This window comes from Cotesia glomerata, linkage group LG7, assembly GCF_020080835.1.
Source record: "Cotesia glomerata isolate CgM1 linkage group LG7, MPM_Cglom_v2.3, whole genome shotgun sequence".
Taxonomy (NCBI): Eukaryota; Metazoa; Arthropoda; class Insecta; order Hymenoptera; family Braconidae; genus Cotesia; species Cotesia glomerata.
Genome location: NC_058164.1, coordinates 10,266,131 through 10,530,787, shown reverse-complemented (window position 1 = coordinate 10,530,787; position 264,657 = coordinate 10,266,131). Strand labels below are relative to the sequence as shown.

At 32.0% G+C, this 264,657-nt stretch overlaps 3 protein-coding genes, 2 long non-coding RNA genes and 1 pseudogene across 7 annotated transcripts; 4 read left to right on the top strand and 2 right to left on the bottom strand.

Annotated features, from left to right (window-relative positions):
* Nucleotides 1-60,583: 60,583 nt before the first annotated feature.
* On the bottom strand, nt 60,584-82,400 carry LOC123268952. The gene is made up of 3 exons (XR_006510334.1): nt 82,274-82,400; nt 66,322-66,327; nt 60,584-60,594 (listed from the first exon to the last, which is right to left on the bottom strand). It is a non-coding gene; the product is annotated as an uncharacterized LOC123268952 (long non-coding RNA).
* A 7,359-nt stretch (nt 82,401-89,759) lies between these two features.
* On the top strand, nt 89,760-159,389 carry LOC123268950 (retinal homeobox protein Rx1-like). 2 transcript variants are annotated; one of them, XM_044734414.1, is made up of 5 exons: nt 89,760-90,488; nt 117,389-117,621; nt 156,839-156,936; nt 157,991-158,169; nt 158,230-158,382. In XM_044734414.1, the coding sequence occupies exons 1-5, from the start codon at nt 90,305-90,307 to the stop codon at nt 158,247-158,249; spliced, it is 714 nt and encodes a 237-aa protein (XP_044590349.1). In that variant the 5' UTR covers nt 89,760-90,304; the 3' UTR covers nt 158,250-158,382. The 2 variants fall into 2 exon arrangements, with proteins under 2 accessions (XP_044590349.1, XP_044590348.1); XM_044734413.1 differs by having other exon boundaries at nt 89,761-90,488; nt 158,250-159,389.
* A 46,570-nt stretch (nt 159,390-205,959) lies between these two features.
* Nucleotides 205,960-206,091, top strand: LOC123270001 (annotated as a pseudogene).
* A 20,257-nt stretch (nt 206,092-226,348) lies between these two features.
* Nucleotides 226,349-239,716, bottom strand: LOC123269066 (retinal homeobox protein Rx1-like). 2 transcript variants are annotated; one of them, XM_044734565.1, is made up of 4 exons: nt 239,309-239,716; nt 237,159-237,424; nt 230,543-230,627; nt 226,349-227,131 (listed from the first exon to the last, which is right to left on the bottom strand). In XM_044734565.1, exons 1-4 carry the CDS (start codon nt 239,379-239,381, stop codon nt 226,671-226,673), a joined length of 885 nt encoding a protein of 294 aa, XP_044590500.1. In that variant the 5' UTR covers nt 239,382-239,716; the 3' UTR covers nt 226,349-226,670. The 2 variants fall into 2 exon arrangements, with proteins under 2 accessions (XP_044590500.1, XP_044590501.1); XM_044734566.1 differs by lacking the exon at nt 239,309-239,716 and adding an exon at nt 237,922-238,164.
* Nucleotides 229,686-257,795, top strand: LOC123269068. The gene is made up of 3 exons (XR_006510349.1): nt 229,686-229,881; nt 253,325-253,332; nt 257,783-257,795. It is a non-coding gene; the product is annotated as an uncharacterized LOC123269068 (long non-coding RNA).
* Nucleotides 257,796-263,189: 5,394 nt separating this feature from the next.
* Nucleotides 263,190-264,394, top strand: LOC123269067. Its single transcript, XM_044734567.1, has 2 exons — nt 263,190-263,795; nt 264,160-264,394. Exons 1-2 carry the CDS (start codon nt 263,203-263,205, stop codon nt 264,161-264,163), a joined length of 597 nt encoding a protein of 198 aa, XP_044590502.1. The 5' UTR covers nt 263,190-263,202; the 3' UTR covers nt 264,164-264,394.
* Nucleotides 264,395-264,657: the final 263 nt, after the last annotated feature.

Here is a 264,657-nt window from a genome sequence, read left to right as displayed (position 1 = left end):
CGTCACTTATCATGCAGATGGCGCTCACAACTCCCTCTATTTACTTTCATTTTGTGATTCTTTCTTAAGCGATTTCTTTTCGGATCGTTTGTTCTTAACAAAAATATAATTGCTCAAGTTTTTAAGTAATAATTATTGCGTTACTTTGATATTTCATCGCCATGAGTAAACGTATACGGTCAATAAATTGTTGTAATCCATTCAATGAGTCACGTAAGTAACTAATACAGTGCACTTGACCTCTTATGTATAACCTCTACGTAGAACCAATTAAATTAATGGCCTTGTGCTTAATATTGACTTTTGACATCTAATTAAACGAAACTTTTAGATAAAAAAGGAGTTAAAGATTTAAGAAAATTTCCCGACGAAGATCGTTGGAAATTTCCTGACTTAGATGACACTTCAATGTTATGTGTGCGTTGTCGATTCCGTGTCAAAGAATATATTCCGCCAGCATCAGAAAAAGAGGAAATTATTTCAAGTCAAATTAGTGTTGAAAGTCTGAGTATATCAGCTGAAATTTGTACTCAAAGAAGCAGTTTATCTCGAACTGTCAGTAATTTTAGCGACAATCTATGTGATTACAATGATCATTCTTTAGAGCGATTTTTGAAAATTCCTCTTATTGAAAAAGACAGGTAAAAATTTTCTATTGATTAAGTTTTTCATTTACTGAGTGAAAACTTACTTAATTATTTTTCTATGCGTTTAATTTAAGGTTATATTCTGAAAAAAATTATGGAGTAAAAAAACTTGATGAGAGCTATGCTGCCCTAGAGAATAAGTTCCAATCACAATTTGGAATAGTACCTGAATCTACCTACAGAAAGATTAATCAAAATCATTGTTCCATGATAGCTAAAGTGAAGAAATTATATAACGCTGAAAGTGACAAGTAAATTTTTTTAACAATCGATCATTTTAAAATATCTTCATTTTTTCATATTAATACGATCGATCGTTTGCTTTACAGATCAATAAAAAAGAAGCTGCTTTCAATTTTACCCGACAGTTGGGAAATCAGTCGTATAGCATCTGAATTTAACTGTTCTCGAAAAATGGTACTGAATCTTAAAAATGATATCAGTGAATCTGAGAATGTTGATTTAGACTCTGGTGAAATGACTACTAATACTTTGAATCCCACAAAAGTTCCAGGCAATCAGCCGCTTAAGTTAGATGTAAAAAAACTTGTCATTAATTTTTATGAAAGCGAAGAAAACTCAAAACAATTAGCGGGCATGAAAGATTTTAAATCTGTGAAGGATTGTGATGGAAATCGAACTAGGGTACAAAAAAAGTTGATTATTTGTAATTTAAAAGAATTGTACCAAAGCTTCAAAGCGCAATATAATTCAGTGGCAATCGGATTTTCTAAATTCGCTAGTTTGAGGCCTACTTATTGTATTCTTGCTGGAAGTAGTGGTACACATGTCGTATGTGTTTGTACTATTCATAAAAATGTAAAATTGATGTTAGAAGGTACTTGTGTATTTGACATTCTCTATAATTGTACTAAAACTAGTTATTAATCTTATTACATTTATTCCATTTAGGATGTAATTTTCCAAAATTTGCGAAAAACACCGATTGGGTTGTAGAATCTCAGCTAATTTACAAAAATTTATTAAATAAATTAGTTTGTAACAATCCAAAAGAATCGTGCTTTTCCAGAATGTGCAATAGTTGTCCAAATAATGAAGAAATCGCTGATTATTTTCGTGTGTCGTTTAATGAATCTGATGTTAATGAAATCCAATATAAAATGTGGACATCAACAGACCGTTGTACTATTGTGAATGTTACTTCAGATTCCGAAGACTTCATCGAGACTTTAGTGACGCAACTTGATAAGCTTTTGAAACATGATTTTATTGCGAAAACACAAAGTCGATTTTTTTCTGATACAAAACTAAATTTAAAGAGCGGGGAATTCGCCGTAGTATTTGGCTTTGCGGAAAATTATGCATTCGTTGTGCAGGAAGCAGCTCAAGGCTTTCATTGGAATAATGATCAAGCTACTATATTTCCAATGGTGATTTATTATAATGAAAATAATACTTTTAAGCATTTGAGCTTTGTTGGTATTTCAGATTGTCTTAAGCACGACACAGTTTTAATTTATTTATTTCAAGAGCAATTGATTGCCTTTCTTAAAAAGAAGTTTGCTGTCATCAATACGATTTTTTATTTCTCTGATGGAGCTCCACAACAATTCAAAAACAAGAAAGCATTTACAAACTTATGTTATCATTATGCTGACTTCGAAATCAACGCTGAGTGGCATTTTTTTGCAACTGCCCATGGCAAAGGACCATGCGATGGTCTTGCGGGTTCATTAAAACGATATGCTGCTAGAGCTTCATTACAAATGAACAATAAAGAGCATATACTGAAACCACAAGATTTGTTTTCCTGGGGAACGAAAAATTTTACAAGCGTTGACTTTACTTTTATAGCTAATGACGATTATTTAATAAAAAAAAATGTGTTAGACGTACGATATTCTCAATCGAAAACGGTGAAAGGTACACAGTCATTACACACTTTTGTGCCTTTAAAAGATGAAATTGGTTATGCTTTCATTAAAACTGTGTCCACATCTCAAAAAAGTTCAAAAATAAAAGTATTTTAATTATAATGAATTTGCGTTTAATTTAATTGTGACGAAACAAAAAATATGCACATCGGCAAAACGCTATATTTTGTGTAAAAAACTCTCAGCTTTCAGAAAAAAAATTCAAATTTGAAGAATTTTGGGCTGCACACCGAAAAAAATCAATTTTTCCACTTTAATTCGATTTTTAAGGGTCTTCTGATAAGTTTATAAAAAAATAAATATTTTCATTCAAAAGCTGAGAATTTTTCCTACAAAATACAATGTTTGTCGATTTTGTTTAAAAATGTTTTTCATATCAGAAAAATTGACGAAAAAGTTGAAAAAAAATTTTTTCCAAAATTTCAAAAAATCATAACTTCAAGACCGCTGCGTATTAAGAGCTAAAACTCTCAGGGAATTTTTGTCTTATGATAGAGAACACCTCCATAAATTTTAAACATAATCCGCGAGGGTCGCCCCGTAAAAATGTTCTTATTTGGTGGAATGACCCATATATTTTTAAAAAAATAAGCTTATCCCGATGTTACACTCATCAAAAATTTTCATTTAAGTACCCACATCATTTTTTCATATATTTATATATATTACATACATGTATATATGAAAAATATATCAAAATGCATGTGAGTACTCAAATGAAAGCTCTTGATGAGTGTAACATCGGGATGAGCTTATATCTTCAAAAATATCAATAATTAACAAATGACCTTGTATCTTGTGAACTATTGACATTTTTAAAGATATAAGCTCATCCCGATGTTACACTCATCAAGACCTTCCATTTGAGTACCCACACGCATTTTGATTTATTTTTCATATATAAATACTAGCGGACCCGACAGACGTTGTCCTGTACACACGTCTTAAATTTAGAAGTTTTAGGAATGAGCTTGTATAGGTAAAAACATCATTAGTTAGCAATATGCAATGGGCATTCCTCAATAATTAACATTTTTGTAAATATAAGCCCATCCTGATTTTATACTCATCAAGACCTTTCATTTGAGTACCCATATAAATTTTTTTATATACCTTATATATATGATATTTATGAAATATATAAAATGTATGAAAAATGCATGTGGGTACTCAAACGATAGGTCTCGATGAGTGTAACATCGGAATGAGCTTATATCGTTAAAAACATCATTAGTTAACAAAATACATCATCATTTGTTAATTATTAACATTTTCGTAAATATAAGTCCATTATGATTTTATACTCATCGAGACCTCTCATTTTAGTAACCACATGAATTTTTTCATATATCTTATATATATATATATATATATATATATATATATATATATATATATATATATATATATATATATATATACTAGCGGTTTCCCGCCCGCTTCGCTGGGCGAATTGAAAAGGAAATAAATTAAATTTTATGTTTTATTTCTATTTATTTTTTTTCATATTTTCTATATCTCAAATTTCTTTTTTATATCTCATGTGTTTAGAAAATGCAATGCTTTTAATCTGTTACATTTTCGCAATTCCGTAATGAGAACAATTCATCAATTATGTGATCAGCAAAAATAAAATGTATGTAAAATTCTTAGTCCGTTGACTGAATAGCTATATGTAATGTTAAATTTTGGAAACGTTACAATGACTTTTTTGCCGCTGCCAAAGAGACGATTGTTGTAAGAAAATATCACTATAAAGTAAGAAAAATATTTAAATCCGTTGAACTTGGAGGCCATCCCGGTATTTGTCTGTTTCTCTTGAGATTCTATCAAATTTGATATTTGTAGGAACTGTATTTAAAGAATATGAATTTTTTGACAATTATCATTCCTGCACTCCTATGTGGGGGAGGAACTTCGTAAGATCCTATTCGAGATGATTTTTACATGACAAATAAAAGATTCTTACCAAATTTACAGCTTTTAGAAGCTATATTTTGGAAATTAAGATTTTTTTTTGTCAACACCCACCCTCGCAATCCTTATTGGGTGTGATTCGTCGTTAAATCCGCTCTTAGATTATTTCTACACCACATGTAGAAGATTTTTACCAAATTTAGAGTCTATAAGAACTATATTTTACAAACGGGAAATTTTCATTATCAATGCCCCCACAATCCCTTAACTGAAATAGACGTCATACACGAAGATTCTCACCGAATTTTGAGTCTGTAGAAGTTACAGTTTGGAAATGAAAATTTTAGATTTTAACACCCACCTCCGCAATTCCTATCGGAAGTAGACTTTATTGAAATCCATTTTGAGGTGATCTCTACATAAGAGATAAAAAATTTCTAACAAATTTAGAGTTTTTAGAAGCTATATTTTGAAAATTAAGATTTTTTATGGTTAACACTCACCCCCACGATCATTAATGGAGTTGATTCGTTGTAAAATCCATTATTAGATCATTTTTATATCACATATAGAAGACCTCTACTAAATTTGGAGTTTATAGAAGCTATAGCTTGGAAATTCAAAATTTCAATTGTTAACACCCACCCCCGCAAACTCCTGTGAGGTATCTTAAAATTCGTTCGTATATTATTTCTACATCTCTTAGCGAAAATTCCTACCCAATTGGAGTCTGTAGGAGCTATAGATTGAAAATTAAAAATTTTCATTGTTAATACCCACCCCCGCAACCCCCTGTGGGTTGAGATATCCTAAAATTCGTTTATAAATTATTTTTACATCACTTACAGAAAATTCCTACAAAATTTTGAGTCTATAGGAGCTAGAAGTCGGAAATTTTTAATTTTCATTGTTAACGTCCACCCCCGCAATCCATATTGGGAGTAGATTATCGTAAAATCCGCTCTTAGATCATTTCTACATCACATATAGGAGATTCCTACCAAATTTGAAGTCGATAGGAGCTATAGGTTAAAAATGGGAATTTTCTATTGTTAACGCCCCCGAAACCCCCCTTGTGGGTGGAATTTCATAAAATCCGTTCTTAGCTGACCTCTACTCGGCGCAAGGAATATTCCTACCAAATTTCAAGTCGCTACGCCTTATGGTTCCAGAGATATCGTGATGAGTCAATATATAGGTGGGAATCTCTTATATATATATATATATATCTATATATATATAAGCGAAATACCACTCACTCATCACGAGATCTCCGAAACTATTCGCCCGATTGACTTGAAATTTAGCATAGTTACTCCATTCGTGATGTAGACGCTCACTAAGAACGGATTTTACGCAATTCCTAGCCAAAATGAATTTTTCGTCTACCATCACATATGCCCTCCCCTCCCCTCCCTCTCATTCTTCTCCTCCCCTCCCGTGCCCTATAATCTTTCCCCTTCCCTATATCTCTCTCTTTTTTTGGGAGCGAAATATCATTTTGACCCTCTAATCTAAGAAACCATCAGTGGCACCCGTAAATTATCGAACTCAACCCCCCTACAACCACCCACGCTAATCAACCTTTGCCATGGTTACCATTGTCATGGTTATCGTTGCCATGGTTACCGTTGCTATGGTTACCGTTGCCGTGGTTACCGTTGCCATGGTTACCGTTACCATGGTTGCCGTTACCATGGTTACCGTTATTATGGTTACCGTTGCTATAATAACTGTCAAAATGATTGATTTTAAATTTTATCGATTGACTGTTGGGACAGTAGGAATTCATAATCATACGTTTTTTAAGAAAGAATAGCTAAATCATTAATAACTGAAATAACTTATATGTATTGGAATAATCATGAAGGATGAACTCGATTATATCATAACACAGATAAATTAAACATAAATATTATCAAGTTGATATTGTTAAATGATTATACTGATTTTAATGATTAAAATTAAAATGGTAAATTGTGTCTGATGCGTCTTCTCTAAAATTTTACAACGATATCGTTAAATTATTATAAAAAACGGTCGATTTAAGATAATTTCTAATAAAATGAGTAATAATAAATATATTTTTTAATACCACTTAATTTGTTATGAATTTATTAATAACTAGCTGATACCCGCCCGTTTCGATAGGAATACAATAAATTTTTATGGTGTAACCTAGATGAAAAATATAAACAAAATGGTTAATTTCAAAAAGATAATGAATATAAATTTTGAATTAGAGAAAAGTGATTGTTTGTGATGACCGGTGTTAGCGAGTATTAAATATATGAGAAAAGTATTTTATTATTAACATTTTTTAAAATTAAAAATTATTGACATTTTTAAAATTAAATAATACTATGAAGCGGAAAAGAATAGGAGTTACGGATAATTATTACGTGAATCGTTCCAACATTCACGTAACAGAATAATTGGAGGAGGAAGAGATTGAGAAAGAAATAGGAAGGACCTTCTTAATAAGAGTTTACAGAATATGCGAGAAAAAATTCAGATAGCTCGGACAGGGATTCGAACCCAGAACCTTCCGGTGACATGTCGGCTACTCTACCATTTGACCTATCCGGTCTAGACTAAATGTTTAGGATAACATTATTATAATGGGAACGCATCTCACTACACAGTACGTCATGGGTGATGCGGAAATCTGTCTAATGACAGATTTACTGACTAACTGACCCATTGATTGATTGATTATTAATAATAAAATACTTTTCTCATATATTTAATACTCGCTAACACCGGTTATCATAAACAATCACTTTTCTCTAATTCAAAATTTATATTAATTATCTTTTTGAAATTAATCATTTTGTTTATATTTTTCATCTAGGTTACAACATAAAATTTTATTGTATGCCCAGCGAAGCGGGTGGGTATCAGCTAGTATATATATATATATATATATATATATATATATATATATGATATTTATAAAATATGTGAAACGTGCATGTGGGTACTCAAGGTCAACAACAATTTATAAATAAAAAATCTATTAAATAAACATTTTCCCGTGGGCTGAATTGTGAATCTAAACCATTCTGGAATCCACCGGAAGACACACAAAAAATTTCATTAAAATCGGTCCAGCCGTTTAGGAGGAGTTCAGTGACAAACACACGCACAGAATAAATATATATATATAAAGATATGAAAAATTAATGTGGGTACTTAAATGGAAGGTATTGATAAGTGTAACATTGGGATGAGCTTATATCTTTAAAAACGTCAATAGTTAAAAAAGTACAGTGCAATTTAACAAAAGTCATTATTTAAGAAAGCAAAATTTTATTTCCTGCCCTCCGGCCAGAAAGTGGCAACTTTCTGGCCGCTGCGCTAAACAAATTTGCCACATTCTGGCTACGTCGAGCAGAAAAATAGTATACATACCTTGGCCAGTAAAAAGTAAAGCTTCAGATCACATGTTCGTCAACCTCGGCTTCGCCTCGGCCAACAATTGCATGTGATCTAAGACTTTTCTTATTTTACTGGCCTAGGTAGGTAATATACTATTATTTATAGTTCACAAGTCACGGCAGTCACATAGAGACTGCAAGGTTGCTAATAATAGTTATTAAATTTTCAAAGTTATGAATAATAACAATAACAATAACACGGAATAGTGTAAAAATAGTATATTACATACCTAGGCCAGTAAAATAAGAAAAGTCTCAGATCACATGTAATTGTTGGCCGAGGCGAAGCCGAGGTTGACAAACATGTGATCTGAGGCTTTCTTATTTACTGGCCAAGGTGTGTATACTATTTTTCTGCTCGACGTAGCCGGAATGTGGCAACTTTGTTTAGCGCAGCGGCCAGAAAGTTGCCACTTTCCGGCCGGAGGGCAGAAAAATCATTTTTCTTGCTCTCCTAGCCAAAAATACGCTCTTCCGAGACGCACTGTACTCCAGGAAGAGCGACTTTTATGGCCTGCTCTCTACGCATGCGCGCTACGCATATTTTCTGGCCGGCAGCACAGAACCTCGCTTTCTTTCGTACTTTCGTGGTGCGACCGGCCTATACAGTGAGTTTCAACCGTATATAACAGTCACAACATCGTCTGTATGTAACATGTCAGCGCATAAACTAACCAAAAAATGTCAAATAAATAAAAATAATTTCTAACTAGATTATTGTTAATGAACAATTAAAAAATAATACTGCCCAAATAATTTATATAAAAATTTTAGAAAATAAAATATAAAAGTTTTGTAGATTTTATTTGCTTTCTTTTATATTTTGCAGCTAGTAAAGCGATGCTTATAAAACAATCCAGGTACTTTACAAGCTTCTAATAATTTAATTTCAATCTTTCTTAGCTGTCTAATTAAAAACTAATTTTTAATCAATTTAAAAAAATTAATTCTGTTATTAAATCGAATTTAAATATTTGTGACAAGTTTTGTGCATGTTATCTTTCTTAATCAGAGCGTTTGTTAGTAAACTTTAAAATAACTTATTTTTTTTTTTTTTTTATTTATTAATTTTTACTTTTTTATTATGCCCGCCCCGACCAGTAAAACCTCGGCTTCGTCTTGGTTTTGCAAAACCCCTTCCACAGGGTTGCGTAATTTCGGCTGGAGAGCAATAAAAATAGTATACAACCCACGACCAGAATGTTGGATGCCCTGAAGTATGTGATATGATAGCTTCGGCTACGCCTCGGCCATCATATCCTATACGCCAGAAAATCCAACTTTCTGGCCTCGGGTCGTAATATACTATTTATGTAAATAAGTGTGGGGATCAGATAAAAACAATTATTCAAGGGTAATAAACTCTGCACCAAGACATCTTCTTCGGAGAACTTTGCTGAAAAAGCGTGTTTTTTTTTTAACTATTACTTATTTTTTAATTTTTCAATTTATAAATATTGTATTTTTTTTTTTGTTTTCTTTAATGAGAGATGTCCATATTGAGAGATTTCCAAATTTTCTTGACCATAATTAGAGATGTTCATTTGTAAAGCTTTTCTATATTCAGAGTTGTTAATTTGTGTACACTGATAGAAGGATTTATTTGTATTAAAAAAATATTTGTTAATAGTTAACAAATCATTTATTAGAGACCATTTTTTAGTATCAAACAAATATTTCTTAGTATTTAAAATGATTTGTTTGTATTTAATAAATCAGATATTCATTTATTAAATATTAATAAATCTTTTTAAATACTAAGAAATATTTGTTAAGGACTAAAAAGTGGTCTCTAATAAATGATTTGTTAAATATTAACAAATATTTTGAACTATAAACAAATCCTTCTATCAGTGTAGGGGAAGGTGGCCCAAAGCGGGTACCCCGCCTAAAGCGGGTAGACGCTTTTGCGCCGACGCATGAAACGCGAGGGACAAGGTATGTACATTTCGAGGTTACCCGAGTACTTCCGAGTTTCGCTCAGTCCCAAACAAGCCTTAATGAAGTGGTATGGCGTAATTACACGCAATTAAAAAAAAATTAATAATTTCTTAAAAAAATTGAAGTTCTGTATTTTCTGATTATTCAAAAACGAATTCACTTATTATATTCTTCATAATTTTCTATTAATTTGAACCTATTAAAGTTAAAATTGAGAGAAAAATATTAGCGTTTCGTTTTGAATTATTTGAGGTTAGCATCACTTGAACAAAAAACGTGTTTTCGGACAAAGCGGATATCAGAGTTGATACTCGCTTTGCTCTAATATTGTTTTATACTTATTTTTTTGAATGGTGAGTAAATATCAAAGGAAAATGGAGCAAGCAAACTGGACGGCAACGACATTTTTTACTATTTTTAATTTTTGACTTCATAATTTGTCATTTTAAAAGAATTTATTTACAAGTTATCGATTTAATAGTCATTTATATTGAAGTATTGCTATATTTAATAAGTTAATCTTTTAAACTGTTGAAGACTGATTAAATGAAACTAAAATTATTATTTAAATATTTAAAATAAGCATTTTTCCCTTAATTGTAGTGCCAACCCGCTTTGCTCGAACGGATTACCCGCTTTAGGCCCCCCTTTAGGGCATAGTGGTTTTTGGGAGTGTTTTTTAATTTGAATAATAAATCATAAATTAATACAAATTTATACAATATTGCTTATTGATTTTAAAGTTCGATAAATCCTCTATCAAAAAAAAAAAATTAGGAAAACGGTTGACCCTGAAGGCCATCCCTGCAACTTCCCGCTAATTCCATACTTAGGCGCTTAAAATTGCACCAATGACGTTTTTGAGCTCTTCGAGCTCAAAAATACAATTTATGGGTTATTTTGAGCTCTCCGAGCTCAAAGAGATTGCTTTCTTATGCTTTAAAGCTCTTTGAGCTCAAAAGTCTGATAGAGATTTTATGACACTATTTCTTGAATTTTTAAACCGCAATAACTTTTGAATGAATAAACCGATTTTTACGCGGTTAGAAGCATTCGACGCAGTTTTTTAAGCCTCACAAAGAATCTTAAATTTTGAATTGATCGCGCTAGGAATTTTGGAGTTATTCCGAAAAAACACTTTTTTCGGTTTTCTTTCGTTCACGATATCTCTCGAACGAATCAACCTATTTTGACCGGACTGGTGGCGATCGACGTGGTTTTTTTAGGTTAAGAGCTGATTAGTTTTTGGAATTGAACCTTTAAGCCGTTTAAAAGTTATTCCAAAAAAACCACATTTGAAAAAATTTTTTTTTTCAGTTTTTTTAAGATTTCTCAAAATCTATTGATCTGAATCGGTCCAAATAGTTTTCAAAATCTAAGTTTAGTCAAGCCCTTTCGAATGGCACCAACCGCGATGAAATCGGTCAAGCCGTTCAAAAGTTGTAAGCGGTTCACATACTTTCACACACACACACACACACACACACACACACACACACACACACACACACACACACACACACACACACACACACACACACACACACACACACACACACACACACAAACACACACATACATACATACAGACACCGTGACAACCTCGCGGGGATAGTCAGGGAAGCTTCCTGTGACCTTCAAACGTCGAGATCTGATGAAAACTCGATTTTTGCAAAACGGGGTGAAAACAATAACTTCCCGATTTTTGAAAATCTTCGATTTTCTTAGCGGGAAGTTAAAAATTATGACTTCCGTTGTAAATAAGATATATGAGAATGTTTGTCACAACTTCTACAAATGTTCTTTTGTAGTTCTATTTTTTGTGTGTTTAAGATTTTCAATTTATTTTACTAAATATAAACACCAAACATAAAAAAAGGCATCGGTTAACCTTGCCATTGTCTGAAAAGAAGGATCTACAAGAATATTCTTGAAGTAACTATTATTTTCCAATGTCTGGTTAACACATGGTTGATATAGAGCTATGCTAATTTTTTATATATTTTAATTTTCTTCGAGTACTTTATACTTTTTCTTTTTTTTTTTTTTTTATTTAGTAAAAGGTCAATTTATGCGTTCAAAAATTGGAAGGGTAAGTTTTCGAGTTTTCGTAACTCTCACAACTATTTATACCATTTTCTTAGGACGATACGTGAAGATCGTAAGCATCTAAGAAAATTTAAGCATTTCAGTACAATATATTTTGATACCAATTTTGAAGCTTAAAATAAACCTATTTTTGTGAAAAATGCGTAACAAAGAAAAAATATTATTAGAGCAATCTCAAGAAAGTGATAACAATAGTGTAGTGTGTACAAATAATGAGAAAATTAATACTTCTGAGCAGGAATCAGTAAGATCTAAGAAACTTTTTTTTTTTTTTTTAAATTATTTATTTAGCGTCGCTCAAACCGAAAGGTCCTTGGTGACGGAAAAGAAAAGATTACAAAATTATAATACAAAACATTGACAAGAGAAAACAAAAATAAATACAAATTTCAGGAGAGTTATACAATATTGCAATTTACATACAATGTAGATTATGTTTCTAGTTTCAGACATTTAATGATGTCAGCGAATTTTTTTAAGTATTTTCTATCATTAAGGATTTGACACATGTTGTTGGACAGCTGCGATTTGTTTTTCTGTTAAGTTAACCCTGGGCAGGTTGTAAAGTGTTTAACTGAGACAATGTCGTTGCATCCTGGACAAATAGCGGGGTTAGATTTGTTCATTAAGTGACCATGTGAGAACCGAGGGTATCCTATTCTTAGTCTGGAGCTTATACATTGGTCATATCTTAGATTGAATTGAGGGGGAGTTTCCCAAATATTACTTCTGATTTCGTGGAGGTGAGTATGTTTTTCGGAGGTCCACATTCGGCACTGATGTGTCTTTTAATTTTTTTTTTGTAATCTTTTATGGGTATAGGCAGATTAGTTAGATCAGTTCCGTCTATCATTGCAAGTTTTGCTTGTTCATCCGCCTGCTCGTTTCCAGTAATTCCAACATGGGCTGGAACCCACGCTATTACAATCTCACATTGTTCCGATAGTTTTAAGAGTTTCTGCTGTCAATCCTGTACTTTTTTTACGTCGTTGTAGGGGTTCATCAGGGCATGGATTGATGACAGCGAATCAGTGCATATAACTGCTCTTTCAAAATGGTTGGTTAAAATGACATCCAGACTTATTGAGATGGCTGTTATTTCGCATGAGAATACAGAAAATTCAGACGGGAGATTGAATTCTAAAATTGTTTCGTTATAGCAGACTGAACATCCATGGAGGTTATTAAGCGCAGCGCCGTCGGTGAAGAGCTTCGTGTGAGACGTATATTTATTGATCATTTCCAGGAAGAGTTGATTGTATATTATTGCAGGGGTGTCGTTTTTGTCACCGGTTTGATCTTGGGGTCCAAGGGGGGACAGGATTAAAGGTGGGAGCTTGGCATGTGATGGATTCAAGTTCAGAGTTTCTGAAATAGGAGTTTATCAGTGAGGCGTATGACTTGTTTTTATTATTTTTATTATTATTTTCTTGGTTAGGGAGGTTTGGAAGGATTTCTGCAGTTGATGGTTTGAAATTAAGGCTTAGTTGAATCATTCGTAAGCTTAAAGAAGTTTCGTTGGCTTCTGCGAGAATACTAGATCTTGGGCTAGAACGAAATGCTCCGATGGCCAGTCGAAGAGCGGAGGTTTGGATTGGATCTAATATCTTTTTCAGGCTATTGGACGCGGAGTTATATAGAATAGCACCGTAGTCGATAGTAGATCTAATGGTAGCTTTATATACATTCAGTAATGTGTCTCTGTCTGCTCCCCAGTTTTTGGATGCGAGAGATCGTATTATGGAGAGTTTTTGGTGGCATTTCCTTTTCAGGTGGTTAATATACATGTTCCATCGAAGCTTACTATCGAAGTACAAGCCAAGGAGTTTGAGGTGAGCAGATTGTCGGAGGGCAACGTTGTTTAGGTGGAGATTGGGACGAGGCGCTTGCTTTTTTTTATTTGAGAAGACCATGTATTCTGTTTTATTCTCAGCTAACTGGAATCCTGTGTAATTACACCATTGGGATATATTGTTTAGGACTTCTTGTAGTAGCTCACATATATTATTCATTTGTGTACCAGGACACTATATGACCAGATTATCTGCGTACAGGTCCTTTAACTGGAGCGGGAATACAATTTATAATGTCGTTTAAGGCAATTAGGAAGAGGGTCACACTGAGGACTGAACTTTGAGGTACGCCATTGACTAATTCTTTTTTTGAAGAGAAGACATCATTAATTTTTACTTGTATGAACCTATGGCTTAAGAAGTTCTGGATGTATTCAATGATATTGCCTTTAAAGCCAAGGTGGGTCAGGATTTTAACTATCCGGTGCCTCCAGACCATGTCATATGCTTTTTGTATATCGAGTGTAACAGCGACGACTTGAAGGTGTTTGTCAAGAGCATCCCTTATATGTTTATTAAATTGGACCAACGAGTGGAGTGTTGAATGAAATTTACGAAAGCCGTTTTGCGCGGGAGAGAACCATTTTGCTTCTTCGAGAGTCCAAACAAGTCTTTTGTTTATTATTTTTTCAAGGATTTTGCCAAGGTTGCAGGTTAATGAAATCGGTCGATAGTTTGATGGGTTTGAGTGATCTTTGCCTGGTTTCGGAATAGGGATAACTGAAGCGATTTTCCAGATATCGGGGAATACGTTGGTAGACCAGATTATGTTATACAGGTTCCGTAGATATTGCTTGCTCGGCTTGGTGAGATGTTTTATCATGACCACTGGAAGATTGTCAGGTCCGGGGCTGGAGTTTTTGCATGTAGAGAGGACTTCTTCTAGTTCAGTCATAGTTAGTGGGTTATTAATTTGGGTCAGGTGATTAGTTTGGTTATTTAGTTTATTTTGGCTAAGCATGTACAGGGGGTTCGGCGTTGAATCAGATTCGTTTAAACTTTTATAATCTAGGAATGGCATGGAGAAGTTATCATCGCTAGAGTTAAATGCAAATGTTTCTGCGAGGAGTTCGGTTTTTTCTTCGGGCGAAGTATATGCTTTATCTATTGTATCAAATAATGTTGGTATTGCGTGGAAGGATAGAGATTTGTTAATACTTTTAATTTTTTTCCATATACGGTCAGTTGGTGTGTGATTGTTAATTGATGACACAAAATGGTGCCAAGAGGCTTTCCTGGATTCTTTGAGTTCTCTTCTGGCAATCGCTCTGAGTCTTTTAAATTCGGTTTTAATATTAGTATCATTTTTGTTTTTTTGAAGTTTGTTATATGCATGTTTTTTATTATTGATAGCGTTTTTTGCTTTTTCTGAGCACCATTCATAGGATTTCTTCTTTGGGTTCGGTAACGTTTTGGGTATGCTTTCTTCAGCTGCAGTGAAGATTGCTTGAGCAAAGTCGTTAACTACTGAGTTGATATCAGGGTCGGTATGATTGGGTGGATCTAGTTGTTTTATATTATCCTCCGAGAGCTTAGAGAAATTCTTCCATCCGCTTTATGAAGGATCCATTTTGGCTGTCTTGGGGTGTTGTTATTAACATTTTCGGATTTGAGTAGTATGTGAATTGGATAGTGGTCACTGTCATAGGGATCATCGTCTACAAATCAGGAGATGTCATCGGTAAGGCATGGGCTGGAGAAGGTTAAGTCGATGCTACTCATTGTACCAGATGCAATGCAGTAGTAGGTGGGATCTCCAGAGTTTAATAAATTTAGACAGCAGTGGTCACTCCATTCTTCAATCATTTTTCCTCTGTGTGAGTCCATTTTTGTTGAGCCCCAGAGCGGGTTATGGCTATTGAAATCGCCCATAATAATGGTTGGTCGAGTTATTTGATCCGTTATTGTATACAGGTCTTGAGAGGATAGTCTGTGGCTATTTGGAATGTATGTGTTACACAAAGTGATTGTTTGAGGACAACGTATGGTGACAGCTACCAGTTCAATGTTACAGTTGTTAATTTGAGTTTCTACGGCATGGATATTTGATTTTATGTATATGGCTACACCACCACTAGCATGTGCATTGTTAGTTCTATTCTTATTAAAGCAGTTATATTCCTTTAATTGTGTGTAGTTATTGTCTTTAAAATTCGTTTCTTGTAGGCAAACGACGTCAGGCTTATTTTTTTCAATTAATAGTTTCAAATATTCATATTTTGCAGAGAAACCGTCAAGGTTCCATTGTAAAATGTGCATATCAGTGTATAAATATATATATATATATATATATATATATATATATATATATATATATATATATATATATATATATATAATTCGATGTCTGAAAGCTCTATGTCGGAAATATCGTTGGTTTTAGGTCTTCCTGAATCTGAGCCGAGCGACATGTCACAGTCGATGTCAAATTGTGTTTTAATTTTATTTCGTAGTTTAGTGAATTTTGATTTCATCCCCCGTGAGTTAAGGAGAGGGTAAAGAGAGGTCAGCATATTAATTGCTAGTATTGGCTCGATCCTGAATTCCTCAAAAATGTTTTTGATTGCTTTCTGGTTTTTGGTTCTGTCATAAAGGTTTTGGAGTTGGTTAAATTTTCATGAATATTTAGTTGGATTTGTGTTCATTTCACGCTGTACTGAATCTGGTAATTTTAAGGGGTCAATATTCTTTTCTTCAATATCTTCTTCTTTTTTCTTTTTGAGGGCCATTCTGTCTTTGTGAACCGCTGCCAATTTGGTGGAGTCGGTTGTGGCTGAAACTGTGGAAGGCAGGGAGTGGTCATGTGGTCTTTTAAAACTAGGGATCGTTGGAAATGAGAAATCTTTGTCTACAAAGTTACGCGCATTAAGAGGTTGGATGCTGCTATTGGGTTGTTGTGCTTGGGTAGTTGGGTTTGACTGTTTGTCTGTTTCGAGGTTTCCTATGGGGGTAATTATTTTGTTTGTGGGACAATCTTTAGCCAAATGACCTTCCGTATGGCATATAAAGCAGGCTGGTGAGTCAGTAGTAGGGTAGATATTATAAGTACTCTCGTCGAATCGGACTTGAAGAATTTCTGGTAGCTTAATGACATCATCAGCTTTGATATACACCTGTCTGCGGAAACTCATGATGTGTTCAAAGCCCGGTTCATTTAGTCCAATACGTAGGAAAGAGAAGGAGGACGTAGTTTCAATATTGAGTTTGTGTAATTCATCAAGAGTGTAACTATGAGGGATTATCGGTGGTACATTTGACAGTATGAAACGTTTGTCTTGGTTTACCAGTGGTCTAATATTTAATGTCTTTAATCCGATTTGTACGGTTTTGTGTACGTCAACAAATTCTTTGACTAGGTCTTTCGTGGCAAAGTAGATACAAACTCGATTATTTGAAATTTTTGATGCAAACCTGATGTTTTCTGGAGCAGTTTTTTGTGCGATGGCCTTGATGTAGTCCTTGACTGAGTAATCGGAGATTGATTCAATCAGGATGGCGTTTTCCTTGGTGGGGGAAAACTCGCTTTCCATAGCTTGAGAGTAACCGGTAGGTTGGGATTCCATTTTTGGACGCTCTCTGTAGTCAGTGAGGGTCAGCTTCCTGGTAGCAAGAGATTGGTTCCTGGCGATGACGACTTAACCAGTGGATTTTCACTGATTTATTTTCTTATAACTATGTAGTAACTAAATGAGTAATTAGATTGATTACGCTTGCACTGTATACACACTCGACTATACTCGTAAACCAAAACGTGTTACCTGTACGACGTCTAGACTACGACTGATCTAAGAAACTTGAACAGTCAAATAAGAGTAAATTTAGAGGGTTCTTCGATCTTAAAAAATTTTTAAAATAAAAATGAATAATAGGAATACATCCGGTCTCAAAAAACATTTGTCTGCAGTACATAAAAAAGAATTTCTAAACCTATTCCCTCAAGATCAGACAACAGCAAATATTGCCAACTTTTTTAAATCGACTGAAACAGGCATAGTAAGTATTTTCATATATATATAGTAAATTAATTTAATGCACAACTGCAAATGCACCAGTAGTTGACCAATTGTACACTACTCACAAAAATTAAGGGAATAAAAAAAATGCGAATTTTTTTTAGATTTTTGACGGGCTGTATTTCAGTGGAAAATGATCGTATCGCAAAAATAAAAAATGCACTTTAAAGCTCCGAGAAATTTTTTTCCAAAAAAAAAAATTTTTTATTTTAATTTTCGAATTTTTTTGTTTGTCGTTTTTTCATTTAAATTTTCTGATAAGTCGAGACAAATTGAGAGCAAAACGAAAAAAAAAATCAATTTTTCATTTTTCTGAAGATTGCAGCACGATAATGGATAAAATATTATTCCTTTAGTTTTTTCAAAATTTTGAATACTCGGGGCGAAAAAACTACTCAATGGATCGACCTGAAAATTTACAGGGTTTTAAGGGGTATATTGAGGTGAAAAATTCCTGCAATGTCTAAATTCCCCATCGATATTTGTTAAGATACCGTCGATTAACCAAAATAAAGGAAAAAGTCACTTTTTTAAATTTTCTTTAAAGCGGTATCGTACATCGATAAGATTTTTTTTTCTGGAATTTTTTTTTTGGATTTTATTGGAAATTTTTTCCAGTTTCCAAAACTGTCCTTTTTTTTTGCTGTGCAATTATTGGTTGCTCAGATATTGATGGTTAAAGACATAAGCGTCCTTTTTCATCTAATCTTGCAATATCTCCGCAACAAATAGTTATATCAAGTTAAATAAAAAATAAAATTGAAGCTGAATAAACAGGCGATCTGTTCCATAAAGTCGCTTTGTCTGAAAAAATTTTTCCGAACTCATAGAGCAAAAAAAAATCAAAAATTTGGAAAATTTTTTTTCGCTCTATTTCTTCGGATCATGTTAAAACCGCAATTCCTAAAAAATTTTGTCCTCAAGATCTGAAAACTAGAGTCTCGGAGCTTTAAAATGCAATTTTTTTTTGCGATACGATCATTTTCCGCTAAAATGCAGTCCGTCAAAAATCTAAAAAAAAATTTGAATTTTTTTTTTTATTCCCTTAATTTTTGTGAGTAGTGTATATAAAAGTAATAATATTATTAAGCATCTAAGAAAAGTGTTAGAACAGTACTTAAGTCAGCCTAGAGCTTTGAGTAACGAAGATATACTGATTTGGTGGAAACGTCATGAGCTTCAATATCCAATTTTGGCTAAAATGGCTCGAGATTTTTTGTCAATTTCAGCTACATTAGTCAATAACGAATCGGCTCGATGACTATTGTGCATTAATTCTTGGTCATCAAATAAAAAATAATAAATATATGCATATAAGTAATGTATATTACATTATAATAATGTATGAGTATATATCAAAACTAATAGAATAAAGTAAAATTTTTTGATTAGTGTAAAATAAAGCTTAATTAATTATAGATAGTTATTGTTAATTATTTATAATTTATACCCATAAGAAGACTTGACTAATTTCCAAAACGAAGTAAGTAATAAATAGTAAACTATTTAAGCAAGCCCAAGACCAAGACTGAATACGCAAGAACAAGACCAAGACCGATAGCAAGACTGTCTTGGTCTTGGTCTTGGTCTTGTTTTGCTCATCAATAATTCTAATTTTAGTCCTTTATGATTTTTATTTTGTATTATGATATGATCTAATAATTTAGTAAATGTCTTTATATTTAGCTATAATTATTTGATATTGTTTATTTTTAAGACTGTAATTATCAGGAGACTAATATTTCATTGATTTTCTTTTAATTGAAATATTAAATTTATTTGAAATATTTTATTTGTATATTTTTGAATACTCAAATTATTTCTCTGGTGATTTACCATAAAGGAATTATTTATTTTTAATTATCTCTAAGTATAGTACTTTTTCTTTGGTTAAAGTTCTATAATTATGTTTGTCTGAGCTTACAATTATTTATTTTATGTAAATTTTCTTCATAGTTTCATTTTTTTTTATTTTCCAAACATATTATTAATTGAAATTTTTAGTGAGAGATGTCCAAATTGAGAATTTATTATTTTACACGAATCATTGCCAACCGTTATAAATCAACGACGACGACTGTATATATACATATAAAATTAAACAACGATTTAGAGCTATAAAATGAAAGGCAAACATTTATAATATTTAATGATACCAAAATAACGATAATTCTTACCAATTTTTGTCGCTTAGTATCGTCGTAAGATCAACAGACTCGATAGAGTCTGGCGCCAAGTTCCGTTTTCAAACCAGACTACCGAGTGTGTATATACCGTAAGCAGAACGGTTTTTTAAGGTTACAAATTTTTTTTCAAATTTATTTTGATTTTTTTTTTATACGATATTTTATAATAGTAGTTCATGCTTTTTATTACACGTATTACTCGATTATTATCAGTTATCTTTATAATTTCTATTTAAAATTATTAAAAATAATCAGCACAAACTATAGTGATCCAGATTTTTAGATTTTAACTTTTTTTTTATGTAAAAAGCGGACAGCCAGAGACTAAATAATATAAAGATGCATGCTAATCTTATAATAGATGGGAAACTACAGTGAAAAAAGACATTTAACAGCTTGTAATTACACACGCCAGGCGGCGCAAGAATAACTTTTACATGAACTATAGCTTAAAGGGGATAGTTTGCCACCGGAAATGTATTAAATTAAAATTCTCAATTTTTATTATAATTACAAAAAATACTGAAATCCGAGCAAAAACAGTTTCACTGTAAAAAAATTGCGCCAAGTCCACGTTCATAAGACTATTAAGAAAAAAAATTTTATTTCTTTACAAAAAGATATAAAATAAAAAATTAAAAATCCAAGTAACCGATATGGTTGTATATGATTTCGAAAATTAAAAAAAATTTTGTTGTAAATTTAAAAATTAAAAGAAAAAATTTTGGAACGTACTTGGTGTGCGTCATTGTGTACTTCAATTGTTTTTAAGAGTCCTAGTAGATAGATTTTAGGAATTTCATAAAAAGTGAAATATTTTGTAACCACGCACACTAAATACGTTCCAAAATTGTTTCTTTTTTTTTGCAGTATTAACATCTTTACGAATGGCGATCATCATAATATAAGCTATAATCAATTTTTCTATCTAGATAGTGACATTTACCATCAAAGGTAGTTTAATTTAGCAATCATATAGTAAACAATAAAAACTATCAGTAAATAACTCAGAATCGAAAAAATTATCGAAAATGTAAAAAAAAAAAAATCTGGAAAACGGATGACCCTAAAGACCATCCCTGCAACTTCCCGCTAATTCCATATCTAAGCGCTCAAAATTGCACTTATGACGTTTTTGAGCTCTTGGACCTTCAAAATATAATTTTTATGTTATTTTGAGCTCTCTGAACTCATTGAGTTAGCTGTTCTGAGCTTTTGAGCTTTTCGAGCTCAAAAGTCTGATAGGAGTTTAATAAAACAGTATTTTTTGTATTTTCAAACTGCTATAATTTCTGAATGAATGAACTGATTTTCACGCGGTTGGCAGTATTCCACTAAATTTTTTTAATTCTATAATATACTTTTAAACACAAACTGATCGAACCAAAAATCTTAGATAAATTTGAAAAATTCACTTTTTCCGAATTTTTTCGACAACGATAACTCACGAACCAATTAACCGATTTTTACGTTCATGGTGGCGATCTACGTGGTTTTTAGGCTCTAATAATTATTTTATTTCATCAAAAAGGATCTACAAAGAAATGTCAGTTATGTGAAAAAAACACTTTTTTCGAAATTTTTCGTTTTCGATAACTCTCGAACGAATCAACCGATTTTGACGGGACTGGTGGCAATCGACGTGGTTTTTCAAATTTAAGAACGGCTTAGTTTTTGGAATCGGACGGTAGAGCCGTTTAGAAGTTATTCCAAAAAAACGATTTTTTGAAAATTTTATTTTTGAGATTTTTCAAAATCTAGCGAATCGAATCGATTCAAATTTCTCACGAAATTTAATGACAATGATACTCTTTGGATCGCCACCTATTTCGATCTAATCGGTGGAGCCGTTTAAAAGTTATAAGAGGTTTACATACACACACACACACACACACACACACACACACACACACACACACACACACACACACACACACACACATACAGCCGCACGGACATCATCGCGGAAATACTCAGGGAAGCTTCCTATGACCTTAAAACGTCGAGATCTGCTGAAAACTCGATTTTCGCAAAACGGGGTGAAACCAATAACTTCCCGAATTTCAAAAAATTTTCAATTTTTCTTAGCGGGAAGTTAAAAACAAGATGTACAATATCAACAATACGATTACTCGAAAAAAAATTCATCAATTTTTGATTTTATGAAAATGTAATTAATTATTCACCAACTTATGTACATGCAACTATCTGGATGAAAAATCTCACGATTACTTTATCTTAATAATTATCATCATAGAAATATTAAGAACTGCAAAACACGGATTGTTGACGCTATTAAAAAATCCTTTTCGTGTTGAGATTATATATCTCGATATCCTAGTTATATCTATTTTTTTTTTTTGACAAAATGAGATGCTTTTTTCATTAAAAATCATTCGTTATGCCGAACATTGATTAACAAATTTTTTTTAATTAGAATTCAATTTCACATGATTTTAATTTGAAAAGATCCAGCTTCTCTCACAGTAAAAACATATTTACGTAATGTTTGAAAAAAGAAAGGAAAAATAATAATAAGTAAGCGTCGTGTCCCTTAATGAATTAGAGATATAGATAGTTTTCTGTTTTTTCAGGGACGGAGATAGAGAAACGTACTTAACGAACGGAGAAGTTCATTAAAAGCGAAACGACATTAGCCAACCTTAAATTACCCCTTCTGATTCAACCTCCGCTTAAAGCATTTTTCGTTGTCCTCTTCCATTTCTCCGCCTTCTTCACCTTCTTCGTCTCCTTTTCGCTTCTACGGAAGGTCCCGTAGTCGTATTCGAGAACTTATCCTAATAAAAGAAAAGCGACGACAGAACACCTTCATAGGAAATAGATCCACTCGGGGATTAGAGCTGCGGAGAATCGGATTGCGATAAAAAAAAACCCGAAGCGAGCTATCTCCTCACGGGAGATTGTCTTCCCCTTTACTGCAATAACCAACCCAGGTTACTTACTCTATTCTCAATCTCAGCTATTTAGGCTCCGCTGATGAAAACTCATTCATTGCCCGTCGTATGTACTGAAATTTCATTACTCTAAATTGTGTGCACGCTGTAGACAACGCGAAGCCACATAAATTTCCTTCCGCTCATCCGTCACCAAACGGATGTCACCTTCAAGAATCATGAATTCTTTAAATTTCTTCCTCGTTATTGCTTGTCGTTTCTCATTCTCAAAGTCTGCTGATAAAAAAATTTTTTGGTCAGGCTTGATGGCCATATTAGGCTTTATTTGAGAAAAAATGAACAGTTTATTATGATTTTGAATTTTTTATTGACTTCCCGCTTTGAGAGTTAATAATTTCCAAAAATAGGAAGTTATACACTTCGGTTCGAGTTTGAGAATGCGAGTTTTCATCAGATCTCCACGATTTGAGGTCCTAGGAAGCCGTTGCGACTATTTCCAGCTGGACGTCCGGTCGTGCAAGTGTATTTGTATGTATGCATGTTTGTACGTACTAAATTTGAGAAATCAATCGATCGAGCCGTTTCAAAGATATTTAAAAAATAAAAACCCAAAAAAAATTTTTCTTCAAATTTTTTCGAAATAACTTTCAAAATATTTGACTAGTCAACTCCAATATTCAGAAACACTTTTTTAATTTCCCGCTAAGAAAATTGAAGTTTTTCAAAAAATGTGTGTGTGTGTGTGTGTGTGTGTGTGTGTGTTTTTTTTGTAGGGGGGGGGGAATCCTTTTTACGGATTCTAGGCATAGCTGTTTGGCCTGGATATGTGGCGACTTGACGCAGCGTCATACTAACTCGACACTAACGCCCCTACCCACTAAACCCTAAACCCCTTTCTCTTCTATCCTCTGATCCCCCATGGTACCGCCGTAAGGCATTTCTTCGCGGGGGGAGGAATTAGCTGCGGCTCTTCCTTCTGGTGGCTAAGATGTTTTTTATTTCTATCTCCCTTCTAGTTTCTGTTTTCTGCTCTTTTTCTCTCGATGGACCGCAACTCTGTAAGCACTTCAGTGGCAAAGGTGCTCGTGGCGTTCCAGACAGCTTCTGATGACAGCATTTCTTCTACTATTGTCTCCGGTTGAATTCTCTTTTTTAGAATCTTCTCTAATTCATCGCGCTGTTGGTTAAAACGAGGACATGCAAAGATCACGTGCTCCACGTCTTCAGCGACACCTGGGCAGGATGGGCACTCCGGAGAATCGTCGTGCTTAAAGCGGTGAAGATAGGCTCGGAAGCAGCCGTGTCCTGACAACATCTGCGTAAGGTAGTAGTTAACCTCTCCATGACTCCGGTTCAGCCAGTCGTCGATCCTCGGTATAAGACGATACGTCCATCTTCCTTTTTCTGCAGCGTCCCACTGGAGCTGCCATCGGTCGAAGCTGTTTTGCCGTTCTTCAGTTCTGAGCTCTTCAGCGCTTAGTGTAGTTGACCTTTTACGATGATAAAGGTTCCGTCTTTCCTCAGCGAGGACTCTGAGAGGCAGAGTTCCGGAAATAACGCACACTGCTTCCTCGGATATTGTGCGGAAGGCGCTGGCGACTCTTAAGGCACACCGTCGGTATACTGGTCCAGCCTTCCTCCATGATTCTTGCATCTCGAGAGCGTTGGTCCAAATAGATATACCATATGTAAGCACCGATGTGACTACAGATGATAACAGTACCCTTCTGCTCTGCTTTGGCCCTCCGATGTTCGGCATCAGTCGTGCTAGACTTGTTCCCCATGCTGACGCCTTGGCACTGACGTGTTCTACCTGCTGCTTAAAGTTGAGTCGGGCATCAAGCATCACTCCTAAATATCGAATATAAGGTTGTGATGTGATTTCTTGTTCGGCGACTTTCAGCTTAATTGTCTCTACCACTTTCCTGCTGGTAATAAGCACTGCCTCAGTTTTGTGTTGCGCCAGTTGCAGGTTCACTGCGTCCATCCACCGGTTAACGCGCTCGAAAGTGAGATCGAACACATGGTTTATCTCGTCAAGATGTTTGGCAACGATCACTACGGCTACGTCGTCTGCATATGCTACGAGTTTGACGTTTCTTGGCAGAGTTAGTCTTAATAGGCCGTCATACATAATATTCCACAGGAGCGGGCCTAGAACTGAACCTTGTGGTACACCTCCAGAAATAGCATACTCCCTTGGACCGTTCTTCGTGTCATACTTCAGGACCCTGTTTTTAAAGTAGCTTGCTACGATCTTAAGAAGGTATTCTGGTACATTCTTCTCTTGGAGGGCCTGCATGATGCATTCCCAATTGGCGGAGTTGAAGGCATTTCTGATGTCTAGGGTCGCCACCAGGCAATACTTCTTCGTTCCACCCTTCCATCTGGTTCCTGCGATTGCTTCCTTGGCCGTATCAACAACCAGTTTGATTGCGTCCAGGGTTGATCGTCCTTTCCGGAATCCATACTGATTGTCTGCCAGGAGTGGGTCGACTACTGCTTCAATTCTCTGGTGAATTATGCGTTCGAATATCTTACCCGCTGTATCTAGCATGCAAAGTGGGCGGTAAGATGACGGTTCATCCGGTGGCTTTTTCCCTTTAGGAAGCAGCACTAACCGTTGCTGTTTCCACTTTCGAGGAAAAATCCCTTCTTTGAGGCAGGTGTTGTAAACATCCAGGAATAATGCCGGTGCTGCCTTTATAGCTGTTTTTAAGGCAATGTTAGGGATTCCGTCTAATCCCGGTGCTTTATTATTCCCTACGCGGTTGCAAAGCCTCCGTCAGTTCTTCTTCCGTGACAGTTGGAATGTCCTCCAGTTCTCCTTGAGCTAGCTGGTAGTGAAGCTCGCGTTGCTGCGGAAACAGCGCGGTAACGATTCTCTGCAGAAGTTGTGGGCATGTGGGTGCCGGCATTTGTTTGACTTTTTAGGTGATTCATGACCACCTTGTACGGCCTACCCCACAGGTCTTTGTCCACCTCGTTGATGAGCTCTTTCCAGCATTGCCTCTTACTATCCTTGATGGCTTTGTTCAGTAATCGACGGGCTTTTTTGTACTCTGCGACCAGCTCCGCAGAGTTAGGTCGTCGATAGCCACGCTGGGATATTCTCCTTTTCTTTAGACACTCTTTCCGAAGAACGCTGATGTGGTCGTTCCACCAGTGTACTGCCGGGCGTTGGCTTATGCTGCATTTCCGGATCATACTTGCGTCACAGGCCTGGACAACTCTTTTCATCAGGTCCTTGGTCATTTCTTCTGCGGGTCCAGTAGTAATCGGTTCACTATTCAGGGCTATTATCAATGTGCTTGTGTCAAAAGACTTCACTTTCCATCCAATGGTATTGAGTGACTTGATTGGTCTTCTTGTATTCCGGTCATGTAATATTTCCCAGAGAATTGCCTTGTGGTCGCTGGCTGTGTAGATATCCATCACCTTCCAGTCGTATTTCCCACTGATGAGGCTGCTGCTGACGAAAGTGAGATCTACAATAGAGCTTGCTTCCCCTTTAGTATAGGTTGGCGTATCACCACTGTTGAGCTGGACTACATCTAGTGTAGAGAAAGCTTCGAGGAGTGCTTTTCCTCGCGCATTTGTCTGCTTGCTGCCCCAGTCTACTGCCCAGGAGTTGAAGTCACCGGCAATCGCGACCGGATAATGCTGCTTGGCGTCCTCGGTCAGTTTGTCCAAGAATTCAGTGAATTCAACAATGGATAGGCTAGGTGGTGCATAACAGCTGTAGAAACGGATGCCGTTAACTGTTGCTGCTACAAAGCCGGCATTATCATTGTTAACTACACTCTGGAAGGGATGCTTACCACAAGACCAGATGACAGCCTTGGTGGTGCTGTCAGATTCCCAAGGCTGGGTATTCAGGTATCTATATGGCTCTGCTATCATTACTAAGTCTAACTCTAGTTCTCTTGCTGTTTGCATAAGCAGATCATGTGCAGCTTCGCAATGGTTTAGGTTTAGCTGCAATATCTTCATGTCTGTTTGTTTGTTATCTTCTGGAGTGCCTCTTTAAATACTGGGCACCTGGATGCGCCGGCATGATGAGCCGAGTTCTCCGCACTTTGATCCGCGCATAATACACATTTCGCTGGGTTTTTGCATTCAGCAATCTTGTGTCCCTCTTGTCCGCACCTAATACATAGCTTAGACCGATCCACATTGCTCTTGCACTGGGATCCAAGATGTCCAAAGTGCCAGCACTTGAAACATTGGATTGGTCTCCTCGTAGCTCTGATTCGGCAGTTGGTCCAGCCGATCCGGACTTTACCGCTTCCTGCCAATATCTTGCGCGCTGCAGCTGCTGGTAGTGTCACAACAGCTGTCTGAGTACCTCTGTAGGCCTTATGAATCTTAATTGTCCCTAGTGGTATCTCGCAGGTTTCTCCGATTTCCGTTTGCAATGCAGCCTGAATATCCTCCTTGGTTGTGGTACCGTCAAGATCTCGGATTTCGACGTCTTCCTGTGGCCCTTTGCAGATTACCTTCGCGTCTTCTTGGAGGATGTCCGCGATGGTCTTCTGTAAGGCTTGGCCTCGGTCAGCGCTCTTCCTCGAAAGCGTAATCAGCAAGCTCCCGGTCCTAGTTCTTTGGATCTTATCCACTGTAGTACGGACCTGTTCGTCAGGGACGTCCTGCTTTATTCGCTTCAGAATTTCAGCATACTTTGCCGTCTCTGCGGGCGGATGATCAGTGCGTCCGGCCTAATCCGTTTGCGCGGTTCTTTCCGATTAGGCTCTGGCCTGGACTCTTCCGGCGGTTGCTTCTGGAGCTTTTCTACTGCTTGCTCTCTCTTGGACTTCCTTGACTGGACTTTTTGCCATTCATTCACCTCCTTTTTTCCGCCGTTCTGTGTTACCGCGTTTTTCGGGGGACTTGGTTTAAGGTCCTTCTTCTTCTTAGTACGGCTGGTCATTGAGTCTGGGGAATTTCGTTCTTTCCTTTTCCCAGGCCTGATTTCAGTTCCAGTTTCCTCTCCGTCTCCGACAACTGACTCGACGTCACCCTCGCCACCTGTGTCCATCTCCTCGACAAACGTGTCGGCTTTTGCTGGTGGAACCGCTGTCACACTCGTCTTCATCACGATATTACCGTGTTGTTGTTGGATTTCCTGCCATTCTTGGTCCAGTTTTTTGAACCTTCTCAGGGCACTGCAGATGTTCGTCGACTTCGACTTGATCTCCTTGTGGACATTTTGCTTGGTTTGGAGAAAGTCCTGCAGTCCACAGACTAGCTTCTCCAGATGTGCCAGCGCATCTGTCCTCTTCATCTTTGCACTAAGTAGCAGTGCGTCTTGCTGGGCATGAGGCCCGTTTTCACTCTTGTTTGTTTCCTGTGCATTACTCATACTTTTTAATTTACCAGCGCATCGTACGGAGTGGAGCGGGTTGCCATAACTAGGAACGGTGTACCCTCGGAGATAGTACTCCTACCCCAGTTCCCTGAGGCCTAGCCGACACTTAGCCAGTCCCGGAATACACGGACGGACTAGACTCGCTCGGAGCGGTGAAGATTCCGATCTCTAACACTCACTGCGTACTTCCTGATCAAGGCCCGAAGTGGCTGGCTCCTGATCCACTGCTGCAACTTACACCTCGGTAGAGCAAGCTCACATCAGCCGTGGCCTGCATCGTCGGAAACTACGATACAGGTTCCGGTCACTCCCAGTGGGTCACAGCAGAGAACGATCGTCTTGTTAGGTCAGTTAGTGCGACCAACCCATTAAAGGGGAGTTTTGTCCACGGGAGCGTATTTTGTTTGGTTATTTTGCTTGGCTCCTACCCGCTGTACCTCATCAACTAAGAGATTAAGTGTCATCCAAGGACAGCGAGCGTTCTCCCATCCGCTCGGGGAGACGCGCCCGGTAGCAGTATCTCTTCTGCCCCGAGTGTGTGTGTGTGTGTGTGTGTGTGTGTGTGTGTGTGTGTAGCCGCATGTAGACTGATTATAACTTTTGAACGGGTCAACCGATTGGAACCAAACTAGTGGCGTTTTAAAGAGTTCCATCAAAGTTAGATTTGCTGGGATTTTGAACCGATTTAGACCAGTAATTCCGAGAAATCTTAAGAAAAACTCGAAAAAAAATTTTTTCAAATGTGGTTTTTTTTTTAATAACTTTTAAACAGCTTTATAGATCGATTCCAAAAACTAATTAGCTTTAAACCGAAAAAAAACACGTCGATCACCGCCAGTTCGGTCAAAATCGGTTGATTTATTCGTGAGTTATCGTTGTCAAAAGAAAACCGACAAAAGTGTTTTTTCGAAGTTACTTCTAATTTCTTTGTTCGATCAATTTAAACTTGAAAATTCTTTATGAGGCTCAAAAATTGCCAACAAAAATCGGTTCATTCATTCAAAAGTTATTGCGGTTTGAAAATTCAAGAAATAGTGTTTCATTAAACTTCTTAACTTCAATCAGACTTTTGAACTCAGAAAGTTCAAAATGACACGAAAATTATATTTTTGAGCTCGAAGAGCTCAAAAACTTAATAAGTGCAATTATGAGCACTTAAGTATGGAATTAGCGGGAAGTTGCAGGAATGGCCTTTAGGGTCAACCGTTTTCCTAATTTTTTAACTTGAAAAACTGCGTTGAATGTCGCCAAGTGAATTGAAATCGAACAAAGCGTTCATAAGTTATAGTTACTTAAAAATTTCTAAATAATTGTTTTTCTGATGTAACTTGTGAATTTTTGAACGCGGAAAGCTCAAAAATAAACCAATAGGAAGATTTTGGAGTATTTTAAGCTCGAAAAAAAAAGTCCCAGGGATGGCCTGCTAATCAACCGTTTTTCACATTTTTAACTTTCCGCTAAGAAAATTGAAAATTTTCAAAAATCGGGAAGTTACTGGTATTACCCCGTTTTGCGAGAGTTTTCATCAGATCTCGACGTTTTAAGGTCACAGGAAGCTTCCCTGACTATTCCCGCGATGGTGTCCGTGCGACTGTATGTATGTGTGTGTGTGTATGTGTGTATTATGTGTGTATATATGTAAACCTCTTATAACTTTTGAATGGCTCGGCCGATCAGATTGAAATAGATAGCGATCTAAAGAGTACCATTGCCATTAAATTTCGTGAAAATTTGAATCGATTCGGTTCGCTAGATTTTGAGAAATCTCAAAAATAAAATTTTCAAAAAATCGTTTTTTTGGAATAACTTATAAACGGCTTCACCGATCAATTCCAAAAAATATTCAGCTCTTAATTTTTAAAAACCACGTCGATTGCCACCAGTCCTGTCAAAATCGGTTGATTTGTTCGAGAGTTATCGAAAACGAAAAATTTCGAAAAAAGTGTTTTTTTCACATAACTTCGACATTTCTTTTTGGATCGTTTTTGACAATTACAATAATTATTAGAATCCAAAAAATCACATCGATTGCCACCAAGAACGTGAAAATCGGTTGATTGGTTTGTGAGTTATCAATGTCGAAAAAATTCGGAAAAAGTGAATTTTTCAAATTTCTCTAAGATTTTCGGTTTGATCAGTTTGTGTTCAAAAGTATATTATAGATTCGAAGAGCTCAAAAGCTTAGAACAGCTTACTCTATGAGCTCAGAGAGCTCGAAATAACGTCATAAGTGCAATGTTAAGAGCTAATTTATGAAATTAGCGGGAAGTTGCAGGGATGGTCTTTAGGGTCAACCGTTTTCTAGATTTTTTTTTTTGAAAACGTAAGAAATTGATAAATACTAACTCATAATGTTATTTAGATTCATTTATTTTATTTATTACCATTATATTTCCCTACACTAAGAATTTTTTTAAAATCATTATGATTTCTCACTCATAATAAATATTAAAACATACAAATTAATAAAAAAACTACAAAAATAAAATTGTAACATAGATCTTGCAATTTTTCAACATTTCTGTCGTTTACCAAAAAAATAAAAATGAAGATTATTCAATTTTTTGTAACAAAATTCCAAAATTAGCAAAAAATTTAATTTTTTTCATTTTAAACTTTATTCACGCCAACTTTGTATAAGTAGAAATCATTCTTTGAAAAATTGCACCAAGCAGTCCCGAGATGGCATATTCTAACATTGCTCTAGTTAATTAGCATGATATTACCGTCTCTATTGTCTTTGTTGACAAATTTGATCCTTTATGGCATACCTAAACTCAAAATAATTTTCTCATTGTTTGTTGTATTAAGTGATTAATCCGAGAATCAATTGACGCTGATACTAAGACAGAATAAACCAATTTTTTAATAAACTATATTCAAATTACTATTTTAATATCAATTTTTTGCTGTCACTTGTGTTTAATGGTATATATCGTAATTAAATTAGTTCTTGATATTCTTCAGTATTTATTTGATTACATTTCATTAACTTTCTAACCTAACTATTGTTCATTATGACTGAAGTAATTGGTAATAGGACATATAACTATTTAGTTGGCTTTCAAATTAAAGAATTTAATTGTTATAAATTACCTACTTATCGTGACGTTATTAATTTATTTATGTATAAACATTTGACGTTAAAATTGACTATACGTATCAGTACTACCGAACCTATCGATGAATTCGAGGCGATGTGGGATAAAATTGGAATTCCCACAACACTGAAACGGAATAGTATTTGAAAATTTGAAAAGTTTTATGACGATTACAAAGACATTAAGAAACGAAAATCTCTTAACAATCTCTCAGACAATCAAAAGCACAAAGTGGAAAATTTCGTTAATCAATTGAACAAATTATTCGATATTGCTGATAATAGTGAAGTTGAGAATCTTCCAAGTGATTTACAATTATTTTTAGAAGAATGTCGACAAAATGATGGCAATAAATGTTTACCATTAATATCTAAGTTAAACGAAAATTCAATAGTACTTTCTGAACAATCTGAAGTTCGGTACATATGATGAAGATCAAAAACAATATTTATTATTAATGGTTCAACAATGTAGAAAAGACTTTCCAACGTGAGCCAAAAAACTATATTCAGCTTTAAAATCTTGATGTGTTTTCAATAACATTAGTAATTATTTGAAATTTATTAACTTGTTTTTTATAACTATTTAGATGTTTATCACATTTCAAGCATTTTACATAATAACGTAACCTTCTGTATATTTTGATTAAATTTTTGTTGCTTTTTTATGAATTCATGTGTTGTTTTTGTATTCATTATGAGTAAAAAATCATACTAATTTAAAAATGCTTACCGTAAGATGGACGGTGTGGCTTAATGTATATACAATAAGCGAAAGGAAATTTAGTATAGACCGGATAGCTCAAATGGTAGAGTAGCCGACATGTCTTCGGAAGGTTCTGGGTTCGAATCCCAGTCCGAGCTATCTAATAATTTTTTCTCGCATATTCTATAAACTCACATTAAGATGATCCTCTCCACATTCCTTTCTCAATCCTTTCCTACCAATATCCTGTTACGTGAATGTGGAACGCTTCACGTAATAATTACCGTAACTCCTATTCTTTCCCGCTTCACAGCATTATTTATATTTGTAGAAATGTCGGCTACTCTACCATTTGAGCTATCCGGTCTATACTAAATTTCCTTTCGCTTATTCTATATACATTAAGCCACACCGTCCATCTTACGGTAAGCATATATACTTTAAAAAAGTTCTTAGTGTAGGGAAATATAATGGTAATCAATAGAAAAAATGAATCTAAATAACATTATGAGTTAGTATTTATCAATTTCTTACGTTTTCCGGTATAAAAATGGCTGTAAATTCATTAAATATTGGTTGGATAACTTTTTTTTTATGAGTCAGTACTTTTTTTCTTCCTACTTTTGGCGGTTTGCTCGAAAAATTAAAAAAAAATATATTTTTTTCAAAAACTGTACTTTGACGACTCCTACCGGTGAACCAATGCGAGTTACACAAAAAACTTTGAAGCTATTTTGAAGAGCGTGAAATTCCCCACAAGATCCATCAAACTGATTTGCAATATTGTAAAAGCCGGATAAGCATTAGAAATTTGAAAAAAAAAAAATTTTTTTACAGGCGTTTTAAATGGTAAAACTTTAAATTTTTATTGTAAGTACTTAAAATTATTATTAAGAGCTCAAACTTGGTAAGAATTTTTTTTTTCTATATGTAAATTAATATTTTGCATGAGCACCGAAAAAAAAAAAATTTTGCGGAAATGAACCACCCTAATGTAAACCTCTTATAACTTTTGAACAGTGGAACCGATTTCATCGCGGTTGGTGCCATTTGATAGGGCTTCACCAAACTTAGATTTCCTGTTAATTTGAACTGATTCAGACCGATAGATTTTGAGATATTTGGATAAATCTAAAAAAAAATAGGAAAAAAAATTTTTTAGCAGTGGTTTTTTTGGGATAACTTTTAAACGGCTTTACTGATAAATTTAAAAAACTAATCAGCTCTCAACCTTGAAAAACCGCGTCGATCGCTACCAATCCGGTCAAAATCGGTTGATTCGTTCGAGAGATATCGTGAACGAAAGAAAACCGAAAAAAGTTTTTTTCGGAGTTACTCCGAAATTTTTAGTTTGACGAATTGAAACTTAAAAATTCTTTATGAAGCTTAAAAAACTGCGTAGAATTTCGCCAACCATGTAAAAATCGGTTCATTCATTCAAAAGTTATTACGGTTTGAAAATTAAAAAAAAAAAGTGTTCTAAGAAACTTCTATCAGACTTTTGAGCTCTTTAAGCTCTAAAGCATAGAAAAGGCCTCTTTTTGACTTCGGAGAGATCAAAACAACACACAGATTGTATTTTTGAGCTCGAAGAGTTCAAAAAAAGCGGCCAGGTATTAATGGAATTAGCGGGAAGTTGCAGGGATGGCCTTTAGGGTCAACCGTTTTCCTAATTTTTTTTATCGGGAAGTTCAAAATATTTTTCCGCTAGGAGTACAGAGTGTGAGCGAATTTTCGAACGGTAAGAATACGTATTTTTTAGGTTTAGGACTTGGCTTCGCCTTCAACGTTAAAATTGCGCCCGTTTTCGTACATTCCCGCCACGAACCTTAAGCTCATATCGCAACATCGTCGTTCTCAGAAACTCGCGACTTTACGGCCATATGACATAAATTACTATTTCGTCCATAACTCCGACATTTCTTCTTAGATTATTTTTGATTTGATGAGATAATTTTTAGAGCTTAAAAAACCACGTCGATCACTACCAAGAACGTAAAAATCGATTGATTGGTTCGAAAGATATCGTAGACGAAAAATTTAGGAACGAGTGTTTTTTTAACATAACTCTGACATTTTTTTTTTTATTGTTTTTGATGTAATGATATAACTATAAGAGCTCAAAAAACCACGTCGGTTGTTTCCAAGAACTTTGAAATCGGTTAATTAGTTCGTGAGTCATCATTGTTTAAAAAATTCGGAATAAGCGAATTTTTCAAATTTCTCCAAAATTTTCGGTTGGATCAATTTGTGTCCAGTAGTAAATCATAGAATTCAAAAAACTGCGTTGAATGTTGCGAACTGCGTGAAAAATGGTTTATTCATTTAAAAGTACTGCACGGAATAAAATAATCTGTGGAAATGACAGATATGGGAATGTTAAATTGACATGGCCAGATTTTGTTAGATTTGCAAAGAAAAACTGTCAAATTTACATAAATAATATGTGAAAATAACATAACCATAAGATGTCAGATTTACAGATAAAAACTGTCAAATTTACAGTAATAATATGTAAAAAGTTAATTAGGGGAGCCTGGGGCACGACGGTCCCCTTAACGGTTTTTGAAGGTTCAAGACGGTTTTTGCGGCTTTTAACTATCAAATTCGTTTATTTTCCGTCTGTTTCGAATAAATCAGTCGAAATTTTGCAAAAAATCAAACAAAAATTTTTTTTTGTGGGGTACGACGGTCTTCTCCCCAAAAAATCATATGAAAACAAATTTTATTTTTTTTTAAGCCAATGTCATCAAAATCTAGATATTCTCCTCCCAGAAAACATCGTCAAGGGAAAACCACGATTCTTAAGTATCGCCCGAAGTCTTGAGTATCGCTGAGAACAAAGAAAAAAATCAAAATGAAACAAAAAAAAGACCTCAGTTAAAAAAAAAAAAATTAGATTAAAACAAAAAAATTTGAAAAAATGCTTACATCTTTAAAAATGTCAATAGTTCACAAGATTCAAAGTTATTTCTTAATTATTGATATTTTTAAAGATGCACTGAGAAAAAAAAATTTTTTGTCCAGAAAAAAATTTCTTGGCTCAAAAATCGTTTAAGGTAGTACCTCCACGAAAAGCATATAGGGGAGAAGGGGGTCAAATGAACCACGGGGCAATTGAACCACTCGACTTAAAAAATCGAAAAAATTGAAAAAACGCTTCATGCTCTTAGAATTAGATTCTAATATGTTAAACTCGGATATGATCAAAATTTGAAATCATTGCGATCGATAAATTTTGAAAAATTGAGATTTTCTTATTTTTAGGCATGCAAACTTTCTTTTCGGCTGGTGACAAATTGTTTAATAATATTTAAATTTTTGAATTAATTGATAAAATTTGAATTATAGTAGTTGTATATACTTATATTTTATAATCCTCAACTTTGTTTATAGTGATAGAATGGTTTATTTATTTATTATTTACTATTAATTGTTTTAAAATTATATGGGGTCAATTGAACCAGCAGTCCCGGGGACGATTGAACCATACGGAGAAGCATGGGACATGCGCGCGCATCTTGACTCGACGTGAAAAATACTCAGGGAAATAACCTAACAATTTGATAAACTCAATTTGTAATTAAAATTATTTTTAAATCGATTTTTAATTTATTAAATATAATATATGTGTATTAAAAATGTGCAACAGTAATATTAGAAAGTAACAATTAATATGTTATTTATTAAAAGTTCGGGTTTGAGTTATAAATGTCATTGGTTCAATTGACCCCGAGCAGTGGTTCAATTGCCCCCCGAGCGGGGGTCAATTGAACCATTCGACGCGTTTGGATAAATTAATAATTTTTAAAAATTCACGTTGTTTATTAACTAATTTATGTATTGATAATGATAGTAGACTTAATAAACTATCATTCCAAGAAAAAAAAATTTATTATTTAGTTTTAATTCGAATAGTAAAAAATTACTAAACTTTTTTTGGTTCAATTGACCCCCTTCTCCCCTATCAAGAAATTTATGGAATTTTTTTTATCGAAAGATAAATATATTAATAATTCACCACCAAAATTTCAGATCAATTCACCGTACCGTTTTTGAGTAATTAATTTACAAAATTGCATCTTTTATACGTAGAGGTATATAGAGAGATGGTAAAGTTAGTATGAAATCTTCCGTACCACTCAAGTGATGCAAATAGATTTCATACTAACTTTACCATCTCTCTATACCCCTACGTGTCAAAGATGCAATTTTGAAAATTAATTATTCAAAAACGGTGCAGTGAATTGATCTGAAATTTTGGTGGTGAATTATTAATATATTTATCTTTCGATAAAAAAAATTCCATAAGTTTCTTGAAATATGCTTTTCGTGGAGGTACTACCTTGAGATGAATTTTAGTTTTTTGACAAAAAAATATCAATATTTATCATAATAAAATTTTTGCATTAATTTCGATAGATTTACAAACAAATAGGTTCACTTGAATTAAACAATAAATACTTCGATTAATTCGATCAATACTTGAGACAAGAAAATATATTCTTGAAAATTATCAAGAATATATATTCCTGTGACAAGAAAATTTTCTCAAGAGTAGTACTTTTTTTGTCAGTGTGTAAGCTCGTCCCGATGTTACGCTCATTAAGAGCTTCCACTTGAGTACCCACATGCATTTTTGATATATTTTTCATATATACATATATATAATATATATAAATATACAAAATATATGAAAAATTGATGTGGGTACTCAAATGAAACGTCTTGATGAGTGTAACATCGGTATAAGTTTATATCTTTAAAACTGTCAATAGTTCATAAGATACAAGGTAATTTCTTAATTATGTATCTAGGGATAGAGCATTTTTGAATGCAGCCTACACAGAAAATTCTTGAACAAAGAATATAATTTTGAAGAGCTCAATATTCTTGGCTTGAGTAGAAAAATTCTTGATTTAAGAAAATTTTTCTTGATTTAAGGAAACTTTACTTAATTCAAGAATTTTTCGTCTTGATTCAAGACAATTACCCTCTTCAAAATTATATTCTTGGTTCAAGAATTTTTCTCTTGAATCAAGTTAATTTTTTTTTCTGTGTAAGTACTTATCATCATAAATTGACTATTGGTGAGAATGATATTAAATCATGAAAAGGCCCAACTCCAGGTCAAGACTTTTCCAACCATACCAAATTTAATCATAAAAACCCATTTTATCATATAAATACACTGGCCACAGAATTTTGCTTATTCTTTTAACAGTATAGATAAATCTAATATTCATTATTATAGTTATATGTATCTTAATGCTTTTTACTTTCTATGGTTTGCAGATCTGAACAATTATTTTATGTGACCTAATTTTTTCAGTTAAAACTTTAATTTTTAAAATATTTTTTTGTTTATTGTTTACATTTCACGAAATGTGAAAATCTTACTCATAAATAACAAGTTCAATTTTTGTTTTAACATAAATTTAACTTTTTTTTTTTAAAAGTGAATTTCACATTTTTTTAATGACATTATTACATTGAAAAACTGTAAAATTAACAGTTTTAGATTGACAGTTTTCACAATGTGAAAATAACATTTTTAACTTTGTAAAATTGACATTTTTGGGTTGACAGCGGTAAATCTGTAAATTTGACAGTTTTTTCTGTAATTTTGACAGAGTCTTTTTTTCCGTGTGCAGTTTGAAAACTTTAAGAATAGTGTTTTATTAAACTTTTATTAGACTTTTGAGCTCGAAGAGCACAAAAGCATAGAACAGCTACCCCTTTGAGCTCGGAGAGCTCAAAAAAGTTTGGAAAATCCAAAAGTGCACGCCTCATAACGCTCATTCATTTTTTAAGAAAACAATTAATTGTGTAATTGATTAAAAAAAAAAAAAAAATTATAATTAAGTAATTTCTTATAGAGTATTTTTTATTTTTTTTTTTAAACATCGGCGCCTTTTTTTCTTGTCATATGCGCACGCAGTCTAAAAAAATCTAGCTTGATCAAGTGGCGCCATAGTTTTCACGTGACAAATAAGAAAAGTTCGTTTGGCTTTGTACGGTTGTATCGTAGTGAATTTTAATAAAAATTCAATTTAAAAAAAAATACGTAAACTAGGCCACTGATATGAAATACGGACCCAGTTCATCGAATTCTTAAACTAATAAAAAAGGTCCGGTCTTGAAATATCAATTTGTTCGGGAGTTGGTACATCTAAAATGGGGTGACATCCGGACGTCCACGTAAAATTTTTTTCAAAACGTTTTTTTTTTCAAAATAGCAACTTAAAATGATTTTAGAAATTAAAAGATGGTTTAATTTAAGTGTTTTTTCGGTGTACATCTACTTATATCATTGTATAAGTGTAGTATGCTTGTGATAGAAGCATTTAAAGATCACAAAATTGCTTGAACTTGACAAGTCGAGTATAAAGCACAACCTCACGCGTTTTGCGCTATGAGGCGTGCAATAATACACAAATTGTTTTTTTGAGCTCTAAGACGTCATAAATACAATTTTAAGCGCCTAGATATGGAATTAGCGGGAAGTTACAAGGATGGCTTTAGAGTCAACCGTTTTCTTATTTTTTATTTTTTTATTTCTTCGGAATGGCTCGATGGATTGATTTTTAAATCCAATCAGATCTAAGTTTCGATAAACCCTTTTGAATGTCGTGTCGTAGAATTCAATCGGTTGATTCATTTTTAAGAAACCGTATGACAAAAATTTATCTACACACATACATCCACTCTCTCTCACATACACACACACACACACGCGCGCGCATGGCCGGACATCTCGGCGGGAATAATCCGAATGGCTTCCTGAGACCTCAAAACTTGGAGATCCGATGAATATTCGACGATCGAAAGTCGGTCCGAAATCAATAACTTCCCTTTTTTCGAAAATTTTCAATTTTCTTAGCAGTAAGTTAAAAATTAAAAAAGGAAAAAGTAAATTAAAAAATATCCCATGAAAGATATGGATCCATTGAATAACAAGAAGTAGACAAACCTGATGACATTCGTAGTTGGTGTTTTGGAAACTATGATCTAAATCTATTGTCCCTCCGGTTCTTTTTTAGTTTGTTCAATGTGTGTATGCTCTCTTAAAATACTTAGTATCTATCCGTTGGTGTGACAAGAGACGCGTTTACACCCCGACGATACCTAATTGGGTGCCCACCCCATGCTGCCCCATTATTCCGGGTGTCAAAATACTTCTCGAGGCATCATGGGTGCGTAAGCGAGTAAGTGAACCTAAAGAACAAGTAAGCAAACACCCCTAATGTATGTATGGATACAACCTTTATTTGTATATAATCCTCTACCTCCTAATTTTTTTTTCAGTTCACTAAAGAGAGAAAAAATACAGTGAATAAAAAAGAATGAGAAATCCTAAACAATATAACTTTTATGCTTGTATCTCAAAGTGCCCGACCGCGAAAGAACCGCACAATGGAATTGTCGCCTTGGCATTTACCATGAATAACCTAAAGAATGAGAGAATTGAACGATTCTTTTGCTTACTGGCATGTATGCAGGAAAATATATACTCAAAAAACATCTCAAAACAAAGTAAATACTATTTTCAAACTTATTATTGTTCCATATAAAATTGCATCACTACTTGTGAAAACAAACATAGAGTTTTGCTTATTATTTTTTTAAATAATCATAGAATTTAATAAATATGTAAAATTATTAAGTGACATGATGTTCAGTTATTTTCTAAATATAGTTATTGCATGACTTATAATGACAAACATTAGAGATGATTTACGATAAAAAAATTTTCCTTCCTTCTTCGTAGCTATATTCATTATCATACTCTTATTCGTTCATGGAATTAAAATAATTCTTATACCATTGTAAAGATAATTTATTTAAAACTAATTTGGTAATTTTCGAAAATTTATTCAGTGTTATAGAAATAAAAGAAACATCAAAGTAAACCAACAAATTTTTTCTGAACAATATAGCCAAAATAAGAAAGCATGTACCTTGGAAACAGGATAACAACAAAAAATCCATTTTTTTATGGATCCGTTTCATTCATAAAGAATTTGATATCTCAAATGGCTATCTAACTTAATACAGTGTCGTTTTACTAAAGAATAATGAAAAAATAAACGCTACTAGTCTTCAGTACATCTATATATATAGGTAAATTTTTTGTTTATGTGCATACGTTATAATTTCAGCTGATAATTGGAAAGCAAAAAAAGGTCCACGAAATATTTAAAATAAAAATTAGTCAAGTAATAGACAGTAACAAATTTGCTTTTTTTCTTCTTTAATATATGAATTAACAAGGAAAGATATCTTTTATTAATAGTTCTTGATAAAAATTTAACGAACTAATGAGATGAATAGTTCACAATTTTTGTTTTCGATACTTCAGGACTCCTTCAGTACTAATAACTCAGTTAAGAAATAAGGTTCATGTGCTGGAACTAAAATTAATTAGCTGGGTAATGACGCACATGCGTCGCAGCTAATTATGTATAATAAAATCATATATTCTGTTCAATTTAAAATTTACCATGTCAATAACGAGTTTCTACTGTTTAGTTTCGTAAAAATAATAGATATTTATCTGAAGAGACTCTATACTTTGATGACCTGATGTGATAATTGATAACTTTGTAATCCATAAAAAAACTGATTAAAAAGAAAAAACATCCGGCCTTAGTGAGAAAATTAATTTACCTTGACGATGTCTTTTCCAACTTCGATGAGGCTAACGGAATTATATTGGAGGTTCGATAATTGCTGATAATTCACAGCAACTTCGTTAAGACGCTCATCAGTCCTTCAGGAGAACGAAGAGTAAGATAGAAATGCTTTCATTAAATTATTACTCAATTTCGACAAATCAAATTAGTACGCTTTACACAACGTTCTGTACCATTTATCAATTTCAATAAATTATCCCTGCTGCGGAAATTTTCCTACTATTTTCAATTTTTACTATCTAAAATCTTATTCTTAGCGTTTGCATACTTTTTAGAAAATTTTATCAGAAAAAGTTCATAAAATTAGAAGAAATATTCGAATTCTTGGTTTATGGTTGTTTCAGCTTGCATTATTATCGATATACAACTAATTAGGTTTTCATAGGCTTACACAACCCAATTATTGGTAATTGTGTAAAGATGTTACACCTAAGCGGATTGGCGGCGGTTTTACGTTTATTGTATTCAGAAAGTAGCATTATTCCCCTAATCACATACACAAGTACGTAAATCACACAGACAAACATATATAATACTTGTTAAAACGTGCGACAAAAGAAAACCATTACTTTACATTAAAAATATATACATAGTAACAAGGACATTGTTGTCTTATTTTTTTTTTCTTTTTTTCATATGAGCTCGTTCTTTTTCTATTCATACTTTTTGACAATATAAATAACCACATAAATCTACACATGTAAACTCGCATGCATGCAATTGTCATATAACTGGACGCATGCACGCGCGTTGCCTTTGTGTCTAGATTGCCTTAACCGCAAAATACAAGCGGTGGTTAAACTTGGTGGCTTGTTAATATACTCGGCTATTCGGTTTTAATTTCCTCTTCATAGTTACAAAATATATGTGATACAAGTGGTTAATTATCACATTTAATAAATTAATATACCGTCATGAAATATTTTCATGTATTTATTTATACATTAATTATCAATTGTATTATTATTTTCATGAAATAGAATGTAAATTCACAAATGGAGGGAAAAAATAGAAATATTTCTCATTTTCGCATGCAAAAATTCCTATATTATAGAAATTTTTACTCTGTTAACATATGAGAGGTATTTCGAGCTCAATAAATAAAAAAAAAAAAAGTATATATTGTAGGAATTTTACTTATATAGTGTAGATATCTCTCCTGTATACTTGCAACGTAATCTTCTATGTCTATAGATCTCGAATTTCTATAATAACATGAAAATTTTCACCATGTCAACATGGGAATTTCCCTCACGTGGACATATAATATCTTCGATGTTGACATAATAGGAAGAATTCTTTTCTTTATACCTTGGTCGAAAATACGTACTCTCTTAAAATAAATCAGTGGAATTTCACTGATTCCCACCAGTGAATGACAATTTCACTGGTGATTCAGTGAATTTCACTGATTGAATCAGTGAACAAAATGTCTGCGCGCATGCGCACTGGTATGTCTACTGGTTAAATCTGTGAAATGTACTGATTCACCAGTGAAATTGTCATTCACTGGTTGGAATCAGTGAAATTTCACTGATTCATTTTAAGAGAGTACGTCGAGCTCCGATTTTAAGGCCAAAAGCCTAAAATGCTCTGTTAAAATTATCTGGCTTGGCTCGTGCCGCAAATGTCAGAGCAGGCTTACATTTTTTTCGATGCAATATTTTCCATTTTTTTGACTGGATATAATGAAAAATAGTATATGGGTCATTTGACATTCTATGTCAAATCGACTAATAGTTGGAATCGACCCCTTTCGATTTGGACGAATTTTGGCCAGACGTTTTCTTTCATCATATAACGAAGTTCTGCCAAAGCAAAAATGATAAAAAATTTTTTTCAGAAGATATGCAAATTCAAAATTTCGCGATTTTTTCAGTTTTTCAATTTTATTTTTGTAATATTTTGAACGCTATTATAGATACAGAAATAGCCTTTCGTTTCTTGGAAAGGGGACACTTGGAGCTATTGAAAAAAAAAAATATTTTGAAAAATGCCCAATTTGTCAAATTTTGAATTTTTGAAAATCGTCAAAAATGACCAGCGCCATTAAAATTTTGGCTCAATTTTTTTAACTTCCCGCTAAAAAAATCGAAGATTTTCAAAAATCGCGAAGTTATCGTTTTCACCCCGTTTTGCAAAAATCGAGTTTTCATCAGATCTCAACGATTGAAGGTCACAGGAAGCTTCCCTGACTATCCCCGCAAGGGTGTCACTATGTCTGTATGTATGTATGTGTGTGTGTGTGTGTTTTTTTTTTTTTTTTTTTTTTTTTTTCATAGAGAAGCGAAAAAAATCTTCCAAAGACACCGCTATCATTGAAAGATGATGGTCGGTAGTGTGGGATTTTTACCCACTAAAAAAAACTCCTCTCTCTTCCCCCGTGGATGGTACGGAGATGACTGGATCGGAACCGCGTTAACATTACTTCAATCCAGTCCATGTTGCGTCTCACGACGCCTACTTCTTGTTACTACTGGTTTCTAATCCCTTTCTGCGATTTTTTCTTTTAAAAGGCGCTGCGCGTAGGCTGCGACAGCTGACCAGTTTTCTTCTTCTTTGATCATGCAGGTTACCAAGCTCTCAGGAGAGAGCGTGGTGCCTATTGTTTCTTCGGTGCTGATTCTGTCGTCCTTCCACTGATCACACTCGAAAAACGTGTGCTCGGCGTTGTCAATTTTGTCTAGGCAAACCCATCTTGAAAAGATAGGCATTGAACTGCCCATGTCCCGTCAATAGCTGGGTCACGAAGAAGTCCGTGTCCCTGTGCTTCCGAAAAAGCCAGACGTTGATGTTTGGGATCAGGCGCGCTGTCTATCGGCCCGTCTCTCCCGATGTCCATCAGCCCTGCCACTCTTGCTGCATTTCCGCCTTTATCCTCGTTCTTGCGTCCTTCATGTTTTCGTCTCTATCTTTAGCGTTATAGAGTTTTGATGTGCGGTAGGCGCAGGCAACCCTGAGAGCGCCTCGCCGCTGTACTGTTGCTATCTTCTGCCGGTAGGTCTTCTGCTTTAGTATGTCTGCCCATATCTCCGCTCCATAAAGCAGTACCGAGTAGACTGCTTCTAGAAGAACTCTTCTATTTTTCGTTCTTGGTCCCATGGTGTTGGTCATAATTCGTGCTAGACTAGACACCGTCTTGCTGGCTTTCTTGCATGCACTGTCGAGGTGTTCGCGGAAAGATAGTTTCTCGTCTATCATTACCCCTAGATAGCGCAGGGCCCTCGTTGACGTCAGTGTTGTTCCTCCCATGTCCACAGCGAATGGTTTTGGGAACCATTTTTGACGTGTCAAAATGACCATCTCGGTTTTCTGTTTGGCGAGTTTCAGGTGATGCTTATCAAGCCAAGTCTCGACGGCGTCAATGGTTTCCCGAACTAGCAGTTCGGCCTCTTCTACGCTGTCCACCACTATAGTGGCCGCAGCGTCGTCTGCAAAGCCTGTTAGCTCTACTTGCTCTAGCAACGGGATTTAAAGAAGCTCGTCGTAGTCTGCGTTCCATAGATCGGGCCCCATTATTGAGCCTTGCGGCACGCCAGCCGTTATGGCGTATTCTTGTGGGCCTTTAATAGTTTCCACTATTAGCTTTCTATCGTCAAGGTAATTGTCGACTAGTGCCAGATTCTCTGGCTCCGCGTCAAACTTGTGCTCCTGAGTTTGCGCTGTTAAATGCGTTTTTGACATCTAGCGTGAGGAGAAGGCATACTTTACGAGCTCTGAGGCTACCAGACCATGCTTGTGTTGCTGTCTTTATGACTTTCTCGATCGCTCCGACTGTCGAACGACCTTTCCGAAAGCCATGCTGGTTGGTGGCAAAACCTTCAGCACGGTCGATGTCGTTGCGAAGTCTCCCTTGTATGAGCTTCTCGAGCAGTTTTCCAGCAATGTCTAGCATACAGAGTGGTCTAAACGACGAAGGTGTTACGGGAGTTCCCTTACCTTTGTCTAAGAGAACCAATCTCTGCCGCTTCCAGACCGTGGGAAACGTGCCAGTTGCCAAGCATGTGTTGTAGGTGTTCAGGAGTATGTCTGGGTATTCCAGGGCTATAATCTTGATCACCGATGCCGGGATACCATCAGTTCCAGGTGCCTTTCCTGTTTGGAGTGACTTGGCCGCGTCTTGTAGTTCCTTAGTTGTGAAGGGTGTTACTTCGCTGTTTTTAGCGTAGTGTTTCTTCTCCCGCGGCAGGTGTTTGGGGAAAAGCTCCGCTACAATGCTATCCTTTAAGGCAGGAGACTTCGGCACCTCTGGTGAAGCCTTTGCAGATCTCTTTTCATAACTTCGCTTTACTTGCTTTGATGGCTCGGTTTAGCGTCTTTTTTGGCCTGCTTATACTCTTTCAAATATAAGTTTTGGTTCAGAGAGCGCTCAAACAGCTCTCATGGCACGGCGACGTAGCTGATGGCATATTTTGCGAAGTTCTGCTATGTCTGTTGAGCACCAGTACGCCGGCCTGTGGAAACTCCGATTTTTCAGCCGCGGCATAGAGGCGTCACATGCGGCAGCAATCTCCTTCATCGTATCTATCACTGCCTTTTCCGTCTCGCTGCAGGTATCCGGAGTCGGGTTGTTCTGAAGGATAGACCAGCTTCGTGCAAGTGAAGCTCGCAGTGCCTCTGGATCAAGCCTCCTGGCATTCCACTTCCGCTTAGAAAGGTCGCGTTGTGAAACCGGAGCAGATGCCAATCCAACGTTGAATGTCACGAACTGGTGATCACTGCCACTGTATTCTTCGGATACAGTCCAGTCTTCGACCATGTTGGCAGTCCTTGGAGTCGCCAACGAAATGTCGAGGATGGATTCTTGGTATCCTGGTCTTCTTAAGGTCGTGGTGCTCCCAGAGTTCAGCACTATGAGGTCGAGTTTAGCCGCGACGTTGGCAACCTCGTTACCTTTGGTGTCAGAGAAAGCAGTGCCCCACTCAGCCGATTTAGCGTTGAAGTCTCCGGTTACGAGGTCTCTGGCTACGATTCAAAAAATAGTACTATATCAAACTTCTTTCAGACTTTTCAGCTCGAAGAGCCCAAAAGCATAGAAAAGATATCTCTTTGAGCTCGGAGAGCTCAAAACAACACATAAATTGTATTTTTAAGCTCGAAGAGCTCAAAAACGGCATAAGTGCAATCTTAAGCGTTCAGGGTCAACCGTTTTCCTAATTTTTTTTTATTATACCTTGTAAGGTAAAAGCCCCAATAGATGATCACGTATCAGTATATGATCACTCCATGTATTTGTATATCTATATTCACAAATATAGGTATACAAATACATGGAGTGATCATATACTGGTACATGATCATCTATTGGGGCTTTTACCTTACTGATCTTGAAAGATCCTAAAATTTTTAGAATGGGGATTTTTTTGTTTCAAAAATGTGAATTTTTGAATTTAGATATTAAAGCAAATTTTAAGGGAGTTGGGAAAGAACGGATAGGGGAAAGGGGGGACCTACTCAGTGGGAATTTTTCCGTAATTGAAAAAATAATCAGACAGCCCAGACTGGGAATCGAACCCAGATCTCTCGGTTACTCGCCAAGGGCTCTACCAGTTAAGCTATCCGAGACAAGTACTGACTACTTTATTCAGTCACGTATATAAGACCCACCGAGCAAACATCGCCACCGTCCATCTTACGGTAAAGAGCCATATTAAAGCAAATTTTAAGGGAGTTGGGAAAGAACGGATAGGGGAAAGGGGGGACCTACTCAGAATTTAAAAAAAAAATTATTTTGTTTTTTGCAACGTCTAAATAAGATAAAGTTTTGCAGATACATAATTTTTCTACTTCATTTGAAGTTGTTGACGCTACTTATCGTCTTATTAGCATGGGAATAATTTAAAATTCAGGTGGGCAAAGCGAAACATACTAAGGCCGAAACATAGTAAGGTACCAGCGGGTAATAAGGCCTAGCTAAGGGAGATTTTGAAAAAAATCGAAAATATTGCATTTAATTATTAAAATGTAACATTAATTTTTATATTAATACATTAGCCACAAAATATAATGGAGTAATAGTAATTTTCACTATGAACAAACACAAAAATTTTTTCAAAAACCTTGCGAATAGCCCTTATTTTACTGCGGTAGAGTAATAAGGCCTGCGGGTTAAACAAACTGAAAATAGTTATCCTATACTTAATAAAATTGGTATTAGAGATCATTCATCTCTTAAATTTAGCAATAATACTTTTTAAGATGTTGATAAAAATTAGAACAATGATTTTAAATTATTAAATATAAAATTATAAAAAATGCTTACCATTTACTCAAACCGTTTTTTAGGAATTCTTTTGCGCTACTTTAGCATATGACGGATGATGAAGTATAGAAGACAGGGAACGTTGTTTCGGAACTCTATAAGGTTGTCGTGACATTTCTATGCTAGACGCTTCTACTAGAGAAGAAGCCTTTAGCGGAAACGGTTATTTTAAATATCATTTCTACCACTTAGGCCTTATTACCCGACAGGCCTTATTACCCGCGGATACATTATATGTGGATCGCCGGTAACTCGCATGCACATACGTGTAGGGCACGCATGATTTACTTCACTGTAATGTAAAATCTATATCACGGTGATATAATATTTGTATCACCTCAATCCAAAACTAATACCACTTGTACAATTTGATTTTTACATCATTTTTGGTGCAATTTTTAAATCTTTTTTTTCCATGTATATGATGGCCTATTCTTAGTATAATGCGATCATAAAGAATTACCATCTTAATGATTACATTTACCATCGAAGGTAGTTATTATATTGAGCATTTATATAATAATAACAATCATGCAATAATTATAAATATTGAACTTTTTTAATTGAGCACTAAAAATTTTATTGCAGGATACATTCTTACTTGAAATAATTAACTTATGAGAGATCTAATGGATTGTAGTCAGTAATTAAACACTTACATTTAAAAAAATTATTAATAAATTGATTGTTTTTTAAGTTATAAGAGTGGGTTTGAAACATACTATTTTAAAAAACTTTTTTTTCGTTTCTCATTCATTTCTTGCCTCGTGTACGTGAGGTTTCTGATAAGTAAATTATTTCAACTAAAAAGGTGTCCTAAAATCTAATTTTCAATGCTCAATTCAATGAGTTTAATAATTATTTAATTATAACTAGTATATAATAATTCTTAAGACATGAATGCTAGATTTAACTACATTCGATGGTAGGTGTAACCATCAAAATTATCTTCGTGTAGTAAAATTTAAATTTGTTCTACTTCACTTAGTTATATATTTCCAATAATACGCCACGGAAAAAAAAAAAAATTGAAGGAAAAATTCCGATTGCCACATTGTAATTCAGGACCAGACTTTCAAAATCTTTACTTTTATAATTTTACATTTTAAAAATTACGATGTTACAATAAAAAATGCGTATAAAAGTAGTCAATATATGAATTTTTACGATGTAACATCGTAAATTTTAAAATGTCAGATCTTTAAACTGAAGTTATTGAAAGTCTGGTCCTGGATTACGATATGACGATTGTAATTTTACCTACAATTTTTCCGAGTGACATAGTCAAAATTACCATGTCAACAAAGTAATAATTTCTATGTTAACATAGAAAAATTCGCCCCTTGATCAATGAATACTTGGGAACAGTTTTAAAAATGACTTAAAAATTATGATTATATTAAAATAATTTATTTTTATAAGGTGTACATAGATTATAATGAACCAAGTATCTGGTAATTTTTTCTCTTAGGTCAAGAAATTAAATCATCTTGCCGTGGTGAAATTGAAAAATCTCTTAAACCGAGGCAACTGAAAGAAAAAGAAGTCTTGGCGCACCGGTGCAAAACTCGTTTAAAGATGAAAGACCAGCTAACGACTTATTTTCGATAAGAAGGAAAAGTTAAGGCACTTGCGTCGACGAGTGTCGTGAAGAGAGAAGAATGAAGGAGAGAATGAGAGGGAAGGAATGTTGCAGAAACTTTAACCTCACTCTCTTGTTCAGTCTTCTCTCTTTTTCTATTCTCTCTGTTTAACAGTGCTATACAGTTTCACCTTATCCTACGTGATTCTACAAATAGCAGAGGGCGGTATGGTAGTAGAATCCGGTCTTCGTCTCTCTACTGATGCTCTTCACCCTGTAATACAACAGTTGCGCTCGGGCTCAACTCAATTGCCATGTCAAAACGATGTGAAATGGGATTGATGTAATTTAGTTAGGCGCCCCTAAATATACCGTTTATGCTACAGCATACCGGGTGTTTTGTAACAAACGACTTGGGCACAGGGTTGATTCTAATGACTTATGAAGTCAAGCCAAATGACCGAAACAACCCTCCACCTACTTCTTCGGTTATTTTCTCTTGTGTGTTTTTATAGTCACCGCGGGATGGAAAATTTAATAATCTATCAAGTATACATACTTTTATTACTCTATTCCAATATTTTTTTAATAACCTTACGATGTCTTGTAAATCAAATTACTTTCAATGTATGCACAATCATCAAAAACTACAAGTACTACAACTAATAATCTGATTAAAATGTACTTCAATAGCGGAAATTCATACAATCAGTTACTCATTAAAGGTAAATTCAAAGTTTATTACAAGAAATATAAAAAACATTTCCCAAGAATTTTGAATTCGTATTCTGTAAAAAAATTTACTGATATGGCTATATGTGATCTGATCTGGTGAGAGTAAACAAATAACTTATAACAATTTTTTTTTGTTTCTAAAATTTTTTTTTACGTCAATTAACATGTCGCACTAAAAAAAAAGTTAGGAAAACGGTTGACCCTGAAGGCCATCCCTGCAACTTCCCGCCAACTTCGAGCTCATAAATACAATTTGTGTGTTATTTTAAGCTCTCCGAGCTCAAAAAATAGCTTTGGTATGCTTTTGAGCTCTTCGAGCACAATAATTTGATAGAAGTTTGATAAAACACTATTTTTTGAATTTTTAAATCGCAATAACTTTTGAATGAATGAACCGACTTTCACGCGGTTGATGGCATTCAACGCAGTTTCTTAAGCTTCATGAAAAATCTTCAAGTTTAAATTGATAGAACAAAAAATTTCGGAGTAATTGAAAAAAAAAAACACTTTTCGGTTTTTCTCGGTTTTCTTTCGTTCACGCTATCTCTCAAACGAATCAACCGATTTTGACCGGAATAGCGGTGAGCGACGTGGTTTTTTAAGCTCAAGGGCAGATTAGTTTTTGGAGTTGATCGATGAAGCCGTTTAAAAGTTATTCCAAATAAACCACTTTCAAACAAAATTTTTTTCTCATTTTTTTTGAGATTCTTTAAAATTTCTCAAAATCTATCGGTCCGAATCGATTCAAATTCAAAGGATATCTAAGTTTGAGGGAACTCTTTAGAACGCGGTTTGGTAGATTCCGATCGATTCAATCGTTCAAAAGTTATACGCGATTCACATACTCACACACACACACACACACACGCGCGCGCGCGCGCGCACACATACAGACATAGTGACAACCTCGCGGGGATAGTCAGGGAAGCTTCCTGTGACCTTCAAACGTCGAGATCTGATGAAAACTCGATTTTTGCAAAACGGGGTGAAAACGATAACTTCCCGATTTTTGAAAATCTTCGATTTTCTTAGCGGGAAGTTAAAAATTGGTTCAGTAGTTGATTAAACTAAAAGGACATTTTTACGTATGATTAGTCATTTCTAAACTAAATACTAATGTCAATAAGCTCCTGAAGAGATCAAAATATATTATTTTTATTTTAAGACTTAACATCTTAAAATAAAGACAGCGATCGTGCTCCCTCCATCAGAGATTTTCAACACTACCTTTACTGGAAATATTATGTATCGGCATATAATCTCCATATCGTCTAATATGTGCATATCAAAGCATATCAAGCCAGATATATGTCCGTGTATGGACTTATATGCTTAATTTTTATATCAGGCAATATCAGGACACAAAATAAATTATCGATCGATTTATCAGACCACAACAGAACAATTTTTCTCGGAAAGCTTAATCAAAACACGTTAAACTGTTTTTGAAAAGTAAAACAACTCACAGATCAAGAAACCAGATAAAATATACATAAGAAAATCGTAAGTGTTAACAGGATTAAGGTTTATTTATTTCTAAAAATCGAAGATATGTCGTAAAGTGAAATTTTATCTTTGACACTTTGATCGGTAAATTGATTTGTAGCGACACTGGACAGAATGTAGGAAACACCGATAACACCGGTGACGGAAATATCGACTTTCGAGCTGGTACGAACCCCTAACTCTTACCCCTTAACATCTCTCTCTCGCGGGTTGGTTCTCAACCCCCTGATCCTCTGCTTCGTACTCTACCTCCTCTTGGCAATCACCCCGTCATTCTGACGAGCAAGAGCCCCTAGGGCTCGTGAGAGAGACAACATGAGTAAGAAAACTCCTGTAAAGTATCAGAGTTTCGAGAAAGAGGAGAGATACGTCGTGGCTCTGGTGGCGGTTGAAAGAACCAATTTTACCTTAATAGAAAAATCCCCATCGCGGAAACCAATTTATAAACCCGCAAACATGGCTGGCTGGCTGGTGCTGTAGACTCGACTGAATCCCAGCACACAACGACGACGAACATCAAATTTATAAACCGTGCCGCCACCACACGATTTTCGTTATTTTATTTTCGGATTTCGTTTTTTTTTTTTTTTTTTTTTTTTTACTGAGCAACCGGAGCGGGGATGAGTTTTTGAGCGCACGCCAATTCCAGGTGGTTGTGTAAATTCGTATATACAACAGCAAAAAATAGGTTGTAGAAGAGAAGCTTTTGACGGCATGGAAAGGCTAAACGACCTGGAAAAATGTTGATGTTAACATATATATACAGCGAACTCCAGTGGCTGTTCACTGACTGTTATGTCTACCATTCGCAGATATGGGCAATGCAAAAAATAATAAACATTTATAAAAATAACAATGGAATATAAACTAATTTCATTTAATTGTAAGAGCAAACTTCATAAAATCCGCTAGACAAATGTATACACATAATAATATTAAAACCATAAAAAAATGTAGCTATTTCAGATAAATTGTATTGCTATATCATGTGTACATAAAAATAGTCATAATATATTGAAAAAAAAAATATTTTCTACGCATCTTTACACTCGTTTCAAGATATTCAGTTCATTTCATTCATGATGCTCACTTACGAATCAATAAATTAAAATACTTGGATGAAAAGCAGAAAGTTTTTCATTTAAAAATTATATTGGTCAACAAAGCTTTTAGTTGAAGTTAAAAATTTTTTTTTAATTCAGAAAATAGTTTTATATCAAAAATACAAAGCTCTTAGACTAATAAAACATTTTCTTGATTCAGAAAAAAAATCACGATCTGAAAAAATCGCTTAAAAAGTTGGATCATCTTAAATAAAGCAAAAAATTTCTTGAACTCAAAAAATTTTTTTGGTTTAAATGAATTTCAGTCGGTTCAAGAATTTCTCTGCTTGATTTTAGAAAGTTAAAACGTCCAAAATTATTTTCTTCAATATTTATTCTCCTGAAGTCAACTATTCTATCAGTGTAAGAACCGCGAAATTATTCTTATAGTCTTGGATGGAAATTTTGTTTGTATCGTCTGAATAGAATATCGTCTTAAGTCAAGTTACAATAGTCATCGATCTAAGGTATTCTAGGTAATGATCTTTTAAGTTAAGATGAGATTTGAAATAAAAAATTCTTGAAATAAGACAATCGCCCGTGTAAAAATGATATATCATTATGACGCTCATAATGAATATCATAATGAATCTCATATTTTGACACTAATATGAGATTCATATAAAAGCCATATCAATACATTTGAAACCTGTAATAAGTAAAATACTTATGGAATCGAATTTTTTTTTTAATTAGATTATAAAATTTTTATTTTTCTTGTTGGAAAAAGAAAATTTCTAGTAATTTAATTATGTTTTATTATAAAATTTTATCTACACGGATCGGTCACATGAGGATTCGTGACCAATCCATAGTGACAAACGCATAATTTCATAATGAAGTCATAATAGTATCTGCGTAAACTCGTGATGGAATCAGGCTGAAATTTATCAAATTCATTATGATATTTTTATGATATTGTTGCCTTTTATTCATAATTCAAGAAAAAAATTTTTATTACTGTTGGAAATTCGTTAGGATAATATCTCCATGATGATATTAATATAATTTCATTATAAAATCATAATGATATTGAATTGAATTGAGAATTTAATGATGGTCATATCTGCATAAAATCATAATGATATCATAATGATATTGTTAGCCTTTTTAAATCGTGATATAAAGTTATTGAGTCATAACTATATACAGGAAATAATGCAAAATAATTAAATTAAAGAAATTTTTAGGGCGATTAAAATTTTTTTCAAAATAAAAAATAATTATTTTAAGACGAAAAAATTTTTTCAGTTAAAAATTTTTTTCAAACCAAGATAGTCAGTGTTTTTCTAAATATTCTTCCAAGTTAAGAAAGTTAAAAGAAGAAAGTTAAATAGTTCAACAGTATAGTGCATGATAAAAATACTGTTTTTCTCAATCATTATACATTTCCTCTGATTAACAGAAAAAATTAAAATTTTACTAATCTACTTAAAAAAAAATTCGTTCCCATAAGTGTTTTACATGTTACGGGTTTCAAATGTATTGATATGGCTCTAATATGAATCTCATATTAGTGTCAAAATATGAGGTTCATTATGATATTTATTATGAGCTTCATAATGATATCATATCATTTTTACACAGGCGGTTGCTTTCAAAATAAGTTTCTTGAATCAAGATTATTTCTTTTGAATTAAGATAAAAAAACTTTTTTTTTATTAGTTTATACTAAAATTTCATTAGTTTTATCATAAATAATGTAATGTACTGTTTCGTAAGTTGACACAATGTAAATTAATCATAAATTATATAAAAAAAAGGTCTAGAATAAATTAACGTGATAAGAATTTGAATAAACCTCTCAAAGCTTTTGAAGGAAATAATGAATTAGCTTTGAAATTACAGCTGTTGGAAGATTATAAAATAATAAAAACGTCTTTTTTTAATAACTTAACGTATACCGTTCACTGTTTTTTATGATTCTGATATTAATAATTAAGAGATAATAATCTAATAATTGATGAAAGGGTATTTAAATTACAGGAATGCACGTGCACACAGCATGAAAAAGTATCAGGGTAAATCAAATGAAATGAGAAGATGGATGAGATAAATTTGAATTAACCTTGGAGGCTGATGACGAAAAACGAGGAAAAACATAATAGTTTAAAATCAGAGGAATGACATATATAGTTGGAACACATGGTGACCAAAGGGTATTGGAAATCGGACACAAAGGTATCCAACAGAGATAAATAGAACTTAGAGGTCCTCGAGTCCGCCCATCGCGCGAAGGCATATGTACTCAGCAGGAATCAGAAGCAACATCACATCTGTACCGATGACATTTATGATAAAAAGACTTTTTTAATCGATTATAAAAATCAAATTTAGTCCTCGAGATTGGACTTTTGAACGGGTCTCATCCAATTTGCCGTTTTTAATTCGGATTTGTCCGCATAGTAGACGCCAACAGTGGAGAAGAAAGTGTAAACGAAGAAAACAGTGAGAAGAATGTGATAGATAAGGAGGGTGACTGAAAAGACAGTTTTAAGCTTGCACGAAGAGCTAACCCCTCGTGACATGGTCCCGCAGTTTATTTAACAGCGCCCTGGGCATCAGTAAATACTGGGTTAGCGAATTGGCCCCGGGGCGAGACCGAATGATAGTTAACGTACCGCTAAACGCCATTGGAGGACGAAAGTCGTCCTCTCTGCCGCTGTTTCATCTCCCCTCTTCTTTGTGTCCTCTCGCCCCTAGCCCCTACCTCTTCATCCCTCTTTTCCGACTCCCTTTTGCCTCTATAGTACCACGCTTGTCTCTCTCGTTATATTGCTAGAGCGCGAGGGGACGAAATTTAATTTTGTGCTTTTTGTACAGCGCGAAATCACTGGGGCGACATAACACGACAGCCACCGCGTTCCGCGTCATCGTCCCCTCGGGAATGCATATACTTCTATTGTTGTCTACTTGTCCTCCTTAACTCGCAATTTTGGTCTTTGTCAACACTTAAAAATTGAGTTGACTAATTTTATAAACTTATACTAAAAAATTCTCTTCTATTACACGATATTATGACTTAAATTGATGTTTAGAATATATTAAAAGATAACATAAAATCAAATAACTTTTTACTCGTAATTATTCTTATTTTATGGAGAAATTTATCTGCTTCTACTGTAACACTGAGAAGATGTGAAGCTAAAAATACTCTCAACTAAACTTAAGGAAAATCCCAAAGTGTAACAAGGCGTACATCGAGAATGCTTTAAGAAATAGAATTTTCAAAAATTTAAACCGCCACACATATAATTTGAATTATTTTGATAGTAAAATTGAATTATTCAAATAATTGAATTATTCTATTGTATTAGGTAAATTGAGGTTATTATAATAATAATTATTGTTCTTTATCATATATACACTAGGGTGGGCCGAAAATCCCCTTTTTTAGAATTTCGTTTAGTAATAGCAAAAATATTGTTTATTAAGTTATAAAAAAATTTTGTGTGAAAGGAAAAAATTTTTGGTCAACATCTCAGGCTCGCCGATTGCAGTCAAAGATAAAAATGCTCAAAAAATTTTTTCATCAACTTATTTTAATCGGAAATTTTACGCTCTACAAAAAAGGTTTTTACACAAAATTACGTAGGACCCATAGATTCAGAGATAATACCAATTTTAGTATCAAAATAGTAGATTTTCGCCATTAAAATAATCTTGTTAGTTTGAAATCTATTTATAAGTTCTCCATTCGACATAAAATTAAATTTTCTATCAAAATGTTTCTTTGTAAAATTTTGTACGAGTGATAATTATTAAAATTATTCCAATTTTTGTTCAAAAAGTGACATTTTCGATAGTAAATGAATTATATCTTAGTATAAAATGTAATCAAATTCTTATCAGTTTCAGTAATCAGTCCTATGTCTAATAGAGTCGATATTACAACGGCTGCAGTGGCGCGAGCACTTAAGTTATACCTTTGGCTGGTAAGAGCAGTTTCTTTGAATTCAATTCTATTTTGACTTTGAACGAGATTAAAATCCATGTTTCTTCTTTGTCTGTAGCTTAGTTCATACAATGAAATTGTTTTTCGACGAAGTACTGTTAATGGAAGAAGTCGATTTTTGAGAAAAATTTATTTCACTGAATGATGAATTAGAAGGTAAGTCTGAAGACACCAAATTTTGGTTTAAATCTGAGATACTACGAGGTAAACGTTCTGTATATTCATCATTAGGCTCTGGGATGTACAAAAATTGTTGAGAGATTTTTCGTAAGCGTGTAATTCTCTGATCTGCGAGAAATTCATGTTGAGTGACAGGTATTTTTTTTTCTTCTGGACAATTACAGATACTGAATTCAATACATTTACAAGAGCTTACATCGAATAGTTTTTTTGAATCAGTCCTGTAATCATTAATTTTTTGCTGTCCAGATCACGAAGAATGGCAATTATTAATCACTATTTTTTTAGCTTTCAAATATTTTTCATTTTGAGCAATTAGTAATTGGATAATTCGTTTAGTTGAAACTGTTGGGACAGTAATCATAGAGAATAACTTCTCTACGTCTGTAGCTACAATACTTGCAATTTCAGAAAGTGATGGCTCAAATTGATTTTCGTTTTTTCTTCCTTGTCTTAGGTAATTACAATACCTCGGAATGTCTTCCTTGCTTGGAAGATGATCCTTGGGTAATTTCTCTGGCTCTCCAAATATAGAACACGCTGACATTTTGAGAAAGTGCTTTGTACTACTGTTAATAAAATCAGTATGGAGAAACAATATTAGAAATTTGCAGCCGATGTTCAAATTGATAATTAAGAAATTCCATAAAGTATACTTACAAAACAACAAGAAAATAATAATAATTTGGGGACAGTTATTTTCTTAACGTAAGTCCCAATTTAAGGAAACTATTGAACTTAACACAAAATGTCGGGAAACTTTTTTTTAAGGTTATGTATTGTAATGAAAAGTATTTGAAGATAAAAAAGAAATTTATAGGACAATATAGAACGCCATCTGTTGGCAATCGCTAAGACAAACGGATTGCTCTCTTTGCAGAGTCTACTCTAGCGCTAGTAGTGGATGTACCGTAAACGAAACTTTGAAAATTGTCATACTAATTTTTATCGGAAATTTGTAATTATTATAAAAAATATTAAAGGCACGTGATTCTATATAAAAACTTTTTTTTTAGAAAATTTAATTTTGAAGACAATAATTGATTTATTAATCATTTTATATCAAGATATAATTCATTTACTATCGAAAATGTCACTTTTTGAACAAAAATTGGAATAATTTTAATAATTATCACTCGTACAAAATTTTACAAAGAAACATTTTGATAGAAAATTTAATTTTATGTCGAATGGAGAACTTATAAATAGATTTCAAACTAACAAGATTATTTTAATGGCGAAAATCTACTATTTTGATACTAAAATTGGTATTATCTCTGAATCTATGGGTCCTACGTAATTTTGTGTAAAAACCTTTTTTGTAGAGCGTAAAATTTCCGATTAAAATAAGTTGATGAAAAAATTTTTTGAGCATTTTTATCTTTGACTGCAATCGGCGAGCCTGAGATGTTGACCAAAAATTTTTTCCTTTCACACAAAATTTTTTTATAACTTAATAAACAATATTTTTGCTATTACTAAACGAAATTTTAAAAAAGCGGATTTTCGGCCCACCCTAATATACACTACTCACGGTAATTTTTTGCACTCAAAACGATTTTTTACAACTCTCGTTCCTATGATTCAATATTTGTTCGTTGTGTGGCAGACAGAGTAACTCTGTCTTGTGATAGTTGACTAAACTATAGAATTCCTTCGCATTAAGCGTTAAAGTTAGCTGAGTATAAGTTTACACGCACTTGAGCATGCAGGGAAAAAATTTTCTGTTATAACCGTATACTCATTATAGACTAAATTTAAGTTATTTCTACTTCTTCAATTGAATTATAAAGTGCTTAGATTAATACCTGAGATTACATAAATAAAATTTGAGTTTCTCTGACTGACATTTGGAAGATTCAATTTTATTTAAATAAAATTTACACGGACGAAAAAATTAACTTGGCTTAAGAGAAAAAATTTTGTATCAAGAAAATCACTTTGAAGAATTTTATTGTCTTGAATCAATCAGAAAAGAAAGAATTTTCCAAAAATATTGCAATATTAGAGTAAGTTCAAATAATAGCATTGGTTTAATTAAACTTGGCATACTTTTTCTTTCGGTAATCACCTCGAACGAGTTTGAAGATAAACAAAATCGGTCGATTAGTTCCGAAATGCGCTGTTATGCAGGTATTTCCATCAAATAACTTTTGAATGGCTAAAGTACACTCGTATTTATGTGAAACTTAATGCTGATAAAATAAGCTTCAATTTACATTATTCACTTTTTGTGACAAAATTTTCACCCCCTTAACTATAAGTTGAACTTGACTGACCAAAGAACTCAAAAAATTTATATAGCATTGAGAAATCTACCTCCATTTCGGATGCCGAATGGCCTTTTCTATCAGCCCAAGATCGTTTGTAAAAAATAATTAAGGTTCAACACTTTGGTTCAAACAGAATGTTCGATAAACTTAAATTAACATTAGCAAGTATTGTTCATTAAACCCTTTTTTATTCCGATAAATAACAATAAGTAGCATGTATAATAGAACTATTTTGATAACCATTTCAACAAAGTTATTTGAATTTATCAAATAATCTTATTTTCAAATATTTTATCTTAACTGTTACATCTAGTATTCTTGAAATCTTTATTCTGTACGAGTTTTTGTGTACGTCAGTTAATATTATTGAGATTATATTATAATAATTGAGAATTATATGAGTACAATTTTGTGGTAGAGCGAGTTACGTACGGTATACTTCACCCTTAACAATCGTTTAAATCTCTAGTAAGTCAGCTTTGCATTGAACCCCAATGTAACCTTATACTATTAATATTATATTATATACACGAGAAATAAGAATTGGGAATCGCAGAATCAGAAATATCGTAATTTAATTTTATTTGGAATATTAAACATTGAGTTAGTAAATTTGTTTGACAGTCAATAAATAAAATATTAAAGCCACATTCATCTTAGGTACAGAAATTCGTTTTGCATTAAAATAATGGATTAAGAACCTATTATTTCTAACTTTTTAAGATTAATTGTATCTTTTATTCATTAGCAAAAGTTGCATCGTTTGCGATAAAATTGAAATGAGTATTTTCAATTAATCAACACTGACAAGAGTAGTATTGATTCACTAAAAAAATACGCTGAAAAATCTTCTCGGTAAAACACCAATGAAAATACGAATTGTGTTTTTAACTGAACTTTTTACATTTTTTATAGTATCATTGAATATTATTAATAGAAGAGAACAATTATTTAATAAAGCAACGTAGCTTAGAAAAGTCTATAAAAAAATAAAATATTGAATAAAAATAATCCAAAACAACGTGTGCTTATAAGCATAAATATATTTATACCAAATTAAACCAATAGTCATCATTTTTTAAGATATTTTGATTTATAATCACATTCACATTTACAAAACAAAATAAATAAATAAACAACTGATGTTTATCGCGAAATTCCAATCTATTTATAACTACTTATAGTCTGTGTATTGTAGAACGCAGACGTGCTTTTACATTGGCATTTTTATTGTGTTATTTGTGAACGATATTTTGGTTTCCTGATATAGATAATTATCTTATACTGTACTCTTAATTTCGGACTCTTTCTGAAATAATAATTTCTTACTCTCATTATCAGAGAAATTTTATATTTAAAAAAAAACGGTGATTATTTTTGATTTAGGTTAGATTTAGTTTAGCTGCTTTAATTAGAAATTTACGTGTGCCACCATCTTACGGATTGTGCTAGAATGTCTATGTGATGTGGACTGTGTCTGAAGGGCATTCGTGAGCCTACGTCAGCTGTACAAACAAATGCTGTTTGTAAACATTACTTTCATGACACATGAGTAAAGGTGCGATGTGGTTTATCAACTAAGTCACGTGCGGCAACTAAGGTTCATGATTATTGCCCAGCTTGTGTTGTTGATGTCTCACCGATATTAAAAGAAATTAGTGAAAAGCTGAATAAAATAGATGATGTAGATAAGAATGTTGTTAATTTTGGAGAAAAGCTCGACAATTAAGTTGACAATGGCACCAACCGCGATGAAATCGGTTCAACCGTTCAAAAGTTATAAGTGGTTTACATACTTATCTTACACACACACACACACACACACACACACACACACACACACACACACACACACACACACACACACACACACACACACACACACACACACACACACACACACACACACACACACACACACACACACACATACACACACACACACACATACACACACACACACACATTCAGGAAAACAACAATAGTGAAAACGGGCCTCATGCCCAACAAGCAGCGATTGAAGCAAGCGCTGAAATGAAGCGGTCGCAAGCGTTTGAACGCCTTGAAAAGCTGACCAGTGAGCTAAATGACTTCATCCAATCTAAGGTCAATATCCACAAGGAGATTAAGACCAAGACGACCAGCGTAGCCAATGCCCTCCAGAGATTCAAGAAACTTGATGAAGAATGGTGTTTAACAGTACGACGCACTTCTCGCACTACACCGGAGAGAAGCATTCAAGCAACTATCGTGAATGAAGAAGCAATGGACACTGGAGCCGAAGGTGACGGTGAATCAGTCGCGGAAGACAGAATCAGAACTAGCAGCAAGTCAACTAAGAGAAAAGATCGATCTTCTCCCGACCCAACGATCTGCCAAGTTGTGAAGAAAAAGGACCTGAAACCAAGCCCTCCGAAAAACACGGCAGTGCAGAACGCCGAAAAAAAAGAGGTGACTGAATGGCAGAAGGTCCAATCCAAGAAGGAGAAGAAGGAGCAAGCGAGAGAGCGGTTACCAAAACAGCCGGTGAACAAATCTCGGCCGGAGCCTAAGCGGGAAAACCGCGAAAATTCACCAAACCAGATGCCTTAATTATTCGACCCGTTGAGAAGGCAAAATATGCCGAGATACTGCGTCGGATTAAAAAAGATGTCCCACCAGATCAGACCCGTGACGTCGTTGACAAGGTTCAAAAGACGAATGATGGGAATATGCTCATTACGCTTTCCAGAAAGACCGCAGACAAAGGACAAGCTTTGCTGAAGACCATCAAGAGCATCCTTAAAGAAGAAGCGCAAGTCATCTGTAAAGGCCCAGAGGAACAGCTTGAAATCCGGGACATTGACGACGAAACAACTAAAGACGATGTCCGGAAGGCCTTACAAGAGGCAGCTGGAAATGACTACAAAATACCTGAAGATGTCATTAAAATTCGTCCGGCCTACAGAGGTACTCAAACTGCTTCGGTACGATTGCCAGCAGCAATAGTGCAGAAGATACTTGGAAAGACAGGCAAAATAAGGATTGGCTGGGTAAATTGCCGTGTCAGAGCAATTAAGACACCATTACGATGCTATAAGTGCTGGCACTTTGGGCACACTACTGCCCAATGTAAAAGCGAAGTCGACCGATCTGGGCTTTGCATCAAATGTGCAGTCTTCCAAGAAGCACTCCAGAAGCTGACAAATAAACGAACATGAGGATACTGCAGCTTAACATCAATCACTGCGAAGCTGCGCATGACCTGCTTATGCAGACAGTACGGGAATTAAAGCTCGACGTTGTGCTTTTATCGGAGCCATATAAACATTTAGCTGGACAACCTTGGGAGACGGATGTCACCACGAAAGCTGTGATCTGGGCTTGTGGTAAGCTCCCTTTCCAGAGTGTAGCTACCAATGGCAGCGCTGGCTTTGTAGCAGCATCAGTAGATGGCATCCGTTTTTACAGCTGCTACGCACCACCTAGCCTCTCAATTGCTGAGTTTACTGACTTCTTGGATCGACTGACTGAGGACGCGAAGCAACATCATCCAGTGGCGATAGCCGGGGACTTTAACGCCTGGGCAGTGGACTGGGGCAGTAAGCAGACTAATGCACGAGGAAGAGAGCTGCTAGAAGCTCTTTCTACACTAGATGTAGTCTTGCTCAACAGTGGTGACACGCCGACCTACATTAAAGGTGACGCAAGCTCGATTGTAGACGTCACTTTTGTCAGTACCAGCCTTGCTAAAGGTAACACTAACTGGAAGGTACTGGACATCTACACTGCCAGTGACCATCATGCGATACTCTGGGAAACGTCAAACGACCAGAACCTCCGGGGGCCTATCAAGCAATTTAACACCGTCGGTTGGAAGGTGAAATCTCTTGACCCAGAAGTATTGCTAACAGCCCTCGATAGTGATCCGATAGAGACTGGATGTGCAGAAGAACATACTAAGGCTCTGATGATGCGAGTAACACAAGCTTGTGATGCCAGTATGCCTCGCAAACGTGTTATGAATTCAAGACCTGCGGTACACTGGTGGAATGATCATATCAGCAACCTCCGTAAAGAGTGTCATCGAAAGAGAAGAATATCACAGCGTGGCTATCAACGACCTTACTCTGCAGTGCTGATCGCAGAGTACAAAAAAGCTCGTCGTGAACTTAATAAGGCCATAAAAGAGAGCAAAAGAAGATGCTGGAAAGAGCTCATATACGAGGTCGACAAAGACGTGTGGGGTCGGCCGTATAAGGTGGTCATGACGCACCTGAAGAAACAACAAATGCCGTCACCTACGTGTCCCCAACTCCTTCAGAAAATCGTCACTGCGCTGTTTCCACAGCAACACAGTCTCAATTATCAGTCAACGCAAGATGAACTGGACGACATTCCACCTGTCACTGAAGAAGAATTGTTGGAGGCCTGTAATCGGGTAGGAAATAATAAAGCGCCGGGATTGGACGGAATCCCTAATATAGCCTTGAAAACCATCATAAAGGCAGCACCAACATTATTTCTAGACGCTTACAACGCATGCCTCAAAGAGGGGACTTTTCCTCGTAAGTGGAAACAGCAACGGTTAGTACTTTTACCTAAAGGAAAGAAACCGCCAGAAGAACCGTCATCTTACCGACCACTCTGCATGCTAGATACGGCGGGTAAGATATTTGAGCGTATCATCCATCAGCGAATAGATGCAGTAGTCGACCCACTCTTGGCAGACAACCAGTATGGATTCCGGAAAGGACGATCAACCCTGGACGCGATCAACCTGGTTGTTAATACGGCCAAAGAGGCAATCGCAGGAACTAGATGGAAGGGTGGAACGAAGAAGTACTGCCTGGTGGCTGCCTTGGACATCAAAAATGCTTTCAATTCCGCTAATTGGGACTGCATCATGCAAACTCTCGACGAGAAGAACGTGCCAACATATCTTCGCAGACTAGTGATTAGCTATTTTACAGATAGAGTGCTGAAATACGATACAAAGAATGGTCCAAAAGAGTATGATATAACCGGTGTTGTGCCACAGGGCTCTGTTCTTGGTCCACTTCTGTGGAATATCATGTATGACGGGCTCCTGAGACTGAAGCTTCCAAGATGTGTCAAACTGGTAGCGTATGCGGATGATGTTGCCGCAGTGATCGTCGCCAAACACCTCGACGAGATTCAACATCTGTTTGACATCACTTTTGAGAAGATCAACCAGTGGATGGATACAGTGAACCTACAACTGGCCAAGCAGAAGACCGAAGCAGTGCTTATTACCAGCCGAAAAGAAGTTGAAACAATTAAGATTAATGTCGGTGACCGAGAAATCACATCACAACCATTTATCCGTTATCTGGGAGTGATGCTGGATGCACGACTCAACTTCAAACAGCAGGTGGAACATGTCAGTGCCAAAGCGTCAGTAGTGAGGGCTAGTCTCGCACGGCTGATGCCTAACATCGGAGGCCCAATGCAGAGCAGGATGCTACTATTGTCATCAGTAGTCACATCAGTGCTCACTTACGGAATATCCATTTGGGCTGATGCACTGGAAACCCAAGAATCATGGAGAAAAGCTGGACCAATATACCGACTGAGTGCCCTACGAGTAGCTAGTGCCTTCCGCACTATATCAGAAGAAGCAGTGTGCGTCATTGCTGGAACCCTACCTCTTAGAGTTCTAGCAGAGGAAAGACGGGCCCTTTACCAACGAAAAAGGTCAACTGCACTGAGCCCGGAAGAACTTAGAATTGAAGAACGGCAGAAGAGCATAGGCCGATGGCAACTACAATGGGATGCTGCAGAGAAGGGTAGGTGGACGCACCGTCTCATACCTCAGGTCGACATTTGGCTTAACCGGAATCACGGTGAGGTCAATTACTATCTTACGCAGATGTTGTCGGGACATGGGTGTTTTCGAGAGTATCTACACCGCTTTAAGCACGATGACTCTTCGGAGTGCCCGTCCTGCCCAGGAGCTGCTGAAGACGCGGAGCACGTCTTCTTTGTATGTCCTCGTTTCGATCCACAGCGTGAAGAACTGGAGAGGATCCTGAACCAGAGAATGCAACCAGATTCACTAGTAGAAGCAATGTTGTCATCAGAAGCTGCCTGGAACGCTACCAACACGTTTGCAACAGAAGTCCTTAAAGACTTGCGTTCCACCGAAAGAAAAAGAGCAAATAGCAGAAGATAGAAGGAAGATAGTTAACACCTTAGCCACCAGAAGGAAGAGCAGTAGCTAGATCCTCCCTTCACGAAGTAATGCCTGACGGCGGTTTCCATGAGGGATTAGAGGAAAGAAGGAAAAGGGGTTTAGGGTTTAGTCGGTAGGGGCGTTAGTGTCGAGTTAGTATGACGCTGCGTCGAGTCGCCACATATCCAGGCCAAACAGCTATGCCTAGAATCCGTAAAAAGGATTCCCCCCCCCCTACAAAAAAAACACACACACACACACACACACACACACACACACCTTGTGGGAAGGTAAAAATTTTTTCGAAAGATATGTAAATTCAAAATTTCGCGATTTTTCCAGTTTTTCAATTTTGTTTTTGCAATATCTCGAATGCTATTATAGATACAGGAATGGTCTTCCGTTTGTTTAAAAGGGGACATTTGGGGCTATTGAAAAAAAAATATTTTGGAAAAAAATTTTGAAAAATGCCAAATTTGTCAAATTTTAAATTTTGAAAATCGTCAAAAATGAAGATGCCATTAAAATTTTGGCTCAATTTTTTTGTATGATACCTTGTAATGATCTTAAAAGATCCTGAAATTTTTGGATAGGGGTTTTTTTTTTTTAAATATGAATTTTTTAATATAAAAAAAAAATTTTTGAATTTCAAAAAAAAATTTTTTTTTGTTTTTTGCAACTTCTATATAAGTTAAAGTCATGCAGATACCTAATATTATAATTTTGAGTATTTAGAAATCAAATGCACGACGTGAAAATATTAAATAATAAATTAATTTCAACTTTTATTCATTTTTTAGACATAATCTAAAAGTCAGGCTTATAACTCAAACAGATATAAATTTTCTATAAAAATTAGAAATAATTTCATGAGAATATCAATTTTTTTTCGTTCTTTCGAATACGTATTTACTTACTAATTTCTGCACATTCATAGTTCTCAATCTCAAATTACAAATTATTCCCATGTTAATAAGACGACAAGTGGCGTCAACAACTTTAAATGAAGTAAAAAAAGGACAATTAACAAATTCTATCATGCGTTAAAGATGACTTATTTTAAGGATGCAAGATTATGTCTAAAAAATAAATAAAAGTTGAAATTAATTTATTATTTAATATTTTCACGTCGTGCATTTGATTTCTAAATACTCAAAATTTCAATATTATGTATCTGCATAACTTTAATTTATATAGAAGTTGCAAAAAACAAAAAAAATTTTTTTTTGAAATTCAAAAATTTTTTTTTAATTTAAAAATTCATATTTTTGAAATAAAAAACCCTATCCAAAAATTTCAGGATCTTTTAAGATAATTACAAGGTATTATACAAAAAAAATTGAGCCAAAATTTTAATGGCGGTCTTCATTTTTGATGATTTTCAAAAATTCAAAATTTGACAAATTTGGCATTTTTCAAAATATTTTTTTTTCAATATCTCTAAGTGTCCCCTTCTAAACAAACGAAAGACCATTCCTGTATCTATAATAGCATTCGAGATATTGCAAAAACAAAATTGAAAAATTGGAAAAATCGCGAAATTTTGAATTTGCATATCTTTCGAAAAAATTTTTTTTATTTTTTTTCCTTTGGCAGAACTTCGTTTTATGATAAAAGAAAACTTCTGACCAAAATTCATCCAAATCGAAAGGGGTCGATTCCAACTATTGGTCGATTTGACATGGAATGACCCATATGTAGAAATTTTACCGACTGTGCTAGATTTTTGGCCTTACTTCTCTTCTTCCTCCCCCCTAAAAATACCAGATCCTCCCAAAATTTTCATGTACCTGTAGTCAAATCGTTCTGGGCGCAAGTCTTACCCCTGCTTAGACACACCTGTTTGCAACCTTTTATTGAGAAATTCTGATTGTCTGTGGGACATTAGGGTATAATCAACCTCTAACTGTGAATTCCCTCGCATCCATACTGGTATCATTGCGTAATGAGCGATAGTTTGAAACTACTGTAGTTTAAATAATGATGTTTACTTTCGGTTTATGTATAATTAATGCTTAATCAATTATTATATATTATCTCCTTTAATTTGTATGCTCTACGCCATTAAATGTATATAATTGTATTAAGTGACCCCTGTCATTGGCCTTGACTGTTGGGTCTATTGTAAGGCAATAAATAAATAAATAAACTATTGCTGAAAAGCATATAAAACATTGAAAAGGCACAAATTCAGGTAAAGACCTTTCCAATGATACTAAATTTAATTTAAAAAATTTATTTAATCATATAAATTGGGCGGAGATAAAATTTTCCTTATTCTCTTAATGATATAGATTAGTAATATTACAATTACTAATAATAGTAACAACACATTTGTTTCTTCAAGGGCGTCTCGAGAAATTGTTGATTGTTTAAACTGAAATTTATGCTTGCTTTTTAAGGTTGTTAAATTTTAGTACATCAATATAGATATAATGGATTTAGTTTGAAATGTATCTGAAATGTAACTGACACGTTTTAAGGATCAGAACCAAGCCAAGACTCGAACCTGCATCTCTACGATTGGATGTCGAGTGCTCTACCATGTAAACCACCTGACTTCTCATCACACATCCCCCACGGAAAAATTATGTATCCTAGAATATATGCTGGGAATATATCCTAGTATATATTCAGGGATATATGCTGAGTATAAGAAAATTCGCCGAAAAATATATCTTAGGATATATTCTAGAATATATCCTCCGATATATCCTAGAATATATTCTAGGATATATTCTAGTATATATCCTAGAATATATCTAAGAATATATCCTAGAATATATTCTAAGATATATATGCATGTGTTACGTCCATTGATTATGAACCAGACTGTAGATCTCAAAAAAATTTTACGTACAACGGGACACATACGAGCGCAAGTATATATTATCCATGGATATATCCGGGATATATACTGGAATATATACTAGCACATATATCGTAGCATATATTTTTTTGCGAATTTTCGTATATCCCAGCATATATTCTAGAGTATATTCTAAGATATATTCCCAGTATATATTCTAGGATATATAATTTTTCCGTAGGGGATCCCTCTCTAGTACACTCTTTAACTTTCATTGACAGTTGAAATTACATAATACTGATGGAAGTGTAATATATATGTATATTCATACATCGTTAATTCAGATACATGTATCTATATAACATGTTAACATCAGCGCTACTCTGCAGCTTTCTATTACCACCAATTGACGGAGACTCGAAAACAGTAGAAGTTAGCTGCAGTGTATACACAGTTAATTTAGCTCGAGTATAGTTTACTGAAAAATAAAATCAAAATAAAGTGAAACTATGTAGTTCAAAAGATGGAAAGTATACACTATAAATTATACATAGACAAGAAAAATTTATAAAGGAACAATACTTAAAGAGTACATCACACAAATATCAAAATTTAAATAACATTATAATGAATAAGAAGTTTTGACAGTTATTCAATATCATGAAATATACATATCAAACTACAATTAAAAAGTTGATTACTGCGATTAATTGAAGTACGGCATATAAAAGAAAATTGATTTGAAGAAAGAAAATCATTACGTAGAGAAGACTGAAATCGGCTTGGATGAAGTTGATATTTCATTAAATCAAAAAATTGTTTTTATTGATAGTGTCTGATTTCAGTAATGTTTTAAAGCCTAAAAATTGTTGTAAAAACTTCAAACAAACTAAGGTAAAAAAAACCCAGTTGTTGACCGTGGCCCAGTTTCTGACTTTTTTCAGCATTCATCGAAATTAAAAAAAAAATTAGGAAAACGGTTGGCCCTAAATGCTATCCCTGCAACTTTCCGCTAATTCCATACTTGAACGCTCAAAATAGCACTTATTACGTTTTTGAGCTCTTCGAGCTCAAAAATCTGGTATAAGTTTAATAAAACACTATTTTTTGAATTTTCAAACCGCAATAACTTTTGAATGAATGAACCAGTTTTCACGCAGTTGGTAGCATTCAACGCAGTTTTTTAAGCCTCATGAAAAATCTATAAGTTTAAATTGATCGAATTTGGAATTTTGAAGTTATTCCGAAAAAACACTTTTTTCGATTTTCTTTCGTCAACGATAACTCACGAACAAATCAACCAATTTTGACCGACTTGGTGGCTTGGTTTTTGATGTTAAGAGTTGATTAGTTTTTGACATCGATCGGTAGAACCTTTTAAAAGTTATTCCAAAAAAACCACATTTAAAAAATTTTTTTTCGTAGTTTTTTTGAGATTTCTTAAAAACTGCCGGTCCGAATCGACTCAAATGGTATTCACAATCTAAGTTTGGTCAAACCCTTTCGAATGGTGTCAACCACGATGAAACTAGCCAAGCCGTTCAAAAGTTATTAAAGATTTACACACACACACACACACACACACACACACACACACACACACACACACACACACACACACACACACACACACACACACACACACACACACACACACACACACACACACACACACACACACACACACACACACACACACATCTCAAAACGTCGAGATGTGACCAAAACTCGATTTTCGAAAAACGGGGTAAAAACAATAAATTCCCGATTTTTGAAAGTTTTTAATTTTCTTAGCGGGAAGTTAGAAGAAAAAAAAGAAAACTGACTTGAATATTGGAATAAATCATACGAAGACATAACCTTATATATGCTATGTCTAATTATTAGCAGTGATGAATTTATCAAATAAAATATACATGATCATATGTTACCATTTATCAAGCCATAAACTAGAAAATTTTTTTACGAGCTGTTTCAAAAATGAAATATAAATCTTTTCTGTAGATAATTATAAGAAGATAAAATGTGTAAATTTACTCGTGCCGAAAATGTTTATTTTCATACAATGTATCCTATCTCTAAAAATCGGATTACGGATTAAAAAAATTTTCGATTCCGGATCCTCGTGCGCGGTTAGTCTCTCATCATTTTCGATAGCCCGCTGTGAACGTTCCCAAACTTGTCAAGCACTCGCCACATAAAATACCCACCGGCCAGTGTAAAAGAGTACAATGAAGTACATTTAGAAAAAGGTCTTAATAAAAGAGAGAAACATAACCACCTGGTGTGAACATTGTAGCATTAGGTTTATTATGGGTCATAATGTAAACCAGGCAATCTGGTAAACAGTAGCGGGTGATAATCTCAATAGATGATTCTTTTCTTAACGATAATACTCATATAAGTATAAATAAATTTTTCTCAAGCATATGTATTTACACAGAGAGCGTTCGCACCTCTCAAATGCACGCGTGATGAAGAAAAAGAAAGATAAATAGAAGAAGCGAGAGGAGCCAATGGAAAATTAGTGCGGATTTCTTAACCTGAATGCCGTAGCCTCCAAAACTAAATTAGACTTATCTGCTTGGACTGATCGCACCACTCCAGCTGGGATATATCTCGATCCTTCCCTTGTACGACAATTCATCTTTAGTATACCTTATACGTTACTTTAAACCACCGACGACGACAACGATAAACTAATTCTCTTCTTTTTTTTTTTATTATTCTCGGATTTGCAAACAGTCTTGAATTTCTTCGAGCGTTTGTGTATTATTGGACTGCTCTTTTCGTTATTAGAATACTCAATCTTTTAGTATTGTTGACCGAACCGATCGTGTCCACTCGGCTTCACAATAGCCCGACAAGAGTCGGACCTCAACAAATCTGTTTTGTGGATCAATGAAAATAGAGCTAAAATTACTCGACGTTCAATACATTTACAACAGTAGCTTATTCATCTTTTAAGATGTTTCTTTGTATAGATATCTAAAATACCTTTATAAATATATTTATATGTCGCTACTGTTTGAAACACATTGTATTATTTGAAAGACCAAAAGAGGATCATATTATAATAACTCTTTTTACATACACTGAAAAAAAATTTAACTTGATTCAAAAGAAAAAATCTTGAATCAAGAATACCGTTTTGAAAAAAATAATTTTCTTGAGTCAAGAGGAAAAATTCGTGAATTGAGAATAATTTCTTGACTTAAGAATTTTTTCTCTTGACTCAAGAAAATGATTTCCTTCAAAATGATACTCTTGGTTACAGATCTTTTTTCTTGAATCGTTAAATTTTTTATCAGCGTATACATACTATATTAGAAACGCTTCTATTTAATTGACGGAATTAATAGTTTTTCTCGAGTCATATCAAATATCAATTTAAAAATGTTATTCTTAATGTCACATATCTATTTACTGAAATTAAAAATTATTGATCCAATATAAATTTTTTGGTTAAAGAAAATTTTCGAATTCACAAAAGAAGAACGAAATGAAATTTGACTATTGATAGAAAAAACATTTTTTTAAGTTAATGAATTTTTTACTCTTGAGTGAACTACTTATTCCACGGAAAAAAAAAATATCACGATCAGAGTAATCCTGTATTGCTATAGTAGATATAGTAGCTGTGCTTGGCGTAGTGGCTCGCGACTCAACTCAATGTTGGCAAAGTCTTAGGTTCGATCCTATACTGAAAAAAATTTTTTTTTCTACCCAGAATACAAAATATTTTTATCCAAGTTTTTTTATATCCAATATACGTTTCTTAATATAAAAAAAAAAAAAAAAAACTGGTATTTTTCGCCTGAGAACACCTGAGTTGTTTCTAGAGCTAAAACTTTATGCTGCGTTACCATAGCAATCACAGCGGTGGCGCTACCAATTCTCTGAGTTTCCTCCAATTTCACAGTCCTGGTGTGTTTGTTTACATCATTAAAAAGTTGTACTAATTTGTTATTTATTGAACAATTACCTAGCTGTATTACAATTGATGTTATAATTTGGATGGATCCTTGGGTACAAAAAAAGTTGCTCGAATGGGATTTACCATCTACAAGAAATCTTTGAAGGTAATTATTTTTTTTAATTCATGTTTTAAAGAGTTATTCATTATACAAATTTGATTCAATAAAATAAAAATAGAAATCAAGCTGTTGAAGATAATTACAAATTCAATTTTTCAATAATTTAATAAATAATTACTTTATTATTTTTTTTTGATGAATTATAATTAATTTAATTTTCTTAAATTTCATTAAAATTACTTTAATTTTTTTAAATTTAAATATAATTGATAAATTAATAATTATCAATCTATTAATTATAAAAAAAGGGAAGGCAGGCAATAGCCTAGTCGGCTCGGTGCCCGCTTTTCGAAAGAGTGGGACCCGGGTTCGATCCCGGCACACACCAATATTTTTCATTGATTATAATTAAAAGTATGTGCGTTACGTTGCCAGCCTCTGAAAGTGGCAGAGATAGCCGGGCGGCACACGTCTGACTTGAGCGATCACCCAGTTAAGCTACAACTTAATTGGGTGACCACTCTAGTCAGCGTTGGCTAACACGAGGGATCTCTGCACACTAGAAGAAGAGTCTAATGCTCCAGTGGTCGATAAAGGAGTTTCTTATCAATCACTGTAGACTTAGCCCAGCTCCGCCTGTACTATCGTGGGTTTTCTCTGTGGTTTCCCCATGATTCTGTTCCAACAGCCTGAGAAGGTGAGGTTCAGGGTGAATACGGTACAGAAAGCACAAGTCGGGCCACAGCCGCAAAAATAAAGAGCAGTAACCAAGCAAAATCATTAATGTTCAGAAAGGCTTGGGGTGTAAAGGGGCATAAAAAGCCTATACACTAGAAACCCATAGAAATAGAATATAAAAAAAGGGTTCACCGTATTATAAACACATCATTTGCATCTGTGTCAAATGAGGTTAAGTCAGCCATGTTTTTATTTTGGTATTTTGCTGAAGAAGAAACCGAGTTTTTTAAAAATCACTATACTTTTTAGTGTAGGAAAAAAATTTTGGTATTCTCCACACAAGTATATACTAGTTTCTTTATTGGAGGGAAAAATTTTCTTGGTGGAAAATAACTTTTTGTTATACTCACTCCAAAAGTTCAACTTTTGAGCGCTGGGTGGCGTCCGTAAAGGGACTCTTTACTAGAGACTCTATTATCACGTCTTTTTTTCACGGCCTAGGCCGTGAAGTTTTACTCCCTCCTTTTTTTACGAACTTTTCGTGTACACTCAGATGAAATTGAGAGGGATGGTAAAAAAAAAATCACATTCTTGCGTACCGACCGATAATTTTTAGTCTTAGTTACTATTGAGTGGCGCTAATTATTTCTCTGCTGGCAGTTTATTACGAAGTGGACCTAATGTTAATAAAATAATAACAACGCCATAAATAAATACTAATAAAAAGTTATTTACATTTTCTTGTAGTGAGCAAGATTTTAAGATTAATTGAAAGATAATTAATATGAAATTAATTTTTCTACCCTTGTGAAATTTCATAAAATTTAAATATGTCATTATTTGCCTCCTATCCCTCAAAAGTTAAACTTATGGAACGATAATTACAAAAAATATTGTATGTTATTCGGCCGTTTAGTGGCGATTTTGACAACGACTTTTTTTTTATATTCGCTTTAATGTTTGTGACACAAATGTTCAAAAACAAGTGTAAATTTCCGTTCTCGGCTACGCCTCGGACGTTAAAATTGCGCCCGTTTCGAATCTTCCCGCCACAAACCTTAAGCTCATATCGAAACATCGTCGCTGTCAGAAAACCGCCACTTCACGGCCTTATGAAATAAATATCTATTTTTCAGTGTATATTTTTTCATCGATTAATTATGTTCATTGATTTATTTCTATAGACTAACAAATTAAGTTAACTTATTCTACGTTGAACTATGTTTTCCGAAATTTCTAATTTAATTTTTTTGAGGTGAGGAAAGATTAAACTTGTAATCGACAAATTATTCAAACCAGGAACTGAATTTTCTTGAGAACATAAATTGAAAAAAATTGAATGATCGTTATTAAGCGTATTATTTTGAATTTTGTGAATTATTCATTTTAGCTCGATAACTCGGATAAGTTGACTTGAATTCTGTCAAATGCAATAAAAATCAAATACAATAAAATTCAATACTACAAAAATACATAACATTCAAAAAATATTTTTTATGCATAAAACCTAAATTATAAATATATGTATCAAAAAGAAATATACAACTTTGATTTTTACTTGGAACATTACAATTCTTATTTCTATATTTTCACTTAACATGACAGGTCTAACAAAGTGGTACGGTTATCAAATTCCTGGAATTTAAATCTTTATCTTGCAGTTTCTTAACTCAAGTGCAGTTATAGTTTTAACTATCTAATTGTAAATCCGGCAATCTCTGAAGTAAATACTACGCCGGTAGAGTCTAATAGCAGTAAACGCCTTCTTTCTTCTTTATCTTCGATGCAATACTCAGGTATACGTATTACGTGGCGTTATCTAAAATATGCTCTGGTTTTAAGAGCGGTCATCTTGCCTATTTCATTCAAGGTTTAAGATAAAAAAAAAAAAAAAAAAACGTCAAAATGGAAAAACGAGGTACAAATAATGTATTGTGAGTGCATGAGTATAAAATAAACGTTCAGGGCGAACTTAGAGATAGATATTGATCGAAACAAGTGAGATTACTAATTTTTGAAACGGTAGCAAACTTTCAATCTGCGTTTTTGTGGATAACTAGAAATATAGAGACAGACGTCAAAGAGAATATATATTATATTTTTGTGAAAGAAACGGCGAAAGAGGAAAAGAAAAAGAAGAAACGAATTGGAAAATTCATTCAGCAAAGGTATAATTTACTAGGATGTGGCATCAGATTGATTTTGAGTTGCCACAGTTTCGTTACTAGCGGATATCTTTTGTGGCAGCTCTGTGGGCGTTTACTTTCCCGTGGGCTAAAACGCCAACTGGTAACACTGATACACAAAAATTGTTTTGAGCAATATATCAAAAAATCCGAGCGAGTGAGAGAGAAAAATAAATGGGCAAACTCTGCAACTCGTTTTCAATTTATATATATATATATATATATATATATATATATATATATATATATATATATATATAGTTTTATTCAATAAAACTATAAAATAACCTAAGAGAGAATACAAAAAAAAAAAAAACAAACAATAAAACCAATTCTATATTTGTATACTTGCTGAATCTACCGGAAGCGGTTTTCTCCTTCCTGTAGTCATTTTTAGATATAACATAAAGTGGAAAAAATAACTGATATGATCTAGATTACTCAAAAGTGATACAATTATAAACTTCATTTAATGTAAGGGCAGTATTTTTAAGATTTTTTTTCATTTCTTGGTATCAGATAACAGTTTTGAGTAAAAATTATACAAGTCTTTCATTAAAAATATCAGATTATATAGCAAATAAGTCTGTCACCGCAACATTGTCTTCAGAAATGACAAGGTTGTTATGACGAAGTTATTGTTCACTAAGCTAGCCCACGCGCGTTTAAATAGTACAAAACCAGCCCCGATCTTTGGTACTAACCATACTCGGCCAGTTAAACATCTGCTTAAAGAGTATAATGATTATGCTAAAAGAAAAGCTAGAACTACTTTATCGGTCTAAATCAGGGAGTGTCTAAATTCAGTAAAGTGATGCAAAGAAAACCTACTTTTTTATTTTCCCGCTATGAGGTTGAGAATTGATTTCATTTTTGAATTAATTGGTAGAATAGTTTGAAAGTCATTTAAAAAAAAAATACTTTTCGAAAATTGTTTATAACAGTATCTCTTGAATAAATTAATTTATTTTATTGAAATAAGCGACAATCGATCTCGTTCCCAACTCTCTAAATCTGAAACAGTGATAATCACTGGAAATTAGTGTATATACACTATTTCACAGTTATAAGTATACCACTTGGTATACTTAGGGGAACCTGGAGCACGAAGGCCCTCCTGGGGCACAACGGCCCCCCTCGAAAATTAGATAAAAATTTTTTTTTTAATTTCCCTCAAGTTACGACCTCTGTAATGTTTTTATGATATTTTGGGCCAATATGTGATATGTGGGGCATAATGGACCACTCGAACAAAAAAATTGTAACGAAAAAAAATTTTTGTTTTTTTTAAATTGCGATAAATTTGTGGTAAAATGATTCAGAAAAAATTTAATTGAACTGAAAAATTTTACAAAAAATTGAGTCATACAGGGGAGAATGGTATACGACAGTCCCTGACAGAACGGCCCCTCTCATAAATTAGGTAAAAATTTTTTTTTCCATTTTCCGTCAAGTTATGACCTTTATGATGTTTTTATGATATTTCGGGCCAGTCTGTGATACGTGGGGCATAATGGATTACTCGAAAAAAAATGACAAATTTAAAGAATTCATTATTTTAGGCTTTTTCAGGTCAATGAATCAGAATGAATTTAATTAAACTGAAAAATTTAATGAAAAGTTGAATTATATAGCTTATAAAAAGTTGAAAACACAAATTTTTGAAATTAAAATAGTAATAATTATATTATTAATTATTGATCACGGTATCCTCTGCACCAGACAGAAAGCTAATCTCAAAAATTTATTTGAATTCCTCCAAAAGGATATCTTACTTTACGCAATTCATATTTCTAATTTTGACTTGATAAAAATATAAAAAAAAAAAGGTCTGGTTCAAGATATTACATATTTTAAAAGCTCAACCTGTGATTTCAATCAATGTAAACTAATGTAACCAATTCATTGCTAAATAACATCTATATTTTTTCTTGTACGTGGGTTTAAAACCTCTGAGTGCAATAAAAGAAATTAATTATATTTTTAACTATTATCTATTTAAAACTAATTAACAGCTTTAAAATGAAAGGGCATAGCCGGATTAATATGGAAATTCTGCCCCCATGGCTTTTTTGACTCATACTTAGGGGGTCGATTTGGTATCGAATGAAAATAATTCACACCAATTTTTAGCTCTTTAACTCAAACGGTATTCGAGAATTTCAAAAAAACCTGTTTTTTCAAAATTATTTTTATTTTTATAGTAAAATTCGGAATTGATTAATGATGATTTTTTTCCTAATTCTTACGAGTCCAAAACATGAAAAAATCATATGATCATGATTCTCAAATAGAAAACCGATTTTTAACAGAGAAAAGAAAATTATTTTTTTTTTTTTTTCAGCCTTTTTGAAATATGTCACTCACCAAAATTCGTCAGAAAATGTCTTTTATACTCCTCTATACCCAGGCATTTTTTTGAATTTTTAGAAATGGTGGAAAAATTTCAAAAAAATTAAAAACTCATTTTTTTTTCAAAATCTTGCGTTTTAACAAACTTACATTTTTTTTAGTACACATAAATACGTAGAAAATTTTATTTTTGTTTAAAATTCACAATTACATTACTTCTCAATCTTTATACTAGACAACGATAACGTTAAAACTATGTTTTTCAAAATTTTGGCCAAGTTGGCACATTATAACGCCATCTATCGGGATTTTCTGTATCCATTTATTATTTCTTCTAAGGTTCCGCTTTCTAGATAACCTAAAAACAAAGAAGCTTCTATGGTTGATGTCATTGTCTGAATAGCAGTTAACGCATTAATTAATTCAGTACTTATATTGACAATATTTTTTCGTTCCACCATAAAATTATACTGGAGTATCATTTTTGTTATATTATCTTGTCTCATCTTTATGAGATACTATTTTTTGTCGTTAAATAGTGTCACAGTCGATTACAAAGACTCAAGTAAGTGAAGTTTTATATTTAATCAGTTTATATATGTCCAAATTCCTGATATATAATTTTAATATTGATGTTAGAATGGATTTTGATAAAAAATGTATCAATTGTAACATATATTTGCGTAAAGCAGTTGGTTATAAAAAAGTTGTTATGACAATGGATGAAGCTAATATTGCGACAGAAAAAATTGGAAAGAGAGTTCTTCTTAATGATGCCTTTTGTAGTAAGTGTCGAGTTATTTTAACAAGACCACCTATACTTAAGAACACTCAGGATTCATCTGCAGATCAAGTTAGTATCAAAAGTCAGCCAATTTTTTCTCAGTCTTCATCCACTACTGTTTCATCCGTATCATCATCTGAAGATCCTTCATATGTTATTGAAGAAAAATGGAAGAAGAGTTAGAATTTGTGGAGTTGGGTTTTCCCCGAATCATATCGACACATAAATACTGTTGCCTTTGTGGATTATCAGCAAATATCACAATTGTTCCATTTGAAGCACGCAAACAAGTATTTTCGACAAGACGACTCTTTATTCCTGAAGGAAATCGGTGTTGTAAAGATCACATTATAAAAAAGCGGTTTTATGATGAAGAAATTAACAATTTTCGGATTTATTCGAATACCAGTGTATTTGAAGTTCGTGATTTGGAAAAATTACTTGGGCAGCTGGCTATTGGCACTGATTCGTCTATAATTGATAAAATTGGAGATCACTCGTTTTCGGAAACACAGTTGGGGGTATTTACGAGCCTTACCTGGGAAAAATTGATAAAACTTCGTGAAATGTTAACGTCGATGAGAAAATCAGTGAATCGTAATGTCATTCAAGCTCTCGTTATTTTTTATTCAAATTACGAACAGGAAATTCAAATGCAGTGATATCTTCCATTTTTGGTTTAGCTCGGGAACAAATGGTATCCGACTACTGTGATGAAGTAATATCTTCATTTGAAAAGATGTTTTACCTCAGTATTTCGGAATCGATGCTATTAGTAGGGAGACATTACTCGCCAATACCTCTAATACTGCTAAAGTGCTGTATCAAGTGAAAGATGACCAGTTGATATTCATTTGCGATGGAACATATATTCGTCATCAAAAAAGTGCAATTAACGAATACCAGAGGAAATCATATTCTGGTCAAAAGAAAGTTCCTCTGTGCAAACCATTCACGATATGTACTACAAATGGTTTCGTTATAGATATGCTCGGGCCATATACAGCTAATATGAACGATGCTGAGATTATGAGAATCATCTTAAGTGATCCCAATGGTCTGATCAAGTTGCTGAAAAAGGTGACATTATTGTAGTTGATCGTGGCTTCCGGGATGTGATAGTATATTTAGAAGAATTGGGGTTTAAAGTGCTAATGCCTGCTCTCAAAGGAAAACGCAATCAACTGACCACAGATGAATCAAATGAATCCCGTTTTGTTACCAAAATCCGTTGGGTTGTTGAAGCAGTACATGGAGATATTAAGCAGAAGTTTAGGATTTTAGATCATAAACTAGACAATAAATTGCTTCCAAAAACTGGTGTTTTTTGTCGAATCGCTTGTTTTCTGCACAATGAATTTGGTAAGAGACTTGATTCTGATCTCGATCTTTCTGAAAAAATTATTGCCGCCATGAACTCAAAAAAGTATCAAAGATAATACCTTAGCCTCAGAAGTAGAGACTAATCGTTGGGCAAGAAGAAAAGTTCCTTTTGCAACAATAACTTCAGATATGTTAACTGATTTTCCTGAATTAACGGAACAAGAACTCAAAATTCTATTCACGGGATCATATCAAATGTCTCAAGCTGTATCATATTTAGCTGAAATGATGGATGAAAACGGAACGATAATACTTTATTATTTAAAAATTACACCTAATATTATAAAATTCAAAGTCAGATCTCGACATATTAATTCGAAGACATATCATTGTTTTGTTGAATATCAATCAGATAAGAACGATATCTCTGGAATAACTCGATATTGTTGTGATTGTGCAAATGGTAGACGTACTGTTGGATGTTGCTCACACATTGCTGCTATTATATACTATTTATCTCACGCCCGATACTTAGCGAAAATCGTAAAACCAGCTGAGATACTTAGTCGTCTGTTTATTGTTGAATAAATCAGTGTTGTCGTGAATGAAGACAGCGATGAAGACCGGCCTAATTGTTATTTTGATTAAAATTTTTATTTTTCTGTATCAAAATTCAAAATATTTCCCAATAGTATGAAAAAATATATAAGTATTAACTTTAAGTGTCTTTTGAATCAATAATAACCCTTCTAATCACTTTAACCTACTGAATCTTTCTGTTTATCTTTTGAAAAGATATTTTTTGGTAAAAATAAAATTTTCTACGTATTTATGTGTACTAAAAAAAATGTAAGTTTGTTAAAACGTAAGATTTTGAAAAAAATGAGTTTTTTAATTTTTTTTGAATTGTTCCACCATTTCTAAAAATTCAAAAAATTCCTGAGTATAGAGGAGTATAAAAGACATTTTCTGACGAATTTTGGTGAGTGACATATTTCAAAAGGCTGAAAAAAAAAAAATAATTTTCTTTTCTCTGTTAAAAATCGGTTTTCTATTTGAGAATCATGATCATATGATTTTTTCATGTTTTGGACTCGTAAGAATTAGGAAAAAAATCATCATTAATCAATTCCGAATTTTACTATAAAAATAAAAATAATTTTGAAAAAACAGGTTTTTTTTGAAATTCTCGAATACCGTTTGAGTTAAAGAGCTAAAAATTGGTGTGAATTATTTTCATTCGATACCAAATCGACCCCCTAAGTATGAGTCAAAAAAGCCATGGGGGCAGAATTCCCATATTAATCCGGCTATGCCCTTTATAATAATTTTTTAAGACATTAACAAAAATTAAACTTTGAATAAAACATGAAATATAAATGTTCGATGATTAGGAAATCACATCGAGATATTTTAATGAATATACGATTATTCGTAATGATCACAGACATATTCGTCAGAATAATCTTCGCCAATACCTGCGCAAAAATCATAAGACCATTTATTACAATTTTTACATTGAATCCATGACTCTGATGAGGACTCTGAGGAAAGTCCATAGCAATAAAGACAATGGCAATCATCATTTTTATATTTTAAATGTTTTTTTTTTTTTCAAATTTTTTGATTTTGTTTTATTTTTTTTTTTTTGTTTAATTGAGGTCTTTTTAACTTCCCACTAATAAAATTGAAAATTTTCAAAAATCGGGAAGTTATTGGTTTTACCCCGTTTTTCGAAAATCGAGTTTTCATCAGATCTCGACGTTTTGAGGTCCTAGAAAGCTTCCCTGACTATTCCCGCGAGGGTGTCACTATGTCTGTATGTATGTATGTATGTATGTATGTATGTATGTGTGTGTGTGTGTGAGTGTTTGTGTGTGTGTGTGTGTGTGTGTGTGTGTATGTGTGTGTGTGTGTGTGTGTGTGTGTGTGTGTGTGTGTGTGCAGTAAAAATTTTGCGTCAATGCGTCAAAAAATTTTGGTGTTAAATATTTAACACTTTTTTGTGTCAATTTAACACTTTTTTGTGTTAATTTAACACAATAAATATTAAATTTACATACAAAAGTGTTAAGTATTTAACACAAAAATTTTTAACGCAAATTTTTTGACGCAATGACACAAAATTTTTTACTGTGTGTGTAAGTATGTAAACCTCTTATAACTTTTGAAAGGTTAAACCGATTTCATCGCGGTTGGTGGAATTCAAAAGGGCTGGGCCAAACTTATATTTTGAACATAATTTGGACTGATTCGGACCGATGGATTTCGAAAAATCTAAAAAAAAACTGTAAAAAAAAATTTTTTCAAAAGTGGTTTTTTTGGAATAACTTTTAAACGGCTTTATCAATCAACTTCAAAAACTAATCAGCTCTTAACATAAAAAAACCACGTCGATTTCCGCTAATCCAATCAAAATCGGTTGATTCGTTCGAGAGATATCGTGCAGGAAAGAAAACCCAAAAAAGTTTTTTTTCGGAATTACTCCGAAATTTCTAGTTTGACTAATTGAAACTTAGAAATTCTTAATGAGGCTTAAAAACTGCGTAGAATGCCGCCAACCACGTACAAATCGGTTTATTCATTCGAAAGTTATTGCGGTTTGAAAATTCAAAAAATAGTGTTCTATGAATCCTTTATCAGACTTTTGAGCTCAAAGAGCTCAAAAGCATAAAAAAGGTGTATTTTTGAGCTTGGAGAGCTCAAAAGAATACACAGATTGTATTTTTGAGCTCGAAGAGTTCAAAAAAAGCGGCCAGGTATTAATGGAATTAGCGGGAAGTTGCAGGGATGGCCTTTAGAGTCAACCGTTTTCCTAATTTTTTTTTTTTTGCTTCATGTTGATTTTTTTTTTCTGTGAGTTCTCGGCGATACTCAAGACTCGTAAGAATCGTGGTTTTCCCTCGACGCCGTTTTCTGGGAGGAGAATCTCTAGATTTTGAAGGTAATAGCTTTAGTAAAAAAAAATTTTTTTTCCGATTTTTTGCGAAATTTCAACTGATTCGTTCGAAATAGATGGAAAATAAATAAATTTGATGGTTAAAAGCCACAAAAAAAAATTGGCTTAAGGGGGCCGTCGTGCCCCAGGCTCCCCTATAACTGTGAAACAGTGAAAAATCACTGTTTCAGATTAAGAGAGTAAAATTAACTGTAGATTAGATTTTAAAATGTAGATATAGTACAGAGTCACATTGATTCATATTATTATGAAACCTACGGAAAACTGACTTCTTTTTGATGCCGAGAACCCTGTTTTGATCAGTCAAGCTATTCAAAAGTTATGAAAGAGATCGAGATAAGTACTCGGTTTTTGAAATTTGAGGCGCCGTCAATAACTTTTCAATTTTTGAAAATTATTAAATTTCATTACAGGAAGTTGAAAATGGAATCAATAATAAGCGTTACCAGAATTCCAGTTACGAAACTCAGTTTTAGTCAATAATATTCTATAATTATTGTTACAAAAAATTAACTACACATAAAAAATCAATATTTATACACTGATAGAAGGATTTGTGTATAGTTAAAAATATTTGTTATCGGCGACTGCGTGGCCGAGCGGTTTAAGTCTTAAACTGCCCGTACAACAGTCGCTCAGGCGTGGGTTCAAGCCCTGGCAGTCGCAATTTTTCTGCGATTCCCAAGGCTTGCTCCTTTGCCGACTGTACCCTGGCTAGGTTTCTGTGGTTTCCTTGGTCACTGTGCTAAGGGGCGGGGCACAGGCAAATGCGGGTACAGGCTGTAAGTCGGCCACAGCCACGGATAGGAGGTAAAGATGTGTATTTAGACACATCAAGCACAATAAATAGTAAGAAGGGACGTAAAAATCCCACGGGTCTAGGCCAGAAGGCTGACGCGTAAGATTCCAAAAAAAAAAAAAATATTTGTTAATATTTAAAAAATCATTTATAAGAGGCCACTTTTTAGTCCTTAATAAATATTCCTTAGTATTTATAAAGATTTATTAATATTTAATAAATAAATATCAGATTTATTAAATACAAACAAATCATTTTAAATACTAAGAAATATTTGTTTAATACTAAAAAATGGTCTCTAATAAATGATTTGTTAACTATTAACAAATATTTTTTGATACAAATAAATTCTTCTATCAGTGTACCAATCTTACGACAGATAGTAATATTAGTTATCAGTTTTCGCAATTCAAAAACCTCAATGACACATACGTATTAGTAGATATAATTTAATTTTATTACTGTACAAATTTAATATATATTTTTCAAAAAAAAAAAACTGAAAAAATGATTCGGTAAAAGACAATCAACTAGAAACATCTTACAATATAGTGAGGATAGTCTTTAGAGTTTCTGATTTAGTAGATAAGCGTTCGAAAATGCTTTACTGATGACTTCACTGGTACACTTAGAACAAAACTATGTAAAAGCTAAATTAGATACTCTCCTTGTCTAAGAATGCGTAGCCTATCTTAAAAGTATACTGACCTGACCCGTCTAACAGCTAACGGAAACATAATTTGGACACAAACGGAAGATATGGTACTTATGTTAGAATTATTTCGGATTTCCGGCATTTAACGAAAACAATTAAATACTTAGCTTATTAGTCAGAACAAATTCAATTATTTTTTTGGGACGCAAGTTGAATGATCAGACGAAAAAAAGTGCAAATATAAGGTACTAAAAGTCCGCCTCGGCTTTGCACGGGTATTTAACAAAAATTTCAAAATTAATTATAATCTAATATAACCTATGTCACCCGAGAATAGTCTAGCTTCCCAACGGTGAAAAAATTTTTTAAATCGATTCAGTAGTTTCGAAGCATATTCAATGAAAACAAACAAACAAACAATCAAATGTTTCCTCTTTATAATATGAGTATAGATAAGAGCGCCATTTCGTGCGCAATCATTTCATAAATTCACTTGTAAAATTCTGTGGCACTTTCTACATCACTAAGCCGAATATAGCATGATCTATTAATACAAAATTTTTATCACTCGTTTTTCGTGTAGATGGTTTTTTCCATTCAATTTTGGTTATGAACTGGCATTAGAACTCATGTTTTCTCTCTGAGCTTGTAACCACTAAAATCCGACGATACACAGAAAAAAAATTGAAGAACAAATCAAGTAAGTAATTTTGATAAAGTTTATCTTCGTGATTCGAATAAAAAAATTCTTAACCCATACAAAGTTACCGTTGATGGCGACAAAGCCATACATCGGCCGATGTTAGGCGACGAACGGTCGGCCAAGCGTTAGCAATTTTTAATGGCCCATATCTGGCAAACTGTCATTAGCCATTCAATCGTAAATAAAAATAGCATGTGATCAACAGCCGTTCATCGGCCGATAATCAAATCCATACGTCCTTGCGCATGCGCCAAAAATCTGTTTCTCAGTTCTCAGAGCACATTTATTTCATTTACATGTCTTATGTTGTAGGTTATATTGACCAATTAATTTTGTTTTCACAATGTCACAAGCATATCAGCGATTAAAAAAATTTAGAGAATTAAAAAAAAATGTAAATAACGATGAACAATGCGATGCAAATATTTCTTTACATAACTCAAGTAACCTAAGTGTCAATAATAGTGTAAATGATAACAGTGTAAATAGTGATGACATTTGCATTCATTCTGATATTAGCTGTGACAATGATATTGATGATGATGAGAATGATACAAGTAATAAATTAAGCGACAAAAATAATGAAAGTGATGACATTGAAGATAAAACTGGTTCAAATAAAAGTTTTCAAGAAAAACTTCGACAGCTGGGCCTTAAAAAATTTAAATAGTCTTCAATTAAATGTAATTGCTGAACTTTTATTACTACTAAGAGAAGAAGGACATCCTGAGTTACCAAAAACGACACAAGCTTTGTTAAAGACCAAATCCGCGTGCACCAAGTTTTTCTTAGTCAACGTATGTGTGTGAGTCGCTGTATTAGACCGATAGTCGGGTACTATGTCTAGCTACAGAAAACAATAAAGCAGCGCCACGCGTATCATATATGTGTAAGTGTGTGTGTGTGTGTGTGTGTGTGTGTGTGTGTGTGTGTGTGTGTGTGTGTGTGTGTGTGTGTGTGTGTGTGTGTGTGTGTGTATTTCTTATTTCAGTTTATTTGTGACATCGTGCCTGACCGGTTCGTACGTATTTAAATTCGTTTGTTTAAATATTTACTATTATAATAAATGTAATAAATAATTTTTATTATAATAATTATTATCTTTATTATATCCATTATTATTAAGTGTGAAAGTAAAATTTGGTTTATTGAATGAACTAATAAAGTAAAAAAAGTAAGTAAATTAAAAAAAATAATTTTAATACTGATAGTGATATTAAAAATAACAGGTACCTAACAATTGCAAATATTTTACAAAATAAAACATACAATCATTTAAAAAATGTACAAAGACAAAAGGTTTATAAAATTGATTCAAGCTTTTGTTCTAGTGAAAATGATTTAAATATTGGGAGAAAATTATTATTAACTATTATAATTATTTCCAGCTTGCATTTTTCCGGATCAAAATTTTTGGCGAAAAAACAGCGAAAGGATGTATTTGTAAAATGGCATCTACACTGATGATCAAAAATGTTGAAAAAAATTACTCTGGTACTGGGAAAAGAATAAAAGGCGTGGGAAAACTTAATTTTAGCGCAACAGAAACATTTAAGTGTATGGAAGGTATGAAAATGATTTTTATATAATTGTGTATTTTAATGTATCTAATTATTTATTCATTTTTTTATTGCAGATGTAGTAAAAGAGAAACTTGGTGACTGTGAAGATTGCAAAAATTTTGCCGGAAAAGTTGGCCGGTGGTTGTCAGGGCAAGGAGATCGAGAACAGGGTCGAAAACAAAGATCCTTATCTTTATAATCTATTTAATATTACAATAACATTATTATTAAAATAATTAATATTAATATAATTATATTAATATAATTATATCAATATAATTATATTAATATAATTATAATTATTAATTATAATCAATATAAAATTAATATTAAAATTATTAATACATAATAATCCTTATAAAAATAATGAAGCAATAATAATAATAATTTCAAAGTGAAATATAAAGTGTAAGTGATTAATTATAATAATAACTGTTATTAATCAGCGATTGAAGGACAAACGATTAAAATCATAATTGGCGCAGAACAGCTTGAAATTAGTAGACCGATAGTAGAAAAAATATTTGGCGCATTACTGTTTGCCGTTAATGGGCCGATAGTTCAAATGATGTCTGCCCCATTGCTGGTTGCCATCAATAGGCCGATAATTCAAATTATGTCTGGCCCATTGCTGGTCGCCATAAATGGCCCAATAGTTTAATGCCATTAATGGGCCGTGGTTATCATGCCAACTGTAAGCCGTTTATTGGCCATTGAAAATTGCCATTACTGTGCCATTAATCGACATTCTTGGCCCAGCAATGGCCCAGTCTAGGGCCGATTTCCAAACTTTGTATGGGAGATGCGTTTATGAGCTTGAAGAGCTCAAACCTTCAGAATAGATGATTTTTCAAGCGATTTGAACTCGTATATAGCAGAAAGTTCCAGAGATGGCCTGCAAAAAGTCAACCGTTTTCCAGATTTTTTTATTAGTGCACCAAAATTTTCATACCTCATCGAGTCTAAAAATTCATTAACGGTGTTACAATTACCCGACCAGAAATTTAAGTTCGGCGGTGGTTCGTTTCGAATTAGGCATGCTGAATTCCAAGTTCGCGCCGAACCAGGAAGCCAAAGTTGGCCCACGTCCCGGAAGTAACGCAGTCGCGAGTTTGGGCCTAACTTGGCTTCCGACTTAGGCGGTGGTTTGGAAACCACACTTGCTGGTGACTATCCAAGCCTCATTCGGTCCGAATTTGGCTACCTAACTAGGCAGCAATTCAGAAACTAAATTCGCACGGAAGAATCCAAATTGAATCCTTTTTTTGTTTTTAGCTATTTTTATTATAAAGCAAAAATTAATAATAATGAATGCTTATTTTTTTTAATTTACTTTTTAAATTTTAAATATAAATATCGACTTTAGGACAAAATTTTTTAAATATTAAGTAAACAAAAAAAAATTTTTTTTTTTTTATTTAGTATTATTTTTTTTATATTTTCGGTCATTTTTTTCGCTTTTTAGGGTTTTTCTTACTATGAAAAAGTTTTTTTTGATTGGTCGATTTTATGGGTCAAGGGGGGAGGAGATGATGGAGTTAGATACATTAGTCACATACAACACTTAAATTTACCTCACACTCGCCTTAAGAATAATTATAATTAATAATTATTAATTATTAAAAATTTTACATGTCGAACGCGAGACTCGAACACTGTACCCGACGCACGAGAGCCCTATACCATACCGCGACGCTACGCCGATGATGAGCGACCTCTTGCCTCAAGATACTTATAAGCCCGACACTTCGGCAAACATTCGGTTACCGTTGCAACGGTCGAGTTAGGAATTCCGATATTATACCTAAGTGAGGACTTGCCACAGACTTACCTAGTCAAGTTTCATTTTGATAGACTAAGCTTCAGAATACAGGTTGCTGTTATTTCATAACAGTTTGGCAATCCATGACATACCGAACTTAGGCATTTTCACTGTTTTGCCTAAAGAAGCTCGATCGTGGTATGCCAAGTTTCGGTAAACCTTTGGTTACCGTTATTTCATAACAGTTTGGCAACCCATGAAATGCCGAACTCAGGCATTGCCATAGGTTTTCCGAAGTGAGTCCGAACTTGGTGAACCAAACTTTGGTAAGCCTTTGGTTACTGTTATTTCATAACAGTTTGGCAATCCATGATATACCGAACTTAGGCATTTCCACAGGTTTGCCTAAGTAAGCCCGAGCTTGGTGAACTAAACTTTGGTAAGCCTTTGGTTACCGTTATTTCGTACTAATTAGGCAATCTATGATATCCCGAACTTAGGTATTGCCACAGGTTTGCCTAAATGAGCCCGAGCTTGGTGAACCAAACTTCGGTAAACCTTTAGTTACCGTTATTTCGTACTAATTAGGCAATCCATTATATACCGAACTTAGGCAGTGCCAAACTATTACGAGATTACATCGAATGTGGAATCCTTTTGGCATACCAATGTTCGGCTTGCCTAATTTAAAATAAATAAGATCCGAATTGGGCTAGCCTAAATTCGGAAAGCCAACTTCGCCCCGAACTGATTTTTCGGCATACCTCACTAAAATTCTAGTCGGGTAGTTACTGTTCGGTAAGCTTTTGGTTACCGTTATCTCGTATCAATTTGGCAATTCATGGCGTACCGAACTTAGGCATTGCCACAGGTTTGCCTAAATGGGCCCGAGCTTGGTGAATCGAACTTTGATAAGCCTCTTTGGTTGCCGTTATTTTATAACAGTTTGGCAATCCATAACATACCGAACTTAGGCATTTCCACAGTTTTGCCTACAGAAGCTCGATTGTGGTATGCCAAGTTTCGGTAAACCTTTGGTTACCGTTATTTCATAAAAGTTTGGCAATCCATGAAATACCGAACTTAGGCATTGCCATAGATTTTCCGAAGTGAGCCCGAACTTGGTGAACCAAACTTCGGTAAGCCTTTGGTTACTGTTATTTCATAACAGTTTGGCAATCCATGTTATACCGAACTTAGGTATTGCCACAGGTTTGCCTAAGTAAGCCCGAGCTTGGTGAACCAAACTTCGGTGAGCCTTTGGTTACCATTATTTCGTACTAATTAGGCAATCCATGACATGCCGAACTTAGGTATTGCCACAGGTTTGCCTAAATGAGCCCGAGCTTGGTGAACCAAACTTCGGTAAACCTTTGGTTACCGTTAACTCGTACTAATTAGGCAATCCATGATATGCCGAACTTAGGCAATGCCAAACTATTACGAGATTACATCGAATGTGGAATTCTTTTGGCATACCAATGTTCGGCTTGCCTATTTTAAAACAAATAAGATCCGAATTGGGCTAGCCTAGGTTCGGAAAGCCAACTTCGCCCCGAACTGATTTTTCGGCATGCCTCACTAAAATTCTAGTCGGGATACTGATCTCTAGCACTTCAGAAATTTTAATTTTTATACAAGAAAAAAAATTTTACATAGCTTGAAACTCAATAAAGACAACATAAAATTTATTTTTTCAAAGCTTAGAAAGCTTCAAAATCAAAAAATAAAGCCAAATCTTTTAAATCTAAAAATTTAAATTAAATTTAATATTTCTTTTATGCATAACAATTCATATACCAAAATTATTATAAATTTAAATGATTTATCGTTGGAATCACCGTGTAATTTTTAATGAACAACCCTCATTGAATTGAGGGTAATATAGGATCAGAATAAAAACAGTATATAGAGGATAATTGGAAGAAGTAAAAATGTAACCGAAAGCATAGAGCATAGTATAATAAAAAGCCTGAAAACATTTTAGTGTTTATTGTTGAGGAAACAACGGGAGTATAACAGTGTACAAGCGGTAAGCTTCACCTCATTTCTGGCAATTACAGGGGATGCCAGAATCCGCCACAAGAATCGTCAACTCACACCGGGAAAGTTTTAGCCGCAGGGTTGCGTGCATCTTCCTCCTTTACTATACTCTATTTCCTTGTTTATCTCAATAAACTCGGTATTCTACTCGCTTTATTCCACTTGGCACACACTAATGTGGTATCACAGAAGCCCAAACACCCGGATAACTTTGACTCCATCGCGCTCATTCGCACGTACTTGCCCATGTAATCGCACCCTCTCGCACCACAAAATTAACCCCTCCCTTGAGTACAAAGAGCTGCGGGACTCTTGGATCAATTGGTGCAAGCGAGATATCTAAACTTCGGGGTAGTTAACAAAGACAGTGATAACAGACACTCCCTTAAAGAGGGTGAAATTGAGCACCACTGACTCGCCATGTTAGCCGCGAAATTATCCCATTGGCTGGCTGTTAACTCACGAGCACCACTATTGGATAAGCTTGGATACGCCTACTAACGTACAATTCCAGTTCTGCCTTTCTGGTTTTCCCTCTCTTTTTTAATTCACACGGCTCGTACGGGTTTGCTCTTGGCATACTCTTAGTTTCCCCCTCGAAACCTCAGTTATCAGCCGGCTAGTAGTGCACACTCGCTACACAACATACGGATCACTACGATTACCATTCAATAACTTTTAATCCCCAAATCATATTTATCTGCTCGTAAATTAAATACAAATATTTTATTGATGGATTATTTAAAAAATAGTTATCACTTTTTACATTCCAAAAAAATCGAAATCAACAATGTTATGTCTGAAAAAAAAGTGCAAGTTTGTTTCTTGATTTGATATTAACAGTGTGAATAAATTGTTAAAAGTTGCAAGACATTTTATTACTCTATAAATAAGTGACAGATACTTTCATGTGATGTGTGTCATTTCATGCTTGTTTTGTAACAATGTGCATTTTAGTTAAAGTTTTTATTTAATTCATCGAAATTTATTGAAAACAATTTATAAAAAAATATAATATTTTGTGATTTTATGTACTACTAAGTGTAAAATTTAGTTTGATTATAAAGAATAATACATTGTTTTTTGATTGATGCGATGGAGTCGCAACCGCTGATCGAGACTTCGTCGCAAAATAGTCAAAATATGGTTATACCAAAGCCAGCAACAAGCATTCCTAGGCATAGTATCGATTATATATTAAAACGTGCCGGACAAAAACGGACTCATCAAGAGAGTGAAGAGATTTCATTGACATCGAGGGATACACAAGAAAGCACTGGTACTCGATTATAATGATTTATTTTGGTTATGATTTCGAAAAAAAAAAAATCTCTTTTAATATTTAAAGTCAAATAAGTTCTGTTGAATTAATTTGAAGTTTTGATGAATACAATTTTAATAATTTATGAATAATTAATTAATCGTATTACTATAAATTAATTAATTCGTGATAATTGCATGAGGAAATTAATTTTGAGGGGTTATATAATTTTAGTATTAAGGAACAAAAGGTATATGAAAGAAGTTTTACGAATAATAAGGATATATAATTACGAAGCGCTTGGTTAAGCTAGTGCATGACATTACATACACACGAATACTTGATCATATACATATGTTATGTGGGGAGTAAATAAACGTCCGACGGTGACTAAAATGTTCGTCTGCAATATCTAACCCTCTCCTACCCAACACGCGTACGCTTTCAACCTACAGTATCCCTGAAAGGGGCGCACGACGCAATTAATCACGACGATAATCAGAATTAGGAGTCCAACCGCGAGGCTAGATTGCTCTATGCGGTAAATCGAGACTGAAACAATCGGACAACCACTTGTAAATGATTCATTTTCAATTAAGGTTGAAAATTTTTATGGTTATTAAAATTAACAGCCGTCTACATACGGAAATTTTTAAAAACTATGAATGTAATTTTATAAAAACATTTTTTTAATTCTTATTAATCTTTCAAATAAAATAAAAAAATTGTCCGGTGTCTGATGGTCTGATTTTCAAATTTATTTTAATTATTTATAAATATTTCTTTTTCATTTTTACGTAATAATTATTTTTAACTGAAAGTAATATATTAAATTGAAAGTAAATTATTCAGTGGAAAAAAATGTAAAATAGTAGGATACATAAACACACATTGTGTATATAATATATATGTATGTACAGAAACACGATGTAGACTCTTACACACGGCTAATGTCAACTTATAATTGGAAAATCGTTACTATCGTATAATTGTGATCTCTAATGTAATGCCCGCGTCAGTTACCACACGACTAATTTGTTGTCAGTATACAATATACTTGCGGGTAAAACGATACCTTCAACAAACGAATCGTCGGTACGTGCAAGACCATAAAAATAATTACCGTCATTTTATCATTACTACACTCATTTTAAACCAATTATAATGATAATATTCATATATATACAACGTTATTTATTTATTTATTTTTTTTTTTTTTTTTTTTATTTAATTATCATACTCAATTTTCACTAATTGAAAAACTAGTATTTGATAAATAAAATATTTATTTATTCAAGCATTAAAATAAAAAGTAATTTGATGGATTTTATATTTAAGTAATTTAAATTATATGGAAATTTATTCTTGTCTTGAAATTTTTATTTTTTATTCGCTGATAATTGAATCACTTAAATAAATAAAATAGCGCACGTAAAAGCAATTATTAATGCATATTATAGTCATCATTCTAATAGCCCAAGTCGTCACGTTATGTTACAATCAATATACACACACACAAACACATTATATATTGTACTGTTGAAGAATTGCAATAATAATATAAAGAATAATTGACTCATCATTGATTATTATTGACGATAATTATCAATTAAAACCCGGTGAATTTCGAATGACAAATTTTTGCAGTTGTAATTTTATTAGTTTAATAAATCAAAGGATCATAGTAATAAAATAAATTTCAGTTATCCCTTGATTGTTAATGAAAACATTAAAATTTTATTAGACTCTGAAAAACGCAATAAGTCTATTAATTTATTGCATTATAATTAAATATTATTCCTTCCACTTAAATTCAAATTATCAATGAATATAATCTCCGCAAGCGGGGTATTTTAATATAAAATTATAATGAAGTAAAATGAAATAATGAAATAAAAAATTTAAACATTAATAAGCTAATAAACGAGTACACGAGTTAAAGAATAAAATTATGGTAAAAAATAAGTTGGAATAGCCAGGAATCGAATCTTGTTTCACTAATCGAATTATCATTAATTATGATACCGCGCACGAGAATAAAAAAGAAGTTAAAGGCCTGTATACTCGCTAATAAGGATAAAAAAGAGAGAATAAAAACTAAAAAAAAAAAAGAATGAAGAGACAAGACCGCACTTTAAGAGCTGAATTGACGTGTCTACTAATGGATCGCGTTTCTCCCTATATCTCCCTTATGTGTCTTCTCTCTCTGGATCATCATCTTCACTCAGCTGTCCTTGTTTTCTTGACCTGTATAATCTTAAAACCACGCACCGTCACTTAGCTCGATAAGTCTTTTGGGATAGTAGAGAATTATTGGTAGCAAGAAGCATTCGAGGAATTTAACTAAAAAGTATACATATAGATAAACAACAAAAAAATATGTACGTATATATAAAGTGAGCCAGTAATTAGTTTTATGTTATTTTATTATGAAAACAAAGTTAAAATAAAAATAAGTCAAGATAATTTTGGGAAGGGATAATGTCTGTATTGCAGATGATGGTAAGAAATACAAGTTCCACGAGATTAGGTGGGGTTGCACCATAAGTAATAAGTGGTAAAAGTACAGGGAACGCTCATAAAACTCTTTGTTAGGGGTAATTCCGATCGCGTGACAGTACCACAGGGCCACTGAGCAATTACGTGTAATTTCATACCCGTTTATATTGCGAATAGCTTGTTTTTCGGGCGTAAGTCACACTCCCGACTCCCAACTACTGACTACCGATCCTGATGGAAGCACCCAAGGTAAAATACTAAAACAAAAAAATATTAAATTGAAATAAAAAATAAAAAACAAATGCGAATGAAACGAGGATAACAGCCGGGTAAACTGGTTGGCTGCCAGACAAGCAACGTTGTGTTCAACGACTTATAACGCGATCAACTTCTCCAAGTAAATTAATCCGATCGTTTTCAACCCATTTACTCCAAATTCATTGCGTCTGTTCATTAAACTATTATCGTATATTTAAATCTACCATTGTTTTACGTCAAAACTATTGTTTTAGCTTTTATTTTATTAATTCAATCAACAGACAATTATCTAAACTTTTAAATTTCTTGGAAATTGGATTTAGCATACCTACCTGTTTTTATTAGGTAGATTTTGTTAGAAATCTAACTATTGCATTAGTCCTCATGGTGGAATTTTCACCTGATTTTGCTATCATATGTCATAATTAGTCAAATAAGTTCCAAAAACACCATTGATTAAAAAATTTATATATGTATGTATATATATGATATATATATGTAATATAACCAGCCTTGTCATCAGGATATCTCGAAAAGTTTTCAACCGATCTTGACAAAACTTGGTACACATATTCTTTGGGTAATTACCGAGGTCGAGTTCGAAGATGAGCAAAATCGGTTAATTAGTTTAGAAATGGCCCCGACTAGAAATTTTAATGTAAGACTTATTGGGCCCTCGTTGGGTTTCCTAATAGGGACCCCACATGGGGATGTCACGCAAAGTCCTATGCGTCCCTCAATGGGCAATCCCTCTCAGGTCCCAATGGGGAAATCCCCATCAGAGCCCAATCTAAATTTTGAAAGAAAAAATATTGTGATTTTCGAAAAGATTAAAAATAATTTAGAACCATATACTCATATTATATTATGATCACGTTAGTGATTTTAATTTGAATTGAAATAAAATCGTTGATAGAAAAAATCCTTGTCGTGAGTTGGGCTCGAACTTGCGTCCTTTGGGTCCTCAGTCATTGACGTTACCGCTGGTCTAAGCAGGAGCGCTAATGAGAAAATTTCCTATCTCGTATACATGAACTTTACCGGTTGACTGAGACATTACTCATGTTATGTTCAAGCTTTAAGAAATTGTTTTTTTTTTTTTTTTTATTTATCCACTTTACTGACGTGAAAATAAAATTTTTGTATAAATTAAATAAAAAATTTAAAAATAAAAAAAAAAAAAACGACTGAAAAATGTAAAAAAATTGAAAAAATCAAAAATAAAATTCCTTAAAAATGTCCGATTAAATTTGGAATCCCCCTTATACTAATACAAAATTTTTTTTTTTGAAAATTAAAATTTTTTTGAAATGCAAGTTATATTTTTAAATTTTATTGTATGGATAAAAATTTAATTATGAAAAAGTTTAATTTTTTTTACAATATAAATTCTTTTGCAAATGTGAATCCTCAAAAGTTGGATATTTTTCAAAAATCGAATTTCTACATACTAATAATAAAAATTATCTTCATATAAGATTTTTTTTATACTGAGAAGAAAAAATTCGGAGTATGAATCTTGTTTCAGCAACATCAAAATGAATTTCAGTCTAAAAACTCACACAGAAAGAAAAATTTCTTGACTGGAGAACAAAATTCTTGGCTCAAGAAAATTTTCGGGTGCCTGAAGGAAGACCGAAGTTGTGTTGGCCGAAGTAAAAATTTTTCTTGAAATTCTATTCTCGGTGGAACTAATTTTTTCTTAATTCAAATTATTATAAGTACTCGATACAATAAATTTTTATATTTGATCAAGATTTTTAGGTACTTTAGAGAAGCAGCGCTACCTACTTCAGCTGAGAAAAAAATTTTCTCACTTTGAGAAAATTTTTCTCTTGAATATTTGATACCCATTTTATATTATTTTAGCGTGCAATTATACATATTAAATGAAAAAAAAAAAGATTCAATATTATATGATCTTCCCATTTGACATGTTGATCAATAAAAATATTAATGAAAATTTACTTCTATCGAGATATTTAATTTTTTGGAGCAAGAGAGAAATTTTCTCAAGATAAGAAAATTTACTTCTATCAAGAACTAAATTTTTTGGAGCAAGAGACTTAATTTTTTCAAAACAACAAGATTTTCTTAACGTAAATAAATTTTCTTGGGTCAAGATACTTATTTCTTTAATAAGCAAGAAAATTAATTTTATTGGAATAAGTGAAATTTCTTGTGCCAAAAAAATTTTTTTTTTTGCTCAAGAAAATAATTAGGAAGAAAAATATTTTCTTGGCTTAAGTGAACCTTTTTTTCTGTGGAGTAATTGAATTTAATCTCGAATTGATCCCAAATTAATCTGGAATAACTCCGCTAAAAAAACTTCGGATTCACTCTGTACGCGAATCGTTTAATTACTTTACTCCAAAACTCCGAGTGATGGGATTCAATTTTAATTTTGATTAAGATTTACTGCAAATTCATCCCAATTTTTTAGAATGTATTTTTAATCTCGTAAAATTAAATTTTTCAAAATATAAAGTTATGTAAAATTTGATAAATCTAAATTTTGTAGTTTTTATTTAACAATGTTGGATCAATTTTTTTCCTAATTATTTTCTATACTTAACGGCTAATTTTTATTTTTATTTCTAATTAATTTACAATGAATATATGCTGGGATTGCCCAATTGCCCGACTAGAATTTTAGTGAGGTATGCCGAAAAATCAGTTCGGGGCGAAGTTGGCTTTCCGAATTTAGGCTAGCCCAATTCGGATCTTATTTATTTTAAATTAGGCAAGCCGAACATTGGTATGCCAAAAGAATTCCACATTCGATGTAATCTCGTAATAGTTTGGCACTGCCTAAGTTCGGCATATAATGGATTGCCTAATTAGTACGAAATAACGGTAACTAAAGGTTTACCGAAGTTTGGTTCACCAAGCTCGGGCTCATTTAGGCAAACCTGTGGCAATACCTGAGTTCGGGATATCATAGATTGCCTAATTAGTACGAAATAACGGTAACCAAAGGCTTACCGAAGTTTAGTTCACCAAGCTCGGGCTTACGTAGGCAAACCTGTGGAAATGCCTAAGTTCGGTATATCATGGATTGCCAAACTGTTATGAAATAATAGTAACCAAAGGCTTACCAAAGTTTGGTTCACCAAGTTCGGACTCACTTCGGAAAACCTATGGCAATGCCTGAGTTCGGCATTTCATGGGTTGCCAATCTGTTATGAAATAACGGTAACCAAAGGTTTACCGAAACTTGGCATACCACGATCGAGCTTCTTTAGGCAAAACAGTGGAAATGCCTAAGTTCGGCATTTCATGGGTTGCCAAACTGTTATGAAATAACGGCAACCTGTATTCTGAAGCTTGGTCTATCAAAATGAAACTTGACTAGGTAAGTCTGTGGCAAGTCCTCACTTAGGTATAATATCGGAATTCCTAACTCGACCGTTGCAACGGTAACCGAATGTTTGCCGAAGTGTCGGGCTTATAAGTATCTTGAGGCAAGAGGTCGCTCATCATCGGCGTAGCGTCGCGGTATGGTATAGGGCTCTCGTGCGTCGGGTACAGTGTTCGAGTCTCGCGTTCGACATGTAAAATTTTTAATAATTAATAATTATTAATTATAATTATTCTTAAGGCGAGTGTGAGGTAAATTTAAGTGTTGTATGTGACTAATGTATCTAACTCCATCATCTCCTCCCCCCTTGACCCATAAAATCGACCAATCAAAAAAAACTTTTTCATAGTAAGAAAAACCCTAAAAAGCGAAAAAAATGACCGAAAATATAAAAAAATAATACTAAATAAAAAAAAAATTTTTTTGTTTACTTAATATTTAAAAATTTTGTCCTAAAGTCGATATTTATATTTAAAATTTAAAAAGTAAATTAAAAAAATAAGCATTCATTATTATTAATTTTTGCTTTATAATAAAAATAGCTAAAAACAAAAAAAGGATTCAATTTGGATTCTTCCGTGCGAATTTAGTTTCTGAATTGCTGCCTAGTTAGGTAGCCAAATTCGGACCGAATGAGGCTTGGATAGTCACCAGCAAGTGTGGTTTCCAAACCACCGCCTAAGTCGGAAGCCAAGTTAGGCCCAAACTCGCGACTGCGTTACTTCCGGGACGTGGGCCAACTTTGGCTTCCTGGTTCGGCGCGAACTTGGAATTCGGCATGCCTAATTCGAAACGAACCACCGCCGAACTTAAATTTCTGGTCGGGTGGGGGCGAATTAGGCCCTTATAGGGATTTTCCAATTGGGCGTGCCTCTTCGGGACCCAATCAGGTCCAGATGTATACGCTGGGTAATCCCAAAGTAGTTTCTAGTCGGGGCGGCCATTAAAAATTTTCAAAATTTTGTAAATTTCAAGTTTTGTAACTTTAACCATGAATAACTTTTGACTGACAGAAAAGAGCTAATTTCTGGAAACATTATGGTGAAGCTGGTTATATTACCTTCAATTTGACCTATAACACTTATACTTTATGAAGATTTTTATTAATTTTATGGGCCATTCAAAAATTTTAAAATAATGAAAACTTTTTTTCAAATGTCGTTTTTTTAGAATGACTTTTAAACAGCTTTACCGACCGATTTCAAAACCTAATCAGCTCTTAACATAAAAAAACTACGTCGACCGCCGCCAGACCGGTCAAAATCGCTTGATTCGTTTGTGAGATATCGTTGACGAAAAAAATCGAAAAAAGCGTTTTTTTTAAGCAAATTCTGAATTTTTTCATCTGATCAATTCACGGTTTGAAATTCATCATAGAATTAAAAAAAAAACTGCATCGACTGTTGTTAACTATGTGATAATCGGTTACCTCGTTTAAAAGTTATTGCGGATTGAAAATTAAAAAATTACATAAACATTTTTTATTCAACAAATTAAATAACATGAATAAAGAAAATCTCATATCACATGAAATCTACCTTCCATTTCGGGTGAGGCCAAATGGCATTTTTTTTTTTTAAATTTCAATTGGATTTAATTTTCTGAAACACAACAGTATTAGTGATAAAATTATAATGACAATATTTTAAAAGTTTACATACATTTGTACACTCACTGATGAAAAAATTAACTTTATTCGAGAAGAAAAATTTTGAATCAAGAAATTTTTTTTAGAGAATTTTTAGTCTTCAATCAAATGTAAAAATTTCTGAATTAAATAAAACTAAGAAAAATTCTCATTTAAAAAAATCTCGCATGATTAAAAATAGCCAAAAACTCTTCGAAATGATTTTTTTTGGTCAAGATTTTTTTTACTCATTCGAGTTCATTTTTTTATCAGTACAGAAAAAATGCTAAGAGAAATTTTCTTCTTTATTCTTTTTTTGAGAGAAAAAGAATTTTTTTTTTCCAAAAAATTTTCTGCTTAATTCAAGAAAACTCATTTGCCTTAAAAACAATTAATAAGGAGTTTGACTCAAGTGTAAAAAATAAATTGGATCAAGTAAATTTTCTTTAATCAAGATTCAAAATCCAAGAAAATTTTATACTTTTATCAGAAAATGTTATTAAACTAAAATTATTTATCTTCAATAAAGAATTTTTTTTCTGTGCAGCTGTTATAAAGTTCCCACCGTAATTTAAAATTAAAAAAAAAAAAAAAATGTTAGCAATGAATAATAAAACATACATCGAAAGTAAATACTATATAGACATGCTGCAGTAGTACTCAAGCACCTGTAACAAAATAACTTCCTCTCGGTTGCTAGGACACGTGGCAAAACGGAAGCAAATCGGTAGGTTCTACTCGTGCATGGTTGTGAAGGTGGTACGGCATGCCAATGAAATCGATCAATTTATTAACTCTATATACTTTCTATATATTTTCATGAAACCGAAACTAACTTATAAATGTGCGCAAATATTTTTCCGATTATTAAATTTAAGTCAGTAATTTATGACTTATGAAATACATGTGTAATAATAATATACACTGCTGTAAGTAAAAGACATCACACATATTGAAATAACGTGTATTTGATAAGCCGACAAATTGATTTCCGTTTTATTCGTTGAATTGTCTTCGTTATCTCGATGATCTCGTGAACGATTTAAGTGAATTATCGTCTCGATCAATTCTCCCAGGTGAGGATGCTACTTACATCATCAAACAAATCAAACGTATATGTATATATGTATATGTATGGTATAGAAGTATGAGATATTTGCCGAGTAGTAGTATGTATGTTATCGTTGATACAGCCACACAGACAGGCAATCGGCGCAATTATCGCGCATATCGCAGTCCACGGCCAGTCGTGAGTAGAGTAAGTGGTTCATTAATGTATGACTTGGATCTAATTAGGCTTCATACACTTTGTTCTGATTATTTGCTTGATATATATTTCATCCGATCATATTCTCCGGGTCTCTATAGTATTTACTCATGTATGACTAAATATTACACAGTATGTATGGTATAATATAACAATACGAATGAATTGAAGTGAGTTAGAATATAGAGTAAACTCGACACATCGTCGGTATAGTCTGATGCCGCTAGAGATATCCCAATAAAGCTTGCACGCCACCAAACAATTAAATTATTAACCAACAGCGATAACGAAGCATGGTAGCGCTGATTACTATTATAATGAACGTCGCTTGTACCTTTATGTTATTTCTTTCCTTTATTTTATATTCACTCTTTTTAGGCTTTATTATTCATTTAGTCGAATAAAAATAATTATCAATTTCATGATTATGGAGTTGAAAATTTTTTAAGTGAATATGATAAATAAATTTTTGTTTTTCATTAAAATGAATTAAGTTTTAACACTTTTAGTTAATACAGGGATTGGGGTAGAACAAAACAATAACTTTTTTTTTTTTTTTTTCTTTTTTTCGAGACTTCTATAAAACTATGTTTTTAAGAGCTCCTTAACAATGTTTCGAAAAAATAAATTTTTTTTATTTTGAAAAAAAAATGATATACTTTCTAAAACTTGACGTCGGTGTTTTGATTTCTGGAGTTTACTCGAGATTTCTATTATATACTTTTCTAAACGAAAAATTGTAATATCACATACATACACAGAAATGTACCGGATTTCATAGAAAAAGATATCCTTTGAAATTCAGAGGTAATATTCAATTTCGTGTAAGGAAATCGAGACACATGCCACGAAAGATTGTTTGTATATGACAGTTTGATTTTTGTAAGGGACACATGTTTATATTGAAGAAAATAATTCTACTTTTAAAGGAGAAAATTGTATTAGAAATAAATAATGTGTTCTTGGTGATAAAAGTAATTGTCTTATTTTTGACAATCTAAAAAATATATTAAGAGAGTGATAAGGAAAAAAATTTAATAAATAAATAATGCTGATGACAGCTTAAGAGCCTTTTCACAAATGTATCTGATATCAGCATTATAGCCACACTCTAATTATATCTAATAATTTATTAAACCTGTTTAAAGTAATATTCGATGATGAAAACAAAAATAAATAATCAAATTTGTTAAACACTTTTATTAAGATTACCTTCCAGGAAGATTGGCTGTTGCTTTTAGCAAGATTGTGAATAAAGAAAAAGAAAAAATAACTAAAGAAATATAAAAACAAAAAAAATACTAAATTCCATATAATCCTCTTTGGTCTTTGATGGCGGCAAGCTCCGCTCACTGTTTGACGGCATATGCTTTTTGTACACTTCAATTTAATTTTTTAAATTTTTTTTATATTCGATTTTAATTCCTTCCGATACTAGTTTTAAATGCAGCAAAAAAATGTTACGATCGGTTGAAACGCAAAGGAAATGTTCTATACGGAAAATTACAGATTTACTGATATAGATATATGGATTAATATTACTTTAAAGGAAGTTGGGTTCAGTACACAAACATGTCGATAGGTGTTTTCCTCCTGCGGGAAACTCTGCAATTATACGCGATAAAGCGATGGTAGATAGTTACCGTTAGTCGATCGCTAATGAACCGTCAATTAATAAGCCGCGAGTCGAGTTTAATATGGTTAACTCACAGACATCAATTTACTCGAAAGTGAGAAGTGTGTTGTTGAGGAACACTTTCGCATGTTACTCAATATCATCCTACCATAAGTGTATATTAAAAAATAAATATATTCAAATTATCGTCAAGAATTTTTCAATGAATAAAAATTACATTAAAAATCCTAAAATCGATAAAAATGTTATGACTAAATTACACTTAAAGTACTGCTCTCTATTTAGATCCTACTTAATGAATAGTCTTCATGTTTAATATTAATAATAATAATCAATTATTATGTACTTTAGGCTAATTTCTTGAAATGATCAACGGTTTATTGAAATTAATTTTCTAAAATTGAATGAAAATTTTTTGTAGAAGCCCGTATTGTTTTTGAACTTTTTGATCTTCGAACAAATTTTGTTTTGAATGTCTTAAAAAGTGGGAACCGTTATAAATTTATTTCGCACGAAATAAAAATTTCGTCTTGATGTTCTTTGATTTTATATCTTCTAAATTTTAAAAAATATTTACATCTCCCAAGATCTTATAATATATCATTATTATATTATAAAGTTATGTTTAGTTTAATAAATTCAAATATATTAAAGGCATAATTGTTATTTAATTTTTTTTTATTTTCGCGTACGTTTTTTTGCAAAATAAAAGAAAAATACTTATGAATAAGATTGACTGACCAAAAAAAAAAAAATGTCGTATTTGTTCATTAATTCCTCTTGATTTGATCGAAGTCAAAATTAATGATCAATCCATACTATGAGTAATAAGTGACGATATATGATCAGCTAAGCATTTTTGGTTTTGTCTGAACGTATATAATCAAATGATCACAAATAATTCGTAGCAAATTTAAATCAATCATCAATTTTAATAAGTTAATTTAATTTACAAGTGTTTTATTTATCAACTCTATATACAGAAAGAAAAATTTTACTGGTTAATTTATAGCTAAGAATTTTTGAACGCGTTCACATGATCTTATGATAGGGTCTACAAATGTAGGTGTACAGTAGAACTCCTACAAATTCGAAGTCAAGAGAGAGAGAGAAGAGGGGCTATTCTTGTCTTTCTTTAATATGCATTAGTAAACGAGTAAAGAAGAAGATGAAAATAGTTTTTCCTATTTCTTTTTTGAAGTCGAATTTACATAAGTTCTACTGTAGTAGCTCCATGAACATAACCGTTTACATGACAGTTGAATCTTGTTATAATACCGTTTTCTTTCTTTTGTTCGTATGAATACTTTTCTAATGTAAGACACTAGTAGTCTTATATAGGAGCACATCTATTATGAACTATTGTATTCTACACGTAAAAAAAAAATTAAGGCTGCCACATGATTTTTTCATGGGGCTGCCACATGATGTTCATGTGACTGCCACATGATTTTCATGTGACTGCCACATGATTTTCCTGTGGCAGCCACATGATTTTTTCATGTGGCTACTACATGATTTTCATGTGGCGGCTACATGATTTTCCTGTGGCAGTCACATGATTTTTTCATGTGGCTGCCATATGATTTTCATGTGACAGCAACATGATTTTCATGTGGCAGGCAATACTATAATAACAGTTATAACAACCCGTACTGAAAAAAAATATACGCCGCATATACGGGGGCAAAAAAAAAGTATGTGGTGTATATATTTCATATGTGCGACGTATATGTATTTTTGTCAGCATATATGCGCATATATATTTTTTCAGTGTGGGAACAAAAATAATAATTATCATGATAATAATAATAATCTATATTATTAAGAGAATAAGAAAAATTTTGTGGCCAGTATATTTTTATGATAAAATGGGTTTTTATGGTTAAATTTCGTACCATTAGAAAGGTCTTGACCCGGAGTGTTGCCTTTTCAAGGTTTCATATCATTCTCACTAATAGTCAATTTACTATGATAAGAACTAAGGCTGCATTCAAAAATGCTCTATCTCTAGATACATAATTAAGAAATGACCTTGCATCTGGTGAACTATTGCCATTTTTAAAGATATAAGCTCATCCCGACATTACACGCATCGAGACCTTTCATTTGAGTACCCACATCAACTTTTCATATATTTATATATATTATATATATGTATATATAAAAAATATATCAAAATGCATGTGGGTACTCAAATGAAAGCTCTTGATGAGTGTAACATCGGGGAGAGCTTATATCTGTAAAAATGTCAATAATTAAGTACTGACATTGCTATCTTGTCAACTACTGATATTTTTAAAGATATAAGCTCTTCCCGATGTTACACTCATAAAGAGCTTTCATTTGAGTACCCACATGCATTTTGATATATTTTTCATATATACATATATAATATATATAAATATATGAAAAAATTGATGTGGGTGCTCAAATGAAAGGTCTCGATGAGTATAACATCGGGATGAGCTTATATCGTTAAAAGTGTCAATAGTTCACGAGATACGAGGTCATTTCTCAATTATTGATATTTTTAAAGATGTAAGCTCTTCCCAATGTTACACTCATCAAGAGCTTTCATTTGAGTACCCACATGCATTTTGATATATTTTTTATATAGACATATATATAATATATATAAATATATGAAAAGTTGATGTGGGTACTCAAATGAAAGATCTCGATGAGTGTAATGTCAGGATTTGCTTATATCTTTAAAAATGGCAATAGTTCACCAGATGCAAGGTCATTTCTTAATTATGTATCTAGAGATAGAGCATTTTCGCATGCAACCTTAATTCTTATCATAATAAATTGACTATTAGTGAAAATGATATGAAACCTTGAAAAGGCACAACTCCAAATCAAGACCTTTCTAATGATACCAAATTTAACCATAAAAACCCATTTTATCATAAAAATTTACTGGCCACAAAATTTTTCTTATTCTCTTAATAATATCGATTATTATTATTGTTATTATCATGATAATTATTATTGTTGTTTTAACTATTATTATAGTATTGCCTGCCACATAAAAATCATGTTGCTGTCACATGAAAATCATGTGGCAACCACATGAAAAAATCATGTGGCTACCACAGGAAAATCATGTAGCAGCCACATGAAAATCATGTAGCTACCACAGGAAAATCATGTAGCAGCCACATGAAAATCATGTAGTAGCCACATGAAAAAATCATGTGGCTGCCACAGGAATGTATCATGTGGCAGCCCCAATTTTTTTTTTTTGCGTGTACAAGTTTAAAAAGTTGACAATTTTGTATAAGTTCATTTCTGACTATATTGTGTCACAATCGCACTCTACTCGTGAATATTTTATCACCCTTGCAGCGCTTGAAAGCATATTTTTTCTCACATGTTCTCCAGTGACATAACGCAGCCTACCGGCTCATTCTGGAACTCACCCGAAGAATAGCTTACTACTTTTCTAACTTGAATTTTAAACGACTATTTAATTTACATTAAACGATTAATAACAGTGTAGTAGTAGTCTTGACTTTGTCAACATAGGTTTATTTAATTATAATTTGTACTCAAACCGATACACGCGTTACCTATAACCAACAAAAGATTAAATTCTACAGTAAAATAAACATTCTAATTTATATAAAAGCTACACGGAAAAAAATTTCTGGGAAAATTTACGATACAACTATCGTAAAGCTGGACAATACTTTCATTAGTATTAATTATCAAATATTTTAGAAGAAAATTTACTATTTATTCATGAAATTTTACACCTTACGATTAGAAAAAGTACAATATTACTATTGTAAAAAGTAAGAGATTGAAATTTCCAGTGCTGCCTCTGTATCTTTCCAATAGAACTATAACAAATTTTACAATAGTTAAATTGGAATGTTTCTCATTTAGTGTGAGCGATGGCCGTGCACAGCGCTAGACTCCGAGTTTTTTGTAAATGTTAAAGGACATGGGTACTATTTTACCTCGGATAGCGTAGAGGGAGAGTCTCCGGCTGCCAATAAAGTGTACTAGGTTCGATTCCCGGATAAGACGATAATTCCGATTTCTTTTTTCGGTTACGGTAAAGGTAGCAATTAGTCCAATCTCCTCTCTCTCTCTCTCACCTCCCTAAAATTTCTTTTAAAAAAATCGACTATCAATTTTACAATAGTTGAATTGTAAAGTTCATAAACACATATTGTATAATTTGCTCTATAGTATTCGACTTTTTAAGTCTCTCGCTAGTGTTGTTTGTTGGATACAATTTACAATAGTAGATCGTAAAAATTACTAAATGAAAAGTATAGTCCACCGCTACTATTTCATTCAATAAAAATTACGATAGTAAAATAGTAAAAATTCCTTCAATTTTCTTTCCGTGTAGTTGTTGATCGCCGGCTTCACTCGGCTTAAGGTAAATTTTAGTTATGTTATTTAGTATTTTAATTTTAATTTAAAACAAGTGATAATTTAATTTGAAACATTTTTTAACAATTTTTAAGTTTATAATTTTTGACTTTCAAGGATATATGGTGTTAATACTATCAAAATACTTTTAAGTTGATCTCGAAAAATAAAAGTAATTTTTAATTTTGTATATTGACATTTCTATATAATCTTAATCAACATTCTATTGAACTTAACAAATGCCATAGTAGTTAACCATCAATAAGATTATAACATTTCGCTCAGTTAAATAGAGTTTGAAGAGAATGAAACTGCAATAATGCTTATTATTTTCTCCATCAACAAAATATTAATAGTATTTTATCATTTAAGCCTTCACTGAGGCATAATGTATCTTTTGGTATGAATCTGATACGTACAAATTTAGAAGTCGTGTCTGTTAGACATTTCCAAAAAGACCGTCTTCTGATGAATTAATGAAATTTTCAAAACTAATCCAAATATCTTTAACTTTTTACAATACTGTCAATACCACACAAGTCAAACATTAAATAAAAAGTCTAGTGAGATGATTATCTTATCATAATTGACTAATATACCAAATTTTATTAAATTCTAAAAGGTAATTCTACGGCCGACAGTACTGCCTTTATTAAATTTAGTTATATTTGTTGCAAAAAAATCTCAAAAAATTGGATTATTTTAAAAATAAACTTGTTGTGCACTTACTACTCTTATTTTAATTGAATTTGATTTTCAAATAATTCAGTAATCTCTCTTGACTGACAGAGAAAAAATAAATGTTAAATGAGTATCAAAAAGCAGTATCTGTAAGACACAAATTTTTTCAAAGGTTACGCGTGTCTTTTATTGACGTATAACTCGATTAAGACGAATGAAAATTGACGATAAATTAAAAGGCGTTTCGAATTAGTAAACCAAGAATCAGTGTGTTGACCCATTGGATTTGGTTTGACAAGAGTATTTCAGTGGAGACTTTGGTCCTAAGTGTTCGTCCATTACGTTATCTCCACGTGTCAATCTCTTAAGTAGCTAGAGGACTCAACTAAGACCCCTTCACATACTACCGTTGATACAATCTTTCGTTTCTCTTTCTTCACGCTCACTGTATACATTATAATATAACGTGTAGCCTTGAAAAATAAAAAAAATCAAGTCATACATATACAGGTAAATATTTCAGTGATGTTATCTAAATTATTTCACGAATTGTTAAATACATTAGACATTAGACATGTAATAGCCGAAGGAATTCAAAAAATATTCTATTTAATGACATTTACACCTAATGAATAATTTAATGAGAAAATACATTATCGAAAATTGATTAATTAAACTACAATCAATATAGCACGTAATGTAAATATTATAGCAATTAATATACATATATACATATATAATACATATTGGTGTGTGTCGTAACTGTTGATATTAGGAGTACTATGTCACATTATTGACTATTTTGTTGATAATTATCAGCCACTCAAGCGTCTATCAACATCGCCATGGAAGGTCAAATTATTAGCTTGTTGGTTAGCTAACGTGGCTTTGGGAAGTGAACCATAGGATGCTATATACCCTCTACTCGGTAGCTGTTTATAACCCCGCAATTCGATACGATGCACGATAAGAGAAGGTTGATTGTGCAGTTAACGAGATCCCGGTAATTTGTCCTCACTTTACATAAATCTTCTCTCTAGTTGCAATTATATTACAGTAAAGATAATTAATCTTTTACAATATTCTATTTACCAAAATTTGTTAATAACTTTTTTTTAGTGCAACATTATATTTACTCGTCTTTCATAAGACGTCAGAATTATGATTTTAATTATTTATAGCTACCGAAATTACTGTGCTATACAAATTTAAGAGGCGAACAAAAGAGAACCGAAGCTATTTAAATTAAATTCCGTTTATAAAAAATTCTTTTCTCTGTTGTATGTATATGAATTTTATTCATCGTGCGTACATTAATAATACACATTCAACACCAATACATATATATTATATATTACCTGTGCCCCTAATTTGATTTTACTGGAATATAAACACGGAACTCTGTTGTGTATTAAGCATAACTACTTTTGATTACAAAATAATTTTGATTAATTAAATAAATAATAAATTCAAAGTTAAACTCAAGTATTGATGAAGCAATTTAAATAAAGAAGATATAAATTCATTAGAACCATATAAAATTCTGTGAAATAATTGTCTGGTATTATTGGCTGATATGTCTACTTATAATTTTTGGTATGGCTTAAAATGTCCTGACATAACTTGATATGCCCTTTGATGAGATGATATTTTGTTTTTCCGCCCTATCTAAAATTTGTATGCTTTATAGAAAATGAAAAATATTGCTCGACTGTTTGCTCATCTAAACAGAAAGTCAATAACTACGGAATATAGTATCAGAAAATTATTTCACAAATTGACGAACAATAGCTATTTACCTTCTTATTTTTTTGATAATTATTACTGTAATATTTTACAACAGTGTATACTATTGTTACGAATGTACATCGGTTAGTCAGTGCATGCCAATGAAACATCTCTGAGCAGTGCCTTTTTTTGTAACATATCGAGCGGATAAGCTTAACAAATTGCAACCAAATTTAAAGATTAAAAAATTATACAATCAATAATTACTGATCTAGTAAGAAATATTCTTTTGAAAAAAGTTCTTTTGTAACCGGTTGTCTCGCTTCCAGAATTTATTGTCTTGAATCTCATCATCTTAGAAATCTTAGGAATTTGATTCCTTTCAACTTATAAGAATCTTTTTAATTTTTTTAACTTTTCTAACCCCGCTATAGAAATCAATGATTTTCAAAAAAAGAGTTATTGGACTCACCTCGGTTTTCGAAAATTGAGTTCTCACCAGATCAATACGTTTGAAGGTCCTAAGAAGCTATTATGACTATTTCTACGAGGGTCCCGACCAGAAATTTAAGTTCGGCAGTGGTTCGTTCCGAATTTGGCATGCCGAGTTCCAAGCTTGCGCCGAATCAGGAAGCCAAAGTTGGCCCACGTCCCGGAAGTAATGCAGTCGCGAGTTAGGGCCTAACTTGACTTCCAACTTAGGTAGTGGTTTGGAAACCACACTTGCTGGTGACACTCTAAGCCTCATTCGGTCCAAATTTGGCTACCTAATTAGGCAGCAATTCAGAAACCAAATTCGTTCGGAAGAATCCAAATTTAATCCTTTTTTCGTTTTTAGCTGTTTTTATTATAAAGCAAAAATTAATAATAATGAATGCTTATTTTTTTAATTTACTTTTAAAATTTTAAATATAAATATTGACTTTAGGACAAAATTTTTTAAATATTAAGTAAATAAAAAAAAAATTTTTTTTTTTATTAGGAACAATTTTTTTATATTTTTGGTAATTTTTTTATCGCTTTTTAGGGTTTTTCTTACTATGGAGAAGTTTTTTTTGATTGGTAGATTTTATAGGTCAAGGGGGAAGGAGATTATGGAATTAGATACATTAGCCACATAAAATACTTAAATTTACCTCACACTCGCCTTAAGAGTAATTATAAGTTAATAATTATTAACTATTAAAAATTTTTAATGTCGAACGCGAAACTCGAACACTGTACCCGACGCACGAGATCCTTATACCATACCGTGACGCTGCGCCGATGATTAGCGACCTCCTGCCTCAAGATACTTATAAGTCCGACACTTCGGCAAACATTCGGTTACCGTTGCAACGGTCGAGTTAGGAATTCTGATATTATACCTAAGTAAGGACTTGCCACAAATTTACCTAGTCAAGTTCGATTTTGATAAACCAAGCTTCGGAATGCCTTTAGTTACCGTTCGGTAAGCTTTCGGTTACCGTTATCTCGTACCAGTCTGGCAGTTCATGGCATATCGAACCTAGACATTGCTACAGTTTTGCCTAAATGAGCCCGAGCTTGGACGACCAAACTTCGATTATCCTTTGGTTACCGTTACTTCATACCAGTTTGGAGATCCATGACATACCGAACTTAGTCATTGCCATAGATTTGTCTAAATGAGCCCGAGTTTGGTGAATCGAACTTTGGTAAATTTTTTTGGTTACCGTTATTTCATAACAGTTTAGAGATCCATGACTTATCGAACCTAGACATTGCTACAGTTTTACCTAAATGAGCCCGAGCTTGGACGACCAAACTTCGATTATCCTTTAGTTACCGTTACTTCATACCAGTTTGGAGATCCATGACATACCGAACTTAGGCATTGCCACAGGTTTTCCGAAGTGAGCCCGAGCTTGGTGAACCAAACTTTGGTAAGCCTTTGGTTACTGTTATTTCATAACAGTTTGGCAATCCATGAAATACCGAGCTTTGGCATTTCCACAGGTTTGCCTAAGTAAGCCCGAGCTTGGTGAACCAAACTTCGGTAAACCTTTAGTTACCGTTATTTCGTACTAATTAGGAAATCCATAACATACTGAACTTAGGCAGTGCCAAACTATTGCAAGATTACACCGAATGTGGAATTCTTTTGGCATACCAATGTTCAGCTTGCCTAATTTAAAACAAATAAGATCCGAATTGAGCTAGCCTAAGTTCGGAAAGCCAACTTCGCCCCGAACTGATTTTTCGGCATGCCTCACTAAAATTCTAGTCGGGATGTTCCTTCGTATGTATGTATGTGTATGTATATGGGATATTCCATGCCAAATCGACCACTTTTGAACCCGCCTCCTTTAGATTTAGTTGAAACTTTTCTATTCTTTTCTGCCCTTTGAAAGATATTTTCGAAAATTTTTTCAAATTTTTTTATCCAACCCAAAAAAAGTTATGAATTTTTCAAAAAAATGGCTTTTTTATTTTCAAATATCCATAACTTTTTTAGACATTGACCTTTGGGTACCTTTTTTTTTTTTAATTTTTAGACTTAGCCCAGCTCCGACTGTACTATCATGGGTTTTCTCTGTGGTTTCCCCATGGTTCTGTTCCAACAGCCTGAGAGGTGAGGTTCAGGGTGAATACGGTACAGAAAGCACAAGTCGGTCCACAGCCGCAATATAAAGCAGAAGAAGTGTTGGGTGGGACTTGTTGAGGTCCAATATGAAGAAGAGCAAGGAAAGCGTAAATGCTAGGAGAAAAGAAGGGAGATCAGCCTTGTAAAAACCGAGAAAGGTGTACAAGTAAAAAACAATTCTTCTTCTTCTCACAAAAAAAAATTAAATATGATCAATTCTATAAAATAATCGGCTTTTTTGAGCAAAATCGTTATTTTTTCAAAGTTCGTCACTTTTTTTGTATTTTTTTTTTCTTAAAAAAAACTTCAATCAATTTGACAACTACAGTCGACTCTGTCTAAAGGTTCCTGCTGTCTAAAGGTTCCGTGAATACGCTCTCTAAAGGTTCCAGGATATTCCCCTACTCTTGAGTACTATAACCAATCAGAGTTAATAATTTAAGCGTGCGTTTTGAATGCCCATAAAGACTAATGTTTTCTATTGCGCACCCATTACACGCAATGTTCAGAGTGGGGAGAGAACCTTTAGGCAATGGGTCTTGTTCCGAGGTGGAACCTTTAGACAGAGTCGACTGTATTTCTGCTCATCCGGGACAGGGCGGATTGTTTTTTATATTTTTTTTATTTAATTAAATAAAAAAATTTTTTTTATTTTAGAAAATTTGACAATTTTTTTTCAATTAAATAAACACACACACACACAGACCATCGCGGGGATAGCCGGGGAAGCTTCCTAGGACCTCAAAACGTCGATATCTGATGATAACTCGATTTTCAAAAAACGGGGTAAAACCAATAACTTCCCGATTTTTGAAAATTTTTATTTATCTTAGTGGGAAGTTAAAAATTTTTTTACATTCTACTCACCACTCAGACACAGCCTACATATGAAGTCAATTATCGCGAACTTCGTTTTTACCTGATATCTAATTATTAAGAAAGAAAAATATTTAAATCGATTGACCCTGGAGGCTATCTCTGTAATTTCCTATTTCTCTTGAGATTCTATCAAATTTTATATCTGTAGGATCCGTGTTTGAAGAATATGAATTTTTTTACAATTAACGACCTCGCACTCCTATATGGGGGAGGAATTTCGTAAGATCCTATTCGAGATAGTTTTTACATTATAAATAAAAGATTCCTACACAACTTCGAGTCTATAGAAATTATTGTTTAGAAATTAGAGTTTTTGATTGTTAATGCCCTTCGACATCCCTTTTTTGGTTGGAATTTGATAAAATCCATTTTTATCTGAACTTGACATCATACACGAACATTCCTACCAAATTTGGAGTCAGTAGAAGTTACAGTTCGGGAATTTAAATTTAACATTCTAACACCCACCCTGCAATCCTTATTGGAGGTAGGTTGTCGTAAAAAATGCTTTTAGATCATTTCTACATCACATATAGAAGATTCCTACCAATTTTGGAGTCTATAGGAGCTATAGTTTACAAACGGGAATTTTTCATTGTTAACGCCCCCGCAAATCCCTTTGGGGGAGGAATTTCATAAAATTCATTCTTAGCTGACCTTTAAATGGCAAAAGTAATATTCCTAGTGGAATAGACAATTTTTTGGAACGTTTTTAATTTGTACATAGCGGGGAGTTCCAGGGATAGCCTGCAGGGTGTACCGTTTTTCAGACTTTTTTTTTTTTGAAAACTTCATGTGCAAACTTTTCGTACAAAATTTAGATTTTGAAACAAAAATGACTTAATATAGAATTAATCTTACATAGAATTATCCTAACTTTTTTATAAAAGTGTTAGAAAAAAAACGTTGAGCCGAATTTCATAAATATTTTTTTATAAATCAAACGTGTATTGCAGATTATATGAAATTTTTCTAAATGAAACTAACATGGCAAAAGAAAATATCTCGAAATTTTTCGTTAAAAATAGATAATTTGAAAATTAGAATGATTTAATGCTAAATCCATTATAAAAATATATTCCCTTCAAAATCTAAATTTCATGTGAAATTAGTCGATTAAAATTTTTCTTGTAGAAATTTATATTCTTAGTTCTAATCAAATTTCCATATTTATATAAAATAACAAAAAAACCTTTTTTCACACACCTACGTGGAAAGTTATAATTTTTGCCTTGTCAAGAGGGATGAAAGTATGACTTTTTTGACAGGGCTAGAATGAATTCTTCTATTCTGTCTTATAGTCAACTTTTTTCCCGACAAAATATAATTAAAATAATCGCAACTATTGCCTAGCAACGAGCAGTAACAATTTAATTCTAACCTTGTATCTCTCTAAAATAAAGTCTTAGTGATATTACAGATGATGAATCAACAAGAAATATAGAAAATGAAGCGGAAAATATCGTGAAAAATTTATTACCGTTAAAATCTAGTTTAAAATACACAAATTGTTATGAAGAATTTTGCAAATGGATGAAAAATAATAAAGTAAAATCGATCTCAGAAGATGTCCTTTTGGTTTATTTTAATGAACTGGCGAAAACATTAAAGCCTACTACGCTTTGGAGCCGTTGGTCGATGTTAAAGTCAGTGATGGATCTTCACAAGGGAATTAATATTGACCAATATAAACGGCTCAAACAATTTTTGAAAAACAAATCAAAAGGATTTGAACCGAAAAAATCTAAAGTTTTTTCTCTTGGTGACGTAAAAAAATTTATTGAGACAGCTCCAGATAATATTTACTTAGCAATGAAGGTAAGTCAAAATGTATTCGAATTTTATAGTGACTTATCTACGGATTTTAAATGTGACAATTAGTTAAATATTTGTAAATATCATACAGTCTATAATTTTCGAAAAATATTTAACTACTTCGATATTTACAATTATTTATTTATTTACATATATTTATATATTTACAAATATTTATTAATTTACGATTAATCTACTATTTACAAAAATCTATACCCGTGAAAAAATATTCTGATCAGGCTTGATATGAGCTGATAAGGCCATATAAAATTTTTTGATATGTTCATATCTGGCCTGATATGATCTGATATGTCCATATTTAATTTTTGATATGTCCTGATATGAAAATTGGCCATATCAGGCCTGATCAAGCCTTATCAATTTGATATGTCTATATCAGACTTGATATAGCTTGATATGCTCATATCTAATTTTACATTATTTTTTAATAGGTCCTGATATGCCCTGATATAACCTTATAAAGTTATATATACTTTGATAAACTTGAAAAAAAAATCCCTGATCAGGGTTGATATAACTTGATATGGATTCATATGGTCTGATATACTCATACCCTTACCAGCACATAAGTAGTCTTATGTACTCATATAAAGGCATACCCGAATAAAAAAAACTATTTATCATTATATATGATTCATATCTAATTATATAGAAGCATATGTAATTCATTTATGATTATATAGATGTATATATAATTCATATGAAATTATATATGAATCATATAGAATTCTATATAATTATTTTACTCCAGTGAGTATTTTGTGATTACTATAAAACATTCTCTTTTTCTATCTAAGAGTCTGTTACTCCAATGATTAACAATCTTTTAATTTATAGTATTTTTCGGATGAAATAATAGGAATTAAAAAAAAATTTTATTTCACAAAAATTATTAGTTTTGTCAAGTTCAAAAATTGTTAGCCAGGCCCTCCAGCAATATATAGTTCCATATACTAAACAAATAATTCTATTAAAATTTAAGCTTTCAATTCTCATTTTACCTCGATTATTTTTTTAATTTCAAAGAAATTATAAATTTTAAAGCAACGAAGTACCCTGAACAATATATCGTAGAATCATTTTTGCGATTTCATGTATACATAGATAATTTTATACATCTACATATAGATACCATTATTATATATAAATATTGACAGTTAATAATTAATAAATTAGATAAAAAATTTTGTTCACTACGAATCGATCATGTATACGATTCGCATTACTTGTAGTTATAATAAACTTTGTTCTCCAAGTAAGTCTCTTAGGTAAACGGGTAGTGAATTAGTCTTTCAAGCGGTAGGTTCCCAGTTCAATTCCCACTCGCGCCGATTTTTTTTTTTTCTATGGAAATAATTATATATAATTATACCTAATTATACATAATTATATAGGGCCATTTTTCAATTATAATTATGTAATATAATGATATATAATTTTTTTTACCGGGGCAGGTACATAGTCTGATATACTTATATCAAGGCATATATAGTCTGATATGGCCAATTTCCATATCAGGCCTGATATGGACGATTTATATCAGGCCTGATATAGTCTGATCAGAAAATTTTTTCACGGGTAAGTGGAATTTATTATTTTTTAGGTCATCGCTATCTTCGAGGTATCTGGTGCATTACGAACAGTCGAACTTTGTAATTTAAAAACTACTGATATTGAAGATACTGGTTCAAAATTCGTAGTAACAATAGCGGATACGAAAAATTACTACCCTCGATCTTTCGTCATCGGAGATGAATTTTACAGAAAAGTTCAAGGATACATGGCTCTAAGACCAAATGATACTACGACGGATAGATTTTTTCTATTTTATCACCACGGCAAATGTACAAAACAGGTGATCGGAAAAAACAAATTCAGTGAAGTCCCAAAAACGATGGCGATCTTTTTGCAGTTGGAAAACCCTGAGCGTTACACTGGGCACAGCTTTCGGCGGACGTCAGCCACTTTATTGGCGAATTCGGGAGCAACTCTTACGATGATAAAAAATCACGGAGGCTGGAGATCAAGTTCGGTAGCTGAAGGTTACATAGAAAACTCGCTGGGAAATAAAATGCGAATTTTTGAAAGAATTGTAGATGCTGAAAAACCATCAACATCGACGGGTATTTATAACACCGAAATTTCGGCTCAGACTCCAACATTTAAAGAACTACCAGAAACTTTAGAAAATTCTCATATAAATCAAAAATCAGTTACTGTTATTCCTTTAGATTCTATAAATGTTGTAGATTTGCCACCTATTGTACTTGACGATGAGACTCAGAATGACTTACATCCAGCCGGAAGTCCTGAGCGAGATACTCAACCAATTATTGTTGAACTTCCATATAATTGTCCTTTAACTTCAGCTCAAGATCGCAACAAAATAATTGTAATAGAGTCAATTGAAAATATTGATTCAGTATTTGTTGAAAAAACTTCACCGCGTTCGGCTCAAGACCCTATTTTCAAAGTACGACCGACAGCGAAGAAATCAGATGCTAAAATGTCAAACACATCATCTGTAAAATCAAATGAAGTACCTAAAACATTATCTTATCACAGCAAGGCTGCAGGCAATTTTTCTTCAAGTTCATTGCCATATCCAAAACGCCTGAAAGGCGTTCATCAACCTCATAATTCGATGCCAACACTTTCAACGCCAAATTTAAAATTTGATAAGTGCAAAATTGATAATATTATAATTAACAATTACTATTATAAAATTTATGACAATAACAGTCATTGAATTTAATTATTTTTCACACATATATTAATTTCTAATTTGTTCGAACTAATATACTTATTTTTTTAAATGTTCATTATTTTTACTTATAAATTGTAATAATTTTCCCAAATAAAGTTACGATGAATGATTGTTGATAATTTATGATTACAATATAAGTTATAATTTATTTCAATAATTTGAATCCACATGTCAGTGACTTGTAGTATTTACTTGAAAAAAAAAACTATTATATATTTTTTATTTTATGTATCCTAACCAAGAATAAGATTAAAAATTTTATTTATAATATAACTTTCCATGCGAGGTGTGGTAAAAAGAAGTATGCGAACCGCGGGAAGAAAGTTAGTCATCTCAATCCGCGTGGTTGTCACCCTCGCCTTCGGCTCGGGTGACAATTTTCCACACGGGTTGGAATGACTAACTTTCTTCCCTTGGTTCGCATTATACTATTAAACAAATGAAGTTTTCATTTCAACGTATTTAACATTTATTTTTGTGATGACTCATAGTTTGTTTTTAATCTCTTGCGTGACAAATGTTTAAAACTAATCTATGATTACATATTAGTCAGATTACATAAATAAACTTCTCTTAGTTTAAAATTTTATTCTACATTTGTGATCTTTCAATGGATCAACTAGTTCTGGTTGTCCTTCGATTAATCAATACGATTGAATGAAAAAATGATTAAATATGAGTAGTGCACTTTTTATCATGAATAGCCGAAAAATTTTCTTAAACCAATTTCGGATTAAAGCGATAAAGTCCATGCCACTGAAATAAATTATTTTTCATCGACTAAAAGTAAAAAAAATAGTTTTCAATTTATTTATATGAATTCAAACAAATTAATTATCGAGGTTTTTTTTTCATTGAATTGAAAAATTTTATCTATTAAAAAATGTTTTTAAACAAGATAAAATTTTATTAGCTATTACATTGAGTTATAAAACCTTTACACTAACAAAATCAATGAAATACTCATAAATTTAAATCAAAATCCGTCCTTTTAAATAGAGAACGACTAAACGCGTAGCCGGACAGACAAGCAAACAAACAAACAGATGTTGCGAATGACTTAATTAAAAGGTAATATTTAATATAAATGCACGTTTTTATTTAAATTATTATTTATAAGAACCAACATGGTTGTTAAATAAAATAATGTGCTTGTAACACAATAATTTATATTACTCACAAAAACTACCTATACACTAAATAACATACAAAAGCTTTATTACTATAATTTAAGAAATTAAGACCGTAATTTCTCTCTCGAAAAAATGATATACTTGTTACGAAATTATTTAAATATAGTATATTTAATATACATGTCAAATTAATATTTTATTAAAGCTTGTATTGTTTATTGTTATAACAAAAATTTTGATTAACAGGAGAAAATAGTTGTAATTCGACGGGAGGTGGAAGTGATGAAGAACTTGGACCAAGATGTGACGATGACGCTAATAGTAGCAACAGTAAAAAGAAACATCGTCGTAATCGGACGACCTTCACAACTTACCAGCTCCACGAACTTGAGCGAGCTTTTGAGAAATCACACTATCCTGATGTTTATTCTCGAGAAGAACTTGCGATGAAAGTCAATCTACCAGAAGTTAGAGTTCAGGTGAGTTTGATCGGTGCGGTAATTATGAGGTTATATATTAAGTATATAAATAATATAGTAGTACAGTATAATGGATAGATCAGAAGGATAATTTAACAAGCTCGGTTAATCAAAGAAAATTTAATTAATTATATCTGATGACAGCGATAAAACCACGCAGTCGCGTGTGTTTAAACATATATCGATCGGAATGAGATTAACTCATACTTTATCACAATCGCTGCGTTATTTTTTTCCCTCATTGATTGATTATGCAAATTGCAAAACGCTATTTATTAGGGTGCCACAAAAATACCAAATGTTTTTTTTTTGTGTCTACAATTAAACTACGTTTCAATTCACAAAATAACGGTTTTTAATGATTAGTTCGATTGATAAACTTCTAGGGGTCACCCAGGATTTTTCAAAACTTCGAAATCGTCAAAAATAAAATTTTTTTTTTTTTCTCAAAAATTATGTCACTTTATATCCCGAGTCGAAAAATTGTACCATCATTTTGAACTGATTAAGCTGCTAGCCAACAGTTGAAAAATAAAAATATAAAATCAGCTAATTTTTTTTAATTTTATTTTTTTTTCTTAACTAATTTTTCGTCATGTCTTCTTATGCACTGAAAAATCTTTACCTGGTAAATTTTTATTTTATTTTAATCTTTAAAAGCTATAAAGTTATGAATTTTTTAAAATTTCCAAAAAGTAGCAGTAAGGTAAATCTCAAAACTATTTTAACACTGAAAATTTTAATCGCGCGCGCTTCAATTGTAACCAATAAGAAGTCGAGGATCACATTTTCGATAATTTCGTAACTAAATAATTTTGGATCTATATGGAAATAATTAACTATAATAAATAATGATCAATTGATAATAAATACTATTTCTAACTGTAATAATAGCTATTTAAACGTAGAAAAAGTTACAATGCCACCCCGGTGTCCGAATGATTATTTAAAACATAAAAAAACAAGAATTTGAGCATATTTTAGAATTTATTGCACGACTCATGATGCGAAGCATCAGAGAGTGCTTTACGATCGAAAAATTTTTTTCACCTCATTTCGGCAACTATTTTCATTATTATAGTCTTGTTAGTTCACGGAATCAAGATATTTTGCATACTATTGTCAAGATAATTTAATGGAGATTAATTTAATACTTTTCAAAAATTGATTTAGTGCACTAGAAACGGAAAAAAAACATAAAAATAGGTCAAAAAATTTTCCTGTCCATCATGTATGAAACCCTGAAAACTCTGAAAACACTCTAACTTTCGAAAAAATGCATCAATTGAATAAAATTTTTTTTTTTTAATTCTTGAGGAGAATTGTAGGTCACTAAATGCGAATGGTTAGGTAATTCAGTGTCGTTCATGTACAATTAATAAAATAAAAAAGCCAAAAGACGGTATATCTATTTATATCCATGTAAAATTTACATGGATGGTGATATACATATTATGTACATTTATTCCACCAGGGGCGCATGTGCATTACCTTCCTAGTACAGCTGTTTTTTCGGCAACTAATTTTGAACGACTTTTTTTTTTTTTTTTAATATTTCATAATTAAACGAGCATTTGAGTCGTGCACTTTTGGATTTTACAAACTTTTTAACTTCCCGCTAAGAAAATCGAAGATTTTCAAAAATCGGGAAGTTATTGTTTTCACCCCGTTTTGCAAAAATCGAGTTTTCATCAGATCTCGACGTTTGAAGGTCACAGGAAGCTTCCCTGACTATCCCCGCGAGGTTGTCACTATGTCTGTATGTGTGTGTGTGTGTGTGTGTGTGTGTGTGTGTGTGTGTGTGTGTGTGTGTGTGTGTGTGTGTGTGTGTAAGTATGTGAATCGCTTATAACTTTTGAAAGATTGAACCGATCGGAATCTACTAAACGGCGTTCTAAAGAGTTCCCTCAAACTTAGATTTTCTATGAATTTGAATCGATTCGGACCGATAGATTTTGAGAAATTTTGAGAAATCTCAAAAAAAATCGGAAAAAATTTTTTTTTGAAAGTGGTTTTTTTGGAATAACTTTTAAACGGCTTCATCGATCAACTCCAAAAACTAATCCGCCCTTGAGCTTGAAAAACCACGTCGATCACCGCTAATCTGGTCAAAATCGGTTGATTCGTTCGAGAGATAGCGTGAACGAAAGAAAACCGAAAAAGTGTTTTTTTCACATAACTTCGATATTTCTTTTCGGATCGTTTTTGGTGAAATAGAATAATTTTTAGAGCTTAAAAACCGTGTCGATCGCCGCCAAGAACGTAATAATGAGTTGATTGCTTCGAGAGATATCCTCGACGAAATATTTAGAAACAAGGATTTTTTCAACATAACTCCGACATTTTTTGGAATAACGTTCAAACAGCTCTACCGATCGATTCCAAAAACTAATCAGCTCTTAACATCAAAAACCACGTCGATCGCCGCCGGTCCGGTCGAAATCGATTCATTCGTTCGTGAGTTATCGTTGACGAAAGAAAACCGAAAAAAGTGTTTTTTCAGAATTACTCCGAAATTTCTGGTTCGATCAAACTAAACTTACAAATTTTTCATGGGGCTTAAAAAATTGCGTCGAATTCTGCCAACCGCGTAAAAATCGATTCATTTATTCAAAAGTTATTGCAGTTTGAAAATTTAAAAAATTGTGTTTTATCAAACTTCTATTAGACTTTTGAGCTCGAAGAGCTCAAAAGCATAGAAAAGCTATCCCTTTAAGCTCAGAGAGCTCAAAACAACACATAAATTGTATTTTTGAGCTCGGAGAGCTCAAAAACATCATTAGTGCAATTTTAAGCACCTACATGGAGAAAATTTTATAGTAGAGATTACTATCTATAGATAGTATAACTATAGTTATGGTAAAATCTATTAACTGAATTCGATAGTAGTAAATATTATTTAAATAATTATGTAAACCATATGAATTGTAGTAGTTACCATCCTGATGGTTACTACTACTATTATGATGATAATCAGTAATAATAGCTATTATTATTTTAACTAGTTACTACTATTATCAAAATCGTAATTCTTAATATAACCTGATGGTTACAGTTACCATCAGTAATAATTATAGCTACTATCTAAGCTAGTAAAAAATACTTAAAAAATTAAAAATTTGCGTTAGCGTGGATCCATTTCTGAATAAACTAAAAGCAGTTGTAGCGCAGTGTAGTACACAAAAAATCGGGATTAAATTCGGATTGAATGTATGTTTAAATTTTTATTTGTCTAAAACAAGTTTCAACGCCAAATTTAAAAAAAAAAAATTTGAAATTTCCAAAGAAAACAAAATTTTCAATAAAATTCAAATTTCAAAAAAATTAAAATTTCAAAAAAAAAATTTTAATCTTACAAAAAATTTTTAAAAAACATCATTTTCAAAAAATCTAAGATTTTCAAAAAAAAATTTTGAATACAATGAAGCTTTAAACTAATTATTAATCATAATTATCTAATTATTTAAATTAAAATTTTCCCTGTAAAATTTAGTGTGCGTGGTTGCAAAATATTTTACTTTTTATGAAATTCGTAAAATCTATCTTCTAAGACTGAAAAAAAATTTGACATACACAATGACGCACACCAAGTACGTTCCAAAATTATTTCTTTAATTTTTAAATTTACAACAAAATGTTTTTTAATTTCCGAAAATTATATACAATCATATCGGTTACTTGGATTTTTTAATATTTTGATTTTATATCTTTTTGTAAAGAAAAAAAAATTTTTTTTCTTAAAAGTCTTATGAACGTGGACTTGGCGAGATTTTTTACAGTGAAACTGTTTTTGTTCGGATTTTAGTATTTTTTGTAATTATAATAAATATTGACAATTGGTACCAACTTAAATCTCGCGTTGGCTGCATTTTTCATAACAAACTATCCTCTTGAAGCTACAGTTTATGTAGAAATAATTCCAGCGTACCCTGGCGGGTGTAGGTGCAAGCTGTGAAATATCTTTTTCTAACTGTAGTTTCCTATCTATAGAAGGATTACCATGGATTCTCGAATTATTTAGTCTGTGGCATGTCACTTTCTCCATAAGAAAAAAGTCAGGATCTAAAAATCTGGGTCGCTATAGTTTGTGCCAATGAATTTAATTAATTTTAAATAGAATTTATTATTTTCAAAGACCATTATTAATTAATATTGATAATATAATATATAACGTATTATTATAGAGTATCATTGAAGAAAAAAAAGGTCTGTAGAATGAATAAAATTTTGCAACCTGAAAATATCGTTCTGCTTACGGTAAATACACTCGGTAGTCTGGCGCTCCGTTTACAACGGATTTGAACGGAACTTGGCGCCAGATTCTACCGAATCTGTGGATTATTAATTTTTCTCCGTGTAGGTATGAAATTAGCGGGAAGTTGCACGGATGGCCTTCAGGGTCTACCGTTTTTCTAATTTTTTTTTTGTGCAGTCATGAATTTAAGTATCTTGTCTTGAAGTGTATATCTTTACAAAATAAATATTTCCTTTTTCATCGTTAGTTTGTTTTTCAAGTTTTGAAATAAAATTTTAATTTTTTTTCAATGAGTGGCATTTGTTATTTTTCTGCAAAAAATAAATGTTATTCTAGGCTATAAAACGACATTTTTAAGCTATCAACGAAGAAGAAATTCGAATATCATAAATTTATCAATTCACTTCTCCATAAATTTTTCCATATATACAATTGTTGATGTAAAAATGCTGAGAGAATAATGGGAAAATGGATTGAAAACATAAAAATTCAATATTTTATGATTTTGAAAATTTTTTTAGCTTGAACGGCCACTAAAACGTTTTGAATCTTACTAATGTTTGGAAAGGGCTTTCAAAAAACGACAAACATATTTTCGTATAAGAGACTCACAAAAAAAAATAGTTTGTTTTATTGCATTATCTTATTACTCATAATGTTATAATCAACATTCCAAACTTTTTATAGCGCTTTTCGCATTGAAAACAAGGATTCCATAAATAAATTCACCACAAAATATTTCAATTAATTAACCAGATTGACTAGCCACAGGAACCGGTAGCGGACAAAGAAAATTTTCCAAAGTAAAGCGAGAAAGATTAAATGAAAGAGAGTAAGAGAGAATATTAGTTAAAAAAACAATAAAAAAACAGAATAAGGTAGTGCGTCTGTTACGAGGAAAAGAATAGTAATTAAAATTTTTAATTGCATTTAGAAGCAGCCGTCGAGTTCATCCTTTTCTCTTCACTTTTTTTAACCTTACTCTTTTCTTTTTACCTGCCACTCTGTATACTCGGTTCTGGTCGTCGTGTGCCGGTGGCATACTCAGCGACAATGATGAGACTTTTTCCAATTTTCACTAAGTGGAGAGCGACTTTTTTATTGGTTTATTTTATCCGTTCGGCAATGCAAGCGCGAGTACTCTTGATCCCTTAAGCTTATTATCAAAGAGGGTAAGAGAACAGTAAGAGACTGAGGACTGAGATACAAAAATAAGCCATAAAATAACACATGAGCTTTATCATTTTTAATTGACAACACAGTGATGTCACTCATTGTCAGATTTATCCCCATAATAACGTCCAACTAAATTACTAATTCCCAAAGGAAACAATTATCCTTCCATAACAATTGCACGTGACATTCAACCAATATCATATAACACAGTAATCAGGGAATGCAATAACCAGAAACTAATATAGATTATTACAGATACAGATATATACCTCGAAGTTAAATGGCTATTTATGCTCGCTTGAATTCAGCCCATTGATTGGCCGTACTACCGACTATAGTATAGTCATCAAGACCATTAAATCGCCGCGATCACCGCGCTAATTTATTCAGAGTTCCCGGTTGTGATAGTGCCCCTCTACCCTCTTCTATAACTTGTGTTTGCTCGCTCAAATGGAATCCACTCTGCTCTGTGCGCGCGTTTCATCCTATTTCAATATATACATATATATACTGCAGAATCAGTTATCCAGAAGCACCGCCCCTTCTATCGCGCCTTACCTATTGTACTGTCAATTGTACTCGCGGTAAATTCGTTTTGGAATTTGTCTGATCACATTTTGCCTCAACCAATAACGGATCGTGTTATATCAGAGTACATTATTATGAACAATGATCACGAATCCACGGAGGCTTAATGACTTAATACATAAAGTTAGTATATCAGGACAGTAGTATGATAATAATAAAGTAATAATGATGATTTCTGCATAAAATAAGAATGAACATTGAGTGGCATTTCTCTGTCATTGTGATAAGCAAAAGATGGCATTATAATATAAAATAAGCTTTCCTACTTGTATTGTATTGGAACTAGCTCGACGCCGTTCCATTATATTATGAGGCTATTGTCGAGGCCACGTACTACCCTTCCTGTCACGCGATCACTTGTTCTAACCTTTAGTTCCCTTTTTCTCGTTTGGTTAAACTAATCTACTTTCTCTCTTTTTCGTTCACTCTATTTTAGCGGGAATATACATCACAAGATAGCAGATATCCCGTGTAACTAATTTGACGATTTCGTTGCTTGACTTTCGTAATCGATACGTCGTTCATGTTCGTGTATTTTCTTTTTTATTTCTCATTTTATTTGCACGGAATCACTATTTTATGATAGTTTAGTTTATATACAACATTGAATAAATTTAAATAAATTTATGTTGTTCAAAAATTATCTAGATGTTAAATTATTGGTTGTAAAAATAAATTACATTTAATTTTTAAAAATTCGTTAAAAAAGAAAATAATGTAGAAAAAATATGACAATTTGAAGATATATCGACCATCAGTTAAATTATATTTGTTATTTTGTTTTTGATTTTTATCTGTTGTGAAAATCTATATTGAAATCGAATCGTCCAGAGAATGTGGAAATTAAAAGGTATTTCCTCGATTGTGAACAAACTATTTTCAGAATGGACCTATTTTATTTTGGTCAATGTGAAATTGGCAATGACAGGTCTGACGGGTTTGTGAACGCTTGGAAAAGAGCCATGAGAAATGAGAGGAAAAAAAAACATATAAAAGGGAGATTGATTTTTCGCGGTATCCCAACTAATTTGGCGTCCAATCGTTTAGCTTTTCCCTCTCTGTGCTCTTCTATTTCTCCCCCATTTTGTCTCTTTTCGTGATTTAGTATGGCACAATTGACAATTGGAATGCATCCGATTGCTTGCAACACTCGATCACTGAATTATATATACATATATATATTTTTTACTTTTTGTTTTCTGTAATATATATTATCGTGCCTAAAACCATATTTTTTAAAAAAGTAAACAATGTTATCTTGTAACTTAATATTTTTCGTCATGATATAAATTGACTCGATAGTCAAACAATAATGCAACGTTCTCGTTTCAAGTTTTACTCTTCTTAACTCGCGACATACCGTTAAGGAATCACGCAATCCTATCAGATCTCTATATACCTCGAGACATCGTGCGATAATGGTATATAATAAAAATAAAATAAAACCAACAGAGAACACATCACAAGAAGTCGTTTCCAACAAGAAAATAATATTTATATTATTTATCAGATAGTTGGCACGGTAACGTTACGCCCAAATTTTTATACAAAAAAATAGTAAAAAATTTTACGATGGGTTCATCAATGATTACTTGTAATTGCAATTATTATCAATAAGGAAGTCATTTTTATGTAGAATTTATATTTAAATCATAATTATTCAATAAAAATAGAGCGCATTCTACGCATCGCATTTAAGGTGTGCACATGCACAATGTTGGAGAGTAGCAAGGGATGCAATGAGACGAAGCAAGTGTGGTACATTTATTTTTTCATATCACTTGTGGTCTTAGTATTTATATAGAGTAAATTCTAAATAGTACCAACAAACTGATAAAGCATTACAATGAGAAAAAGTAATTTCTGCGCAAGCATCTAATTTGTTAAACTTTAGCTTCTCACTGACCAACTAATCCAGAAAATAGATTTTTTTTTAATTCTTAAAAATGTTTTACACGATTATGAGAAGACATGAACGACTTGTTTTGCATGCCTTTAGCGCATATCACATCGAGGTATGCTCTACTAACGCCAAAAAATAAAAACTTGTTAATTTCAGCTTTTCAAACCTTTTTAAATGAATTATATCCGGTGAAAATATGCATACCGAAATAAAGACAAAACATTAACGAACAAATTTCATACGTTTTAAAGCTCCGAAATGTCGTAATAGGTGAAATTTTGAGCGGTTTTCATTTGAAATTAGTGGAAAGTTTCAAGAATGGTCTGTTGTAGGGTCCACTATTTTACTAATTTTTTTAATAATTACGAAGGCACCAAAAATATTCGAAAAATCGATTTATGAGATTACATCGTAATACTCTTAACTCTTGACAGGCAAACATGTAAACGGTATTCCTCTAACAGCAATGAGAGTAAAAAAGCTAGTAAAAAAAATTTAATTTCAAGTATCCAATTAAGGCAAAGGATTTTTTTTTGTTTTTAAATTAAAGCTCAAATAATTCTGCCTAACATTAGACATAACTTTGAAATAGTTTAATAATTTCAAAATAACATTTAACATGAACAAATTCTGTAAAATTTTAATATAGTTAAATTTTTTAGGTGGGTACATTTCACCCAGCTTGCCTGTCAGGGGTAAATATTTTTGTTTATTTTCAAAAATATGGCATTTTACATTTCTTATCTTAAGAATTCACCAAAAAATTTTTTTTGTGTATAGAAATCACCCGGCTACTACTTTTTCTTAATAACACAAGTAAGAGTAAATTTAGTGGATTATGAAAGAATTAAAATGATTTTATTTCAACTGGCAAGTGATCACGTTAATCAGAAATCGTCAAAAATGAAGAGCTCCATTAAAATTGTGGCTCAATTTTTTTTGTATGATACCTTGTACTGATCTTAAAAGACCCTGAAATTTTTGGAAAGGGGTTTTTTTTTTTTTTTCAAAAATATGAATTTTTTAATTTCAAAAAATAATTTTTTTTTGTTTTTTGCAACTTCTAAATAAGATAAAGTTATGTAGATACATAATTTTGTAATTTTGAGCATTTAAAAATCAAATTCACGACGTGGAAATATTAAATAATAAATTAATTTCAACTTTTTTTTATTTTTTGGACATAATCTTGCATCCTTAAAATAAGTCATCCTTAACGCATGATAGAATTTGTTAATTGTCCTTTTTTTACTTCATTTAAAGTTGTTGACGCCACTTGTCGACTTATTAACATGGGAATAATTTGTAATTTGTGATTGAGAACTATTAATGTGCAGAAATTCGTAAGTAAATAAGTATTCGAAAGAACGAAAAAAATTTATATTCTCATGAAATTATTTCTAATTTTTATGGAAAATCAATATCTGTTTGAGTTATTTGAGGTTAAAAACTGTAATTGAATTGAAAAAACGGACAAAATATATCATGCGTTAAAAAAATAAAAAATTATATCATGCGTTAAGCCTGACTTAAGATTATGTCTAAAAGTTGGAATTAATTTATTATTTAATATTTTTACGTCGTGCATTTCATTTTTAAATACTCAAAATTACAATATTATGTATCTGCATAACTTATACAAAAGTTGCAAAAAACAAAAAAAAAGTTTTTTTTGAAAGAAAAAAAAATCCCTTTCCAAAAATTTCAGGATCTTTTAAAATCAGCACAAGGTATCATACAAAAAAAATTGAGCCAAAATTTTAATGGCGCTCTACATCTTTGACGATTTTCAAAAATTCAAAATTTGACAAATTTGGCATTTTTCAAAATTTTTTTCCAAAATATCTTTTTTTCAATAGCCCCAAGTGTCCCTTTTCAAACAAACGAAAGACCATTCCTGTATCTATAATAGCATTCGAGATATTGCAAAAACAAATTTGAAAAACCGGAAAAATCGCCAAATTTTAAATTTGCATATCTTTCGAAAAAAATTTTTTTATTTTTCTTCTTTTGGCAGAACTTCGTTTTATGATAAAAGAAAACTTCTGACCAAAATTCATCCAAATCGAAAGGGGTCGATTCCAACTATTGGTCGATTTGACATGGAATGACCCACAAGTATTTTGAAACTTGATATTTTAGTATGAAGTATACGAAAATAGTAATCAAAAAATGTATTAACAAAAATTGTTCTAAAATTCATTGACATGTTTTAAAATTTTTTGGAATTTCCAAAAAAGTAAATAAAATGATTCATCTATATCTATACTAATAAATGGAGAGCCGGTTTTTTTGTACGGTTATACTGCCAAAACTACTGAACCAATCGGAATAATGATTATACCATAAGATGCAGCGTGTTTCAGAGAAGGTTTTAGTACATGATATGTTGGTGATTACTTATCCGGAACCTATATTTTTTTGACTTAAAAATAATGAATTTTTAATGTAACTAAATTTATTCTATTCGATTGTCATTTGTTTAAAATAAATTTTTTAATTCTATTGGTTATGTTTTATATACTAGGCGGATTTCTTCACTTATGAGACCTGCAATTTCTTTAACTGAAACTTTCAATGCTCATTAAAAATTTTTTTTTCATATCAATTATTATTGATTTTTGTAAGAAAGACACGGGAGTATTATAATGATTGCACATTGAAAGTTACAATGAATATTAGCTAGAATAATTACATGGATAAAAGGTAGATGCCAATTCGATAGAATTAGGAATCTGTGCAAGTCAAAACAATACTCTAATTAAATTTCAAGCCTAGAGCTAAAAATACGATTCTATAAAGTGCCCAGCGGAGCGGGCGAGTAACAGCTAGTATATATATATATATATATATATATATATATATATATATATATAAGCAACTTTTGTTTTTTTCCACCGCGGTAAACTTGAAAACTACTGGACCGATCGGCATGAGACCATGACCATTCGACGCAAAATTAATTGTAGAAGGTTTTAGGCTGCTAATTTTTTAAATTCCATCAACCCTTTACCATTTTTTTCAATTTTATGTGGAAAGTCATTTATTTCTGTTAATAAAACAAATGAGCATCACTTCTTTTTCTTCATATTTGAGCTCATAAAGACCGGCAAAATGCCTAACGTCACTTGAACGTTTTTAAACGCGTTTCCACACACCTTTCCACGCATCCACCCACGCACTCCCACGCATCCACCCACGCACTTCCATGCATCCACCCACGCATCTACAACATTGTGATATGAATTATTGTCTATGGCAACGGTTTTGTCAATCCATTTTTATAAGTCTAACTACGTATTAACCTTATTAAAATTGCAAAAAATTCAAAATCTATATGTATATATCTACATATAAGAGACTTTCTATAGATATAGTCACTTATCACGAAATCTCAGGAACCATCGGACCAAGAAACTTCAAATTCGGTAAGAATATTACTTTTGCCATGTAGAGGTCAGGTGAGAACGGATTTTAAGAAATTCCTCCCCCAAAGAGGTTTGCGGGGGCGTTAACAATGAAAAATTCCCGTTTTCAAGCTATAACTCTTACAGACTCCAAATTTTGTAGGAATTTTGTATAAGGGATGTAAAAATAATTTATAAACGAATTTTACGATATCCCACTCCGAGGAGGATTGCGGGGGCGTTAATAATGAAGAATTCCTGTTTTTAAACTATAGCTCCTATAGACTCCAAAATGGGTAGGAATTTTTCGTAAGAGATGTAGAAATAATATACGAACGAATTTTACGATAGCTCACCTCACAGGGCTTTGCGGGGGTGGATGTTAACAATTAAAATTTTTAATTTCCGAGCTATAAGCTTTTATAAATTCCAAATTTAGGAGGAGTCTTCAATACGTGATATAGAAATGATCTAAGAGGGGATTTTATAACGAATCGCCTCCAATAAGGATCGCGAGGATGGGTGTTAACGATAAAAAATTTTAAGCGCTTGGATACGGAATTAGCGGGAAGTTTCAGTAATGGCCTTTAGGGTCAATCGTTTTTCAGATTTTTTTCTTCGTGTCAATCTATATATATATATATATAATGAAAATGGTCTTTGTTTGCGGCTCAGTCACGCCTAAACCACTGATCGTATTGACTCGAAACTATAACCATTCGATACGAAATTTTTCCTAGATGGTTTATGCGGGGGTGTTAATTATCAAAAAATTCATATTCTTCAAATACAGTTCCTACAGATATAAAGTTTAAAAGAATCTCAAGAAAAACAGGACATTACAGAGATGGCTTTCAAGGTCAACCGTTTTAAATATTCTTCTTTCTTAATAATTCAATTGGATATAAGCTAAAAACGAATTTAGCGATAATTGTCTTCATATGTAGGTTCCCGACTAGAAATTTCAGTGAGGCAGTGATTTGGCGCAAGTAAGGCATGCCGAATTCCAAACTTGCAGTAAGTGAGGCATCCAAACCAGGCCGAAGTTTGGGATGTAACGCAGTTGCAAGGCTCAGCCTAACTTGGCTTCCTGATTAGGTTGCAGTTTGGAAACCAAATTCGCAACGAAGAATCCAAATCTAATTCTTTCTTGATTTTTAGCTTTTTTATTATCAAGCGAAAATTAATAATAACAAATGCTTATTTTTTTATCTTCTTTTACTATTTTAAGTATAAATATTAAATTAAGGACTAAATTTTTTAAATATTTCATGAATAAAAAAAAAACAAATTCTTTGTTGCTTTTATTTAATATTATTTTTATTATTCAATTTTATTTTTTCTGTAATTTTTTTTTTGTTTTTTGGAGCGTTTTTTAATGTGAAGAGGTTTTTTTGATTGGTAGATTTGATAAGTCAAGGGGGAAGGAGATGATGGAGGAGTTAGATACACTAATCACACATAACACTTAACTTTACTTCACACTCGCCTTAATAGTAATTATAATTAGTAATTATTAATTATTAAAAATCGTACATGTCGAACGCGAGACTCGAACACCCCATGCAGGAAACCCCCAGAGTTGACAAAGGGGCCAGGCTGTTTAACCCAGCCTCGGCCATGCCAATGATTACCCAACCTTCGGCCAAGACTGGCTAACCCAGCCTTGGCCATTCATTGGCGACCCAAGCGTGGACCAAGACTGGTTAACTCAGCCTCGACCATGCCAATGATTATCCAACCTTGGGCCAAGACTGGCTAACCTAGTCTTGGCCATTCATTAGCGACCAAAACGTGGGCCAAGACTGGTTAACCCAGTCTCGACCATGCCAATGATTATCCAACCTTGTGCCAAGACTGGCTAACCTAGCCTTGGCGATTCATTGGCGACCCAAGCTTGGGCCAAGACTGGGCAACCAAGCCTTGGTCGGCCCAATTATTACCCGAGCCTGGGCCAGAACTGGGTCACTCAGTCACGGCCACAATGATTACCCAAGAGTTAGCCAAGATTGGGAAACCTACACTGAAGAAAAATTAACTTGATTCAAGAAAAAAATTATTGAACCAAGAAAATAACTTTGAAGAGTTTAATTGTCTTCAATCAAAACGAAAAATTCTTTAATTAAATAAAATTTACTTAAATCGAGAAAAATTTCTTAGTTTAAATTTCTTAGATGTCCCAAATTGAATGCAAATTTGGCATGCCAATCTTCGTTTTGCCTAATGTGGATTTAAGAAAGCGCAAATTAGGCTTGCCTAAGTTAGGCAAGCCAAACTTGCCCCTCACTAATTCTTCGGCATTCCTCACTACAATTTCTAGTCGGGTTATGTCAAAATGATGAGTAGAATGTAAAAAAATGTTTTCGTTTATAAACTAGAACTTTTTGAGACATGAAACTTAGGACATATCTATTAAACTTCAATAAATTCAGTAAAAATTTCTTCACAACAATCGTCTCTTTGGCAGCAGAGGAAAAGTGATTGTAATGTTTTCAAAATTTAACATTATATGTTGTAATTTAGTCAACGGACTAAGAATTTTACATTCATTTTACTTCTGCAGATCACATAACTGATAAATTCTTTTATTGCAAGATCGCGGGAATGTAACAGATTAAAATGAGTGCATTTTTTAAACACTTGAGATGTGGAAAAGAAATTTGGCTACTTATTTCAATAGAATTCATAAAAAACATGTACAATTAATTTACTATAAAAAATTGATGTCACGAAGAAAATTTTAGTTAACGGAAAATTCGTCGCACTTTAAGTTAGGCAGATTTCAACCACTTATGAGACCTACAATTACTTTAACTGAAACTCAATGCTCATTTCAAATTTTTTTCTTCGTGGCAATTATTATTCATTTTTGTAAGAAAGCCATGGAAATGTTATAATGATTGCGCATTGAAAGTTATAATTAATATTAACTAGAAAAATCACATGTATAAAAGGTACAGGCTAATTCGATGGAATTTGGAATCTGTATAAGTCAAAACAGTATCGATGCTTACAATTTTATCTGCGGGGCATAGTTACATTCATACAAAAATAAAAAAATAAAATTTAATTTATTTTCTATTACAATTCGCTCAGCGAAGCGGGCGGGAATGGCTATTATTCGTATATATTCAACATTTTGTAACAGTATAATATGTATTCAATAGTTGAAAATGATTCTCAAATTTGTTGTCACATACAAGATATCAACAGGCTGATTAGGTCAAGTCTGCCACAAATAATTAATGTTATTTGGATTATACCTCATTACTCAACATACAAAATTAAGGTGAGCCTTTAATTGGTATATATTATGGAAAGCAAAGAAATGAATGGGGTATCATTGGGATATACAATTTATAATATAAATACAGTGGCAGGTCGCGTGTAACTGCGCGTGTCATAGGTGAGTGACCACGCAAGACTGTGTATACACATGTTTTTCAAATGTTTATGTATTTGTGCACACACATAGTGTTAAATTAGTCACGCACATCCAAAAGAATACTTTTCTAAATAGGTGGTAACCATGACTACTGAGCTCAATTGTTTAATATACACTCAATTTATTATTATATTATATTTTTGATAAATGAAAATGTCATTTATAAGAGTAAATTGACAAATACTCAATAATTGTTTTGTCCATAAAAAATACATTTGCAAATAGTGAAAAAAAATGAATGGCGGGAAAGAGCATAAGTCTCCATCACTTCTGGAATCAATTTAATCCTCTTAGCTTTATATCGATGATGAACTTGAGACGCTGTCGTCCAACCGTAAACTATAAGCTTGATGCCTCAGCAGTAATAATGATGCCAATACATACTAGTGACACGATAAATCCGTTTAGCTTTGAGAAATCGAAATCGGTGAGAACGGGCGCACTCGACGCGTCTAAGTTTGTACCCTGATGCGGTTAATATATGCTATGACTATATGAAATAGGAGGAAAGCGTGTATAAATCAAATTAACGCTCGGGCAATGAATTATTGTCGTATACATTTATATACTACATAAGTGGGGAAACATAATAAATGTCACGAAAAGTAATTTTTCTTTCTGTTTTACTTACAAAAAAAAAAAATTCGTGAGTTATTTGGATGCTGAGCTAATTGTTAATTATTTTATTGCTTTTTATGAAAGGTTAGATCCACGCAATTGTTGTACATTATACTCAATTATGTTTTTCAACTACTATGCCACGAGAGATAAGGAAAATAATTACATGCAATATGTTATAAATTTTAATAATGGATAAGTTTATAAATTTTGCAAGTGTACTTTTACGCTTGCTTTTAAAAGTATCTTTATTATAAATTTTATATGAAAAAAAAAAAAATTCTATGAACATATAAATATAAATATACACGGTTAAAGTACCACGATAAAAAATAATTTTTTTATATTTTACAAGCGATGTGTATAAATTCATAAAAATGTTTTTCTTACCGCTGGAACGCGTGGGTGAACAGTGTTTTCATGCGTAAAATAAGATAATGGCCGTATATAGCAAGAGGCGCGAAAGTTTGGGGTGAGACGTTAGAATCTACCCGAGTGTGGCGTATTGTAGCATAGGACGAAGGGCAAAAGGCGTGAGGGTAAGTAGTAGGAAAACAGCAAAGACCGTGAGACGACTGACACCTGTCTGGTCGAAGGGTGAGCAAGAAAAAATACAACTGAAAGCGGAGATATCGAAACTACCAACAGGGGTTGTCTCCACAAAATTATGAGCTCAAATATATCTATCAGAAAAAAAGAAATAAATTGTTTCAATAAGAAAGAAGAATGAGCTAATCGGCAATAATATTTCATCGTTTTTTTATTTTATTTTATGATCTTTCATTACTATAATCTTACAATCCACAAAACGGAACAGAATCCATGAAGATAAATAGAAATTTCGTAAATTAATTTATCGTCTATATTTATTTTTACTTCAATAAATTTTATTCATTATTTTTCAAAATAGACAATTTAAGCCAGTCTGAATTCTGTTTCTTTTATGTTTCTATCAGGCCAAATATAATTTATTGTTTGGTAATTAATTTTCTATAATAGTATATTTACAGACTTTATTAAAATTAAATCAACTCATATTTCAAGATCATAAATTTTTGGAATTTTTTGTTTTTCAAATTTTTAATTTAGTATAAAAAAAAGTCATCATGAAAGGAAAATATTCAAAGTGGCTTTATAAGACTGCGAGCCCCTTGAAAAAAATATATGCATATCAAAAATACATTGAGTTAGAGAAAATATATTAAAAATGAATGACTAATATATAATAATAAATAAATTAAGATGTACTTTAAATAAATTTCAATTATAATGAATATCTATAAAATATATACGAAAATCAACCAAAAGGTAATTATTTAAAATATATTTTTTTGATATAAATTATTTTCATGGATATTTGACAAAAAAAAACTCAATTTTCTAAAATTGGACCGACAACAATAAAGTCCCAAAAATTTTTAAATTTACATCTAAAATCAAATCTCAAAGTAATAAGAAAAATAAGAAAGTTTGAAATGGATTAAACGATAGCAGGAGTTAAAATTGATAATTGCCCTCAATCAATGCCACTCTGACTTCGCTTCAGACTACCTCCTTTTACTATTAGAACTAACAACGTAACAATGTACAGTAGCGTGGTACAACGCATTAACACAGCCGTTTAGGAGGGCGACTAGCAATGTATCTCCATGCGTCTGATACCACTAAACAAACTGACGTAATTAAATTTTAACTTTTTTTTAAAGTTCACAAATTAACTTGTAAACTTAAATTTATCGTCCATTATACGGCATTAAACTTGTTGGCAATTTCACAGAGATATAGATCAACGATTAACGATTCGTTACCTTCGAGCCAAGCTGAAATAATTAATCATCTTTCGTGATTCATGGTGCAATAAATAATGAGATGCTGTTACAAAATCAGGTTAAAAAAAATAGTGAAATAATTTTCCAAAAACATGATTTTCGGTTGTTTTAAAATAGTTAGCTAAATTAAAAACTAATCTGGTTATAACCCGCATTAATAATCTTTAAGAGAAGACGATAACTGGAAAATATATATAGTTTAGTATAGAAGCACACGAGCGTATACAGGGTTTAACTTTTGCAGTGTCATCTAACGAGTATTATAATCACTGTCGCGTAACTCAATATTGCCCCCTCGATATGCTAAACTTGGTGGAATATAGTGTTAATAGGTGTGGAATGGCGCAGGACAACACTCCCCCGCACCTATTAATTGCGCTTCACCCTAAATGCAAATTGTTCGAAATTGAGCGAGGGCTCCCCGAATATTTGGAAACTCCATTACCAGGGCAGTGTTCGCTCGTCCTTTCGTCGAGTTACCCAAACCACCTAGTAGGTACTTTCCAGACTACCAACATCCTGTGGACGTTAAGACTAAATTAACGTTTTAGGTATAACATTAACATCATGTTTCCTTTCATTATCCATTATTACTCTACATACCCACATCCCCTATTTATAATTACAATTATTTTAATTAAATCTTTTATAAACCTTACTTGTTTTTAATAAACATTCAAACGATACTCGACTTTTCCTAGTCTGATTCATCTACCAGCAGCCAGCCGCCAGCAGCCAGCAGGTGATTGAAAAATAAGCAAACAAGTGGCTAGTAAATTGAAAGTAAGCTCATTTCATTTGGCAACCCATCAAACACAAGGAAAAGAAGAAGAAGAAGAAGTGGAACCAAAAGAAAATTTACGAGTACCGGAAGATTAGCTGTCCATCCAAGTGAAGAACTGTGGCTCAATTAAGTACTTCGTTCAGCGCTTGGCTAAAAAGGGTTGCCCACTATTCAAACTCCTTATCCTCCACCCTCCTACACTCTACACTCTACACTCTTTCTCTCTTGCAGTCTCGATGCTGCTATGTAGACCCTCGAGCATCAATCATGTCGGCAACCCTTTACCAAGGGCGGTTTTACTCTCCATTCAAACAGAGTGTTGTGCTCAAACACAAAAACACTTCATTTGGCAGATTAGCTGTTAAACACTGTAGGGCATTGGTACACGTGTCGTAAAAGAGCCTCTATCTAATTTTCAACTGTTGCTATTTTCTTACGTTTTCATACTCTTCATTGTTTTCAGGCAGCTTTGTTTCTAATTAAATGTTAATGAAGTTTCGAAAATCTAAAAGTCCACGACTCAATGCTTGTTTAATTCTCAATAAAAAATATATTACGCTACTGATTTATAGAGTAGGCGAAGAGAAAAAAAATTAATTACTGTCGATTATTTACGTAAATTCATTTTGAATATTTCGCGGTTGTTTTTCTTACTCAAGAAACTGAACATCAGCTAGATTTATAACGCATACGCGCAGAGAAAAAAAATTTATCGGTGTATTGGAGATGTAAGAAAGACTGATGAATGATGATATTTATATAACAATAAAAATAGATAAACAAAAGGAAATTTTACGATCCTAGAGCACTCTCTAAAGCTTCGCATTATAAGTTGCGTAAAATTAAAAACTTGATAGTTGAAATTCTGAATTCAGTAGAGAGAAAACTCTCTATGCCTTCAGAGTTACTATCCCTCTAAGATTATTATATTAGAGCAGAAGTATACATAAGTGAAGAAGCAATTTCAAGGGTGGTAACGAAGGTTACGCAGGCTAATATAAAACTGTTTGCAGGTATACGGCATACAGTTGATAATAAAGATGTTATATAACATACAAGGGTATCAACGACCCGAAAAACCTCGAACTTTGAAACGGATATATTTTCACAAAGTGACATTCATTCAGGAACTCTAGGGACGAGCGGTCCTTGTAAAAGAGCCCTGCCTTTGTAAAAGATCCTTCTCAAGATCGCGCCGGCCTAGAAATGCAATTTGCTTGCATCAACGTTTACAACCCTGTATAATGTATGATATATATATAATATATAATATATATATTACTCTCAGTTAAAAGTGCCAGGTTCGTCTTGCATTGCGATCAGCGGCAAGAAATTTGATCTTAAACGAGGATGCTAAAGAGACGCGCAAGAGGAGTGAACAAAAAAATAGAAAAAGATGGAAAAAAATAAACCAAGTCCAGGGTCGAATGGAATTGAATACGTTTGTACCTGGGACACCGACAATGGACCTCGTAATTCGATTACAAGAACCGCCAGCTAATTGTTAATTGCCGGCCTAGATTATATGAACGTACGCCGACAAAGCGCACTCGAAGAACATTTACTCTGTACACCATCAAAAATATTAAATCGAGAATATATTATATACATATGCTCTCTTTTATATACACAGTCAATAATGAATTGTCACAGTGATTCTCATTTTCCATTGCGTGGTTTACTTTTTTTTTTTTTCATGGAAAACGAATTTAATCAATTTTGCACGAAGTATAATGTGACGTGTTAGAGAGTGCTCTGCTATTAAAAAAATTTCTTTCCCTCTTCTCTTTAACTATTTCCATTGTTATACTCTTTTTAGCTTACATAATCAAAATAGTTTGCATACTATTGTACCGATAATTTAATCAATTTATTGTCCAATAAAACGAAAAAAAAACATTATAATAAACCAACAAATTTTTCCCGTTAAGTAATGTTTAAAACTAGTTGGGTAACTCGATAATTTTGCAAAAAATCTGTTGTTTATAGCATTTTTCTTGTAGTAGACTCGTTTTATCTCAAAAAGATTTATTATATCAAATGGCTATTTATCTTAGCATTACTTAATTAAAATTAACAATGATAACATAAATTTTATCAGTCCTTTATCCATCTATAAATGTTGGCAAATTTTTTCTTCACGGGTATACCCATTATAATGACAACTGGTGATCAACTTAGTGAGTGAGAAAAATTCCGCAAAATATTTGAAATAAAAATTACGTCAATAAGTGACAATAATAAATTAACTTTTTCTCCACTTTACACTATAAATTACACCTAAAAAAAAAATTTCTGCTCGGCGCCATCTACTGTATGGCAACGAGTGTATCCCCGAGTCGAAAAATAACTACGGTTTTAGGTCTCAAAATGCTATAAAATGAGGTTTGTCTCAGTTTAAGCCTCACCATTTAAAACTCATGCCAGGAAAAACCTCATTTAGTACGTAATATTCCGGATTGAGACAAAAATGAGACATTTCTAAAGGACATTTAAATTTGAAATGAGGTTAAAATGAGGTTTATCTAATGCACCGAATTTTCTTACTCCGGGGCCCAAAGTGAGATATGTCTCATATACGGCCTCAACATATGACTGTAGATCGATAGAGGCATGTCTCACACACGTGTCTTAATTTTAATGACGTATACCTGAGACAAATCTCATTTATATATATATATATATATATATATATATATATATATATATATATATATATATATATATATATATATATATATATATAATTCATAGTTTTACTTTATTTAAATTAGACTTACATTTATAAAATGAAAAGTTCGAATTTAATTCAATTGAAAAAAAATTTTATTTATTAATAGTAAATCAATACCAATACATACTAGAATGAATACTAATTAATTTAATTCAATAACTGATTAAGTACATTACTGAATTTTGTAAAATTCTGTACAAAAGTATCTATTACATATTGAAAATGGTCCGTTGCACTAAAACAGTTCCTAAAAACGCTTTTGTTGTTACATCGAGGATTCGACTAGTATTTTCATCAACAGAAATATTGTCCTGCAGATCTTTATCATCTGGAAGAACATTATTATAATTTTTCTTAATTCAAAAATAGTTTGATTTTGTACCATCCAAATTTACATTTATATAGTTACTTACCACTTATTTTCAAAATTTTAGCATCTAATACTTCAAATAATTTTGATCGTTCATTTTTCCACTTTAACTTTACACTAGCGTTTTCATATCGTGAATGGACAGGAATGTATGAAGTTTTAATTATCTGTAATTGTTTTGATTTAGTCCAAAAAATAAGCGCATATATTTCAGACATTTTTACAAAAATTTTTCATTTTAGTCAAGGAAATCAACAATAAAGTTAAAAATAACAAACTGATCACAATTAGTTTATTTGAACTTTTCACTTTATAGAATATGAGAAGTGCTTGGTATGTATACATTGTTGCGCATGAAAATGTACGTTAAAATTAAATTTTGTCCGGGATAACCAGACATATGGCCAAAATTTTGTTGAAAGTAGTGTAGACAAATAAAATTTTTATAGCTCTTTAAAGTATTAGAGTCGTAAAAGTTGAAAGGCTTTCTTTGTATTTTAGTTCTTTTCAAGGGTACGAAATTTTTAAGAATACAGGTTTCGGAAAAAATTTTTCTAATATTTAAACATTGTATTTATTATTTATGAAAATTTATTATTTATATAAACAAATATATTTATATGAGTTATATATACAAACGTTTCTAACTCATTATGCATATTTTTTAAATTAAATTTTGTACTTACCAATGTATCAATCAATAAATGTTTATAAAAAATATAACTAAATCAATTGTTATTTTTATAAGTAATTTTTTAAGATTTCATATTCATTCGACGGTTATTTCTAGAAGTTTGTACAAATCCGAAAATTTTATTAAAACAAAATTCTTTCAAGTCTAAAAAGATAAAAATATTTCTAAGTTCCAAATATACCTTCTATCAAAAGAGAAAATTTTTCTAAGTGTATAAATGTGGAAATATTTCTAAGTTCCACATTATATATCTCATTTACTTCTCACTTCAAAATATTTGGATTAAGAGCGAAATGAGAATTTTCTCGTAGACTGAAGCATTTGAAGTCTACTTGAGACTTTTCCGAAAAATAATGACTATTTGAGACATGAATGAGACTTAAACTCACATTTGAGACCTAAAACCGTAGTTATTTTTCGACTCGGGTCGTTACGGGTACAAAACGTATAGCAACGAGTAGCAGTCTGGATAGCGACCGTCACGATCCAATCGGGTGCCATTCACGATACTACCGTTAGTATACGGCTTTCCTAACCTCACTATCCTCTAGATAGCAACGTGGATATCGTGAAAGTAGCAATATCGTATCATGCAGGGCAGAAAACTTTTTTTTCAGTGTAGCAATAGGATATATTTTTATCAAAAATTTAATGACTATTGATTGAGACGTTGATTAGGATTTTCCAACTTATTTTTATCGTTCTTTCTTGATATCGGTTCATTAATCTGTACAGAAAAAAAAATTTACTTGAATCAAGTAAATAATTTTGAAGAACTTTATCTTCTTGATTTGATCGGAAAAATTCTTAAACTAAGAAAATTTTCTTGGTTTAAGTAAATTTTACTTGATTCAAGACAATGAAACTTTTCAAAATTATTTTCTTGGTTCAAGAATTTTTCACTTGATTCAAGTTAATTATTTTTTCTATATGATGGTATTGGTTGTAACATTATAACTGGCAGGACAATAATTAGTAATATAAGAAGTCATAGAAAGCGAGGACTAGACGTTGGGTCGTTGTCAAGTGCAGAGAGTACCTTGCGGATGGCAAACATCGAATTATAAGATATCCTACGGTCACAACTATTAATTTGGTTCCCAGGCCGCCGGGAAATCGACGGGAGAGCAAGTAAAGAGGAATGAGACAGCCTCCGGGTCTAACAGATTACTGTCTACAGCTTACCAGTGTACTACTGGTGTACCCTCTCTATTTCTTTCTCGCTTTATATGTATATATACATTTGTGCTGTATGTTATACTGCCAAGTTAATAATCATCAAAAGTCACAGTGTTTGCCGAGGGCGGGCGCCCTTTGTGCCCGCACGCGTGCTCCTGACGCTAATATGACTCCGTTGGGATTTATTACGAGTTATTATAGCGACATTACATCCTCGAATTTCACGCTGACAGAATACACAATATACATACATCGTCTAGTTTTTGCCTCTTTGTCATCCTGCTAAATTAAATAAATCAATGTACCGTAGACAAATATATGAGTTATGAATTTTGAATTTACCACAACTAAAATTTAATAGACAAACCATTTCAATTATCACTACCATCTGTATTTTTCATTATAGAAGTATATCTACACGGAAAAAAATAATTGGTAGCCTCTACCGAAAAAAAATCGGTATCTGCTACCGATTTTTTTCGGTAACAGCTACCGATTTTTTCGGTGCAGGCTACCGATTACCAATTTTTGAAAATTTCTTATCTTCTTAACGAGAAGTTAAATTCTCACTTCTTAATGAATAAAAAAAAGGAACTTCATTTGAGATACAAATAACACTTACTTAAATACAAAATATTAAAAATTAGGAGTATTTATTAGGTATTTTTTTATTATAAATTTTTATTAAATTAAATACCTTTTGGTAGCCGTAATCGAAAAAATCGGTATAGATTTTGTTTAGAAACTAACCGAGAAATATCATCCCAGTCCTAAAAAATCATTTTTTAAATTATTTTGTGTGTGAATATATATATATATATATATATATATATATATATATATATATATATATATAAATATGAAAAATATATGAAAAGTTGATGTGGGTACTCAAATGAAAGGTCTCGATGAGTGTAATGTCTGGGTGAATTTATATCTTTAAAAATGTCAATAGTTTTTACCGATTTTTTTTCGGTAGAGGTTACCGATCGCCAATCGGTAGCCTCTACCGATTATTTTTTTCCGTGTACATCTATTTATAAATGAATTATTCCACAACCGGCATTATATACCAAAAAACTATAATTTAAAAGATATGACCTAGGACAACTGTTAAGTGGGCACCCTCTATTTCCATGACTGGGGCACACATTGTCTTCACGTTCAACAAAGGGTGCATTGAGATTCGAGTCTTTGTAGAGAATGCACGAGCGCGGTGTCAAAATACGCAGGCCATACGGCTAATTTAGTGAGATTAACCGCGAAAGCCACCGAGATCTCTTATTTCAATTATTTTATTCTTTCTCTTTTCTTTGATTAATTAATTAAATAAAAAAAAAATTATGATCATATAAATCGTAAATAGTCGCGCAATGTGTCAATGCGTCTGTCTGTAAATAAGAATATTGAGGATAGTGAAAAAAAAAGAACAAAAGATACCCGTTAGTAAACATTTGGGTGAGATTATCAACCCTTGTACCAAACTAAAGGCACACTTGAGAGTTTTATTATTATTTTCCGGCACTATGCATTTTATTCTCATTGTAAAAGCGCAAAAACGTATCCTTTTTGATATGTTATTTGTAGTACATTAGTATTGTATCGCAGACGTTATGCAGGACTGGGTTATAAGGCAGGGCGTTGGAGTGTTTAAGGGTGATTACACACAACGACAGGGGTGGCTTTATATTGCAATAGTTTTGTACCAGTGATTCTCAATTGTTCGTTATATTAATGTTAATCATCTACATTATCTCGAGGTTGTACGGCGAGGCTAATATCTATAGATATTAAGAAGAATGTTGTATGGGATGTTAGGTACAATGTGATCTATTGGCAATATTATAGCCGTTAGGCTTTTAAGATGACAGTACATACAATGAAAATTCGTCAAACAATGTAAATGGGAAACATTATGCGGGAAGATAAAATCTACCCTCCATCAATTTGAATTGTTGCTTACAGGATAGATAAATGCATTAAAATTTGAGATTTATTTGTAGATAATACCCCGTATCAAGCGTCAGGATTATTACTGTTACTTTTACTATGCATGATGATCATAATTTCAAAGTTAATAATAAGAATTTTTAAATTGACGTCAAAATTTCTAACAAAATTAGCGTGTAAAATTTAGATTGATAGAAACTTCTTTATAATTAAAGAATAAATTTATATTAGCTTTTCTACTTAAGGTTATACTGTAAATTTCTTGTAACAGTCAAATATAAAATTCAAAGTCTTATTTGATTTACATAGAAAAGTTCATTTTGAACAGTCGGGTTCAGAAAAGTGAGACAGAGAAAATGCAAACTTTTAAATGCGAAATGCTAGTTATACTATAAACTATATACTATAAAAACGAGCTATACTATAGAAAAAAAATTTTCTCTTTGCCCAACAATAGATAAAAAATAACAAGTTTCTTTAATTCGAAATTAAAAAATTACTACTAATTATTTACTATCCGAAATTCTCAAGAATTAATTAAAAAATGCAATAATTATTATCATTGTTCAACAGATATTAAATATTTGATGTTTGATTATTGGATGATATGAATAAAATTAAATGTATTTTGTGACAATGTAAAAATGAATGAGAACGACTGGAGGAGATTGAATTTAGTCGACAGTTTGACATGGGGTGTATAAAAAGAGTGGTGAATAATAGACTCCAGCCCTCTCCAAACAACTCTCTCTTCAAGGCGCATGCCATTCATTCTTTTCTTCTCTCTCTAATTGATGCATTTACGGAATCTCACTTTAGGCTTATTTTAGCATTTAACATTAGTATTACCAATATCGATAGCTCTTTAATGGATTCATAATGATTACTTTATCCCCTCAATAAGAATCACACTATCAAAACTTGATCATCCAAAGATACAAGTATTCTTTGATTTATTCTGCTAAATATATAATCTGATTCGTTATACTTATACCACAAACTGCTTTTGAAGTATTTTTTATTTTTTATATAATAGAAAATTACGCCTTCAAATTTTTACGTATTTGCCAGTTATTAAATAATGATGACGGATTAAATTTAAAAAAAAAAAAATGGTTAAAACGCATTCCACCAACCCTTTCGAAAAAAGCTTTGTTTCTTATGACACCCATGGTATGATATTAGTGGTAAGTGTGTTTAACAATAAAGAAAATCTGTTAATACATCGCGGTCAGGACAATAAGCTTGTCTCTGCATGCAATTGTTACGAATACCTTTTACCGTCGTTAATCCAAATACGATGAGGCCACGCGAGCTATAAACATAATGTGATCGGTGTCCTGGAAACAACGTGAGAAAAGAGGGTTTAGGGATCGAACCAAAAGGAACAAAATAAAAGTAAACTGATTTTTCGCGCGATATCAAACACCGTATAACTCTTGAGATGAATGCATCAAGGACTTAAGTCGTACTTCAAAGCATCTTCAATGACTTGATGGATCTTATACAATGAAAGTATACCATCTAAAAAAAAAAAAGTATCTATAAAATAATCCTGGGCTAACAAAATGTTCAAAATAACATGAAAATATTTCTTCGATTTTGAATCTTTGTTTCTACTTGAGGTATTCCGATGTGTCTGGTATTTCACTAATTCGAATTTTTATTACTTGGTTTTAATCAATCATAACTTACATTTAAATTATTAAGCCAAATGGATCGTTGAAAAAAAAAAAAATAGATAAATGTTTGATCAAGAATATCTTTGTTTACCTTACTGCTAAATTTATCGATTATCGACAAATTTGGAGAGGAAAAAGAAAGGATAAAGGGGAAGAGGATGAAAGGGAGGGCCTAATCAGTGGGTATCTGAAGAAATAATTCAGATGGCTCAAGCCGGGAATCAAACCCGAATCCTTTGGTTACGCGTCAAGGGCTCTACCAGTTAAGCTATCCGAGACACTGTCCATAGCGACTTTTTCAGTCACCTAATATGTCTCTTGTGATGATCGTAGTTTTACTGATGAAAAAATTGACTATATTTAAGAGAATCTTGGGTGAGAAAAACATTTTGGTGTCTTCCAGAAAATTTCTTGAATTAAGAAATATTTCGTGTCGTAAGAAAGTTCTAGTTCAATAACCTTTTATGCTCGTCTTAAATCAACTAGATAATCGAAAGCGCTTCCAACAAAATGTTTATTATCGACAATTTAATTAATAAACAATATTTTTACAAATTTTACTCATTAATATTTAACCGTTGCCATAGTAACGGTTGCTATGGTAATCGTAGCTATAATAACCGTTGCCAAAGTGGTCACCATAGCAACGAAAAGCGACAACAATGAAGACGTCACATCAACTTTTTAATAAAGGATTTAATATTTTAAAATAACTGTCTTCGTTCAAGATTATTTTCTTCGTAACTAAGTAAATTTTTATATCAGTATAGGTATTTATACAGAATAGGTCTTTCGATCATATATAAATGTAATTATTGGTTTCGACGAAATTTCGTAAAAAAAAATTAACATAATTCAAGAGGAAAATTTTCAAACGAGAAAATAATTTTGAAAAATTTCTTGATCTTCAATCAAATAGAAACGTTTTGTAACCAATTAATATTTTCTTGAACCTAGAAAAATATTTAATTCTAAAAATTTTCTGCTTGATTTAATACAATCAATTCTTTCAAAACGATTGCCTTGGTTAAAGATTCTTCCTCTTAAAAATCAAATTAATTTTCCTATTAGTATATTTTTCAGAAAGTAGAACAAAGTTTCAGGGAGGCCCTACGGCTCCTACGAAAAAAATATAAATACTGACATAGACCATGATGTATACGGACATGTATCCGACAAGAAATTTGTTTAGAATTTCCCAGGGTATATATCTGGACCACACTGGGTTCTCATAGGGCATTCCCAATTGGGAAATTTCAATAAGGACCCAAGAAGAACCCAATTTAAAAATCCCAATCGAAATAAAAATAAAGCATTGTTAGTTCTTCCCATTTGGGATCTGTGTGGGACCTAAGAAGGATAGCCGAACGTAAAATAAAAATAAAATTGCTAAGTTTTCTCAAGTGGGATCTGTGTACGAGCACATATATTTTTTGCCCACTTAAATACACCAATATATATAATATTAAGTATTCTTAGATTCTAACAGAGGGCGCATGGACATAAAGTTCTTCCCTCGAGAAAAAGTTAAACCAGATGCCCTATAGTGTCGATAAAATGATAATAAAAATTAGCTCTCTGAGTATAATATAATTATTGTACGGAATATGATATATGTCCGCATATATCTCCGGATATATGCTGGTTACATTTATCGATACATACATTTTTTTCGTCGAAGGGAGTCAACCGTTTTTCAAATTATTTTCCTGTAAATTTTACAATGTTTTCTACAATCAACTTTATCTAGTATATATATATATATATATATATATATATATATATATATATATATATATATATATATATATATATATATATATATATATATATATATTAGGGTGGCGCAAAAACTGACTATTTTTTTTTAGTCTCGAGTGAAAAAAATGTTAGTTTTTGATGTTTTAAGAGCTCTCTCCAAAGGACAGCTTAAAAAAAAATTTTTAAGATGTCGCTCCAAATTTTTTTAAATTTCAAAAATCGTCAAAAATCGAATTTTTATTTTTTTTATTTTTTTTCTCATTACGGTATAATTTTATAGACTAAAAAAAAATAAGTTTCTGAAAATTTCGAGCGACCTTTTACTATTCAAATTAAAATTCCATGCATATTTTTTTTTTATTTAGTACAATAATCGATAAAAATACATCACGAGATGAACTAAAAATCAAGCACAACATAGAAAATATCATTTTTTTTAATTTAATAATTTTATTTAACCAACTGCCAGGCGTGGGTTCGAATCCCAAGCTGGTCTTAGAAACCAGCTTGGTTGAGATTTGACCTTGCCGCGTGGGTTAAGATTTTTTCAAACCAAAAAGACCCCAACGTACCACTCCCAACACTTAAAGTCGGCGATATGACTAATTGAAGAAAAAAAAAAAATAATTATGAACGACCTTTCAAAATTTTAATTTTGAACTGAAACTTTCAAAAACTTATTTTTTTGGTCTATAAAATTATACCGTAACGAGAAAAAAAATTTTTAAAAAAAAAATTCGATTTTTGAAATTTTAAAAAATTTGGAGTGACCTCTTAAAAAATTTTTTTTGAACTGTCCTTTGGTGAGGGCTCTTAAAACATCAAAAACTAATATTTTTTCACTCGAGACTCAAAAAAAAAAAATAGTCGGTTTTTTTGCGCTACCCTAATATATATGTATATATATAATATATATACATACATATATATTATATATACATATATATTATATATATACATATATATATATATATATATATATAATAATAATTTAAGTTATAATTGCAGTTTGTATTGTGTAATATTCGTTGTAAATATCTTCTCATCAATTTAAAATTTTTAGGATCGATAGAAATATATTTAATACGTGTTGTGTTAAAATTTCAGAGACCTAGGGTTCATAGTTTAGTTATAAAACAAGATTTAAAACAGGTCATTTAACATTGTAATGACATACCAAATCTCACAACTACTCTTGTTTTAATAAATTTCACGATGAAAAAATAATGAGAAAGCTTCGAAAAACTCATTGTAAGAAAAAAAAAATTTTCAAAAATTATTGAAAAAGTAAAATTAAGTTGAGGGTACTTAGTTATAAAAATAATTGAGTTTGAAAAATCTAAATTTAAAAAAAATAGTCAGCCATAGCAAATGTGGGTTATGTTGACGGCAACGCCGTACATGGTGGGTCACGCGGGAAATTTAAAGCTTCAATGAAATAGGTTAAAAGAAATATCAAATAGGTTAAGAAAAATATTATAAAATTGTTGTTATTTATTATAAAACATAACATAATTAAATAATCAATATTTTAATGCTTTAATATTTTAATATTTTTAATAGCATTACTTGTAAACATAATACACACGTACACATCACAAACACGAATAGAGCAGTCAACGCATGCGCAACCGCGATAAAATTTATTGCGTTGCCAAACTTTTTAAAAAATATTTAAAATTAAAAAACTTATTATTTTATTCAAATTTAAAATAAATTATCAATTATTTGATAATAATATAGTTATTTAATGCATAAAAGATTATTTCGGTAAGCTAAATTTCATTAAATCACTAGTAAAAACTTGTTAAGTTTTCTGAAAGTACAGTCTCGAACAACATTAATCCTTCTCAAGTCACGTACTATAGTATAGCTATATATATGCATTGTGAGATGAAACTCAGTGGATGGACTGTACATCCTATACTTCCTTAACAATCTAAGTAAAATTGCGAGTAGACTTGTTTTTTTTTGTTCTAATCAATTTAAAATACTTAATCAAAAAACTCTAGTGTTGTTCACAAAACAATCTTATTTGTAAAAATATCAATGTATCTCTTCGATATAGCTTTCAATTTCATGATATATATTTAATCCACTTCTGAGTTAAACAAATTAAAAAAAAAAAAATTAAAGCTTAATATTGAAATTAGTTTGGCTGAGAATATCATTGAGAGAAGAAAAGTTGTACTTAGGGAAGTACCTATTTAAACTGATTTACCCCATAAAGAGGTTAAGCTGCATTAGTCCGGTTCTTTATATTTCCGCGAGAAGATGAAAACGACAACATCCGCCGGCTGCTTGATTTAACTCTCGTTTTCTTAAAGATTCTATCTATATTTTGAGTGCTCGCGTGGCTATCAGCCCCTTGTCAGCAAGGAGAGAATATTCTAAGTAAACTATACCTGTGTATATAAATAAATATATAATCTAAAAAAAAGACGACAGTCACTTCTCATTCTATCCATCGCGATCTTCCGACGCCCGCCGCCGTCATACCGTATACCGTCGAGAAGATAAGAGGATAAAGTAAAATTTACTTATTTTCTCATCATTTCAGCGTGGCATCTTGTCCGTAGTCTTTTCTCATTTGCTGAACGCTGAAAGAAAATTGCCTCTCGTCATAAATAGAATATCATCCTGATGAGCTCGGGAATGTCGTCTCCAGGAACGTCCTCCTTCTTTATTTTTTTTTATAATCTCTCATTTTTGTTTTTCTCTATCATTATTTATTTTTATTTCTCTTTCAAACTCTTGCTCTCATGATAAACAAGGTATGCATCCAATTTGCTCCGAGTTGTTATCTACAAATATTATTTAATTTTCATCTTATATACTATCAAAAATTATTTAGTTTTTATTGTTTTAAATTATAAAAAATACATTAAAATAGATAAAAACCCAAGTATACTTATTAAACTTGAATGTTTATCAAAAAAAAAAAAAAAAATAAGTTTGGAAATTCTACAAGTACATGACTCAAGTACATGACAACTGTTTACATTTTAATATGAAAGAATTTTAAAAATTCTTTTTTTTTTAATTCGGCTATTTTAAAGCTAGCGTTATATTAATAATTCTAAGTTTTTAATTTGCTGATTTTACAAACATTATTTGAAACAGGCTTTATTTAGGAATTTTATTTTTTTTACATGGACGTTTTTTCTTTTGTCAAATTTTATTATAGGCATAAATTATCTTTGAAATTATTTATATTTTTCTCATTTTAGTGATATCGTTTTTCACGTTTCGCTAAATTTAGAAACGGCAAAATTTACAGATTTCAAAGTTTAGAGTTTAGAAACGGCCAAATTTAGAAATGGCAAAAAAACTGTAAACATGGAAACCTACCTGAATTAATGCACGCGATTGTATATACATACATACATACATACATACATACATACATACATACATACATACATACATACATACATACATACATACATACATACATACATACATACATACATACATACATACATACATACATACATACATACATACGGACATAGTGACAACATCGTGGGGATAGTCAGGGTAGTCAGTAAAAACAATAATTTCCCGATTTTTGAAAATCTTCGATTTTCCTAGCAGGAAGTTAAAAATGATCTAATTATAAATATTAAATTTTTGTCAAGTTATCATGTTTCTAAGCTACACACTTTTTTATATTGCTCAACATCTTGTGACATAATTTTTTAATACAACCATAATAGCCAATTTTTATATGCGACCATGTCAGATCATACATAACCATATCAGGTCATATATGACAATAAAAAAAAAGATTATGATAATTTTTCAGTTTTTTATTTTTTCTAGAAATGTGTACGTCATTTAAAATGTTATATTAAACAAAAATTAGTGTAATAGTCGATTCAAATAAAAATTAATGAGCTTATCATAAGATAAGCTTATTATGAGAATAAAAATATGATTTTTATTTGAAAACTTTAACAGCTCAAATTCAAGTCTGTTGTATGGAGAGAACTTACCGATCATACGCTCTCCGTCGGAGGTTTATAATATTAACTCTGATTGAAATATTATGTAAGGGCATATATGACTACATCAGGCTTGAAATGAGGATATCGAGGGTACTTTGGTAAAACCTCGTATCTTCTATGTATTTTAAATGAGAGATACGAGGTTTTACCAAAGTACCGTCGATATCAGAAGATATCAATAATTATACTTTACATTATGAACTTATCAGGCTATATATAGACGTATAAAATTTGTCGGTCCATTTTGATATTTTTTTCTTTTCTATTGAACTCAATCAATTTTTCAAAACTCACAGAATTAATCTCGTTTGAATTATCTCCATACAACAGTATGCAAACTATTTTGGTTCCGTAAACGAACAAGAGTATAACAATTCTTCGATCGTAGAGCATTCTCTAGCGCTTCACATTATGTCGCGTGGATTAAAAAAAATTGCAATTAAAATTACATAAAGAATTTGAAGTCATCAATTTGAAATATAAATTTAAGAGACGTTGACTTTTGGGAAACACGACAACATTTTAGCCTGTTAAGAAACGCGCATCTCGAGTTTGACGCCATGCGGCAGCCTGCCAGGAGCAGCCATGTTACAATAAAGAAATCAACATGGCCGACTTAGAACCCCTCCCGTGAAACGTCCAAGACCCTCTTTTGATCTCTCGCTCACTTTCGATTTCACCCTCAAGCTCGTTACCCTCCTGATCTCGAAGGAAGGGTGGACCGACGTGATCCCGTAGCCTTTCTTACAAGCTAGTTTAGGGGTGGACCAGCCCGCTCCGCCCAGACGTTTTGCCCGAAGCTTTATACTTTTCTCGCCCATCGGCTCTCTTTAGCAATGTTCTTCACACTCTACAGAAAGAAATAAAGAACTCTTCACTTATATTACATATATACTACCTTATATTATTTCTCGCGGCCCCTAACTCTCTCGTTATCCTACCGGTTTTCTAACTTATTCTTTAAATAATAAAATATTCATACCATTTTTCATTATACTTTGTCGAGAGTCCTTCTGAAAATTTAAATTACTGTATAAACCTTATAACTAACTCTTAATAGCACATTTTTGCTGGCAATTACTCAGCAAATTTCATTCTAGTTATATGAGCATCAAAAGCAGTAGCCGGTTTTAAACTATTAATTAAGGGATAGAAAAGAGATGCCGAGGTTTATTAATGACTTTAAAGTATAACTCTCAAACATTTATCAACATACATTATCTTATTTCAAAGTGCTACCGTATCTAATTCATGTTGTATAATGTATAGCCTGTTATCTACCGATCTACCGGTTCTTTTTTATGTCAATTTTATCAATTCGTCAGCGAAAAATAATTTTAAAATCATAAGCTGGTAACATAACACACGCTAAAAATTATATAATAATAAATAATAACTATGCATCCAATACAACTTTATTACCGCAATAATATCAAGTTTGTATTAGCTGTTCGACACACATATGCTCAAATGAACAATGAATTTCATAAAAAATGGTGCTAAATTAGGAAATTATTAATTATTATAATTACAGCAAATTATCAATTGATTTGATTTATATAAGCCACCCGGCACAATAAAAAAATTTTCGTCATTGCAATAAAAAAAGTTTGTTAAACCTCTAGCATTTTTGCGTGCACTGAAAAAAAATTTTTCTGCTCTGCACGATACACACGTTGCTATCTAGAGGAGAGTGAGGTTAGGAAAATTGTATACTAACGGTAGCAATAGTATCCCGACTAGAATTTTAGTGAGGCATGCCGAAAATTCAGTTCGGGGCAAAGTTGGCTTTCCGAACTTAGGCTAGCCCAATTCGGATCTTATTTGTTTTAAATTAGGCAAGCCGAACATTAGTATGCCAAAAGAATTCCACATTCGCTGCAATCTCGTGCAATTTGGTTTCTGAATTGCTGCCTAGTTAGGTAACCAAATTTGGACCGAATGAGGCTTAGATAGTCACCAGCAAGTGTGGTTTCCAAACCACCGCCTAAGTCGGAAGCCAAGTTAGGCCCAAACTCGCGACTGCGTTACTTCCGGGATGTGGGCCAACTTTGGCTTCCTAGTTCGGCGCGAGCTTGGAATTCGGCATGCCTAATTCAGAACGAACCACCGCCGAACTTAAATTTCTGGTCGGGATCGGGAATGGCACCCGAATGGATCGTAACAGTTGCTATCCATACTGCTACTCGTATCTATACAGATTATACCCGTTACGATATACTCGTTGCAATCCAGTAGATGGTGCCGAGCAGAAAACTTTTTTTTTTGTGTTAGTTAATCAGAATTTTTAGTAGATTTCATAAAAATCTAACTATTGTATTTGTCCTCATAACGTAACGTTTAAAAAGTTTTGCTATATTTCGACTTAACTCGACGAGCTGAGTCAGAAAATACATATGGTTCAAAAATTTATGTATATTATATTATTCAAAATATATATATATATATATATATGTACATATTCGATATAACGCGGCTTGTCACGACGATAGCGTCAACAATTCTTAAGGGATCCTAATGAAACTCCACATCCTTTTTTTATAGACGATTTCGAAGGTCAAGTTTAAATATGAGCTAAATCGGTCAATTAGTTTTAAAATTACAGCATTTTAAAATTTAAAAAATTTTAAAATTTTAAAAATTTTAAAATTTTATACTCTCACTACTTCTCCTTCAAATAACTTTTGAACGCATCGAGATATTCAATTTCTGTAAAATGCATCTGAAAGCTGAGAAATTAAGATTCAATGAACATATTTACATGTTTTTTCTAAATCAAAAAATATCCATCTTAGGATCATTTTTAAGAAATGTTACTTTTGCAGTTGTTTTGTCCGCAGAAATGAAATATAATGAAATCTACTTCCATTTGGGATGCCGAATGGCCTTTTTAGTAGATTTCATAGAAATCTAACTATTGCATTGGTCCTCATGACGGAACTTTTGAAAAATTTTGTTATATTTCGACTCAGCTCGTCAAGCGGATTCAGAAAATGCATATGGTTTAAAAGTTTATATATGTTTGTATTTATAGGGGAGGGGGGGGGATGGGGTACTTAAGAAACCGTTATGATTTTAAGGACTTAAATATGCTAATTTTTCTCGTTTTCAGTCGTAATTGAAGGAAAATAATCAAATTTCAAGTTGCCGTAGAAAAAAAAAATTTTTTTTTTGCGGGCAAAATGGGGTACCCCCCTAAAAAAGTGAAAAAAAAATTTCATTATCCGAAAATGAAATGTCGTTAAAAAAATAACATTTTCTTATCGATGATGCTACGAAAGAACCCAGAGAGATGAACAAATCACCCAAAAAAGAAACATTGTTATAATTGACGCAATATATTCCTAACAAAAATTGAGGTAGCAAAAAAAATTTTTTAATTTTGTAGTAATTTTTGACGGGTTTCGCTTGAGTAAAAATAATATCACGATGAAAAAAAGAGTTCCCTTGAGAAGATTCTAATTTTTGGATCTCCTGGTGAAAAATTTTTTAGACATAGTTCTCATGCAATTCCAATCAATAGCACGAAAAAAACATTCGTAATTTTTTTGCACTCTCTTTCTTGGTTTAGGGATTCAGGAAAATTTTTTCAAGTTGAATTGATCTTGTAGACCTGAAGATCTTACTTTTTAAATTAAATATCTCACAAGCCCACCAAATGATTTTGAAAAAATTGGCGGCCTCTGACACAGTTTTCTGAGCATTGATAGTTAAATTATGACATCAAAAATTATCCGAGAATAAATTTCGAAGTTATTTGAAAAAGACATTCTTTGAGAATGGTTAGTTTACACAGAAAAAAAGGTTCACTTGAGCCGAGAAAATATTTTTCTTCCTAATTATTTCCTTGAGCGAAAAAAAAATTTTCTTTTTGACACAAGACATTTCACTTATTCCAACAAAATTAACTCTCTTGTTTTAAGAAATATGTATCTTGATCCAAGAAAATTGATTTAAGTCAAGAAAATCTTCTTGTTTTGAGAAAATTCAGCCTCCTGCTCCAAAAAATTAAATATAAAGATAAAAGTAAATTTTCATTAATATTTTTATTGATTAACATATCAAATGGGAAGATCAAATAATGTTGAATCATTTTTTTTCATTCAATATGTATAATTTCACGCTAAAATAATATAAAATGGATATCAAATATTCAAGAGAAAAATTTTCTCAAGGTGAGAAAATTTTTTTCTCAGCTGAAGTAGGTGGCACTGCTTCCCTAAAGTATCTAAAAATCTTGATCAAATGTAAAAATTTATTGCATCAAGTATTCATGATAATTTGAATTAAGAAAAAATTACTGAAACACAACTTCAGTCTTCCTTCAGGCACCTGAAAATTTTCTTGAGCCAAGAATTTTATTCTCCAGTCAAGAAATTTTTCTTTCTGTGTAAGATTTTTCTTCGACACATTAGAGGTTTACACTCACATACACACACGCCGACAGATATCCTCGTAGGAATATTAAGAACTAGTTCCTAGGACCTTAAAAATGTGAAGATCAGATTAGAACTTGATTTTCGAAAACTGGCATGGAACCAATGACTCCCCGAATTTTTTTTTTTTTTTTAATCATTCATTTGTAAAGCGAGAACTTAAAAATTTAGAAAAAGAAATCGTATATGTGAAAAAAAATTTATTACGATGCACAATGACGATAAAAATTACTGTAAGAAAAGTTAGAAAAAAAAAATTTTTTTTGTTTTTTTAATTAAAAAATTTTTTTTTCTTTTAAATTGTAGGAAATGAAGTTAAAATATATTTTAGGAAGCTGAAAGGGCTTTTTGGAAAAAAAAAATTAGGAAAACGGTTGACCCTGAAGGCCATCCCTGCAACTTCCCGCTAATTCCATACTTAGGCGCTTAAAATTGCACCAATGACGTTTTTGAGCTCTTCGAGCTTAAAAATACAATTTATGGGTTATTTTGAGCTCTCCGAGCTCAAAGAGATTGCTTTCCTATGCTTTTGAGCTCTTCGAGCTTAAAAGTCTGATAGAGATTTGATAAGACACTATTTTTTGAATTTTTAAACCGCAATAACTTTTGAATGAATAAACCGATTTTCACGCGGTTGGCAGCATTCGACGCAGTTTTTCAAGCCTCACAAATAATCTCAAATTTTGAATCGATCGCGCTAGGAATTTCAGAGTTATTCCGAAAAAACACTTTTTTTGGTTTTCTTTCGTTCACGATATTTCTCGAACGAATCAACCGATTTTGACCGGACTGGTGGCGATCGAGTGGTTTTTTGAGGTCAAGAGCTGATTAGTTTTTGGAATTGAACCATCAAGCCGTTTAAAAGTTATTCCAAAAAAACCACATTTGAAAAAACTTTTTTTTTCAGTTTTTTGAAGATTTCTCAAAATCTATTGATCTGAATCAGTCCAAATAGTTTTCAAAATCTAAGTTTGATCAAGCCCTTTCAAATGGCATCAACCACGATGAAATCGGTCAAGCCATTCAAAAGTTATAAGCGGTTCACATACTTTCACACACACACACACACACACACACACACACACACACACACACATACATACATACAGACACCGTGACAACCTCGCGGGGATAGTCAGGGAAGCTTCCTGTGACCTTCAAACGTCGAGATCTGATGAAAACTCGATTTTTGCAAAACGGGGTGAAAACAATAACTTCCCGATTTTTGAAAATCTTCAATTTTCTTAGCGGGAAGTTAAAAATTTTCTTACGAAATTTTGGGGGTACCCCATTTTGCCACCCCTACCCCATTTTGCCCCTCCCTCCCCTATATATATATTTATATATATATATATATATATATATATATATATATATATATATATATATATATATATATACATTTATATATATATACACATTCATATATATATACACATTCCTATATATATACACATTCATATATATTGGATATATAACGCGACTTGTCAGGGCGATAGTGTCTACAATTAGCAACGCATCTCCACCAAACTCAACATACTTATTCTACAGATAAATACCAAAGTCAAGTTCGAAGATGAGCTTAATCGGTCAAGTAATTTAGAAATGCCAGGATTTAAAAATTTTCAAATTCATAAAAATTCACGTTTCTTGATTTTCTTACTCGAATAACTTTTGAATGGGATAATTTATTGAATCTCTGTTAATTGCATCTGAAAGCTCTTTAAATAAGCTTCAATTTAAGTACCATATCATATGTGTAGTTTTAAAATTATGTCTTATGTCGCTATGTCAATTATGAAATTTGCTGTTGCACTGGTTTTTTTTTTTCTGTATACTATCCTAGTAGTTTTTTTTCTATTCATTATGAAATCTACTTCCATTTCGGCTGCCGAATGGCCTTTTTTTATAAATCAAGCCATAATATCGAATATCGGCATTGCCTCTATAATTCATCTTTTTAGATTAATATTGAGAAAGTTCAAAATACTTTGATTCGTTTGGAACTCAATGATTTATTTCTAAATACGTTATTTATTTATTTATTTTTTTTAAATTTGTTTAAAATCGCATAAACTACTAAGGTCATGAGCGACTACGGTAGGGGGTAAACTTTTGAGATTGGAACTCGTTTTATTTTTTGGGCTGAGCAGAATAATACCTCTTAATCTTCTGTATATTATTATACATTCCGACTTAAATATTGAAAATATTCATTGGTGTACGCTGGACTCGAACCCGATCCAATGCTTTGGTAAGCAAGGGCCGGATCCGATAGGGCTACTGCGTGCCTAGTAAATACGTTATTTAATTATTAGTAGAAAAAGCAAAAGTATAATTTTCAAGCAGAAAAACGAAAGAAAATCATTATTAAAAAAAAAAAATTTTTTTTTTAGGTATGGTTTCAAAATAGAAGAGCCAAATGGCGGAGGCAAGAAAAAATGGAAGCTGCGAGGCTTGGTATAACGGATTATCACCATCCATCTGGCATGAGGTAATGATTCAATTTTTAAGAGATAATTTAGACGATAAAAATTCAGAAAACTCTATCAAATTAACTTATATCTACTCGGATTAAATTTTTTTACCATTTATCATTAATAGATCTACGTACACTGTAAATCCAAGTGTTTTAACAAAACACACATAAAGTGTTTTGTTCCTATCTAGAAGCATTGTAGTCACTTTTAAAACACTTCCATGTGTTTTAATTTCCCATGTTAAATGCCCATTTGTAGTCACTTTTAAAACACTTCGATTTACAGTCTATATCAAAGTTGATCTATCTAGACCTAATAATCACAGAAACTTATTTAAATTAAGTTGAAGCTATACGTAGCACAAATTGGATCTATGTCAAACAAATTTGGCCTAAAAACTGATTTACGTATATTAGAAAATTAATTAGATCTTCATAGATTGAAAATTTTTTTTCAAAATACGATTCTAAGAAACTCAGTAATTTGATGGCTGACATTGAAGTAGTCTTAAATTATATTTTATGAGTTAGGGCATAAATTTTTACGCAACCTTTTTAACCGAAAATCTACGAGGCATTCCATGCCATGACAATTTTTTATCTTTTTCTGTCCCATTGAAAACGAATCTCAGAAAATTTTCAAATTTTTTTTACTTGAAAAGTAATGAAATTTTCATAGAAATGGCTCTTTATTTCGGATAGCCATAATTTCTTCAAAAATTGACTTATCGGGACATCTCTTTGTTCAAAAAAAATTTTCTTTAAATATACTCTCTAGAGAAAAAAAATTTTTCTATTATTATGATCGATTGAATAGTTTTTGACTTTTTTGACAAAAACTGTCGATTTTTCGAAATTAGCTATTTTTAATTGTTTTTTTGGTTTCTCAAAAATAAATCCTTGATTTATGATTTGAATAATAATCTGACTTTTCTTTCTATTTTTTTATCGATCGAATAAAATAATTATAAATTTTATCGAAAAGTATAAAAGAAGCTCCCATTGATCATTTCTAATGATAAAATAAAAAATTCTTTAATATTAATAACTTGAAATTTATTTTTTTCAGAAATGTTGGAGGTTCAGCGTTAGGCTTACCTGGAGACCCATGGCTCACACCTCCAGGACTACTCACAGCACTTCCTGGATTTTTAGCAGCACCACACACGGGTTACCCCAGTTATTTAACGTCTCCAAGGCGGCTACCATCTCCTCCAAACGTTTCAGCAATTGGAAATGGTATTCCAGGTAAAGATTGAACAAATGAATACCATTTATTAATGAAGCTCGATAATTTAGTAATTTTAGTTCGTTTCTATTGTCCCTAGGTACGTTAAACGGGGGAATCCCCGGAATGAACACAGTTGGGCATACACAAACATCGCCAAGTCCACCAGGCCACGATCCAAGAACATCTAGCATCCAAGCTCTGAGGATGAGGGCTAAAGAACATGTCGAGAGTATCACCAAGAGCTTACAAATGGCAGGATGAAATTACACCCCTGCTGATTATAAAATACAAGACCATGTACCTCCACAAAAAGCTAAATAATGTCTTTAGATGATATGTTATGTTATAATAATCCAGGCATATTGATATGAAAGTGTCAAAATATAGTTATCTACCGTCGTCGCTCTGGACAAAGAATCTTTAATCTTAATCTCGAATTGAGAGTTGCAAAAACGTGCAATAAAATAAATAGCGACAAATGACTTTTTATAATTTGCGTCAATCAGATAAAGACACAAGTGAGATTGCAAAAGACATTAAGTGATTTATAAAAAAAAATGTTTAATCGATCAAGTACACGCCACCAACTGTTTTAAATTCAATAATTATTAATTAGATATAACTGATATTAATAAGATAGATTTATGAAATAATAAATTAATTTGTATGTAGAGAGTGTGTGAGGTTAAAGTGAAAATAATCGCACCGGTTAAATTAATTTTTTAATTTAAATTAATCATGCCGGTCTGAGCGAATTACTCTAGAAAAATTTTGGTCTAGATATAAATAATGATAAATCCAAGCAGAATAATTGAAAAATAATGGTGAATATTAATTGATAATATAAATAATAAAACATTATGCAGTATTAATAAGTTGTAAGACCGAAAAGTGTGAAAATAATTGTGTTGCTAATGAGTATGTGATGAGTATGAAAATAGAAATTTAGTGCGTATGTGATCTGATAATTGTAAATGAAAACTGTTTTGCTTGTAATTTGCTCTCACTTAAAAGTGGTTGAGTACCGTTTTACCATACATAACTTGGTGATGACGCACAATGAATAGCCGAATATATTATTATTATTATTTTATATTCTGACAATTGTTGGCGAAGAGTCATAAACACATTTTTTGTGAAATTCATTAAATCAACGTTTCTTCTGTTTTTCCCAACAAAAAATTTCTATCTGTATATAATTTATCGAGATTAAATAAAATTTGATGTACATATTTAATTATATATGTTTCAATTTATACAACCCGTCTCTAATCGTTTATTTTAAAAATTTAAATGTATGTGCATAATTCATTTAAATAAGGGCAAAAGTGTATAAAATTGATAAAATATCTGTTAAAATTAATGAAAAATAAATGAAAATGAGAAAAAATCAATTGGATGAATATATACTTATTAAACTCGAAGAAAATCGAATATCCATAAAATAGACAGAGGCAGCGTATGTTTGTTAACGAATTAGCATTTCAAAGGGTGACTTTAATTAAGTTTCAATTAATTTCGCTCGGCGTACCTCGGGCATTTAATTATTCAACTTTCTTTTAGCTTAATTGCAGTCACGAAAATTGTTGAATTGAAGAAAGAATATTAGTTTGCCCAGCCAGTCAATAATTATAATCTAAAGGCAACATTCAATCTATTACGTGAAAGTAAATTTAATAAAAAGTGATAAGTGTGGGCAACTAAAAAATTTCAATCAAAAATTTTCGGTTGAAGGGAATAACTTATAGTTAATGCAGTGAAATTCCTATTGACCGATGGCTAACATCAATCTATATAGAGTTAACTCTTGAACAATTGATTCTAAATATTCGCAGGAACGATTAGGTATTCTCATCGACGCTATACATTTAGGGGTAGTCGTAAAGTGTAAGAGGGTGAGATACTAAAGTACCAGCGAGAACTATAGCCAGGAAAAAAGAAGACAGAGGGTTTCGTTTAAGAGAAACGCTAGAACTCACCCAATAAAATGGTAATTTTTGTTTGGGCAAGTTAACCATGCGAACGAGCCTGGAAATTCGAATCCATACGTATTCTGTAACTTCTAAGACCAATATAACGAGAACCGGGGGCTTCTGTACTTGACAGTGATATCGTTTATCCAATGTGAAAACCGATTCGATATTTACAGTCATGTATATACATGTGTGAATTGCTTTTCTTTTATAAGAGTCGCTGTGTCATTTATTTTACTGCTGCAAATTTCAGTTATTGAAAATAAAAAAGTTACTATCACCATTTTTACAAATGTAGAAATATACATGTATGTATCACACTTCTTATAGGGCGAATGCTGCTGAAGTCTGACTATTCTAAAAGTCATCCACTCAAGTGTTTTTTTATCAAGTTGATGTATGTTTTTTAATAGTTTACAGTCAATATTGTTTTACTAAAAATTTTCTATTAGATTTTTAATTGAAAAATAAAATTTTTTGAAAAAAGAAATAACTTGAAACAATTTTCTTTCTTAACAAACAAAATTTTTATCTAAAAACAAGCTGATTAAAATAGATTTTATGTCTTTGTTAATTTAAAACTAATTTTAAACTTCAAAGAAGTAAACATTTTTTCGTGATTTAAGAAAATTTTATTAAATCAAAGGAAGTATAACTTGTCTTCATGAATAAGAATAATTATACTTGTAAACGAAAATTTTTAACTATACGGAGAGAAAAGAATAGATCCTATTCCTATGTTACATAGTAACGCAAATTTTTGTAAAAATCCTGTGTAAATTTACTGAGAAAAATTTTAGAAATTGTGATAAAAATATGAACAATTACTCATTCAATGCTGAATTAAATTCTGAAAATAATGTTGTTTTTTTATTTCTTTGATAAAAATTTCAATTTATTTTTATTTTACGATAAGTTTTGAACCCAGTACCTTAAGATTACTTGGTAGCCATTTTATTTATTAGGTTATTTTATTAATTGTTTTTAAGACATGAATTTTTTTGGAATAATACTAATTATTAACCATTATTGTCAACATTAAATTCAAATGGGTCGAAAGGTTATAGAAAGCGTCAACTATTATAAGTCCGTTTAACTAACATGACATCTTTTAAATCGTTTACATTTTATTCGCAAATCTAATCTATTAAAATCAAATAGATCAGTTAATTATTTATAAATTTGATGTGAATTGTTTTTTACAGTCCAGTGTAATAGTTAGATAGTATATTATGTAACTGCTTGAATAGGGTTTTCGGCTATGAGTAAGTTGGTGAAACGAACGGAGCGAGTGTGCCAGCATACACGAGTGAGAACTTCATCTACTCAGTTTATATATGAATAAATGTAATTAACATAGAATTGCATACAACATCGAAAAATAGAAAATGAATAGTCATATTATTATGTTAAAATAATGAAATACAAATATTTATTAATAAAAGAGATCTTATTTCTAACAGTAGTAACCAATATTAGTTTTGCCTGATTGAAAAATCTAGTTTTAAATGATTAACAATTTGAAACAATTCAAAATAATTTGAATTGACTGATTTATAGATGTATACTTTACATAGATTGAATAATTTTCAATTAAGTTTCTTAATCAGGGTTATCATCATGTTATAATATGATCATTCGTTATTCAGAACGAAAAAATTTGGACTTGGTAAAATCTCTAAAGAATTAGATTAACTTATTCTACATTAATTCTTCATTATTCAATAAATTTCACATGCAATTCACACTAAGTCCTTTTATGTTGTTTTTATTGCAATAATATTAATTTATTTTCTTCTCAGTCGTTCCAATCTGGAGAAAGAAAAAAAATCACTTATATGCCCAATTCTTAAACTCTATATAGAAACTAATTAATACTCAAGTACTTCTAAAATTAGTTTGTAAAATAGGTTTTCAACATATTTATGATTCAATAAAATTTTGAATCACCTTCATTAAGTGATTTTGAAAAGTAATTACGTAATAGAACAAAAATTATTGATCAAGCAAAATTTGATGGACGATAACTTAAAAATTAAAATCAGAACGAAAATGGCAAAGCTTATTAAATTTGTTTAGGAAGGAGGCGGAGGTTCTATCGGTTGGATGCATCGATTTCAATGTCCCTCTAGTAATATCAGTAACAGTGATATATACGGCTAAAATGTTTATCCTTGTCTAACTTTTATTACATCTCTCTGATGTTTCGAAAAAAACGTAAAATGCAAAAAGTACATACGTTTTCATCTCGAATCAATTTTGCTTCAATAAAATTAGTATATAAAAAGCAAACAACGTTACTCTGAAAAAAATTTCAATTTCACATTATTAATATTTTAAAAAATGTGTAGCGTTATCTGTTACATAGTAAATAACTTTCCGTTATCGCGTCAGAAAAACTTTTTATCTTAAATTTTCAACAAACATTTTTTAAATCAATATACAACAGAGATGAATATTTAACGTAACAATAATTTTTCACAAAAAAAAAAAAAATCTGAAGAGCGGTTAACCCTGCAAGCTATCCCTGAAATTTTCCACTTTTTTCGGGCTCAAAAATCAGAAAATTGATTTAGATTACTATTGTTTGAAATTTTCAAACACCAATATCTTTTAAACACGTAATTTAATTGTGACTAGTCAAATAATTTGAAATTTATCTAAAAAAAAAGTTTTTTTTTTTTGTTTAATTTTTATAAATGACTTCAGCCCGGAATAGTTGGAACGCCTTTCCAAGATATCTTATTTATTTATTTCTCGGTCACGGAGCTTAGCTCCCTGTGACCATATTTCTTATACAAATTACAAAGGTAGTTATAGTTACAAAGATAATTATAATGAAACGCCCTGACAACAGTATTTAATATAGTAAACTAATAATAATAATAATTTAAAAGAATAATAGCTAATGAAAATAATAATAGCAGTAATAATAATAACTATAGGACATTTCCAACTTCATCATCAAACCGCATATTTCAAAATTCACTCTTAATCATGCTCATTGACTTGCTCTCAGTGCTGCAAGAACCGAAAACAAACATTGCGAAATTCCTCTAATGTGGCAGCTGATGTGACCTCGATCGGAAGCGAGTTCCAAAAATTACAACCAGTTACAATAAACGAACGCTGATACGCCGTTGTCCTCGCAAAAGGCACTTTTAGCGTATCAGTCTTGCTTAAATCTCGCTGCATAGCAATGTTTGTTCTCAGCTCCAACTTATCTCCAAACAGACCAAGCCGCATAAGACACAGAGCCTTATAAAACTTGCATGAAATTAACAGTAATCGACGATCTCGAGGCACTAGCCAGTTAAGACGCCGCCTATGCTCAGTAATATGCTCATATCGTTTTATTCGAAAAATAAACCGAACGCAATTATTTATCGAGACAAGCAATGATCTCTCAAGCTCAAATGTTAGGTGCGTTAATACACGCGCACAATAGTCAAAAACAGGCAATACAAGTGCTGTTACCAGCTTTCGTTTTAATCAAGCACTAAGATTTGAGTCATTCATTCTTAACCGATACAACGCAATTGCAGAGCGCTTCTTGACACTAGCTATCTGACAATGCCACGAAAGTAAACTATCAAAAACGACACCTAAATATTTAAATGATCCGACAAATTCAATCGCCTCACCACCCAAAGTGAGCTTTAGTTCTTGTGCATTCACATTATTAATTCTACAGACATTTATCGAACTTCCAAAATACATGGCTTTTGTTTTTGATCTATTAATACAAAGCTTGTTTAGCGAGCACCAGTTTACAATACGCTCAATGTCTTCATTGAGACATCTCAGACACTCTCGCAAGTTATCTACACTACAACGCATGTAGATAATAAGATCATCCGCATACAATAGTTACAATATCTGAAACAGGTAGATAGATCATTTATAAACAAAGAAAAGAGCAGAGAGCCCAAAACACTGCCCTGAGGAACTCCAACACTAATGTCAGCCCATTCCGACCTACGACTGTCAGTACAAACTGACTGCTTTCGATCCTTAAGATAAGAATGGAACCACTTTACTGTATTACAAGAAAAACCTAGTTTAACTAACTTATAAATTAATAACAAATGATTGACGCTATCAAAAGCCTTCGTAAAATCAAAGAATACAGCAATGGTAACTTCTTTTTGCTACATTCCTAACCTAATGTCGTCAGCTAGCCTCAAGACAGCAGTTTGCATCCCCATGCCCTTCTTGAAACCAGTTTGCCTGTGATCTAATAGACTATAGTCAGCCAGGAATCTAACAACCTGATCATATACAATTCTTTCAAGAACTTTTGACAATGAACAAAGCAGCGCGATTGGACGATATTCAGACGGCGTCGATGGATATCTAATTTTCGGCACCGGCTTAATTAAAGAACATTTTCAAAGTGACGGAAACACGCCATCAGCAATTGAAGAGTTAAATAAGATCACAATAAATGGCAGGAGACTACTCAGCAAAGCTTTATACTCCTGTATCGACACACCGTCCACTCCCCTTGCATGCGTTAAAATCCGACTCACCGCACTTTTAATACTCGATGAATTAGTTTCGCTCAGAATAAACTGATCTTCAATAGGCACAAAATAGGCATCAGCTATAGTCTCGTCAAAACTTGGCAGTGGCACGCCTCCTGACACCGACGCAAAGTGCGCGTTTAGCACCATTGGGTCCAAACTCAGTCCCAGATGAGATTGCGACCCCTTCTTTGTTAGTCCCAGCCTATCAAACTCTCTCCAGAAGGGCTTCGTGATATGTCTTTCGCCGCAGCAAGCTCTTTCTTAAAATTACGATGCAGATACACGTACCTATCAAACATCGATGCTGAGTTATAGCGCTTTGCAGCTCGATAGCAAGCATCTCTTTCTTTTTTTAAAGTCCGCAATTCAGCATTTAACCACGGCACCGGAGGCCGCTTAACAGTCATAACTCTAGCTGGCGCTACATAGTCCAACAGATCGCTAACCATCCGGTTAAAGGCATCAAGCTTAGAGTCTAAAATCAATTCATCGTCAAATACCGAAGTGTCATACGCAAGCAAAAAGTTTTCTTAACGTGGGAATTCGTTATAAACTCAACTCTTCAAAATCAGACCGAATATATGAATCAATAACTTTTTACTTTTGAAAAGTATTAATTTTAAGCTATGAAATTTGTTTTAGTAAAAAGCTCTTGAACCAAGGAAATTATTTTGAAGATTTTTGATCGTCTTAAATCAAGACGAAAATTTTTTGAATCAGATAGATTTACTCAGACCAAAACAATTTTCTTTAGCGACTTTCGAGTAAAAAAATTTTTCTGCTTAATTCAAGTCGATGTTACTCTTCAAAATTATTTTTTTGGTTTAAAAGTTTTTCTCTTAAATAAAGTTAATTTTTTTTTTCACTGAATGTATGAAATATCAAACTTATACTTATTAAATAATTATTTTTATTAAGTTACATAACCGAGTAGGTTTAGAGGAGTACTTATCTAATACCACGAAACAACCACAAAGGTAATTTAACATTATCAATTAAGTTCAAAGATACCAAGTTTACTAGTACATATATGCGGACATAATATTGACTTAGCGTTTATTAAAGGATTCTCGAGGGGTTAACGTCAGAATATAGCGTAGTTTCAAACGAATAATATTCTCATTAAAATAACAACATGATTTTTTTCTTTCACCCGCTCAACGGAAGTAATTTAAAAAAGAAAAATTATATTTATTAAATTTCAATTCCAACGAGTAATTAATTCTAAAAACTTTTGATTTCTTTTAATATCACTGAAACACGTTTGACGATAGGTACAATGTTAAAAGTATTTGCATCGAGATAAATTAAAGTGGATGACTATTAAAATAAATCTATATCCCACACAGTAAAAAATTTTACGTCATTGCGTCAAAAAATTTTGTGTTAAAAATTTTTATGTTAAATATTTAACACTTTTTTGTGTTAATTTAACATTTTTCTGTGTTAATTTAACACAATTAATATTAAATTTACACATATAAGTGTTAAATATTTAACACAAAATTTTTTGACGCAATGACGCAAAATTTTTTACTGTGCAGCAAATTCTCCAACTCAATTGAGTTAAATTCTATCGACTCTAATTATCATGTCCATTGTTCGAAGATAATTAAAAAAATGTTCCAAAATGTATTATGTATCACAATGTGTACTATCGATCAGTAAAAAAAAAAAAAAAAAAAAAAACAAATATACACATACATATATGAGTATCGAACAAATACGCTATGCCAGTGTTTTTACCGTTAATTGCATGCTTTTTCATAGCGCACCGCGTACTCGAATGAATAATTTACATTTCAAAGCCATTCTTTTGAATAATTAAAAATAAAACGCCCGTTAAAAGTTGACCATTCATGCGTTTTTATATCAGTTATATTTTACATCATGTGGATTGATCATACTGAATCAACAATTTTCATGGTTTATTTTTTTTTATCTCAATTTTTCTTTTAATTTCGCAATCAATTCAGAGTGAATTTAAACTCAATAAGTGAATCATCAAAAATACAGATTAATAAAAATATAATCAATTGAAAATATATATAAAAATAATTTAAAAAAATACCTCGATATTATTATTATTATTTTTGTAATGAATTAAATTCACTGAAATTTAATAAGTGCTGTAAATTTTAATTGGTTTGTTAAAAGTCTACTATAACTGTAGGGAAAATAGGGTGGTAAATATAGGTAACAATGATTGAGAGTAGGAGAGTAACGAAAGTGAGACAACACATTGAACGTTTCGCTTCCTGAACCGGAGTGGCCTGTATTTGATTTTATGCAGTACGCATTCGGTTTCCGCGAACGTTAATTATCACTGACCACCTACAGCCCCATTACGTTTCAATCGACCTCTTAATCAACGCATGATTGGTGGACTAATTGATTGCTACTCCGTAATTATAACAGTGCGCTGTCGGGTACGATATCGTGGCGTGGTAAATTAGAAAGTTTCAACACGTATATACTCTCTGTACTTACCCTTATAACCGTATTAAATTACTACATATACAAATACACAAATATACACATAATCAAATGATAAATCAATACTGATAATAGTCTTGAAGAATTCTTTAATTTATATTAACAATAAATATTTTATTTATTTAAATACCAACTCATATACAATTCCTAACCTATACTATAATCAGAAAGTGAGCTCACAACATTATTTTCAATAAACAGACAAACAAAATTAATCAGATGAATAATTAAATTTATGATATAAATTTTTGTGATTGCTGATTGAATTAATTCATAGAAATAATAACTAAAATTTCAAATTTTTCATCAACAAAATGTTTGAATTTGACAATAGAAATGATTAAATGAATTTATAGAAATGAATTGAATAAATATTTATTGTTTCGTTGATGAATTTTTTATAATATTATTACCGTGTAAATAAACACATTTATCAACGAAAGAAATAAATGTATGAAGAGTAAAAAATCCATCGATATTTTACCGAGCATTTGGCTGAAAACTTGTTGGTAGTACTAAGAGTAAGTGCTGCCATAAAACGTGCGACACTGAAACTCAATACAACCCCTACAGATACTGCCGGCAAAAAATTTACCACCGTGCTTGCTTAGAGGGTAAAACAATTTTCGTCAACCTCTAAAAGTTAAAAATTCATTTTTTTCTAACATTAAATCAATACATATTTTCTTCATAAAATAATTATAATATAATTAATTATTATAATACAAAATAATTATAAATCTTCACGATAATTAAAAAATAATTTTAGTAATTTCAATATGATTGAATCTACCATCAATTAAAAAATATGATCAATACTTTCATTTAGTTATCAATTAGTATAAGAAAGAAATGAAAAATAAAAAATCAATTATTTTTACCTCTTTGGACAATTTATTTTGTTCGGCTATTTTTACTCATTGATCACAATAAAATTCGTGTTTGGTCATTACATCGCATACAATTATTTGATTATTTAATATTTGAAAATAATTTATCAATAACGAAGGATTTCCCCTGACAAATAGCAACACAATTATGTACAATACCATGAAATATATAATCGTTAAATTGTTATAAAATATAGCGACAAAATTTACAATGTCTTTTTGATAGATTATATTTTATTTTAACAAAAAATAACATCATACATTTATAGCGATGATTATAATTACAAAAGGTCACTCATAATTTATACATGAATGACCAAAATATGCAAAGCACTTGAAATTTTTTAATTATTTGCCTTAAAATTACACGAAGACCAAAGCAAAGGTTTTAACAGAGAGAATTACACGATGTCACTTATGATAAGTAACTTATACTCTAGTCGTTTTATAAGTCATGTATAATTGAAAGGGCGCGAGTTTTGACGACGTCGCTTCATGATCCATTGTATATAACCGTACACTCATATGCTGTCTACCCATATATGTATACATATACACACACACATATATATATATATATATATATATATATATATATATATATATATATGCTCTAGGAAGCAATGCATATTCAAAATCCAGCCTGCGGGCCGAAGACCGAGACCCTTGTTTTTGAGTTGGCGCACACGAGTCCGCAAATTCAGTTACTTCATTTGAGCCCCTCGTACTCTACGTTTTAACCCGTCAGTGTATGTCCAGCGTTATGAATTTTAATAGCTTTAGCCGGGGTCCAACGAGTGAGAGGGTATAGTATATGCATGTAGATATGTGTATAAAAGAGTACATCAAAAATATTATGGAGAGGAGAAGTATGAAGGGAGTACGCGTAATCTGCGAGTGCAAAAATGGCAACGCATTTTTCACCCAACGTCAAATTGTCGATAGATTAATTTAACGATAAAAACAAACAAAATATTCAGGCGGACCGTCCAGACCCGTTAGTTCTCAATTTTTTTTAGAAAAACTATTTTTTACTCTCGTTTCCATAGAATAAAAAAAAACATTAGTTCTCGTCACGCGGCCATCATATTGTATTCCTCTACTTTCGACATACTTTGTCACATTCGATATTTCTTTTTGAACAATACAACCGTGATGTATTTCGTAATAAGTCATCTTCACTTAATATAATTAGTTATTGCAGCCATGACTTCCGTGAAAAAAATTTCAGATATGGTCATATGTGAAAATAAGAAAATAATTTATTATAATTATTTAATAATAATACTTTTTATTGGCACGGATGAAAAATGAACTTGATTCAAGAAAAAAAATTTTGGAGCAAGAAATTAATTTGAAGAATATTTCTTGTCTAGAATCACCAAAAAAAGTTCTTGAATCAATTAAAATGTAATTAAATTAAGAATAATTTCCTGAAATCCAAGAAATTTTTTATTTGATTCAAGATCATCAAACTCTTTAAAATAATCTTCTTTCTTCGTTCGTGATTTTTTTTTCTTAAATCAAGCTAAATCTACTACCAGTTCAAGACTTTGTTTAATAATAAAAGAAAACTGATTAAATGTATACGTCAATCAACATGTTATATAAAACAAAAGTTAACTAATTCATTAAACGAAATTCGAGATTAAATCGGCTTCTTTAAGAAAGTAAAGAAAATGATTTTTATTTTATAACTCAATACCTAATAATTAACGTTTTTGTATGGAATCGAGTCAGGGATCACGCGCCCCCCGTCGAAAATTTTTATATATGGGCACATTAAGTCATAACAAGAAATATCAAAAATTTTACATGGAAATATCAGACCATATTATAAAATTTCATTACGGGCTTGTATTTTTTGCAGATTCAATTTAACATTCAAATAAATGTATTCCAATGTACCAAATAGAAATCATATTTTGATATTGATTGTTAAAATGATCAGGAATGCTTTGTACCAGAGTCCCCTAAGGCGTATGGTATTCATATGCATAGACATAGACATAGACTACAATGTGATATAACACTAAAAGGGAGAGGGAGAGAATAAAATAATTTTTGAATCTTTTTCATCATTTATAAAACGATTATTTCATATAAAACTCACAGATGGCCAAGCGTTTTGTGGTTGCCTTGATGCCCCATTCGCAGCTCGTAATGAACTTTCGTTTTGTCAGGAAAATTTCATTGGCCCGTTATGAAACTCATTAAACCGGCAAACGTTGTCCAGCAATTCTCTCTTCATCTCTACCACTCGTCGTATTTGATCTCACAAAACACAACTTCATTTAATTTTCCCGCAACAAATAGACTAAATTATTAAATATAATTCTTCGTTATTAAATCTGTTCAAATTTTACTTAATTTATTATAATTTATAAATGTTATCATAAATAAGCATAAAATTAAAAACAGATATATTCGATTTGCTAATGATCTACGCTTATTGATAAATGTTAATTAAATTGTTTTAGAAATCAATTTATTACCGAGGGTCTCTTCTCGCAACTCACTGACAACTTTTCTATGTAATATGCTTTATTTTATCGAATATAACATCAACACTGTCATTTATCCATGTATGTCAATCGAAAAAAAATTTCAATCTTCTTTACAGATATTCATTTTTTATAATTCAATAAGTAAATTGTCTAATCAATCAATTCAAGCTCTTGAGTGAGCAGAAAATTCACCATGGAAGAATTTCCATCCTCCAAAGCACTGTACTGTTTTCAAACAAGATTATGTCACTTACAGCAATAAGTTAAAAATTTTATTATAAAAATTCATTTCAGTCTTATAATCATTGTTTTTGTTATTTTAGGTCACCTTTTAATATCGAAAGTTCTCGATGACCGCTTACAATCATTTCTTCCAAGTAATATACACAGTGAAAAAAATTTTCTTTAAAAATTACCGTTAAATTCACGGCAATTGTGGGACAGATGGTACGACCTAATCATTTATCGGTAAGTGAGAGAATTTTTAAATAATTTTTCAACAAATTTTACCGTAGTCTACCGTAAATTTTATGAAGTCCACTATAAAATAAATTAATTTTTTCGTAAATTTTTTTTCAAAAATAGTAAGAAATAAAAAAGCCGCATTATGTCCCACAATTACAGTGAATTTAACGGTAATTTTTAAAGAAAATTTCTTTCCGTGGACGTATTCTTCGTCCACGAATTTCCGTCTTTAATAGGATTATGGTATATATACGCGTATACGCGTTAACATTGATTCAAGATTTTACCGACTTATTTCAAGGATATTAAAAATTGTCGGATTTTTGCCATTTCCTACATCATCTGAATAAAAGTCTTCATTACATTTTTGAATAAGTTTAAATCGAAATTTTTTTTCGCTCTTTATTAGAATAAAAAATTAACTCTAAAATCAAAAATAAAAATCTGGAAATCGGTTGACCGCGTAGGCCAACCCTAGAACTTCCCGCTAAATTTTCAAGCTCGAGCACAGTTTTTCAGATTTTAAGCTCTTCGAGCTCAAAAATTAATCGGTTGATTCGTTTTTGAGAAACCGTACGACAAAAATTTATTTACACACATACATCCACATCAACACACACACACACACACACACACACACACACACACACACACACACACACACACACACACACACACACACACACAGCCGGACATCTCGGCGGGAATAGTCAGAATGGCTTCCTGGGACCTCAAAATGTGGAGATCTGATAAAAACCGAACTTTCGAAAATCGGACCGAAATCAATGATTTCTTTTTTTTCTAAAATTTTTAATTTTCTTAGCGGGAAGTTAAAAAATTCCGAAAAAATTATTCTTAGTTAAAGAGAATTGTTTTACTATGAAGAATTTAATTCTATCGATCGAAGATAATATACTTTTGACAGAAGATGTAAAACTGTCAATCCAAGATGAAAAAATTCAAGACAAGAAATTCTCGAAACGCAATAGTCGGTTGTCTCCAAATTGAGTTTCTTATTAGATCAAGATTATTTATTTTGGATCAAAATAGTTTTTTAATACTCTAAAGTAAACAAATCAGTTCCGTTTGACGATGTAAACTGTTACGTTGAAACCATTTAAACTTAACACTATTTTTATTCTATCTTCTTAACTTATCTGTAATAGGTTTTTATTTTAATCAGTTACTAAACTAATTTGTTTCATACGAAATATTAATTAACAAGGACATTTCTAACGAAATTAAAAAATTATAATAAGTTATGCATTTATTCTCATATCGATAGCCACGTTCTAATATATTGTAATCTACTAAGTTTGACAGCTTGATTCTTTGAGAAAAATGGTATAATAACAATATTATGCTCTTTATATTAAAAATTTAGAGGTCAAATTATCTAATAACTGATTTTAAATAAGTATTTTCATCCGCCGAATCCCATTTAACTTATGTTAAAAATCAACCGTCTTTACCGTCTACTGTGAAATTTTCTAAATGTGGGTTACAACATCTTAGAACGTATGTATCGATATATAGCTTGACATGACCACATCAGAAAATCTTTGACGGGTGTCACGTTTAAGAAACGATGGCAATTTTTAAATTATATTTTTACGAAATTTAAACAAAATAAATTATAGAGTATAAATTCTTAATGAACTCTTGGTAGTAGAGAAGCGTTTTCTGTTTCAAGAAGCAACTGCATTAGCGAAGCAGCTTCAGTAGAATCAGCACCACGGGCAAATAGGTATTATAAGAGAGACGATAAGTGGAATCTTCTTCTCTTGACACGTTGAATAGTGTTAGTTCTAACGCCTAAGGCGAGCATGTGGTGCCACTGCATCAGTTGTTGAAAGGCTGCAGCTCATTCGACCATCAGTAGAATTCAGAGTTTCGCAAATTCGGTTCATTTGCCGCATTGTCAACGGCTTAAAAAGAAATGAGACCCTCTTGAGAAAAATCGCAGCAAAGACGCTTGAAGTTCACCGACGCGCCAAGAGTGTCGAGATAGTAGAAAAAGACCCAAAGAAAAAGAAGAAAGGGAAAAGAATAAGAATAAGAAGAGGACGACGATGTGATCCTTCCGTTGAAGAGATGCATCACGCTTTTAAAGCAATGTCTTTTTTACACATATATACATCAATCCACATTATTTATCTCGCTTTCCCGATTTAACAATTTACTTACAACTTTATTTTTTGTATTGTAAGTAACATTAATAATTGTTTCTTTTCACGATACAAACGTTCCATCATCGTTTTTTTTATTCTTTAAGAATTGCACTTTCACTGTAAAAATCAAATGCATCTTTTATAATTTATCCAACTTATTCATTTCTTATTTTATTAACGTTTTATTAAAAACAATTTTTTGTAATGATATTTTTTAGACTATAGTTTCATTTGAAAGAATTGCTCTTTTACCAATAATTTTTTTCATTAAAAATATCAAAGACGACAAATCTAACAGCCTTTTCAAGCTCATGTCGTTTAAGATCCGGAGGAAAAAATTTTCATTTTTCTACGACTTGTTATTTATATGGTTAGAAATAAAATTGAACTCTATATGGCACTTAAAAATTTTATGAAAACAAAACCACTAATGACTTTTCATGAAAGAAATAATTTTTTAATAACCTTCGATAACTTATTAAGAACTTATGTGAGGATACTTGAAACTAATATAGTTAACTTAGCACCAAAAAAAATATTGAGCTAAGAAACTTGAAAAAATTTAATTATCTTGAATCACGAAAAAGAAAGTTTCTGAACTAAGAAAAATTTCGTGTTATTTCGCGATGACTTTTCATAAATTATACAAAATTTTTTCAGAAAACAGAAAATTATTTGAAAAAAATTTTTCAATACCCTCACATGATTTAAATTTAAAAAAATTAAAAAACGGTTGACCGGCAGGCCATCCCTGGAACTTCCTACTTTTTGGCACACTTTTTAAAGTAGGGGTGGAAGGGGTCAATTAAACCAAAAAAAGTTTAGCAGTTTTTAACTTCCCGCTAAGAAAATTCTCGACGTTTTGAGGTCTTAGGAAGCTTCCCTGACTATTCCCGCGATGGTGTCTGTATGTCTGTATGTCTGTATGTGTGTGTGTGTGTGTGTGTGTGTGTGTGTTTGTGTGTGTGTGTGTGTGTGTGTGTGGGTGGGTGGGTGGGTTTTTTTTTTTTTTTTTGTTTTAAGGGGGGGGAATCCTTTTTACGGATTCTAGGCATAGTTGTTTGGCCTGGATATGTGGCGACTCGACGCAGTGTCATACTAAAACTCGACGCTAGCGCCCCTACCCACTAAACCCTAAACCCTTTTTCCTCTTTCCCCTAATCCCTCATGGAAACCGCCGTTAGGCATTACTTCGTGAGGGGAGGATCTAGCTACTGCTCTTTCTTCTGGTAGCTAAGGTGTTATTTTACCTTTCTTCTAGTTGTTGTCATTTGCTCTTCTTCTTCTTTCGATGGAACGCAAGTCTATGAGGACTTCTGTTGCAAATGTGCTGATGGCGTTCCAGGAGGCTCTTGATGACAACATTGTTTCTACTATTGTCTCTGGTTGGATTTTCTTCTTTAGGATCATCTCCAGCTCATCTCGCTGTGGGTAAAATCGTGGGCACTCAAAGAAAACGTGCTCCGCGTCTTCATTGATTCCTGGGCAGGATGGGCACTCCGGTGAATCATCATGCTTGAAGCGGTGAAGATACGTCCGAAAACATCCATGTCCTGACAACAACTGCGTCAGATAGTAATTGACCTCGCCATGACTTCGGTTTAGCCAAACGTCGATCTTCGGTATGAGACGGTGTGTCCATCTCCCTATTGTCGCGGCGTCCCACTGCGATTGCCATCGTGCGATGCTGTTCTGCCGTCCTTTAGCTCTGAGTTCCTCGGCACTTAGTGTGGTTGTCCTGTGTGGGTGGGTGGGTGTGTGTGTGGGTGTCTGTGTGTATGGATGTATGTAAACCTCTCGTAACTTTTGAACGGCTTGACCGATTCGATTGCGGTTGATGCCATTCGAAAGGGCTTGACTGAACTTAGATTTTGAATATACTTTGAAACGATTCGGACCGGTAGATTATGAGAAATCGCAAAAAAACTACAAAAAAAATTTTTTTTAAAAGTGGTTTTTTGGAATAACTTTCAAACGGCTTTACCGATCAATTCCAAAAACTAATCAGCTCTTAACATCAAAAAATCACGTTGATCGCCGCCAGTCCGGTAAAAATCGGTTGATTCGTTCGTGAGTTATCGTTGACGAAAGAAAACCGAAAAAAGTGTTTTTTTGGAATTATTCCGAAATTTTTCGTCCTATCAATTTAAAGTTGAAGATTCTTTATGAAGCTTAAAGAACTGCGTCGAATGCCACCAACCGTGTGAAAATCAATTCATTCATTCAAAAGTTATTGTGATTTGAAAATTCAAAAAATAGTGTTTTATCAAGCTTCTATCAAACTTTTGAGCTCGAAGAGCTCAAAATCATACAAAAGCTATTTTTTCGAGCTCGGAGAGCTCAAAATAACACACAAATTGTATTTATGAGCTCGAAGAGCTCAAAAACGTCATAAGTGCAATTTCAAGCGTTTAGGTATAGACTTGCCGGGAAGTTGCAGGGATGGCCTTCAGGGTCAACCGTTTTCCTAATTTTTTTTCTTGAAATGGTAGTCTATTATGTTTACTATCATTATCAATATATAAATTAAACAATAAACACCATGAATTCTTAAAAATTATTAATTTATGCAAATGCGTCGAATGGTTCAATTGACCCCCGCTTGGGGAAAATTGAACCACTGCTTGGGGTGAATTAAGCCAATAATATTTAAAACTCAAACCCAAACTTTTAATAAATAATATATTAATTGTTACTTGTTAATATTACTATTGCCCATTTTTAATACACATATATTATATAATTTAATAATAAATTTAAAAAAAGATATATTTATTATACATTCATCAGTTCATCAAATTGTTAGGTTATTTCCCTGAGTATTTTTTAAACAACAGAAAACAACAGAAAAAAAAATAAGAACTATTTTAAGGCATTGATTGATTTTTTTACTATATTCTATTAAAATGTTTATTTTATTCTACTGTTAAATCTTAATAATGCTTTAATAAATATATTTTGATTACTCTGTACAAATATTGTTAAAAGTATAAATAAAAATAAAAAAAATTGAATTGTAAAAATCATTTATTAAATAATTATGTAATTTGTAGCGATCTACAGCGTTAACGGCTAAGCTCAGTAGCGCGCAGAGCACTTGTACCGTTTGCCCCTGCATCATATAAAAATTCATATTATTTAAACTAATACTGGGCAGTGAAATTTTATTTCGAAATGAAGAACTTAAATGTATATCGCGTATTACTAAAAAAAAAAATTCGATTATCGTACTGAGAAGTCATTAAAATTTCAATTTGTTTACTTAAAAGTTAATAAAAAATATGATAATAAACAACTTAAATTTGCAAAAGATTTTTATGTGAAAATATAGATATTTTACTATAATCGCTGAAAATTTCGTTAAGTTATCTGCAATAGCTTTTTCACAATTTATTTTTTAATTAAAAGTACCGAAAATTTTTATTGTTAAAAAAATTGTTGTTAAATTCAAAATTTTGAAAAACTGTTTTTGAGTGATGATTTTTAGGTATGACTACTTTCGATAATTATATTTTAATAAGTCTTCTATCACCAAAAGGTAAAAGGGGGGTCCACTAGACGTGTTTTGACTCAATGATAGTAAACATAATAAACTACCATTCCAAGAAAAAAAATTAGGAAAACGGTTGACGCTAAAGGACATCTCAGCAACTTCCCGCTAATTCCGTTAATACCTGGGCGCTTAAAATTGCACCTACACGGAAAGAAAATTGTACGAAAAATTACAATGAAAACATCGTAATTATTAGTATAGGACATTGCAGTGCCGGACCAGAACTCAAATATCGTAATTTATTCGATGCAACATCGTAAATTTCTATTACTCAAATTAAAAAGAAGTTTAGGTCACCGAAAAAATAATTCTGTATCATCCAGGAATCGAACCCGGTGTCCTCTCCGCCTCTAGTCCAAGGTTTATCCCCTCACGCTATCGGAGGGAATACCTAAAATTTCTGTTCAGTCACATAATAAGACCCTCGATACAGCAGTTGGTCATCTTTCGGTGGTGGCGTCGCAAACTACTAGACTCTGTCTCTCTTTTATTAAAACATATAGTATTCGTCCTTATTCACTTGCTCTAACGGAAAAAAATTTACTAAATAACATCGTAATTTTCAATAATTCAAATTGTATTCTGTAGACGGCAGCATCGTAAAAATCGAGATACTGAAAGTCTAGTCCTGGATTACGATGTTACTATAGTAATTTTTCATAGGATTTTTTTTCCGTGTACGAAGTTTTTGAGCTCTGAGAGCTCAAAAATACAATCTGTGTGTTGTTTTGGGCTCTCCAAGCTCAAAAAGATACCTCTTCTATGCTTTTGAGCTCTTTAAGCTCAAAAGTCTGATAAAAGTTTCATAGAACACTATTTTTTGAATTTTCAAACCACAATAATTTTCGGTGAATGAACCGATTTTTACGCGGTTGGCGGCATTCTACGCAGTATTTTAAGCTTCATAAAGAATTTCTAAGTTTCAATTGGTCAAACCAGGAATTTCGGAGTAATTCCGAAAAAACACTTTTTTGGGTTTTCTTTCCTGTATGATATCTCTCGAATAAATCAACCGATTTTGACCAGATTAGCGGCGATTGACGTGGTTTTTCAAGGTTAAAAGCTGATTAGTTTTTGGAGTTGATCGATAGAGCCGTTCGAAAGTTATTCCAGAAAAACCACTTTTGAAAAAAAAATTTTTTACAGTTTTTTTAGATTTCTCGAAATCTATCGGTCCGAATCGGTCCAAATTATATCCAAAATCTAAGTTTAAACAAGCCCTTTCGAATGTCGCCAACCGCGATCGAATCGGTCAAGCCATTCAAAAGTTATGAGAGGTTTACATACTCACATACATACATACACACACACACACACACACACACACACACACACACACACACACACACACACACACACCATCGCGGGAAGTTAAAAATTAGGAAAACGGTTGACCGTGAAGGCCATCCCTACAACTTCCCGCCAATTCTATACCTAAACGCTTGAAATTGCACTGATGACGTTTTTGAGCTCTTCGAGCTCATAAATACAATTTGTGTGTTATTTTGAGCTCTTCGAGCTCAAAAAAATAGCTTTTGTATGATTTTGAGCTCTTCGAGCTCAAAAGTTTGATAGAAGCTTGCTAAAACACTATTTTTTGAATTTTCAAATCGCAATAACTTTTGAATGAATGAATGTATCATTTACATATCCCGATGATACATATCATAAAACAAAACAAAATTATTAATAAATAAATAATAGTTTAAAAAAACTAAAAACACGCTTTTTATAGAAAACCAAACTAAAAAATAGAAAATAAATTTAAATTAAGAATAGTGTTAAAAATTTCAATAAATATAAATTAATAATAGTGTAAATAAAAAAAATGTATTTTATTTTAAAAAAAGCGTGAGGTGCATGGTGTCAATAGTCATAAATATTTTATTGACAGATATGAGTAGAGTGATTATCATTTTGATAATATCTTAAAAAGCACCCCACGCTTTTTTAAAAATAAAATACATTTTTTTTATTTACACTATTATTAATTTATATTTATTGAAATTTTTAACACTATTCTTAATTTAAATTTATTTTCTATTTTTTAGTTTGGTTTTCTATAAAAAGCGTGTTTTAGTTTTTAAACTATTATTTATTTTTACTTTTTAGTTTGGTTTATTTATAAAAGCGTGATTTTTTAGTTTTTTTAAACTATTATTTGTTGATTATCAAAAATATTCAGGCGCGCAAATTACCCACGGAGAGTTACATACTGACATACTGACATACTGACATACAAGTGAAGCTAATAAAAAATAATTATTTATAAATATTATAAATACGGGGAATCAGAGTTCGATTTCGGAGAGCGAGCCTGAGAAACGGCTACCAGAACCAAGGAAGACCGCAGGCGCGCAGATTACCCACGGAGAGTTACTGACAAACTGACATACAAACTGACATACAAGTGAAGCTAATATAAAGCGTGTAAAATAGGTATAGTTGGATTAGCGAGTCTTTGCGCTTCGGGTATTTTCAGTTTTTGCCCCCATCATCTAATTTTTATAGCTGATACATGCGTATTGATAGCAAAAACTAATTAAATGTATCCTTATGCTAACCATATGCACTAAATATTTTTTAAGCATATATTTGAGATGGTAGGGGCAAAAACAAAAAATACCCGAAGCGCAAAGACTCGCTAATCCAACTATAGCGTCTTATTTTTTACCGGGGATTATAATTATAAAGACGCCACATATTTTTAACTTTCCGCTAAGAAAATCGAAGATTTTCAAAAATCGGGAAGTTATTGTTTTCACCCCGTTTTGCAGAAATCGAGTTTTCATTAGATCTCGACGTTTGAAGATCATAGGAAGCTTCCCTGACTACTCCCGCGAGGTTGTCACGGTGTCTGTATGTGTGTGTGTGTGTGTGTGTGTGTGTGTGTGTGTGTGGTGTGTGTGTGTGTGTGTGTGTGTGTGTGTGTGCCAAACTTAGATTTTGAGTATAATTTGGACCGATTCAGATCAGTCGATTTTGAGAAATCTTAAAAAAACTAAGAAAAAAAATTTTTTCAAACGTGGTTTTTTTTTGATAACTTTTAAACGGCTCTACCGATCGATTCCAAAAACTAATCAGCTCTAGACAATGAAAAACCACGTCGATCGCCACCAAGCTGGTCAAAATCGGTTAACTCGTTCGAGAGATCCCATGCAGGAAACCCCCAGAGTTGACAAAGGGGCCAGGCTTGGGCCAGTACTGGGAAACCTAGCTTCGGCGTACCTGTATTGGCCCATGCGTGGGCCAGGCTGTTTAACCCAGCCTCGGCCATGCCAATGATTACCCAACCTTGGGCCAAGACTGGCTAACTCAGCCTTGGCCATTCATTGGCGACCCAAGCGTGGGCCAAGACTGGTTAACCCAGCCTCGGCCATGCCAATAATTATCCAAGCTTGTGCCAAGATTGGCTAACCTAGCCTTGGCGATTCATCGGTGACCCAAGCTTGAGCCAAGACTGGGCAACCACGCCTTGGTCGGCCCAATTATTACCTGAGCCTGGGCCAGAACTGGGTCACCCAGTCACGGCCACAATGATTACCCAAGGGTTAGCCAAGATTGGGAAACCTACACTGAAAAAAAAAATTAACTTAATTCAAGAGAAAAATTCTTGAACCAAGAAAATAACTTTGAAGAGTTTAATTGTCTTCAATCAAAACGAAAAATTCTTTAATTAAATAAAATTTACTTAAATCGAGAAAAATTTCTTAGTTTAAGAATTTTTCTACTCAAATCAAGAAGATGAAATTCTTAAAAATTATTTACTTGATTTAAGTAAATTTTTTTTTCTTTGTAGCCATGGGCGTTGAATGGCAACCAAGACTTGAGCCAGAATTGGGTAACCTAGCCTTAGCCATTCAATGGGAAATTCAAACTTAATAAATCATTAAGTAATAGAATTTTAAACAGTAAACATTTATTGTTTAACGAATATTTGTTAACAAATTCTAAAATTTAAAATTTATTATTTAACCAAGACAATTGCATATCGTCAAAATTGATGTAGTCTTAAAAAAATTAAAATATAATAATTTACAGTTGAATTTTTAATATTGATAATTTTAAACATGAAAATTTATCATAAGATATTAAAAATATACAGAACGATGTACAAAGTTTAAAGTAATATAACAACTTGACTCTTTCATTTTTTTAACTATAATAAACATTTGTAAAAATAGTTAATTTTCATCGAAACACAATATTAAATAACATAAATTATATAAATAATAAACCGTCACACTTCGTCACTATATAGATTTAGCTTATCAGAATAATAAGATGTGCATCAACTTATCGGTCGTACGGTGTAGGGGTTAGTTATCGGTCTGGCAAGCGCGCGGCTCGGGTTCGAATCTCGATTAGAAGAACGGATACGATTTTCACACTTTATTTCTTATAATTAGCAACAGTTAGGTTTGAATTTACTTTACTTACAAAATAAAATAAAAAAATAACACTCCAATAATTCTTTTTTATCATTTTTTATCAAATGGCATGGGCCAGACTTGAAAATTAACTATGGCTCAGCCCTGGTAACCAGGCTTGGCCCGACGTTATCATCCCAGACTTCAACCAGGACTGGGCCAAGCCTGGCTTACAAGCTTGGCCCAGAGTTTTACATAGTTGAGCCAAGGCTTGGCCAAGCTAGGCCCCGTGGTACTTTCCTCTATGGGATATCGTGAACGAAAGAAAACCGAAAAAAGTGTTTTTTCGAAATTACTCCGAAATTTTTGGTTCGATCAATTAAAACCTGAAAATTCTTTATAAGGCTGATAAAACTGCGTCGAATGCCGCCAACCGCGTGAAAATCGGTGGATCGATTCAAAAGTTATTGCGGTTTGAAAATTCCAAAAGTAGTGTTCTATGAAACTTCTATCAGACTTTTGAGCTTGAAGAGCTCAAATGCATATAAATACTATCTCTTTGAGCTCTGCGAGCTCAAAATATCACATAAATTATATTTTGAGCTCAAAAATCTCAAAAACATCAAAAGTACAATTTTAAGCGCCCGGGTATGGAATTAGCGGGAAGTTGCAGGGATGGCCTGTAGGGTGAACCGTCTTACTAATTTTTTTTTATCCGCGATTTTGTTTTGTTTTATGATATGTATCATCGGGATATGTATCATTGCATATATGTATCATTGGGTATATGTGCACAGAAAGAATGGTTCACTTGAACCAAGAAAATATTTTTCTTGCTAATTATTTTCTTGGGCGAAAAAAAAATTTTTTTTTGACACAAGAAATTTCACTTATCCCAACAAAATTAATTCTCATGCTTCAAGAAATACGTTTCTTGTTTTGAGAAAATTTTTCTCTTGCTCCAAAAAATTAAGTTCGTGACAGAAGTAAATTTTTTTGTCTTGAGAAAATTTTTCTCTTGCTCCAAAAAATTAAATATCTCGATAATAAATTTTCAGTAATATTTTTATTGACAAACATATCAAATGGGAAGATCAAATAATATTGAACCATTTTCTTTCATTCAATATGTATAATTGCGTGCTAAAATAATCTAAAATGGGTATCTAATATTCAAGAGAAAAATTTTCTCAAGGTGAGAAAATTTTTTTCTCAGCTGAAGTAGGTGGCGCTGCTTCCCTAAAGTATGTAAAAATCTTGATCCAATATAAAAATTTATTGTATCAAGTATTTATGATAATTTGAATCAAGAAAAATTACTTCCACCAAGAATAGAATTTCAAGAAAAATTTTTACTTCGGCCAAGACAACTTCGGTCTTTCTTCGGGCACCCGAAAATTTACTTGAGCCAAGAATTTTATTCTCCAGTCAAGAAATCTTTTTTTCTGTGTGTGATTCAAATTTGAATAATTGGGATATGTATCATCGGGATTTGGGTAATTGATACATTTGTATCATCGGGATATGCGTAAACGACACCTACTCGTTCAACTGACCCCATATAATTTTATGACAATTAATACACTAATAAAAAAATTGACTTGACTCAAGAGCCAAACTCTTGAACCAAGAATATCATTTTGAAAAAAATGATTTTCTTGAGTCAAGAGAATAAATTCTTGAGCTAAGAAATTATTCTTGGTCTACGAAAATTTTCTTGAGTCAAGAATTTATTCTCTTGACTCCAGAAAATCATTTTCTTCAAAATGGAATTCTTGGTTCAAGAGTTTAGCTCTTGAGTTGTCAATTTTTTTATCAGTGTAGTAAATGATAAATAAATAAACTATTATATCACTATAAACGAAGTTAGGGATTATAAAGTGTAAGTATATACAACTACTACAATTTAAACTTTATCAATTAATTCAAAAATTAAAATATTATTAAACAATTTGTCACCAGCCGAAAAAAAAGTTTACATACCCAAAAATACAAAAATTTCAATTTTTCAAAATTTATGAATTGCAATGACCCTTATAGGAAATGACAACCGGCCCGAGCTTGGCCAAGGCTTGGCGCAATGCTCATTAACTCTGGGGCAAGCTTGAAATCCAAGCTTGGCCCAAGTCCGTCTAAGCATACAAATGATAACTTCCTGCCAAGACTGAATATCAGTACTGTGCCGACTGAAAATAAGTGTTGTGCCAAGACTGAATTTTAGTATTGAGTCAATACCGATTTTCAAGTCTGACCCATGCCTGGTTACCAGGACTGGGCCACAGTTACTATTTAAGTCTGGCCCATGCCATTTGATAAAAAGTGATAAAAAGGAATTTTTTAATTGTAATTTTTTTTTTTATTTTAATTTTTATGCAGGGCTAACGCAAGTTTAGACCATTTGACTTTTTATTTAGATCTAACGTTTATTAATTATGGAAATAAAGTGAAAATTGTATTTGCCCTAACCGAGATTCGAACACCCGAGCCGCGCGCTTGCTAGACTGATAACTAACCCCTACGCCGTACGACCGATGTCGACCTACATCTCATCATTCTTATAAGCTAAATCTATATGGTGACAGAGTGTGACGGTTTATTATTTCCATAATTTATGTTTGTTACAAAAATATTGGCTAGATTTTGGATAAAGACTGATCAACCTTTAAGTTAATTGGATATTGGCTGGGTCTTGGTTCAACACTGGCAAACCAAGACTTGTTACATAGACACTGGCTAGATCTTGATCTAGGAGTAGCAAACCAAGACAGTTGAATATTGGCTGGGTCTTGGGCCAAGGATAATAAGCCAACACAGAAAAACAATTAACGTGAATCAAGTAAATAATGTTAAAGAACTTCATCTCCTTGATTTAAGTAAAAAAATTCTTAAACCATGAAATTTTTCTTCGTTTAAATAATTTCAACTTGATTTAAGAATTTTTCGTCTTGATTCAAAACAGTAAAACTTTTCAAAATTATTTTCTTTTGGTTCAAGAATTTTTTACTTGATTCAAGTTAACCTTTTTTTTTCTGTGAAGCCTTGTTAATTAAATATTGGTTAACTCTTGAACCAAGACTGGCAAACCCAGACTCGTTACATAGACATTGGCTATCATAAAGAAATTTTGTTACTAAATCAATTTAGTACTCTGTACTAAATCCTTCTATCAGTGCATATCTGACAATATTCAAGGAAATTAATAAATAATATTAAACATTAATTTTAAAAATAAAAATTCAAACACCCGAACTGATAGTATGCATAAATGAATGCATGCAATCATGAATGGTTAAAAATGCGGACCTATTAAAACGTCCTAAATTACAACAGTGCTGGAAATAAAAAATAAGCACGAATGAATACTAAAGTTTACGCGGGTAAGCTTTGCTACATAAATATATGCTTGGAACTATAAATTAAATAAAACCAAGTTAATTAACAACTTGGTAATTTAATCAAGTATCAAGCCTCAGGCTTGACCAAACAACGCCTCCAATACGGTGACAGATATATTAGAAACGGTTGAATAGAGCTGTCGGCATTACATTATTCGACTGGTAGATCTCCAGAGCAAACACACCACCAACTTTTCCCATGCACCCCTTTCCATTTCCAGGGGTTCTCAGGCTAAAATGTCATTATTACACACTGCAATGACTTTCAATTATTTATTAATCTCCATTGTATCTGTATTATGTAAACAGTCAACACATATGAAATTTTGATTTTTTATATTAAAATCTACGTACATCCATTTATATATGTAGTAGTGGATTGGCACAAATATATATTGAAATATAATAAAATACTTGAGAGGTTCAACGAAAGAATAAGAGTAAAGTAAAAATGATGTAGGAAGATAAACAGACGAAACGAAAATGGGAAGCGCTGAACTGGTATAAACAAGGGTCGCTATGCAATATTAGGAGCATTAAATCGCCATAAAGAACGCATTAGGGGTGCAGGATGCCCTTGAGGGGTAGTTTAGCATTTAATTGTTCTACTCTGTTATATAACTCCATTTGTACCTACACATCATTTTAAAATCCATACCCTTAACGTATTCACTCTTACAATTCTCTGCTGTGACTTAAATACGTATAATATGCACATGTGTAACATGTACAACAGATAAACTAGTTTATGTTTTCAAAGGTATCAAAAATAAATCAATCCTTTGCTGTACAGTGTTTCTTAATATAATGCATACGATAAAGCTCTTCAACAAACTTAAAACTATTATGTCTAATATGAATAGACAGGTAACACATATTTATAAGCAGATATAAATTTATTGTATTATATATTAATAATGTAGCATGAATACAAGCTAATTACGAAAAGTAGTGGATAAAAATAGATTAAGTTTGAAAGATCCAAAAGTGCACGACCCATAAAACTTATTGAATTTTGAAATAGAAAAAAAAATTCTATTTCGGGTCTATCGATTAAAGTGGAGAATAAGGAAATTTATAACTACGGGTTATTTATTTATGATATTCATTTCTTCTGTTGTCTTTCAAATATCTCGTGGTATTTTCAACTTCCCGCTAAGAAAATTGAAAATTTTCAAAAATCGGGAAGTTATTGGTTTTACCACGTTTTTTGAAAATCGAGTTCTCATCTTATCTTGACGTTTTGAGATCCTAGGAAGCTTCCCTGAATGTTTTCGCGATGATGTGTGTGTGTGTGTGTGTGTGTGTGTGTGTGTGTGTGTGTGTGTGTGTGTGTGTGTGTGTGTAAATCTTTCATAACTTTTGAACGGCTTGACCGATTTCATCGCGGTTGACTCCATTCGAAAGGGCTTGACCAAACTTAGATTTTGGCCATAATTTGGACCGACTCGAACCAGTAAATTTTGAGAAATCTTAAAAAGACTACCAAAAAAATTTTTTTGAAACTATACAGATCCTCACGTTGACTAAACAGTTGCCTGTTTTGACGAAACTACATATATTTACAAAAGCTATTCTCTGTATGCTTGAATGAAAAAAATGAATCCTTAAATCAGAAAACTGGATTGTTATTTTGAGGATACGTTAGATAGTCATTTTAACAATGTTTTTTTTTTCCATGGAGCATCAACTGGAGTTATAACGCAAGCGTGTAAGAAAAAAATTTACTGATGTATTTATTTTTTCTCATTTCTAATTATAATTAAACAGCATCAAATTAGATAGCCATGTAAGATACCACGTCCTTTATGTTTTTTCAATTTCTATTACAATAAATCTATTTTTGAAAATTACGAAATTGATTCCGTTTTAATTTTTTGTTTGTGGGTATGAAAATTATTTTGAAAAAACTTTTTATAAAAAAATGCACGAGTGGCAATAGCTTTATCCACTTAGTTGATAAATAATTAAACGTAATTAACTAACATAATCAAGATAATTTTTCGCACATCACTCCCGTGTAAAAATCATCTGCTATCATGATGAGGTTCATTATGAATATCATAACGAATCTCATATTTTGACACAAATATGAGATCCATATAAAAGCCATATTAATATACATTTGATATCTGTAATAAGTAAAATATTTATGGGAACAAATTTTTTATTAACTAGATTATAAAATTTTTATTTTTCTTGTTGGAGAAAGAAAATTTCTTGTAATTTGATTATGAAATCATTATGATATTAACATGAATTTATAATAAAGTGATGGTGATATCTGCATAAAATCATAATGATATCATAGTGATATTGTTAGCCTTTTTAAATCGTGATATAAAATTATTAAGTCATAACTATATACAGTAGGGTGGGCCGAAAATCCGCTTTTTTAGAATTTTGTTTAGTAACAGCAAAAATATTGTTTATTAAGTTATAAAAAAATTTTGTATGAACGGAAAAAATTTTTGGTCACCATCCCAGGCTCGCCGATTGCAGTCAAAGATAAAAATGCTCAAAAAATTTTTTCATTAACTTATTTTGATCGGAAATTTTATGCTCTACAAAAAAGATAGATTCAGAGATAATCCCAATTTTAGTATCAAAATAGTAGATTTTCGCCATTAAAATAATCTTGTGAGTTTGAAATCTATTTATAAGTTCTCCATTCGACAGGAAATTAAATTTTCTATCAAAATTTTTCTTTGTAAAATTTTTTACGAGTGATAATTATTAAAATTATTCCAATTTTCGTTCAAAAAGTGACATTTAATATTTTTTATAATAATTACAAATTTCCGATAAAAATTAGTATAACATTTTTCAAAGTTTTGTTCACGGTACATCCGCTATTAGCGCTAGAGTAGACTTCTGCAAAGAGAGCAATCCGTTTGTCTTAGCGATTGCCAACAGATGGCGTTCTATATTGTCCTATAAATTTCCTTTTTATCTTCAAATACCTTTCATTGCAATGCATAACCTTATTAAAAAGTTTCCTGACATTTTGTGTTCAGTTCAATAGTTTACTTAAATTGGGACATACGTTAAGAAAATAACTGTCATCAAATCATTATTATTATTTTCTTGTTGTTTTGTAAGTATACTTTATGGAATTTCTTAATTATAAATTTGAAAATCGGCTACAAATTTCTAATATTGTTTCTCCATACTGATTTTATTAACAGTAGTACAAAGCACTTTCTTAAAATGTCAGCGTGTTCTTTATTTGGAGAGCCAGATAAATTACCCAAGGATCATCTTCCAAGCAAGGAAGAAATTGTGAGGTATTGTAATTACCTAAGACAAGGAAGAAAAAACAAGAATCAATTTGAGCCATCACTTTCTGAAATTGCAAGTATTGTAGCTACAGACGTAGAAAAGTTATTCTCTATAATTTCTATTCCAACAGTTTCAACGAAACGAATTATCCAATTAATAATTGCTCAACATGAAAAATATTTAAAAGCTAAAAAAATAGTGTGTAATAATCGCCATTCTTCGTGATCTGGACAGCAAAAAATTAATGATTACAGGACTGATTCAAAAAAACTATTCGATGTAAGCTCTTGTAAATGTATTGAATTCAGTATCTGCAATTGTCCAGAAGAAAAAAAAATACCTGTCACTCAACATGAATTTCTCGCAGATCAGAGAACTACACGCTTACGAAAAATCTCTCGACAATTTTTGAACATCCCAAAGCCGAATGATGAATATACAGAACGTATGCCTCGTAGTATCTCAGATTTAAACCAAAATTTGGTATCTTCAGACTTATCTTATAATTCATCATTCGGTGAAATAAATTTTTCTCAAAAATCGACTTCTTCCATTAACAGTACTTCGTCGAAAAACAATTTCATTGTATGAACTAAGCTACAAACAAAGAAGAAACATGGATTTTAATCTCGTTTAAAGTCAAAATAGAATTGAATTCAAAGAAACTGCTCTTACTAGCCAAAGGTATAACTTAAGTGCTCGCGCCACTGCAGCCGTTGTAATATCGACTCTATTAGACATAGGACTGATTACTGAAACTGATAAGAATTTTATTACATTTTATACCAAGATATAATTCATTTACTGTCGAAAATGCCACTTTTTGAACGAAAATTGGAATAATTTTGATAATTATCACTCGTAAAAAATTTTACAAAGAAACATTTTGATAGAAAACTTAATTTCCTGTCGAATGGAGAACTTATAAATAGATTTCAAACTAACAAGATTATTTTAATGGCGAAAATCTACTATTTTGATACTAAAATTGGGATTATCTCTGAATCTATGGGTGCTACGTAATTTTGTGTAAAGGACTTTTTTGTAGAGCATAAAATTTCCAATCAAAATAAGTTGATGAAAAAATTTTTTGAGCATTTTTATCTTTGACTGCAATCGGCGAGCCTGAGATGTTGAACAAAAATTTTTTCCTTTCACACAAAATTATTTTATAACTTAATAAACAATATTTTTGCTATTACTAAACGAAATTCTAAAAAAGCGGATTTTGGGCCCACCCTAATATACAGGAAATAATGCAAATTAATTAAATCAAAGAAATTTTTAAGAGGATTTAAATTGTTTTCAAAATAAAAAAAAAAGCCATTCGGCAGCCGAAATGGAAGTAGATTTTTCAAATAAAAAAAATTGATTTTTAATAAAATAATATAATAACACTAATAATGTATAACTTAATTTATGAATTAAAAACAAAATTCAATAATAAATTTAAAACTATTTAGAACAAATTTTGGAAAAAAAATTAACTTTTGAATTAGCTGAAAACATTACACGAAAGACTAATCATTATCGTAATTATTGAATTTACATCATGATTAAGCTATGATGCAGACAATAATTCTAAAACGGCTGCAACAGTAAAACTGTTTCATTAAACGAACTCTAAAAGGAGTAATATTGAGGCTATTACCACTTCTGAGTAGTGGAAATTGAAGCTTATAAAAAGAGCTTTGCAATGCATTTTACCGAATTTTGATATCTTGTCTCGATCAGTAATTATATCAAGTTGAAGTAGCAAAAACATCAATTTTTACGATTTTCAAAATTTCAAAATCCTGTCATTTCCAAATTACTCGCCCGATTAAGCTCATCTTCGAACTTAACCTTGGTCTTGATCGATAGATAAAGCATGCTGAGTTTGAGAAGAATCGGTCATAAATTGAAAACGCTATCGTGCTGACAAGCCGCGTTATATCGTATATATATATAAATACATACATATATATATATATATATATATATATATATATATATATATATATTATATAATACTAGCTGTTACCCGCCCGCTCCGCTGGGCGTTTATAGAATTGTATTTGTACATTTAAACTTGAAATTTAATTGGAGTATTGTATTGACTTACAGAGATTCCAAATTTCATCGAATTGGCATTTACCTTTTATCCATGTGATCATTCGAGCTAATATTTATTGTAACTTTCAATGTGCAATTAATATAAAATTCCCGTGGCTTTCTTCAAAAAATGAATAATAATTGACACGAAGAAAAAAATTTGAAATGAGCATTGAAAGTTTCAGTTAAAGTTATTGTAGGTCTCATTAGTGAAGTTGAAATCTGTCTAGCTCAAAGTGCAGCGAATTTTGCTGTTCATTAAAATTTCCTCCGTAAAAAGAACAATTCATCGGTTAGTGATCAGTAAAAATAAATGTATGTTAATCTTTTAGTCCGTTGACTGAATAGCTACATGGAAAGTAAAATTTTGGAAACGTTAAAATGACTTTTTAGCCGCTGCCAAAGAGACGATTGTTGTAAGAAAATATAATTATTAAGAAAGAAAAATATTCAAATCGGTTGACCTTGGAGGCCATCCCTGTGATTTCCTATTTTTCTTGAGATTCTATCAAATTTTATATCTGTAGGAACAATCTGAATTTTTTGACAATCATCACTCCCGTACTCCTATGTAGGGGAGGAATTTTGTAAGATCCTATTCGAGATGATTTCTACATTATAAACAAATGGTTCCAACAAAAGTTCGAGGCCATAGAAACTATTGTTTGAAAATGAGAGATTTTCATTGTTAACGCGCCCGCAATCGCTTATGGGGTTAGAATTCGAGAAAATCCATTCTTAGCTGAACTTGACATCATACACGAAGATTCCTACCAAATTTGGAGTCTTTGGAAGTTATTATTTGTAAATTAAAATTTTAGATTTTAAAACCCAACCCCGCAATCTCTATCAGGAGTAGAATTTATTAAAATCCATTTTGAGATGATCTCTTCATAAGAAATAAAAGATTCTTACCAAATTTATATTTTTAGAAGTTATATTTTGGAAATTAAGAGTTCTTATTGTCAACACTCACTCCCGTGATCCTCATTGGAGGTGATTCGTTGTAAAATCCGCTCTTAGATCAATTCTATATCACATATAGAAGACTCCTACTCAATTTGGAGCATGTAGGAGCTATATTTTGAAAATTAAAATTTTTTTTTGTTAATACCCACTCCCTCAATCCATATTTAGAGTAAGTTGTCACAAAACCCACTCTTAGATCATTTCTACCACACATATAGCAGATTCTTACCAAATTTGGAACCTATAAGAGCTATAGCTCGGAAATTAAAAATTTTCATTGTTAACACCCACCCCCGCAGTTCATATTTGGATTAGGTTGTCATTAAATCCGCTCTTAGATCATTTCTATCTCATATGTAGCAGATTCTTACCAAATTTGAAGTTTATGGAAACTATAGCTTGGAAATTAAAAATTTTAATTGTTAACACCCACCCTCGCAATTCCCTGTCGGGTGAGCTATCGTAAAATTCGTTCATAAATGATTTATACATCACTTACAGAAAATTCCTACCAAATATGGAGTCTGTAAGAGCTACAGTTTGAAACTTAAAATTTTTCATTGTTAACACTCACCCCCGCAATCCCCTGCGAGGTGAAATATCGTAAAATTCATTCATATACTATTTCTACATCTCTGACAGAAAATTCCTACCAAATTTGGAGTCGATAGGAGCTATATTTTAAAACTGGAAATTTTTCATTGTTAACGCCCCCGCAAACCCCTTTAGGGGAAGAATTTCTTAAAAACCGTTCTTAGCTGACCTCTACATGGCAAAAGTAATATTCCAACCAAATTTCAAGTTTCTAGGTCTGATGGTTCCCGAGATATCGTGATGGGTGACTATATAGATAGGAATCTCATAATAATATAGATTAGGACTCCTATTTCATAACCACCACTGGGTTGACCGACATCATATATGTCCTATCATTCGCAGAATAACGTGTTCTGACTGTATACCAATTTTTATTAAGATTGGTCAAGCCGTTCTTGAGTTATAAGAAGACATACAGACAGACAGACAGACAGACAGACAGACAAAAAAAAAAAAAAAAGTCGGATGTGAATCAGCGCATCATAAAACGATTATTTATCACAAAATTAGATGAAAAAATTGAATGTACAGACAGAGTCAATAGATTTATATAGTAGTATAGATATATTAGGGTGTGCCAAAAAAAGACGATATTTTTTTTTTTTCACTCTTAGCCCAAAATATGATAGCATATGTCTAAACAAAAATTCTGTCAAAAGGCCATCTCTTAATTTCAATTTTAAGAGCTCCTTCATCGAACTTTAAGTTTTCCCACATAAATAACATGGAAAGTACGGTCTTAAACAGTATTTTACCCTGCAAGCTGTGAAGAAAATTTTTTTTGATAAAATGAATGATTGGACCTTTTTAAGCATTAAATTTCTGAGAAAAAATTTCATTGAGTCATAAATCAATCGTCATTATTTAAGTTTTTACGGATCTTTGAAATTTGAATTTTTTGAAAATTTTACGTTTTTTGCATTTAACAGCCAAACTATTGGAGATAGAAAAAATTAAATAGCAATTTTGTAGTTCGTTTGATGCTCTATAACAAAGTTCTTAACAATTTTTTGTATAATCAATAACAAAAAGCTACAGACCTACAAAGTTTTGTTTTTATTATTTTTCACTTTTTCAATTGAACTATCGATGATATAGAACAAAAAATTTAGTATAAATTTTTTAGTATATCAAATTTGCAACAAAATTGTATAGGTGAGATTTTTCGTATTATTGATGGTTAAAAGTTACAGGCTCAACAAATTCTATTTTTATGATTTTTCATCTATATCATGTAGTATATCAATAATATATATAAAAATTAATAAGAAATATAAAGTACATTCAATTTTTACAAATTTATGCTTGGTAAACTTTATATACTGTCTGCAGTTCAATATCGTTACAATATTATTGTTACTTCAGTAATGTTTTGCGTTAAAGAAATATTCAATGAATACAAATTGAGTGATTATCGAGACAAATGGTTAATTTTTTTAATCAGCAAGATTGAGATTCCTAGATCAAAAATTGTTTACTAAATTCCAGTAAGAATCAGAAAAACTACAATAAGAATTTGTGAAATAGAACCCTCCTTCAAGTTGATTACTATGATTAGATTATTATAATTTTGGTTCATGATAAAATTTACACGATTAGATTAAATAATGATGATAATAAATTTATAATCACTTAATAAAAATAACAGACAAAAACGATTATCATAGTTTCAATCGTGTAGTTAAATTTTTTTATTTCTTTGAATAAGTAGCTACAATTTTATTTTTGGTAACGTAAGGAAATTTTTTTCTGTGTTCTTCGACAACTTGCAATAAATATTGTTTTTGTTCTTCATTTCTCGTTAAGCAGTTGTTGTAGTCCTGGATTAATGCAACACCTCTTTCAGCGAGATCGTTGACAACTTTTAAGTCTGAAAACACAGATTTGCAATGTAGATAATCTTGATCAAATGCCCAGAGCTCTGGATCCTTGTCCATAAATTGATACGGTAATTGATACTGCTCAAACAAAAATAGAGATTGCTTGCTAGCAAAATCTTCGATGTTTTCGATAATAATAAGCTTACGTCTTTGACGATAAATTTTTTTGAATTCGAAGCATTACTTTCTCGCGTTTTTATTGCAGTTACGGTTTGTCTCTTAGCATGTAAGGAAACTCTGTCATCAAACAAAGCTAACCCGACCAACTCTTCTGACAAGTACCATAAGTGTCTTGAAAATGTCACCGTTGCTGCTTCAGACATTTTTTTATGGACAGAACGGAATTCATAAAGATTTTTGATCAGATTCAAATCTTGATAGGATGACTTTATCGCAGAAGGTGCATTAAACCATGAAACCGTGTAGAAATTAACTAGAAATAAGCAGACATATCTCAGTCCATTTACTTCAGTTGCATTGACTTTAAACTGTTTTTTAAAAATGAAGATTTTTAAAACATATAGAGCCTTAGCCATCCATCTTGCATGATGATTTGGTCCTGGAGCTCTAAATTTGATTCCGTTTTTCGGGTACCACCTAAGAATATTAACACTAATTCCAAAAGCTCTTTATAATCATCTCTGTCATGCTTTTTCTGGAATATAAAAATGTTCATTAAGTTTTAGAAAATTATTTCAAAAATTACGATCAAATTATACATTACAACGAATAGTCATTTGTTATCTGAAAAAACCACTATGATCTAGTATTAAATCTTATGTCAGTGTTCAGTATTAGTTAAATTCGACTACTAGTCAAAAGTCTAAAGGAGCAAATGAATTTTTTTAATTTTTTAGTGATATTTGAAAGGCGGTACTTTCATCAATAACTGCTTGAACGAGAGACAAAAAATAGTATTTTGAAATGTTGAGTTTTTAAACGGAGAGGTTAAATTGCGATTAATTGATATTGAAAAGGAAACATATTTCTTTAGAGTCTAAATATATAATCAAAACTATAAAAAACTTTTTTATCTGTTTTATTTGCAAAGTAATTATAAATTTATTATCATCATTATTTAATCTAATCGTGTATATTTCATCATAAACCATAATTATAATAATCTAGTCATAGTAAACAACTTGAAGGAGGGTTCTATTTCACAAATTCTTATTGTAGTTCTTCTGATTCTTACTGGATTTTAGTAAACAATTTTTGATCTAGGAACTGCAGACAGTATATAAAGTTTACCAAGCATAAATTTGTAAAAAATTGAATGTACTTTATATTTATTATTAATTTTTTATATATATTATTGATATACTACATGATATAGATGAAAAATCATAAAAATAGAATTTGTTGAGCCTGTAACTTTTAACCATCAATAATACGAGAAATCTCACCTATACAATTTTGTTGCAAATTTGATATACTAAAAAATTTATACTAAATTTTTTGTTCTATATCATCGATAGTTCAATTGAAAAAAGTGAAAAATAATAAAAACAAAACTTTGTAGGTCTGTAGCTTTTTTGTTATTGATTATACAAAAAAATTGTTAAGAACTTTGTTATAGAGCATCAAACGAACTACAAAATTGCTATTTAATTTTTTTTTCTATCTCCAATAGTTTGGCTGTTAAATGCAAAAAACGTAAAATTTTCAAAAAATTCAAATTTCAAAGATCCGTAAAAACTTAAATAATGACGATTGATTTATGACTCAATGAAATTTTTTCTCAGAAATTTAATGCTTAAAAAGGTCCAATCATTCATTTTATCAAAAAAAATTTTCTTCACAGCTTGCAGGGTAAAATACTGTTTAAAACCGTACTTTCCATGTTATTTATATGGGAAAACTTAAAGTTCGATGAAGGAGCTCTTAAAATTGAAATTAAGAGCTGGCCTTTTGACAGAATTTTTGTTTAGACATATCCTATCATATTTTGGGCTAAGAGTGAAAAAAAAAAATATCGTCTTTTTTTGGCACACCCTAATATATATATATAAATACATACATATATAAACTTTTGAACTATATACATTTTCTGACTCAGCTCGACAAACTGAGTCAGAAAACGACTAAATTTTTTCAAAATTGCGCCATGAGGACGGCTGCAATAGTTAGATTTTTATAAAATCTACTAAAAATTAGGAAAACGGTAGACCCTGAAGGCCATCCCTGCAACTTCCCGCTAATTTCATACTTAGGCGCTTAAAATTGCACCAATGACGTTTTTGAGCTCTTCGAGCTCAAAAATACAATTTATGGGTTATTTTGAGCTCTCTGAGCTCAAAGAGATTGCTTTCCTATCCTTTAAAGCTCTTCGAGCTCAAAAGTCTGATAGAGATTTGATAAGACACTATTTTTTGAATTTTTAAACCACAATAACTTTTGAATGAATAAACCGATTTTTACGCGGTTAGAAGCATTCGACGCAGTTTTTTAAGCCTCACAAAGAATCTTAAATATTGAATTGATCGCGCTAGGAATTTTGGAGTTATTCCGAAAAAATACTTTTTTCGGTTTTCTTTCGTTCACGATATCTCTCGACTGAATCAACCGATTTTGACCGGACTGGTGGCGCGATCGACGTGGTTTTTTGAGGTTAAGAGCTGATTAGTTTTTGGAATTGAACTATTGAGCCGTTTAAAAGTTATCCCAAAAAAACCACATTTGGAAAAAATTTTTTTTTCAGTTTTTTGAAGATTTCTCAAAATCTATTGATCTGAATCGGTCCAAATAGTTTTCAAAATCTAAGTTTAGTCAAGCCCTTTCGAATGGCACCAACCGCGATGAAATCCGTCAAGCCGTTCAAAAGTTATAAGCGGTTCACATACTTTCACACACACACACACACACACACACACACACACACACACACACACACACACACACACACACACACACACACAGACGCCGTGACAACCTCGCGGGGATAGTCAGGGAAGCTTCCTGTGACCTTCAAACGTCGAGATCTGATGAAAACTCGATTTTTGCAAAACGGGGTGAAAACAATAACTTCCCGATTTTTGAAAATCTTCGATTTTCGTAGCGGGAAGTTAAAAATAATTATCTTAAAACGAAAAAATTTTGTCAGTCAAAAATTTTTTTTAAACCAAAATAGTGTTTTTCTAAATATTCTTTTAAGTTAAGAAAATCAAGAAAGAAAGTAAAGTAGTTATAGTTATAGTTCAACAGTATAGTGCATGATAAAAATACTATTTTTCTCAATTATTATACTTTTCCTCTGATTAACAGAAAAAATGAAAATTTTACTAATCTACTTAAAAAAAATTCGTTCACATAGGTATTTTACTTATTACAGATTTTAAATAAATATTGATATGGCTTTTATATGAATCTCATATTTGTGTCAAAATATGAGATTCATTATGATATTCATAATGAACCTCATCATGATATCAGATGATTTTTACACGGGTTGTAATGAAAAAACGAATGGTCATATTATAACGTGAAAATTAGTGAATGGAAGATTTTTTTTTTCAACAGTAATAATGAGTATCAATATTTTCTACATTGATAAAAAAATTAACTAGATTCAAGAAGAAAAAATCGAACCAATGGAATTATTTTGAAAAATATTTTATCTTGAATCAAGCAGAAAAGTTCTTAAATCAAGTTATACTTACATAAACCAAAAAGAAATTCTGAACTTAAAAACTCCTCCGCTTTTAATTTAAGACAAAAACTATACTTCAAAATGATTCTCTTTCTTCATAATTTTTTTCTAGATTAAATTAATTTTTTTATCACTGTATACTGAGAGAAGAGTCTGATTCTTCGAACTAAGAAAATCTAGATAAATATCATTAGCACTATTTCATTGAAGTTTCTATACCCAAAATTATTTATTATATTGAACCCCAATATATAGTCACTTAAACTATTTTTAGTTAAATATGACCTTAATAGTCATTTTGATTATTTTTAACTCAGAAAATAGAAAAAATTATACCAACTAATTATGAAGAATAATGTATAAACATATTGTTCTATATTTTTGTTTCAAAGAAAATACACGATAAATAGGTACATCAAAGCATAATATCTGGTATTGAGATTGGGTGGTTATCAGTAAACAAAACTATCGTCCAACAAATAACGTGAGACAAGTTAAACGTGCGCATCGGTTTGCGGTAACTAGAGAAGACTTACTGTAAGAGATAGTTTATAGAATAGTTTGATAGTGAAATGTATAAGAGATGAACAGATTCTGGTACCCAAGTTGCTATTGAACCGATTTTCAGCAAATATCACTTGAAGCAGCTCGCTTGGCGAGACGAAATTTACCGCGGGGAGGACAAGAAGAATTGGTGGGGAATAACGATAGTGAGAAGCATTGGATGAGAGGATGGAGGGTAAGAGAAAGAGAGAGAGAGGAAGAAGGTTGCAAACGTTCGTCACAAGCCCTTCGGCAAATTTCATAACCGAACTTGTCGTATTTACCGAGATTATTTCAATATATTCGACTCAACCTAGCAATCTGTTTGCGAGCCTGGTGTATGCGTGAATGGAACTTTGCGCAGCTACTTGCTCAATATATATATATATATATATATATATATATATATATATTAGGGTGGCGCAAAAAAACCGACTATTTTTTTAACTTCCCGCTAAGAAAATTTAAAATTTTCAAAAATCGGGAAGTTATTGGTTTTACCCCGTTTTTCGGAAATCGAGTTTTCATCAGATCTCGACGTTTTGAGGTCCTAGGAAGCTTCCCTGACTATTCCCGCCAATTGAAACTTAAAAATTCTTTATGAGGCTTAAAAAACTGCGTAGAATGCCGCCAACCGCATAAAAATCGGTTCATTCATTCAAAAGTTATTGCGGTTTGAAAATTCAAAAAAAATTGGAGAGCTCAAAACAACACATAGATTGTATTTTTGAGCTCGAAGAGCTCAAAAACTTCATAGGTGCAATTTTAAGCGCCTAGGTATTAACGGAATTAGCGGGAAGTTGCAGGGATGGCCTTTAGGGTCAACCGTTTTTCTAATTTTTTTTTTGAGTCTCGAGCGAAAAAATGTTAGTTTTTGATGTTTTAAGAGCCCTCACCAAAGGACAGTTCAAAAAAAAATTTTTAAGAGGTCACTCCAAATTTTTTAAAATTTCAAAAATCGTCAAAAATCGAATTTTTTTTTTTTTTAATTTTTTTTCTCGTTACGGTATAATTTTATAGACCAAAAAAAAATAAGTTTCTGAAAGTTTCAGTTCAAAATTTAAATTTTGAAAGGTCGCTCATAATTTTTTTTTTTTCTTTAATTAGTCATGTCGCAGACTTTAAGTGTTGGGAGTGGTACGTTGGGGTCTTTTGGGTTTGAAAAAATCTTAACCTACGCGGCAAGGTCCAATCTCAACCAAGCTGGTTTCTAAGACCAGCTTGGGATTCAAACCCACGCCTGGCAGTTGATTAAATAAAATTATTAAATTAAAAAAAAATTATATTTTCTATGTTGTGCTTGATTTTTAGTTCATCTCGTGATGTATTTTTATCGATTATTGTACTAAATAAAAAAAAAAAAGTGCATGGAATTTTAATTTGAGTAGTAAAAGGTCGCTCGAAAAAATCTAAACTAATGCACTAATAAATTGAAAAAAATTATGAGCGACCTTTCAAAATTCAAATTATGAACTGAAATTTTCAGAAACTTATTTTTTTTTAGTCTATAAGATTATACCGTAACGAGAAAAAAAAATAAAAAAAAGAAAAAAGTTCGATTTCTGACGATTTTTGAATTTTAAAAAAATTTGGAGCGACATCTTAAAAATTTTTTTTAAGTTGTCCTTTAGAGAGAGCTCTTAAAACATCAAAAACTAACATTTTTTCGCTCGAGACTCAAAAAAAAAAAAATAGTCGGTTTTTTTGCGCCACCCTAATATAAATATACATACATACATACATTATACGTACATACACGGAAAAAAAGACTCTGTCAAAATTACAGAAAAAACTGTCAAATTTACAGATTTACCGCTGTCAACCCAAAAATGTCAATTTTACAAAGTTAAAAATGTTATTTTCACATTGTGAAAACTGTCAATCTAAAACTGTTAATTTTACAGTTTTTCAATGTAATAATGTCATTAAAAAAATGTGAAATTCACTTTTAAAAAAAAAAAAGTTAAATTTATGTTAAAACAAAAATTGAACTTGTTATTTATGAGTAAGAATTTCACATTTCGTGAAATGTAAACAATAAACAAAAAAATATTTTAAAAATTAAAGTTTTAACTGAAAAAATTAGGTAAAAAAATTAGGTCACATAAAATAATTGTTCAAATCTGCAAACCATAGAAAGTAAAAAGCATTAAGATACATATAACTATAATAATGAATATTAGATTTATCTATACTGTTAAGAGAATAAGCAAAATTCTGTGGCCAGTGTATTTATATGACAAAATGGGTTTTTATGATTAAATTTGGTATTGTTGGAAAAGTCTTGACCTAGAGTTGGGCCTTTTCATGATTTAATATCATTCTCACCAATAGTCAATTTATGATGATAAGTAGTTACACAGAAAAAAAAATTAACTTGATTCAAGAGAAAAATTCTTGAACAAAGAATATAATTTTGAAGAGGGTAATTGTCTTGAATCAAGACGAAAAATTCTTGAATTAAGTAAAGTTTCCTTAAATCAAGAAAAGTTTTCTTAAATCAAGAATTTTTCTACTCAAGCCAAGAATATTGAGCTCTTCAAAAATATATACTTGATTCAAGAACATTTTTTTTTCTGTGTAGGCTGCATTCAAAAATGCTCTATCCCTAAATACATAATTAAGAAATTACCTTGTATCTTATGAACTATTGACAGTTTTAAAGATATAAACTTATACCGATGTTACTTGATAATTTTCAAGAATATATTTTCTTGTCTCAAGTATTGATCGAATTAATCGAAGTATTTATTGTTTAATTCAAGTGAATCTATTTGTTTGTAAATCTATCGAAATTAATGCAAAAATTTTATTATGATAAATATTGATATTTTTTTGTCAAAAAACTAAAATTCATCTCAAGGTAGTACCTCCACGAAAGCATATTTCAAGAAACTTATGGAATTTTTTTTATCGAAAGATAAATATATTAATAATTCACCACCAAAATTTCAGATCAATTCACTGCACCGTTTTTGAATAATTAATTTTCAAAATTGCATCTTTGACACGTAGGGGTATAGAGAGATGGTAAAGTTAGTATGAAATCTATTTGCATCACTTGAGTGGTACGGAAGATTTCATACTAACTTTACCATCTCTCTATACCTCTACGTGTAAAAGATGCAATTTTGTAAATTAATTACTCAAAAATGGTACGGTGAATTGATCTGAAATTTTGGTGGTAAATTATTAATATATTTATCTTTCGATAAAAAAAATCCCATAAATTTCTTGATATATGCTTTTCGTGGAGGTACTACCTTAAACGATTTTTGAGCCAAGAAATTTTTTTCTGGACAAAAATTTTTTCAGTGCATCTTTAAAAATATCAATAATTAAGAAATAACTTTGAATCTTGTGAACTATTGACATTTTTAAAGATGTAAGCATTTTTTCAAATTTTTGTTTTAATCTAATTTTTTTTTTTTTAACTGCGGTCTTTTTGCTTCATTTTGATTTTTCTTTGTTCTCAGCGATACTCAAGACTTCGGGCGATACTTAAGAATCGTGGTTTTCCCTCGACGATGTTTTCTGGGAGGAGAATATCTAGATTTTGATGACATTGGCTTCAAAAAGAATAAAATTTTTTTTTATATGATTTTTTGGGGAGAAGACCGTCGTATCCCACAAAAAAAATTTTTTGTCTGATTTTTTGCAAAATTTCGACTGATTTATTCGAAACAGACGGAAAATAAACGAATTTGATAGTTAAAAGCCGCAAAAACCGTCTTGAACCTTCAAAAACCGTTAAGGGGACCGTCGTGCCCCAGGCTCCCCTAATTAACTTTTTACATATTATTACTGTTAATTTGACAGTTTTTATCTGTAAATCTGACATCTTATGGTTATGTTATTTTCACATATTATTTCTGTAAATTTGACAGTTTTTCTTTGTAAATCTAACAAAATCTGGCCATGTCAATTTAACATTCCCATATCTGTCATTTCCACAGATTATTTTATTCCGTGTAGATATATACATACATTCAATAATAAAATATCTGTATGTAAGTACATCTTTCCCAGATCATAGTTATCATATATCACAGTGGTCAATTGTCAAACTGCATCAATAAAAAAAAATCCAAAAATTTATATCTACACTTCTATACTAATAATAAATCTCTAAAATTTTTATCTTTGTTCTATTATAACTTATTACTTATATACTTTCAAATGCGATTAAACTTTTCATGACGTTGCGCGAGTATTTACAATAAGTCTGATATCAAAGTTCTCGATATAATTTTTTAAATACTAATAGAAAAATTCATGTATTATGTCAAAAATTATAAGTAAAAAGTAATTTTAACATCATTAACAATTTCAAAATATTAATCACTTTTTATCGATCACATTGTTCGCAATCTATATATATAAAATCTATCTATATAAAAATGAATCCCTATTTCCCTTCGTCACACCATCACGCGTGAATGGCTGGACCGATTTCACTAATTCTTTTTTTGATGTGTTTGTTATTGTTAGGAGAAGGTTCTTATGAAAGAAAAAATTAAGAAAATTGCGCGGAAAATTAGAAAATTCAAGAATACTCAACCACCATATCTATAGTTATAAAAATGAATTGCTGCGCGTTAGTATCGCTAAAACTTAAATATGGTTAGACCGATTTTCATATTTTTTTTTTGTTTTGTACGTTATGGTTTAAAAATGGTTTATAAAAAAAAAAAAAAAAAAAAAAACATTTTAAAAAAAATCATAAACATTAAAAAATCGAAAATTTAAAAATTAAAGTGCAGCCAACATGTCATCGGGAGGTCCTGGGTTTAAATCCCAGTTCGAGCTATCCGAATTTTTTTCTCATATCTATATATCTATATCTATATATATATATATGCTATATATATATAGCTATATATATATATATATATATATATATATATATATATAAATTGCTGTGCATTAGTCTCGCTAAAACTCAAAAACGGCTGGACCGATTTTCAAAATTTTTTTTTTGTTTTGTTCGCTATAGTTCAGGGATGGTTTAGAAAAATAAAAGTTTTTGGAAAACCCAAAAGTTCAGCTAAAAAAATAAAAAATTATTAATTTTGTATCGGAATCGCTATTGTTACGCTTGAGCCTCAAGGTTGCAAGAGTGTACCAAAATTGTTCAATATGTAGGAAAATACGTACAAGTATACTGCAGAATTATACTATCTTCTTCTATATATATATATATATATATATATATATATATATATATATATATATATATATATATAAATGAATTGCTGTGCGTTAGTCTGGCTATAACTCAAAATCTTCTGTATATATGAACAAAAAAAAATTTCATAAATTCAGTGTTCATTTTTTGGGATCTTGATTTTCAGGCGATAATGAGAAGCGAGTTTCATTTAATTACTTGACAAAATTCTAACCGCACTTCATACAGCCAGTATTTATTCTTTATCGAAGTAGACTAGAGTTTAAAGATTGATAATCGCTGATCAAAAAGTGTAATAAAATATATTGTAGGTGATACGAAGTTTACCGGGTCAGCTAGTAACTTTATAAAAACCTCTATTAGAATACGAAAACTATTATTTTTATAGCTATTGGATGTATACAGTTACAAAATTGAAGTGAATTAAGGTTAATATATATCAGAGTTGAGCTAATTAAATAAAGGGTCACAATCGATGAAACGAAGCGTCATAGACGAGCGTTGACACGTGGCTCAACGCGTGCCGTCTGTAGTCGTTGCTTTATATCTTTCTTTATTCTCTTATTCAGTTTTCCTCACTTTTTCGATCTCTCTATCTCTTATTCATGGAATATATATGTACAAATGTACCGAGAGCTTTCAATAGTTGAACATTGATGTAACCATTGCATGGACCGCGTTTGACCGTTTAACATAATGCTCATTATTAGCACGAGCGACACGCGCGTCATGTTACATGTATCGTTCTTATTATCCGTTATATTTTAGAATCAATTTGGGTTTACAATACTGCTCGTTAATTTTCTACTGATGCCGGTTGTTATTATTATTTTTTTTCTTTTTGAGTTTAAGCCTTTATATGAAAAGATAATAAAAGAAATCGTGAAAAAAAACTGAAAATGAAACTAAAAATATAAAACGAGTAACAGTGGATGTAATCGGGTAACGATTTAAGATTCAGTGAAGGCTAATCCTCTCCGCAATGATCCATCGAAGAGCCTTCAAGTTGACTGTAAGAAAAAAGATAAGCTATAAATAAAAGATATAGAGTAAAAAAAGGTGTAAGGATCTGATTATAGTTATATATTATATAAAATAAAAGCGAAAGAGAGTGAAATAGAAATAATAAATAAAGTATAAAAAGTTGTAGGAATGAAGAATGAAAAGGTTCCATTGTTTCATTCGATTTACACCCATTTATAACCAACGGTTGTATACGAACGGTATGGATGCTTTTTTACCATACCCCTTATACTCTCTTACAGTTAAGTTACGATACAGAACCTGCAATTTACAGGAGAATGAAAAGTTAAGCCGCTACCAAGCTTAGGGGGTGGCTCTCAGACAATGGGTCTCGGCTTTGAAATCTCAGCAGCAAACAAACCAGACGATCCGAGGCCCACGGCTCAAAACGTAATTGAGATATTGAGATCTGATTAAGATGAAATCAATAACACGCTGGCATATATAGTACGTTATATTGGACAGTGAATAATGTTGAGAAAAGCTATTATTATAGATAAAAGAATAAAGAATGTTGAGAAGAATATGAATTTTCCGTGTATCCGTTCCGTGCACCGTGTTCATGCTAAGTCTTTCAAACGTAATGCTCCTTTTTTTATTATTGAGAATTGGAAAACGAAGCGTGTGTCACTGAGTTTTATTTATAACTATATGTGTGATAGCATATCTATGTTTTGATTTATACATTTTTATTGTATTTATTTTGACAACATGCATACTCTCGATAACGTTACTAATCGCTTGTCAAGGATCAGTGACATATTTCAGTATACATACAACGAATAAAAATAAACAAAATGAAATAAAATAAAAGTTTTGTGTCAAATATAAAAGCCATACACTACTTGCAAACTTACACGAGTATATAACGATCAAGTGATGGTTTTATTTTATATAAAAGCTGACAAACTATATTACAGCTTAACTGCGTGTCCCCTTTCACATTTACAATAAAAGATACTTCTGTGGGTAAACATTTCGTACCATCTCTCTTTCTCTTTTTGGGCGGCGACAATATATACATAATATCCCGGGAGCTCGCATCTGCCGTGTCAACGGGAGGTCTGATTGAACACCAAGAGATGATGAAATAAGAAGAAAGAGCACGCCCAGGGGTAAGCGCGAAAGACCTACTTGAAAAAATCTCAGTGGTTTTCCTTGTGTATTACTGACAAACGGATGTATATAGACCCGATTGCGACTCCACCGAGACATTATTCTATACTGCAACAGTGTGCTTAATATGCTAAGAGACTGTTATATGTAACCTCTTGAATTCGATTGTCGGTCAAGCGTTGTATTGCAAGCACCCCACTTATATATTGTATGGTTTACCAAAGTTTAACTGAACTTAATTTAGTTTATTCAGCACTATGATAGAAAAGTGGTCTGAATTCAAGAAAAATTTTCTTGATTTATAAAAATTATTCTGAAGGTAACCAGTTTTCTTGTTGCAAGTGCTTCTTGTCTTGAATCTCGCAATCTTAGCTTGAGAGATTTAGATTTTCAATCAAAAGTATAAAATCTTCGTGAGATACAATCAAACTGATTGTTGAAGGACAATTTTCTTCAATTGAAAATAATTTCGTTTTCTTATAAGAACTTTATTTTTTTAGCTCAAGAACTAATTTCTTCATTCAAAGTAGCAACAAAATCAAAATTGGTATTCAAACTTATTCTAAAAAATATTAAAAATTTTTTTTTATCGAACAAGGCAGACTAGCGCAGGAGCCAATATTTATATTTTATGTACCTTGAAAGTTTTAAGTTCGAGCCTTGTAAAGAAACAAATTTCGAATGATATTTAAAAAAAAAAAAACTATCGAACACAACTAATTATTTTTTTAGCAAAAATTTTTTTATGATATGAAAGTAATAGAAGTTAAAAATTTGTTAATTTTGAAGGAATTTTTGAATCAAGTCGGTAATATCTTGAACCAATGTTACCTTGGTTAAGGTAAGATGGACGGTGTAGCTTAATGTATATAGAATAAGCGAAAGGAAATTTAGTATAGACCGGATAGCTCAAATGGTAGAGTAGCCGACATGTCTTCGGAAAGTTCTGGGTTCGAATCCCAGTCCGAGCTATCTAATAATTTTTTCTCGCATATTCTATAAACTCACATTAAGATGATCCTTTCTACATTCCTTTCTCAATCCTTTCCTACCAATATCCTGTTACGTGAATGTGGAACGCTTCACGTAATAATTACCGTAACTCCTATTCTTTCCCGCTTCACAGCATTATTTATATTTGTAAAAATGTGGAACACTTCACGATTATGCGTGTATATGCGCAAGGCCCCCTTTAGCATGGCCCCTGCGCAAGGATGACACGCAAAATCGTGAAGCGTTCCACATTTTTTACAAATATAAATAATGCTGTAAAGCGGGAAAGAATAGGAGTTACGGTAGTTATTACGTGAAGCGTTCCACATTCACGTAACAGGATATTGGTAGGAAAGGATTGAGAAAGGAATGTAGAGAGGATCATCTTAATGTGAGTTTATAGAATATGCGAGAAAAATTATTAGATAGCTCGGACTGGGATTCGAACCCAGAACCTTCCGAATACATGTCGGCTACTCTACCAAACCACCCATATTGTCTTACGAGAAAGAAATTTTTGGAAGAACTATGTGTGTATCTTGTTTAAAATCAGTGAAGTGCTTTGTTTAAGAGTAAAATCCTTCAATAAAGAACTTTCTGCTGTTCATCTGAAAATTTTTATTTATTGATTCAATAGTTAACTTCTTAAATTAAAAAAATTGAACATTTGAATCAAGAGCGAAATTTTGAAAAAAAAATATTTTTTTCAATCAAGCAGTCTTTTTTCTGAATACGTAAATTGATAATCTCAATTTAACGATCGGATAAATGACACCGCAACCAAAAAAAAAATTCTTTGTGGAGTTGACAATAAAAAAAAAATAAATACTACTTATGTATATCCCATTAGTGCAATTTACACGGGTATAAGTTAGTATAGTAAACCTATACAGGTCATAATATGTGTGATAATATAGGGGAGGAATCGCCTGAGAAAAGAAAGAAAACGTCGATGGAGACAGAATTCAAGCGTATAACGAGAATAATCGTGTAACTGAGACTCTTTGTAACGCTTAGCACAAACCGAAACGTGCGAAAAAGAGAAAGAAAACTGTCGCCGCAACACTTTTTTTCATTCTTCGTCCGTCTCTTATTCTTTACTCCATAGCTTTTTTTCCTACCGCCTCTAATTACCCACCGAAATCCCCTTAAACTGCCATTAAACCGACGCCAGGAATGAGCCGTTTTGCTGTACATTGGACTAAATGGATACAGAGTGCCTGTTCATAGAATTTTCGCGTTCAACAGCGATATACACAAGAATATAAAGCTACCATAAGACTATGTATACCATGTCGACAAGCAGACTCTTTCAACAAGTTAAGAATCCTTCACTTGCACTCTGACCGTTTGCATATTTTTAATGGATTCTTATGAGATTTCAGTCGATTTAGCCAGATTAAAGGTGAAAATATTCTGATGAGACGCTTGTTGTTGCTTGAGATTAACTGAAAATTTTAAATTAAAATATATAGCCACATAAATTGAACTACTCGAGTTATATTTTTTGTCTTTATAATTTCAGCAACGATTATAATTATTAGGTAACTATAATTTAATCTGTAATATGTTCCCCTTTATCAACTTTCATCTAAAGTAGGGGAAGGGGGGGGGGGCAAAATGGGCCCCTTAATAAAAAAATTTTGATATCCTAAGTGTTTTTCTCCGGTTTTACTTTTTTTTAGTCCCTTGCCAAGTATTTGACCTCAATTTACTCTGTTCATTAAAAATGAAAAATTGAAAATGTGGGGCAAAATGGGCCACCTTCAGAAAATTTTTATAATATGAGTTTCTCAGCTCGTTTTACTTTTTTTGGCCTTTTACTGAGTTTATGGTATTAATTTTTTTCTGTATATCGAAATTAAAAAATTGAGAAAAGTGGGATAAAACGGGCCCCCGAAAAAACTCAATATGTTTCTTACTTGTTTTATATTTTGAATTTTTTTATTATGTATTCAGTATAAAAAATTAGGATGACAATAGACCCTAAAACCCATCCCTGCAACTTCCCGCTAGCTCCATACCTAAGCGCTCCACATTTCACGCCAAAAGCAATAATAAATCAGGTAAAAAATGTCGGTGTAAATTTAAAAAAAAACGCGTTTTTTGAATTATTTCGACAAAAGTATCTCTCAAACTAATCAACCAATTTCAGTCGCGTTAACGGCGATCAACGCGGGTTTCTAAGCTTAAAAACCGATCAGTTTTTCGAATCGATTGGTGAAGCCAATAAAAATGTATCACAAAAAAAAACAATTTTTTAGAATTTTTTTGACGATATCTCACAAATGAATTAACCGATTTAAAAAAAATTAAAGGCATTCTATGCAGTCTTGCTAGAACAAAAAGATTATTTATCACTAACCAAACAATCGGACGTGAAATTTCAAAGATATGTTAAAAAAATACTTTTTTTAATTTTTTAAAATTAAATATCTCTCGAACCATTCAACCGATTTTGACGTTATTGGCGACGATTGAAGTGATTTTTTTAAGCTCTAAAAATCATCTCGTTGAATCAAAAACGATCCAGGAATAATTGTCGGAGTTACGTAAGAAAAAAAAAACACTTTTTCCCAAATATTTTGTTCACGATACCTCACAAACGAATCGACCGATTTTGATAGCGTTGACGGCGATCGACGCAGTTTTTTAAGCTTAAGAGCTGATTAGTTTTTAAAAACAATTGATTCAGCAGATTAAAATTTATTAAAAAAAAAACATTTTCTGAAAATTTTATTTTCGAGATTACTCAAAATTTATTGGTCCAAATTACCTTGAATATTCTAAAATATCTAGGGGCAAGAAACTCTTTCGATTGCTGTCAATCCCGTTTGAATCGGTCGAGCCATTTAAAAGTTATGAGAGGTTTACGTTCATACACACACACACAAACACACACCTACGGCAGAGGCAAAACTGCTACTAAGCGCGTCTCCCCGTAGCGGATGGGAGAACACTCGCTGTCCATGGATGACACTAGGTCTCTTAGTTGATGAGGTACAGAGGGTAGGAGCCAAATAAAATACGCTCCCGTGGACAAAACTCCCCCCCCCCCTTTAATAGGTTGGTCACACTAACTGACCTAGCAAGACGATCGTTCCCTGCTGTAACTCACTGGGAGTGTCCGGAACCCGTGTCGATTATTTCCGACGATGCGGGCTACGGCTGATGTGAGCTTGCTCTGCCGAGATGTAAGTTGCAGTAGCGGATCAGGAGCCAGCCACTTCGGGCCTTGATCAGAAAGTACACAGTGAGTGTTAGAGATCGGAATCTTCACCACCCCGAGCGAGTCTAGTCCGTCCGTGTATTCCGGGACTGGCTAAGTGTCGGCTAGGCCTAAGGGAACTGGGATAGGAGTACTATCTCCGAGGGTACACCCGTTCCTAGTTATGACAACCCGCTCCACTCCGTACGATGCGCTGGTAAATCAAAAAGTATGAGTAATTTACAGGAAACAAACAAGAGTGGAAACGTGCTTCATGCCCATCAAGCAGCGATTGAAGCAAGCGCTGAAATAAAGAGAACGCAAGCACTGGAGCGCCTTGAAAAGCTGACCATTGAGCTGCAAGAGTTTGTTCAAACTAAGGTCAATATCCACAAGGAGATAAAGACCAAGACAACCAGTGTAGTCAATGCTCTTGGAAGATTCAAGAAACTGGACGAGGAATGGCAGTCATCACGACGACGCATTCAAACTGAAGTTGAGACGGAAGAAGCAATGGACACTGGAGCCGACGGTGACGGCGAATCTGCTGCTGAGGACAAGGGTGAAACTGACACAAGGCCTGGAAAGAGAAAGGACCGGAATTCGCCAGAGCCAACTGACAAAGTCACAAAGAAGAAGGACTTGAAAAAAAGCCCTCCCCAACGACTGGCAGGGCAGGGCGACGAACCTAAGAAGGCGACTGATTGGGAAAAAGTACAGTCTAAGAAGGAGAAGAGGAAGCTAGCTAGAGAGCAACTCTCAAAGCAGCCGCCGAAGGAGCCCAGACCAGAGCCTAAGCAGAAAAAACCACGCAAATGGATCAGACCCGACGCACTGATCATCCGCCCGGCCGAGAAAACAAAATATGCCGAGATTCTGCGTCGCATAAAGCAGGACGTCCCAGATGAGTAGGTTCGTTCAACGGTAGATAAGATCAACAACACCAGAAATGGCGACTTGTTGATTACGATTTCGAAGAACAGCACTGACAAAGACCAAGCCCTCCAAAAGACGATCGCAGACATCCTTAAGGAGGAGGCGAAAGTGATCTGCAAAGGACCACAGGAGACCATCGAGATCCAAGATGTCAATGACGACACGAAGAAAGAGCATATTCAGACCGCTCTAAAGAGGGAAGCTGGAGAACGTTGTGAAATCCCACTAGAGGCAATCAAAATCCGTAAAGCCTTTAGGGGTACGCAGACAGCCACAGTGTCACTACCAGCAGCTGCAGCACAAAAGTTACTGGAGGGAAACTGCAAAATAAGGATCGGCTGGGTCAATTGCCGAATGAGAGCAACAAAGAGACCCATACAATGCTTCAAATGCTGGCACTTTGGGCACTTCGGATCTCAGTGCAAAAGCGAAGTCGACCGGTCTAAGCACTGCATAAGGTGCGGAAAAGAAGGACACAAAATTGCTGATTGTAAAAATTCAGCTAAATGTGCACTGTGCATTGAACAGCATGGCGTAGAAAAGGCGGCTCACCATGCAGGCACGAATAGATGCCCCGTCTTCCAAGAAGCGCTCCAAAAGATAACGAAGCCAAGAACATGAAGATATTGCAGCTCAACCTCAATCATTGTGAGGCTGCGCATGACCTGCTCATGCAAACTGTGCGCGAATTAGAGGCAGACGTAGCACTTATAATCGAGCCTTATAGACACCTGAGTAACCAACCCTGAGAATCCGACAGCACTAACAAAGCCGTCATCTGATCCTGCGGTAAATGTCCTTTTCAGAGAACAGTCAACAATAAAGAAGCCGGCTTCGTAGCAGCATGGGTAGATGGCCTCCGCTTCTACAGTTGCTATGTACCACTTAGTCTCTCTAATGAACAGTTTGAAGACTTCCTTGATCGGCTAACTGAGGACGCAAGAAAACACTTTCCCGTGGCAATAGCTGGTGACTTCAATTCCTGGGCAGCAGAATGGGGCAGCAAGTTCACTAATACACGTGGAAAAGCACTTCTCGAGGCAATGGCCACACTGGACGTGATCCTTCTTAACACCGGTGACACGCCAACGTATACTAAGGGAGAGGCAAACTCAATTGTCGACCTTACATTTGTCAGCAGTTGCTTAGCTCGAAGAGGTTTTTCTTGGAAAGTATTGAACATCTACACAGCCAGTGACCATAGTGCGATACTATGGGAAATATCAACTGGCCAGAATCTAACAAGAGTCAACAGGAACGCCAGCGCGTTTGGGTGGAAAGTTAAATCTCTCGACCTCACTGCTTTAGTAGTAGCCCTAGAGTGCGATCCGATCATCGTAGAAACTACTGAAGAGAAGACCAAGGACCTAATGAGAAGAGTCACCCAGGCTTGCGACGCCAGTATGTCTCGGAAACGTGGCATGAATTCAAGACCTTCGGTGCACTGGTGGAACGATCACATTAGCATTCTACGTTCAGAGTGACTTAAAAAAAGAAGAAAGTCTCAGCGTGGCTACAGACGACCTAACTCCGCAGAGCTGTTGGCAGAGTATAAAAAGGCCCGTCGAGGACTAAACAGAGCCATTAAAGAAAGCAAAAGATGCTGCTGAAAGGAACTGGTCGCAGAAGTAGAGAAAGATCCATGGGGCAGACCGTATAAGGTGGTTATGACCCACCTGAAATGCCAGCCAATGCCATCACCTACGTGTCCACAGCTCCAAGAGAAGACTGTTACTGCGCTGTTTCCCCAACAGCCGGTATTCACCTACAAGTTGGAGCAGCTCAACCCTGAAGACATCCCAACTATCACGTTGGACGAGTTGATAGAGGCAGCCAATCGAGTAGGGAATAATAAGGCGCCGGCATTGGACGGAATCCCTAATATTGCCCTGAAATCAATCCTTAGGGCAGCACCGGCATTATTCCTGGACGTTTACGATACATGCCTGAAGGAAGGGACTTTTCCCCAGAAGTGGAAACAGGCTAGTGCTACTTCCGAAGGGGAAAAAGCCGCCGGAAGAACCGTCATCCTATCGACCACTCTGCATGTTAGACACGGCCGGCAAGATATTCGAGGGCATAATTCATCAGAGAATAGAGGCTGTAGTCGATCCACTCCTGGCAGAGAACCAGTTTGGTTTCCGAAAAGGACGGTCAACTTTGGATGCGATCAAATTGGTTTTTGATACAGCCAAGGATGCAATCGTCGGAACGAGATGGAAGGATGGAAAGAAGAAATACTGCTTGGTGGCTGCTTTGGACATCAAGAATGCCTTCAACTCCGCTAACTGGGACTGCGTTATGCGGGCTCTAGAAGAAAAAAACGTACCAGGATACCTTCGCAGAATGGTAGCGAGCTACTTCACAAATAGGGTTCTGAAATATGACACGAAGAACGGTACAAAAGAGTACGAAATCACCGGAGGAGTGCCACAGGGATCAGTTTTAGGTCCGCTGCTATGGAACATCATGTATGATGGCCTCCTGAGAATAGCATTGCCTACGGGAGTCAAACTTGTAGCATATGCAGATGACGTAGCTGTCGTGATCGTCGCAAAGCACCTCGAAGAGATAGAAATGGCATTTGATATTACATTCAGGCGAGTCAATTTGTAGATGGACATGGTGAACTTGCAACTAGCCAAGCATAAAACCGAGGCAGTGCTCATCACCAGTAGAAAAACAGTAGAAACTATCAATTTGAGAGTCGGAGAACAAGAAATCACATCACAACCATTTATCCGTTATCCGGGAGTGATGTTAGATGCCCGACTCAACTTCAAGCAGCAGGTGGAACACGTCAGTGCCAAAGCGTCAATAGTGAGGGCTAGTCTCGCACGGCTGATGCCTAACATCGGAGGCCCAATGCAGAGCAGGAGGCTACTATTGTCATCAGTAGTCACATTAGTGCTCACTTACGGAATATCCATTTGGGCTGATGCACTGGATACCCAAGAATCATGGAGAAAAGCTGGACCAGTATATTGATTGAGTGCCCTACGAGTAGCTAGTGCCTTCCACACTATATCAGAAGAAGCAGTGTGCGTCATTGCCGGAACCCTACCTCTTCGAGTTCTAGCAGAGGAAAGACGAGCCCTTTACCAACGAAAAAGATCAACTGCACTGAGCCCTGAAGAACTTAAAATTGAAGAACGGCAGAACAACATAGGCCGACGGCAACTACAATGGGATGCTGCAGAGAAGGGTAGGTGGACGCACCGCCTCATAACTCGGATCGACATTCGGCTTAACCGGAATCACGGCGAGGTCAATTACTATCTTACGCAGATGTTGTCGGGACACGGGTGTTTTCGAGAGTATCTACACCGCTTTAAGCACGATGACTCTTCGGAGTGCCCGTCCTGCCCAGTAGTTGCTGAAGATGCGGAGCACATCTTCTTTGTATGTCCTCGTTTCGATCCACAGCGTGAAGAGTTCGAGAGGATCCTGAACCAGAGAATGCAACCAGATTCACTAGTGGAAGCAATAATTTAAAGTTATCAGGAACGTGGACCAAGGGTAAAAACAAATGTTACGTTTTCAAATGTTGCAACGTTTCGTTGTTATTTACAACTTCTTCAGGCAAGCTGTGTACAGAGAAAAAAAAACAATAATATAAAAACATGTAAAACATATGAAAGAATACAATTTAAAAAGATAAATTCTTACATTTGAGGTTTACATTTATATAATAACAATAATCTTAAATAATAATTAACGATGAAGTGTTTCAGAAGATTATTGTTATTACATAAATGTTAACCTCAAATGTAAGAATTTATCTTTTCAAATTGTATTCTTTCATATGTTTTACATGTTTTTATATTATTGTTTTTTTTTTCTCTGTACACAGCTTGCCTGAAGAAGTTGTAAATAACAACGAAACGTTGCAACATTTGAAAACGTAACATTTGTTTTTACCCTTGGTCCACGTTCCTGATAACTTTAAATTATTATTTATATCATGGATGAAAGTAATTTAAATAGTGGAAGCAATGTTGTCATCAGAAGCTGCCTGGAACGCTACCAACACGTTTGCAACAGAAGTCCTCAAAGACTTGCGTTCCACCGAAAGAAGAAGAGCAAATATCAGAAGATAGAAGGAAGGTAGTTAACACCTTAGCCACCAGAAGGAAGAGCAGTAGCTAGTTCCTCCCCTCACGAAGTAATGCCTGACGGCGGTTCCCATGAAGGATTAGAGGAAAGAAGAAAAGTGTTTTAGGGTTTAGTGAGTAGGGGCGTTAGCGTCGAGTTTTAGTATGACGCTGCGTCGAGTCTTTACATATATAGGTGAAACAGCTATGCCTGGAATCCGCAAAAAGGATTCCCCCTCTAAAAAAAAAAAAAAAAAAAAAAAAAAAAAAAATACACACACACACACAGATCATCGCAAAAATAGTCAGGGAAGCTTCTGTAAAATAAATAGTTTTTTAACAAAAAATATAGTAAATAATGCTGTTATTTAACTCGTGACCTAGTTCGTACTTTACCTATATAATTTCCTCTATAATTCAAAAACTCTAGAACACGTTGAACTGAAAAATATTCTTTGGTTTTTAAAGTCTAATCAGCCCATTATACCTCCCAAATACTTCGAGAGTTGAAAATGTTGGGGGCCCATTTTGCCCCCAAATATTTTTGGATATTGAAAATTTTAGGGGGCCCATTTCCCCCCCCCCCTTCCCCTATAAAATGACATGAAAAAATTTTTCAGTGAAAATATACTCTGAAAGAAAGAAAAATCATTGTCAAAGCAAGAATATCTTAGCTCAAGAATTCGTTGAAATAAATCATATAAATTTATTAATTTTTTGTCAAAAAAATATATCTAGGGGAAGGTGAGGGAAGATGACCCCCTAAGGCATAACGGCCCCCCATCAAAATTTGGTCAAAAAATAATTTTTTTTTTTTACCAAATTATCATAAATTTGATATATTTATATATTTTTGAGCTAATATAGGGGAACCTGGGGCACAACGGCCCCCTTCAAAAATTAGGTAAAAATTTTTTTTCACTTTTCGTCAAGTTATGACTTCAATAATGAATAGAGGTTATGACCTCTAAAATGAATTAGAAAAAATTTAATTGACCCGAAAAATTTAACAAAAAATTGACTCATGCAGGGGAGAGTGATGCATGACGGCCTGCTGGGGCATAACGGCCCCTCTTATAAATTCGGTAAAATTTTTTTTTCCATTTTCGAAAATAGTAGATTTCACCCCTAGAGAGGGGTAGTAAGAAATGGCTCAGATCACATGTTATAGTCAACCTTGGCGAAGCCGAGGACTTTCTCCAAGGACATCTTACTCTTCGCAATTCATATTTTTAATTTTGAATTGATAAAAATATAGAAAAAAAAAGTCTGGTTCAAGATATTACGTATTTTAAAAACTCAATCTGAAAACTCAACATGTGATTTCAATCAATGTAAACTAATGTTACCAATTCATTGCTAAATAACATCTCTGTATTTTTTTTTCTTGTACGTAAGTTTAAACCCTCTAAGTACAATAAAAGGAATTAATTATATTATTAATTATTATCTATTTAAAACTAATTAACAGCTTGGCAATAAAATTTATAATAATTTTTTTATTAAACGTTAACAAAAATTAAACTTTTGGAATAAAATATAAAACATAAATGTTCGATAATTAGGAAATCAAATCGAGATAATTTAATGAATATACGATTATTCGCAATGATCACAGAGATATTCGTCAGAATAATCTTCGCCAATACCTGCGCAAGAATTATGAGACCATTTATTACAATTATTACACTAAATCCATGACTCTGTGGATTCTGAGTAAAGTCCATTGCAATAAATACAATGACAATCATCTTTTTTATATTTTGAATGGTTTTTTTTCAAATTTTTTGGTTTTAATTTAATTTTTGTTTTTTTTTGTTTAACTGAGGACTTTTTTTTCTTTTTCTTTGAGTTCTCGGCGATACTCAAGACTCGTAAGAATCGTGGTTTTCCCTCGACGACATTTTCTGGGAGGAGAATCTCTAGATTTGGTGGTAATGGCTTAGTAAAAAAAAAAATTTTTTTTTTCTATTTTTGACAAAATTTCGACTGATTCATTCGAAATAGACGGAAAATAAAAGAATTTAATGGTTAAAAGCCCCAAAAAGAAAAAATCGGCTTAAGGGGGCCGCCCTGCCCCACCCTCCCCTATATCTGTCCGCTATGATGTTAACATTAGAGTGTTGCATTAATAGAAACGATTATATGTCTTCTGCTGATACTCGAAAATATTATTATAAATGACAAAAAAAAAAAATGCAATATTTTGAATTTTTCTCATTTAAAAAACATGTATTTCAATTCACTTGTTTTTTTCATTTCAACTCTAAAATCATTTTTTCAACTATTTCGAATGTTTTTAAAAATAGTAAAATTCAAATAGTATATATAATATATAGACTGTTTCAAAAAAATCGAAAATTTTTTTTTTTCTTATTAATATTGAAAATATTGTTCGAAATGACGGAAAAAAAAATCCTGTAAAAAATAGAGCTCTTAATATTAATATTAAGAGGTGCCGAGTCGAAATTTTCAATTTCCCATTTGATTACCGTGGGAGAATTTTTTTTTCTTACTTTGGAATTTTGGAACTTTTTAACAAGTCATCGGACAAGTTGAGTCAGAACATATTTTTGTAGAGAATTGAACGCTCTACCAAAAAGCTCTCTTATAATTTTTCGATAAACCGATGCGTTTCGAAGGTATTCAACTTTAAAATATAATTTATAATATTTTCTCATTTTTTTTCAATTTTTTGACGAAACTATCAAGTTTATCAAAAAATTTTGTCAAATTTTTCAAATTTTTTGTATTCTAAACTTTATTTGGTTTCACAGATCCTTTGATTCAACTGTCAAATTTCTAATACTATCGTACCTTGATTTCCCAATAAATTCAAATTTTTTTTTTTTTCAACTAAAATTATTATTATCCATTATTGGATTCTATAAGTTCATAATATTATATATTTCAAATTTATGCAATTAATTTTATTATTTTAATAAAAATGTGCTAATATAATTTTATTATTATTTTTTTTTTTTCTGGAATCTTACGCGTCAGCCTTCAGGCCTAGACAAGTGGGATTTTTACGTCCTTTCCTACTATTTATTTCGCTTGATGTGTACTAAATACCATCTTTACCTCCTTTCCGCGGCAGTGGCTGACTTACAGTCTGTACCCGCATTTGCCTGTGCCCCGCCCCTTAGCACAGTGACCAAGGAAACCACAGAAACCTGGCCAGGGTACAGTCAGCAAGCGAGCAAGCCTTGGAAATCGCAGAAAAATTGCGACTGCCAGGGCTCGAACCCCCGCCTGAGCGACTGTTGTACGGGCAGTTTAAGACTTAAACCGCTCGGCCACACAATCGCCGTTTATAATTTTATTATTTATCGAAGCCTGTTTCACAGTTAAAATGATCGAAGCGCGAAACAAAGAAGACATCGGTTGTACTATTTGTTCTTAATTAACTTCATTACTACCATACCATCAAAAATGCTTCGAGGACGCCCCCTCCCTTAGTATCTAACCACCTTGCACTGCAACGCTCATTGTTTCGCGACTCGACGTTCTAACCGAGCTTTTTTGATTTGGGTAATAATTACCCATTGTTCTTACCTCCAAATTCGGAATTTAATTGTTGCTATAGTTTATCATTGTTTTTTGTGAATATTTTGGCTTGTATTTTAAATTCATTTTTTTGTAATTAATTAATTCTTATCCTAGAATTCTTTTTAACCCTAGACTGGTCACCATTTTTTTAGTTTCTCGCTCGCACTATAGCGAGTCTCTATAGGTTGAGTAGTTCTTACGCGGCGTCACGCTGTACGGGTGACCAGTCTAGGGTTAACGTTTAGATTTAGTTTCAGTAAATTGGGATACATAAAAATCACACTTGATCCGAGTCAAAAAATCTCAAAAAACCAAAAAAATCGGGAAAATTGCAGCTATAAATATGAGAAATAATCTATAAAACATGATTAAATACTTTTCTTGTATTTTTTCGCGCATAAAATACAATTCAAGAATCTAAAAATATAAAAAATTTTAATATCTATAAAAAATGACGTATAACTAGAATAAAGAAAACGATTTTCTCGAATTTCAAACTGTTCTTCATTGGTATCGAACTCTTTTGTTCTCAAACGATCTACGCAGTAAATTTTTCTTCCGTTTGTTATTATCTCTTGTATTTCATGCGTGAAAAAATACAAAAAAAGTATTTAATCATGTTTTATAGATTGTTTTTTCATATTTGTAACTGCAATTTTCCTGATTTTTTTGGTTTTTTGAGATTTTTTTAATTTTAAAACTTTAACATGGCACTGGGCTAATTAACGTTCAGATTTAGATTCAGTAAATTGAAATGCATAAAAATCATACTTGATCCGGGTCCACAAGAATTTTTTCATTGCTGTGACTGCAGTGTTTTGCAATTTTTTGGGGTTTTTTGCATTATACTCAAAATTGGAGGCAGACTGGGTCAAACGGACTTGAAATTCGGATTCAGTGGATCAATATTCATTTCAATAGGTAGGTCCGGTCCAAAGTACATACCACTTTTTTTTTTTGTGAGCCGGAGTTATGTATGACTATATATTTTGGATATATTCTATGTAACAACTATATTTATTAGAATATTTGTAAGATGATTCAAAATTTTAAAAATTTAGGCATTATAACGATATCACAATGGTTGATTATAAAAATATACAATGTTATAATTTTTTTTATCAACTGTTGTTTTATTAAAAAGTATACAAATTACGATAAAATAGTGTCATTTATTGTTTTCTTGTAATTAATTAAATTTATCTCAGAGGCAATTTATTGAAAGGGTTCAGCTATCAATCTATCTTGTAGAAAATCACATTTTTTACAAAAAAGGACCTTTGCAATTTTGGTGTCAGATCAATAGTTTAGGAGAAAAAATCAAAAAACCACGACTTTTGAGCAAAAATCAAATATACAATTTTTTACTGGCGAGATAGCTCATAAATTGGAAATAAGCTGTCAGAGCTTTTAAAGAGAAAGGATCCCTCTACAACTTCCGCCCATGGTCAAATGAATATCATGAAATGTCGCTATGCTATAGATAATTAAAGCAAAAAAAAATGATTTTAACGGGCTAATTATATGAGAAAACTTCAAATTCATCCAGCGAGTACTTAAAATTGAAATTAAGAACTATCTTTTGGTGAGATTTCTTTTTTCTATGTAAAAAACAATATTTCGTCAATGGAGTGAGAAAAAAAAATAGTCGTCTCAAATGAAGCACCCTAATATATATATATATATTTGTAGAAAATTAAATCCGAACAAAAACAGTTTCACTGTAAAAAAATCGCGCCAAATCCACGTTCATAAGACTATTAGGAAAAAAAAATTTTTTTTTCTTTACAAAAAGATACAAAATAAAAAAATAAAAAAATCCAAGTAACCGATATGATTGTTTATGATTTTGGGAAATTAAAAAAAATCTTATTGTAAATTTAAAAATTAAAAAAAAAATTTTAGAACGTATTTAGTGTGCGTGGTTGCAAAATATTTTACTTTTAATGAAATTCGTAAAATCTATTTACTAGGACTTTAAAAAAATTTAAATACACAATGACGCACACCAAGTACGTTCTAAATTTTTTTTTTTAATTTTTAAATTTACAATAAGATTTTTTTAATTTCCCAAAATCATAAACAATCATATCGGTTACTTGGATTTTTTTATTTTTTTATTTTGTATCTTTTTGTAAAGAAAAAAAAATTTTTCTTTCCTAATAGTCTTATGAACGTGGACTTGGCGCGATTTTTTTACAGTGAAACTGTTTTTGTTCGGATTTTAGTATTTTTTGTAATTATAATGAAAATTTACAATTGGTACCAACTTAAATCTCGCGTTGGCAGCATTTTTTACTGCAAACTATCCTCTTGAAGCTACAGTTTATGTAGATATAATTCCAGTGCACCCTGGCGGCCATAAATGTAAGCTGTGAATTACTTTTTTTAACTGTAGTTGCGTATCTATAGGAGGATTACTACACATTTTTATTTTATCTAGTCTGTGGTGCTGACCTTTCTCCATCAAAAAAAAGTCAGGATCGAAATTTGTGAGCGAGCTATAGTATGTGCTGATAAAATTTAATAATTTCAAGTAAATAAATTGTTATAAGTGAATATAATTAATTAATACGGTGAAATAAATTATGAATTACTGTTATGATAAACAAATTGGGTAAAAAAAGTACCGTAGAATTAAATAAAATTTCGCAACCTCAAAAAACCGTTCTGCTTACAGTAAACATAGTCGGTAGTCTGGCGCTCCGTTTACAACGGATTTGAACGGAACTTGGCGCCAGATTCTACCGAATCTGTGGATTTCTCTCATATAATTAGTTCTTTTTTCATTTTAGTAAATTATGTAGTTGCGGAGATATAAACGATTTAATATTTAAAAATCGTATTTTATTGAGCTAATAATGCATCATTACTTTAACTAGACGTCTGTCAACGATTTTTATCAAATTAAATCAGCAAATCACTAGTCCTCAAAATTTACTGTTGAATCGAATATATGTGAATATGATCATTGAATCATCAATTATTAAACATATTCACTCTAAAATCATCAAGAAAAATAAAAAATATGGTTATTGTTCAAAACTCTATCAATTATTAAATATATGTTTAATAAATTAGATACAAATTGAAAAAGTTTATTATCCAATAATAGTTACAATATTTTATTTTCTTCTGTACTGTACAACTAGTCGTAGGCAATAATAATTAAATTACTAATTCTAATTATCAATTATAAATATTCTCTACTCAAATAATTTAAAATTTGATACAGTGACGAATTTGCTTTCTAATACTACTAATTAATAAAATCTAAAGTATTCATCATTATAAGTTATAGATTACTCAATGTCCGTCGTAAAAGTCACGTATAGAAACATGTATAAATTACAAGCCAGTACTTTATTATCATTATTAGTTTATTATTGAAGAATCGACAAGAGTTAAACACTCATTTAAGTCGTTCACGTAGAGAGCCAAATTTAATAGCATGTATTTATACATATACATCATGTATGTCTGCACGTATAGGTAAAATGTACCGTTTACGACCCCCGACGGTGTTCTATGCACACGCATGCCTTGACGCACCTTTTATCAAGCGTAAAATGCTCTTTATTCGGTAAAATCAATCTCATGGAAAAGATCCCCTCTCGCATGTACTTTGGAAATAACGGATGCTTTGATCTTTTCATCGGGACATCATCTAACTGTTAGAGAATCCTTATACTACAGCAATAAATCGCTCAATTTCATCGTTAAAATGTAGATCCAACTTTTTATCGAGCTTAATATACTACTTTGCTTTTATCTCAATACACCCTTTCAGAAAATTACATAAAAAACTTATTAATAAAAAGGCATACTTCGCAATAGTTTGATATGATAAGCTCAATAAAAGCCAATAATTATATTTTGATTTCATTCATCATGTTTGGCAGAACTTATAATTATAATCCGAAGTGTTAAAGAGTGCTCTATGATCAAAAATTCTCGTAGCCTCTTCTCCATAACTATTTTTATTGTTGTACTCTTGTTAGCTTACGGAACAAAATAGTTTGAAAACCATTGTACAGTTAATTTAATCAAGATTAGTTCTGTAATTTTCATAAATTTATTCAATCTAATAAAATCGAAAAAGACATCAAAATAAACTAACAAATTTTTCCCGTCAAGTCAACTTTTTTCTTTTTTTTTTTTTTTAAGATTGAGTATCTCAAATCGCTATCTATCTCGGTGTTATTTGATTATAATCAATAAATAGAAAAATAAATTTGGTCGATCCTCTGTACATCAGTAAATTTTTCCTTTCGAGTTTCAAAATTTACATAAATAATTGACATTAGCCAATTTCCTATTTTCTATTTTACTCAATAAATTAGTAACAGAATAATTTTTTCATTAAAAATTAAAAGAGCAAAATTGTAATTCGTGAACTTTTGGTATTTTCAAATTTTTTTTTTCCTAAGCTTATAGTTATTGTAAGTATAAAAATCTGTTTTGAATTAATAATGGCAACAATAAAATGGTTATTAAATGAAGTTGTATCCTAAAACTAATTGTCGATAATGAGGCTCTCACAAAAGAGATAGAAGTGTATAAATCGCCTAGGGGTGGATCATTGAAAGTGGTCGGTCTAGAATCCCCTCAATCGTGCAACAAATGTATCAGTTACCAAAGCATCAGGATAGAATTTATTACCAAGGCTAAGCCTATATCGTCGCTCTAAACATTATTATTATATAGTCGACACAAGGGGTTGAGAAAAGACACTATTCTTGGTAGCATACTAACTGTGCTATAATCTATAGCTCACGCGGGGCCCGCGCTATTACGGCAAGTGAAGCGACCCCTTAATGCCCAAATGATTCTTAATGGTCTTAATGAAGTGTGTACACTCGGCGTATGAAGGCGAGCTGAGTTTGGACCATCATAATGACACTAATTTTTAAGCATAACTGTACACTCAGCTTAACAACGTGCGAACGTCTAATGTTCTCAAACATTTTTCTCCGGGCCAATTATACACATCCATTTCTTATAATAACATTCCCAAAGTCTTTAGATTTATGTTTGCTTATTCATTTATTATTATTTTTCTATTAACTTAATCGAAGGTCATAAAGTTCTCACACTAGTTGATATAAGAAATAAGATATATTAAAAGTTAGACATATCCTAATTTGTCAGATTTTTTATTTTCAGCAAAAGTATTATTATTAAGATAAGAATATTTTATCGATTTTGAAATAAAAAATTATACGTTTAAGTGTTTGGAAACTTGCAATCTCAACCTTCAAAATTTATAATTTTCTAAATAATTACTGTTCATAATAACCAATTGGTATAAGGTTTCATAATTTTATTTTCTTTTGTTGGAATATAACCGCGAGTAACTCTTGAAAGAATTAATTTATTCAAAAATTGTAACTATCCTTTCTTTTTTGTTTTTGGATAATTCAATTTCCTAGAAAAATGTGTAACGCGCTTCCCAGTACGTCACTTTTAAGACAAAAAAATTCAAATGTTAAAGAAAATGTAGTTCTTTATCTTGTCTCCCGTCTGATCTTGCTGCACTGAGCACGTTTGATGATTTTAGAGTAGCGTATTTTAACTTGCATTTTGATAGAGATTGTTGAAATTGTGCAAAGCAATGTTGTGAAGAGTCAATGACAATGACGATTATTATTGTATTTATTATTAATTATATTATATTATATCTATTTAATTTATTCTACTATATTCTATTATTGCAATGTTACATTAATTTTGTTTGTTCTCATTATGTAATGTGTTTAATTATGATGGTCCTTAGGGAGCACTTGCTCTAGGACCAAAATTTAATAAATAAATAAATGGTATTGAAAGAGAAAATGAAAAATTTTGATTTGAAATCTATAAATATATCAATTTTTAGGGTTCAAATTTAGACAAAGTCTTTATTTTGGTTTTCTCTGATGTGACAAAATTTGAAAATTGTAATTTTTCTTTTGTAAAAATTCATGTCTTGTCTGTCTATTATGATTTGATAATAATAAACTATGATAGTAATAATTACGCATTGTTATAATGACGCAAAGATTTTGAAGGTACAATGAGACCAATTATGTATAAACTTCTGGATAATGTACTAATTGATGTCTTATTCACTGATATGTTAAAAGAGGTTGTCATTAAGGCTTGTTTCAACGTCGCATCAGATCATTTTACATGAATTCTTTTAAAACCGACACCTCCGCAAGACTTTTATCCCACGATGTGAGGGAAAAACCAGGCCTAGCTGAATATAAAGGATAGAACCAAGTGAGAACAAAATATAAGATTATAAAAAAAGAGAAAGACGAAGTAAAGAATATTATAGAAAAAGATGAGCTAAGACAAGAGATAAATGATAGAAAAAGAAAAAAAACATAAGTATGAAGTGAGCATATTACCATTGAGAATAAGGACCTGAGCTTCGAGATAGGGACCGCTTGAAACTAAATGGGGGTGGTGATAGGGTACAAATAGGGTGGTACAATGGGCGCTAATGGATCTCAAGCCGCCGCAAGAGGCGCTGCTTTTAATCTAATTGTCCTTGGTAGCCGCCGCGATTTCAAACAGTGGTTAACAACTTGGAGATATTACGGTTTTCATTCTTTTGATAATTTAGTTTAATAATATTGAACTAGTTCATTTAAATTACTATTTTTTATCATAAAAGATTATAATAATGAATTAACTTTTTTTTTTCTTTCTTTTTTTCAATAAGGAATCAAACTAAGTACTTAGTTATACTCTGTCAACTAAATAAATTTTTTCCTTAAATTATAGCTGGTTATTTATTATTTTTATAAAAATCAATCTAATCATATAATTTAATCATACATTTTTATCACATTTTTCTTTTATTTTTACATTACTTTTCGTTTTTGTGTTGCTATCATAAATCAAATGAATTGATCGTAGGCAGACAGGTGGTGAAGATAATTGTCTACGACTCATCGTCCCCAGTGGAATCGTAATAACAACTTATGATCACCAAAACATCAGCCGATGTTATCGCATTGATAGTATATAAATAAATTCGTAAAATTGTAATTGCTGTTGTGCGTGTCTCAATTCGTAAGCCACGTTCAAACGAAAACGCCACGTATGAAACTATCAACTCAACTCTTTTCATACTATTAAATAAAATATACATTTGAAAAAACGAATTACCCAGGTAACACTAAAACGCCAAGTCACGTGATAACATGAATTTTTAATTTTACGGAAATATATTACATTTAAATTAATTTTATAAACTCAATGATTTGATGAACTTTTTTTTTAAACACATTTTATTGTCGGGCACAATATTTGATAAAATGATCATTACTATACGCTATACCTCAATATTAAATATTGAATGCGTTATAATTGTGTGAGTGTATAATTAAATCATCGTATATGTAATTCATGTTTTCAGAGCGACTACTTGGATTAATCACAATTATTTGATCAATGAAAGGTGAACAAATAAAAAATAATAATTATCATCTATTTACTATGTTTTCATTTTATATTTTAATGTTCCAGTTCATTTCATTTTAAACGTTATATAATATTTTATTACCTACATATTTACATGAGTGATATTATTTATAATGAATATAATACATTTTATAGTACAAAAATTTTTAACGAATATATTTTTAATTTATTATTATCGTCAGTTTCTGATTTCAGCGAAAAATGTTCATTATATAAAAAAAAAAAAAATTATTATTTCTACGAATTCAAATGAAAGTGAAATAACCACGTGACATTATACTACAGTATGGTTGATGGGGTATCAACAAATAAATCAGCGTATTAATGATAGAATGTGGTTTTCAATAAAACAGATTGCAAACTCTATAAACATTACTAACAGTAGTACGGTAACTGTTATCAGTTGTTTATTTACACATATAGTTTTATCACAAAATCTATAACTCTGTTAACTTTCAAATGAAATGAATCAATAATTCACTTTATCATCAATTATTATAACGATAATCATCATTGTTATCTATATCCTTAATCAACTCTATTTTGTCTTTGGTACACTCTTAATTCACATAATTGTTTATTTGTTGAACTCCCAGAATTTTTAGTCAAAAATAAATCTCTTAAGTTGATTTCTAGTTTCCAGATTTTCTAATAACTTCTTCGGCTTTAACTTTGAATACTTGAGCACTCTGCCTTTTTATTTCATTCTCGGATGATGTTGATATATCATCACAATCATGCCTGGAACTTAAATTTTCCGAAATTTCTGAACATTCAAGAGCAGCGGATGAATTTGCTGAAGCTGTGAATTCAGTTAATCACTGCTGTTGGGGCTGGTTCTGAAGCTCTAAATGGCTTAGTACACCGGTTGAGTTGAAACCAACAAGAAGAAAGGAATTTAAATATGACAGTCCCATGTAATGAGACAATACTGCAACTTGAAAAGGTGCTGGTATTTTCGAAGTATTTGCTGCTGACTCCTAAGGTAAAAATACAGATGGCATGTACCATGAAAATCCTGTAGATGGAGTAGATGGATTGTGCACCACCGGAGGATCAAGTGACAAATCGGTCATATCTGAAACAAAGAAAATTATATTAAAAGAACTGATGAGAAAACCATCGATGATTCAATAAGGAACAGAGGGTTTTATTATTCTGTTTATGTAATAAGGTTTTCATACGATTAAGCAAATTCATTTTGCTCAACTTGACTAAACTCCTGAAAATTGACTTTTAAACTTGCCTTTATACTCTTTGAACCATGATCGATCGGATTTGACTAAAAACAGATTGCAACACTATAAACATCACTAACAGAAGTATGAGAACTGTTATCAGTTGTTTATTCACACATAAAGTTTTATCACAAAATCTATAACTCTGTTAACTTTCAATTAAATAAGTTAATAATTCACTTTATCATCAATTATTGTAACGATGATCATCATCGTTATCTATGTCCTTAATCAACGCTGTTTTGTCTTTGGTAAATTTTTCACTCACATAATTGTTTATTTATTGAACTCCCAGTATTTTTAGCGAAAAATAAATCCCGTATCTTGATTTTTAGTTTCCAGATTTTCTGATGACTTCTTCGGCTTTAACCCTCAGTACTTGAGCACTCTGCCTTCTTATTTCATCCTCGGATGACGTTGAATCATCATCGCGATCATGTTTGGAACTTAAATTTTGCGGAATGTTCTGCACATCCAAAAGCAGCGGATGAATTTGCTGAAGCTGTGAATTCAGCTGATCACGTTGATGTTGCGGTTGCTGCTGGGGCTGGTGCTGAAGCTGTGAATGGCCTAGTACACCGGTTGAGTTAAAACCAACAGGAAGAAGAGAATTTAAGGATGACAATCCCATGTATTGAGACAGTAGTGCAGCTTGAAGAGGTGCTGGTATTTTCGAAGTATTTGCCGGTGACATCCAAGGTGAAAATACAGATGGCATGTACCATGGAAATCCTGCAGTTGGAGTAGATGGATTGTGCATCAATGGTGGAGCAAGAGACAAATCGTTCATATCTGAAACAGAAAATTAAATTAAAGTAATTGATAAACAAATTATTGATGATTTAATGCAGAACAGAGGATTTTATTATTCTGTATATATAATAAGGTTTCCAAACATTTAAGCAAATTCGTTTTGTTCAACTTGACTTGACTCTTGAAAATCGACTCTTAAACTTGCCTTTATATTATTTGTACCACGATCGATGGGGTTTGATTAAAAAATAAGGGAAAAAACGTCCCTTCATGTGGCTACTCAATAGAATGAATACAGACGTAAGTACCGACTAACATCAAGGGGTAAACAAGATATCTTTTTATTTTTATTTTTTTTTCCTCCGCATTTAATATTTATATTCATTTTAGCCGAAAAGAATAGAATGCTAGATTCGGCGTTCTGCTTTCGAAGATTCTATTGTGTGTGGGTTTATTGTTATTTATTTTTATTCGTGAAAAATATAGAATATTATTCAATATCAACTTGTATAGTAAACTTTATCAAAGTATCTTTATTTTTACATGCGATAAAAATGTCGGTGATTTTTATTTGTATTCTGAAAGTTATTTTATCAAAATTGTTGGTGTCAAAAATGAAAATGCTGTCATCAAAAATCAATAAATTTACTTTTTCGTCTTATAAATGAATGTAGATGATCAAAGAAATAATAATTAACACCCATGTAAAATCAGTAAAAGCGATATTTGCCGTGAAAATAGATACAATGATAGAGTATATAACCACCCTTTAGGTAAATCGCCTACTGATGACAATAATCGCTCGTCAAGCAGGTGTGTTACTGAGTGTTGATCGTAATATTGCCTAATTGTGACATCGTGATAAATACATTAATATTGATCTGGGATGATGATAATAATAGTCATAAGTCATAATAATAACATGAATTTGTGGCAGGGATGTATCTGATAAAATATAAGTATGCAAAAAATTGTGAAAATTTTTTCTTGCTCAAAAACAACTTAAAGGATTTAGTGAATAATTTCTTAGTTCAAATAAATTTTTTTTATATATACAAATCAGTAATATTAATATAGAGTATGTGTGGATAGTACTGCAATTTTTTCTGTAGGAAAAGCTTTTCACTAAAAAGCTTATTTCAAAAGCTTTTTGATAAAATTTTTCCAAAACAATAATTTTTGGTTTTAAAAACCCAATTTAACTTATTTATAATTCAAAAAATTATTAAAACGGTTGACCCTGACGGCCATCGCTGCAACTTCCACTTCATTCCATACCTAAGCGCTTAAAATTGCACTTATGATGTTTTTGAGCTCTTTGAGCTCAAAAATACAATTTGTGTATTATTTTGAGCTCTCCAAGCTTAAAGAAATAGTTTTTTATGCTTTTTAGCTCTTCAAGCTCAAAAGTCTGATAGAAATTTAATAAAACACTATTATTTTAATATTTAAACTGCAATAACTTTCGAATGAATGAACCGATTTTTACGCGGTTAGCAGTGTTCGACGCAGTTTTTTATGCCTCACAAATAATCTTCAAGTTGAATTTGATCAAACTAGGAACTTAGGAGTAATTCCGAAAAAATACTTTTTTCGGTTTTCTTTTGTCAACGATAACTCACGAACGAATCAACAAATTTTGACCGGGTTGGTGGCGATCGACGTGGTTTTTTAATGTTAAGAGCTGATTAGTTTTTGGAATCGATCGGTCAAACCGTTCAAAAGTTATTCCAAAAAAACCACATTTGAAAAAATTTTTTTTCGTAGTTTTTTTTAGGTTTCTCAATATATACCGGTCCGGATCGGTCCAAATTATATTCAAAATCTAAGTTCAGTCAAACCCTTTCGAATGGCACCAACCGCGATGAAATCGGTCAAGCCTTTCAAAAGTTATGAGAGGTTTACATACATCCACACACACACACACACACACACACACACACACACACACGCGCGCACGCACACACACACACACACACACACACACACACACACACACACACACACACACACACACACACACACACACACACACACACACGGATACCATCGCGGGGGTAGTCGGGGAAGCTTCCTGAGACCTTGAAACGTCGAGATCTAGTGAAAACTCAATTTTTGCAAAACGGGGTAAAACCAATAACTTCCCGATTTTTGAAAATCTTCGATTTTCTTAGCGGGAAGTTAAAAAGTCAGCAATGCAATAAACTAATAATTTCTTTAAATATGTAATAAGCTTTTTTAAGAAAAGGCCATGTACGTGTATTACTGCAAATAAAATTTAATGACGAAACACTTCAAGATCATATAAGAAATGAAATATTTCTTGCTATCATGATACTAAAATTTCTTTGTCGATAATTTCTCATCGACGAAATGTTTGTTGCCTTCTTAATCACGCTTTTCTAGAATTGTGAGGCATCATTCCCTTTCTACGATTGTTCCGTATTATGACTGCATCTCCCTAAAAAAAAGGCTATCACCCGATGATGATGATAGTGTGGTGGTGACGATGATGATGGTGATAATGATGATGATAATTATGATGATGGAAGTGGTGATGATGATGATTTTTTTAATTTAAAAAGCTCATGCACCATTTATTTGAAATGAAAACAAAAAAATCCGCAATAATACCCACACTTATCCTAACACTATTTATGTATTAGATTTATAAAAGTCCAATTATTGACTATTTCTCATATTTATAAAATTTTACAGCAGGTGGTAGAAACGGTTCATTTTCAACATTGATTAAATGGGATTCGACAGATGAAAACATTTATTTAAAAGTATTTATTGAACTATTTGACCTCTAAATTTTTAATATGACTTGCATGACATTCTTCTGAATCTATTTTTAAAAAAAAAGTCAATTTGTCAAATTTTGTGGGATACGACTTATTAGAATGGCAGTATCAATAAAGAAAAGAGAAAAACCACTACTGTATGCTAACTTAAATCAATTATACAAAATAAACTTAACTTGAGACAAAAATCTAGAATCAAAAAAATTATTTTAAAGAATTTAATTTTATTGAATCAAGCAAAATACTTTTTAAACTGAATAATTTTTTCTTGTTTCAATTTAATTTTCATCGATGAAAGAAGTTTTTTGCTTGATTCAAAATAATTCTTGAAATTGAATATCTTAATTGAAATTTCTTTATCTTAAATCAAATTAATTATTCTGTTTGTGTAGAAGTATGAAGTTGGGTTAGCAACCGACGTAGAATCAAAGTGAGTGGGTTTGATTCCTACACAAGACAATCATCACTTAGTCACGTATTAATCTCTGAGACATTTAATTGCCTTTAAGACCATTTCTTTAAATTTACAACTACTTATGGAGAATTATATAAAGAAAAATATGAATTGATTTAAAAATTTTAAAGTTCGATCGGGAAAGCCGTATTATAAAATAGTTATATAAAATAATATAACTTGTATTACCTTGACCAACATGCATATAACTCGGGTCACGTCCCATGGTTTTTTCTTTTTTGCGCCATTTCGCTCGCCGATTTTGAAACCACACCTGCGAACATTAATTTCAATCATAAATTAATAAAGATTTAATAGCAAATTGGCATTTAACCAACTCATTAAAATCTATTAAGTCTGTTTTATTGCCATCGACAATAATACGAGCAATTAAATCGAGGATTAGATTCATCCCCTAGAGCATATTTGTAGAGAGAGCGTGATAGAGGTACAATATGATATTTGAGAGAAAGGGATGAACTCGTATGATACCTGACAATAATAAATGTAATCCACAGAAAGGGTAAAAAAGAGCATGAGAACCTCGACGAAAAACGAGTACGTATATCGACTGACTAACAAAAGCTTGCTCTCCAGGCTGATTAAGCTAATTGTTAACAATTATCCTGATTTCCTCTGGACGTTAAAGTACTATACTGTGCTGTGCAATCCCTTTCTACCCAGTGACTTTCCCCAAGTTTTGTGGACCCCCAGCTTTCTCGTACTTGCCACACAACCCCCTCGACGCAGCACTAAATGCTTTCACTTTCCGCTTGAGTTACCCTGGATTTTTTATCAACCACCCAACTGAGTTTTACATACAGAATCGTTCCTATTGTTATATCAATTTATCTTTTCTTTATACTTGATCATAAATTTAATCAATAAAAATCTTTGCAACAGAAACATAATGGGCTAATTAATTGAAGAAGAATTCTTTTAGCAATTTAAATGCGATGTATACTAAGAAAATTTCTTTGCTGGTATAATATGAAATATGCTCGTGGAAAAAAGTGCAAGAATTTTTTCAAAAATTAAAAAAAAGTCAAGAAAATAAAATCATCTGTACACAATTCAAACGAAAAAAAATTTTTTTTATTTAAGTAAGAATATAATACAGCCACTTTACCACTACAATAATGACGTATAAATTTACGGTGACCGTAACACCACCGTACTGTATCTATGGCATATTTTTAATATTTCCACTGTGATTACTGCACCACTCTACCACTACTGATACGTTTAACTAACTGAATATCTAAAAGCGTGAACAGTTACAACACGACTGATTTTTATAGTGGTATGGGATGTAGCAATAATAAGAAAATAAAATATGGCAAGCAGTTATCGTACGATAGTTTTATCATTGTTTATTATAAATTTTTATTCGAAAATAACTGTTGATTTTTACTCAAGTATTTGAAAGACGATAAAATAATTCAAACAATTGTTTTTCAGCTTTTTATAAGAAAGCTTGATTTTGTACCAATATTTTATTTTTATTTATTTGAAGTCGCTCCTTGACAATAAGGTCATTAAAGACAAAACTGATACTGATGAAAAAAAAGCTTGATTTAAGGGAAAAAAAATCTTGAACTAAAATCATTTTAAAGAATTTGATTATCTAGAATCGAAAAAAGAGTAATTATTTACAAGTGGGATCAAGCTCATTTTGCCCTATGTTTGGCCATAGAAAAAAAAAATTTTTTTTTATCAAATTGATCAATTTTTTTTTTCTTTGAATTGTTTGTTTTTTTATGTATTGAAAAAAAAAAAATTATCAAAAAAAGATAAAATAGAAATTTTCTCCAAAAACATGAAAGCCCGTGTTCTGCCCCAGACTCAGTCGGGTGATGCAACATAATCCGTGCAAAGTAACCCGCACACGACTGAGTCTGGTGCAGAACACGAACCAGTCGGGTTTTAATCTTTCCGTGAAGTAGAATCAAAAAAAAAATTTTTAAATGTTAATTTTTCATCTAGTTATGGCCCAAAATAGGGTTGGCTCCACTTGTAAATGATTTTTGTAAATGATTACCCTTTGTAAATGATTACCTAGAAAAGGACCTGTATCAAAACATTTAGCTGAATTTGAATTAATTTTACTTTGCTCAAGAACTCTTCTGCTTGATATTGCAAATGTTTTTTTTTCAACCTTTTCTATATTCAATTGGATGGAAACAAGCAATAACTAACATTTTTGATAAATTTTTTCGACTGTGTACAGATCAAAATTTGAAAAAAAATGTTGGCTATTTCGTCATTTCTTGTTATCATCTAATTAATGACTAAATAATCATATAAAGGTATGTTTAAATGTACGAATATTTGGTAGTCATGAGGGACAAATAGTAATGTAAAATCTTTGTCCTCAAAAGAATGCTTGAAACTGAAACTAAGACTTTTTCTTGATCCATGACATAAAAATTTTTCAAAAATGATCTTTCTGGTTCAAGCTTTTTTTTCTTCGATTAAATTATTATATTAGTATTTTTGAAAAAGACACGAGGGCAAAAAATAGCAACATATATTAGTTAAATTATTAATCACTTAAGAGTAGATAATTATAATGAGTCCTTGATAGAAATTATCATTAAATTATCAAATTATATTTATTGAAATATTGAATTTTAATTAAATTAATAACATGAAACGTTCATGAAAATAATTTGATAATAAACTACTTGAAATCGGCTTTTCAACAACATTGGGTTTAAAATGGTACAAGCAAATTAGATAAAAAAAAAAAGGTTTAATCATCGTATATAAAGAAAATAGTGATGTTGTGATGAATGGAATGATTGGTGGAAAAATGTCATCGAACGATGATCACCCATTATCGTATCATCGTGTAAGCCTGAAGTTGAATTGAACGGCACAAGAGCGGAGGGCTGGGAAACGTGTCCATTAATGTGAAAAAAAAATAGTGAGAGCAGCTTGCCAGCTATTACGGATTCGAAATCGAGTGTAACCAGGATATTTCAGGGGAGATAGATTGAAATAAAGTGGCCGTGGCACCACTGCGCCTGGCGGATCATTTAGCGGTTTTGTCGAGCGACGGCCAATTGCCGGCATTGTCGCTTCGCTGTACCACAATGGGCCAATCGGAATACTCTATCTCTTTTCATCCCCCGCGAAACCTCCGCTTGCCTCCGCACATTGCATTCCGTTGTCTCGACCCGCAACAGCCTCCGCTCTCTCATTCACCCCTCGGACGTTCTCTTCTATGTTCTGCGCTTTCTGTTCCCTCGAGCTTATTCGCTCACTATTCGCATCATCCAAGTCTCTTCTCATCATTTCACTTGCGCGTTATTTCGGTGTCAGATAGTTACGTTAATTGAGTAACCAATTTTATCCACGATAAAAACTATATAATCATACAGTATAGTATATTTTATGTTTTGAACTTATATGGAATATCTTGTTAACCAATTGAATGTAACAGGAAGAAATATTGTAACTTTTGAAAATGACAATAAAATATTATTTAAGAATATAATTTTCAAGATAGTAAGATTATGGAGTTAAAATTTAATTGATAATGTGTACTGATTAATTGATAAAATAGAAAAACTTATGTTAAAATTAATGATATGATAGAAAATTTATTTTTATTAAAAATTTTTTTTTATCGAAAAATCAATTGTAAATCAACTATATGTATTTTAATATTTTTGTTTTACGTGATACCCACATACTATATGTCGATGGACTATTTCTTAATAAACAATTCAAAGAAACATCAACTCAAAAATGTGGAGTTAGACAATTATCTAATTAGATCTTCGATATGTAGGAAATTTTTATTCACAGAAAAAATTTTCAAGTACTTGAAGTATTTCATCAATGAAGTACACTGAGTACTATCTTAATATTTGAAATAGTTAAAATTGACATTTAATTTCTTCCACGTAATTGTTTTGCTAATAATCACTTTGCGAAATCAAAAAATACAATGTACACTGATGAAAAACTAATTTTTGAAACAAGAGTAATTATTTTGAAAAATTCAGTTTCTTACTCGAATTTATTTTCTCTTAGTTTCTTAATTCTTAGTGTTAAGATCATTGTGTCTTTGCGATGTTCGAAAGAGTTTCACGAAAATTGAGTTTTCAATGCTATTTAGACCGGTAGATTTTGTGAAATTTGAAAAAATAAAATTAAAAAAATATGTTTTGTTCAATTCCAAAATCTAATCAGATTTTCAACTTAAAAAACGACATCGGTTACTGCAAACCGCATCAAAATCCGTTGATCCGTTCGAAAAGCTCAAAAACGTCGTAATAGGTGAAATTCGGAACGCTTTTATTTGAAATTAGAAGGAAGTTGCAAGAAAATCCTGAAGAGTCAACCGTTTCACTAATTTTTTTTCATAACATTAAAAGTAACATATATTTGACAATTTCTTTCGTCTTAGCGAGTGTATCGTTACGGGTACAATCCACACTGAAAACAAAGTTTTCTGCTCGGCACAATCTGTATAGTAACCCCGGGAAAAAATGATCAGACCTGACCATGCCTGTTCATGTATGATTAGGCCTGAAATTAGACCTGATCATGCCTGTTCATGTATGATCAGGCCTGGAATTAGACATGATCATGCCTGTCCATGCCTGTTCATGTCTGCTCATGTCTGAAGCGTCAAATACGCTCAGGCCTGTTCATGTCTGAAGGGTTAAACACGTTCAGGTCTGATCATGCCTGTTCGTGTCTGATCAGGCCTGTCCATACCTGTTCATGTCTGAAGGGTTAAATACGTTCATGTCTGATCAGGCCTGTCCATGCCTGTTCATGTCTGAAGCGTGAAATACGCTCAGGCCTGCTCATGTCTGTCCATGCCTGTTCATGTTTGAAGCATTAAATATGCTCAGGCCAGTTCATGCCTGTCTATGCCTAGAAAAGTTAATTTAATTTACCCTACGGTAGGTTTTTAATGATAACCAAAAAACTTTTATTTATTAAATAATAAAATATACCGTTTATTGATAATTTACAAATTTATTAATCAAAATTAATGTACACGCACTGAACATATTCAAAAATTTTTTCTTGGTCCTTACCATGATCAGGCATGGACAGGTATGATCAGGCCTGAACGTATATGACACTTCAGACATGAACAGGCATGAGCAGGTCTAATTTCAGGCCTGACCATACGTGAACAGGCATGGTCAGGTCTGATCATTTTTTTCCTAGTAGATCTGATCAGACTTGCATAGTCAGAGATGTGATAAAAATTTTTTCTTTGACGAAAAAAATTTTTTTGGTCATCACAAAATGTGCAAAATTATTTTTATCATTACGTTTAAATAACTTTTAAATAAAAAATTTGTTACATTTCCTATGGGATGTTTTGGTCTGCTCTACTCCTGCCTAATATTAAAATATTAAAATCATTACTTATTTTATTATTTAAATAAATGTAATGTTATAATGAAATAGATAAATGAGAACTATCAAAATATATTATAAAATCAATTTTTATATTATATTTATGATAAACTTATTTGATACGTTATGTACTTCATAGAATTGTTGTCACATAAGATAGCAGCACAGCAAGCGGAAACTTCAAGGCGCACGGATATCACAAAAGTTAAGCAGAATTGAGCGTGGTTAGTAGTTGGATGGGTGACTACTGGTGTTACGGCCGTACAATTAAATGTAATCATTTTTTTTTAATTTTAATTTATTATAGAGAATTGCGTATGACTCTATCAAGTACTATATCCATAAAATTAAGCAAAATAATTAATTGAAAGTAACAATGGGCTTTCAAACCTGACCATGTCTGATCAGGCCTGATCAGGTCAATTCATGCCTGATCAGGCATGCTCATTTTTCATGTCTGATCAGGCCTCAAGACTCATGCCTGTTCATGTCTGATCATTTTTTCCCGGGACGAGTGTATCGTTACGGGTACAATCCGTACAGCTACGAATAGCAGTCTGGACAGCAACCATCACAATCTATTCGGGTGCCATTCACGATACTATTGCTACCATTAGTATAGTTTTCCTAACCTCACTCTTCTTTAGATAGCAACGTGATGGAGAAAACCTTTGTTTTCGGTGTACACTTAAAATGTGGAAAAAGTATTTAATATTACTATAGAGGTTAGGAGAAAATTTTCACAAGGAACATTAACCCTTAATATAATTAATCAACGCTATAAAGTAATTCTACAAGACTAAATTTTTTATATGAATTGAACATTTATGATAATCGTATCTCTCAATTTATTTTTATTCAATGACTTTAATTGAAAATTTTTAAACATTTAATTTAATTCTATATGAAATAGGCTGATATAAAATATAACAAAAAAAATAATGTCTCAAGGGTAACTGTTATTAGTAAGAAAAAAAAAAAAAAAGCAGAACAACGTTAAATTGAGTTAATTGTTATTTTTTTTCACGAAAATTATTCAATTAGTAAAACACTTTTAAATAGTTACAAGTTAATTTTCATCATTATAATCGACCATGATAATTGGTCATTGTTATATGAAACATAAAAGAAAATTACTAGACAAGACTTGAACAATAGCTTGGTAATTAGTTGAGTGGACGACAACGAGCTTGAGTAGCAAGAGGCATACCCAAGTGTGCGCTTTCAAATTTTTATACTTTTCTCTTTCTCTATTTCACCCTTTTTCTCTACTGCATATACTCCTTTACAGGGAAACCCGCTTATGTAATAAAATCCTCATTTTTATTTTTTTCTTTAGTAAACAATGAAATAAACAAGCATCCGTATCTACTCCGACTGAAGTTTTTTATGGAATTAATTAAAAACTAACCTGAACCCGTGCTTCTGAAAGTTCCAAGTTGGATGCAAGCGCTTCTCTATAATTAACATCAGGGTACTGGGTTTTCTCGAATGCCTTCTCCAACTGATGAAGCTGATGAGTGGTGAAGGTAGTTCGCGATCTCCGTATTTTTTTAGGTCGATCCATATCATTCATTTCTGGCAAATCAGATAAAGCTGGTAATTCTTTGAAATCCGGGATATCCGAGTCTCCAGATCCTCTCACGTTGCGTACAGACTCCAGTAGATTTGCATGATCTGAAATGGCCATTATTATATTATTTAATTCTCAAATAGATATCTTAACATTATATCAATTTAAATGTTTTGCTTGCTAATATATTTTCATACTACTAAAACAAAAATAATAATATCAAAGCGTCACTTTAAACATATGTGGAAGATAAATTAAAAAAATATGGATATAAATGAAAAAAAAATTAAAAATAAATATTAATAACATAGTTTGAAACGAATATAGGATACACGTGAATTGAAAAACTATAAATTCAACGATACATTATTTTTTATTTTATTTTTTTAAGCTTCTTGATACCCAATCGTTACCCAGCTTGCCGATTTATGGATCGTCAATATGATCCATATATCGATGATGTCTGACCGACGGATTTGCCAATTTTTAATCCTCAAATATTTTATTTTTATAGTCCCCTTGAATACTGATAACCCTCAACTGATTTTTTTTTCCCCCACCTCACTTGGAGATATATGTACATATAGGAACACACACCCACCCATATGTGATCTGTGATATGTGATGTGTATGCATATCATCTCTCACCCGATGCTGTAGACCTCTCGAGCTCAATATTAGTACACATGTACTAACATTTCCCGATTTCGCTTCAGTATAAATGCAATCGTTTGGTCGATTAGTGATTATTGTTTTACGATGTTTTAATTCTAAACTTTAGAGCTGAGCAAACAGCTACAGTTACTCTTCTTAGCATATGCTATAACAGCAAGATTCACTTCAAAACATTTACAACACAGAAAAAAAAATTTACTTGAATAAAGTAAATGATTTTGAAAAACTTCATCTTCTCAATTTGAGTAGAAAAATTCTTAAACCAAGAAATTTTTATTGGTTTAAATAATTTTACTTGGTCCAAGAATTTTTCTTTTGATTCAAGTTATTATTTTTTTCAGTAAAGAAAATTGTTAGAAAAATTTCTAAAAATTATCTTTGACAGTGAAACATTTTATGCTACAATAAACCAAAAAAATTATTTTTCACTTTTTGAGTATGATAATGAATAAAGTTAATAATTTAATTGATTAGCTGGAATAAATCAATAGCTGGAATCCCAATTAAACAGATTCTAACACGTTAATTCCATACAGGATACTTTTGATATAATATTGAGGTATCACGAGCAGAACATAACGCTGAGTCTGCGAATAAGATACTCATACTATCTCGCACACGAGCTCGAAAGGTACCCATGTGCTTATATAGACATATAACTACATATTCCTCTTCTAATGTACACATCCGAGCGTATTCAGCATCAGGTAATCGCACTCACACGAGCAAGCGCGCCAACAGACACGCAGGCATGTAGAAGCTAATCCACTATGAATAGAGAGATTTTAATGTTTTTATGACGTAGCACAATGGGGTACCCACTTCATGTCCAAGCTCACTTCATTGATTTTTATAAAATGTTGTACCAAAGCTACACTCTGCTTTTGAGAGATCATATTCAATTTAATGAAAAAAAAAAAAATAAATAAATAAAAAAAATAATATAAATACTAATTTTCATTATTTCTCATTTACAGAAATAAAATTAATTACACACTAACATAAATCTTTTATCTCAACTTTTTTTTTCTTTTATCACTACTTTTTTAAATACATCTCTGAAAGACTATAATTGCAATGCGAAGCTATATTAATATTAACAACAACAAAGTTTTAATTTTCTAATTAAATGTTAATTTTTTTCTAATAAACTCATCATCAAAAATTATAAAGTTTAAAGCATTAAATTATTAAAGCAAACTATGTAATTATTTATTTAAAAAAAAAAATTATTGAATTAAATTGAAAAAATTTTGCAAATTTTACCAAAAAAATTACAATAAATTAATTACATTATAAATATGATAAAATACCTTCATCTTTAGCGTGGCCCAAAATCTGATCAATGCTGTAAACATTCCTCTTTTGATTACAAGTTTGCGCCATTATTTATAAATTTTTGTTAAACAAATATTGCCCAATTTATAACGATTGGTAAAACAAACAAACAAACAATCATTAATCACTTAAAATAATAACCAAAGTTATAATTATAAGAACCACGTGATCAATAAATAATAACAATAACTATTTCAACAAATATCACCGTAAATTATCACGTTAATAAAAAAATTTATTCAAACGATACAATATTGCAGTTTAACTTAGTGTGTTTAGAATTGTAATTGTAATAGTAAACAATTAAATAGAACAAAACAACCCTCGCGTACAGCACGGCGTTTCGGAGTGGTAACTGTCAGAGGAATGCGTGATTCAACGGCGCAACACGGACTACCCTTGGTAAACGAAAGTGCAGCCCTTAATAGTACATATTTTCGCCCCACCTCACTCACGCTGACACCGCCATATTAGCTTCTAACCCAATAGCTGTACGACGTTTGCACGCAAGCTCTCTCACTTGTCGAGAGTTGAATGATGCTCAGGGCGGGGAATATTTTACTCTTCCGCGTAAATCTGTCTTTTTCTCCCTATATCAACCCCTCTTATTCGCTTCTTTCCGGGCATTATAGTTGCTTATACTCATTCGTGTATTATTTTATCACTGTCAGTTATCTCTTCTTATTATATTTTTTATTTTTCTTTCCTTTTTTTTTATATGTAATTGCTTTATATTCCATAGAAACCACCAGAATAAATCCGCTTAATGCTACGCTAGTATATTCACTCGAGTTTTTGCATTCACCTTTAAATTATCCCAAGTACATGATCATATATTGGGGCTTTTACCTTATCTTAATTTAGTAAAATTTAAAATAAAAATAATCCTTTAATATAATTTTTCTGTGAGTTATGTCTGTAAAGAAACGAAAAATATATAATTATACGAGGTTGGCAATGGCCTGATCGGCTCGGTGCTCACTTTTCGAAAAAGTGGGACCCGGGTTTGATCCCAGCACGCACCAATATTTTTCAGTGATTATAATTTAAAATATGTGCGTTACGTTACGTTGCCAGCCTCTGGAAGTGGCAGAGATAGCCGGACGGCACACGTCTGACTTGGGTGATCACACATTTTAAGCAACAACTTGAATGGGTGACCACTCTAGTCAGCGTTGGCTAGCGCGAGGGATCTCTGCACACTAGGAGAGGGGCCTAATGCTCCAGTGGTCGATAAAGAAGAGTTTCTTATCAATCACTGTAGACTTAACCCAGCTCCGACTGTACTAACATGGGTTTTCTCTGTGGTTTTCCCATGTTACTGTTCCAATAGCAGAGTGGTGAGGATCAGGGCAAATGCGGTACAGAAGGCACAAGTCGGTCCACAGCCGCAATGATAAGGCATATAATAGAATAAATAATATATAATTATACGATGGAAAATGTTGAAGTTGAGTAATTGAAAGTACAAAATAAATAATCGATATTTTAAGAAATTTCTTTTAAAGTTCCATAATAATCTTTAAAAATAAACTAAGTAAAATTTATTTAAGCTAAGAAAAATTAATTTGAACTGAGAATAACCTTTAGATAAAAAACTTTTTTGTTTGATTCAAGATATTTAAATTCTTAAAAATGATCTTTTTGATTGAAGATTTTTTTTTTTTTACTAAATTTCAATAAATAATAAATAAGTTTTCAGTCCATAATTCATGAATAACAAGTTAATAAAATTCAAGATCATGAGTAAAAGATTTGACTGTTTAACAATTTACATCGCAGTTGTCTGTCAATCACAATTTGCTATAGCAACAACGCTACTCTCTAAATCTGAAACAGTGAAAATCACTGGAAATTAGTGGTATATTCACTATTTCACAGTTATAAGTATACCACTTGGTATACTTATAACTGTGAAACAGTGAAATTCTACTGATTCATTTTAAGAGAGTATATAAACAATTTTGTGATACATCTCTCTTTACTTAAAAATCATCATTGATGCAAATCACATGTGTAAATTTCAAGTTATTTACAGATATGCATTGAAAAAAAAATTTACTTGAATCAAAAGAAAAATTCTTGAACTAAGAAAATAATTTTAAAGTTTCATTGTTTTAAATCAAGACGAAAAATTCATGAATCAAGTAAAATTTATTAAAGTCAAGAAACTTTCTGAGTTAAAAAATTTTTCGACTCAAATCAAGAAGATGAAGTTTTTCAAAAATATTTACTTGATTCAAGTTGATTGTTTTTTTCTATGTGTGCATGCGAATAATTCGTCGTAAATTATTTTCACCGACTTTCAAGCTTTCATTTGAGAAAAAACTAAATATAATATTAACTTTATGAATATAGTATTACTAAAGAAATATCATTTCATTTTTTGCGTATGTCAAAAAATTTTAGTTTTGCTTAGTATATGCTTTCGTTTTTATTAGAATTTTTTGAGTACCACACCTCGTTCAAAAATTATAAAAAACTTACACTCGATGGCAATCATAATATTGACATTTCTTTAATAAAAATCAAAACGACTTTTATGTCATTAATACTTAGAATTTGGGTAAAAGTTTTGTTGGAAACTTGACAGTCAATTAATTTTAATTCTACAAAACTCAAGGAATATTAAATATTCTTATATATTTCAATAATTTTATCGACTTTATAAATGTTATAAAAAAATTTCTATTAGAAATATTTTTTTCCTATTTTTCGTAATTCAATTATTCTTCTACTTAAGCAAATTAAAAAGATATTTGTAAAATAAGAAAAATCATCGTTAAAGTCGTGTCATTAGCATGTCATTAACGAGTTAGCGCCACCTAAATGAACTATACAATAATGCTTTAACAATAGAGCTTACATGCAGTTGGAATGTCGTATTCGTTTATAACGGAGAGTTCTGTTCTATTCAGTCGACAGGTATATTACAAACCGAAGGTATTTAAATTTTATCCCTTGCTGAGATAATTGCGAGAAATAGGATCACAGACATTACTTTCGACAGCTCAATCAAAAAAAAAAAAAAAAAAAAAAAAAAACCCAGAAACTAATTCGTTTATGCCTATTATCCTGTACTTATTCTAAGATAACGCCTTTATACCTATTAAGAGTCTTAAATCCAGTAGTCTAATCCTGAGACGAGCCCGACATTCTGTGTTACTTACCGAACAAACGAAGCGTATTATTTGGGTTGACCTATGGTATATAGTTAATTTACATCAGATATAAAACAATATTTTTATTATTTTATAAAAGGATAGATTCTAAATTCTATTTTAAAGGAGAGGCGGGGGGGGGGCAAAGTGGGCCCCCCTAAAATTTAGAAGGTCTCAAAATTTTGGGGCCAAAGTGGGCCCCCTGAAATTTTTTATAAAAAAGGTGAATAATAAATCATTTATACTTTTAATAATGATTAATAGTGGTTTTTAACAAAAAAATTAAGACGACGGTTGACCCTAAAGGCCATACCTGCAACTTCCCGCTCATTTTCTACTTAAGCGCTTAAAATTACACATTACGTTTTGGAGCTCTTCGAGCTCAAAACTCTAATAGCAGGTTAATAAAACACAATTTTTTGAATTTTCAAATGGCAATAACTTTTGAATGAATAAACCGATTTTCACACGGTTCGCAGTATTTTACGCAGTTTTTCAAATTCTATGATATACTTTTGAACACAATTCATTCTTTCTTCGGTTGAGCAAAAAAATTAAAAAAAATCCTAAAAACATTTTTTGGTAGTGTAGTAAAGGACAAAAAATTTTCAGCCAAATCAAAAAGGATCGAGTTCAAAAGTGATCAATTTGACAAATAAAATACCCCGTATTTCCTGTAATTCTCCTAATTTTTTAAAAGAAGTAATTTGTTAAAAACTTAATGATATATAATGAAAGAACAACAGTTTTGTGTGAAAGTGATCGTAGATAAAAATTTAAAACTACAAAAATTTAAGACGTTAATATCTCCTGAAATATTGATGTTAGTAATTTAGTGCTCGGGATTTTTTTTGTAGAAAATCAAATTTACTATAAGTTAGTCATTTAAATGTTTTTCGTAACTCTTCTCAGTGACGAAAAAAGGACAGAAAAACGTAAATTTTATGAAAAAATTGGATTTGGTGGTCCATACTCCCTTGCCAGTGTGAGTTACGATTACCCCACGATGGGCAGTTTTGTGGAGCATTCAATTCTAAGTAAAATAACCCACACAGTAAAAAATTTTGCGTCATTCCATCAAAAATTTTTGTGTTAAATATTTAACACTTTTATGTGTAAATTTAACATTTATTGTGTTAAATTAACACAGAAAAGTGTTGAATTAACACAAAAAAGTGTTAAATATTTAACACAAAATTTTTTGACGCATTGACGCAAAATTTTTTACTGTGCATCTTTGATTGCAATAATGCTATGAAATGCTGCTGAGCTGTGAAAATTTAAAGAAACAACTCGAGTTTTACTCGTATATTTAATGGGAAATCTTTTCAGACCTTGATCGAGCTCTTCATAGTAATATTGGAAGGCTCAAATTTTCAAAGAATTTTTTTTAGAATGTCTCGAACAAATTTTTGTGATGGGATCAAGACGAAATTAGTCGAAAAAGGCATCTTATCGCTCATGCGCGAAAGTTTTACTCGTCTGAAAAAAATTATAACTCAAAGCTTTCAAAATGTGCGAAAAAAATGTTTCTGACAAAATTTTTGGAGGGGGCCCACTTTGCCCCACATTCTAGATTTTTTTATTTTATTGGACACAGCTTAACAATGTTGAATTACAAACAAGGGGCTAAAAAGTAGTGCAAAGAGTAAAAAAAAAAGTACGAATATGACCATTTTTTCCTTAAGGGGCCCACTTTGCCCCCCCCCCTTTCCCCTATTTCATCCCTCTATGTTCACAATCATCACTCTGATTTTGGTTCTCAATTCAATTTTATTGTATTTTTAGTTCACTTATAATAATTTCAGACTTGTCTTTAAAAAATCATACACAAACTATCTAAATAAGCAGTGATTATCGATAATAAAAAGAAAATTAAAAATAATTAATTCTAGCGCGAATGTCGACCACACCCACGAGAATAGGTATAGGGAGGAGCGAGATGATCTGACTGTATAACGGGCTTTATGATGCAAATAAACCGCCCTACATGTTCGTTCAACTCGACCCTCATCACAGAGGTAATACCCCGAAAAACATAAACGTCATCACGCTTCAAACGAGTCCACGCTGTCATGTGCGCTAAACAATTTATGGGATTGAAACAATCCACAATGGCGACTTATGCTTCTTTTTTCCAAATTTAAAGTGTAAACACAAACGGTAAAATGTATTCAGCGAAGTGAAGACGATCTAATGATAATCTTTAGCATTTTAACGAAGGTAATGCTTTACGGATGGTTTTAAACGGATTACTTTTAATTTTAAAAGAATTTTCAAATTATGTTACCTGGCATTACCTGGCACTCGGTATTCATTAGACAATTATCTAATCCTCTTACTCTTTCTACTTATAATTAAAAGATTAGACAATGAACTCACCAGGAAAATTTTTTCAATACATATTGGTTCATGCATTAAATATTACAGACAAGAAAATTGAATATAATCGAAGCAACTGAAGGAAAAGCTAATGTCAATCAAGTCGATAGATAATTTATGTTGTACAAATTGCAACATGCTGCATATGTTTGCAAATTAATCAAGATATCTTCTACCGGCGTCGATCTACTCCATAAACTCCTGACATATTATAATAACTAAAAACATAAGGATGGAGTATAGTGAGAGAGAAAGGAAGCGTATTACTTCAAATTGCAACACGAAGTTAATATTAATAACATTCCGAATATATAGAAATAAGGCATCAGACTGCAATAAGTTTACGTTATATTTGCATAGAGTATATTAGACTGGCAGTGTAGTTTTCTTATCTTCCAAAACTAATTAATATGACTCAACATCTATACCATAATCTTTTCATATATGTAAGTAGATGCTAAGAAAATTCATTAAAGTTTTTATGGAATTATTTAAAATCCAAATGAATCTGGCCAGTCTATACGATGATTCACCGGGAAATTCCCTCAATTTTAGTAATGACGAAAAAAATCTTGTCCTTTTGTTAAGCCTCATCATACACATTAGGTAATTATATTCTCGACTTTTTTTTCTCATTACTGTCATTTATTTAAACACCTAAGAATACAGATCAAGAACGTAATCGACATTCGACATTTGCGTTTAGGTTTCTGTTTCAGATTAGGTAAATCATAATTATTTTTTGGAAAATTTCATACTTACTTATGTCAGGCTGATGTAAGATATGAAACACTAAGATCCAAAAGAGAACTAATTTGAAATACTTTTTTTTTCTCTATGATGATTATAATTATTAAAAAAAAAAAAAAAAAATAAATACCTGCCACCGAAAAAACATGTACGTACACGGAAAAAAGAAAACTTGAAAACATATTTACGAAAACTTATATGAAACTATAAAAGCGAAGATACAAAAAATTTGTAAGTCATATTTATCTAATTTATAGATTTTTTTCGCCTAAACGTATATGAATAGTTTTTTATATCTTTGTGGCATGTAAAATTTTTTATACCTTAACTTGTATGTTTTCTAGTATATTTACATAGATGTTTGCAATTTTGAAACACTTGTAAAATTATCATAATTTTTATACTAGTTTTTATCAAACAGTGGAAATTCCCTGCAAATAGTACATCTGCATTTGAGATATATTATTTTATAAGAATATGATATTCTCATGATATATACACGGTAAAAAATTGGGAGTAAATTTGGCGTGAATTTTTACTCTCATCTCTCCGAATACCGGTGTTAGAAAATAAAACAATCTATATACGTAGTAAATCTGGAGTTCTTTCAACGAACTGATTCCGAATTAAATATTGATTTTAATCCGAAAACCATTCGAGTACGGAATTTTTAGACTAAAATAAATTTTAATTAGCCAAAACAAGCTTGATATTTCAAATCATTAACAAATACTTCAATAAATTTAGTTCAAACTTAAAATAAATTTACACAGTAAAAAATTTTTCTTCATTGTGTAAAGTGTAAAAATTTTTGTGTAGAATATTACACTCTAGTGTGTAGAATTTTACATTCTCATGTGTTGATTTAACACACTAGAATGTAGAATTAACATTAGTTTGTGTAAAAACAGTCAGTAACACAAAAATTTATGTTAAATTTGACGAAAATTTTTTTACTGTGTAACACAAGTGCAACCTAAAATTATTTCTTAAATTACTTCAATTAGGATAACCGAGATTGAAACTTCATAGTTCAATAAAGTGATATAAAAACAACTTTTACATTGATAATTATAAAAATTACAATTAGTTAATAATTTTTCATCCCTGATAATAGAAATTGTATTCAAGTCTTCTAGAATTTTGCAGTATCTAAAATAAAAATTGCTTAATGATTACAGTATTTCTGATTAGTTTTATCTCCTAGGTTACTTTGCTCAGTTTTTTCCGTGCAAATAAAAAATATTTATTTTTGATAAAAAGATATAGTTTTATAAGAATAAATCAGGTATAAATGAATGATATTGCTACTAAAACATTTTTGAATTGAATGATATATATTGTAATAAGAAAAAGCAAAAAAAGCTTTAATTTGATTCTTTTTTATTTCTTTGACAAAGTCAGGTCCAGCCACGCGTAGCATCGCGTCGACGAGATCTCGTTTTATTGGCCCCTGAGGCATCGCCATTGTATTGTTGCGTCTACGTTCGCGGATAGATAAAAACAGGAAACTCCAAAGAGACAGTTACTTTTATAGGATAAATGAACTAAAGATAGCCAGCACACGTAACCAATGAATGAGTGTATGAGTGAATAACATAGAGTACTTTAGTGGAAGAATTAAATGAGAAAGAGAGAAATGGCACGAGGCGGCTATACGTTCAGTTAAATAAACTATCCCCCTCGGCACAACAATGTGGCTGCTCGGATTTTATTAACTTCTGTACAACGACGCGCTGCTACCAACCTAGGACCACAGTGTATTCTGACTACCAGCTGCTATAAAATGCTATAAAGTAGACAGAGATAACGACAAAAAGACACAGTAAACACGACAAATAAAGAGATTGTAATTACTGTGTTTGTGATCGGTTTATTTATTCTTATCTTCGAACTACTCGACGCGTTTTTTTTTCTTTTCCATCACCTTAACTAGTTATAAATAATAATTTTTTATTAATTATTAAAATATGAATACACGCATAAAAAATACTTGATTCAAAAGAAGTGTTCTTGATCCAATAAAATTATTTTGCGGAGAACCGTTGTTATTTTGATTAAAGAATTTTTTGTCAATACAAATTTATTTTCTTGATTCAAATAAGAATTTTTTTAAATTAAGATCTAACTCAACACCTCTAAGTACGAGTGAAATTTAAAAGGATATTTTTCCTGAGTCAAGTAGTTTTTTTCAGTATAGTGATATAGTAAAATTTGTTCAGATAAAATATTTATTTTTAATTCTAACTCTAGAAGCACCTCTTATACGCGACAAATCAATAATGAGTGTCTGAATATCTGAATATTGTATATAATATAATATTATACTGTATATAGATATACTTGAGTGCCATTCACAGTCGAAATCCAAATGATCGCGAAATAACCGCTCACTTATATCAATTCACCTTCCGCACTCTTTATGAAAGCGCATTCACGCATGCTAGTAGAGATTCCTCCCTTAAATTTAGTCCCCTCCAGCTCACATCCACTTGCCTTATTCGCCTACGTTAACTCCCCCGTTCAGTGCAGGGCTCCCTTACAGAATGAGTACCAATATATATCTATGATGACCCCATGATCGTCCTTTTCTCATTTTCTCTCTTTTCCTCCCTCCATTAGTCACGTACTTCCGCACTTTCATTCACATCTAACTTTTATCTTTTTTCTATATAATTCAGCCTGAGTAATAGCCACAATCAAATTCAATTACTCGAAAAATAACATTCATTTCTAAGCATATTAGCTCGACAAATTACTCTTCAGATAATCGAAATTTATTTAAGTAACTTCTAATAGAGATCTTTTGATTTTTTTAATGACATGAAATTTTGACAATTTTAATAAATTTTATAAAATAGCAAAAATAAAGTGACTGTTTCAAAAAAATGATGGAGTGTCAGTAAATATTCTTTCACAACTTTTAATGATAAATAACCGGCTCAACAATTTCATAATTTAGATTATTATTCAGCAAGATTCTTGTTAGTAGTCATCGGACATTATTTATACATTTTTAGTGATGATTTCTAAAAAGGAAGTGTTATTCATTTTATCTGTAAACATTTTTCTATATTATTATATTTACCGAGTAGTTAAAGTAAATACTATGGTAAAAAAATAGTTCATATCAATGATCAAAGTTCTAATGTTAATATAATTGTAATCTAATTATTCATTGTGTTTTTTTTTTTATAGTTAGTTAGAAAATACCGAACAAACACCGGTAAAATATCTGAAAAATCTGAAAAGCGGTTGGCCTGCAGGCCATACCTAAAACTTCCCACTATTTTGGAGCTCAAAAATTTGAGAATTGTTTGAAAACAACATTTTTTTTAATTTTTAAACTGCGATATCTTTTGAAAACGTCAAAAAGTCTATTTATGAGATTTTGAGTTGACTGGTCAAAGGATTTAAAAATTATCTTGAACAAATTAAAAAAAATTAGGATGACGGTTGACCCTAAAGGCCATCCCTGTAAGTTCCCGCTCATTTTGTACTTAAGCGCTCAAAACTAAACATTCGTTTTTGAGCACTTCGAGCTCAAAAATATAATTTTTGTGTCAATTTGAGCCCTTGGCGCGTAACCGAGAGATCTGGGTTCGATTCCCAGTCTGGGCTGTCTGATTATTTTTTCAATTACGGAAAAAAAAATTCCCACTGAGTAGGTCCCCCCTTTCCCCTATCCGTTCTTTCCCAACTCCCTTAAAAAAAAAAAAAAAAAAAAAAAAAAAAAAATTTGCTTTGATATGGCTCAAAACTAGCCTCAAAACTAGCTCAAAACTCTACACTGTAAAAAAAACCGGGGCAAGTCCAAAGTGGTGTAGGTGTTAAAATTTGCGGTGTTAAATTCCAACACCGAAAGCGGTGTTAAAATAACATCGCTGTCGGTGTAAATATTTTTTTCCGGTGTTAAAGCGGTGTTAAAATATTTTTTGATGTTGAAGATATTTTACTCTGTGAATACTTTTATTCACTAAATTACTACTATTGGGCAATATATTCATTAATTCATAAAACTATTAATTATTGAAATGGTAGGTGTAAAATTGTATAATTTTTAAACAAAGTCTATATTACATAGGTAACAATTTAAATAACTACAAACCGGAATTAAAATTTGTTCTAGATGATACTCATAGACTTTTTATATTTTTTTATGTCATACATTTTTTTCTTAACTTTTATAGGCACAATTTTGTTTATTTCAGTAAAAATCATAAAAAATTACACCGGCCCACAAAAAAAAAGTGATCTGTACTTTTGACCGGACCTACCTATCTTTATGTATTTTGAAGTGTTGAATCCGAATCTGAAGTCAGTTTGCTCGCACACCCTCAAAATTATGAGTAAAATGCAAAAAACCACAAAAAAAAGACAAAAAATTGCGAAAAACTGCAGTCACCGTTCTCTTCATTCTACTTATACTTCATTTTTTATAGATTTTACAATTTTGTGAATATTTCAATTCTAAGATCATATTTCATCCATTAAAATGCACCTGAGTCATTAACAATCGTGATTAATAGAATTTTTCTCATATTTAAAACTGCAATTTTCTTTTTTTTTTTTTTTTTTTTTTTTAAGATTTTTTTTAATTTTAAAACGTCAATAGGACAAGAAAACTTCAGATTCAAATTCAGTGGAACAAAGTACATAAAAATCATACTCAATCTGAATCCAAAAAATTTTTTTCATCTCGATAATTTCGATTTTTCATGATTTCTTGCCTTTTTTTCGATTTTTTGCAATTTTTTCAAATTTTGACGAATCAAGGGGCTACTTAATGTTTAGATTTGATTCAGTGAATTGACGTACATGAAAATCATACTTGATCTGGTTTCACAAAAATTTATTCATCGCTGTGACTGCAGCTTTTCGCAATTTTTTGCTTTTTTTGGGTTTTTTTTTTGCATTTTACTCATAATTTTGAGGGTGTACGGGCAAAACTGACTTCAGATTCGGATTTAGCGCGTCAAAATACATAAAGATAAGCTTGGTTAAAAGTATAGACCACTTTTTTTTTGTGGGCCAGTGTAATGAATACTACTTGAAGATATTTTCTATTTATTTTTTTAATTTAAAAACTAAATTTTATTATGTTTTATAGATTTTATAATCTTGATATTTTAAAAAGAATGGTTACTCCTCTCTTACACTGGTATTACTCCATTTTACACTGATTTAACACCGGTATTTTAACACCGGAAAAGTTACGCCGGTGTTATTTTATTTTAACACCGCGCGGTGTTAAAATAAGTCCATTTTTAACACCGCTCTTTTTACAGTATAATAGCAGTTTAATAAAACACAATTTTTTTAATTTAAAAAATTAGGATGACGGTTGACCATAAATGCCTAAATGACCTCTAAAGGCCATCCCTGCAACTTTCCGCTCATTTTGTACTTAAGCGCTCAAAACTACACATTACGTTTTTGTGTCAAATATTATTTTTGTGTCAATTTGAGCTCTTCGAGCTCAAAACTCTAATAGCAGTTTAATAAAACACAATTTTTTGAATTTTCAAACGGCAATAATTTTTGAATGAATGAACCGATTTTCAAGTCTAAATCGATTGAAAAAATTTTCAAGTTTAAATCGATCGAGCCAGGAATTTCGAAGTAATTCCGAAAAAACACTTTTTTGGTTTTCTTTCGATAACGATAACTCACGAACGAATCAACTGATTTTGACCGGGCTTGCGGTGATCGACGTGGTTTTTTGATCTTAAGAGTTGATTAGATTTTGAAATTGATCGGTTAAGCCATTTAAAAATAATTCCAAAAAAATCACGTTCAAAAATTATAAGAGGGACACACACACACACACACACACACACACACACACACATACACACACACACACACACACACACACACACACAGACATACGAATATCATCGCGAAAACATTCAGGGAAGCTTCCTAGGACCTCAAAACGTCAAGATCTGATTAGAACTCGATTTTCGAAAAACGGGATAAAACCAATAACTTCCCGAATTTTGAAAATTTTCAATTTTCTTAGCGGGAAGTTAAAAATTTTCTTTGGTTTATCTTCTTCAATATTTTTAAAATGGCTCGATCAAATAACTCCAAAATCTAATCAGATCTAAGTCTCAGTAAGCCCTTTCAAATACCATGTTAGAGATTTCAATTGGTGTATATCTATATAGATTTATTCTAGGAATATATTACGAATAAATTTTTTTACATGTACACCTGCTGAAATTAGCCAGAATGACTTTTGATAATATTTTTATTATTTTGTATATTTTTATAAATTAATGAAACGTTTAATTAATAAAGTTTCGTAAAAAATACAGAAAAAAGTAAGATTAAATTAAAATGAGATTGAAAATTATTTGAATGACAGTGAGATATTAAAATTGAACAAATAATATAAAATTAAGACAACTATAAAATGAGTAAGAAAATCTAATAAGAATAGAGAAACAATTATAGGACAAACGGATAGAAAATCCGTCGTTGGCAAGATATAACGACAAGGGTAAATGAAAAGAGAGTGTGAGAGAGATTCGGAGAAAGTGGTAGAAAAGATGAAAAGACGGAAACAATAAAGATAGAACGTGAAACGCACACGAAGGGTACAAAAGATAAAGAGCAATGACGTGCTTGGATAGATCAGCAAGACAATGACGACTGTAGCCAGGGGAAAAGTATAATTGAGCGATTTGAAAACCGTCAAGAGGCCCTGCCGTAAAGTTTAATTATTTTCCGATAAAGTGGAAATTATTCGCGAATGAGCGAAGAGTTATTGGCGATATTCGTACTTTTATTAAATTTCTCTTTCCACCATTTCATTTTGCATCCGTTATATCTAATTCATTTTATATCATCTTGCTCATTCTATCTTTTTATTCTTTTCTTCATCAAGACTAACCAATATATTAAACCAAATTTATGAATCTGTGATGAGCATTTATTAAATAAATCTCCAATGAAAGTCAATTATTTTTTTCACATTTTTAAAGAGAAGAGCAGGCAATAATGAAACTTTGAAAAATTTTATTAATTCAACTGCATCACGTTTTTAAAACGCACGAAGAAGTATAAAATTATTTCTACAAGCCGCACAAAGAATAAAACCACACAGATTGACTTGGAAGATATGATTTTCAATTTTTAAAAATTCCGACTAGTGTCGGACAAGTGATGCCAGGCAAAGAACGTACTCTTCAACTGCTAGTCATTTAAAGTCAATTGACCAACTTGAAAAATGACCATTGGTCATCATTTAAATTTAATGATGGCTCCGGTGAACGAATTATTAATAAATTGATCAAAAAATGACCAAAAAAATTTTGATCATCATTTCACAACTAATTTGTTGCACAAGCCAGGGTTTTTTTCTAAAAATTTTTGATTTTTAAAGAAATTTCCAAAACTTTTAAAATTTGAAACCAAAAGCATGGGACAAATGCAATGCATAAATATAAGAAGTGTAGAGAGTAACCATTATGAATAAAATAACTTATTTATCAGTTTCCATCATTTGCGATGCAATAAAATGAACTATTAATGCATCAATTATCTGTTGCATGCGCCCCACATCACATGCGGATTAACACATTCCAGATTTATCTCAGTTTCTTTTTATCTGATCATTATTGAAAAATATTATACATACCTGCTAATAATATGTAAAACGGTTTACATAATTATTATCTGAAAAATAAGATAATGGTGTAAAAAAAATATTTGTTTACAAAGCTTATATTGCAATATCTTCTTTTTAATTTAATTTTTATTTTTCTACATTTTCGTGCTTTGTCATGCAACTTTGAGCTACATTCAAAATTTCAAGTCTAGTCATCAGAAAGTTGATTTAAATTTGATTATAAAATTCCATCCGGACAGACAAACAAGAAATAAAGTTAATAAAAACATAGTTATAAAAATTAAATTCAAAATTGAACAAATTTTTTTTCGCTCAAGATCCAACGAATTTTTCAATATAAACAGGTGATTAAATTTTTGTAACTCACCTTTTTGTTCAAAATCCAAAGCGAATAAGTAAAAAAGTCAATATTAAATTGAATGTAATAATTTTTGTTCCTGAATAGATACTCCAATTAACAGTTAGTCTAAAAGCAAATCTCAATGAAATTTTAATAGTTTACTTTTCCCAAAAAATAAACTAAACTCATTTTAGTTTTTTTGATTTTCTAAATAGAGAATTTTTTTCATCCCGTCAATGAGCGTACATAACATACAATTTACGTTCCTTGTTCATTATAAAAACTTTGTATATTTTCCTCCATTTTTTGGGAAAAAAAATGTTCTTTTAAAAAATCTAAACGCAATAAAGAATTGAAAGAAGATGCATTCTCAATGATACTTTACGATGGATTTAGAAGCAAATAACATTTTGTTAATTTTGCAATGAATCGTCTAGTCGTCATTGTATACTGAGGAGAAACGCGCGTGAAAGTCAAGTGGGAGAGATGAAACGCTCGTGCTATTGTACTGATTCAGTTGGGACGGGTATGATAATAGGTTGACATCTGCATTCATGACACTCCCCTCGACAGTTCTCACTAGAAACGAAATTAATATTGTTAATTACAGTCTCTGATATTCACAAAATTAGTTACAGAAGTATGAACTTTCTTAAACTTTAAATACTTAAGTACTTAAATAATTACTTTTTATTTTATTATCATTAACATTATTATTATTTTTATATACCTTTTAATGTCACTTAATCTATATGGATCGTATTTATCGAAAAACACCTCAAGGCATAAGATACTTTGTATGATGATAATAATAATGAGTTAGAAATTGATTTGTGGGTTCGAGGTTGGCAAACCGCTATTATATTGTGTGCCCTTCTAAAAACTGTCAGACCCAGATCATCGTCTCCAACTGGGAAGTCTAATTACCACACAAGAAAACAACGCACCGCTAACATTATCCTTGATAAATTTATTTACAATTATTATTATTTTTTTTTTTTCTTTATTTAAAGTAATTGTGTGAGAATATATATTCTATCACAATCTATCAAGCCCTACTATTTATCAATACTATTTATCCTTTTTCCGCGGCTGTGGCCGACTTACAGTCTGTACCCGCATTTGCCTGTGACCCACCCTTAGCACAGTGACCAAGGAAACCACAGAAACCTGGCCAGGGTACAGTCGGCACGAGAGCAAGACTTGGAAATCGCAGAAAAATGCGACTGCCAGGGCTCGAACCCACGCCTGAGCGACTGTTGTACGGGCAGTTTAAGACTTAAACCGCTCGGCCACGCAGTCGCCCCAATTATTATTATTATTATTATTATTATTATTATTATTATTATTATTATTATTATTATTATTATTATTATTATTATTTTTCTTATTCTTATTATTATTATTATTATTATTATTATTATTATTATTATTATTATTATTATTATTATTATTATTATTATTATTATTATTATTATTATTATTATTATTATTATTATTATTATTATTATTATTATTATTATTATTATTATTATTATTATTATTATTATTATTATTATTATTATTATTATTATTATTATTATTATTATTATTATTATTATTATTATTATTATTATTATTATTATTATTATTATTATTATTATTATTATTATTATTATTATTATTATTATTATTATTATTATTATTATTATTATTATTATTATTATTATTATTATTATTATTATTATTATTATTATTATTATTATTATTATTATTATTATTATTATTATTATTATTATTATTATTATTATTATTATTATTATTATTATTATTATTATTATTATTATTATTATTATTATTATTATTATTATTATTATTATTATTATTATTATTATTATTATTATTATTATTATTATTATTATTATTATTATTATTATTATTATTATTATTATTATTATTATTATTATTATTATTATTATTATTATTATTATTATTATTATTATTATTATTATTATTATTATTATTATTATTATTATTATTATTATTATTATTATTATTATTATTATTATTATTATTATTATTATTATTATTATTATTATTATTATTATTATTATTATTATTATTATTATTATTATTATTATTATTATTATTATTATTATTATTATTATTATTATTATTATTATTATTATTATTATTATTATTATTATTATTATTATTATTATTATTATTATTATTATTATTATTATTATTATTATTATTATTATTATTATTATTATTATTATTATTATTATTATTATTATTATTATTATTATTATTATTATTATTATTATTATTATTATTATTATTATTATTATTATTATTATTATTATTATTATTATTATTATTATTATTATTATTATTATTATTATTATTATTATTATTATTATTATTATTATTATTATTATTATTATTATTATTATTATTATTATTATTATTATTATTATTATTATTATTATTATTATTATTATTATTATTATTATTATTATTATTATTATTATTATTATTATTATTATTATTATTATTATTATTATTATTATTATAAACCCATAACATTTATTATTAAATATATGAGCAATAACTATTATTGTAATTATTAGTGTCTGAAGAAGTTACAACAATAGTCATTGAGCTTGACTAATATATGAACGTTAATATAGATATACATTTAAATAAATGTATATATCTATAGACATAATAAATGTGAGTGAGTTATATTAAAGTAAAGGAGAGAAAGAGAGTGTGGAAGCTGTTGAGCGGCTTTTCGCACTCCAAAAGCACTAGGACTATAAATACAAAATGGATTATAAGCGCATCGTAGACCGAGAGTTGCAGATATTATCGGTAATAGCGCAATTATGATAATAGCAGGCAATTCTGGGCAAAATTCAAGGGAGAAACGAGCGAACTGAGACTACTAATGAAGGAAACAGTTAGTTTCAAACGGCCTCCCAATAATTATCTTGGTAGTCATCCATATGGGGGTTCTATCCCCTCTCCCCTCAAATGCTCCGATATATATATATTAAACTTGCGTGTACAATGCGCGAAATTGTTCACACTTCCCTTGACATTAGTCTATATGTCCGGCACTCCGGGATTCCTAAGCCGAAGTAAATCATCGACGATTACTCGTCGCGCCGAGTTTAACTTTGTTCAATTATTTCGGGTATGATGAACATAAAAAAAGTCAAAAGTTAAGTAGAAGGTGAGCCGAGCTGAATGAAAAATATTAGTAAAAAATAAAATGTATTTAAACTGATTTATTTCTGTAATTTTTAATGTTTTATTAATTAATAATTATTAAATTAGCAATTTCTGAGTCGTAATTGATTTTGGTCAAAGCTCGTAGAACATTGACGTGGTGTTAAACGATAAAATTACACGCTCTTGGGGCAAACTTGGTGCAGACAATTTAGAGAATAATCAGACCATTGAATGCCCAATAGAACTGTATATGAGGTAGCGAGGGAGAGGGAGAAGGAGAGAGAAAACATATGTGTAGTATATAGTATATAATAGTATACAGTATAGGGCAGAAAGGATTGCAAGTCAGGTAGCTTGAACCTTGATGTGTTAATATTGGTTTAGCTAATTTGATGGTTTAATCAATTTCCGCGGGTTGACAGGAGTTTAATAGTGATGTCATCGTTTTCACCATCAAGTATATGCCGTGGAGTTAATCTCGCTCGACGAGTTAATATTCCGTCAATTAAATGAAGTTTCAAAAGCACCCGTTATTATATTACACAATAGCTACTCTCTATAAGCATTTATTTAAATAAAAAAATTTAGCTAATTTATTTAGTATTTTTTTTTTTATTGTAACAATACATTATTTAAAACTAGCTTTCGCTGGACTTACACCTGGTAAATTGATTTCAAAATATCAAAGTGATATTTTTGGTTATGTAAATTGACACTTCTATAACCGTACATCGAGATTCCGTTGAACTTCATCAGTCAATCGACAATAAAATAATTATTACATTTCATTCAGTTGAATGCACAAAAATAATCTAAACTTTAATAAATGAAAATAGACTTAAAATAAGTAGTAATCAATTGATAATAAATACGATATCAAAAACTAAAAGAGTGATTTTAACAATTAAATTTATACTCTTTATTATTACAATGTTACAATTCAATAATTATAAAGAAAAGAGCCCATTTCAAACAGTCATAAAATGTATGTAATTGTCGAAAAAGTTAAAGTAAAAGATTATCGCATGATATAATATGTAAAAAATATCAAAAAAAGTTATTAAATTTTTATAGTAAGAATTTTGCATTTTAATGTATAGCCAACGTCAACATTTACAACGTAAAATAGTAAACTTTGAACGCAACGATAATATTAAAACTATAATTATTGACTTGGTGCTTCTTACTGCTTGACATGACAATTTTCAAAGAGTGAGAATTGTTAGTAACTGTAAATCAATTTTTTCAATATTAACCTATGTATTATGGTGTGAGGGACGAAACGGAGTACTTAAAGAAATGCTGAGTTTTCGGAGACCTAAATATAGTAAATCTTCTTTTTAACTTTCCGCTAAGAAAATTGAAAATTTTCAAAAGTTCGGAAGTTATTGGTTTTACCCCGTTTTTCGAAAATCGAGTTTTTAACGGATGTTGACGTTTTGAGGTCCAAGGAAGCTTCCCTGAATGTTTCCGCGATGTGTGTGTGTGTGTGTGTGCACAGAAAAAAAAATTAGGAAAACGGTTGACCCTAAAGGCCATCCCTGCAACTTCCCGCTAATTCCATACTTAGGCGCTTAAAATTGCACCAATGATGTTTTTGAGCTCTTCGAGCTTAAAAATACAATTTATGGGTTATTTTGAGCTCTCCGAGCTCAAAGAGATTGCTTTCCTATGCTTTTGAGCTCAAAAGTCTGATAGAGATTTGATAAGACACTATTTTTTGAATTTTTAAACCGCAATAACTTTTGAATGAATAAACCGATTTTCACGCGGTTGGCAGCATTCAACGCAGTTTTTCAAACCTCACAAAGAATCTCAAATTTTGAATTGATCGCGCTAGGAATTTCGAAGTTATTCCGAAAAAACACTTTTTTCGGTTTTCTTTCGTTCACGATATCTCTCGAACGAATCAACCGATTTTGACCGGACTGGTGGCGATCGACGTGGTTTTTCGAGGTTAAGAGCTGATTAGTTTTTGGAATTGAACCATAAAGCCGTTTAAAAGTTATTCCAAAAAAACCACATTTGAAAAAAATTTTTTTTTTCAGTTTTTTGAAGATTTCTCAAAATCTATTGATCTGAATCGGTCCAAATAGTTTTCAAAATCTAAGTTAGGTCAAGCCCTTTCGAATGGCACCAACCACGATGAAATCGGTCAAGCCGTTCCAAAGTTATAAGCGGTTCACATACTTTCACACACACACACACACACACACACACACACACACACACACACACACACACACACACACACACACACACACACACACACACACACACATACATACATACATACATACATACATACATACATACATACATACATACATAGTGACAACCTCACGGGGATAGTCAGGGAAGCTTCCTGTGCCCTTCAAACGTCGAGATCTGATGAAAACTCGATTTCTGCAAAACGGGGTGAAAACAATAACTTCCCGATTTTTGAAAATCTTCGATTTTCTTAGTGGAAAGTTAATAATTACCAAACATTTTTTTTGAAAAATTTTTAGATTAAATAAAACTGAAATTTCTTGAATTCAACAAACATAATAAAAATTATTCTCGGTTAAAAATAAAAAAACGAACACATTAACTGAAAATTAACAATAATTAATAAAAATCAAATTAAATTGTTGTTACTGCGTACATTTTTTTCAATAATTCATTAATTAAATAAAGTTGATCCACAGATTCGGTAGAATCTGGCGCCAAGTTCCGTTCAAATCCGTTGTAAACGGAGCGCCAGACTACCGAGTGTGTTTACTGTAAGCAGAACGGTATTTCGAGGTTGCAAAATTTTATTTAATTCTACGCTACTTCTTGTTCCTAAATTTTATATTATAACAGTAATTCATACTTTATTTTACTGATATCAATTAATTATATTCAATTATAACAATTAATCTACTTGAAATTATTAAATTTTATCAGCACAAACTATAGCAAGCTCAAAAATTTCGATCCTGACTTTTTTTCGATGTAAAAAGTGACATGCCACAGACTAAGTAATTCGACAATGCATGGTAATCCTCCAATAGATGGGAAACTACAGTTAAAAAAATAAATTTCACAGCTTGCATCTACACCCGCCAGGGTGCGCTACAATTATTTTTACATAAACTGTAGCTTCAAGGGGATAGTTTGCTATAAAAAATGCAGCCAACTTGAGATTTAAGTTGGTACCAATTGCAAATTTTTATTATAATTACAAAAAATACTGAAATCCAAACAAAAACAGTTTCACTGTAAAAAAATCGCGCCAAGTCCACGTTCATAAGACTATTAAGAAAAAAAAAAATTTTTTTTTTCTTTACAAAAAGATATAAAATAGAAAAATTAAAAAATCCAAGTAACCGATATGATTGTATATGATTTTCGGAAATTAAAAAAATTTTGTTGTAAATTTAAAAATTAAGAAAAAAATTTTGGAACGTACTTGGTGTGCGTCATTGTGTATTTCAATTTTTTTAAAGTCCTAGTAAATAGATTTTACGAATTTCATGAAAAGTAAAATATTTTGCAACCACGCACACTAAATACGTTCCAAAATCTTTTTCTTAATTTTTAAATTTACAACAAAATTTTTTTTAATTTCCGAAAATCATATACAATCATATCGGTTACTTGGATTTTTTAATTTTTCTATTTTATATCTTTTTGTAAAGAAAAAAAAAATTTTTTTTTTTCTTAATAGTCTTATGAACGTGGACTTGGCGCGATTTTTTTACAGTGAAACTGTTTTTGTTCGGATCCATTTTACACACGTCACTGTCAAACTGAATCTCAATACGGTACAACCTGGTTATAAGTTACATCGGATGATCTACTCACTCTTACAGCAGTTATATCTCTATCTATATATGAAATATTTCATGTAAGTAGAAGAAAGAAAGAAATATTAGAAATATAACCAAGTTGTATTGTACCATCAATCGTAAATGATCAGCGTAAACAAAACATAGTTAGTAACAAATGACTAATGTTAGTCGCGGTAACGAAAGCAGTAACGAAAGCAAAAAAATTTTTTTCATTTTTTGCGGGCAAAATGGAAATCAAATTAATCTTTTTTTTCTGCGTATATTTATTTTTTGATCGGATACAAAAAACATCGTTTTTCAGATAAAAAGGAGTTCAATTTGAGTACACCAAACTGTTCTACACTTTGATAATAGTATATTGTGCAATTAGTGCGACAAGTTGTCGATTGCCTACGAAAGCAAAGTTGAACGCACGAGCGAAGCGAATTTTTATTACAAATGCGGCAATATATGTGCGCACCAAATCGAAATTTAGGGTCAGAGCCCCGGCGGGGTCCAGGAGCAAAGCTCCAGCGGGGGGTTGGAGGGTCGGAGCCCCCCCCCCGCAATCCCTAAAAACAAATAAAAAGTAAAAAAAAAGAAACAAATATATTCCGAATAATAAATACAATTTAATATAATATTTATCAACAAAAAATAAATTTCATGCACTGACAACGAAACACGAGGCGGCAGAAAATTCGTGAGTCGGTAGTCTCGCTCATTCTATCACTTATGTTTATAAGCATAACCTTACTTATGATTGTTATGAATGTATCTGTCTTGTCATGTGTCAATGATTTTAGGTTGAAATTAAGTTAATTACACAGAAAATAAATATTTATTTTAATGAAATAAAGCTTGTTAAATATTTAAATTATTAAAAAAAAAACGAGAAATATTTTTTATTCTGATAAATATTCTCAAATAAATAAATTCATTATTGAAAAAATACATAAGCAGATTTTTTTACTAATTTTTTTTCTATATGCATTTTACGATTATTATTTCATATTTCTGTTTTTTTTTTTTTTTTTTTTTATTCCTAAAGTCAGAGTTAATTTATAATATATTAATAACTTTAAACTTATTTAATTAAATTAAGATATTTTGAAATAGTAGTAATGTATTTGTTGATTATGATAGATTATTTGATGCCCGCCCCCCGACAGCAATACTCGCTTCTCTCGTGCCGCAAATGTCGGGGCAAGCATCAATATATTTTAATTTACACATGTCAGTTTTCCGTACTTCCGGCCGGATAGCAAGAAAAATAGTATATACTACACGGGCAGAAGTTCGAGAGCTCTGACCTGCGCGCCATAATGCCCGAGGCGAAGCCGAGGAATCTCAAACTTTTCTACCCTTGTAGTGTAATATACATGTAGCCCTTGTGGTGTATTATTTGAAACAACCAACACATAAAATTAAACAGCTCAATATTAATTAATTATTTTTACTTTCGTTAAAAATATGAACTTTGTAATGTCAACCCCACTTCTTTAATATTGACAGTTAGATTGTGTTTTTTTTTTTGTTATTTGTTTAATTTTAGCAGTTTTTACAGTCAATTTGCGTGCACCACGTAAACTTGTCGCACTCAAATAACAATTTCATTTACGAAAAAACTCAGGCGTAATTTTAAAATCGGCAAACAGCTCTTTTTCAACCGCCACAGCGAGTGCCAAGATACTACTTGTCTCGCATGAGTAATAAAAAAACATTAAGTTGACTCCAAAGAAAAATCATGTACCTAGAAAATCATTTTAAAGAAACTGATTATCTTAAATCAATTAAACAAAAACTAATTCTTGAAACAAAAAAAAAACTTCTTGGTTCAAGACAAATTTTTTATCAGTATAATTCTTAAATAATAAGTTGATAAAAAATTATTAAAAAATAATTCTTTTGATGAAAAATTATTAGTTCTTCAGACCCCATGAAATTTATTTAAAGTGCAAGAATGAGTTCAAACTTATTTCTAATCATGTAAATAACATGTTGCAGAAAAAAAAATTTTTTAATTTTTTTCAAGCAATATTTTTTTGAGAAATTTAGAGTCCAGAACGAAATTAAAATCTATTTTCAAGTATTTTAAAAGCTTTAACACGCCCAACTCTATTTTGCGCCTTTTCACGCCTTTAAATATTGGCTTTTATATTTGTTCACATTATATTTCGTAATATTTAATGTTATCCCACTTCGGAGTCCGATGTATACCATTTGAAGCTGTAAAAACTAACTAGAATCTGAATAAATTTTGCTATTTATTTGTTTCTGTGTGAAATTTGAAAAAAATTCATTTTGAGTAAAAACTCATCATTTTGTTAAGGGATTATATCCACTTGTGATTTTCAAAAAATTGATTTTTTTTCATTTTTTGAATGTACATATATTCAAGAATATTCTCTAAAAATTTCAAATCGATCCGACAATTAGTTTCGGAGATATGAGCGTATTAGTAAGAACGTCATTAAAGTTACTTGGTGGCAAAGGTAAATTGACTGGGAAACTTATTGATAAATTAACTGTTTACTATGGTTTAGCAATTAGGAGACACTGTGATTCTGTTGACAGTATGTATAAAGCCATTTGGGCATCTTATTTCCATAACTGCTCTACAGATAAAAACCCTCAGCATGATAATTGTCCTATAGGAGAAAACTCGTGGTGTTCGTGGCAAAAAGCGCGAGCCTTGGGAACTTTGCCCAGCTATAAACATGATTATGAGGCCTTACCACCTGATGTTGCAACAGCTATTTTTCCAATTTACGAAGATCTAAGTAACAAAAAATTATTGGAACGATGCGTTGGTGGTTTTACCCAGAACAATAATGAAAGTTATAATCAGCTGATATGGAAAATAACTCCAAAAATTATTCCAGCTGGCTCTAAAATTGTGGAAATAGCTGCAAACATTGCAGCCGGGGTCTTTAATGAAGGTAAAACATCTCTTCTTTATTATATGAGTGCTATGGGATTATCACTTGGACCCAATGCTCATTCCTACGTGAGTAAAGAGGACGCAGAGCGCATCTCAATTTCGGACGCAAGAGCGCAAGGGTCGACGCGCGAGGAGAGAATGGCTCGTAGACAACAACAACTAAACATTTTGGAGGCAAACGACGAAGCAGAGGGTTCCTCTTATGGTGCTGGAATAGATGACACGATGTAAGTTGAAAAAAAAATTTTTTAATTTAGTGTAAATCGTTCCCGAAACTTTAAACGCGTTTATCTCAAAACCGTGTTTTCAGAGTCGGTGAGGAAAATTTCTCCGAAACCGCTGAACCGATCGGTTTGAAATTTTCACAAGACTTACTCAGATATATTTTTCAGGTAATGATCGAAGAAATAAGGTTTTGAACAATAATTTCGATTTTTTAAGCCACTTTGAAGTGAAAAATTTTCATGAAAAACTGAATTTTTTTTTTGAACAGCCGCCATTTTGTCAAAAATCAAAATTTTGACTAGACCTTCGATCATTACCTGTATTTATTTATTACAAAACTAAATATTTTTGGTTTTTGGTTTTCAGATAATTTGGACCAGAGATATCTTGCTCACCGCCAAGCACTTTTTTTTGGAGGTCTCTCCGCAGATCATCTACAGGAGCTAGGGGATACAATATTTTTTTAAATAAACCGCTGATTGTTAAAGTACATTAAATTCTGTTTAAGTACATTTTTTCCATTAATGTATAAAATAAAATGCCTCTTTGGAAAAAATTCACAAAAAAACGCGTTTTTTCTGCCTCGCAAGTGGATATAACCCCTTAACTAATAAAATATAGACAATATATGTATAGTTAACTCAAATTTTAACTGAAGCACAATGCATCCATGAAAAAAAAATCTTCAACGAAAAAAATCATTTTGAAAGAATTTTGTGTTTTAAGTCAAGCAGAAAAATTCTTGAATTAAGTGAAATTTACAATTTTTCAGTTCAAGAACTTTTCTACTGGATTAAAAATAGTCCAATTTTTTTAAATTATGATCTTGATTCAATATTATTTCTTTTGAATTAAATTAATTTT

Coding starts and splice junctions, on each gene's coding strand:
- LOC123269066 (XM_044734565.1), bottom strand. CDS start 239,381: ATGGCGCAAACTTGTAATCAAAAGAGGAATGTTTACAGCATTGATCAG. Junction 237,425..239,308: donor GGGCCACGCTAAAGATGAAG/GTATTTTATCAT, acceptor TGGCCATTTCAG/ATCATGCAAATCTACTGGAG. Junction 227,132..230,542: donor TTATATGCATGTTGGTCAAG/GTAATACAAGTT, acceptor TTTCTGTTTCAG/ATATGAACGATTTGTCTCTT.
- LOC123268950 (XM_044734413.1), top strand. CDS start 90,305: ATGGAGTCGCAACCGCTGATCGAGACTTCGTCGCAAAATAGTCAAAAT. Junction 90,489..117,388: donor GGATACACAAGAAAGCACTG/GTACTCGATTAT, acceptor TTTGATTAACAG/GAGAAAATAGTTGTAATTCG. Junction 117,622..156,838: donor TACCAGAAGTTAGAGTTCAG/GTGAGTTTGATC, acceptor TTTTTTTTTTAG/GTATGGTTTCAAAATAGAAG.
- LOC123269067 (XM_044734567.1), top strand. CDS start 263,203: ATGTATAAAGCCATTTGGGCATCTTATTTCCATAACTGCTCTACAGAT.